This window comes from Typopeltis vanoorti, chromosome 19, assembly GCF_054136105.1.
Source record: "Typopeltis vanoorti isolate ZY-2024b chromosome 19, IOZ_Tvanoo_1.0, whole genome shotgun sequence".
Taxonomy (NCBI): Eukaryota; Metazoa; Arthropoda; class Arachnida; order Uropygi; family Thelyphonidae; genus Typopeltis; species Typopeltis vanoorti.
In genome coordinates, this window is record NC_143567.1 from 103703113 (window position 1) to 103957557 (window position 254445).

At 35.5% G+C, this 254445-nt stretch overlaps 2 protein-coding genes and 1 pseudogene across 2 annotated transcripts in view; all 3 read right to left on the reverse strand.

Annotated features, from left to right (window-relative positions):
• The window catches only part of LOC150096410 (aly/REF export factor 2-like), a 22231-nt gene extending 10106 nt beyond the window's left edge, over positions 1–12125 (reverse strand). The window contains exon 1 of the mRNA XM_090409056.1: positions 11817–12125. Coding sequence (XP_090265182.1) covers positions 11817–12125 — 309 coding nt within the window. The remainder of the gene's footprint in view (positions 1–11816) is intronic.
• A 33952-nt stretch (positions 12126–46077) lies between these two features.
• LOC150096411 (actin-binding protein WASF3-like) lies at positions 46078–242613 on the reverse strand. Its single transcript, XM_090409338.1, has 7 exons — positions 242322–242613; positions 223571–223887; positions 207746–207899; positions 190033–190147; positions 144649–145789; positions 108616–108808; positions 46078–46356 (listed from the first exon to the last, which is right to left on the reverse strand). The coding sequence occupies exons 2-6, from the start codon at positions 223857–223859 to the stop codon at positions 108630–108632; spliced, it is 1878 nt and encodes a 625-aa protein (XP_090265464.1). The 5' UTR covers positions 223860–223887; positions 242322–242613; the 3' UTR covers positions 46078–46356; positions 108616–108629.
• On the reverse strand, positions 60106–60609 carry LOC150096412 (protein GVQW3 pseudogene; annotated as a pseudogene).
• Positions 242614–254445: the final 11832 nt, after the last annotated feature.

The following is a 254445-nucleotide window of genomic DNA, read 5'->3' on the forward strand; positions in this document are numbered from 1 at the left end:
GAAATTTATGTACATTTAATTGTACAAATATAACATTTATTTTACAAATGATATTCTATCTTTTTCAGTTTAGCTACTTGAATACAAATTCTACCCTACGATTCTTCTTTATGAACTGGTCAATAACATCTTCATCAAAAGTTGGTTGTAACTTAATTTTCCCAAGCAACACGCACACTTGTAAAGGCTGGCTGAAGCTCACTGGATAGAGCTACTTTGACTGCGTATGACTTTGTGTTTAAGACAACGTGAAGGGAGCGGAAATGGTTATGAGCGCGCATGAAATCACAGTGGTGCAGCGATGACCTGGAAGCTCCTACAACCGAGCAAGCCAGGGTAGCTTTGACAAGACGAGCAAACATCGGCCTTCGATACTCAACGCAAAGCTCAATTATTGCCGCGCAAGCTTAAGAAGTCTTCTGTCTACAAAAATAAAAGCCTAAATGGAATGCTTATAAATGCATGCATTTATTAACAATTAAATATTACTTCTTTCTCAATTAATGAGCTTGCGCAGCAAGCATAGCAAGCATGGGGAATTCGCCACTGATTATTATTACATGACAACTCAAAGGAGTCCAAAGACTCATCGAGGGAGGGCATCTATCCTACAACTCTCCGTCTTCAACCACTCAATCGACTAACTACTACGAATCCCTCTAGCGGGATTCGCCGCTAGAGGGATTCGTAGTGTGTAGTGTTCGTGAAAGCTCTTGATAAGTTTTATTTTCAGTTATCGTTGATAAATTTACTTGAATATTACGTAGTTTTGTTTGCCTTGAGTATCTTAGTGCGTCTGTTTGTGTGTTTCTTTTTATAAGTTGATAAAATACGTTATGAGTAAGTAAGGCTCCGTACGAAGGAAAATGGCGGCCAGTAATGATGGTTCGTCATCTTTATTGAAGATCGGTAATATAAAGGAGACGATTCAGTGTACTATCTGCGAAATGTACGCTTTACGGAGTGCGGTCAGATGATAATAAAGGAGTGAATGTGTGTAGAAAATGTAGGGAGAATGAGGAATTGAAGAGTATTTCGGATCGTGAGTGTGATATTTTTGTCAAACTTCCGAATGAAGAAAATAGGGATATGACAAGAAACGGCGAGGTTGTACCAGAGAATTGTGAGAGTGTGAATGTAGAAAGTGTGAATGATAGTATTAATTCAGAGCATATTAATGGTTTTACAGAGAATAAAAAAAGATGAGATAGATGCAATGAGTGATATCACGTTCTTGAGTGGTGCGATACAAATGGCAAAACAGCAGCTAGATCGTATGAGCAAAAGTCGACTGAATGAATCAACCAATAATAAAAAGTATGACAGGAAAAATAGGCGTATGAGTGTGAACATGAACAAAATGAAGGATAGAGTGCTGTATGGAGACTCGTTAATACGAGGTGTGTTAGTAGAGGATTTGACAAAATCGTACCAACCTGGTGCGACCATAAAGGATGTAACTGAGCCTATAAGAGAGCAAAAGGAAAGGGTGAAAGAAATGATTGTTGTGGCAAGTACGAATGATTTGAAAGGAGATAAAATGGAAATGATAGAAGACCTGAATGAATCGTTTGAGGTAGCAAAAGAAAAGAGTGAGAGAGTTAGAATGATTAGTCTTTTGCCACGGTATGACAGTGAAATGTTTAAAAGGAGGGCCATAATTGCGAATGACTTTATGCGTGGGTTATGTATGACGAGTGGTGTGGAATTTGTGGACGTGTGGAGTGAGTTCGATGGGCGAAATGATCTATATAAGATGGATGGTTTGCATTTGAATGGTTACGGTGTAAGGAGACTTGAGAAAGTGTTGCTGAATGTAGTGGGTGTGCAAATTCAGGGAAACTAGATTTATTAGTGGGGGAGTAGATATACAGTCCTCAGGGAGGCAGTTGAATGTAAGAATGAATATAATATGCCCGAGGGAATAAGGACAACAAATCAGAATGGGATAGTTAATATAAGGCATCAAGGTAGGGTTGAGGCTAATGGGGATCTTAAATTCATGTACACTAATACTAGGCGTATTAGGAACAAGAAGGAAGAGTTTTTGGCCATGGTTGGCACTTCCAGACCACAGGTGATTGGTATTAGTGAATCATGGCTGACTGTAGATGATATAGCTAGTGGGATTGAATGTGATGGGTATAGTGTGTTCAGGAATGACAGGGAGAATAAAATGGGGGAGGAGTATTGTTGATGATAGCTGATGAGCTGCAGCCAAGGAGAATAGAAGTTGAATTGCAGGATAGAGAAAAGAGCACATTTGAGGCCATTTGGTGTGAGATTGTGGCTAGCAGAACTAAATATACAATTGGGTGCTGCTATAGACCAGGTGATGGAAAAGATAGTGGTGACAGTATGCACAATCAAATAGAAGAAATGAGTGGAAGGAGGGTATTATTATGGAAGATTTCAACTATGGTCGCATTGATTGGAGTGAGGAGAGGACACACGGGAGGAAGGAATTGGATTTTATGCGGTTATTAAGGGATAACTATCTGCGACAGCATGTAATGGAAAATACTAGGGGTCAGAGAGTGCTTGACCTAGTAATTACATCTGAGGATTTGGCTGTAACAAATATGACCACATTGCCACCAATTGGTAAGAGTGATCATAGGGTCTTGACTTGGGAGGTGGCTAAAGGTGTGGAATTTTCAATTAAGACAGGGTACATGTGGAATTATCGGGCTTGAAAGTATGACAAGCTTAGGAGTTTGATTGGTTCAGTGCCATGGCATGTACAACTGCAAGGACTAGAAGTTCATAGTGCATGGGAGGAGTTAAGAAGTGTTTGCATGAAGCAATGGCTGACTGTATACCTAGAGTCCGAATAATAAATCAAGTGGGGTTAAATGGATGAATAACACCATTAAGCTTGAGCTGCAAAAAAAGAAACAGCTATGGAGGAAATTTAAGGAGAAGGGTGACCGGCAGGCACATGAACGGTATAAAGCGCAGGCCAGAATGGTAACGAGTGTGGTAAAAAAAGCAAAAAAGGATTACGAAAGAACATTGGCCATGCAGGCTAAAGAGAATCCTAAACAGTTTTTTCGATATGTTGCAAGTAAAAGGAAAAATGTATATGGCAGATTGATTTTAAAGAATGCCGATGGTGGGGAGGTAACTGAACCAGTTGATATATTTGAGTTACTGAGCGAGCACTTTGCAAGAATATATCATCCGGTTGGTGACATTGCAGAAACGAGTGAACCAGTAGATTATACGGGAATTGTGGTGAATGAAGTGGAGGTGAGTAGTCTATTGCATAACCTTAATGTCAATACATCTTCTGTTGGATTGGATGGTATACCAGCTTGTGTCATAAGAGAAGCAGCTAAAGAATTGTCAGTACTCTTGACCATTTTGTTTAATTTGAGTCTCGAGTCTAGGTTAGTCCCGAGGGGGTGGAAAAAGGGGGAAATAGTTCCACTGCATAAAGGTGGTTCCAAGACTGCTGTTGTAAATTACCGACCGATTAACATATCAGGAATCATTGTCAAGGTCTTAGAGAAATTAGTCAAGAAAAGAATACAGGATTGGATAGATGAAAATGGGATATTGTATGGGGGACAACATGGTTTTGTGAAGGGTCGATCATGCCTCAGTAACTTGCTCGCATTTTATAACACAGTGACGGCTGAACTGAATATGGGTAATGGGTTTACAGTGATACTACTGGACCTTGCCAAGGCCTTTGACAGGATACCACATGGAACCCTAATCAGTAAACTGGAGCAGATGGGGATGGATATAGGGTTGGTGAGATGGATAGGAGGGTGGTTGAAGGAGAGATATCAGAGAGTGGTTTATTCAGGAGTAGAGTCTAAAAGGCGGCTTGTGACTAGTGATGTGCCGCATGGCTCTGTTCTTGGACCACTGCTTTTCAATTTGTTCATCAATGATATAGGAAAGGATCTGAGAGGAAGTGTTCACTTGTTTGCTGATGATGCAAAGTTGGGTAGAGCAATTGTGAGTGCACAGGATGTCAAAATTTTACAGGATGATTTGGATAGTTTCGAGGACTGGGCTAGGAAAAATAGATGTCAGTTTAATGTGGCAAAGTGTAAGGTTATGCACTTTGGGGTGAACGAATAGCAGCAGTATATCACATTGGTGGAACCGTACTCCAGGAGATTGATGAGGCCAGGGATTTGGGAGTGTTGGTGGATAGGGAGTTGAAGTTTAGGGGGCACATTGCAAAAGAAGTGGCTAAATCAGCTCATAAAATCACTTTGGCTTCTCAAAAATACTTTAACATGCAGAGACAAACAAGTTGTTGTTCCTCTGTATCGAGCCTTGATAAGACCCCATCTGGACTACTGTGCCCAATTATGGGCACCAGGGTTTCTTCGTGATGGGGTGGAAGTGGAGAGGATCCAGAGATGAGTGACCAAGATGATAACAGGTCTGTGGAATGAACCTTATGAGAATAGGTTGAAGATTTGTGGGTTGCAGAAATTGGTCGATAGGCGAAGGAGGGGTGATATGATTGAGACATTCAAATTACTGAAGGGTTTCTATAAGATTGATTCAGAAGATATTTTTGAAAATAGGACTAGTGGTGGGAGGACTAGGGGCCATGCATGGAAACTGGGCAAGAGTGTGGTTGACAAGGGTGTTAGAGCTAGGTTTTTTGCTTGGAGAGCGGTGAATGAGTGGAATAGGCTTCCAGAGTCTGTAGTGGGTGGTACGACTGTGAATGAGTTCAAGGCGAGGTATGATAGATACTGTGTGAATGTCGAATAGTTGTTCTTGACATGATGTTAGGGCCTCCCTCGATGAGTCTATCGACTCCTTGGAGTTTCCCGGAATAATAATAATAATAATAATAATAATAATAATAATAACTAACGAATCACAACTACACCAACATCATCATCTACATCAAAGCCATCTACTGCCCACCACCACCACTAGTATTTTCACAGACAATCACAAACATCCATACCCACAGCAGGATTCGAACCCTCAGCCTTTTGGCTGGAGAGCAGATATGCAAACCACTCGGCCAACCAGGCCGGCATTATTGACAGACACATCTCGCTAGGCGTAGTACCTCTTTGAAAGCATTAATTATGACTTCGAAGTAAAAATACAATATTGTGAGGTATAAAAGATAATATTGTTTTAACATATTTAGTGATACCTGAGATATGTGAATTTGGTCCATAGATCTCCGGTGTATTCAGTATAGTAGAGCTGCAACTTTGTAGTTTTCATCCCTTTATGTTACTTACGCCCTATTTTGGTTCTTCTGCATGTTCAAAAAGAGTGCAAATCTGGGATTATCAAGAGTTCAATTAATATTGCTACTATTACCACTGGAGTTTTATTTGCAGTTTCTTCTGAAAATAATGGTTTACAAAGAGAATGAATACTGAACACTACATTTGGTAATTCTCTACCCACAGTTTCAGTCGACATGGGTTAGAACTGTTCACCTACTAAAATTGAATCCAACTTCAAAGACCCTTTAGCTCTGTTGCATCTAGCGGGTGGAACGAAATTTTTAACTATTGGTTTACATGATCGTTGTCAACTACTATTTTTTTAATTAACTCTCAATTTCAGTGTCAACTCTCCTTTTTTCTTAAATAAATGAGTAAAAAAAATAATACGAATACTACAAGGAATAATGTGAAATCTATTGAGGGCAAGGAAATACAAACGCATGTATCACAAAATGAAGGAAAAGTAAGATAAAAAGCGAAGGTTACTAAAAACATTATTGAGGTAAAATAATAGAATGATTAAAAATCGAAATGGAGCCTGTGTAGCTCAGTGGAAGTGACGCTTGCATCCTCTGCGCTTGGCTCCATGAAGATTGACCTATAAGTTCGAGTCTAGTCGCCGACTGGGGGAATTTTGTTTAAACCTTTTTTCGACCAGTTCCCGAGTTAGTTGATCTCCGGCATGGGTAAGTGGGTTTTTTTCTCCCGTAAACTCGGGTTTTAAATCCTGTAAACTCAAGAAAATCGACAATAGACCCCACATTATTTCAGACAGTATCATATCCTGTTAGGGTTAGGTACCAAGAGATGGCAGCACTTGTTTGCAAGTCACTTCAGCGGTTGCTGCCTGTAATTAGTGGTAGACATGGGCCAGCTATCTCTGATTGGCTATCGCTGGAGATTGAACTGCCCACTCAATCTCAAAAAGCTAGATAGGGATAAAAGGCCTCGCCTACTCCCTGTAGGGGAATGAAAAGACGTTTCTTCTTATTATTATTATAACAACCGAAATAAAATACCATTAGTGACATCAAAGACAAACAATAATGGCATTTCTCTCCTCCTCTCTCTCTCTCTATATATATATGTGTGTAGAAAGCTTTATATCTTGGGTATATACTACGTTAAAGATACCAAGCAATTTTATAAGCTAGGTTTTAATCCTTTTTTCCCAAGTAAGCAAACAGACAAGTAAGTCAAGTTTACCCCTGCACGTAGTGAAAGTCTGAGACAACGCGTGGTAAAGGTGGAGTAAGATCCAATCACTTTCCTTAGTATTTGCTCCTAATGCAAAGCACATCCCCAGGATCCAGGCAAATACAAATAAATTGGTAATCACGTACGCATACCACTCACTGAATTAAAAACGTTTATTTAATACCATGTTAGACCTCTTTTAGCGAATGCTAATATCGATCCTCTTCAATTCCCTGCGCATATTTCAGTATGATTATTGGTTGGGAACAGCCTTCATTAAACGCTTTGGTAAATTGCTACACTGGAAGTTCAGTTTGTTGGTACAAGCGTTTTCAGAAGACGGCAATCTCGTGGGAAAAACCACATTGCTTGTGGTTTTTCCCACTGATTTAACAGCCGGGATATCTCGCCTACTGAGAAGGTGAGATATCCCAGTTGGCACCAATCATCTGGAATATCGAGGCTACAGCCAGATGGGCACCCAAAATAAGCCCTTTATAGAACTCCGAAACATCCTTTGTTTTAGAATTTTTTTTTACCTTGGATATAATATATGTTAATATGTTAAAGATACCAAGCTATTTTAAATATAAACCTGGTTTTTTTTACTCCATTTCCCAAGTAAGCAAACAGACAAGTCAGTCAAATTTGCACCTGCAAGTGTTGCAAATCTAGCTGACCCTGCACGTAGTGCAAGTCCAAGGCAACTCGTGATAAAGGTAGAATAAGCTCTGATCACTATTCTTAATATTTACCCTTAATGCAAAGCACATCTCCTGGAGGAGATGTATGATGCTATGTATTAAAGGCAAGGGGCCACCATTTAAATAGCTCGGTATCTTTAACATATTAACATATATTATACACCCAAGGTAAAAAAACTTTCTACACCTATCTCTCATCCTGAGATTTTTAATAAGGTCAAAGCACCTTATGGTAACTTGTCTTGGTAAAATATTTATAAGCTCTGTATTACTCGAAACTTAGAATTTCTTAGCCTGGCTCCCACTGATGAGATCTCAATAAAGGTCGAAACCGGTCGGGGTAGTGGCCCCTTGCCTTTAATGCATAGCATCATACATCTCCTCCAGGAGATGTGCTTTGCATTAAGGGTAAATACCAAGAATAGTGATCAGAGCTTAATTCTACCTTTACCACGAGTTGCCTTGACTTGCACTACGTGCAAGGTCAGCTAGACTTGCAACACTTGAAAAAAAAACCAGGTTTATATTTAAAATAGCTTGGTATCTTTAACATATTAACATCCTTTGTTTTACTCATTGTGATCAATGCCATTCACGATTTCTGACCAGTACCATTCATAATTAGTTGCCTAGAACGCGTGGTGATGCGTGACCAAGTATTTTGCATATACACTGCAGAAGCAGATAAATAAGCTTTCTATTTTTTTAAATTATGATTGAATACTTCTTGTGTAGCTCAGTTGAAGTGACATATGCATACCCAGTGCTAAGCTGCCCGAAATATAGCGACGTAAGTTGAATGCTAGTTGTTGAATTGAGGAGATTTTTCTGAGCCGTTTTACCGATTTAGTCGGTAAAACAGCACAGGTGTTTTTTTTTTCTTTTATTTTTCGAAACTTGGATTTTTCGTTCCTTAAACTCAAGAAAATCGATCTCCCAATCGACACTGTATCAGACAATAAATACAGTGTCAGCATAGGGACCATGAGATAGCAACTCTTGTCAACCGCATTTTTCCACCGGAGTCTTGTCTCTGATTGGCTACCGGGAGAGATTGAAACCTCCCCACCCTGTTCTAAAAGTTAAATAGGGCTAAAAACGGCTACAATCACCTGTAAGGAATAAAAGGCGATAGCGGATTTATTTACCATTTATACTTTCTGCTGCTTACGAGAATAAAAGTTAACATAAGTTTATAAGTTACATAATAAGATATATAAGTTCAAAATGATCCCTATTAGGTTCTAAGCATTTAGCAAGTCTCATGCACGCATACATAGAGAATTGATCTGATTTGTTCTCGAAGTTTCTTTCAGTTGCACTAGGCTTGTTAGCAAAGAAACAGACCTTTAAAAACCCACAGGTCTCAAGCAGAAGGGATAAAATCGGAATTGTGCGGAACCCACCCGAATAATAACCCAGGTTATTATCCAAACGAGAGGGAAAAAGTGATGCTAGGTCTTTCCAAAACATCACAAGCACATCCATATACCACTGCTTTGTTGGTGACATTCCTTCGATGCTCTTTCAAGAAGATAGTACCAATCATGAGGAAATGAATATCCACACAATGAGTTTTTAATGTAAAAGTTTACTCCAACTTCTTGAGGTCGTTATGATTCCTGGAAGACATCTTTAGAATTCCATTCTCCGCAGAGATCATGTCAAGCCTCTTCTCAGATCCAAAAAAAAAAAAAAATAAGAAAAGTTCGGTGTATTCTGAATTTGAGCAAGAAATCTGACAGCCATTGACTATCCTTTTGGTTTATCTTCATCAGAGGACATCTCCTTGGTGTCTGTGCGGTAAAGCGATTTCTGGAAATTACGAATAAGCTCCTTCTCGAGAGTTTCTCCAGCGATTTCAAAGTTGAATTTGCTTTTCTAACGTACAGTTTTAGGTTATATTCCAGAAATCCTCCTGCCATTTCAACGATTCTGTTATCTTTTCTTTCGGTCTTCCTTAGCCGATTGTGCAATCATAAGGTTTTGAAATAAGATTTAAGACAATTTCCATATTTCCTGAATTTATTCACCCAACATTTCCTTAGGTTTTTAGTAGGTATTTTAGTGGTAGGTTTTTTTTTTAAACTTCAGAACTCCACATAAAATAGGTCTTTTAAAGTCCTAAACGAAGCATGCAGAAGTAATTTTTGACACAGAAAATGCAATGTTCTAGTTTCCATTAGGTTTTGATGCGCACTTTGGGGTTGGTTCTAGTGTATCCAAGGGCATGATATGAAATTAAGAAAATAAATATTTATTTGAAAATATTGTAAATCGGATCTGTTTTTTGAGTCAGTAACTCAGTTTCGTGATAATATGGGTAGGGCTTAATTCTTCTATGGCAGCAAAATAATGACGAGATAAGAAGGAAAATCAACTATATGGGCGCAACACAAGTAAACAGCATCACTAAAATGCACTTCTTGGAAAGAAATCAATGGACACCATAGTGTGAAGAATAAACAGCCATGGAGCCCACTTAATAAGATGTAGGACCTCGTGTCGTTGCGTTGACTGCAACAAGCCTACGGGGATACTCTCCACAAGTGTACGGTAGCGATCAATAGAAATGTTAGACAATTTTTCCAGTAGGGCATGTAATAAGGTCCTGGACTGTTGTGGGGCTGATGTCCCTTGACCTCATCTGGCGCTCCAGTTCATCAACACAAGATGTTCAACAGAACTGAGATCAGGGCTCTGTGGACCAATTATTGTGGTGAAATTCATGTCCACAAACCACGTAGTTACAGCAGCAGTCTTATGATATGGTGCACTGTTTTGCTGAAAGAGACAATAGTTGAATAAAAACGCCTCAAAATAGGAAGCAGTGTATTGTCCAGAATACTCAGATACCTCTGGGAGCTTAGTGATCATGGCATCACAGAGATCCGAGGCCAAATCAGGAAAAACAGGACCATACCATCACACCGCCATCTCTGAATTTCATAGTTCGGATTATGCACTCGTTCAAAGGTCATTCGCCCACATCTGTCCAGCTTTCAAACTCTTGTCAGTTCCCTTCTCGCAGCCATTTCACCCAGACACAGTTGCACTGACTTGGGAGCACCATATTCCTCTAATTTATATCCTACAAACCCGTTACATTGCACGTTTCCCATGTCCGTTGACTTCTTTTCAAGCAGTGTATGGAACATGTTAGAAAAACAGATCCGAGAGCAAAATCCTCTTCCGTCAAATCTGAGCCAGTTAAAGGACTGTCTGGTGAATGCCTGGTATTGTAGACGTAGATGCCATTCAACGCCTTTTGGAATCTATGCCAAAGCCCATATGTGCTGTAATTCGAGCTAAAAGGACAAACACTATATTAAATAAAAGTTTCTAATTCAGTGGGGGTAGGTGTGTATGTATTGATTATAAAGTTCTAATGACATCTGCTGTGCGTAATTTTTTTTCTGGTCTTTTCTATATAGAGTTGGTTAGATTAGCTTTGTTACCCCCGATGATATAAGACCTACGACTTACGAAACTTCAGTTATATTGCTCGATTTATTAAACAGTTATATGTAATGAAACTTATGGTCTGTATTGCCTCAGTGTCTTCAATGCCAATCCCACAAAATCCCTTTAATAATTTATCCACTTCCATTTTTTCTCTTTTCCCCCACCTGTTGGCTACTTTTTGAAGTTCACAGCCCAATCTATTCTGATAGGGAGCAATCCATACGTAGACCTGCAATAATCGTTGACACTCTCCTCTGGATTCTCTCCACTTCGTCACGTAATTATAATGACATATCTACAGACGGTAGTCCAGATGTGGCCTTATTGTCGTCTTATAAAGGAAAACGATAACTTCTCTATTCCTTCTTTTTAATGGGTTCTTCGACAGCCATGAAATCTGATGTGCTGTTTTGGCCGCATTAGCAATATGTCATCTAAACTTCTAAATCCCGCTGTCCACAATCACCTTCTAGATGTCTGATCTCGTCAGTTTTCTGCAGTTCAGCTCCATCAATATGGTACACAAATTGTGATCTGGTCTTCTCAAAGTGAATCACCTTACACTTGGCCATATCAAACTGACACCATTTACCTCCATTTACCTTTGCACATAGTGCTAGTTTTTGCCATCGTGCAGATCTTCTTTACATCAGCTTCATTGACTATCGGTCCTCCTAGTTTAGCATCACTAGGAAACAACTTAATATTTTCTGTCAGATCATTTGCAACATCAATGATGAACAAACTAAACAAAGGACCAAGCACTGAGCCCTGTGATGCACCAGGAGTCGCGTGCCTTCTCCTGGACTCAACTCTCCACATATAAACCACTTTGATATCTCACCATCAGCCACCCTCTAATCCTCATCATCACATTCATATCTATAACAATTTACTCCGATTTATGCAACAGAGTTCTATGTGGAATCTTGTCAAATGCCTTTGCAAAGTCTAGCAATATCACTGAGTAGCCATTTCCCTTATCTAACTCCATTGTTATGGGGAATCATATTCCTAATTACCTAATCGTGAATTCTGTCCTTCGCCAGTTTTTCCAATGCCTTGACCACCACTCCTGAGCTGCTTGTTGTCCTATAATTTGCTATTCTGTCTTCGAGCTTCCTTTATGCAATGGGATTATTTGGCTTTTGCAATCCATTGGCGCCTACGCAGTAGTTAGTTATTCATATGTGACGTCATATGATCACTTCTGTACCTCCTTACGAGTGAAGTTTTCTGCTAAAAGAAGTGGTAGGGTCCCAGATGATCCTTCCACAGAATTAGTAGGACAATCACAAACACCCATGCCCCTGGTGAGAATGAAACCGGTAGGCACTCTAACCACTCGGTCAACAGGGCTAGTGCCTTCCCCGTACTCAGGCTTAAACAGCTTGGTAAGAGAAGCTGATAATTCCCTTGCCCATTCTAATAATATGGCATCTAATTCAATGGCTGTGTTTGCATTGAGGTATTTCAATATTTTAAGCACCTCCATTTCTTCAACCTCAATTCTCCCATTAGTCATTGTAATATCCGATATTGGGTGTTAGTGGACAGGGAGTCAAAATTCAAAGGACACATTGCAAAAATAGTTAAAGCAGCTCATAGGATTACCTGGTTATTGAAGAACATCCTGACAAGCAGGTTATTATATATGATGTCTTATAATTTGCCATCTAATATATCAACCATCTGATGTCATATAAGGCCATCATCTAATATATCAGATGGTGGCCTTATTTTATTTTTGGCCACCATCTGATCATCTGCGTTTCTTGGCAATGAACAAGAAGTGAAGAGAATTTGTAGGCGAGCAGCCAAGATGGTGGTAAATATGTATAGAATGCTCCTTGAGGTTGAAGATTTTTGGGTTACAAAAATTAGTTTATACACAGAAAAGGGGTAATATGACATTCTCTGAATACCCTGAATTTTCTTGACATCCATTAAAATCTTGGTGATGCTGGGAGCACTAATCCAATATTAGCCTGACTAGTCTTATACAAGGTATCAATACCTTCTTACTAGGTCAAGCTTCCTTTAATTGATCCCACAATCTACTGAACTTGAATAGTTATTTTACCAATATGATTCCTGAACAAGTAAAAAATTTCGGCTACTAGTGAACATGGCAAAGTAAATATGGAAATAGACAACAGAATTGGCAAAGCTGGTGTGGTAGGAAGGGCAAGTGAATATTTATATGGAATAAAAGAAAAATTAGTCAAAACACCAAACTAGATATCTACAAGACAGTGTTCAAAGCAATTTTAACTTATGGATCTAAGTGCTGATTTTGAAATAAAATGATTAAAGAATATCAGAATTCTGGGAAAGGATTAGGGGAGACAACAGATAATCAATGGAAGAATCATAATAAAGATGAGTATATTAGGAAAGAACTTATCATTCAGAAATGTGTTAACAAAACAAGTGTTCTTTACGAGGATGGCAGGAAAAAGACCAAGATCGAGGTGGGTTGATGAAGTAAAAAGTGCCTTCGAAGACAAAAATATAACATCTGATAATATTGGAGTCTTGACAGATAACATATTAATTTGGAGGAAAGTTTTATTATTATTAATATCTGACCTCTATGGAGCCAGAGATTCAATGTGGAAGGTGCACACTTTCACACACAAAGCTCATCCAACCATGCCTTAAACTGATTCAATGTGCCTACATTCATAACACACTCAATGCTTCTACTCACCAACCACTCTCAAACAGCCTGCTCCTCATTCCTTTGCTCTCATCTTCTGTATAGTTCCAAGGGCTGGCCTCTCGTTCTATCCTCCCATAACATTCTATGAAAAATGTCTTCCGTGTTAAACCTGATAATAACCTCTGACAAAACTTATTTGTCAATCATATCCACCTATTCGTATTCACAAGGCTTTGCAAATTACATTCTTTCAATGTCTTCATATTCCAAAAACCTATTATCACCTTTTGAATCATCTCTGGACCCTTTCTAACATATCCTCATCTCCATGAAAACCTGGTGACCAAATCTGTGCACAATAATCCATATGCGGCCTGATACAATGAAATCACAGCCTCTTTATTTCTGCACATCAAGGTCCTCTGCATTATTGACATTATCTGATGTGACAAGTTGTGCAACGTGTCGCCTGAATTTCAGGTCTTTGTTTACCACTACTTCCAAATCTCTCATCTCTACCTCCTTTAATGTTTCTCAACCAAGTGTATACTTTTCATCCCATCACTGCTTACCAAATTTCAAAACTTTTCACTTTGCAACATGAACTGATATTTCAACTTACCTGCCCATTCATAAAATCTATTCAACTCCACCTGTAAGGCCATAACATCTGCTTGACTCTGCATTATTCTCCCAATTTTGCATCATCCGCAAACAGTTGCATATCACCCATTCCAATATCATTAATATACAAATTAAACAACGAGCACCCAATAGAAACCCTTGCAGCACATCACTATTGACTTTCCTCTTTTGGAACAGTGCATTCCCATATACGACTTTCTGATACCTATTTGACATCTAGTCAGTCATCCAACTCACTAGTCTGTTATCCAGTCTCATTTATTTTAACTTACTTAAGAGCTTGTCATGTGGCAATCTATCAATAGCTTTTGTAAAATCTAAGTATACCATTGTATATGCATCTCTCTTGTCCAATATATTTGTCACCTATTATAGCACATAAGATGGTTAACCATTATCTTCCTTTAACAAACCCATGCTGACAATCGCAGAGAATACTGCTGTCTTCAATCCATTTCTGTATCCTATAATTTCTCTACCACAAATCCAGATATATACAACTTGTAGCCAGAGCTTTATCACCACCTTCATGCAGTGGAACAATTTTATCTTCTTTCAACTCTCTTGGGATGTGGGATTCCCTGAACATCCCCTTGGGATCACCACATCCCAACTCTCTTGGGATGTGGTGATATGTCAAGTTGTCAACATGAAGTTAGTAATGACATAGCTTTTTTCATATAGTGCTATCAGAATATCCTGTACACCCATCCCCCCTGAGGGTACATCAGGAATTGAATGATGATTCCATCCACCTATTCATTGGGCATTAACAACGTTAAGTATCTCAGTGTCATATGGTCACTGAGATACTTGATGTGCCATGCCAGTCCTCATGTGGTTCTGTTGTATGCTTTTCTGGAGGCTTCAACTCTCTGAAGATCAGTCACTCCAGACACCATTCATACCAAAAATGTAGTATATAGAGAAGCAGAATCCAGAAGGCATGACTATTAGCTCTGAACTGATTTACACAAACTGACAAGCGGGCATGGATAAAAGGGTAGCTGATGGACTGATACCAAAAATTATAGTATATGGAGGAGCAGAATCCAAAAGACAGGTGACTAGTGGTGTGCCACAGGGATCTGTGCTTGAACTTCTGTTAAATTTGTAGATGAATGATACAGGAAATAATTTGAAGGGATCATTGGCATAGCTGGAGCTGTTGTCGCCTGGGGCGATCCCAGAGTTTGCCGCCCCTCTCAATACACACCAAAATTACTACATAAAGTCAAAACGTCGTCTAGGGAAATAAATTAAAACACTATGTGTATTTTTGAAGTAAAACTTTAAATTCAACATTCTAAAATGTTATTTTTCTTGCTTTTCTGTTAGCAAAATTATCGATGACATTGGCGAGATCTATTTCATGGTAATGTAGGTAATTCTTAATCAATTTTAATTTAGAAAAACTCCTCTCACAACTAGCAACACTTACAGCAATTGTGAGGAAAATTCGTAGTAGTATTACAATATTTGGAACTGAGTTCTCGAGACTGTATTTTAGAATTAACCCTTTCTGCCCTAGTGATTCCAATTGGAATCACTGTCTTGGCTTTCGTAGCCCATATTACGTGGCGAATGATTACAACTGGTATCGTACGTCGTAGTTCCATTTCTTTAATAATAATAACAGGTATGTATCATACGTATAAATCTTACCAATATCGGTTTTTATGACAGTAGAATAATATGCATATATTGGATTATAGAGTATAAGCTCAGAAGTTGAATATTTACTACCAGAATATAATGATTCGATATGGAATCAGTCGGTGAGAATTCCTATCCTGAAATATATTTTTCATCAAAATACTTGATACTCTTGCTTTTTTAGACCTAAGGACAAAATAAAAAGAAAATTTTTTTCACTTGGAAAAAAAAAATGCAGGTCAGAAAGGGTTAACTGCAAAAGTTCAAAAAGGTTCAAAGTGACGCCGGGGAGAACTTCCCCCTCCGCACCCCCCTAGCTACGCCACTGGAAGGGATATATTCAGTTGTTTGCTGATGATGCAAAGTTGGGTAGGGTAATAGTTAAGCAAGGTGATAATGCTTTGCTGCCCATGCTTTGGACACCTGCTATAGAATATGCTGGAAGAAAACCACTGTACTTCATCACAGCAAATATAATTAAGAAACTTTTCCTAAGAATGAAACTACTCCAAATTTGGAAAGCTCTCATCCTCCGTATTTCAGCCAAACTGATTTCAGTCTACTGTCAGTTGACATGCTTCATCTTTATCACTTAGTGCAGTGCCCAGGGTGACCACATCTAGTACTTTCGTACTAGATTTAGTACGTTTTATAAATTTTTAGTGTTCTAGTACGTTCCCCAACAGATCTAGTACTTTTTCGCTTCCGAATAATAATAATAACTACAACATGAGAGTTAGACATATGAGTTGAATATTTTTCGCTTCTCTCACCTCCCCATATGTCACAAGAATACGATTTCTCTTTTTTCCCTACCCCTCTCACTATTCGCTAGTCTTCTCTCCTACTCCCCCCCCTCCCCCACGATCCCATACTCACGCAATCCGACTGGCTTTAGCCAATGAAAATATATTCTTCCCTGTTCAAACACTTCTCGCGCGTTAAGAAGTCCAGTGTTTTTATTAATTTTATTAACAAAAACTTGTTCAATTCTTCGTCGAAAAGATTATTATTTAGATTTTACTTTTAAACATGGACAAGTGGCAAGAAAACCTTTCTAAATTTAAATTTGATTCTAAATCTCAGGGGAAAATGTGTAGTGCATGAGTCAGTAAAGTACATAAACGAGCTATTGAAAGTGAAGATCTCCCTTCCCACTCACAAGAAACCACTTCTCACACAGGTAATTCAGATAAAAGAGAAAGTGATGGTAGTTATGATTCAAATTCAGGTTTACAAGGTTCATCTAAAAAGATGAAAAAGTCATAAGCAAAAATCTGGATTAGTTCGGGTAAAAGTAAAGGATACACTGCTTATTGTAAATTTTGTGATATAAGCATTAATGGTAGCAAATGTCTATTGATAGCACTCCAAAACACTAGCAGAATGTAGAATTTAAAAGCACACTAGGTGTGTAATGTCCTTGTTTAAATCCAGTTTTACAAATACCAGTCGGAAAAACAAATTAAAGAGGCAGAATTAAGATTGTGCATATGATGGCAGACAGGTCCGCATCATATGCACAATGATGCGAGTTCGTTGCACCCCTTCCGTACAGGGGTGCAACGAACTCGGGCGGCACAATTTAGGGGCGGTATAATTGAACACGTTCATAAAAAATAGGGAATAAATAATACACAGAACTGTTTGTGCATATTTGTCACCTTCGAATGAGAGATTTCAGTGAAGGGCCGAATCGCTGGGGAGTTAAATAAATGGTACGAGCTTCAACACAACTTACTTTAATCACTGCTCTCAGCACACTGAACAAACATTCTAGGAGTTTCTTGGGTTTTCTTCTTGATGGACCTGTGTTTCACTCAGGATTTCTCCATGAGTGCAGGTCACAAAGATGCCTCCAACGATCTCGATCTTCAGCCTCTCTCTTCCATATTATACCTATAGATTTCACTAGTGGATCTTCTCATCTTATAGGTGGTCTTCCTGGTTTTCTCTTTATTCTTGTTGCCATTTGAATATTCTATATGTCCATCTGTTATTCCTAAGCCTGGCTATGTGACCTGCCTATCTCATCCTGCAGTTACTACATCTTTTATAAATGATTCGTAGCCTGTTATTGTACTTCGGGATCCTTTAATTTTTAATGGGGGGGGGCACAAAATCCCCCCCCCCTTCCCTGGATGATGAACACAATCTGCTTTTGTGGCTTATGAATACTCTTCCAACTCTATTGAAAACAAATGCTCCTGATAGTGAAATTGCTAAGAAAATAGTGTGGACGCACTACATGTAATTTTTTATAAGAATACATGTAGTGTATTCTTATAAAAAATGCTTTGGCTGTAGATTCACGCAATGAAAAAAAAAAAAAAAAAAAAAAACCTCCTTTGATGAATGGATTCCTTTTGACAAAAGAAAAATTGAAACATTCATCAGCTACAGATTTTACTATTTCTTAAAAGTTTGTTAATTTAGCAAAATCTGATAAAAATAATGAATAAATACTTCCCAGTGTTTTTCTTGTGGGTGGGAACCCCTGTATAGATGTAAATAGCATATTAAATAAGTGAAAATTTAATGCTACATTATTTTAAACACTAAAATGAGATTAAAAATTATATGGGAAATTAATACACAAGTGAAGTGCTTGAGTTACAATTAGGACTTCTATTGTGATGATTGACAACTGCAGCTCTTGCACTCATAGATGACTACAGTGAGGTGAGTTTGACTTTTTTTTCTTTTCCTATTTGTTGTATGTGTTATCTATGATAATAAGGTAGTAATATCGTAAAATGTCTTAGAGTGAAACGAAAGCAAATTAAAATTTAGTACTTTTTTTTTAGATCTAGTGCCTTTTTCCTGCATAAGTTGGTACAAAATATTTTTGCTGAGTAGTCACCCTGGCAGTGCCTGCATACGCATATTATATTTTGTTCCCTAATGACTTTGACGAAATATTGTAAGTATTAACTAAATTTGTTTTAGTTAATATGGTGTATTAGCATATTAGGTAATTTCAGTAAAAAAATAGCTACGAATAGCCAAGGTATAAGCCTTATCACCAGAATCTGTACATACATAATCTCCTTGATGATATTAGAAAAAAAAAAAGTGAAATATGTGTAAACGTTTTGTTTAAATAAATTAATGAAAGTATGCCTTCCCAGTGTTATAATACAAATCTAGCTGTTCTCATGCCTTATTTTCACTGACTTTTAACTGCCTTCTTCTCACTTGTGTTCCTTTATTGAATTGATAAGATTTTGATAATCGATTTTAAAACAAGCATGCATGTTTTTAAAATGGAATATCACAAGTTATATCAGGATATAGACTATTACTTAGTACTGTTTATTTTGACCTCCACCCCCATACCAAAAAATAAAAATAAATAAAACTTCCGGTTGCCTGTGTAGCTCAGTGGATGTGGCGTTTACACACCACGGCGCTCGACTGCACGAAGGAAGACTTGGTTTCGAGTCTAGTCGGCGAGTAGAGGAAATTTTTCTGAGCCTTTTTTCGACCGGTTCCCGAGTTAGTCGATCTCTGGCACGGGCAAGTGGGTTTTTCGTTCCGTAAACTCAAGAAAATCGACCGTAGAACCCACATTATTTCAGACATTAAATATATTGTGTTAGGGTTAGGGACCACGAGATGGCGGCACATTTGAGCCGTCTCTCTTCACTGCGTACCGCTTAACACGTTCATTGCCAATCACGCGATGTTGCGAGTTCTCACCAAACGGCCGATCACGCGTTATCGCGTAGACGTCGCTAACTAAATAAAAAAATATAAAAAAATTTGGCCACCACACGAAATTCCAATTTTCAGCTTGGCAATGAACTGGTGTTAATAATTGGTGTTATCCTTGGGCCATCTATCTCTGATTGGTACCCGTGGAGATTGAACTGCCCACTCAGTCTCCAAAAGTTAGATAGGGCGAAATGGCCTCGCCTACTCTCCGTATATACGGGAATAAAAAGGCGTTAGCTGATTTTTTTTATTTTTATTTTTGAATAAAACTTCTATTTTTCAAAGAACTTCATTAACTATCATCTAAGTAGAAGTAAAGAGTAGTGAGTGATATTATTATTCTTGACGATGATCAATTGTGAATCAGTCTGTTTTTCTTTGCTGTATACATTTTCATAATCAGGAAAACATGAAGATCTTTCTATATTTCACCACATAGAACGCATTTTTGCATTTTATATCTCTGCGCATTTCATTCCTTCTATGAATCTAAACAGCCGTTTTACTGGTGATGATATATTCTGCTGTAAATTTTTAGTTACTTGCAATGAAAAGATAAATACAGTGATCAATCATTTATCCAGCCTCAAATAATTGAAACTGAAGTTTATTGGTCCTTGACTAGGTTAGTATGTCAAGCAACCACTGAAATAGCATTATTTAAATTAAGGGGATATTAAATCCCACATTGTTTCAAAACCGAATAAGAAAGATCGGAATGAAAGAGTTTCATGCCGAATATAGTAAACTATAAAAATATTGGAGAATATAAGAAAGATCGGAATGAAAGAGTTTCATGCCGAATATAGTAAACTATAAAAATATTGGAGAATACTAGCGTAAACCAAATCACGTAGTTCAACACTAGGGCAACTCGTTGCAAAGGTGAGGAAAGTTCTGATCACTATTCTTAGTATTTCTCATAATGTAAAACTCATCTCCTAGGAGATGTATGATGTTTAATTTAAATAATGTTACATCGCCGAAGTGAAGCCTATCGGCTCTTTTATATATATATATATATATATATATATATATATATATAAACTGAAATAGCATTTTGTAATTTTTACATTCAGTTAAGCATGTTCAACTTTGCAATGTGACTAGATAATTGAGAGATTATCTACTTTTGCTTATGCAGGTGAGTTAGCTGATCTCATATGGAAGTAGTAGGGTTACTTTCTAGCAGAAACTCAGGTTTCTGTTTTTATTTTTTTTTTTATCACACATACAGGCAAATCAGCCTTGAGAACACATGCAATTTACAGAAAAAAAAAACTATTGGTGGTGACAGGCACTAGATGGCACTGTGTGTTTGATGGTAGCATCATTGTGCAGTTGGAGGACTAAGAGGAGATTGTGAGCTGTATAGTGTATCCCATGATGTCCTTGGACCCCTTGGGGATGCCACGTAATAATTGTATCAGCTAAGCTAACGCCTTTTTATTCCCGTATACAGGGAGTAGGCGAGGCCATTTAGCCCTATCTAACTTTTGGAGACTGAGTGGGCAGTTCAATCTCCACTGGTACCAATCAGAGATAGATGGCCCAAGGCTATCACTAATTAGTAATAATTGTAATAATAATTATTATATTACCTCATTTGCTAACCACCAAATCACATTCACACAACTACAAATCCCAAATGTAGGCTGTATTCCAATTGTGCTATATAACTTAAATAACACTGATCTTCAATGGGGTAAGAAAAACCTTGTCATGTTCAAAGTCACCCAAACACAGTGTTACCTTTTCTCTAAAGTTTACCTCCAGTCTCTCCTGGCATAAACACATCACATCAGCAGCTTCCTCAGAATCCAAGAAACTAGGCATTCTCTTTTGTTCAAGAGGCTATTTTACATCCAACCAACTCTTAACTATATACAAATCCACTGTCTAGAACACTGCTAAAATGTTTGGGAGTGGTATGCCTAAAACTTCCCTTAAAATCCTTGATGCTATCCAGAGGCAAGCAATTAGGTTCATATTTGATCCCTCTCTTACAGATTCGCTTCAACCTCAATCTCACAGATGCTATGTTTTAGTGTTGTGCCTATTCTACAGGTACTTCCATAATCAACTACACCAGTGAATTGGCAACCATCATTCCTTCACTTTCTGTTACATCTGTTAATACTACAGCAGCAGCTGCCAAATCATCCCTTTATTGTGAAACTGCAAACACACCGAACCTGCTTCTCCTTTTTTATTCCAGTCACCTTTTCCCTCTGGAGAGCAGCCTTCTTGTGAAGTATTCCCAAACAACTGCAATCTGCAACTCTTAAAAAAAAAAAATCTACTTCAAATCCTCATCTGTCTGCACTCCACACACACATAGCGCAAATGTGCTTATAGGTCTCTTCTATGGGATCAATATATATATATATAACTTTGGTTAAAAATAAAAACATATTAAAAAAATTAGTTTTATATTTCAAATAGAATAACAATTAAGCAACTTTAATAACGTTTACTACTTTAAGAATGAGTGCTTTGCTACAATGATGCTAATCTGAATGAATGAATAGCGAAATTTTTTGAATATTTGCTAAAAGGGATTCTGTTTAAAGTGTACTAATAAATATGCAGGGATGTAACAAGAGAAGCAAAAACAAACAATAGTGTAAATAGTTTATTTTCATTGATCTTACATTTCAAACATGTTCACTACACCACTGTTTCAAAGTATTTAAGATATAAACTAATCAGATAGGTTCATGTATTTAGTTATTATTACTTTTATGATAAAATAATTAAACTCTGACACACTATAAATACCATGAAAATGCACTCAGTTTTGCACATTTGGTGCCAGAACAAATTCAAGAACACGTATCATCAAATAAGAAAAATATACATTAGAATAGTAAGAGCAATTGCATTTCAGGTTGATAAGTGTATTCCAAAAAAAGATATTATCGTATAAAAGCTATAACCTTAGAAAAGTCCTACATACTACTTATGATGAAAAGTAGGTCGAAGTGAACATGTCATTCTACAAAAATAGCAAAAAAGTATCAAACAAGCAGCTTTCAAGAATTTGGCTTTTATAAAAGAACATTTCTAAAAAAAGAAGGCATTACTTTGTAAATGAATGTTCAGTGATTATTCTTAAGAATCTCAAGCTATTACACAATGACATATGTAAGTGGACTTCTCAGACAATATAAAATACAAACACTACCTTGTCTATTTTGTTTATATTGTGCAGATGCCCAAAAAAGGCTTCACATTATTCTTAGTGCAATACAATTTTTTAATCTACTATAAGCTAAAACTTAACACAAAAAACCCAAACTTTGAGGAGCACATTTTAACAAACAACTTTACAAAACTAAGCATGTTAAACAACTTTTTTTTATAATAAATAAAATAAATTTAACATATTAACTAAGAATATGCTTTGAACTATGGTATGGTTTCAAGATTATAATTCAGATAGAAAATATCTACTTATATATATATTACTTAAAAAATTACTGTATAAATATATTACACTTTACAATGTGCACAGTCATGAAAAGTTCAAAGGCAATATCTGCACCATACTAATGGTGATGGCCTAGCAAACATATTCTGGTTATATTATAAACACTTATGTGTCAACTTCAGAAAAACATTTCGCTTTTCTTCCTATAATTTCTTGATATATTAGGCATCAACATGAAAACAAGCAACATCTAAACTTTTATTCTGACTAGATCGATTGCCACTCAAATGCTGTGCTTTCTTATAAAAAAAATAATAATAAAAACTGTTTGTATATATATTATTCATATGATGACTGATTAACACAAATTTCTAATAATGTGAATTAATAAAAATTACATTTTAAGTGCTTCTTCAAGATGTATATTACTCATAAAAATGTCCTGAGCATAGAATAATTACCAATGGAATAATTATTAAAATATGGAATAGCTGTTTTTTGTTAAAGTTGAAATACATTATCAACATCACAGACGAACTTATGTAATGGAATATTAAATTCCAAACACAGGATGTATATAACTTGCTTAAAATCATTCATTTTGTTAAACATTATTAACCTATTTTAATTTTGCATGGTTTGTTAGTTTAACAAAATCTGTTTAACTTTGAGCCAATAAACTCATATGCAAAGAGACATCTATTATTTTATATCATCACTCTGGAATGTGCATAATGGACATAACAGGACAGCTGATCACGTCTATAAATTTAAGTTCTCTCTTTCTCACAAATAAATTTAATGATTAGGAAGAAAACAACTGCATCTTGTGTTCTTTATTTGAAAAAGAATGAGCTGCTCTACATGAATTTGTAAAGTTTAAAATGTAAGTATAGAAGCCATAAATGATAGCTTAATGTTTGGTGATCATAAGTAGCCTTCTGGAAGTCATGTATCTTAGTGGTGTGTAGATACTTGTATGGTATCTGATAAACTCATAAATTTTATTACCATGAGATGAGTCTTTGTCATTAGCTTATGCTGAATGTCATTTCTTTCTACCTCTAGAAGATATAAATCATAAGACATGATAGTAGTATCACGACAGCATTATAAAATGAACAGTGAAATTCTTTTGATTGGGTAATGAAAGGAATAAAATTATTTCATTATTTAATATATGAAGTTACCAAAGCTGTGGAGTTCACTGCAATGGGCTCCATTATATTCTGCACATACTTTTACAAAATTTATTATATCACACAAATTTCACATTTTCATTCACTATAGAAACACATCATCCTCTTCCAAAATGTCATCATCTTACCTATATGCTTTCCATGTTTTTTAAGCAAGACATCACTGATTACTATACCACCCCAAGGAATTCATCTATTGCAGAATTTCAGTGTCTGTGATTTTCTCTAATTAAAGACTAATATCTTAGCCCAAAGTAAAGTATGTCCCATCTGCTCATAAGAATAAATTTACTAAGAAGTAAATTTATTTTTACTAAAGAAGGCAGACTGAAGTGATGTTTGTGGCAAATGAAAACCCACATAATTTAAGTACAGTGTCACCTAATTATCTAAGCAGGCAACAAATTCTTCAAGGTCACACAAAGGTAATCAATTACCTGTATAATGGATTATTTTTCATTTCCCTTTTTGCTTAGAAGGAATAAAAATCCACCCTTTTTAGTACTTGCTGAAGCACTTCATTTATATGAATGCTTTAAAAGTTAGATCATAAAATCTGAACTTTTTTTTAAACAATAATATTTAATATTTTTTAATATATTAACCAATAGCACTTTCACAACTGCAAAAATGATTCATACATATATGAATCAATTTGTATCTTCAGTGCATCTCTCTCTCTCGTTTTATAGCAAGCATTCATAAACTTATATTTACATCTATTTATATACGTCACATTCCAACCCTCGTTCCCTCCCTTTGTTTGCATATCCTTCTATGGAATTTATTATTTTCCATTACATAAGTTAGCTAATCATAACCTTTATGTACACCGTGATATCTATACACGACTAGAAAATGAATTTATGCTAAGCTTCCATAATAAAATAAATCATTCATTATCAATGTTAACTATAAAACTCATTTAGAGCACAAACTAAGACAGGATTTAAACTTTTCATGGCTGTACAGATATGCAACTTATACAAAAGACACAGGTAAAAAAAAAAGGAAATGAAATATAAAGAGAGAGAAAGGAATGTGTGAAGAAAATATATCTTTGTCATTCTTGTAATATGCTAGCATATATAAATTTGCACAATTTCCTAGTGTAATAAGCAAATGCTTACTCAGGTATAACACCTGAAAACTTCTTCAAAAACTTCTGATAATATAAAAATTATAGCAGTATATACTGAAGGTCAAGTAGAAAAAAGTCCCAAATATTAACAACTTTGCATTAGAGCTATAAACAGCACCAAGATATCATGAAATATACAAAACTTTTTCTTTTTTTATTAAGAGATATTAAAAATGTCATTAGAGAAACCAAGTAAGAAAGAACATACAGTGTGGCACTTAGAGCAGGAAGCCCCCTTAAGGCAATTAAGAGAACTTCTGTTTATTTTTCTTTGTTTGTTTTTATCACTTTGCACATACAAACTTTAATGACACGTACAATTCCATTTACATTTTCTTAATGAAATCTATCACTTCGAATCAAAAAGAAAGCAACATAATATTATACACAAGAAATCAGATAAGACAAGGGAGAGGAAGCATTTAATATAGCAATTTCACTTCTATTGTTTTCAATAAATTGACACAGACTGGTACTTAATTCACATACAAATTTTGAATGTCTTCAACTCTTAAATTATATTTAACTCACAATTATAAATCATATATAATTTTCTAATTAAGCCTCTTAATAAAATCTTGCATACAGAACCATTATTCTGATAATGAACTTTAACAAAACTTTTGAATTGACAATGCACTACTTAAAATGTTTTTAAATCCTAATATATATTATAAATGTAACTAAAAGGATATTTTATATATTTTAAAATCCTTTAAGCATCCTATTACATAAAAAAAGCTGAATATGATTACTGCTGAATAACTTCCAAATATTTCTAAGCTCACCTAAATATTTAGCACTATTTTAGCAACATTTTAATATTTTTCTAAAAATTCAGAAAAAAACCTATAAAAATGAGTTTATCATTTTAGATGAAGAGAACTGCTGGTGACAAAATGAAATATTAGTAGATGAACTCTGAACAAGAACGGCAACAAACTATCTGTATGAAAGGAGTGGAGAAAGTCGATCAGAATCATGGCCAATGGTCATCAAAGATTTGAAAGTATTAATCTAATTTCTGAATTTACTGCATTTTCCACTGTTTGGCCTTTTCAGATTTACTGATTATTTGTTTTGAAAATACAGCTAACTTTAGGGTAACCTCTAAAGGAAGATGGGGGTATGAACCAGTTGTGATATGATTTATTCTCCATAAGACACTTGACAAGGACTTTTGGTTAGAATGACTGAAGTTCATGCCTAGGATAGCAGAAACATTCAGATGTTTTTTTTTTTTCAAACTGAAGGTGAATTAACAGATGCATTTAAAGGTGGCAAAATTTTAACTCCTGCAAAGATAAATTAAGTCTAACATGAAAACATGTTGATCCCAAAGGCATTCAAATGTCACTTAAACAGAACAGGTGAAAAAAAAAAAGGTTAACCAAACAAGTGTTCTTTCCCAGGATTGCAAGAAAAAATACCCAGAGGAAGACCAAGATCTAGGTGAATGGACACAGTAAAAAGCAGCTTAGAAGACAGAAATATAAGATCTGATAATATTGAAGTCTTGAAAGATTAATTTAGAGGATAATTGTTGATAAGAAGTTAGTAATGATGTAACTTTTTCATGTAGTATCATCATAATAATATCCTGGACACCCTCTGAAGGTACATGTCAGGAATTTGATGATCATACTCTTAAATTTGTTGGCCTGGTTGGCCAAATGGTTAATATACTCACTTTCCAACCAACAGACTGCAGGTTTGAATCCTTCCATGACAGTGAATGTTTGTGAATGTCTTTAGGTGGGAGATTAATTTCATCGTCCAGTATGAGGCCACCACTCCACTTCCTAGAGTGGCTTGAAAAAGTCTCATGTCTGGAGGCTTTGAGTTTGAGTTTCTGAATTATGTAAAAAATATATTAAAAAATAATAAAAACATCTCTTAATTTATCCACAATATTAATGCATATAGTTATACAAATGAGTGGTATTCACATAAAATTTGTTCAGTAGCAGTTCTGGTACAAATGCTTATAAATAATATCACACATCAAATTCATGCTGTAGGCTTAACTTGCAATGTTAAGTTAATATCAGGACTGGTTTAACCAAACATCTTATTCACATATAATCAATCTATATAAATTTATTTGAATCTTAGAATAACAATATAACTGTTCATTAACTTTTGCTTTAGTTTTTAACCTAACACTTAAAATGCAAACTAATATAGTGAGAAACAGTAAAGTCTTTCCTCAATAATATATGATACATTAAATATATATTTTTGGCACTAAATTCGGAAATTAGTTTAAAATTTTCCTAGTTTTCCAGTTCTAAGTAATGTGCAATTTATAGATTTATGAGTCACTAAATAACTGGGGCCATACACTATTTTCAAATACTTATGAATTATTTTTATATTTAAAGCAAGTAAAAAGCAACTAGAGCTTCCACATCCTCCCATCTTAATACTGACTCACCAACTCAAGAATACAGTTCAAAAGAGAGACATGAACATTACAGCAGAATAATTTTAGTAACTGCAATATTAAGAATAGTATATAGAATTTATAATATTTTAAACTTTATCATTATCTTAGTAAGTATTAATGTGAAATGTTAAAATATTCTGGAAATTTGTTATGTTAATGCCAAATAACATTAGGATCCTCCCAGATGTTGCTTGGCTCGTGTTTTAAATCTAAGCTGGTGGAACTATAATCAAATAAAGACAAAATCAATATCTTTTGCAATCTCTATGCTTGAACAGGACTTAAGATTCACACTGCTAGATCTGAGAGAGGGAACTCAAACACTCGTTATGAACACTGTTTTTTTATTTTCTAAATGTTTTCGTTAAACCTAATTATGGATTTTACTGTTTTTGATCCATTAGAAACCCCCCCCCCCTCTTTCTATATCATATTGGTAGCATTTTTGATGATATAGAATGTTAATATTAACTCTTTTTTTTTGGTAATAACAATTGCTCTTAACATTTTCAAGACATTTAATTAAGCTCTAAAATAAAGGACTTCCCAGCCCTATTTCATCTCTGAATGCTCATTATGCCATGGCAGATAGCTTTCCTTTTTATAAGGAGTAGGGCTCTATTCTTTTGTCTGTCTTCTGTTTTTATATCAGTTATTTTTATTTTTTTCACTTACCTTAAATCCCATTCTTGGTTCTGTTGATGATGTACTTCCTTCCCAATCATTTGATAAACCTTAGAGAGCACTTAACAAATCTAATTTTGAAGGTCATCCACAATCGATGAACTAAACACTGATCTCTGTGCCATTCTCAAAATGGGTAAAGCAAATGCACTTTCAATGAGGGGAGCCCTGCCTTCTTTCTCACAACAAAAATTTTATTTCATGGTTCCTAATCTTTTAAAATACCCACATTCACTGAAAATATCAGATATCTCTCTCTCTCTCTCTTCTCAAGCTAACAAACACATCTACAGCTCCTTCGGTCCCCCAAAGAATTGCCCTCTTCAGCTCAAGACATTGTATCATGCATATTCAGATGCTAACTTTGTACAAACTGCACATCTCTCTTCCTTAGAATACTGTTTTCACAATCAGTATGTCAAAATCTTTTCTAAGAATCTTGATACTGTCTAGAAAATGGTTATTTTGAACAGTATCAAGATTTTTTATAACAGATTATTTAGAAAACTTATCACATCCTCCCTCTACTACTACATTCACCACAATCTCTATTGTACGACATATGGCAGAAAATGGATCTGTTATTAGTTTATACATTTTCATATATTCTACTGTGCTGTTCAAACAAAAGATATCCATCATTCTCAAAAACTGCATTTGCAATCCAAAATTACACATTTTGTTCTGCATTCTACATCTTCTATATAAATAAAAACAGCTTTCTTCACATAGTGTTCTGCAATGTTTTGAAAGTTCTTAATGAATCAATAGTGGTGGAGGCTGCACAACCAAAACATACTGTTAGAGTGGAAAACTATTCATTGTTTTGGAATGAAGACTCATGATATTGTAAATATATAGATACAAATCAGTCATGCTATTCATATGAAGAAACTATATGAAAATATGAAGTTCCCCACCTCTCAAGAAAACAGTGATTACCTGGCCATTCAAGATTATGCCAAAAAAACTAAGACTGCAAGTGCAGATTATGATTGCAAATTGTATGTGTTCTCTCTGGATGATTTGCATATTTTTTCAGGATGAAAATACCATCAGAGATTTCAAAGGAAACACCTACTCACTTCCATACATCTATTATCTCACCTTTAGTTAAGGGGCTCATATAAATTACACCCTTATAATACAGCAAATATGTGGAGATCTTAATTTTGACTTACAAATAACAGTCCAATTATAAGATCAGAATTTGGCCTCTTGTTGCAATAATCACAGATGAAAAATCACCTCAAAACTGATAACCTACTGAAATGATATAATTCTACCTCAAAAGAAAAACTGACATAAATTGGGTTTTATATTGGCCGAAGGATTTTAATTGATACTAAGTAAGAAATACCAACGCGTTTTGCCAACTTAGCTGTTTGGCTTCTTCAGGGTGAATAAAAGGGATACAAAACAACTTAAACAGTTCATGAAAGAATGAACTGAATACAATTGTACTTTTTTACAAATACAGAAGAACGTGTACATCATACGCATGTATGATGTACACGTTCTGTCAACTGTTGTTATGCAGGAATGTTCTGTAATTAGCAACGAAATTTAACTCTGGTGTGCTTAATGATCTTATGAGGGTCTTCCAAATATCAGCTAGAATTAATTCTTAGTTTCTATCGAGGTTGTGTTTAGAACGGATGACTGTTATGGCTTCTTATATGTATTGGGAATGGAAATCTTCCTCTAAATAGGTCATGGAGCTTTTGTCCGATTCGATGATATGGTTTGTCCTCGAGAAATGAAGGGCTAACCCAGAATGGTCTTCTCTGTTATTGCTTACATCTCTTACGTGTTCTTTTTTTTTCTAATTTCCAAACTTCTTGAAGTTTGACCAATGTAATTTAATCCGCATGAACAGGGGATGTTACACACACCGGCATATTTGAAGAAGGCATGACTGCCTTTCGGAGATCTTAAAAAATGGCGGATAGTCTTTAAAGGTTTAAAAGTCACTCATATTTCATGTGGCTTGAGGAATGTAGCAATTTTTTTAGAAACTGTTCCAGCATAAGGAATGTCGATGATGGATTTATAACGTATTTCCTCAGATTGTTGTTGTGGGGAGTTGCATAAAAGTATCTTATGGATCAATTTTTTTGGGTAACCATTGTCTATCAGGGGTTTTGATATGTGGGATAGTTCATCTTTGAGATTTTTATCTTCTGTAGTGATGCAAGAGGCCCTATTTTTTAGCATGTGTACAATGCTTAGTTTTTGAAAAATGTGGTGCAAAGATGAGAAGTGCAAGTATCGACCTGTGTTGGATGGTTTGTGATAGACTGCAAGGCTGATATGTCCATCCATTTGTTTCTTAATTAAAGTATCCAGGAATGGTAATTGTTTGTCCTTCTCAAGTTCTAAGGTGAACTTTATTTTGTGATGGAAGGGGTTGATCTGTAAGAAAATCAAAAAGATCTTTTTCTATGTTTTTCCATACAATAAAAATGTCAATTAGATCCTAAAACCCACAGTGTGGTGGAGGTACGTGGATGGCACATACCTCCATAAAGATTTCTGCACAAGGGGGGGGAGAAGAGGGCTGCCCATTGTGAGGCCTGTTAATTGTTTGTAAATCATTCCATTTCATAAGAAAAAATTAATTTTAGGCAATGATGGAAAAAAGAAGTAATATCTTGAGGGAAGAGGTTTCTCAAAATGCTGATTACTTCTTCTACTGGAACATTAGTAAATAAGGATATTACATCCAGGCTTGCAAGAATGTCTGTTTTGGAGATCGAGATGTTCTTCAATTTATCAACGAAATGTTGTGAATTTTTTATGTAGGTATCCAAATTATGGATGTGTGCCTTAAGGAGACTTGCAAGGTGCTTCGATAATAAGTATGTAGGAGAATTAATTCCATCCACTATAGGGTGCAGCGGTATTTCATTTTTATGCACTTTGGGAGAGCCATATAGTCGTGCCATTAGTAGATGCAACAACTTTAATCTTTGTTTTAAGTCTGTTGGCCAGCTGTCCATATTATGTAACAAGTTGTTTGTTTCATTGTGATTTTTTCTTGTGGAGTATGAATATAAAACCCAGTTTATGTTAATTTTTCTTACGTTCAGATGGTCGAAAATAGCATAAAACCATTATATTTCTACCTCTGTTCTATATCAAATTAGGCTAAATAATAGAAAAAAAAAAGTTCAAGAAACAGATAATGAAAACAGTTTCCATTAACTTAATGTGAAATTTCCTTGTGTTAGTGTCTGTTAAACACAGACAATATTAATCATCATAAAATATTATTATCAGAATCACTTATTTGTATAAAGACATTTAAATTAAATATGCCTACAGCTGGATTGAACTCATGGTATGTTGGTTAATGTAGTTAAAGTTAATTGAAGTTAATGTATGCTAACTACTTGGCTATCCAAGCTGGCAAAAGGGCACAAATGATGCAATATTCCTGCAAGTTCACTTGAATTCACTGGTTAGGTAGAAGGTGGACATATGACAATGAATATCACTTCAAGTATTAGGTTACACATTTCAGAGGACACTGTAAATAAAGCATTATATTAATGGCAATTTGTTGCAAGTAGTCAATGAAGCTAGAACCTAGTTCTAGTTTCACTGATTACTGATTGAACCAAATTAAAGTTTAGGGGGCCATATAGCTAAGATGGTTAAGTCACTGCATTGGTAACTGTACTGTTGAAGAGGACACTAACTTATAAGAAAAAAAAAGAAGTTATTCACCTAAATTGCAAAGATCTCATAAGAAATATCTGGACTATAATGCAGAGCTATGGAGACCTGGGTTCTGAAGAGATAGGAAGATAGCTGAAAAGATCAAGCAGTCAAAGCAGCATCTTTGTTAAAGATGGAAAGATGGTCTATGGAACTGCATGTATGAGGGCAGACCAAGGGAATGTGATCATCAAAGTTTGAAGAATAAATGGAGAAAAAGAGATATGATAGAAACAAGTTGATATGAGATCTTACAGTATAGATATGAGATTCTGCAACTTATGGCAGGTTTGCAACTTTGGATCATCCCTGGAAGCTAAGGGTGTGATTAAATAGTACATGAAATCTAGGTTTTTCTTATGCTGTGTGCACGTGTGTTTGATGATCATATGGAATGAAATACCATCATACAAGAGTCTAAATGGACTCACCCCAGGAGTCAGGTGTTATCTATGTGGGAAGCCTGACTGAATGGTGTACCCAATCTCTGAACAGCATGCTATACATGTGTACATGAAAAATTAAATAACAGTGATTCCAAAACAGATCCCTACAGCACACCACTAGTGACTTTCCTCTTCCTTGATACTTCATCCCATATACAACTTGCTCATACCTATCTGAGGTTGTTCAAGGGGTCCTCCAAGGTATATACTCAAAAGATACTAAATGGAAATCAAGGAATAATCCTTCACAACATCTGGAAGTCATTAATTAACAGGTGTAACATTAAAAACCTCTCCTATGGCAGTAATCACAGACACAGTTTTACATAACATTGCAGAGACTGCATGCAACATGCTTAATGATACTCGTGATTAAAACTATCATTCCAGTCTTTTCAACCTGTTAATTGCTGTTGGAAAATGTTTATTTATTTATTTTTTTGTGTGTCGGTTTTTACTTATGTTAAGCAACCTCCTGATGATGCTATTAGTGATATAGATGCAAAACATATGAAGGAAATATGTCTAGCATAAATAAAAAATACAAGTTAAAACCTGGCAGTTATTCAAAAAAAATATTTTGTTCTCTTAAGCTCTCACAGAGAGAGAGAATATGAGAGTTTATAATGTCATTTCATTTACTATTCTGTTCTGAAGAACCAGAATAATATCTAGACATTCTCCATTATTGGAGGATGTGCTGTAAACCAGTATTAATTTGATTAAAAACTCTTTATCTTAAATCTGATTAGCTGCACATAGAAAATATTCATTCCACATTGGTATAAAATATATTCTTTGCTTTCATTAATAAATTAACAAGTAGAAAACCAACAGTAATAACTTTAATGAATTAAACGTACAAATATTTCATACTGAAAGTAACAGTACATCATCAGTGTAAAACAAACAGTTAAAGGAATGGAATACAAAGTACAGAAGTCGGTGAATTAAGAATTAAAATTGTTGCCATGTGCCAGAAAATTAGTATTAATAAAATATTATTAAATAATTCTTGAAAACTATTATTATATGCATAAGATAAGAATCTCCCAAACTTTTCAGGGAAAGAGAGAGACAGTCATTTCGATTCAAACTCGGCCAATGTAAAAGGGCTTCGCAACTTTCTTTGAAAAGGACGTTCATATTTAAACTTGCATCTGTGGGAGAAGACAAGCTTTATCCCACTGGATATTATGTTTAATATCAATGCTATGTTGTGCTAGACCAGACTTATGAGGTTTCATGTATTCAATATAATACTGATGTTCCTTCATTCTTTTTTCCATGGAACAGCCTGTTTATCCAAAGTATGATAAATTACATTCACACGGTATCTGGTAAACATCAGCTAATGATAGACATGCCAGTTTGTCTTTTGTAGATGGCAAGTGAGAAATTTTGTTGATAGAAAAATATGTGGGAATAAGATGATACTTCTTCAAAATTCTGCCAATAGGTTCTGAGATGCCTGAAATATAAGGGATTGGAACTCTGCAGTCTGTTGAAGAATCCTGAAGTGGTGGAACATAGGAGTCAATTATCTGCTAGATTTGATTAGGGTTGTAACCATTAGATTCTATTAACATTTTTATAGTGAAAAGTTCTTGTTGTGAACTTAAGAGGGAGGAGCACACTTTATGTGTTCTATTAATTAAAGATTTGATAACACCAATTTTTTGAGAGGTGATGAGCAGACTTTCGATAAGCACTTGTTGACAAAGTACCAGAGGACGTGCATGCAAACAGGATTATAACAAATTCAAAAATCTTTGCAATATCTGGAGGGTAATCATTATATAGTAAGTTGACAGTGTCAGCTAATGGAATATTGGTAAAAAGGGAAACAATATCAAAACTGAGTAACAAGTCAGACTCTTTGATTTGAACATCCTTGATTTGTTCAAGAAATCATGTCGAATTTTTGATGAATGATCTAGAATGTCCAGTATGGGCAGTTAATGAACATGACAAAAATTTAGCAATTCGATAAGTGGGAGAGTCAATACAATTCACGATGGGTCTTACTGGATAACCTTCTTTATGGATTTTTGGGAGGCCATATAAACAAGGAGTTCTTCCAAAATGAGTGTGCAGTTTATCCATGGTGTTTTGATCCCAACTGATAACTTTATCAAGCAACTTGTTTAATTTGTGAATTTGTAGGATTATGATTGATTTCTTGATAGTTGGAGGTATCTTGTAAAAGGCAGGTTACTTTTCTCTCATAGTCAGCTTATCCATGATCACTACAGCTTTTCATTTATCAGCGTTTGAAATAGATATTTCACTATTTTTTTTCAATGAAGTTAGTGCATGGATTTCAGCACTCGATAAATTACATGGCGGTAATTTGCTTTTAAAAAGTGAGGCAGCAACTTCAAATCATAGTTTATTAGCATCTTCGCTAGAAAGTCCTGACAGATTACGTTCGATGTTATGCAAAAAATCGAGATAAGGGATACTACTGCAAAATCAAGGCCTTTAGTTACTGCACTCGTTTCAGCATCAGATAAAGGGCGTCCAGAAATATTAACAATCCATTCATTTGTTGGAATGTTGTCAGAGGTAATTTTTTTCTTTTGCTTATGGTATAACAATTCATATGTTTGCATCAGTTTGCAGGAATGTTTTTCATAGGAATGGGCTAAAGAATGTTTAGACACCCGAAGAACGATATCCAGTAATTCGTCATCCAGGACAGCTGAAATTTTTCTTCAAGATCCAAAATAGAATAAATGTTAGATGCTAAATCTTTTTTTAGGCGCCCAAAGTTGGTTCCGTATCAAGGAAAAACTTGCACGAATGCAAATTGCGTGAGCTCCGGGGGACCGAATTGTTTCTCTAAACCTAGCAAACGTAGGAATGACTTTCGTAACATGGCATTTTTTGAGAAAGGCAATCTGTGTGCAAAGCTTACCTTGTAAAACTGATAACTTTCCTAATTTTCCTGTTTGTTTAGTGAAATCTTCCCCGTGAAGAATAATAAGTCTAATCTTTAGAGGTACCTGTGGCATAATTAAAATTAATAACTTAACATGTATAAAACCAACAGTAATAACTTTAATGAGTTAAAGTTACAAATATTTCGTACTGAAAATAATAGTACATCATCAGTTAAAGGAATGGAATACAAAGTACAGAATAGTCGGTGGATTACCAATTAAAATTGTTGTCGCGTGCCAGAAAATTAATATTAATAAAATATTATTAAATAATTCTTAAAAACTATTTCATTGATGGTTGCATAAGATAAGAATCTCCCAAACTTTTGGGGGAGAGAGATAGCCATTTCAATTCAAATTTGGCTGATGTAAAAGGGCTTCACAACTTTCTTTGAAAAGGCATTCATATTTAAACTTGCATCTGTGGAGAAGACAAGCTTTATCCCACTGGATATTATGTTTAGTGTCAATGCTATGTTGTGCTAGACTAGACTTACAAGGGTTCATGTATTTGATATAATACTGATGTTCCTTCATTCTTTTTTCCACATAACGGCCTGTTTATCCAAAGTATGATAAATTATATTCACGCGGTATCTGGTAAACACCAGCTAATGATAGAGGTGCCAGTTTAATTCATTAAAGTAATTACTGTTGGTTTTATACGTGTTAAGTTATTAATTTTAATTATGCCACAGGCACCTCTAAAGATTATTCTTTGCTTTCATTTACCATTAGTAGATGTCGAACCATATCACTTATTCCGACTTTGAACAGGAAATTAAATGTTCCATTTTTTTTTGTTTAAAAATTACCATATTTATTATGGTAAATGGAGGAAGTATTTGATTTGAATCATAGTTCCCAAAGGAGCTATTTGAAGAGAACACTGCATGAGATTTTTGTTGCATTACAATACTTCTGGCTTATAGAAAATAATCATCTTCCTGAGAGACAATTTCCACTTGTCAAGGATAACTTATACTGTGATCCTTTTGAGAATATACATAAATCAAATACTAACACAGTGCAGTGGATGATGGTCATTCAGTTTCTGAAAAGATTTCATTATTTTATTAGTATTAAAAATAATAATAATAAAAAGCCTTATAAACACAAGGAGCTATACAAGTTCATCTAGAGCAAGCTTTTAGAAACAACCATGTTTATAAACAGGATTCACATCCACAGCATGTGCTACGAAATGAACTACTCAGGCTGATGAGTAGTTTATTAGCCTATGAGTGCAGAAACATTTTCACTTTTTTTAATGTCCACCCAAAGGCTATAAATTTTATTTTCTAACTTCACACTGAAACAGTACTACATACTATAGTTCCACATGTAGGACCAAAAGAAGTACGATTTCAACAATATCCTGTGCTATCTGACTTCAGACCTGGAGATTTTAGAAATCATTCTCTGGTCCTACATCCTGCTAATGTGCCCTGCAAGGTATGCAAAAAGAGTATCTTAAATCAGACTAAGAGAATCGAAATTTTATTTCGATTCTCTTAGTCTGATTATATGCACCTTTAAAAGATACAGTTGTAAAGGTAAATTTTGGTAAAATGTATGTTTTTCCTGAAGTAGCCATACCAAATCTTGGTTTTCAGCATTTCTTGGTGAAGGGTAGTGAGCAGTTGCCCAGAACTTGTAAATAATGACTAACTCATATCCTCTCTTTACTATAAGGTCAGACTTCCTTCATCCAATGTTAGTTCTATAGTGGACTACTGATGTTATCCAGTCTTTGTTCATCAATCTGTTTCCTATAAACTTCATTATTGCATTGTGTCTTCTGATAAGTATTCCATGTGTGCAATAACAACATTGAGCAACATGAACCAAAGTTTCTATACCCTGACGGCCTGCTCTGCGTTCTTGTCATCACTTCTTCCCCTAGATATACAAGCTCGAGTCAGCAGAGCATCGATTCTTGTCCTAATTAAATCTGTATATTCAAAACCAGGCAGGAACTGATTTCCATCTAAGATCCATTGTTGCTGAGAGGGAATGTGCTTAGATTCTTGTAATGCAGCTCCATCAACTGAATAGTGCAACATAATTGAAGCCCATCTCCTTTGTTCAGCCAAGGCATTTGTAATCAGTGCCTTCAATCAAGCACCCATTCAGAGGTATGTTGATAATCATCCTTAAAACCTGAAGTCCTAGAGGCAGCAAGACATTGCCAGGAAAATTCAGTGTCCAAGAGGTTCAGGGGTATTTCCTGCTCTTGCGGAATCTTCTAATGATGTACGTAGTTGCATCACTAGTTCTCTGTAGGATGGTAATTTACGATGGGATCTGATTGAAGCTATTGTTCACCTAGGCAGAACTTCTGCCAACATCTCACTGATATGAGCTATCAGTGTGTAGCTAACATGGCTTCACAGAAGACAAGACAATGTTCCTCTTCAACAGTCCGCCATGCCTTCACGCGTCCAGTACAAATTTCAGCATTAACAGCAATGGGATGTTTTGCATGGGGATGAACACCAAGACCAATACAGGTGGTAAAGTCTTGCTGATATTCTAGGCAGACAAGATGTCTGTAGTTCATTAGTGTTAATGCTGTAGGTTGGCTAAACATTTAAGCATTTAGAAATTCTACTTTAAAGATCAAATGTGGAAATATTTCAAGCCATTTCAGATCTTTGACAAGCAGAGTGTGATCGAACACTGGGCAGCGAAATTCATCTCTTACCTAATATGACACATGTTAATTAATGACTTCCAGATGTGGTGAAGGATTATTCCTTGATTTCCATTTAGTGTTTTTTGAGTAGATGACCTTGGAGGACACCAAGAACTGGAACAACCTCAGATAGGTATCAGCAAGTTGTATATGGGATGAAGTATCAAGGAAGAAGAAAGTCACTAGTGGTGTGCTGCAGGGATCTGTTTTGGAATCACTGTTATTTAATTTGTATATTAATGATATTGGAATGGGTTTAAATGGTTTAGTTTTGTTTGCAGATGATGCAAAACTGGGGAGAGTGATTAGCAATCAAGCAGATGTTGTGGATTTGAATAGATTGTATGAGTGGGCAAAAGTATAGGACTATCAGTTCAATGCTGTAAAGTGTAAGGTTCTGGAATTTGGTAGGCAACAATGGGATGCAGAGTATACACTTGGTGGGGAAATCTGAGGAGACAAGAGACCTTGGTCAACAAGGATCTTCACAAATTGTGAAGTCATCATATCAGATTATGGCAGTGATCTAGAGAACCTCAACGTGCAGAAATAAAGAGGTTCTGGTTCCATTGTATAAGGCCTTGATCAGGTTGCATATGGATTATTGAGCACAGATTTGGTCCCCTGGTTTTTGTGGAGATGGCAAATTACTGGAAAAGGTCAAGAGAAGACTAACTAAGGTGGTAACTGGTCTTTGGGATATGAAGACAGATAGATTTGGAGAACACAGTTTGCAAAGTCTTGTGAATAGGAGAAAGAAAGGGGATATGATTGAAACATTTAAATTGGTTAAGGGTTATTACTAAGATGATGTGGAAGAAATGCTTCATAGAATGTGGGAAGGAGGTAGAACAGCGATCGTCACTGTTGTTTCACATTGTTTCAATCAAAGGGGATATGATTGAAGCATTTAAATTGGTAAGTGGTTGTTACCGAGATGATATGGAAGAAATGTTTCATAGAATGTGGGAAGGAGGTAGAACAAGCAGATGATGTTTCATTTTCACAAATAATAATAATAAATAAATAGGCTAATACAATACAATATGTTATATTCTACAGATTGCAGCTGCTTACATATACAAATATATCACTACAGTTCATCCCATTAAGCCTCCAACATGATGTTAGCACTTAAGCTTCAACACACACACACAGTTCATCAGATATGGGAAATTAAGTGACTAGAAGTAGATGGGGAGAAGAAACTGATATTGAAATCTATACAGTGCTTCACACTAGGGTCCAATTTCTGAAGACTTGCACTTCTAATAAAAAGACAGCTTTAATTTAAACACAAGTGTGTGTGTATATATATAGATATATATATATACACACACAACAGAGAGAGTGGGCTATAACCAGGAATTTTTGTTTTCAATTCTTTGAAAATTTTCTTAATATTTCATATTTTCTATTGTCTTTTCAGAAAAATAAAAATATATATTAAATGAAACATCATAAATGCTAACCTGTGTCACTTTTACTATGTGGACAAAGAGTGAAAGGAAGTAATGTCAAGTATCAAGCTTTATTGCCCCATCTGATTTAGTAATTGAATATGTCCTTTTCAATGAGAGCTATTTATTTTGCAGTAGTAATTGGAACAAATTGCAATGGATATGCAGCTGATAATTTGGATCAGTGCTGCTGATGGACAGTTATCAAAGAGTAGTTGGTTTATGGAGGAGTTCAGTCCAGGAGAAGGCAAGTGACTAGTGGTGTACCTCAGGGCTTAGTACTTGGTCCTCTGTTGTTTAATTTGTACATTAATAATGTTGGATATAATTTGATAAGAAATATCCCCTTGTTTGCTGATGATGCAAAATTGGGAAGAGCAATAGTCAATGAAGGTGATGTTGATACCTTGTAGGTAGACTTAATATGCTAGCAGTTAGGACAAAAGTAAATGGTTGCCAGTTTAACATGCTAAGTGTAAGATGAGATCTCATGCTGTGTATTATATTAATGAACTGCAAGAGGTTGATGAGGCAAGGAACTTGGAGACAAGTAATTGTTGACAGAGAACTGAAGTTTAGAAGGCATATTGCAAATATGGCCAAAGCAGCACATCGAATTAATGGCTGTTGAAGAACACACTGACAAGCAGGGATAGGGAAGTTATTGTTTCACTTTATAATGCATTAATAAGGCCACATCTGGACTACTGCACACAGATCTGCTGACCAGATCTGTGACTAGAATGATGAAGAGGTAGAGAGGATCCAGAGGCGAGTGACAAAGATTTGTAGGTCTGTGGAATATTTCCTATGAGGATAGATTGAAGGTCTGTGGGTTCCAAAAACTAGCCGATAGGTATAAGGGAGGAGATATGATAGAAGAATATAAGTTATTAAAGGGATTTTATAGGATTGATTCTGATTACTTATTTCTGTACAGTGCAGGAAGGGAAATGATGAGCAGCCAAATGGAAAATGATAATTTTCCTTGCTCTGGACCATAAAGTGTGGCTACTGATTTTCCAACTTCTAGTTAGTTTAACTCCAGCCTCATTCACTCTCATGTGAATATGTGTAGCAATATAGTTAATGAACTTGATGCTTTTGAAAGAACAATAAATTTCATATGGCTGCTGACAAACACTTGTCTTCAAGTGTACTTCATGACTTGTTTTGAGTAAGAGTGATTATTCGTTAGAATTTCAGTTTATGTCGGGTTAGGTTACGTATGAAGATGCTTACATTAGAAATCCTGAATGTTTTTGCTTTTTGTTGAAATTTACAGTAAAATCATATTTAGAATTTATATACTATAACGTATTGTGTTCTACAATCATATTTGTTTATGCTTATAATCTTAAAACATAAATTTTATAGTTTATGATTTAAGATTTTAATTTACAGGAGACTTTCCATTCATTATTGCATCAGTTTGGACTATGTCAGGACATAATCCAAACTAATCCAATATATCTGAATGGGATATAAAGAAACTTAGTAGTTTATTCTAGTAATTATAACTTAAAACTGCTGATCTTAACTTTATCACAAATGGTCAAGTGAGAGACCACAGGTCAATGTTATATTACTATTCAAGCTGCACAACTATCTTTCTCTCACACATGATTTTTGCAAGTAGTAAATTATTTCAAGTTCAGTAAGTTCAAGTCCTGTATAACTAAGTCAATGTGTAAAGAACTGTGATCTTATATAGTATGATCTAGTTTCTTCAAATTCATGATTCTTTACACAGTGATGTAGTCATACTGGAGACAAATTGCAACTAATTTTGTTACTAGAAAACTATGAGTTCAATTTATGTTTGTACTTGTTTGCTCGTGTTGACTGTTGTTAATACTTCTCTCGTGTAACAATCAATACATCAGTGAGTACAAACATAAAACAAACTATACCTATCCATCTGTAGTAGGCCGGCAACAAAAGTAGTAATTATGTTAGTAATTTTATGTCTATTAGCACTTGATCAAGTTACATGAAATTGATTGGCAGAATGATTAGCATACCTATTCTCTACGCAACAGGATGTGGATTCAAATTCTGCTGTAGGTATGTATGGATTTTTGTGAATGGTATTTAGGTTAGAGATTAATTTCACAGCATAGCATGAGTGAGACCAGTGGGGGACTGTAAGTCTTGAAAAAGTTCCATGTTTGGTCTCTACATTGGATTTTTGAATTATGTAAAAAAATTAATATAAAGAAAGTATTAAGAAACAAAACAACAATAAAAAAAAAATTCAGTCCACCCATAGCTAATGCTGAACAGAGTCCAATGGAGAGCAATGAATGAGGTCTTATGCTCCACAGGGAGTGAAGAGGATAAGTAAGTAAGTATGGCTAATGTACTATAATTTACCATCTTTCATGGGTAGAAATCACATAATAAAAAAGACAAAAAAAATAAATCACCAGTGACTCTCTCATGTCAGTAATCTGAGAAACTTTTCCTTATCATTACACACATACATATAACACATGCACAAAAGAGATCCAACATTGGCAACTATAGTTATAAGCCTGCTGAAGACTGTGCCAGTTCAAGTTCTATTTGGTAGCCAAGTTGTTGTTCTGACATCATATAGAAAAAGCATTGCTTTGATGGAATGTTTGATGCACAGTAGAAATCTTCTATTTCTAATGGTTAAACAAGTATGGCACAAAATCATTATAAAGCATTTAACAAAACAGGAGAAAAAAATGTTCCAAAATTATTAAAATGTTGACCATGATTGTTCAAGTGTTTTTTATGAAAGATTTCATGTTAACTGTGAATATGGTTTTCAGCATTTGTCAAGTAGATATCTGCTCCCAAACTAACAGGCTGTGGGTCTGAATCCCACTGCAGCATGAATGTGACAGATGTAAATGTCTGTATGTGAGAGATGATTTCATTGACTTGTGTGAGACAATACCTGCTTAATTGAGACTAAAGTTGCTTGAAAAGGTTACATGTTTGGTTTTTAGAGCAGGTTTCTGGATTATCTAATCCTTAGTTAATGTACTACAGGTTTACAATCTTTCAGGACAGGATTCACACTTAAAACAAAAAAAAAAAAAAAAAAAGGAACAAATTACTTTTTTTTTCTTTTTCAAGGAAGAGAAATGTTAAGAATGGCTGTGATCTGAATGACTAATGATAAAGTATGCCCACACTTTGTAGAGCTCTGCTTGGCTTTCTGCCAAGAATAGTCGATTCATGCTGAAGGGGAGAAAGAAATGAAGGATGTATGAATTGGTCGCCAACATGCGAAATCACATGCTTTCTTGTCTGTCACTGTACTAATTTAAAAACTACAATGTTTGTAAAAGAAAAGCTAAATTTTCCGACCTGTAATAATAAACAAACTCATCCCAGAAGACGAACTGATTACCCTATTATCGGAATGGATTCTCCTTTTTGTGACATGCGCAAGTGTCGAAGGGTCTCGAATCTGTGAGCGTACTATATCATATTGCAGTGAAAATATTGGAAAATTGAAATAAATGGTAGTTACTGATAAATTAAACTGTTGAAATGAAAGAAGAAGCAATAAATAACAAGATTAAATGAAAATTAATCATGAAAGAAATTTACTGCAAAGATGGTTCTAGAAATTCTTGATGAAGTGCAAAAGCACAAAGAAAAGCAATTTATAATGAGAAAATAAATTTTCTGCGATAAATACAGAAAGAAATGAGTTTTTTTTTTTTTTAGGTTTCTTTATCAGGTATGAAAAGCAGATGATTCAGTATGACTGATTGGGATATTGCTACAATGCATCCCCACTTCCGAATTTGAATGTATAAATTAAAAGACAATTCTAATCTGTTATTTTTGTAAGGAACTGCAACACCAAAAATTTCAGTTCCTCTGATTAGATAGTCAACTAAAATCATTATCATATTTTACAGCAATTATGAATGTTCAAGTTTACAAGACCAAGATTATTTCCTGAAAAATGTCTTTTGCACCATAACAACATGTAGGCAGACAACAAACACACAGGTCTGTTAAGGATTTTGGACAAAAACATAATAATAAATCACCTGCCGCACCAGTGAACACAGTTCCCTGTGACTTCTTTCTACTCCTAAAAAGATAAATTCCATGCATTAATTCCTAAGAATATTTCTTAGAACCTCAGTGCTAAGAAATATTCTTAGGGATTAATTATATTCTAAATATTCTTATAGTACAAATATGAAAATTATGATGAATATTTATAGAATTCATGCCAATGGCAACAAATTAATAAAAAAAACTTAATTAATTTTCATTATGTTTTGTGTGAATAGGAAGGTACTTTATTAACATGTTTCCAAGATCTTTCAATGCTATGGAAACTAGATACAGTCATACAATGTAAGACATAATTCTAGTAATGTATGTGGTCACCTGTGACCACTCCGATAAGTATGTGAAATGAAGTTACAAGAATAAAATTAACTTCACTGATGCAGATTTTAATGACTTAAAAATGTCAAGTTTTAGAAATGACCAAAGACCTTAAGTAGCTTTCTTTTAAAGAAGCCATTAATCATTCGATAGCTTTTTTAAAAATTTGCACCTATCCAATTCACCTTCTTCATGAAAACAGCATTTTATCAGTAAGTAGAATTATACCACCCTTCTCAACAGAAAACATGATAACATGGGTAGTAGGCCATGTTTACTGGTTGAAAGATCTGATGATTCTGTCCTGATAACAAAGTTAACTAATATCATAGAAACAAGTTTTTCAAGATTATACTATGAATTAATTAACTATATAAATATAAATTTTAGAATTAAACAGACCATGCCATTTAACTGCTTCAGTTAAAAATTATATACTTCAGTTACCAGTTTCCATATTTGCTAAGATTCAAAAAGTAACTATCAGTTACTTTTTGAATCTTAGCAAATATAAGTAGCTGGTAACTGAAGCATATAATTTAATGAATATTATGAGAATTAGTTCTGTAGGCAAATATTTATGTTACTTTATTATGCTTTATTCCTTCAAAATTTTCAAATTTGGCATCGCACTTTATTCATAAAAATATATCTATGTTTGTCATCTTTCGAGTGATACATTACTTAAATTACTGTATTAGGAATACCATATCAAAAATACAGGTATCCTGAAAACTCAAGCCACTTTTACAGCAGAAGTATTTCTACTAGTAACTTTATAAAATACTATCTCTATATTAAAATACTGCATTGACTAACTGTAATTAACTTTAAATTAGAATTTGTAATAATAAAAGTTAAAAGAAAATTCTCTTTTCCCTTTACAAAAAAATGACTATAGCTCTGATTACATCGGTCAAGTTACAGTTTGTGAAGCTGTGTTATCTACTAAAGTCTTATGAAAGCAAGTAAAGTAAGAAACCCAAAACTTCTAAGTGGTATAAGGTACAGACAGAATTAATAAACTTGTTGGCTTGCTCATTTAGTCATTTATAGATTAAAATAGAGAAAATTTTAAATATATAAACAGTCCTTATACAAATTAAAATATAATTGAGTAAAGGAGCAAAATGTGTCCTTATTACTTACAGCTTCTGAAATGTGAAAATAAAGTAAGCTACTGATTTCTTGAGTTGTTTATATATAAGAAATTTGTGAATATGCATAGACTTGCAGCAGAGTATTAAAATAAAGACCATTTCTACTAAGAGGAAGGCCTGATGATTCTGCCCTGATAATAAAATTAGCTGCAACTCTAACAATTCACAAAAAAATCTTTTAGTTTAGTTCCAGAAATTAAGTATTTTATAATACATATTCTACATTACATGAAGGTGTAGTTAATGATAATTATCCACATGATTATAAATGCATTTTCATAATTAAATGGAAGACATCAGTACAGAAGCAATCATGTCTGAAAATAGAAACACATAACATTTGGTATGCATATAGCAAATACAATGAATAAATCTGAAAAGGAACTACTTCAGACACCAATGAACTAACATTATTCATGTTAATGTAATTCATCTAATAATTAACAAGATAGAAAATAAGACCATATACATGTTATAAATTTCATATTTTGAGTTCGGCATAATACAAAAAAATATATGTATATACACAACTTCAAAAGCTGGAGGGGGAAAAAAAGTTTAAATAGGCAAATGCAGCTATAAAAACTCACGGAGAGCTTTCTTTATGATCAGGTGGAAAAAAAATTCAAGTAACTAACATACATTAATAAATATATCAATCACATTAGGAAGGACATTGATCTAAATCACAAAAAAAAGCTATATTACAATTCACTATTGCTCATTTTACTCTTATAATCATATATAATTAAAATACATTTTTTTAAACAAAATGTCTATGAAATTTACATTACATACAGAAAAAGTTTCAATTAGGAAGTTCTCTTCTCTGTAATCTACAAATCTATTATTTTTTTAAATTATGGTCTCTGGAATTCTAAAGTCTGACAACTTCAGGGAAAGGAAAACCTGGAATTAATACTAACATAACATAAGTCCTGCTAAATTCTTTCAGAGTCCTTGACAAGGAAAATATATATATATTTTTTTTTTCACAAATCCAAATAAAAACCCAATATGATTACAGTTTGTGAAAATAAATTTAATTGCTAAAGGTGGTCTTAAATTAATAAGGTTTAGGAAATGCTGCTTCAAACATATTGAGGTTGGATATTCAGTTGCTGATTAGGAATAAAGATATTAGTTTAAAAGAGCTTTTAGCATCATTCAGTTAATAAACAAGGAATTTCTTGACATAAAACTTACCATCCAGAATTCAAGCCAAAATGTAATTTAGGAATAACTTACAGGTTAATCCAGATTTCCTGTAAATAAGGGCTGGCAGTTATGTAGCAAAGGTTGCATATTACAGATAATGACTTCAGTGTTTCTGCAGAGTTCTGGAAAATGGGATAAATGCAAATTTTGTTTCAAAGTTACAGAACACAACAGATAAGAAAAGTAAATTTCTTTCATCAATGAACAGTATCCAACACAGTTCTCATATTTAACATAACACAAGTTTTTACAAAATAACAAAATTATGCTTCAAATTATTATTATTGCTAGTCATCTCCATAAAGTTCTAGGATCACACTACAGGGGTTTTTGTCAGTTAATTTTATGTGACTCCCACTATGAAAGGTTGTGAACCTATAGTACATTAGTATTGTGGGCAAGCTAAGGTGTTTTTTTTTTTGTATTTTTATTTATTTTTTACTTATTCCAGAAAATCTCTAGAGACCAAACAGAATTTTCTGAAGCCACTTCAGACCTGACCTCCAACATACAGGGTGGTGGCTTTACATGGAACAATGTCTTTAGGTGGAAGATAAATTTCAATCATAAACAACCATGCCCACAGAGGAATTTGAACCCACAGCTTGTTTGTTGGAGAGCTGGTATGTTAACTACTCAGTCAACCATGACAGACAATTGTATGTTCTGTTGTCATTATTTTTGTCACCTTCATTGAGTCATCGTGGGAGATCAGTGCTAAACAACACACAGGCTATCATACCACTCCTTAAATTCATTCACCATTTATACTTTTACAACGTTCTCAACCAATGCATTCCATGCTCCTACCTTTATCCATACAAAAAAAAATTGCTTGTTACCATCTTTACTTGCTACTTCCTTTTGCAACTTCCAGGGATAACCCTTTGTTCTGCCATATGAAAAATCTCGCCATGTCAATCCAATCATAACCTTTCCACAGCTTAAACATCTCAATCATATCTTCTCTCCTACACACGCACAGCTTCAAACCACCAAACTCTATAGTCTTCATAACCAAGAAATGTACAGTCCTGACTATCATTTTTCATCCCCATCAATGGTTATTTCATCATCATCATCAAATTCTTGTGACCAGAGCTGAGTAGAGGGATTCAGATGTGGTCTGATCAAAGCTTCATAAAATGGGACCACCATCCCTCTATCTCTCATGGTAAATGTCCTCTCTGATGTCTATCAGAAAGCCAATTACCAATCCAATTCACTAATGTGATATCCAAACTAATATGATGCAACCAGGGGTGAATTGTCGTTTATGCTTGCTGTGCAAGCTCATTACTTGAGAAAGAAATAATATTTAGTTGTTAATAAATGCATGCATTTATAAGCATTCCATTTAGGCTTTTTATTTTTGTAGACAGAAGACGTCCTAAGCTTGTGCGGCAATTATTGGGCTTTGCATTTTGTATCGAAGGCCGATGTTTGCTCGTCTAGTCAAAACCACCTTGGCTTGCTCGGTTGTAGAAGTATCCAGGTCCTCGCAGCAGCACTGTGATTTCATGCGTGCGCATAGCCATTTCCGCTCCCTTCACGTCGTCTTAAACACAAGGCTATACACAGTGAAAGTAGCTCTAGCCAGTGAGCTTCAGCCAGCCTTTAAAAGTGTGCATGTTGCTTGGGAAAATTAAGTTACAACCAACTTTTTATGACAATTTTATTGACCAGTTCATAAAGAAGTACCATAGGGTAGAATTTGTATTCAAGTAGCTAAATTGAAAAAGACAGAATATCATTTGTAAAATAAATGTTGTATTTGTATGATTAAATGTTCATAAATTTCTAAATATATAGTTTTAAATGGTCACTAATTCATTATTCTGCTAATCAGACTTCAATCACAACTCTCACTCCCTGAATGATAACAAGAGCAAGCATGAATTTCAAGACCAGTATTCGCCCCTGGATGCAACTTAAAAACCAACTTGTCATGTGGCACCCTATCAAATGTATGAAAAAGAAAAAAATGACAGTGTATGCCATAATCTCATCCACTGCCATTTCTACTCTATTGTAAAAAGCAACCAGATTACTAAGATCATCCCTTAACAAATCTATGTTAGTCTGCATAAATAATATTGCCCTCATCTGTCCAATTTCTGTAGTAATTAGTTCTTAACAATTACTCCAAAATCTTAACAACTACAGAAGAAATACAATCATGTCTACAGTTTGATACCTTCATTCTACCACTAACCTTATTCAATGGCACTGTCTTATTCTCCTTCCACTCTCCAGGAATTTTTCCAAGTGCAAGACTTTCATGAAAAAGTCAGGTTAATAGCAGAGTTTGTTCCCCAGTACATTCCTTTAAAACAAGTGGCAAAATTCCATCGAGTCTACTTGCCTTATCGAAATGACTGCAACATCAAGTGATACCACAGATTTCGATCTTTTTAAAACCACTCAAAAAGAAAACATAAAAAGAACAATTCTCCAGGACATGACTCACCACTGGTATTCAGCAGAAAAACCAGGAGCTACCATTAACTCCAAGTTTAATCGCTGTGCCACTATCATGATTTCTCGTCTCAAGACCAGCCATACAAGCCCAATCAAGTTTAGCAATGGCATAAAAGTCTTCCCCATCTGCAAAATTCCATCGAGTCTACCTGCCTTATCGAAATGGCTGCAACATCAAGCGACAAGGAAGCATCACCAATGCATTTACTAAATTGTATGAATATTTCTAAATGTGAACTTTATAACAACCCAGAAAAGGCGCTGTATAAAACACACGAATTTTGACCTCTATGATCTGGTGTAATAATGTCATGGGATAATAAAATAAAAAAATACTTAATATTCAGAATACATCCACTTCATTATCTCTCTAAGAATAAAGGTAGCTTTACTAGGATGGAACATACTAATAATGTGATCACTGAATAGCTCAACTTTGCCATCTGAGTCTCACCTCCATCCAGCAAGGGTAATCTGTCTACAATCATGTTTTCCCCTACTGGCCACGTGGCAAGAGAATTCTTGTTGAATTGTACTGCTAGTCTCTTCTCATATTCTAATTTTGCTCTCCTTACTATACTAGTCACCTCCCTAACTACTACTTGCTTTAAGCTTCAGTTAATTTCCTCTCCAATATTTCAATCAAGGCACAGTGTCCATTGTCTTTTTTTTTTTTTTTTTTGGTATACCAATTAGCTGGTCTTTTTGTATTTGGTTTCCAGTCTCTTGCTAGTTTAATTTATTCTAATTTAAACGAAATCGTAGTTGTGCTAGGTATGAGCGATTCAACTGCTGATAAGTTCAGTATGAGAGAGGACATGAAAGGGTTGTTGGAAGAGGTGAGAGTGAAGAGCGAGAAAGTGAAAATCGTTAGTATTTTACCACACTATGATAAAAATGAATTAAGAAGAAGGGCTATGATGGCAAACGATTCCATGCATAGGCTGTGTAGAAGGAATGGATGCAAGATTTTGGATGTGTGGAGTGAGTTTGAAGGAAGACTGGATTTGTATAAGAGGGACAGACTACACCTGAATGCCTTTGGTATTAGGAGTCTGGAAAAACTAATAACTGGTACGAGACCTAGCACAGAGAGTCAGGGAAACTAAATGATAAAGGGAGGAATGGAGCGAATATGAGTAAGTGCAACAATGTTATATAACTGTGTTAATGAAAGGGTTGGGCTTTGCCATGGAAATATTGATGAGGAAAGAACAATTTCAGGTTTGTGGTCATCCAGTTTGGACCCATCAAATGTGTGCAAAGATGTCTACATGTGTAAGGCATTAGAAAATAGAGATCTGCAAGTTGTCCAACTGTGTCAGGCAGACTGCAGACAAGACAATACAAAAGAACAAGCAGGTAGATTATGTCCGTACATGAATGCTAGGAGTATCAGAAACAAAGAGATATAGTTTGTTGCCTTAGTCAATATATTGCTACCTCAGATTGTAGGTATTAGTAAGACCTGGCTATCAGAATCACACATACTAACTGGTATCAAGTGTACAGTATTTTTAGGAAGGATAGAGAGGATATGGGAGGGGGGGGGCATGCTGCTAATGATATCGGATGAGTTGAATCCAGTTAAAGTTGAGACCTATAATTGTAGTACTACTACAACTAACAGTATTTAACATGTGAGCTCGAAGCCATCTGGTATGAGGAGGAATCTAACAAAATCAATTACATAGTGGGGTGCTGTTGCAGACCTGGTGAACTGATTGCTAGTGATGAAGAAATGCATCACCAAATAGAAAAGATGAGTGCAAAAAGAGTAATCATAATGGGAGAATTTAATCATCCAAATATTGATATGATAGCAGTAGAATTTCATGAGAAGAATGAAAATGAATTTATTGCGGGATAACTTCCTCAAGCAGCATGTGTCAGAAAGAACTAGAGGTCAAAAGAGTGTTAGATTTCATTATAGAGTTAGAGGTCGTTTCAGTTAAAGGCGTAACTATTCTGCCTCAGGTCAGTGATCATTCGGTACTCACTTAGGAAGTGACTAAGTTTATGAATGTTCCATTCAGAAAAGGTTACGTACTGAACTACAAAGCAGGAAATTATGAACAACTAAGGAGTATACTGAGTTCAGTGGAACGGGATCGGTTGCTGGATGGAAAGAATATCGACAGTGCATGAGAAGCATTTAAACAATACTTAAATGATGTAATATCAGAATGTGTCCCGAGAGTTCAAAGAATAAATACAGTAGCAGTCAAATGGATGTGTAATCTTATTAAGCCAGAAATTCGTAAGAAAAGGAAGATGTGGAAGGAATACCGTTTGCATAAGGATGATGTCCGTTATAAGTAGCAGGTTAGAATAGTCACAACCATTGTACGTAAAGCAAAGTCTGGGTATGAAAAGAAACTGGCCCTGTGTGCTAAAGACAATCCACAAGAATTCTATCGATATGCTGCAAGTAAAAGAAAGAATGAATATGAAAGAATAACTCTTATAAATCCAGATGGCGTGAGGGTTACAGATGCAGAAGAGGTTGTTCAGTTAATGAGTACCCATTTTGTTAAAAGCCATCAACCTGGTGAATGCAACATTGAACTCACTGTTACCTCTTCACTAGATGAAGAAACGCAGGTGTGTGAGGCCAAGGTTTTGGAGCTGTTGCACAAATTGAATAAGAATTCAATAATAGGGACTGATGGAATATCAGCATGTGTGCTAAAAGAGTGTTCAGCTGAACTGGCCATTCCTTTGACCAGGCCGTTTAATATGAGTTCTCAGAACAGGGAAGATTCTGCAGGAATGGAAGGAATGTATGGTAATTCCATTGCACAAGAATGGTGCAAAGGCCAACTATCAACCAACTAGTATCTCAGGAGTGGTGGTGAAGATTTTAGAAAAATTGGTTAGGGCTCGCATTCAGAAATGGGTTGACAGTAAATCTCTACTTTGAAATGAACAACATGGATTTACTAAGGGAAGGTCATGTCTTAACAACTTGCTCACATTCTATAACAATGTTACCAATGAACTAGACAAGGGGAATGGGCACACCATGATACTTTTGGATTTTGCTAAGGCTTTTGACAGAATACGGCATGGTAGACTGTTGCATAAATTGGAGAAAATGGGTTTCGGTTATACAATATTAGCATGGATAAGAGGATGGCTGACTGACATATCAAAAAGTGGTATACGGGGGATCTGAGTCTGAAGGTTTAAGGTAACAAGCAGTGTTCCAAAAGATCAGTGCTTGGTCCACTGTTATTCAATCTGTTCATTAATGATATTGGGAAGGATTTCATAAGCGACATACAGCTATTTGCTGATGATGCAAGATAGATAGGGTAATCAGGAATGCTGTTGACATGCAGTACTTGCAGAATGATTTGAATAGGCTGGAATTGTGGGCATGGGAAAATGGGTGTCAGTTCAATGTGAGTAAATGTAAAGCCCTTCACTTGGGCATGATTAGATATCCAATGTCTTATTACAATGGTGGGATTAGGCTAGAAGAAACTGATGAGGATAGGGATCTTGGAGTGTTAATAGATAGGAAGTTGAAGTTCAGGGGCCATGTAGCAAAGATTGCAAATACAACAAAAAAGATAATTGCAATGCTGAAACAAACATTCACATGTAAAGATAAGAATGTTATTTTGCCTCTTTACATGGCTTATATAAGACCTCACTTGGACTATCATGCACAGGTTTGGTCTCCTGGTTTCCGTTGTGATTCTGATATATTATTATTATTATTTCCCAAGACCTCATGGAGTCAAAGACTCATCTGGGAGGTCCTTTTATCACACACACACATCTCATCATACTATGTCTTAAACACACTCAAACTCCTTGCAGACACCACACTCTCAGGCAAGGCATTCCAATCATTCCCAACTCTGCACGAAAAAAACCTGCCTCTCACTCCCCTACTCACACCCTCTTTATACAGCTTCCAGGGATGACCTCTGGTTCTCCCCTGATCTCCCACTATTCTCTGTAGAACTACTCCACCATTGATCTTATAACAACCCCTTACCAACTTGTAGGTCTCTATCATATCTCCCCTCTTCCTTCTCTCCACCAGACTCTGCAAATTACATCTTCTCAATCTTTCCTCATACTCAACATTCCAGAGGTCAGAAACTACCTTAGTCAGTCGCCTTTGGACCCTTTCCAACATCTCTTCATCCTTCTGAAAACCTGGTGACCAAATCTGGGCACAATAGTCCATGTGTGGCCTAATCAAAGCCTTATACAATGGAACAAGAATCTCCCTACTTCTACACGTCAGTGTCCTCCGCATCATTCCCAGAAGTCTTTGTGTTGTCTTCACACTTTAGGCAATGTGTCCATTAAATTTTAGATCCTTATCCACTATCACCCCCAGATCTCTTATTTCCTCTACCTCCAACAATAATATTCTCACCAAGCATAAATTCTGCATCCCATCTTTGTTTTCCAAATTTTAAAACCTTACATTTTGCAACATTGAACTCACATCCCCATTTGCTTGCCCAATCACTCAATTTATTCAAGTCTTCTTGCAAGGCCACAACATCTTCACTACTCTTTATGGTTCATCCCAACTTTGCATCATCTGCAAACAACTGAATATCTCCATCCAAATCTTCGCCAATATCATTAATATACAAGTTAAATAGTAATGGCCCTAAAACAGACCCCTGAGGCACTCCACTAGTGACTTTCCTTTTCCTGGATATCGCACCCCCATACACAACTTGTTGATACCTATCAGATAGCCAGTCTCCAATCCAATGCACTAATCTAATATCCAACCCCATCTCCTCTAGTTTGACTGTCAACTTATCATGAGGTACTCTATCAAAAGCCTTTACGAAATCCAAGTATATTACTGTGTATCCTTCTCCTCTGTCCAAGGAAGCAGTCACTTTATTGTAATAAGTAAGTAGATTACCAAAACATGACCTCCCTTTAGCAAATCCATGCTGTCTATCAAAGATAATACCATTGTTGTCAACCCAATTGTGGATCCTAGTTCTCACAAGCTTCTCCAACAACTTAACCACAACACCCGACACACAGATAGGCCTATAGTTTGATGCTTGAGTTCGATCACCTCCTTTATGAAGTGGCACAATCTTGCCCTCCTTCCACTCTTTAGGAACTTGACCAAGTGCAAGACTCGTATTAAAGAAATATGTCAAGGCAGGTGTCAACTCTCTGGCACATTCCTTCAGAATACGTGGTGATATATTATCAAGTCCCACAGCCATATTTACATCTAGTTTACACAACTCCCCAAACACCTCTTGCTCACTTACAGTCAGTCTCTCCTCCCCATCATCAACTGCTCTCAATCTCTCCATGAAGTCACATTCACAAGATTGAAAGATCTTTATGATCTGCTCATTAAGTATCTCCACCACACATTCTGCAACAGCTGTCTTTATACCATTTCCTCCAATCAATGTCATCCTTCCATAATCATTCTTTCTTTTGCTGGCTACATATCAAAAGAACTCCCTAGGATTCTTTTTTGGCTTCATTAGCTAACTTCTGTTCATACCTCTCTTTAGCTACTCTCACCAACCAAGTCACCCTCCTGGCCTGGTCTTTGTAGAACTGGCAAGGAGGGTGACTAGTAAAAGGGAGAGAGTAAAAAGGAGAGTGTTAAACATGATATGGAATACTGATTGTGAAGACAGACTGAGAATTTGTAGACTGCAGAAACTAGCAAACAGGAGAAAGAGGGATGATATGATTGGGACTTACAAACTTCTGAAAGGGTCATACAGGATTTCAGTTGATGGAATTTTTCAATTTATGAAGGACATCCTTGGAAGCTGAGAATGAAGGCCGCCAAGAAGGGTGTGAGGGCTCGAATTTTCTCTCAGAGGGTGGATTCCAATCAGAAAGTGATTGGAATGGATTGCTATTGGATTTTGTGAGTGCAAGCACCGTGAATGAATGAAAGAATAAGCATGGTGTGTGTAGTATGTGGCCTCCCTTGATGAGTCTTTTGACTCCCTGGAGGTCTCTCTTAATAATAATGATAATAATAATAATTTATTATTATTATTTTGTGACACCTCCAGGGGATCTTAAAGACTCATCAAGGGAGGATGCTACTCTACAATGTCTCCAACTTAATCCACCAACTACAGTGAAACTGCCACTACCATCATTATCGGCATCAGTGGTTCTTAACTGGTGTTCCCTGGAACACTTGTATTCCACGAACTGGTTACAAGTGTTCTGCCGGTGAAAGATGCCACATTGCACAGTTCTGAATGTAATTGGCTACTCTGATCCTAACAACCGAAGACTGCTATGTGCATTGATTTAAACCAATAGAATATCGTTTATAGGTCATATGTTTGCAGGATACATTATATCTATGCACTGTTTTTTACACAGAGAATCCATAGTTTGAAAAACATTACTGGCAATATTTAAACCTGTATTAGACCATGTTATAAATATGGTAAATTACATCAAGTCAAGACTTTTAAAAGGAAGCCTTTTTAAAAAATTTTGCATATCTATGGATGCCAAGTATGAATCTTTGCATTTGCACATTAAAATAAGATGGTTTTCCAGGGATAAAGTGCTGTTTTAGAAATTAAGAATTAATTATTGGCCTTTTTTCAAATTGAATGTACAAAATGATATCTAGTGTGCTTTTGTAAAATGTCTTCAAAATGATATTTGGTGTGCTAAAATGGCATATTTAGCCGATATTTTTAATGACTTAAATAGCGTTAATACAAGTATCCAAGAGAAAAATGGAAATATTTTGACATCCACTGACAAATTGTCAGCTTTTCAGAAAAAAAGTATCTCTTTGGAAAAACCGCATATCAGAAAAAATACAGTACATATGTTTCCTTTGCTCCATAATAAAAATGTCGAGGGAATTATTTCTGCTATAACAGAACATTTAACAATACTGGAAGAAAAGACTTCAAGTTACTTTTCTTCTTTAAATACACACAATTATGTGTATATACAAAATCCATTTGGCACAGTTAATACATCGAGTTGTGAATTTTCGTTACAAGAAGAACAATTAGTTGCCTTGTCAACAGATCGAACCCTAAAAATGAAGTTCTCTGACATAACTCTTGAGGAATTTTGGATTTCTGTCCAAGCTGAATACCCAACTCTCTCCACAAGGGCACTGAAAATTTTGTTACAGTTTTTATTATTATTATTATTCAGGCCTCCATGGAGTCAAAAGACTCATCATGGGAGGTCCTTTCTAAGAAACACAAGTCTATCAAGACTCATCGAGGGAGGTCCCTCCTAGGAAACACAAAGTCTATCATACCACTCCTTAAACTCATTGGCCGTTCTCGCTCTCACCACTCCATCAGGCAATGCATTCCACGGTTCAACCACCCTCCATGCAAAGAAACCACTCCTCATCCTCTTGCTCACAGTTTCCTTTCGTAACTTCCAGGGATGGCCTCTTGTCATCACTCCTTCCCGCTGTTCAACCAAGCGAAAGAACTCCCCAGTGTCAACCCTGTAACCACCTCTCAACAGTTTAAAAGTCTCAATCATATCACCTCTCCTTCTTCTATCCACCAAACTCTGCAGTCCACATTCCCTCAGCCGATCCTCATAACCAAAATTGTACACCATCTTTGTCATCCGTCTTTGTACCCTTTCCACAGTTAATTTATCCCCTTCAAATCCTGGGGACCAAATTTAAGAACAATAGTCTAAGTGTGGTCTGATCAGAGACTTATACAATGGAATGATAACCCTTTTATCTCTGCAGGTCAGTGTCCTTCTCATAATTGCAGCAATCCTCTGTGTTACCTTCACCACCTTTGCAATATGTCCCCTAAATTTCAGGTTTCTATCAATCATCAACCCCAGTCTCCCCTACTTCCTCCAGTATAACTCCTCTCATACAGTATGCAGCATCCCATCGATGTTTCCCAAACCTCAAGACCTTACATTTTGCTGCATTAAACTGACACCCCCATTCATTTGCCCATTTATCTAGCTTATTCAAATCCTCTTGCAGGGCTACCACATCTGCACTATTACTAATAATCCTTCCCAGCTTCGCATCATCCGCAAACAACTGAATATCCCCTTGCAATGTCATTGATATAAAGGTTAAACAATATAGGTCCTAGTACTGAGCCCTGTGGGACCCCACTTGTAACCCTCTGTCTCCTTGAAACTGCTCCACCATACACAACTCTCTGATACCTATCAGACAGCCAATCCTGAATCCAGTTGACCAATCTGACATCCAGACCCATGTGCTGCAACTTAAATATCAGCTTATCATGTGGCATCCTGTCAAATGCCTTTGCTAAGTCTAAGAAAATTGCAGTATATGCCTTTCCCTCATCTAATGTTCTTGTAACTTTATTATAAAAGGCCAGCATATTGCTAAAACAAGAGCGCCCTTTCACGAATCCATGTTGACTCGCATAGATAACATTACCCTCATCTGTCCAATGCTGTATACGGTCCCTCACTACTTTCTCCAAGTTCTTAACAACTATTGATGACACACAAATTGGCCTATAATTAGACATGTCCAGTCTGATACCACCCTTATGAAATGGCACTAACTTACCTTCCGTCCATTCCCTGGGCACCTTTTCCGCAGCCAGACTTTCATTGAAAAGCCAGGTTAAAGGCACTGTCAGTTCCCTAGCACATTCTCTCAAAACTCGTGGTGAAATACCATCCAGTCCCAAAGCTTTACTGACATCCAGAGTACTCAGTATCTGAAACATGCTCTCCTCCTGTACCTCTAAACCTCGAACCTGCCCTATCCCTCTAGCATTAAAACTGACTCCTCTAGGATGAAATACTCCAATAAAGTGTTCATTGAACAATTCCACTATGTCCTCTGCATCAGTCACTCTATTCTCAATTTTATCCCACAATATCATTCTTTCACAGTCATTTCTCCTCTTACTGGCCACATAGCTAAAAAATTCCCTAGGATTTTCTTTGGATCTTAGGGCCAATCTCCTCTCATATTCCAGTTTCGCTTTATTTACCACACTAGTCACTCTTCTGGCCTGTGTCTTATATTCTTCATGCATCTTCTCTTCACCTGTCTCCTTATATCTCTTCCATAGCCTCTTTTACGCATGCAATTCCTGTTTAATATTGTTTGTCAACCACTTTACTCCAAATTGTGTCCTCTTTTTCACTCGTGGTATACAACTGACCATTGCTGCTAACAAATATTCTTTCACAATTTCCCACACACTAATGCTAACCAATATAATCAATTAACCTTATCAATGAAAAGCCAAACGGCTATTTTTTTCTGGCGAGGTTGATATAAGTTAAGGGGATAAAAATCCCTTATTGTTTTACAGCCAGTAAGCGAAACTAAGATCGAAAACTACGATCTGTAACGTTTCATGCCGACGAACTGTCAGCGTATCCAAGCATAAGTGACCACTTGGTAGTGCCATACCACGGCAACTCGTTGCAAAGGTGGAGCAAGCTCCCTCACTGTTCTTGATATTTTCTCATAACGTAAAACACACAGCTCTTAAGAGATGTAGTACTGTTTTACATTATGAGGAGAGGTCACTACCCAGACCGGTTTCGGTAGTCAAAGAGATGAGGGTAGCTATATCCCATATTAGACATGATATTGCTGAAATCTGCAAAAGCCGACAAGCTCAAGTATCGCATTAAAATAAGTTCCATTTTTATAAAAGACAAGTACATACATATTTTTATTGTTAGTTTTATGACCCTAATGCTTTTGGTGTTCCCCACATTTTTCTTATAATCAAAAGTGACTTTGAAATGGTTAAGAATCACTGATCTACACCAATGGCATCTACTGCCCACCACACTAGTATTTTTTGTCTGTAAATTGCGTGTTCTAAAGGCCAATTTTTCTATATGCGGGATGAAAAAAAGCAGGAGAAAAAAATCCTGCTACCTCCATATGAGATTGGCTAACTCACCTTCAATTGAAAAAACCAATATAAAGATTCCTCGTCATGATGAGAATCGAACTTAGGCCTTTTCCAAATGAAGGGTGCAATGTACTGTCGTTCTTCCAATTGCACTATGAAGGAACTTTAGCTATTCTTTTTGGGCCCCATTCTATTAACATGTTGATTCCATTCCGATCTTCTCTTTTTTATCAATGTGTTTATGGGTTGTAACTGACATTCTTCATAAATTTTTTCATTTATTTTCTATCAAAATTTGTGTTATCGACTATTTTTTTTAATGTTTTCATTTCGCATATTGTATTTATCTTGTATCTTTGATATTTCTATTTTAGTTTCACATACATATGTCAATCAATACTGATTTATATATTCTTACTTTTGTTTCTTTTGTTAGATCTTTATTTTTCTATATAGTTCAAATTAAGCATTCTGATATTTTATTAGCCTTAATGGATTGTTCCTTTACTTCATTCTGTGTGATATTTTCACTGTTAAAAGTTACTCCTAGGTATTTACATTTCATTATTTCTTCAAGTATTTTTTCATTTAGTTCTAATTTATATCTGATTGATTCTTTTGCAGTGACATTTTCACCCCATTCCTCTCTTCATATTTGCATATTAAAACTGCTGCATATTTGATGGAGTTTGAATAATTATTTTTTGAAATCATCTTCATTTTCTGCAAGTAATGCTACATTATTTGCATATCCAACCAAATTAAAATTTTTTTTTTTTAAGTTTTTATTCCATTTAATTTCTAATTTGTAAATTTCATCATTAATTCATCCATGATTATGTTAAATAAACATGGACTTATCACCTTATCTGATCCCTTTCCTGATAGGAATTTTCTGTGTATTTGTGTTCTGATATCTGATTACACATTCTTTACACACACACAAGGTGTATAAATTTAATTCCAAAATGCACCTGTAATAAAACCTATGTTCAGAACTATACATTAGTGGCTCCTGTCACGTTCAAAGTAGTACCCCTTGTGCATTTATACAGTGGTTTAGACAGTGTTCCCATTTTTGGAAACAGACCTGGAACTCTTTCTGGAATACTCTTGAATTCTTTAATCATATTATGCTGGATATCAGCAATGTCAGAAAATCTTTGTCCTTCTAGCATAGTCTTTAATTTTGGAAACAGCCAGAAATCATAAGGAGCTAAGTTGGGTGATTAAATGGGATGACCTAATTTGGTAATCAATTTTTTGGCAGAAACTCTCTCATGATGAGCTCACTATGGCTTGGTGATTGTCATGATGGACAATCTATTTGTCAGGTCTTTTTCTCCGAACAGAATTTCGTAATCTTTTCAGCACCTCTAAATAGCATTGTTGGTTGACTGTTTGTCCCTGAATTCTTAGTGGATTATCCCCTCGTGATCAAAGAAATAAATCAGCATGGTCTTGAAATGCAAATGTGACATGCATGCTTTTTTTTTGGACATGGCAAACTCAGGGTTTTCCACCGCATGCTCTGGCATTTTGTTTCGAGATAATAATCGAAGCACTCTCAGAAACAGGTTTATTTGCAGAAAGATCAGTCACCACTTGAAGAAGCTGCTGCTTCTGTTCGTTCATCAAGATCCAAGGCACAAATTTTGCAGAAATCTTTCGCATACCCAATTCTTTAGTTAAAATTACCGTGACTGTTTCTTGATTCAATTGCAATTCATCAGTCATTAATCGCATGCTTAATCGTCTCTCAGTCCGTACCAAATCCCGCGCTCTGTTCACATTTACGTCCATCATTTTTGTTTTTGGCTGCCCACTTCTGGGGTCATCATTCACATCTTCTAGCCCACGTCTGAATCTCTTATGCCACTCAAAGACACTTGACTTTTTCAAAGCATCCATAACATGTGCCACTTTCAACAGCTGCAAATTTTCAGTAGCAGTTTTGCCGATTTTCACACGAAATTTGATGCTAAAATGCTGCTCCAAATTTCGATTACACATTTTTATGCCAAAGTTTGCGTGCAGATATTTTTTTTTGCAACAGCCAACTAGCAAATGGTTCTATTGGCTTGAGGTTTACACATGCATTAGTTAAAACACGAGTAATTTACAAAGATAATTACTCATGCGACTCTAACCAAATCACCACACAGGCAACATTACGTGGCCGTACCGGGAATTAAATTGTCACACCTTGTGTGTGTGTAAACACACACACACACACACACACACACACACACACACACACACACACACACACACACACACACACACACACACACACACACACAGTAATACCCGACTCACGCGAATCTGGAGTTACGCGGTTTCTTATATATACGTATTCCCGTCACTTCTCACCACTACTCGTATCTTTCCACGCCAGCCGCATTTGCCAGTGTCGCACATGCTGTGAACAAGCACTGACGTGTTTCGCGTGGTCTCCATTCATACACGATTTTTATAGTCTACAAAATCACATAAAAAATAATAATGTCGTCCAAAAGAAGCAAGTCTGATTCTTCTACAGCTAGCAAGAAAAGAAAAACATTGACTTTGGAAACAAAACTCAACATTATTAAGGATTTTGAAGGCGGAATGAAAATTTGTGAGCTATCAAAGAAGTTCGATCTACAGGAATCCACAGTAAGAACAATCACGAAAGATAAAGAAAGAATTCTCGCTGCTGTGAAAAATGCCCAATCATTGAATTCAAGCATAATTCGTAAACATCATGGGATTATTGGTGAGATGGAAACGATGCTTAAATTATGGTGTGATAATCAAGTGAGAGTAAAAAATTGCCCAGTTGATCAAACGACAATATGTAGCAAAGCCAAGCTGATTTTTGAGAGGCTAAAAGTAGAAGCTGGAGAAGTGGCCAAAGAAGAAAATTTCGTTGCCAGTAATGGTTGGTTCAACCGATTTAAAAATCGCTGTAACTGGCACAGCATCACGGAGAATGGAGGCAGCAAGCGCTGATAAAGAGGCTTCGTCTGCTTTTCCTGAGACACTTAAGGCTATCATCGAGGAAGGTAGCTATAGCAGTCAAACCATATTTAATGTATACGAGGCCAGCTTGTTCTGGAAAAAGATGCCTAAGAGAACTTTCATCACATGTGAAGAAAAAACATTTCCTGGCTTTAAGGCTTTCAAAGACCGGTTGACAGTAATGCTTGGTGGAAATGCAGCTGGTGATGCAAGTTAAAACCTCTCTTAATTTATCACTCCAAAAATCCAAGAGCTCTGAAAAAAAAAATCTAAAGCTGGCTTGTCAGTGATTTGGAAGTCAAATTCTAAAGCTTGGGTGACAGCTTCTATTTTTGAAGACTGGTTTGGTCACCACTTCATACCTGAAGTTGAATGTTATTGCCAGTTTTAAAAAATTCCGTTTAAAGTTATGCTCATTACTGATAATACACCTGGTCACCTCCTGCAACTTTAATTGATTTTGATCCACGTGTAAAAGTTGTTTTCTTGCCTCCAAATACAACCAGCTTACTTCAACCAATGGACCAAGGAGTTATCAAAACATTCAAAGCATACTACACACGCCATTCGTTTGCAGGTCTGAATGAAGCTATGAGGCAAAATGAGCAACTGTCTGTTAAAGAGTTTTGGAAACAGTTTAATGTTTTAGATGCTGTAAGGATTATCGGAGATTCTTGGGGTGAAATTTCCCAAAAAACCTCGAATGGTGTCTGGAAAAAACTTTGTCCATCCTTTTTTAAATGCAAAACAGAAATGTTGCCAGAAACTGATCAAGTTGCTGAGGCAACAGAAGAAGTTGTCAACCTTGCCAGGCAATTAGATTTAGAAGTCGACAGTGAAGATATCAGCGAGCTATTAGACTCACATAACAAAGAGCTTACAATCGACAAGCTCATAGAGATGCATAAGCAAATCGCTACTGAAGAAACCGAAACCTCAGATCCAGTTTTACCAGAAAAGCACATGACAATTGCAAAATTAACAGAAGGTCTCAGCTTAATTAAGAAAGGTTTACAGATTTTAGAGGATATATATTCTAATGAGGAATGAATTGTAGCCACAAGGCAAGGAATAAAAAAATCACTGGCTTACTATGAAGAAATTTTGCATGACAAGAAAAAGACATTATGCCGTCAGACGAATCTATTACATTTTATGAAACCATCGATATCGAAATAACTTTTTTTTAAGTACGAAAAACTGCAATTATGATCACTGTATATTTCTTAAAAAATATAGGTGTTTTTGTAAACCTTCAGTCCCAATTGCATGTTTGTATATATAAATGACATGCAAAATTATACCCCGAGTTACGTGAATTCAACTTACGCGCTCGTTGGTCCCACCTACCACGTAACTTCGGGGTATCACTGTATATATATACATTTTTTTTTTTAAATAAATATAGTGGAAAATTTTTCTGAGATTTGCAACAATTTAGAAAAACTCAGACAAACCACATAGCCTAGAAATATTGAAAAAATTAAGTATATCATGAATGCATAAAATATATGTATATGCTAGTCTGTTTTATCAATTACTACCATAAAGTATATATAAGTCTATTATAAAAAAGGTAAAATTTATCAAAACTTATGCACGCAAACACTTACAGACCATTTACACTTACAAAAAACTTACATGGCCATCTGTAGTCGAGAAATATGTAAACAAACATAAGGATGCAGTATTAAATCATAACTGCATAAAATTAACTGTTATTAATTAGTGAATTAGTTAAAGCAATTAGCATAAACATTTCATAACAATTCATTCATTGGTGTATATGCTAGACTACCGCGAAGCAACTGTATCGATAGCACTAGGCTACCATAAAGCAATCATATTGCTGCTGCTTCGTTATCAATGCATGAATCATTACACTTGTAAATAAATATGAATTTCTTTTTCACATTATCTTTTCATTTTTGATGTCTAGTAATTAGTAATATGTATAACAACTACAGCATTTGGCATCTATTAAGACAATATTGATGTTGTTACTGACAGCTACGATTCCTCTTGTAAACAGATGATGTAAACTTACGGTATCGAGAAATACAGTATTTCTCGATACTGTAAGTGTATACTGATACTGTCGATAAGTCGATACTGATACTATAAATGTATTTTAACTTCCTTATGATTTTCTTTAATAACATTTTAATCTGTAAAGGTACCTGTGGCATGATTATGAATAATAAATTACACGATGACCCACCGTTGGCAATCTATTTTTTGAACCATCTAGAACAGGGGTCGCCAAAGTTATTTGCCCGTCGACCCCCTCAAGAGTTTCTTGACTTTTTATCGACCCCCTATATTTTACTATTACGTAATTATAATAGGACAAGCAAAAAAAGACGCTTATGTGAGTTTTTAGATTGTTTATTTTATAGTTACAGTATTTATTGTATGCATAATATAGTATATATTTTTATATTACTATCACTAGTAATATCACTGGTATTATTAGTGATATTAATAAACTACTGGTATTACTACCAGTGCTGCTCAACTCTTCAACATAGAGAAGTTTAGTTCATAAATGAATAACGATTGAATTATAATATGTATGTTGATGAATTTTAGAACATTAACGCTCACTTGTATGTAGATGCGCAAAAATGAGACTGGGATCGAATACTTGTAAGTATCAGTAAATAAGAACCACGCATGTGTTGCAATCTCGCTCCCACTGCACCGGCTGGCAGGAACCACCAACATCTGTTTATTGGTAAATACGTCATTTTGGCCTACTTGATTGGCCTCAGTAACTATTTGCATGACCTTACTCCATCTTACAGGTCCTCGATTCACTCTTAATTGCGTTGTCATTACCTCCATGTCTTTTGTCATGGAGGTAATCCAAGTTAACCGAATTAAATATTACCCATACAACGATGTCTTATATTTTTCTGTCGACCCCCAATCGACCCCTAACAATGTCATATCGACCCCAGGGGGTTGATATCGATCCCTTTGGCGACCACTAATCTAGAAGATACCTTGTTCTCATCCATTCATCCCCAACCCTCTCATTGCTTCCGTTATGTTGATGATGTCTTTACTATTTGGCCTCATTCTGAAAATGAACTTACCACTTTTCTACAACACATCAATAGCCTTCACTCATGCATTCGGTTCACCATGGAAAAAGAAAAGGCTGATAGTTTACCAATCTTGGACATCCACCTTACATGCACAGCCTCCGGTAATTTATCAACCAGTGTTTATCGAAAACCTATCTTTACTGGTAGATACATCTATCAAAAAGTCTGCTCATCACACCTCTCAAAAAATTGGTGTTATCAAGTTCTTAATTAATAGAGCACATAAGGTGTGCTCCTCTCCTTTAAACTTACAACAAGAACTTCTCACTATCAAAACGTTAATGGAATTTAATGGTTACAATCCTAATCAAATTCAGCAGATAATGGACTCCTATGTTCCAACACCTCAGGATTCGTCAACAGACCACAGCATTCCAATCCTTATATTTCTGGCATCTCGGAACTGATTGATAGAATTTTGAAGTATCAACCCCTTTTCCGATCAACAAAATTTATCGTCTGCTGCCATGGAACATGCTACAAAAGACAAACTGGCACATCTATCATTAGTTGGCATTTACCAGATACTGTGTGAATGTAATCTAACATACTTTGGGCAAACAGGCCGTTCTGTAGAAAAAAAAAAAAATTAAAGAACATCAATATTATATTGAATAGATGAAACCTCAAAAGTCTGGTCTAGAACAACATAGTATTGACATTAAGCACAATATCCAGTGGGATAAAGCTCGTCTTCTCCACAGGTGCAGGTTTAAATATGAATGCCTTTTCAAAGAAAGTTGTGAAGCCCTTTTACATCAGCCAAATCTGAATTGGAACAATTGTCTCTCTCTCTCCCAAAAGTTTGGGAGATTTTTATCTTATGTAACCATCCAAAATAGTTGTTTAATAATATCTTTAATAATAATATTTATTAAAACTAATTTCTAGCACGTGGCAACAGTTTTAATTGGTAAACCACTGACTGCTGTATGTACTTTGTAATCCAATTCCTTTTGATTGCTTGTTTCTACACACTGATGATGTACTGTTATTTTCAGTACGAAATATCTGTACTTTCATTTCATTAAATTAATTACTGTGGTCATCGTAAAATTTATTATTTATTTAATAATATTTTCTTTTTTCTAGCTTCCTTTATTATAAGAGTATAGTATATAATACATACCATATGTTAATCAGCTGTTTATGTTATCAGTAAGACTTCTGGTCAACAGTAGGCTGCTAGTAGTTAAGTTTTTGGGAAGTCAAAAAGTTATATGCAGATTTTCGAACAATGTAGGGTGGTGGTGAGGGGGAGGTCAGTGCCCCTAACCCTACATTGTTCAAGGGTCAACTGTATATATATATATATATATATATATATATATATATATATATATTTAATAATTTTGATAATTTGCAGTGGTATCTTTCTTGATGTTAGTACTTTCAGGACATCCTGTAATCTGATTCTGTCAAAAGCCTTCTTGAAGTCAATGAAATAGATAAATATTGGTTGGTTAAATTCTATTGCTTTTTATGTTCATTGCTTTATAACAAATATAGCATCAGTACACAATCTTCCCATATGGAATCCTTGTTATGAAAGTCTTGATTCCAATTCTTTGATAATTTTTGTGCATATTTTAGGATGGTGCACAATAAGTTTATTCTCAATAGTGTTTGAGTTTAGATTTTGTTTCCATTTTTAAATATTAACACTTTGAGTCCTATTGATGTAAATATACAGTACATCGATCGCACGTTAACCCAGAATCCCATCGATGTATATTTACATTGCTAAATTAAAAATTCCGAAAATAATAATATATGCTTGAAATTCATTATCAGACTGTACTATAGTTAAATTTGAACCTTCAACTTCATTATCCATGAAGATGGTTGACTTTTATCAATAAAAAAGGGAATTTATATTAGTATATTGTAACACCTGCCCATTGGCTGTGTCATGTACGATCGCACGTGTTCATGCTTATATTACATTGCGCTGTCATAACTCTGGCTGCTCCAATCTAAACAAAATAAGAGATTCATGACTCTCTTCTTGCGACCTGAGGGATCAGTTTGAATTTCTCTGTCACCATGAACAGACCAGAACCCATTGGTGCCCAAAGCAGGGGTGTAAAACAGTTCTTGACTGAACGTGAATTAGAACAAATGCTCTAATTCGAGGCCATGGCAAACAAAACAAGAAGAATATATTTTATTTTAAATTAATTTTGAATTATACCAAACTGTATAATTTTATCGATAATAAACAATATTTTTTCATGTTTAATTTTTTTTAAATTTTACCATAATTTTGATATTTTATCCAAACACGTATACACTGTACTTACAGTGTGTATGTATATTTCAAAAGTTGCAGCACCTCCACGATTTCAAGCCACGAGCTGCCACTGGTGATTAGTAATCTAATGTTCTGTTAGACCAATGTGTTATGTTTCTTCGAGGTAATGGGACTAATGTTTAGAAATGTGTAGAAAAACAGATCAGCCTGTTTGTCCAAAGCAGACTCACTAGCAAATGTATGGGACTGAGTACACTCCAGGTAGCAGTAGCAGGAGAGGTGGAATTTTATCTTTTGGAGATGATATCATAGAGATCTATTAACAGGTTTGAAAGTGATGAAAATATTAAATTTCTTTAAGATACCAGAAATGCATTCTGAGATACCTTTAATGTGTGGTATGGTGATTCTATGTGGTCATCTCTTCTAATACAGAATGGAGAAAAATGATCGATAATCTTCTCTACTGTTTTGAGGTTTGTAACCATTGAGAAAGGCACATTTTTTGATTGTAAAAATTTCTTTAAGAAACAATTTGGATGAGGAACAGATAATATGAGCTCTTGAAAGAAGAAATTTAATAATACCATATTTCTGTGAGGGTTGGTGAGCAAAAATGTGATGGTTATATCAAACAAAGAAGGAAGGAAGGTTTGCAAAATACAGATGATGACAAGGGACCATCCAATTCTCTTTTTATAAGGACATCTAGGAAAGGTCGGACAAGGTGCTGGGATAACAAGGTAATCCCAAATTGTGTTAAATTTAAGGCACCGTTTTACTTCACAGAAAGCTCTCCTATTTATAACTGTACTAGCTTCGCCCTACTTCGAGAACAAATTACCGTGACGCGTGTTCTCCTTGCCGATGAAAATAAAACCTTACAGACGCTAGAGGAAAAGCTTTCAGATATGCATGCCCATGACCTTTGGACGATTCTTTATGATGTCTCACGCACTTCGGCAACAAAAGAATTCGAAAAAATATGTAGTTGGCACATGAAAAAATATGATAACTTGATAAAGAAATCTACTTCCATACCACAACAACCACTCAACACAGTAGTCAACCTCTCTTCCATAGTTTTGAAGCCTGAAGCACTCACCGCACTTTCATGTGGCCACAATTTTGTCCTAGCTCCTAAAAGAATACCTGCCAAGGAAATAATGATCCAAATAGAATGTGGGATCCGCAACCTTCCTAACCATATTGCCAACAACATCAGACTGGATGTAGCCGGTGTTCTCACCAAAGCAAGACCTCCAAAAACTAACTTATCTAAAGACGAATATGCAGCCCTACTACAAATGAAGAAAAACAAAAAAATAGTAAACACCAAAGTGGATAAGGGAAACGCCACGGTGGTTCTCAACCAAAAGGACTACACAGGTAAGCTTAAGGCTTTATTATTAGACCGTACTACCTACCTCCCTATTGAATATAATCCTACCAGCTCTCAGATTAGAACTCTCCACAGACTCCTTAAGAAGGTCACTTCTTGGCCTGTGGCAGTTACCAACAAACTTAAACCATATAACTCTAGACCCCCCAGATTATATGGACTTCCAAAAATACATAGACAAAATGTGCCATTATGTCCCATAGTGGATGGCATTGATTACCCCACATATAAATTAGCGAAACATTTAGCCAAAGCACTCATACACTATACTGGCAACACATCATACACATAAAACTCAGCCCACTTCAAAGCCAGTGTAGAAAACCTCTCACTCCAACACACTGACATAATGGTAAGTTTTGACGTCTCCTCCCTATTCACAAATGTCCCACTCAAGGAAACCCTAGAGCTCATCCAAGCCAAATTTCCATCTGATATCTCAGCCCTATTTCAATTCACAATGAACTCAGACTATTTCGTTTGGCAAGGAAAATTCTACAAACAGATAGAGGGGACATCCATGGATTCACCACTTTCCTCACCCTTGGCCAACTTCTCTATGGAGACCTTTGAAGAGGAAGCCTTAAACTCTGCCCCACAAAAACCCACTATTTGGCTTCAGTTCGTGGATGATGTGTTTGCTATTTGGCCACATGGCTCAGATACACTCCACTCCTTCCTAACACAACCAACACCCCAAGGTCCAGTTCACCTTGGAAAAAGAGGAAAACAACACCCTCCTCTTCTTAGACACTCTAATTACTTGCCAGCCTGATGGATCTTTGGTTTTCTCTGTTTATAGAAACCCACCCCCATACAGGCAGATACATTCACCAGCAATTCCCCCCCCACAACAATATGGGGTTATTAAAACACTATATAAAAGGACAAAATTAATCCGTTCAGATGACGATGCCCTAACCACTGACCTAAACCACATCCTTAACACTTTCTTAGCCAATGGCTACAACCCTCCCCAAAAAATACTAAAACCAGTAAACCACAATCCCCCCCCCACAATAAAGGTTACACTAAATCTATCACCATCCCCTACATCCGAGGCACCTCTGTGAAAATAACCAATATCTTCAAAAAATACGACCTAATTTCTTGTTATAGATCATATAAAAAGTTGGCATCCCTTATCGGCTCTATCAAAGACCAACCACTTCCCCTAGACCTACCTGATGTATACCAGGTTCCTTGCAGCTGTAAATCGTCCTACTTTGGCCAAACAGGTAGGACAGTGAATATCAGGATCTCAGAACACAAAGACTACATCCGGTTTCACCAGTACAGCTACTCTGGGCTTGCAGACCATGCCATAGATACCCACCATAGAATTCGTTACAAGAAAACTAAAATAATACACCGCAGCAAGTTCAAGTACAAAAAATTATTCATGGAATCATCAGCAGCTCTAAAAAATATTCCAAACCTCAACAAATTTGGGTGCATGAGTCTGCCCCAAATTTGGGAGATTTGCATCATGAGAACTTCAGCCCAATGGCTAAGACAACCCAATTAGCCCACTAGGGGACACCATTAGGACTTTAGGAACAATATTAGTTTCCTGCCTTCTTCCTCATTTGCTTTTGTTAGTGCCTGCGTGCACATACCATATTTGTATGTTCCTGAAGATGGCAATGTGACATTGCCGAAATATTGAAGGTATCATTAAAGTTTCCTTTAATTAATATCCGTTTTATGCATTGTAAATTCCTTAAGTTAATTACCAGTTATCTAGGAAAGATATAGTCCTATTTGATTCAAGCTCCACAGTGAATTTGATTCTGTGATGAAGGTTTGTTAATTTTTCATAAAAATGAGTCTAGTTGTTCACATGAAATCATAGGGAAGATTTTGGATTAAACATTAAAAGTTTTTTTTCTTCCAGTAGTTCTAAATAAAAGTTAGTAAGGATGGGGGAAATTTTTTTTTGGAGAGCCCATCATGAGACCTTCAATTTGTCGATAATGTAGAAATTCATGATGAACCTGAAGGGGTCTAAAATGGTTAATGTTTCACAATACATGAACTGAAATATCTGTAGTGTACAAGATCTTATTAAATAATTTTCAACTGTGTTGTCTATGTGTTGAGTTAGTTATAATGAATAACACTTATTCCTTAATCAACAGCTTCTATTGCTATGGTTGAAGTCCCCCATAATCATCACTTGCTTTGCACTTACCAAATTCATTTGCTTAAACATTTCCTGCTCATTATCATCTATATTTCCTAATCTATATCAATCATACCCTCTGATTTCTATCCCTGTCAGAACATCCTCAGTTAACCAAGTTTCAGTGACATCAAAACTCTTTGGAGCTTGAGTTAATCAATGCTAATAACTAACTCATTCCCTTTATTCTAATGATCTGGCATTTGTATACAGAAAATACAGTGCAATGCCAGTATTCAAACAGCTATTATTACTTCCTGAATACTCCACTTGATTCTGTAATCTAGTACACACACACACACACACACACACACACACACACACACACACACACACACACACACACACACACACACACACACACACACACACACACACACACAATTTCTAAAACTAGGAGGACATCCCTGCTATGTTCCACAACTCACTTCCCTGCCCTAACACACTCACTTGCTCTGAAAACAAGTCTCTCTAAATACCTGCATCCTTCTGTATTCTAATATAATCTTTCTCTTGCATACAGCTCCTATCTATCTCCAAATATACTCCTTGCATTTACATATTCCAAACCTCTCTTCCTACACATTCTAACTATCATCTCATTCATTATCACTGTTTCTCTCCTCTATTCTGTATTATCATAATGAGGCAATATACTACTCACTATCTTTTCTGTAACAGATTCTGCTATGCTATCCTTAACATCAATCTCATATCTCTTGCTACATTATTCACACAACCTCTCAGGTCATTCAATGCCAACTATCACTATCATCTCCTCTACATTTTCACCTTGCTTCATTGTCATCACCATACTGTCTACTGCTCCTCCTGGCAACACTCCTCTGGGACTATGCAAAACCTGAATCATCAAATTCCATACCTAACACTCCCAACAGCATTATTCATTCTTCTCTCACTGGCATCCCTGACCCCTTTCTGCTTCCAATTTCTTCCACTCTTCCTCCTCCTGCTTTCAATCTCTTCAATTCTTCCTCCTTCTGCTCATCTCTCTCTCTCTCCGTTACTCCCACTCCTTTCTCCAATTTCCCTGTCTCTCCTATTCTCCTGCCTTCTTCTCTCCCTTGCTATATAACACCTTACTCTCATTCTCCTTGCACTAACTAAACCTCTAGTTTCTTAATCTTATCATTCACCCTCCACTAACCCATCTTCATGCCTTCCATCTCTTTTCTCAGTAGTTCTGTTTCTCTCGCTCTCTCTCTCTCCACATTTCTAGAAGTTTGCCTGCCTTTGTGGAAAGAAGGTAGCAGAATTCTAACTGCCTCTGTATGTAAGGCTAACTCTCCTTCTGTTTTTGAAAGTTTTTTTCACTTGGTTACAAAGTAAATTATATTTGACAAGATATCATATATTAATCATTTACCCAAGTATAAGTAAAGTTTGCATGTGAAGTATTATCTTCGTAACTAGGCTATGACTACATAGAAGCTGCTGACTTCACGTCGGTTGCCTCAGTACCCCATAATGCAAAAACATTACAGGAAGAAACCACTACTCAGACCAGTTTCAAACTTTGTTGAAGTCTTGTTAGAGAAAACCGATTCAACATTCATATCTTCCTTAGTCTAGATCCCTCTGACGACCCCTCAATAAAGGAGGATAAAACTAGTCTGAGTTTTCCCATGGGCCTTCCTATAATGTTTTGCGATATGAAATACTGAAGTAAATGATATAATCACGTAATCACAAGAAAGATATTTATTTAACCAAATATTTCAGTCTGGAAATAGCAGACCATCGTCAGTGGTATTACAAGAACAGTTTAAAAAATACAAGCTAGAATACTAACAATAGATCGTTAAAATTAGAACACGCCGCGTGATGTTATATCACTAAGTATGAAACGGAATATTTTGAAGTAGAAACATGATTGAATTTGCTATTAAAAAAAAATTAAAAAAAAAAAAAAATTAATTAATGAGTAATCTTGATTAGACTTTCCCAGATTTTTGATATAGATATACAGTCATTATGATTCAGGTTGGGGCAATGGAGCAAGGCCTCCATGCTTTCCTTGAACAAACGTTCGAACCTATAATGGGATCTATGTAAGAGGCAAGTCCTGGACCAAAGGATGCTGTGGTCAGTTTCAATTCCGTGTTGAGCCAATCCAGACTTTTCAGGTTTGTTGTGAAGAATGGATGATTGATGTTCTTGGATTCTTTTTTCAAGAGAACATCCAGTTTGTCCAAAATAAGAGAGATCACAGTTGCACGGAATTTGATAAACTCCAGGAAGAGATAAAGTTGAGTGTTTGTCTTTAGGAGAAGGAAAATGAGAAGACAATTTGTTAATAGGTGAATACGTAGTTGTTAAATCATATTTCTTTAAAATTCTTATGATAGGTTCTGAAATACCGGAGATATAAGGAATAGGCACCCGACTTATTGAAAATTTGTTGTTTTATGGAAGATTATAAGAATTGAGAAGACGTTGAGTACTTTTTTCAGAAAAGCCATTGAGTTTCATGTGTTGTTGGATAGTAGAAAGTTCTTTCTGTAGATAATCAAAAGTAGAACAATTAGTTTTGGCTCTTCTGATGAGGCATTTTATAATTCCTGTTTTTTGACATGGATGATGGGCTGATTCTTTAAGAATATAATGACCTGTGAATGTTGGTTTCCTGTATACTGTAGTTGTAAGAATATTTGAAGGTGATCAGATGAGGAGAACGCCTAAAAAAGATAACTGGTTGTTTTCTTCTAATTCCATAGTAAACTTTATGCGATGATGCAAGGAATTAATACTGTTTTAAAAGGAATGTAAAGCGTTTTTGCTGTGAGGCCAAATAGTAAATATGTCATCTATATATCTTACCCAAAAAGATGGTTGAGGGAAAATAGATGCGAAGAGGACTTTTTCTAAATATTCTAAATAAAAGTTGGCTAAAGCCGGAGAAAGAGGACTTCCCATGGCCGTTCCTTCTACTTGGCTATAAAATTTGTTTTGACATACGAAATATCCAGAATGTATTACAAAATCTAATAGTTTTATAATATCTTGAGGAAAGATGTCAGCAAGTAATTTTAAAGTTTCCTTGAGAGGTACATTGGTATATAAAGATTCTATATCAAAACTAACCATAAGATCTGTAGGTTGTAATGAGACATTTTTTAATTTTTAAGCAACAGTAGTTATGGACTCAGCAAATTACAGAAGAAAACTTTCTCTTTTAAGAGATTTAAAAAATCAACAAAAATTATTTTCAAATCTTTGAAATAGGGATAGAAAGGTCTGAAGAAATGAGGAGCTGCTCTTCATATTTTTAAGGACTTTTTTTTTTTAAATGTGAATCCCATCCAATGAAGGTCACTCACCCATTGTACAAATTTACACTATAGGATTATGGAACAAACATGGATGATAAAATTCATCTAACATCTGAAACTATTTATAAACATCCATATCCATGATGGAATTCAAACCCACACCCTATATAATATGAGTTTAAATATCTAATAATACAGCAACCAGGTTTTTCAAGTCAGTAAGTCATGTCACCATCACCAACTGGTGGCAAAAAGACCTCCAGAGAGTCAAGGGCTCATCAAGAGAAGCTATAAATCACCTAAACCAGCTGTCATACCTTCTCTTAAAATTCATTTACACTAGATGCACTCACTACCCCTAAAAGCAAACTATTCCACTCACTCACTGCTTGAGAGAAAAACTGGCTCTTACCTCTTTCTTGACTCTGAACTTAACTTCCACAGATGCCCCCCCCCCCGCTCTCTCCCAACCTACCACTTCCATATAACGAAAAATCAGATGATATCCTATAACACCCATTTAAAAGTTTATGCACCTCTATCATATCATCCCTCTTTCTCCTGTTAAGCAGAGTTTGTAATCCATATACTTGCAATCTGTCCTCATAATCTAAATCTCATAACATGGGTATGATCTTTGTAACTCTTCTTTGTACTCTTTCCACAATTTCTTTATCCCCTTGGAACTTGGGAGACCAAATCTACACAGAATAATCCAGGTGTGGTATCAAGGCCTTATAAAGAGGCAAAATGACTTCTTTATCCTTACATGTCGAGGTCTGCTTCAACACTGCAATTATCCTCCGAGTTGTATTTGCAACTTTTGCTATGTGACCTTTGAACTTCAAATTCGTATCCACCATAATGCCAAGATCCCTAGCCTCATCAGTTTCTTGTAGCATAACCCTGCTAATATAATATTCCGCTGGAAATCTTATCACATCAAAGTACATAACTTTACACTAACATTAAACTGACAGCTATTTTCGTTTGCCCAAATTTCCAGCCTATTGAAATCATTTGATAAGTGTAAGTGCTGAATATCAGTAGCAGTTATCTCTGCATCATCGGCAAACACTTGCACATCTCCTGTTAGATCCTCTCTAATATCATTAATGTATAGATTGAACAACAATACCCCAAGGACTGAACTCTGGGGTACATCACTGGTCACTTTAAATCTGGCAGATTCACACCCACTGTATATCACTTTTTGATATCTGTCAGTCAACCATCCACTAATCTAAGTCAAGAGTTTATATTCCAATCCTATATTCTCCAGTTTATGCAACAGCCTTTCATGGGTTTTCCTAGAAAATGCCTTAGAAAAATCCAACAATATCACAGTCTATCAATTCCCTTTATCCAATTAAGCTGTAACATTGTTATAAAATATGAGCGAGCTGCTAAAACATGACTTTCTTTAGTAAACCCATGCTGCTTCTGGCAAAGTATAACTTGTTTGCCTACCCATTTCTGTATGCCAATTCCTATCAACTTCTCTAAAATCTTCACTATACAATTGGAACTATCATATATTCCTTCCATTCCTGTGGTATCATTCCTGAGATGAGACTCAAGTTATACAAACATGTGAAAGGCCTAGTCAATTTGACTGAACATTCCTTTAGCAAATGGGCTGATATTCCATGTCCCTATAGACAAATTCTTATCCAGGTTATGCAACAGCTCTTCAACCTCGTTTTCATGAACCTCTAATTCTTCATCCAGTGTAGCAGTAGCACTGTGCACTATGTCATATCTTAGCAAAGGGAGCACTCATTAATTGAACAATCTCATTAGCTTCTGACACCAGAGTGCTGTCTGCATTCAATAAAGTTATTCTTCTTCATTCATTCTTTCTTTTGCTTATGGCATAAGGATAAAAATTCTTTTGGACTGCCTTTTGCTTGCATGGCCAACTTCTTTTCATACTCTGATTTAGCTTTCCGCACAGTACTCGTTACTTTTCTGGCATGAGCTTTATATTTCATAACTTCTCTCACTCTTATTCTCACGATATTCTTTCCTCATTATCATATTCTTGTGGATATCTTGCTTAACAAGACTGCACATCCATTTTCACTCCCAACCTATTTATTCTTCAGCACTAGGGATACGTTTAAGCACTTTTTCAAGGATTCCCATCCATTGGTGACATTTTTCCCATTCAGTAACTGATACCATGGGACCAAAGATAGTATTCTCCTATGTTGATCATAATTTCCAGCTTTATAGTTCAGCATGTAATGTCTTCTAATGGGAACATCAATACAATTAGATACTTCTCAAGAAAGCACGGCATGATCACTGCCACTAACTGGTAGTAAAATAGCCATATTCTTAACAGAGACCCCTTTTGATTCTGTGAACAAATCCAACACTCTTTGATCTCAAGTTCCTTCTTTCACATGCTGCTTGAGAAAGTTGTCTCAACAGTTCAATAAATTCCTCTTCATTCTTATCATGAGATTTCTCTTCTATCCAATCAATATGTGGAAAATTAAAGTAACCCATAATGATCACTTGTTTAGTATCCATAAGGCTAAACTGGCAATGCAGTTCTTCATCCCCTGCAACTGAGCTACCAGGTCTGTAGCAACACCCATCATATATTTCTTTTTCCTTTGGTCTTACAAGGTGATCAGCATTCATATTAGACAAATTATGGACTCTACAGCCATGTTAGAAATAATTATTTTAATTTCCCGATGTTTCGACCTTCATATTAAGGTCATCATCTGAAGTATACACATATATGCCAGCCTGGTTGGCCGAGTAGTTAGCATATCCGCTCTCCAACCAAAAAGGCTGGAGGTTCTCTTCAAAAAGGCTGCGGGTTCGAATCCCGCTGTGGGCATGAATGTTTGTGATTGTGAAAATAGTAGTGGTGATGGACGGTAGATGCATTGGTGTAGTTGGAGTTCGTTGGTGGATTGAGTAGTGGAGACAGAGTTGTGGAGCAGGTGCCTTCCCTCGATGAGTCTTTGGACTCCCTGGAGGTGTCACATAATAATAATAATATATATACAGAGACAAACTACATTACATTTCACACAGTATGCTAAAGAGACAATGATTTAATCAACGGTTATTCTACTTGCCTGACTTCTAGTGAAAATGAAATAAAATAACTACATCAAAACTATATTCTATTTAAGAGAACATCAGAGAAACATTCTTTCATATAGATGGTTTTATTATAGCAAAAATGATGTTATAATTTAACATGACAATTGTTACATAAGATTTAAGATCCTGGATTACCTATAGTTCTATTTATAATTAACTCTTAGGGAGAAAGGTTATACGAGAAGAATATGTGCCCTCCATATGCTTGGGATTTTTAGACCATCGTTATTGTTAAGATGAGAGTGGTTGATATGAATTTTGCAGGCCTCCTTAAATTTATGTTCATACCATGTTTTGGTGTGATGTAAACAAGAGGTGCTTTTCCAGTCAATTCTATGTAGTGTTCAAGGCATGATCAGAAAGGCCAGCTTTACCAAAGTTATTATATTTAATAGAGGACAAACTACTAGAAGAAGAAAATGGTTTCCGAAAAGGACAATCCTGCATATCCAATAGAAAAGAGAAGAGAATTTCAAAAAAAAAAAAAAAAAAAAAAAAAAAAAAAAAAAAAAACACGTGGCCTTTATTGATTATGAAAAATCCTTTGACAAAATTAGTAGACAAAAATTGTTTAAAATATTAACCGACTTAAACATACCAAACCAACTTTTACAATCCATTCAAGAAATAAAATAGCAGTTAAATTAGACCACATCTCAGAATGGAAAGATATATATGACAAGGATGTACCCTCTCACCTCTACTTTTCAATATATATGTTACCGCTAAAGTGCAGAAATCAGTTATTCAGCAGATTATCTAGGTATTGTGCAGATTAACTACGGTGATCCATTAATGTGCAGAAAATTGTTTCATTTCTCAAATTACCTAGGTAATCTGCACATTACCTACTAGGCACTCATTAAAGTGAAAATAAGATCTTTGCTGGAACAACAGCAACGTTTCTGTATGTTTAAATTAAGATAATGTTATTTATTTATTTTTTGATATCTAAAGAATCAAGTTAATACAATCAAACAATCAACAAATTAGTTGATAGAATTAATCATCAATCAATTAATATAATACAAGGAATCAAACGGCTTAAAATATTATTACAATTAAGAAAAAAAACATATGATAAAATTATGTTTACTTATTAAAAAACCAAACTAAAAGTGGAGGGAGAGGGGGGAAGGAGTAGGGAAAGGAAATGAGAGAAACAAACTTTTGAACTTTAACGATACGGAAGCCATTAATGTGCACATTACCTAGGTAAAATGCGGAAAACTCTTGATTCCGCACGTTAATGGAGCAAATCAGTTAATCTGCAGATTAGCTAGGCAATGTGCACATTAACGGTTTTCGCACTTTAGCGGTAACATATATATAAATAAAATTATAACAATCTGGAAACAGTATAACCCATTTGGTATACAAATGATCCCGAAAATGAAGATAGATACACTACTATTTGCAGATGATCAAATAGTATTAGCTACATCAGAAGATGATTTACAAAGATCATTAAAATCACTAAATGATATCTCAAAACAATATAATATGACAATATCTAAAGAAAAAACAGAAATAATGGCATTCAAAGGAGAAGCCCAATAAGAAGTAAAATAGATAGATAATAAAATACTAGAACAAGTAAACACTTTCAGATATTTGGGATGTGATCTATCATATGAAGAAGAAAAAGACAGACACTAAAATATCAAACTTTGTCAAAGTAAATGGCATAATAAATAATATATTTAAGCCATCCCTAGTACAAAAACACACTAGAATCAGACTATATAATGTCTTGTCAAAACCAACTCTATTATACAGAAGCAAAACATGGACCATAAAAAGGAAAGATGAAAAACAAATTCAAACAGCTGAAATGAAGTTCCTCAGAAAAACAACTGGATATACCAAGTGCGACCACAAAACAAATGAAGAAATCTTATAATCCCTGAAAATAAAACCAATTAATTACTACATAAGACAGTATAAACAAAAATGATTAAAACGTTTAAATCGAATGGACAACAGCAGACTACCAAAAATATTATACAGATACAAAATATGTAGAAAAAGAAGAATCGGAAGAACAAGAAGGATATGGCATGAGACTGGAACAGGTCACTTGGCCTAAAATAAATGTTAAGAAGAAGAAGAAGATTATATTTAATGTGCCATTTATGTTCCTTTTTTTTCTGATAGGAATTGTGCATCCTGTTTTCCTTATACAGGACAAATTACAGGTGCAATGAATATGGTATACGCCTGGGTGGGCCAGTGGAGGGAGTGGCTTCTTGGATGAGTTGAGTAAGTTCTTTAATTTTGCAGGAGGTTTAAAGGTGGCTTTAAGGTTGTATTTCTGTAGCATACTCTTTATTTTAACTGATATCCCTTTAACATATGGAATGGTTACAGTTTTATTGTAGTCTAGTTCAGTGTTTCTCAAAGTGTGGTACGCGTACCCCCGGGAATATGCGGCAATTTTCAGCTATGCATAATTAGAGGAGTTATTATATTTTTCAACAAACAGTGGAATTAGAGACAACCAGGATAAAACGACACTAACTAATGAATCACATTCCCTCTCCAACAGAAACTGCTGTATTCTCCCTCTCCAACAAAACCATATGTTGCCAGTGGAACATATGGTTTTGCTCGACACCACCCCCGTCATTAACATGTTAAAACTAAGAAATATATAGTGAATGTGTTTCAGATATTATGGAATTCAGCTGAAGGGAATTGGTATTTCAACTCAACTGTTGAAATGCTAATTTGTCTTTGGTTCGTGCGATCTTTTGTTAACACCACACCAATCATATGCAGTTCTTCGCTTATTTACATATCTCAAGTCTTGTAAATGACTGGTAATTTTTGCTTGGAATAATGGGAAAGAAGATGATGCGATTTGGGTAGATGACTTTGACGATGCACACAAAGAAAATGTTTTCTATGCCAAAAGTAGTGTTAGCGAGTAGGAGCTTCTTAGTAAGTCACACCATTTTCAGTTTTTTTCTGAAAACTTTAGTTTCTGAAAATTCCCGCACGTAGCTCGCAACACAATTTTTTAGCTTTAATTTTTGGAAAAAAGTTAGAGTTATATGTAAGTAAATACAATATATTTTGAAAACAATAACATGTAAGAAAGTACTAAAGCAAATTAGAGTATTTTTTTTAGCTTTCAAATTCTTACGTATGGATCATTGGTTAAAGAATGGATTTATAAAACCCCCAAAAGAGAGCAATATAGCAAATACAAGTAGCTGTAAGGAACAAGAAAACATTGATATTGAATCTGGATCAAATGAAATTCATAAAAGTGTGTCATCTGACATCTCTAGAGTACCAAAATTTAAAAATAAATCATATTTTTTGTTTACATGAACATATAAATTCAAATAAAATAGATATTTAATTTTAATTTATTTATTTATTTATTAATTTAAGTAGTGCTTAAGGGTTAAAGCTGTATAACTTAGAGGAGACCTACACATAGCCTTTAAAGGAATGCGGAGAACCAACCAGGGCTTCCGACCTAATGTCCAATCCTCACCTTCTCGTGGTGCACCCTGTTGGGTATCTACCTGGATACTGAACGAATGAGGATGGGCTGGCAATTTGGGATTTAGATGACCAAATTGTACTTCTTATTGGCTTAAACCAAATTACAAAATGATGGTACAACATGACAAAATTTCATGCCGGCAGGGGCTTCGCCTGGTTAAACAAGGCTGCCGTTGTTTTCACCAGGGAACCAGGGTGAACAGTGAAAAGTCAGCTACTGGAACAAATCTGAAAACACACCCCAACTCAACATCACCAGAGTTAAAGATCGGTACTATCAACATAAGAAGCCTGAATAACAAAGAAATGGAGCTAGCTGAGGAATTAGATAAGTACCAGATCGACATAATAGGGGTGACTGAAACAAAAAAGACAAAAACTAGTGAGATCTTTCTGAGCAATAGATACAAAATGTTATATTCAGGCAATGATAATCAAGGAAAAGAAGGAGTAGCCATAGTATTCAACACAAAATACGAGGCTAATCTTCTTGAATGGCAGGCAGTCTCAAGTAGAGTGATGTGGGCAAATATCAGAATGGGGAACTGGACAATGAGACTTATTTGTGCCTATGGTTCCGCAGAAGCTTGAAGTGGAGGAATATTTTGAGGCTTTAGAAAAAGCAACTGACACAATGAAAAAGGAAAAGTTGGTCCTTGTTGGGGATCTAAATAGCAGAGTAGGAAATGATTGTCAGACATACAGAAATATTTTGGGAAAATTTGGAGAAAAGAGCAAAGCTAATAATAATGGCAATTATCTGTTGGATTTCTGCTCAGGACATGGACTGGTTATTACTAACACCATGTTCCAACATAAAAATGTGCAAAAATTCACATTTAGAGAAGAGGCAAGAAATAAGAAAAGTCTCATTGATATCTTATTGTTGATAGTGATGTTTTCTCCCTGGTGCAGAACACCAGATTGTACAGAGGATTTGAAATTGGAAGTGATCACTATTTAGTCTTGAGCATGATAAAATTGAATTTCATATTGAAAAGAATAACATGTAAGAAAGTTTTAAAGCGGATTAAAGTTGAGCAGCTGTCAGATATGAAATGTAGACTAAAATATACACAAAGATTATTGAAGAAAAAATGAAAGGGTTTGAGAACGCATTAGCAGAGCTAATCTCAGGTGGTATGGTCATTGAAAAAGAATGGGCGAGGAAAGATTATCAAAACAAGTGTTCTCTGCCAGGTTGGCAGGAAAACGACCCAGAGGAAGACCAAGATATAGGTGGATTGATATGGTACAAAGTGCCTTAGACGACAGAAATATAAGATCTGATAATATTGGAGTCTTGACAAGTAACAGACTGATCTGGATGAAAGTTGTAGATAGGAAGTTAGTAATGATGTAAATTTTTCATGTAGTACTATCATATCCTGTACACCCCCTGAGGGTACATGGCAGGAATTTGATGATGATGATTTATTAATTTAATTAATTAATTAATTAATTTGTTTATTTATTTATTAATTAATTAGGGGGTACGCAGATATCTGAAGTTTGAGAAACACTGGTCTAGTTTATTGGATGTGAAATTGGAGAACTAGCCTATTGGAGTGCTTTCAAAATTTGACTGTAAAATACTGATAAAGAAGATTAAAAATGAAACAAAAACACACTAAGGCATGAAGAAGTTGGTTTTAGAATGGACAGGAGTACTGTGCATCACATTTTCACCTGGAAGAACATCACTGAACAAAGCATAGAACTTAGAAGCTCCTTTTACCTAAATTTTATAGATTTAGCCAAAGCATTTAATAGTATTAATAGAGAAATATTATGGTTAAGAATAATCAAAGAAATGTATAAAAAAAGTAAAAGTAGTGTTATTGTAGAGCAAACAACATCAGAATAGTTTGATATAAGGACTGGGGTGAGAAAAGGTTGTGTAATGTCCGGTTTATTGCTTAATATAGTCAATGATTGGATTATGAAAAAAGTTACAGGTGTAAGAAGAGGAATTAAATGGAATCTTATTTCATGAAAGATGACATAGTTTTGATATCATCAAATACACTGATATACAAACAAAGTTAGAAGCATTAAATAAAACAGCTGAAAAGCTTGGTCTTAAAATAAATACAATTAAAACAAAGGTTCTTAAATTGAATAGCAAATGCCACAAAGAAGTTAAAATTAATCAACATGCAGTAGAAGAAGTTAAGAATTTTACATACTTGAGAGCAAATGTAGGTACCAAAGGTGGAACTGACATGGATATAATGCAAAGACTGATAAAAGCAAATACTGCTTTCAGAAAATTAGATAAAATATTGATATCATCCAATTATCATAATAAAACCAAAATAAAAATCTTCGATAGCAATGTTAATTTCCATGTCTCTGATCCATATTATTATATGGATCAGAGACATGGAAACTTATAAAAAAACAAGAAGTTAAATTATATAGTTTTCAAACTTTAGGTGGAAGATGAATTTCATTGCCTAGTGTGAGACCACAGCCCCACTTATTAGAGGCCTGAAGTGGCTTGAAAAAGTTCCATGATTGGTATCTAGAGCAGGATTTCCAGACTTATAATAAAAAAAAAGTGATAAAAATGGAGAAATAAAATCTTTAGCCCATCCATGGTACAAATGTACTATAGGTTTACCTCATAACCTTCCATGGGTGAGAACCACATAAAAAGAATCTGCATAAAATATTAAAAATATTTTGGCTCCAACATATAACAAACAATGACTTATATAAACTAACTTGAACAAAAAAGTATTAATGAGTGAAATTAAAAAATGCAGATGGAAATGAATTGGGCATGTACTGAGAATGGACAGCAGAGAGATTCTAAAAGCAGCTTTGACATGGATTCCAGAGGGGAAAAGGGGTAAAGACCTATGGTAAATTAACTTGCCAGAGAAAAGTTGTCGTGTAAAATGTGAATCATCATCATTGAGACATTTGTGAAAAGGCAGATAAAGGGAGGAGATATCCACATTGCTTTTCGAGAATGAGGAGAACCGACTGGGGCTTCTGACCTAATGTCCAATCGTCACCTTCATGTGGTGTACCCTGAAAGGAAAGAAGAATGGCTGGTTGGGAAAGCTGAAAAGAAGCTGGTGGTGCAGGATAGAGGTATTTGGAAGAAGCAGATTTCAGCCTTATGTGCTATGGGGCACAGAGAGCATAAGTAAAATAATTATTCAATGTTTCGACCTTCCTGGAATATACATATATGGTATATACAGAGACAAGCTACATTACAATAAACACACGGTATGCTAAAGTAGCACTGATTTGGTTAACTCTTAACACTACTGGCTTGGCTTCTGGTGAAACAAAAACCCAACCAACTAGTCCTGCATCTATTTACATAGAGATCACTGATTTCAGTACCTAGAGTCCTGAAGTGGGGGTGCTTAAGGGTCAAAGCTGTATAACTGAGAGGAGACCTCCACATAGCCAATGTGGAGAACCAACCAGGACTTCTGACCAAATGTCCAATCCTCACCTTCTCGTGGTGCACCCTGTTGGGTATTTACTTGGATACTGAACGAATGAGGATGGGCTGGCAATTTGGGATTTAGATGACCAAATTGTATTCTTATTGGTTAAACCAAAATAACAAAAAATGATGGTACAACATGACAAAATTTCATGCCGGCTGGGGCCTGGTTAAACAAGGCCCCCCCGTTGTTTTCACCAGGGAACCAGGGCGAACAGCGATAGGTCAGCTACTGGAACAAATCTGAAAATACACCCCAACTCAACATCACCACAGTTCGGTACCATCAACATAAGAAGCCTGAATGGAAAAAGAAATGGAGCTAGCTGAGGAATTAGATAAGTACCAGATTTACATAATACAGATGACTGAAACAAAAAAGACAAAAACTGGTGAGATCTTTCCGAGCAATAAATACAAAATGTTATATTCAGGCAATGACAATCAAGGAAAAGAAGGAGTAGCCATAGTATTCAACACAAAATACGAAGCTAATCTTCTTGAATGGCAGTCAGACTCAAGTAGAGTAATGTGGGCAAATATGAGAATGGGGAACTGGACAATGAGACTTATTTGTGCCTATGGTCCCACAGAAGGTTCTACTAAGGTAGAAGTGGAGGAATTGTTTGAGGCTTTAGAAAAAGCAACTGACACAATGAAAAAGGAAAAGTTGGTCCTTGTTGGGGATCTAAATAGCAGAGTAGGAAATGATTGTGAGACATACAGAAATATTTTGGGAAAATTTGGAGAAAAGAGCAAAGCTAATAATGGCAAATATCTGTTGGATTTTTGCTCAGAACATAGACTGGTTATTACTAACACCATGTTCCAACAAAAAATGTGCACAAATTCACATGGAGAGAAGAGGCAAGGAATAAGAAAAGTCTCATTGACTATCTTATTGTTGATAGTGATGTTTTCTCCCTGGTGCAGGACACCAGAGTGTACACAGGATTTGAAATTGGAAGTGATCACTATTTAGCGGGATAAAACTGAATTTCATATTTAAAAGAATAACATGTAAGAAAGTTTTAAAGCAAATAAAAGTTGAGCAGCTCTCAGATGTGAACTGTAGACTAAAATACACAAAGATTATTGAAGAAAAAATGAATGAATTTGAGAACGGGAATTAAACCTTGGAGATTCAGTGGCAAGCCTTGAAGAAAGCCCTGATTGATTCAGCTAGAGAGGCATGTGGTGAAGTTGTCTGCAAGGATAGAAAAATTAGAACTCCATGGTGGACACAGGAAGTTAAAGAGGCAGTGAAGGAAAACAAGAAAGCATATCAAAAGTTCTTGTCAAATAAGTCAGCTTGTGCTCTTAGAGAATATAGAGACAAATGTAAGAAAGCTAAACAATGTGTAAAACTAGCTAAACAAAAGTCATGGAAGGACTTTGGCAAGAATATAGAAAATAAATATCAAGAAGGTGGCAAAATATTCTGGAGGTTGTTGAAGAAGCTTAAGAATGGAGGAAAGAGTGCCGTAAAAGGAGTTAGAGATGATAAAGTTTACATGAAAATGGGAGAAAAAAACATCCTTGAAGTATAGAGTAATTACTCTGAAAAACTGCTAAATGAAACAAGCAGTGATGACAGCACAATGGTAAAAAACACTGACCAGGCATGCAGTCAGGAATACATATTCATACTTGAAGTAGAAAAAGCCATCAAAGGCTTAAAATGTGGAAAGGCAGCAGGAATAGATGATATTCGACCAGAAATGCCGAATTCCCGATGATTGGAGTAGAGCTCTCATAGTACCCATATATAAAAAGGGAAATAAAACTGAATGTGAGAATTACAGAGGTATTTCCCTACTGAGTGTTCCTGGCAAGATCTATGCAAGTATACTTGAGAAACAGTTGAGAAGAAATGTGGAAGAAAAGCTTGGTGAAGAACAAGCTAGATTCAGGCCAAATAGAGGCTGTCATGATCAGATCTTCACTTTACGACAAATAGTCGAGAAAGCATGGGAATATAACAAAGATATGTATTTAAGTTTTGTCGATTTGGAAAACGCATACGACAAGGTGCCAAGAGAGAAGCTATTCAATACGCTACAGTTGTATGGTGTCAATGCAGCATTATATCAAGCAATACTTAGTTTTTATTTGAGTTGTAAGTCAGCAGTTAGAATTGAAGGAAGTATAGGAGGATGGTTAAATCTGGTGTGAGACAAGGATGTACGTTATCCCCCTCTGTTATTCATTATCTATATGGATCACATTATGAAGGAAAGTGGTATTATACGTGATATCAAAATTGGAGATGTTAATTTCATCTCTTTGCTTTATGCGGAAGATGTTATACTTCTAAATAAATCCGCTACAAGTCTGCAAGATTCTCTGACTAAACTGAATAACTGTTGCAATAGATGTGGTATGAAGGTTAGCATTAAAAAGGCAAAGACAATGAAAATAGGCAGAATCGTTGAAAATGTCAACTGTGTTGTGAATGGAGAACCTGTGGAACAAGTAAAACATTTCAGCTACTTAGGCACGATTTTTAGTGAGGATGGTAAATTAAATATAGAAATAGACAGCAGAATCACCAAAGCTGGTATGGTGGGAAGTCAATTGTATAAATTCATATGGAATAAGAGAGAAATTAGTCAGATGATTTGCTAAACCAACAAGATCGATCTATATAAAAGAAGATGAAAAAATTATACTGATAAACATTGCAGGTTAATGTTTACAAAGGTTTGAACACTGTATACAAGACAGTGTTCAAACCAGTTTTTACTTATGGATCTGAGAGCTGGGACTGAAGTAAAACACTTGACCAAAGACTAGAGACCGCAGATATGAGAGTCTCCTGAGAAAGATTATAGACGTGAACAGATGGCATCAATGGCAATATCATACTAAAAACGAGGATATTAGATTAGTCCTTGGTTCCTGTTAAGGTTTTGTGTACAGCGGGCAACTGTTGTGGCCTCCTTAAAAATTCAGGAGCGGAAGTCCTCCTCCATGTAAGGAATTGTGCTTCTATCCCACTCTATGGTATGGTTCGTTCTTGAGAAATATTCCATTGTTAATTTCAACAAAATATTGTTTTGAACAACCAGAAAGATACAATCCCTTGTATAAGAGGCCAACTCATTAACAGGAATATTTATGTTTATAGGCAATTATCACCAGTACCCTATCAATTTTGACAAATATAATTGCATATTAGCATCAATTACATCCTGTATTTGGTACTTAACAATGTATTGCACATTAGCATGCAATGTTTATCAAAGGATCTAATATGCATAATTTTTTCATCTTCTTTTATATAGATTGATCTTTGGTTTAGCAAATCATCTCTCTCTCTCTAAATTTCATATCACATACAATCATCTTTCTTAGCTTCATAAATCATACAAGGAACGTGTGATATTTTTACTCTACTTCTCCATGATCTGAGGAAGCAAGTTACTAGGAAAAAAGCTGGATCTGCTATCAACAACATACAATTTCTTTTACTCCTCATTTTCCAAGGGTAACTTGAAGGATAACCCCATTTTCACCATTCTATGAAAAATCTCTTCACTGTTAATCTGATAAGAATCCCTTACCAACCATCATATCACCCACCCCTCCTCTTCTCCTATCCACTAGAATCTGTAAATTGCATCTTCTCAACCCTTCTTCACTGAACATTCTGGAGACCAGAAACTATCTTAGTTAATCACTGCTGATCTTTTCAATACCTCTTCATCCTTTGGAAATTTATCTGATCAAATCAGTACACAGTAGCCTATATGTGTCCTAATCCAGGCCTTATGCAATGGAACCATAATCTCCATACTTCTACAAGTCAGTGTCCTCTGCATTATTGCCAGAATTCATTGTGCTGTCCTCACAAATTTGGCAAGGTGTCCTCTAAATTTTAGATGCTTATCCATCATCACACTTAGATCTCTTATTTCCTCCAACTCCTCCAATATATCCCTGCCAAGTATATATTCTATATCCCACTCTGTTTTTGAAATTTTAAAATTACATTTGCAACGGAGAACTGGCAATGCCAGTGCTCATTCATTCAGTATATGCCAGTCCTCTTGTAAAGCCACAACATCTACTGTTATTCTTCTTCTTCAGCTGCTCCCATTTCTATATGGGGTCGCTGTTTCTGATGAATCTTCTCCACTAGTTTCTATTAAACTGCATCTTTATCCAGATTTTTCTCCAGATCTTCCTCTACATTATCTTTTGACCTCTTCTTTGGTCTTTCTCTTCTTCTTCCTTGTATTTCCATCATCATGATACTTCATTCATCATATTTTTCATTTTGCCTCGTTACATGTCCATACCATCTGAGAATACACCTGATCTTTCCTTGTTACTCCACACAGCTGTCGAAGCATCCTCATTTCTATAGCATTAATCTTGCTTTCATGGACTTGTTCGTAAGCAGTGTCTCCATTTTATATAACAATGTAGGTGTCACTACATGCTGAATATTTTTCCTTTCAATTTCATTGGAACTTTTCTATCACAAAAACTCCTGACATTTCCTATCAATTCTTCCATCCTGCCTGAATTCTGTTATTGACTTCCCTTTTTGCTTCACCTTACTCTCCACTACTGAACTCAGATATTTGAATTTATCTACTTTCTTGATGACTTCTCGATTCAGCACTACATCTTCCTCAGTGCCGACATTTTGATCTCACACCAGACATTCAGTTTTTTCCCGACTAACTCTCAGTCCTCTTTCTTCGAATACTCTTATCAGTTTTAGTTCCACTTCCTCTCTTGTTTCAGTGGACAGTACAATATCGTCTGCATATAACATACTTCAAGGTGCGCTCTCTCTGACTTGCTCTGCCAAAGTATCTATTAATACACCACATCTACTCCACTTCTCATAATTCTTCCCAACTTTGCAGCATCTGCAAACAACTCAACTCAAACTTTCTCCAATATCATTAATATGCAAGTAAACAGGTGATATATACCTAAAACAGCCCCTTGAAGCATACCACTAGTGAATTTCCCCTTCTGGAATATAGCTTCCCCAATACACAACTTGGTGATACCTAACAGGCAGCCAATCTCCAATCAAATGCACTAATCTAATATCCAACCCCATCCACTCTAGTTTAACTATCAACTTATTATGTGACGATCAAGCAAACCTTTGTAAAAATCCAAGTATAATGTGATGTGCATCCATATCGCTTTTTCAATGCATATGCCACCCGATTTAATAAGTAAAAAGATTATTAAAACATGGCCTTCATTTAGCAAATCTGTGCTATCCATCAAAGAGATTACAACAGTTGTCAACCCAATTCTGCATTCTGGTTCTCACTAACCTCTCCAATATTTTAATAACATCTGACATACAGATTAGTCTATAAACTGAAACCTGAATTCTGTCACTTCCTTTATGAAGTGGTGCGATCTTGAATTCCTTCCACTCCTTTGGAATTAGACCCAATCTAAAACTCATTAAACAAGTATGCCAACTCTTTAGCACATTGCCTCAAAATACATGGTGATATATATCAAGTCTCACTATTATTAACATCAAGTTTACCAACTCCTATATACCTTTAGTTCACTCACAGTCAGTATCTCCTCCTTCTCCCCTTCCACTGTTCTCAGACTCTGAATGATGTCGCATTCACAAGGATGAAATACCTTTATGAACTGCTCATTTAATACCTCAACTATATCCTCTACAGCAATTAATCTCTTTACCATTTTCTTCAATCAGTGTCATTCTTCCATAATCATTTGTTTTTCTGCTGGCTACGTATTGAAAAAAACTCTGCTTTCCATTCTTCTTTTATTTCCCATTAGCTAATTGCTGCTCATTCTGTACTTCTGCTACCTTATCAACCAAGACATCCTCCCTGCCTATTCCCAAGAATAGGCAGGGAGGATGCTCCTTATGGAACTAATATTATCACTCGTCTAACATTACATCTATAATGCCTTCTGCCTCTGTAGTGCCTACTTAACCTCTGCATTCTTCCATTTCATACCTACCTTACTAACTTTCTGACCCTCTGAATACATTTAGATATCTTCTGATAGATAGTTCTCAAATAGCACATAAGCAGCATTGATCTCCTCTTCACCCAACTCCTCATTCCATACTAAAGCCGCAAGCTGTCACCTGAACTTTTCATAATTACTAGCCTTGTGGTTTCACATATATCCTTTCCTTAGAGAAGTCTTCACACAGCTGGCAACTAACCAGGTAATCACTTCATAAGGCAGATATGACACTGCATTTATAATGATATAATCCAAGACTCTCAAATCCTCGCATACCCTCTGTTGCACATGGCCTGAGGCAGCTATCAAAAACTCAAGAAATTAATTTTCATTACTTCTTTTTCCCTCTTTTACCTTGTGGTATCGAGGGTTTTCTATTCATTTAACCGCAACCATACAAAAGGATAAGTGGTTAGCCCTATGCCTGTATTTTCTTTACTTGCCAATGCTATCTCATCATCCCAATCTATATCATCATAATTAAAATCATCCATAATGATCACTGATTTCCTATCTGCTTGGTTAATTTGCTTATATATTTCACGGTCACTACTCTGCATATTATCAGGTGTACAGCAACATCCAACTAGTACTTCATTCACACCATACTACCTCAAAACTACTACACTATTTCCTCATTGCATTTCTACCCGTGGACATAACTCCTTTTCTATTAAGAAAAGCATCTCTTTTTTATCTTTTCTATATTCACAAAATATATCATACCTTCCATCACTATTTCTGTCAGGGTGTCATCCTCATCCTATCACATCTTAATTATTTCAACAATTTTTAGGTGAACAAACTCAATCAATACAACAATTTTGTTCCCCTTGTTTCTGATATTTTAGCATTCATATATTCTGATATACGCTTCCAATTTCCTAATTTAAAACCTCTGAGTTTGAAATAAGATCACAAAGTCAGATATTACTGAAGTGACTGTTTGTTATGAGATGATTCCTTCTCAGATACTTTGTGGAGTTTGCTCAATATTTTGCACAGATCATAATTAAAGGCATATGTTGTCCCATACATATATTATTATTATGGTATGGGCACCTCCATAGGGTCCAAAGATTTATTTGTTTTAATAATGAAATACTGTGAGCTGATGTATTGAAAAGGATTATAAAACCAGAGAAAAACTCACACAAATAACTTTATTAGCATAAAATTTTCACCTAAGTATCATATGCATCATCAGTACAAGGTCATAGAATGGCAATTAAACATTAACAGACAATTTTAAAAAGAACTGCATAAGTAGCTAATGTAAGATAACTATAAATGGTCAATAATTTCCTAACTTATTAAAATATATTTATATATTCAAACAAATAAAGTTAGGAAAGATCAGCTGATTTAAAAAGTAAAACCTCCCACAGAGGGGATAGACACAGACCATCAGATCTGTTTGGATAGTGAAATAAAGTGGTTTACTTCACTGTCCTAACTTCTGGTTTTATATCGTGGGAGACCCAATTTATCCACACAATCCATCATCCCTCTCCTTGAACCCATTAACAGATAAAGTGCTACTCTTACTACTCTCCAAGCAAAAAAAAATGTAGTCCTCATGCCCTTATTAACCTTGCACTTGCCTAACTTCCAGGGATGAACTCTTGTTCTGCCCTCTCTAACTAAGTGCTGAAACACTTCTCCTGCATCAATCATATAAAAACCTTTAAGTAACTTAAGTGTTTCTATCATGTCCCTTCTCTTTTGCCTATCAATAACTTTTGCAGTCCATATATCCTCAATCTATCTCATAGGGAATATTCCACAGACCATTCACCATCTTCGTTGCCCACTTCTGAATCCTCTCCACAACTTCCTCATCCCCAAGAAACCACAGACCAGACCAGACCAGAGCACAGTAATTCAGTTTATCAAGGCCTTTTAAAAAAGAATAACAACTTCCTTATCTCTACTTGTTGGTGTGTTCTTCAATAACTTATCTTATGAGCTACCTTAATCTTATCTTTCAATAATCTTATGAGCTACCTTAGCAATATATCCTCTAAACTTCAACTTTCTGTCTACCACCACCCCTAAATCTCTAGCTTCATCTATTTCATGGAGTACAGTTCCTCCAATGTGGTACAGAGCTTTAATCTATTTACCCCAAAATGCATAACTTTACATTTCTCTACATTAAACTGACACTCATTATCTTTTGTCAATTTAAATCATTCTGCAAGCTCTACATTAAAGATACCAAGAAATTATATACTTGGTTTAATCCTTTAATTTATAGTATAACCAAGTGGAAAAACTTTCAACAAAATTCTGCAAGCTCTCCACACAATACTGAATCAAATACCTTGATTCACTATTACTCCACCTAATTTTGCATCATCAGCAAACAACAGAATATTTCCTTTCAGGTTATTTCCTATATCATTTTTGTACAAATTAAACAGTAATGGTTCTAGCAACAAGATTTGCAACACACCACTAGCCACCAGCTTTCGCCTGGATTCTGCTCTTCCATATATCACTTTTTGATATCTGTCCAGCAGCCACCCTCTAATACACACAAACACAGTCATATCCATCCCCATTTCTTCTAATTTGCATAACAGAGTTCCATGTGGTATTTGGTTAAATTACTTTGCAAAATCCAGCAGAATCATCATGTAGTCACTTCCCTAATCAAACTCAGCTGTTACTCCATTATAAAAAGTTAGTAAATTACTAATGCATGACCAACTCTTCACAAAGTCATTTTTCCCTTCATACAGTATCATATTCCTATCCAACCATTCCTAAATTCTCTTTCTGACCAATTTTTCCATTATTTTACCACCACCACTCCTGAGGTACTGATTGATCTATAATTTGCTACTGCAGTCTTAAAACCTCCCTTATGCAAAGGAATTATTTTGCCCTCTTTCCACTCCCTTGGAATTCTACCAGAGGTGTGACTTAAATTAAAGAGCTTAGTCAGAGGTATGTCTGGACAATTCATTGTGGAAAAAATTCATCACGCAGAAAATTCTTCACAAGAATATTTTAAATCCTATTTTTTCATATCATTCCCATATATGAAAAAAAAAAAAAAAAAAAATATTTTATGTATTTACCAATGCTAGTATTTATTATTATTATTATGTGACACCTCCAGGGAGTCCAAGGACTCATCATGGGAGGGCACACAACTCTATTTTGCTAAATACATCTCATCCTCTCCACTACTACTTAATTCTCCAATTATGACACCACTACCATCAACACCATCTATCATCCATCGCCATCAACAACAGTACTTTTCTGTCTGCAAATTCCATGTGTTCTGAAAATCAATTTTGCATATTTTATTTATATATTATAGTATTTTATGATGCTAAGAAATTTTAAATTTTATATTTAGTCTTCTTTACTGAAAAAAAAAAAATATATATATATATATATATACAGTCAATACCCCAACTTATGCGAATCCGGAGTTACGCGGTTTCTTATATGTACGTATTCCCGTCCTGCTTCACCACTAGTCGTATCTTTCCGGCGCCCGCCGCATTCACCAGTGTCGCACATGTTGTGAACAAGCGCTGACGTGTTTTGCGCGGCCTCCATACACGATTTTTATAAGAGTCTACAAACCTTGCGATTGTTTAATGTTATGTTCTTGATAAAAATTTTATAACATAAAAAATAATAATGTCATCCAAAGGAAGCAAGTCCGATTCTTCTACAGCTAGCAAGAAAAGAAAAACATTGACTTTGGAAACAAAACTCAACATTATTAAGGATTTTGAGGGTGGAATGAAAATTTGTGAGCTAGTAAAGAAGTTCGATCTACAGGAATCCACAGTAAGAACAATCATAAAAGAAAGGTTTACAGATTTTGGAGGATATAGATTCTAACGAGGAACGAATTGTAGCCACAAGGTAAGGAATAAAAAAAAATCATTGCTTGCTATGAAGAAATTTTGCGTGACAAGAAAAAGACATTACGCCGTCAGACAAATCTATTAGATTTTATGAAACCATTGACATCGAAATAACTTTATTTTTTTTTATGTACGAAAAACTCCAATTATGATTATATTTCTTAAAAAATATAGGTGTTTTTGTAAACCTTTGGTCCCAATTAACTAATATTTTGTATGTTTGTATATATAAATTACATGCAAAATTATACCCCGAGTTACACGAATTCAACTTACATGCTTTTTGTTGGCCCTACCTACTGTGTAACTTCGGGGTATGACCGTGTGTATATATGTATGTATGTATGTATATATATATATATATATATATATAAATGCAAAGAAATATTTAATTTCACTTTGGGAGAAATTAAATATTTCTCCCAAAGTGAAATATGTAATTAATTACTTCTCTTGTGAACCATTCAAAAATAAACTTTAATCAGAAATATCATTGCGGGCATAGACTTCTGTGGCTAATTGGTTCAAAAGATATATTTCGGTGATTACACCATTTTTTTTTTTTTTTTTTTATATTCAGTTATATAAAACACTGAAATAATAGTTCCCGACAAGTTTCGTAAATCGTAGGATTTACATCTTCAGGGGATAAATAGTATAACTTAAAGTTTAAACATGAGAATTAATTAATACAAATCATAACCATCTGGCTATTCATAAAACTCAAATAACAGAATGCAGATATATAACGTTATTGACGTTGAACAATACTGGACGATGTCGCGTGTTCTTGTTCTCGTTCATACAGTCCGAGCTCAGATTGAGATAGATTTTTTATTAGAGCTGACCACACTTGATGGAGAATTAAACCTTGATTTTTATTGCATTGGGTTGGGTTTTTTAGCATATTAGCAGCTTCTTTAAATTTTCTTATATAACTGTTGTTTTCTATGTATGACACCGTCGTTTTTTTGCCAGAGTACATCGTGTCCAGTGGAAGTGGTATGGAAAGCAAGACCCGTTTTTTGTTCTCTTTTGTATTATACGTCTTTTTGGTGTTCAGCCATGCGTATTTCTCCAGATCTTCCTGTCTGTCCTACATAGCAAATCCCGCAAGAGCAATGGATTTTGTAGACTCCTGGTTTTTTAAGAGGATGATGAGGTGGTTTTGGTGGATGTAGGAATCTTGAGATTTTTTCCATAGGAAGGAAGGCTACTTTTATGTTGTGTTTGTTCATTAATTTGGCTAGCTTATCTGTAACATTTTTAATATAAGGAAGTGAGATTGCGTTTTTGTAATCCTGTTTTATTGTGTTGTTAGCCAGAAGCATTTTAAGGATTCTCTTGATGGTTTTTGTTTCATATCCATTCTGTTGGAGGATTTGTGTTAAGTATTTTAGTTCTTCATCACATCTTTCTTGTGTGCTTGAGATATTGTATGCTCTGTCTCGAAGAGTTTTAATTAAGCTTATTTTTTGTGAAGGATGGTGGTGTGAGGTTGCATTTAGAAATCTTCCAGTGTTTGTCGGCATCCTATATACTGAGAAGGAGAGTTTACTTTCTTCATTAACTTCTAATAGAATATCCAGAAAAGGAAGTTTTTTTATTTTTTTCTTGTTCTAAAGTGAATTTTATGGTGTTGTGCAAATTGTTGAGATAATCTTTGAAATTGATAAGTTCATCTGTTGTTCCACTGAATATGATGAAAATATCATCCACATAGCGTAGCCGTATTTTTGGTTTTTTTATGGTAATTCTTAAGAGCATTGTTTTCAAATTTTTCCATAAATAGGTTTGCTAATACCGGTGATAATGATGAACCCATGGCCAGTCCTCCTTTTTGTTCCCAGATTCTATCTTTATAGGTGAAAAAAGTATTGTTTATACAATGTTTAAAAAGATTCAAGATGTCCGGAGGGAAGAGGTCTTCTAGGAGATTCAAAATTTCTTGTCGTTCAGAAATATCATGTCGTTAACAACCAACTAGATGCCATATCCTCTTCCACCAATGGGTCTGGTTGGCCGAGTGGATAGCGTATCCGCTCTCCAGCCAAAAGGCTGCGGGTTCGAATCCTGCCATAGACATGGATGTTTGCGATTGTCTGTGGAAATAGCAGTGGTGGTCGGCAGTAGATGGTGTTTGTGTAGTTGCGGTCAGTTGGTGATTGAGTGGTGGAGACGTAAAGCAGGTGCCCTCTCTCGATGAGTCCTTGGACTCCCTGGAGGTGTCAAATAATAATAATAATAATGAACTGTGGATTCAAAACTCATAACAGGCATAGATGTTTGTAATTGTTATTAGGTGAGAAATGAATTTCTTCGTCTGAAAATACTACCATTGGAGGAAAAGGTAAAGACTAGTATTGCAGCTGGTGGCAATTTAGCTTATGCTGCTTTAGATCATTATGATAGCATTTATGTAATTTTATTGTCATTTTCTTTATATAATTACTCAAAAGTGCCCCTATGATCTCAAACTAGCTCTGTAAATAATAACAATAAGCATACAACATATCTTTCCTATGTAGGAAAAGTGGAGTCATTTTCAAAATATACATGTATTCAATAACTGAAATACCTCATCTTCTGAATTAGTTCAGATAAAATGTGTGTGTGTGTGTTTTGTGTGTGTATATATATACATCACACACACACACACACACACATACATATATATATATATATATCACATCTGGATGGATGTCTAAGTGTGCAGAAAAATAGTGAACAGTTTGCAGAATAAATATTTTTAAATGTGGCTCCTTTCTCCCTAAACCACCCTATTCCAGTTTTGTAAATATTAATATTCCATCAGCAGAACCTGTAGTATCCAAGGAAGAAAAAATATTTACAACTTTTTAAGACGAAACAGAAATTAGGAAACTCACTGATCAATAAAATATTATTTTCAATATATAAGAATAAAAATATTTTGAAAATCTAAATAAATAATAGATAAATACATAAAAAAACTATATTTTGTGAAATTTATCTTGCACTGCATTTACTTTTCATATATCGGTATCGATGCAATATCATTTCAATTTTCTAGTGAATAACGTTTTCAGCAAATTTTTTTCGCAATGAATAGTTCATGAGATGAATTTTCCTTGCAATGATTTTTACTTGTGATGAATTGTCCATCAACCAGTCAGAAGCAATGCCAGTTGTCTCAAAATGAGAGCTGAGCTAACATCCCATCTAATCCCACAGATGTATTCACACTGAGATTCTGCAATATCTCAAGAACCTCCAACTGATCCACCTCTGTTCCCACATAAGTCTCTATCATATATGTCACACACAGTATAATATATCCTTGCAAAGTAGTCACTCAGTAACTCAACTATTTTATCTGCTTCTGTTGCCTCGTGACCAAAACACTCTTTAAGATTATTGTTCAATAGTCATTCTTCCTCTTACTTGCCATATAGCAAATGATCTCTTTGGGATTTCCCTTGGCCTGCTTTCGCTAGTTTCTTCTAGTAATCTGATTTTGTGGTCCTTATCATACTAGTCACTCTTCATGTCTGATCCATGTACTGTTCATGAGTTTCTTGGCCGCCTTTCTCCTTATATATCCTCCACAACATTTTCTTTTTCAGAAGTTTGTACTTAATGATATTACTCATCCATCCAACTCCTACCTGATTAACCTTCCTTACCTTAGATATACTATTTAATATAGCTTCCTCTAGATGCCCGTAACTATCCCCCAATGCACTAGACATCATTCCCTTGCAGGGTTTTATGCCATAGAGCAGCTTCAAGCTTCCTCCTAAGCTTGTCATAATCACCTGTCTTGTAATTCCATATATACCCCTTCTTCATAGAAAATTCCTCATTTTTTGTGATCTCCCAAGTCAAGACCACATGATCACTTTCCTGAATTGGAGGCAATGTGGCCACCTCAGTTATGGATAGCTCTTCTGATCCTGTGACCAGGTCCAATACTCTTGCACCTCGAGTCCCTTCCATCACATGCTGCTTCAAGTAATTATCTCTTAGTAGGTGTATAAATTCAATTTCCTTCCTGCCATGTGATCTCTCTTCACTCAGATTTATATCTCCATAGTTGAAGTTAAACATAATAATCACTCGCCCTGCACTTGTGCTAATTTGCTGATGCATACCTTCCAGATCATCCCCGGAATCCCCCGTCCTATAACAGAAACTAATTGTATATGTTGTCTCATTAGCCTTGATCTCACACCAGACTGCTTCAAATGAACAGCCATCCTCCTGTCTATTTCGTATCCTTTTTGCCTGCAATTCATCTGCTATCATCAGCAGTACTCATCTCCCCATTATCTTCTCTATCTTCCCTGAAAATACTAAACCCTTCACATTCTATTCCTGTAACTACACTCACTAATACCTATAACTTTTGGCAAAGTTGCACTAAGCCCACAACTCTTCCCTCTTGTTCCTAATACTTCTGACATTAGTATATAGAAACTGCAGCATCCCTTTAGGCCCAAATAACTTTGCTTCCCGAATTTACTATCCTATTCATTATTTTGGCTTGAGAGACTAGATTCTGCACTTGACGGTCATTCTCACACTCACTCACCTCATGGGTGCCTTCACACACATTCACCTATATCCACCTTAATTGCTTAAGTTCTCCTGAATTTGCACTTCAGCATGCTCAGCAAACAAAGCTCTCTAGACACCTAACACCGAAACCATTTAAATGTAGTCCGTCAGCTTCATAGAAATCCTTATTTCTGTCAAACACAGGCCACAGGTCCACAAATTCTACATCATTCCTTCTGAACAATCTGTGTATTGATTTGTTTGCTATCAATGCTCTCTTACTCAATTTGCCTCTATTATAGCATGGCAGGAGACTTACAATATTTAATTTCTCGCTCTTCATTTTTGCTTTGTCCAACAACTTCTTCACATCCTCTCTCATATACTATGAGAGAGGATGTGCATCTGGATGGCATGATTAATATCATTAATTTACCTCATGCTGGAGGCTTAATGGATTGTATAGCGCACTCAGAAAGGATTAAAACAGAATTTAATTCTTCCTATATTTCGTCTCAGTCAATGAGACATCTTCAGGGATTACAAAAAAACTAATGTAACACATATACAAATAACAAACAATACTAAGCCCAACCACGTGGGTGACACTAAAGTTCCTATCTAGGTGGAGTTTTGGAATGTAAAGTGGGACCTCTGGTGATAAGCAATTCCCAAATCTTAGGAAGCTTAATGCAACCATATTTGTTAAGATTTGGTTGATTCCTGAGAGCTGCTGCTGATTCTAAGAATAGTCTCTCTTTTTTGAATTTGCTGTGGTGGAGCATGATAGTTTTTTCCATGAGATCCTGTGGGTTGTATCCAAGACATGGTCAGCCGGGCCTGACTGACCACAGTCGTGGTTGCAGATGTATGACTTATGTTCCTCCAGGCAGATAGTAGCTGATCTGCCTGTCTGTCCAAAGTATGCCAATTTACAGGAACAGGGTACTTTATAGACTCCAGGCAATGAGAGAGGAGGGAGCTGATCTTTTGTAGAGAGAATAAAGGTAGCAAGTTTGCGGTGGGGCTTAAATGCTTTTTTAAAATCTTGGCTATTTTTTCGGATGTGCCATGGATGTAAGGTATAGTGATGAATAGGAAGAATTAAATTCTGTTTTAATCCTTTCTGAGTGCTGTATACAATCCATTAAGCCTCCAACATGATGTCCTCGCAACACTTAAGCCTCTACACACGGATCATTAATTTACATCAGATTTCTTCTTCTTCTTCTTCTGCTTAAGGAAAGGTATTTGTATGTTCCAGCTTCCCTGGTCTTTCCATCTTGTGGCTAGTCTTTCTCTATCTCTCCTTCCCTTTGGTCTATATTTATCCACATCTTCTGGTAGCCGATATCTTTCCATTTCTGTCTCTATATTCCTTGATCTTTTCATTTTCATTGTAAATATCCAGCTTTCTTCTGATGTCTTCAATTTTTATATGGTCCAATTTTGTATAACCTTTGAATGCTCTTAAAAATATAATTTCTGCAGGTTTTATTTTACTTACTTTCATCTTTCCTTTAACAGTCCATATTTCTGAACAATATAATAGAGTGGGAATGGCCATTACTTCATAAAAAATTTAGTTGAGTTTCTCATCTTGTTTTTTTATTCAGAGTCCTTTTATAGTTGCTTAACAGATTTTCTGAACTTTCTTTATTTTTTTCATCTATATCTTTTAAATATGTTATTATGCAGCCTAAATAATTTAACTGTGTCACCTGTTTATTTTCTGTGACTATTTTTGATTTAACATAACCTCAATTTTTAAATGACATGACTTCTGTTTTCTTTTGTGAAAATTTTAAATTGTATTGTTGGTTTATTTTGTTTAATTCATAAACTAATTTTTGAAGATCATCTTGTAATATAATCTGATCATCTACATGCAGCATTGTATTGATTTCAATTCTTCTGGTTAACTGGATATCTTGTTTTACCATTAGAGGATGTATATTAGGGAATGCGGAATAACAGTTCATTGCGGGATCTATAACCAGTTTCATTGATACCACTTATTAGATGCGACTTCCTAATGCTTTCTTCGGGTTATTCCTCTTTCTCATTACTCATCCCAGTACCCTCTTCAAACCCAATGGTTCCCATAACATCCCTGGCCATCCCATTCCTTTCCTGTCTACTCACACATTCACTTCCTCTTTGGGCAGTGACTGTTCTAATGTTATGCTGACTTCCCTGTCTTGCACACCTATTCTTTCATTCTCTATACTTATGCTACCCACTTCTCTATTCATAAGCACCATTTCAATCACTCCTTTCTTACACTTCTGCTCTTCAACATTGCTTTTTGATTGCTCAGATCCATTCTCTATACTCATTACTCTCTCTTCCAGCAGCTTCTCCAAATAACTCACACAAAAAACATTCAAATGCTATACATCCTCTTACACAGTGCCATGCCATTCTTCCTTCAAACTCCTCCCACACATTTGCAAACTGCATTTGTTTCTCTTTACACATCTCCACTAACATATCATTCATAATAATCTTTGCTCTCTGCTTCAATTTCATCACTGTCATTCCTGGGTAACACACTGTTTATCTTTTCTATCACACTATTATCTTTTATTCATCTCAATAACCTCTTAAGATCCAGTCTTACATTCTCCTTGCTTCTAATCAAGTCATTTGTTCCTGCTACCAACTCAATCACTCTACTCATTCTACTTCCCAAAAAACAAAACTTGTGCAGCTTATCTTTCACCACACCTCTAATAATTGAATCCCTATACAATGCTACTTGTGAGTCTTTCATTAATTCTTTCATTCATTTCAATCTTCTTCACACTTTCATAGATATCTACAATTCTGTTCATTTTACTCCATATCAGCTTCATCTTTTGCCTCATTTTCACCAACTCAGCTTTCAAAATCTTCTATCATTTTATTTTTTTTATCATTCTCCCTCTCGCTATCATACTGCCAGTAGCACATGTTTTTTGCTGTCAGTCCCAATCATCATCTTACCATTACCTGCACTCTGTTTTTCATTCTCGCACACTTTCTTTAGCATTTGCACAGTATTTCATCATTGTCATTCCTTGATGTCTGTCTCACTTAAAATACATGCTCCCTATATTGATTCAAACAAGTCTCATGATCCATCAGCATATTGTACTTCCTGGATATGCACATTTATTCCTTTCTCTTATTCAACCTCTCCACAAAAATATCAGCAAAGCAACATCTCCCCCAGACATGCATATTATGCTGATGGCACCGAACACGTACTACACCATTCACTTTATTTGTCTTTCATACCAACCTATGCAATGATCTCCCTTTCATCACCATTTTGTTCCCAAGCACTAAACAAGAAAACAAACAATTCAGAATAATACCATTTAAAATATTTAATCAAGCTTTGCATTTATCTAAATTCTACGTAAAGATTACACAATATCCTGACAATAAACATAAGTACTTATTCATATCTGATAATATATATATATATATATTATCTTTAAATAATTCAATTATAATCAAAGACAATGGCTACTCAAACTACTTCAAGTTTCACAAAAGATAACAAGTACGAATATAAAATAGCATAACACAAAAGCTGCAATGTTTAACAAAGCAATTAAATCTGTGAAAAAATTTCTCTGTTTTAGTTATTCAAATAAATCATAAGAATATCATGTATCCCCAAATTTTTTCCCATGCATATTGTAGACAAGCGGTATAAGCTTCCAAATTAAAGCCTCTGATTTTGAAATAAGATCATCATCATCATCAAATTCCTGCCATGTACCCACAAAGGGTGTACAGGATATGATAGTACTACATGAAAAAATTATATCATTACTAACTTCCTATCTACAATTTTCCTCCAAATCAGTCTGTTACTTGTCAAGATTCCAACATTACCAGATCTTAGATTTCTATCGTCTAAGGCACTTTGTACCGTATCAATCCACCTATATCTTGGTCTTTCTCTGGGTCGTTTTCCTGCCAACCTGGCAGAGAACACTTGTTTTGCTAATCTTTCCTCGCCCATTCTGTTTAAATGACCATACCACCTGAGATTAGCTCTGCTAACACATTCCTGGATGCAGACAATGTCAAGGTCTTTCCTAATATCCTCATTTTTAATATGATATTGCTATTGATGCCATCTATTCACGCCTCTAATCTTTCTCAGGACTCTCATATCTGCGGTCTCTAGTCTTTGGTCAAGTGTTTTACTTCTGACCCAGCTCTCAGATCCATAAGTTAAAACTGGTTTGAACACAGTCTTGTATACAGCTAATTTAGTGTTCCGACTAATTTCTCTCTTATTCCATATGAATTTATTCAATTGACTTCCCACCAGAATCAGCTTTGCTGATTCTGTTGTCTATTTCCATATTTAATTTACCATCTTCAGTAAAAATCGTGCCTAAGTAGCTGAAATGTTTTACTTGTTCCACAGGTTCTCCATTCACAACACAGTTGACATTTTCAATGATTCTGCCTATTTTCATTGTCTTTTTATTGCTGACCATCATACCATATCTATTACAACAGCTATTCAATTTAGTCAGAGAATCTTGCAGACTTGTAGCGGATTTATTTAGAAGTATAACATCATCCGCATAAAGCAAAGAGCTGACATTAACATCTCCAATTTTGATATCATGTTTAATACCACTTTCCTTCATTATCCATATAGATAATGAATAACAGAGAGGATAATGTACATCCTTGTCTCACACCAGATTTAACATTAAACCATCTTCCTGTACTTCCTTCAATTCTAACTGCTGACTTACAACTCAAATAAAGACTAAGTATTGCTTGATATAATGCCCCATTGACACCATATAACTGGAGCGTATTGAATAGCTTCTCTCTTGGCACCTTATCATATGACTTTTCCAAATCGACAAAACTTAAATACAGATCTTTGTTATATTCCCATGCTTTCTCGACTATTTGTCGTAAAGTGAAGATCTGATCCTGACAGCCTCTGTTTGGCCTGAATCCAGCTTGTTCTTCACCAAGCTTTTCTTCCACAATTCTTCTCAACCGTTTTTCAAGTATACTTGCATAGATATTGCCAGGAACACTCAGTAGGGAAATACCTCTGTAATTCTCACATTCAGTTGTATTTCCCTTTTTATATATGGGTACTAAGAGAGCTCTACTCCAATCATTGGGAATTCGTCCCTCTATCCAGGCTTTCTGAACTATGCAGTGCATCCACTGTAAGACTCTTATACCACCATACTTCAGCATTTCTGGTCGAATATCATCTACGCTGCCTTTCCACATTTCAAGCCTTTGATGGCTTTTTCTACTTCAAGTATGGATATGTATTCCTGCCTGCATGCCTGGTCAGTGTTTTTTTACCACTGTGCTGTCATTACTGCTTGCTTCATTTAGCAGTTTTTCAAAGTAATTACTCCATACTTCAAGGATATCTTTTATTCCAGTTTTCATGTCACCTGTATCATCTCTAACTCCTTTTATAGCACTCTTTCCTCCATTCCTAAACTTCTTCAACAACCTCCAGAATATTTTGCCACCTTCTTGATATTTATTTTCTATATTCTTGCCAAAGTCCTCCCATGACTTTTGTTTAGCTGGTTTTACACATTGTTTAGCTTTCTTACATTTGTCTCTATATTCTCTAAGAGCACAAGCTGACTTATTTGACAAGAACTTTTGATATGCTTTCTTCTTTTCCTTCACTGCCTTTTTAACTTCCTGTGTCCACCAGGGAGTTCTGATTTTTCTATCCTTGCAGACAACCTCACCAATCATTCAGATATTATTGAAGTGACTATTTTTGATGTTATTATGAGATGATTTCTTCTATAGTGGTTTGCGGAGTTTGGTCAATATTTTGCATAGATCATAATTAATGGCACATTGTCATATAGACGATTTCACAATCATAACAAAAATCTTGAAAAAAAAATTCATGCCATTGTCACCATTTCCTGGCAACTGCTATTAGCATGAAAGACAGACCTTTTTTACAGCTCTGTCATCCCTCATTTGCTGAACATGTCCTAGCCATCTCAGTCTTCTCACCTTTAACAAAACAATTAAATGCTTTGTTAAAGGTGAGATGCTCCTGGTCTGTTCAGGCTGAACATATTCCAGCTTTCAAACCAATATTCATAATCCTTTTTCCGTTGTCTGGATCGTTCCATGAAGTCCGCCCGGTTAATTTTCCTTTTCACTTACTTAACAAGTTGAGTTTTTACAGGGTGGGGTTGTTAAGCACTGTGCCCAACCTTACAAGAAAGAACCCTGGGAAATGGGTACCCATTTCAGTCACCTTTTATGACATGTATGGCCTACATTGGGACTATTCTTTAACCCCGGTCACCACATGGGGTGTTTTCATGATTACATTCACTAAAATCTCTCTTTCCCTTCTAAAAAAAAAAAGTTTCTAGTTTTCACCTAGTACATTTACAAAAGTGCTAATGAATGAAAAAAAAAAAAAAAAGAGAGGAGCAGAAAGCTATCCTCCCAAGTTTTTTCTCTTCTACCTTTTAATAATACAGCAGGAGTGGAGGGTTTAATGGTCAAGGCTGGGCAACTGGGAAAAGACATCCACCTGGCCTTTTGGGGAATGCAGAGAACTGACCAGGACTTCTGGTCTGATGTCCAATCCTCATCCCCTTGTGGTGCATCCAACAAGGTGCACCACGAAAACAAATGAGGATGGGCAATTTGGGATTCAGCTGACCAAACGATATTCTTATTTTCTTAAACCATAACTCAAAACGATGCCTCATCATGGAATTTCATGCCAGATGAGGCATTGCCTGGTTAAACAAGGCTCCCATTGTTTTCATCAGGGAACCAGAGTTAACAGCAGAAAGTCAGTTACTGGAACAAATCCCAACTCAACACCAGCAGAGATCACCATTGGTACCATCAACATAAAAAGCATCAATGGAAAGGAAATGAAACTAGCAAAGAATTGGATAAGTACCAGATGGACATAATAGGTGTTACTGAAACAAAAAACAGGTGAGATCTTTCTAAGCAACAAATAAAAGATTCTATATTCAGGAAATAACAATCAGGTAAAAGGACAGACTATAATGCTAAACAATTAAAAATTTGAGGATAATCTTCTTGAAAGCAGGCAATATCAAGTAGAATGATGTGGGCTAATATCAGAATGGGAAACTGGATAATGAGACTTATTTGTGCCACAGAAGGTTCTACTAAGGAAGAAGTGGAGGAATTTTTTGAAGCATTGGAGAAAGCAGATGACAATGAAAAAGGAAAAGTTGGTTTTTGTTAGAAATCTAAACAGCAGAATAGGAAATTATTACCAGACATATAAGAATATTTTGGGAAAATTTGGAGAAAAGAGCGAAGCTAACTAATGGTAAGTACTTGTTAGATTTCTGCTCAGAACATGGACTAGTTATTACTAACACCATGTTCCAACATAAAAATGTGCACAAATAAGACAATAACAGTCACTGAGAAAAGTCTCGCCAGTTATGTTATTGTCGACAGTGATGTTTTCCCACTGGTTTAGGACACAAGAGTATACAGAGGATTTGAAATAGGAAGTGAACACCATTTAGGGTTGAGCAGGATAAAATTTAACTTCATATTGAAAAGAAGGGTGTGTAAGAAAGTTTTGAAACAAATCAAACTTGAACAGCTATCAGATGCGAACTGTAAACTCAAACATTATTCAAGAAAAACTAAAAGAGTTTGAAAAGAAGAACCAAACCTTGGAGATTCACTGGCAAACCTTTAAGAAAACTTGGAGATTGATTCAATCACAGAGCCATGTGGTGAGGTAATCTGCACGGATAGAAAAATCAGAACTCCATGGTGGAACTCAGAAATTAAAGAGGCAGTCAAGGAAAAGAAGAAAGCATATCGAAAGTTCTTGACAAGTTAGTCAGCTTGTACTCTTAGGGAATACAGAGAAAACTATAACAAAACAAAGTATTGTATAAAATGTGCTAAACAAAAGTCATGGGGAGACTTTGTAAGAACACAGAAAATAAATATCAGGAAGGGGGGTAAAATATTTAAGAGGCTATTGAAAAATGCTCAGAAATGGAGGAAAAAGTACTGTAAAAAGAATTAGAGAAGATATAGGGAACATGAAAACTTAGAATAAAGATATTCTTGATATATGGAGTAATTACGTTGAAAAATTGCTAAATGAAACAAGCAGTGACAGCATGGTGGTAGTAAACACCCAACAGGAATGCCATCTGGAATATGTATATCTGTATTTGAAGTAGAAAAAGCTATCACAAATCTGAAATGTGGAAAAGCAGCTGGAATAGATGATATTCAACCAGATATACTAAAATATGAAAGTATAAAAGTTTTACAGTGGCTACACTACAAATTCCCATTTCAAATCCAACATCTCATCTGGAGGGCTTTGATCTCCCTAGACATGTATGGACCACTTTAAATTGAATCAGAACAGGACATGGGGAGATGTAAACATCTCTTTCAGAAATCGAACTGGTCCAATACTCTAAACTGTGAATGCAGAAGTGGGATCCAGACTATCAATCACATTGTGCTTGAGTGCCCTATCTACTCATTCTGAGGAATTAAAGATGACTTTTTTAAACTGATCCCAGAATCCCTGGAGTGGATCCAGGATTTAAGGATTAAGCTCTGATTCTTAATTTTTAATCATTTCAACCTATTGTACCCCTTTTAATATGATTTTTACAATTGTTTTTATGTTGTTTTATGTAATATGTATGTAATATCCTGAGACCTGTACATCATATGCTAAATAAATACTACAGAATTCAGAAAGTCTGGTCAGAGGATCAAGTTTCAAATGATTGGAGTAGAGTTTTCATAGTATCCATCTATAAAAAAAAAGGGGGGAATAAAGCTGAATGTGAGAATTACAGAGGAATTTCTCTACTGAGTGTTCCTGGTGAGATTTATGCAAGAATTCTTGAGAAATAGTTAACAAAAATTGTGGAGGAGAAGACTGGAGAAGAACAAGCTGTGTTCAGGCCAAACAGAAGTTGGCAGGATCAGATTTTCACTTTACAACAAATAGTTGAGAAGTCATGGGAATATATCAAGGATCTTTATTTAAGTTTTGAAGATCTGGAAAAGACATATGACAAGGTGCCAAGAGGAAAGCTGTTCAAAATGTTTCAGTTATATGGTATAAATGGGACATTATATCAAGTCAGGTGTGCAACAAGGGTGTACATTATCTCCACTGTTATTCATTTTCTAATTGGATTACATTATGAAAGAAAGCAGTATTAAACCTGATATATCAAAATGGAGATGTTAATCTTAGGTCTTCACTGTATGCAGATGATGTTATACTCCTAAATAAATCTGGGACAAGTCTGCAGGATTCCCTGACCAGCATTAAAAAAAAAGACAATGAATATAGGCAGAAACATTGAAACTCCATCCTGAATGGAGAACCTATAGAACAAGTAAAAATTTCAGCTATTTAGGCACACTTTTTAGTGAAGATGGCAAATTAAATATGGAAATAGACAACAGAATCAACAAAGACGGTATGGTAGGAAATTAACTGAATAAATTTATATGGAATAAGACTGAGATTAGTCAAAACACTGAACTAGTTGTATATAAGAAAGTGTTCAAACCAATTTTAACTTATGGATCTGGGAACTGGGTTAGAAATAAAACTTGATCAAACACTGGAAACCATGGATACAAGCATCCTGAGAAAGATTAGGGGACTGAACAGATGTCATCAATAACAGTATCAATATTACAAACAAAGATATTAAGAAAGAATTTGGCATTCTTAACATTCAGGAATGTGTTGGCAGAGCTAATCTCAGGTGGCAGCTACTTACACAGAATGAGAGAGGAAAGATTAGCTAAACAAGTGTTCTTTGCTAGGATGGCAAGAAAAATACCCAGAGGAAAACCAAGATGTAGGTGAACTGACACAGTAAAAAGTGCTTTAGAAGATAGAAATATGAGATATGTAAATATTGGAATGTGGACAGATAACATGCTAATCTGGAAGAAAATTGTTGACAGGAAGTCTATAATGATGTAACTTTTCATGTAGTATTATCATAAGATCCTGCACATTCCCTGAGGGTATATATCAGGAATTTGATGATGTTTCACTTTTTTTTATGTGACACTATTAACTGCTATAACTTCAATATATCTTAAAAACCAAATATTAAAAAAAAAATAATAATAATAATAATTACCTTTCCACTTCATTTCAACATTCACTGGTTTCATCTTCCCATCCTTCACTATCATACTCACTTTCAGACGCTGAATCTGAATCTGAATATTCCATTGCTACTCTGCGAGCCAAGATGGATGCAACATCATGTAGGGGTGCAGAATTTTCAACTTCCTTTTGTTTAATATCCTCGACTCTCTTTAATTTGATACCTATTTTTTAAAAAAATAAATAAAATGTTCATATATTTCTTTAAAATAAAATATTATTTTTTAAATGTGAATCCTGTGCTCAAAAGGTTGTAAACTTATATTTAAAATTACAGATGGAAAAAGAGCTAGGTAAACTGGAAACCTACTCAACAGACTAAACATGACACTTTTTTTCAAGCCTCCAATAAGTAGAATTTCACAGCAGGCAATAAAAATCGTTTACCAACTAAATCATTCAGTTTATCTATTCTGCTTTTTTCTTAAAAGTGTTTCATATGTTCTAAAATTTACCAATCAAATATAGGAGGACTACATCTTGCAGTTAACATACACTATGCTGAAGTAAGTAATTAAACAGACCCTGCTATAGAATGAAATACATATACTCTTGCCATGATGCCATATAAAGCAAACTTGTTCATCCTTTTAGTTGAATTTCAATGTCACATGAAGAAAAACATATGGACTTCAAAATTAGTGTGATTGTAAGATACCACAGAAATGACCTATCCATTCCAGACATTGGTAAAGAATTGCATCAATGAAAATCAAATACAGACAACATTCAAGGAAAGGAAATGAAAGTGTACTGAAAACCAAGAAATGTACAAGAACACATAGTGATAATCTGGTGAGGAGGGCTAAATCAAACTATGAAAAGCAGTTAGATGAACAGGAAGAAGGAAATCTAAGAGAATTAAAAGTAAAAGGAAGAATGATTATTGTAGGGTAACCTTAGTTTGGCAGGAAAGCGACAAAAGCATAAAATAACTCAGGTAAGGTATACATTATTAACAGATTCATTAGTTATCCACAATTTTATATGAATCTAGATCAGTGGTTCCCAACCTTGTTCCACTTGTGTACCCCTTTCAAACCCATTTCTATAAATTGTACCCCTTGTTTTTAAAATAGCTGTTTTTAAATACTGACACTTTTGTTCAGTGCCTATCTTAATGTAATGCACTCAGTCAATAACTGAACTAATAACGCATCACTAACGTCTAAAGTCAATACGTATTCCTGGTTGGGAACCAATGATTTAGATGAAAAGATGGAGGTGGAAGAGATATTCACATACGCACTAACTAATATACTAGAGAAATTCCTTTTTGTTATTAGCATCTCAGTAGAAACACAATTTCTAAAGGGTGGAAGGAGGACAAGATAATTTCATTATACAAGGGTGGCTCTTGAACTGATACAGCCAATTATAGACTGATCTGTATCTCTGGAGTAATTATTAAGGTATCAGAGAGGATGGTGAGAAACTGCATGCAGCGGTGGGAATAGAGTACAGTGGTATCTCGCTAATCCGAACCTTCCAGTAATCCAAACTGCGGTTTGAAAGAAAAAAGTTTTATTTATTATGTATTATTATTTTTATTTAATAATTATTATTTTATTACTTCTCATAGAAAGGCTTATACACTGGTTATACATAATTATTAATTGACTTAAGGAATTCAAACTTAAGGAAATATATATTAAAGTTTAATTTAATTATATTCTGTGGTACATTGTGAATTCCTTAAGTCAATTAATAATTATTGTTATTACAGTACAGTATTTTTTTTCATACTGTCGATTGTATGACTATACTGTACTGTAGGCCTATTTTGATTTATTGTGTGTTCACGTTTGCTTTTTTATACTGTACAGTACATACTGTATTGTTGGCATGAATCACTGCTGTTGTTAATGAACTGATTAATCACCGCTATTGCACAATGTTTGTGTATCTTTACGTCCTTCAATAACAACGACTTGCCTAAAGCCTGGTTGTATATAACGCTCAGTTTTTCTTTGCTTATTGAAATGAAACGTTGTCTGAGTTGTCGCTTATTGTTTTGTGTTTTCGTAAGTTTTCAGTGAATGATTATCGACTATTTTAGTTTTTCATTAATTTCATTTTATTCTTTTTAACACTAAAATTTATTTCATAAAAATGGCTACTAGGTAGAAGCCTACCAAAAGAAAACACATAATGTTATCATTGTCGGATAAGTGTAAAATAATTCAGCATCTAGAAAAGGGTGAAGCAGCCGTACAACTTGCTACTGAATACAATGTTGGCAAATCTACAATCAGTGACATAAAAATATAATAATAATAAAGACAGGATTTTAACTTATGTTTCAACCACAGAAGAAGGACCAAGCCTTGCTTGGTCCTTAAGAGACAAACTCTGAAAACAAGTGATTCTTCTTTACTTAATTCTGCTGTTTACACATGGTTTCTTCAAGAAAGAAGTCATCATACTCCCATCTCCGGAGACATTTTAAAGCAGAAAGCTAAGCATTTCCATTCACAAATTTACCCAGATCAGAAATTCAAAGCAAGTGATGGTTGGCTAGAAAAATTTAAGAAATGCCACGGTATTCGGTATCTATCAATATCAGGGGGAAAACTGTCTAGTGACGTTTCTGCCGCATTCCAAAAAGATTTTTTAGAAAAAATTCTTGAATTAAATTTAACCGATGATCAAATTTATAATGCGGATGAAAGTAGTCTTTGTTAAAGGTCATGACCAGAGAAAAACTCTAGTTTACAGAAATGAAGCCTCAGTGCCCGGTCGAAAAATGTCAAAAGAGCATGTCACGATAATGCCTTGTGCAAATGCCTCAAGAAAACATAAATTAAAGTTACTTATGACTGGAAAATCAAAAAATCCAAGACAATTTAAGAACTGCTGCCTTCCGGTTTTGTACCGAAGTCAATGTAAAGGATGCATGAATGTCAAACTGGTTTCACAAGGATTTCGTACTATCTGTTAAAACTTATTTAAAATCTCAGAATTTAGAACAGACAGCACTTTTGTTATTGGATAACTGTCATGGACATCCTTCGGCAGATGAATTGATTAGTGAGGACGGAAATTTTACGGCTATGTTTTTGCTTCAAACTGTACTCTATTGCAACCAATGGATCAGAACATAATACAATCTTAAATTAAAATATCGTAAAGACCCTGCTTTTAAATGTAATTTCCCAAAATTATGATATTGCCACATCAATAAAAAATATAAATTTGAAGGATGTAGCATTCTCAGTTGCTGCTGCTTGGGAAGCCGTTGAACCTGAAGCAATTCGAGCATCATGGAGAAAACTGTGGTCTTCTAGAATTTACCAAGATAACTACGGTGATACCCAAAAAGAGAAAATTCAGAACGTGCATAATTTGGTTAAAAATATAAATCCAGATGTTGAAATTTCGCAAACAGATGTTACGGAGTGGATTACAGGAAGAACCAAAAGTGAATTCGGAATCAAATCAGATCCTGAAATTATAAATATGATGCTACAGAATGAATTAGAAGATGATGCTAATGATAAAGAACGTGAAGAAAAAAAGTAGAACATGAAGAGACAGTTGACAGTTTTAATATGTGTATAGAATGGGCTAATCAGAATGATACGCCATTCCACAAAATTTTATTGCTATTTGAAAAAAGTTTAGCTTCAAATCAGATCAGATGCTGAAAATATAATCATGACGCTACAGAATGGATTAGAAGACAATGATGACGATAAAAAACACGAATAAAAAAAGTAAAACATGAAGACGCAGTTGACAGTTTTAATATGTGTATAGAATGGGCTAAGCAGAATGATATGCCATTTCACAAAATTTTGTTGCTAATGCAGCTCCGAGAAGAAGCATTCGAAAAAAGTTTAGCTTCCAAGAAGCAAAAGAAAACCAGTGACTTATTTAGAAAGAAATAAAAAAAAACTTTTTTGTGTGTTATTTTGTGAAACTTTTTTGTGTTAATTTGTGAAACTTTTTTTGTGTTGTGCACAAGAAAGTGATATTTTTTACACAAAATAAGTTATGTACTGAATTATGCAATTTTATTAAATCAGAATCCTCAACAATACAGGTACATACCAACTAAATGTATTATTAAATAAACTTGTGTACTGTATTATTTTTTAAGTTTTACATTACAGTACAGTAGCTTTTTTTTTTTCTATCAGTTACTTCATTTATTTACAGAATTAAATTGATGTACAATTAGAATCTGATTATTTTTGTCTTAAATGCTAGTTATTGTTGTCTCTTGGGGGAAATTTTGCTCCTCCGAACAAGCATGGTTTTTATTAGTTCGGATTAGCAAGATACCACTGTACTTTGATCCTTTATAGAGCAGCATGGCTTCGTTAATAGTGGGTTTTATTTTACCAGTCTACTCACATTTTACAGCAGAGCTGTAAAATGTGAGTAGACTGGCAAAACAAAATATAAGGGGAATTGCCATACAGCACTATGATATCCAGTTTTATATAATTTAACATTTTGTCAAATCATCTGACCTAGAATTCCTCACAGGAAGTTATACTAACTCAAAGGGATAGGTATGTAAAATGAGCTTGTGGTATTAATTGGAGAGTGACTATCTGACATATATCAAAGAGTGTATGGAGGAGCTGAAACTATGAGCATTGGGAATGACCTGGAGAGAAACATTCAATTATATGAGGGATACATGTGATGCAGAATCCTTGCAAGCTATTATTATTATATTATATTTACTGATTCTAAGGGCAAACATTGTGTGTGTGTGTGTGTGTGTGTGTGTGTGTGTGTGTGTGTGTGTGTGTGTGTGTGTGTGTGTGTGTGTGTGTGTGTGTGTGTGTGTCAATCTAATGTTCTGTACTTGCTACAAATTTCCATTATATTAAAGAGTATTTGCTACAAGTACAGTAATCTACCATTTATCCAACCTTCAAAACAGCGACTCCTCAATTAACCAACCTTGCATGTCAACAGACCATGTTGAAATACAAGCGTTGGTTAATTGGTAAATAATTAAAAGGATTGGTAAATAGAGCCAGAAGCTAGTAAGGGATCTTACAGTATAGATAAAGAAAAAATTTTGCGGCTCATGACAGGTGGAGGAAGAACTCTAGATCATCCCCAGAAGCTGAGTAAGGGTGTGGTCAAGAAGTATGTGAAGTCCATGTTTTTTTCATGGCATGTGGTGAGTGAATTCAATAAGCTCCCAGTAGGCACGCATCTTCGGTGAATGCTTTCAAGGAGAAGTAGGACAAGTACTAAACAATTATCACCACCCAGATGTGGTGATACACTAAGGTGGAAATATCACCACCTCTGGGTCTGGCTCCCACTGATAAGATCTCAATAAAGGTTGAAATCTGTCTGGGTAGTGATGCTCCCCTTAATGCATAGCATTATACATATCTGCAAGGAGATGTGCTTTGCATTATGGGATACTAAAGCAAGTAATGAGAAGTTATAGCACCTTTGCCATGAGTTGCTTGCCCTAGTCCTGAAAATGTTTCAGGCGCAAACTTTGTTTGCTTACACTTGGATAAAGAATTAAACCAAATATATAATTGGTAGCATATTGAAGTGAAAAAACTTCCATTAACATATCTCTAATCCAGAGAATTTTGGCAACTGGTATATGGAAATATGACTTCTCCATTACTTCCACCTTTGTATCACCACCTCTGGGTCTGGCTCCCATTGATGAGACCTCAATAAAGGTTGAAACAGGTTTGGGTAGTGACCCTTCCCTTGATGCATAGCATTATATATGTCTGCAAGGAGATGTGCTTTGCATTATGGAGTACCAAGGCAAGTGATGAGAAGTTATACCACCTTTTCTACGAGTTGTCCCAGTCCTGAAAATACTTTAGGTGTGCAAACATTGTTTGCTTACACTTATATAAAGGATTAAATCAAATATATAATTGTTAAATACTTCATCCTTTTCACTATGGTTATGTTTCTTCTCAATAGGTTATTAGTAAGACATCATTACTACATGAAAACAAAGAGCCTCTGTTTGTTTGGTGTTATATGGCAATTACAGCTATGGTCAATACTACACCAGTAAAAGATTATAGTAGCATACATATGCTACTATAATATCTTATAATCTCAAGGTAAAAAATAGTTTAATAAGTAAATAAAAATATAAATGGATACAGATAAATATGCACAAAAAATTAGACCAGTTACAATGAAAAAAGGTGTACAAAGGTTTTACAATGTAAAAAAGGTGTGCAAAAATAAGTGTAAAAAGAAAAGAAAACAACAAAATCACATGATAACCACAGTAATAAACTTTAATAAAAGTACAGATATTTCATGCTGCAAATAACTATATCACCAATGTATAGAAACAACAATTGGTTTACCAATTAAAAATGCTTGTCACAAGCTAGAAATTATTAATATTAAAAATATTATTTGTAATATTTGGGGGGGGGGGAGAGAATCGTTCCGATTCAAGTTAGGCCAATATAAAACGGCTTCACAACTTTCTTTGAAAAGATGTTCATTTTTAAAACTGCTTCTACAGAGAAGATGAGTTTCATCCCACAGGATACTGTGTTTAGTGTCAATACTATGCTGTGCAGAACAAACTTTTGAGGTTACATGAATTCAATGTAGTACTGATGGGAGTAACTGAATGGCCTGTCTATCCATAGTATATTACATTCACAAGTATCTCTGGTAAACACCAGCTAAAAATAGAGGTGAAAGTTGTTGTTTTTTTTGTAGATGGTAACAGAAGAAATTTTATTGATAGGAAAATATATAAGAATAAGGTAACACTTCTTCAAAATTCTACCAATCGGGTCTCTCTCTCTCTCTCTCTGAACCTATTGGTAGAATTTCTTTGCTATCTCATCTTATTTCAAATATATATCCTTATTAATAGAATATTGTACAGTATGCCAAAATGAAAGATGACTAATTAATAATTTTATTAATAAAAAGAAACAGAGAAGAAGAAGAATAACATCAGAAACAAAATATGAGATCATAAGCAAATGTGACCAGAATGACTTTAAATATTAAATATCATTGTGCAAAATATTACCTAAGCACGTCAAATGTGTGTACAATTTTAAAGGCTATTTTTAATTTTTTTTTTAATTAAAAAAAAATTCATACTTAATGATTAAAAAAATCATTAAGTATGAACTATTGTTTAGTTTAATAACATTACTATAGTCAAATTTCATTATTGAGAATGTAACTCCCTTATTTTTAACATTATGTCTATGGGAAATAAATTCTTGCTTTATGAGTACACAGTAGGAGTGAATTAACTCACAAAGTTCAGAACTACCTGTATTCAGTTCTATGAGTTTGAAAGAATTGTTGGTAGACAACAGGAGGGGTAAAAAATTTGATATTACTATTGAGTGTGTTTGATTGTTCAAGGAGATGGGAACATCTCATTGATTCACATAACATAAACCAGGTACCACACTGATATTACTGACACTGACAATGTTGGTAATGATCAGTTGCATGAAGAGTACAAAGAGCAGACCAGGAAAGTAACTCTGTTGGTAAAGGCAGCAAAAGTGCAGTATGAGAAGAATTAGCCAATCAAGCTAAGAAAAATCCCAAGGAGTTCTTTCAAATATATATTTGAGATCATTATTATTTAACTTATACGTTAATGACATTGGGACTCAATGATGCAAAGTTGGGAAGGGCTATGAGAAGCATAGTAAACATTGTGGACTTGCAGGAGAATCTGAATAGACTATGTGAGTGGGTTGTTGTGTGGGGAGTTCATTGAGGTTGTGCCCTCCAATGAGGGACTTCTAAGTATGTATTTTTGACTGTAGATCGTGTGTGTTCAAGGGGCCAGTTTGCCTGTTCTGAAGGACGAAAAATCCTCTACCTCCGTATGAGACCAGCTAACTCACCTTTAGTCGAAAGAGACCAGATATAGGTTCCTCACGTCATAGACGGGAACCAAACTCAGGTCTTTCTGACCAAAGGGCTTCATCTATACCAACTGAGCTACAAAGGCTCTATGTGAGTGGGTAAATGAGTGGAGCTATTAATTTAATGTTGCAAAGTACAAGGTCTTGAAATTTGGTGGGCAAGGTTGAAATGCAGAGTATGCAACTGATGGAGAAATTTTGAGGGAGGTGGAGGAGATAAGAGATCTGGGAGTGATAGTGGACAGACTTGAAGTTTAGAGGATACATGCTGCTAAAACTGTAAGAACATCTAACAGATTACGGCAATAATGAGGAGGATATTGACATGCATCAATACAATGCTGTATGCAAACAATCAGATTATATTACAAGACAATGAAGATGATCTTCAAAAATTAGTTTATGAATTAAACAAAATAAGCCAACAATATAATTTAAAATTTCACGAAAGAAAACAAAAGTCATGTCATTTAAAGATTGAGATCATGTTAGATCAAAAATAATCATTGAAAATAAACAGGTGACACAGTTTTAATTATTTAGGCTGCATAATAACATATTTAAAAGATAAAGATATAGATGAAAAAATAAAGAAATTTCCAAAAATCTGTGAAACAACTAAAAGGGCACTGAATAAAAAAAACAGGATGAGAAACTCAACTAAAATTTTATAAAATAATGGCCACTCCCATTCTATTATGTTGATCAGAAATATTGGACTGTTAAAAAAAAAAAAAAAAAAAAAATACAAGCTGCAGAAATTAGATTTTTAAGAGCATTCAAAGGATGCACAAAATGCGAATATCTGAAGAGAGCTAAATATTTACAATGCAAACAAAAAGATCATGGAATACAGAGAGAAATGGAATGATATTGGTTACAAAGAGAAAGTGGGATGGATGGAAGGAGTGAGAGAGGAAGACCAACTGCAAGATGGAAAGACTAGTGCATCCAGAACAGGCAAATACCTAATCCTTGAAGAGAAGAAGAGATTGATGCAGATGCAAACAAGTTATGGTTCCTGATATAAGGCTTTGATCAGGCCATGTATGGACTACTGTGCCCACATTTGGTAAGGAGGATGAGGAATTATTGCAGACAGTCCAGAGAAGGTTTATGAAGTTATGTCAGATACAAGGAGAGATGGAGGGAATGTAATTTACAAAGTCTTGTGAATAGAAGAAGAAGAGGGGATGTCATTGAGACATGTAAGTTGGCAAGGGGTTATTACCAGATTAACATGGAGAAGATATTTTATAGAGTAGAGGGAGGCAAGGGTTGAACTAGAGGCCATCCATGGAAGCTGTATAAGGAGGGCATGAGCAGGAGAGAAAGGAGGTTCTTTGCATGGAGAGTGATTGGTGAGGGGAATGCACTGCCTGAAAGTGTGGTGAGTGTGGAAACTGTGAATGGGTTCAAGGCATAGTTTGATGATCTTTTGGCATGAGAGATTATAGACCATCCAGAATGAGTCCTTTGACTCAAGAGGTCAGATTTTAATAATAATATTAATAATAATTACAAAGAGTGGGTGTGTTGCTCTTTATGTCTGCTGTCCTGTCTTATTTCAAATATACATTGTTATTATATACAAAGTAGTGCACAAAATGAAATAATACTACGAAGAGTGATGTTAATAAAAAGAAAGAGTGCAAAAGAGTAAAATAGGAAACAAATTATGAAATCACATGCAAACATGCAACCAAAATGACTTATCACTGTGCAAAAGATTATCTAAGCACTTCAAATGTGTGTGCAATTTAAGGGATAAAGAAACATATTTGAAGGAGTTAAAAGGTGCTTGATTTTAAATGCTATGTTTTCATTTTTTTGGATAAAAAAATCACTGTATAAGCATGAACCACTGTTCAGTTTACCTGCAACATTACTCTGGTCAAATTTCATTGTTGAGAATGTAACCACTGTTTTTTAACACTACATCTGTTGGAAATAAATTCCTGTTTGTAAGTGCACACTAGGAATGGATTAACTTGTACAGTTAGGAACTACCTGTATTCAATTCTATGCACACGAAAGAGATGTTGATAGACAACAGAAAGGGTAAAAAATTTGGGTAGCCTGCAAAAAGGAAAGCTGCATGGTGGTAATGCATTTAATATAGGTGCTATGTTATCAACTATATATAACTATAATTCTCTGTGGTCGATGAAGCAATACAGATGGTTCAGCCTTGATGTGCAGACTAGGGATTGGTGAAGTTTGAAATGTTCCAGTTACGATTCTTATGGCTTGATGGTGAATAGGGTCTAGCTATTGCAGGGTACTCTTTCTCTGGCAGAAGCATAGACTTGGGACTAATAATGAAGTTTGGATGTAATCAGCACCCTGTACAAGAAAAAAACATCTGTCAGCACCCCATGAGATAGAAGATAGGGTACGAAGGATGTTCATTGCTTTGTGACACATCTTGCAAGCGATGTGAGGGAGGAAACTGAGTTGAACATGAGTCACAAGAACTTGACTACTGATGCAACTAGGATTAAAATCTTTTACGCTGTTCACATGGTTTTTGCCAGCAATTAATTAAATAATATGGGATTAATGTTTGTCTTAGAGTTCTGGGTCATGATGAAAACCATGTCTGCAGCAAAAATGCACATAAAATGTCTCTCTCTGCTGAAAAATCTGAAACCACTTTGAATAATGTTCCATAGCTTGCTGGAGCTGTTTTTCTATGCCCTTCATATTACATAAATGACAGAAGATGGTAAAGTCATCTACAAAGAGGGCATTACCCACAGCTGAGAGAAATTATTTAGTTATCAAATTAACCTTGATTGCAAAAATCTTAACACTTAAAATGAACCTTGCGGACCCCCTTCTTGGGTATATGATTGGGAGAGAGCAGTCCCAACTCAGAAGATTCAGTTGAATAAAAAATTCTTGATAAAAAGAGGGAGATTCCCTCTGAAACCAAAACTATATAGGTCTTTCAATATTTCAAATCTCCAAGCAGCATCATATGATTTTTCTATATCAAAGAAAATCAATACTTAGTGCTTGTGTTTTTAGTAAGGCATCCATTAGAGATGCCTTACTAGAACTAGATGATCAGTTGCAAAATATTTTCAGAAGCCAGACTGTGTCCTGGAAAGAAGATTATTTCTCTCCAGAAACCATAAAAGACCAGAGTTAACCATTTTTTTTTCAGAATCTTGCACAGGCAGCTGGTCAGAGCAACTGGATGATAGTTTATTGGGGATTTAGGATCTTCACTGGCTTAGGAAGAGCAATAATAATAATAATAATAATAATAGCCTTTTGTAAGGTATCAGAAAACCATTCTCACAGAAGATTCTGCTGAAAAGGTGCAGTAGTAGATCCACAGCTCATGGAAACAGATGTTTACCACCTCATAATGAATGTCATCTGGTCCAACGGCAATCAGGCAACATTTAAACAAATTAGTTTTGATTTCTTCTTTTGTGAGATTTTGTTAAATACAGTTGATAAACCAGAATACAAATCATAAAATTGTTAATGTGTTGGAACATTGCGAATTGTTTTATCACGTTCCATGGTATCACATGTGCTATATCCTAGGTCTGTGGCAGTTAAATTTTTGATGAAAGCAAACCATACTTGATGTAAAATTAAGCCTTGATTTTTATTGCATCGTGTAGGAATCCTAAGCATTTGTGAGGCTTCTTTCAATTTTCTTGTGGAACAGTTATTATCAATATATGACATTTTTGTCTGTTGCCAGAGTACTTAATGGCCAATAGTGGTTGTGGAATGCCAGGCCTGATTTATGCTTTCTTCTTTTTTTTGACGTCTTTTACATATTCAGAGACATGTGGATCTCTCTCGACCCTTCCTGTCTGGCCTACATAACAAATGCCACAAGAGCAATGAATCTCATAGACATCTTGTTTTTACATGGGGTGATGTGGAGGGTTTTGGTGGATGTAGGAATCTTGATATTTTTTGTAAAGGTAAAAAAGCCACTTTTATGTTGTACTCGTGGAGCAACACAGCCATTTTGTCTGTGACATTTTTGATGTAAGACAGCGTGATTGCATTCTTGAAATCTTGTTTAAGTAAGGGAGTTGCAGGAGATGTATAGATGTATTAAGGATTTTTCTGATCATCTTGGGTTCAAAACCATTAAGTGCAAAGTTCTGCTTTAGGTAGTGCAGTTCTTCATTCCTTTTCATTGACGTGCTTGTTATATTTTATGCCCTGTCTCGTAAAGTTTTAATTATGCCATCTTTCGCAATGGATGGTGATGTGAAGTGGCATTTAAAAATCTTCCCGTTGTGGTAAGCTTCCTGTATATAGAGAAGGATAACTTTTTTTCCTCTTCATTTACTTTGACAAGGATATCAAGGAAAGGTAATTTTTTGTGCTGTTCTAATTCAGGGGTGAATTTTATATTGGGATGCAAGTTGTTCAGGTAATCTTTGAAAGCAATCAGCTCATTCGCCGTTCCCGACCAAATGACGAAAATATCATTGAAGTAACATAATCAAATTTTTGGTTTCTGATAGATTTTCAATGCATTAGTTTCGAAATTTTACCATTCAACTAGACAAGGGAACTGGATACACCATGATACTTTTGGATTTTGCTAAGGCTTTTGATAGAATATAGCATGGTAGACTGTTACATAAATTGGAGAATATGGGTTTAGGTTAGCGTGGATGGCTGACTGCAGATATCAAAAGGTGGTATACGAGGGATGAGAGTCTGCAAGATTTAAGGTAACCAGTGGTCTACCAAAAGGATCAGTGCTTGGTCCAATATCATTAAAACACAGATTGAATAATCTGTACGTTAACGATATTAGGAAGGATTTGACAAGTGACACACAGCTATTTGCTGATGATGCATAGATAAGCAGAGTAATCGCAGAATGATCTGAATAGACTGGAATTGTGGGCATGGAAAAATGGATGTCAGTAAATGTAAAGTCATTCACATTGGTGTGATTAGATAGCCAATGTTGTATTATATGGTGGGATTATGCCAGAAGAAACTGATGAGGCTAGAGGTCTCGGAGTGTTGATAGACAGGAAGTTGAAGTTCAGGGCCATGTAGCAAAGATTGCAAATACAACTCAAAACATAATCGCAATGCTGAAAGAAACTCTCACATGTAAAGATAAAGATATCATTTTGCCTCTTTACATGGCCTTGATAAGATCTCACTTGGACTACTGTGCGCAGGTTTGGTCTCCTGGTTTCCATTGTGATTCTGATATAGTGGAGAGAGAGAGAGAGTGCAAAGGAGAGTGTTAAAAATGATATCAGGATTGTGGAATACTGATTATGACGACAGATTGAGAATTTGTAGACTGCAAACAGGAGAAAGAAGGGGGTGATATGATCAGACTTACAAACTTCTTAAAGGGTCATATAGGATTTCAATTGATGGAGGTGAGGAAAGGACAAGAGGGCATACTTGGAAGCTCAGAATGAATGCCGCTAAAAAGGGGATGAGGGCTAGATTTTTCTCTCATAGGGTGGTGCGTGATTGGAATGGATTGCCATTGGATGTTGTGAGTGCAAGCAGTGTGAATGAATTCAAGAATAAGTATGATAGCCGGTGCATGTAGTATGTGGCCTCCCTCGATGAATTTAAAACCTGGAGGTTTCTCTCTCTTAATAATAATACCCATGATATAGTATGTGGTTGCCCATGTAAAAAGGACATCATGAGGAAATGATCATGTCTATACAAGATATCTTCAATTTCCTACAGAAGGCATTGCTTATGGTGTTCAAAGGGAAGGGGGGGGGAGATTGTTGTTGCTAAGCATATGCTCCACAAACATTAAAAGAAGGATGGTACCTGCAATATGACATCCTGAGAAATATCTAATGCCAGAGGAAGGTAGATGCAGCATACAGTTATGAGAGGGCTGGCTGAGAGTCAGATTTTTTTTTTTTTTTTTAATGTTGCTCCTATCCACGTCATATTTCATAATACTTAGCGCTTCAGGTATGTTATCTGCTTAGTTAATACTTCTTCAAGAGAGCCTTGATGTCATTGATGTTGTGTCAGAATCCAAGACAATCTTCTTTCTGTAGAAACGATTTCAGTATTTCTTTCTGGTGGCATTATCTGTCTTTTTATGTCTATTTTTTTTTTTTTTTTTTTTTTTTTTTTTTTTTTTTTTTTTTGAGAACTGTGGAAGACCAGTGATCATTTCTCTTCTTCCAGAAAAGAATCTGAAGATGTCAACAAATTCAACTCCCTCTAGAATACTAGGCATGTTAATTATCTTACTGTGGTGAGAGGGGGAATTCATAGATAACCATGCTATTTTTTGATGGGCTATCTATTAAAGAGTCTTGAGGCATGTCTTTGATCTTTTGTGGTGCACATTACATTATTTTTTTAATAAGCAGATTTTCGTGTAGTGGGACCACTTTTGGCATATCCTCATAGGTAAGTCGATATCAATTTTCCTCTTTGATTTGCTGTAAAGAGATAGCAAGCAAGTCACATGGTTCAGATATTGTAGCTGTGAGAAGGTGGGATTGACATACGTCTAAATGTCCCTACTGACACTTTCTTTACAGTTGCCTTCACAGTATAAGAGGGTTTAGCAAATGTTACTACTTTTGTAGTGTATTGTCTCTTTGCCTCCTGTTAAGCAATATATTGTTCAGTCTTTATTTTTTGGATTTCCTTTCCACAAGCTGATGATGACTATTACGTGATACCTCCAAGGAGTCCAAAGATTGATGTACTGACAATTTCAGTATGAAATATTTGTGCTTTTCATGACAGTTTATTACTGTGGTTATCATGTTATTTTCTATTATGACACAGGTTAAAGAACAGTAGTTTATGCTAGTTTAATAATTAATTAACTCAGCATAAACTTTTACTGTGATTGCAAATATTCTGTGAAAAATGGAACAATTAGCTATATTAAAAAGTAGCAGTTATCATATATGCACAAAAAATAATCTGTCTATTCCAGCACAAGTGATCATGACAGAAGGATGTTGAAACCAACAATATTAGAATTCTTTAGAGAAATCAATCATATAAATATCTATTTAATGCTACAGAGATATCTCAATTATCTGACCTTCAAATAACAAAACCTTCAGTAAACAAATTCTTGAATGGATGTCATCTGACTCCTGAGACACCACTATGTAACCATGCATATATTCAGTAATGAATCCAGAAGCTTTTTTTTTTTTATCAGTTAGTACTAAATCCTGCTGCCACTTACTCTGCCAGCTCATGACTGGAGAAAGATCAAGTGCAGTGGTATGTAGGAAGAAATATCAAGGACATGTGTAGACAAGAGACTGGGTTCTCTCTGTGTAAGCAATGTTTGCAAGTCAGTCACCACCTACTGATGCCCCTATTTCTGATCTCTTCCTCTCCATATATATATATATATATATATATGTAGAAAGTATTTTACCTTGGGTATAATAAATGTTAAGAATACCAAGCAATTTTTCAAACCTGGTTTTACTCCATTTCCCAAGTAAGCAAACAGACAAATAAGTCAAGTTTGCGCCTGCAAGTGATGCAAGTCTAGCTGATCCTACAGGTAGTGCAAGACCAAGGCAACTCGTGGTAAAGGCGGCATGAGCTCTGATCACTAATCTTCTTGGAGTTGTGTTTTGGCATTAAGGGTAAATATAAAGATTGGTGATCAGAGCTCATGCCACCTTTACCACGAGTTGCCTTGGTCTTGCACTACCTGTAGGATCAGCTAGACTTGCATCACTTGCAGGCGCAAACTTGACTTATTTGTCTGTTTGCTTACTTGGGAAATGGAGTAAAACCAGGTTTGAAAAATTGCTTGGTATTCTTAACATATATATATATATATATAATGAATTACAATTCATGAAGCACAGTTTTACTATGAATCATAAAAAAAGTATCCAAGTGTAAGCAAACAAAGTTTACACATGAAGTAACTTCACGACTGGTCAACTTGTATATAGAGACTAACAACTTCACATCACTTGCCTTAATATCCCATAATGCAAACCACATATCCTTGTGAATATGTATAATGCCATGCATTATGGGAAGGGTCACTGCCCAGATCAGTTTCGACCTTTATTAAGGTCTCATAAGTGGAAGCCGAGACCCAGAAGTGATATAGTTTGCCCACCGTTTGTAGATCTCTCCTTCATTTTGCCAAGAATAGTCGATTCATGCTGAAGGGGAGAAAGAAATGAAGGATGTAGGAATTGGTCGCCAACACGAGAAATCATGTGCTTTCTTGTCTGTCGCTGTACTAGTACTAGCTTCATTTTTGTTGTCACTTTATTGCATTTTTTTTTTATTATTAATTTGTATGATGGATCCAGTACAATCAACAAGTTCTGTTGTTAAACATTTCAGTAGCTTTTGCAAAAGAATACTGAATAATGTGTGACATTCTGCAAAAAAGAATAGTCTCCTTGTTCCCCTTTCTAAAGTCATAAAACATGCAAGTGCAATTGCGGACGTACCAGGGTTGACTGTTAAAAGAATTCGTAGGGAATCAAAAGGAGAAGGTAAGCCAAAATTTAAATCAACTAAAAAAAAGCGGCAGAGTAAAGAAAACCATCAAAACCGTAACTTTGAATGATTTTGATGTAGACGTTATAAGAAGAACTATTCATGAATTTTACATGGTCGAGAAAAGAGTGCCAAGTGTTCCAAAATCGACTCCTGTACTTAAAGAAAAAATTAATTTTCTTTGGAAAAGAGAAACTTTAAGGAAAATACTTCATGAAATCGGATTTTGTTTTAAAAAGTCCCAGAATAAAATGAAACTTATCTTGGAGCAAAGTGACATTGTTTTACCTAGAATGCAGTATTTGAGAGGAATAAAACGTTTCAGGGAGGAGAAAAAACAGATTGTGTATCTAGATGAACTTGGATTGATAGTAATTTAACTTATGGAAAATGTTAGCAGTCTAAAGAAGAATGTGGAGTGCTACAAACCGGAAATGCCTCGCGGCGCATAATAATTTTCTGTGTGGGTGGAGAAATGGGTTTTTTACCGAATTCAAACTTACTATACAAAGCCAATTCAACTACTGGAGATTTAACTTATGGAAAATGTTGGCAGTCTAAAGAAGAATGTGGAGTGCTACAAACCGGAAATGCTTCGCGACGCATAATAATTTTGTGTGCGGGTGGAGAAATGGATTTTTTACCGAATTCAAACTTACTATACAAAGCCAATTTAACTACTGGAGATTACCATGGGCAAATGAATTCTACGATCTTCAAAAAGTGGGCAGAAGAAAAACTGATTCCAAACCTTCCTAAAAATGCTGTTGTTATAATTGATAATGCTTCATATCACTCTATTCGATTAAACAAAGTTCCAAATTAGTCTAATAAGAAGCAAGTTCTTATGGATTGGCTCTCTGCAAATAACATTTCTCATTCCCCAGATATGCGAAAAATTGAACTGCTTAATTTGGTCAAAAGAAACTTGCCCACAACTAAACTATTTAAATTCAACACGATGCTCAAAGAGCATGGATTTCTAGCTTTGAGGCTACCACCATATCATTGCGATATTAATGCTATTGAGTATGTTTGGGCAGAAGTGAAAAGGTTCATTCGCCATTGCAACGTAACTGGAGATATTGACATGTGAAAACTTTTTAAACTTTCAGAACAGGCGAATGAAAGTATTACAGTTCAAAACTGGGGAAAATATTGCTCTCATGTCACCTCACTGGAAAATATGTATTGGGACAGAGACGGAATTATCAAAGAATTATGCGAACCTTTGGTGATCAGTTTAAGTCAAAGTGATGGCGATTCGGACACCGATTCAGATGAATGATTTTGATGAATGACTTTGAATGATTTTGATGTAGACGTTATAAGAAGAACTATTCATGAATTTTACATGGTCGAGAAAAGAGTGCCAAGTGTTCCAAAATCGACTCCTGTACTTAAAGAAAAAATTAATTTTCTTTGGAAAAGAGAAACTTTAAGGAAAATACTTCATGAAATCGGATTTTGTTTTAAAAAGTCCCAGAATAAAATGAAACTTATCTTGGAGCAAAGTGACATTGTTTTACCTAGAATGCAGTATTTGAGAGGAATAAAACGTTTCAGGGAGGAGAAAAAACAGATTGTGTATCTAGATGAACTTGGATTGATAGTAATTTAACTTATGGAAAATGTTAGCAGTCTAAAGAAGAATGTGGAGTGCTACAAACCGGAAATGCCTCGCGGCGCATAATAATTTTCTGTGTGGGTGGAGAAATGGGTTTTTTACCGAATTCAAACTTACTATACAAAGCCAATTCAACTACTGGAGATTTAACTTATGGAAAATGTTGGCAGTCTAAAGAAGAATGTGGAGTGCTACAAACCGGAAATGCTTCGCGACGCATAATAATTTTGTGTGCGGGTGGAGAAATGGATTTTTTACCGAATTCAAACTTACTATACAAAGCCAATTTAACTACTGGAGATTACCATGGGCAAATGAATTCTACGATCTTCAAAAAGTGGGCAGAAGAAAAACTGATTCCAAACCTTCCTAAAAATGCTGTTGTTATAATTGATAATGCTTCATATCACTCTATTCGATTAAACAAAGTTCCAAATTAGTCTAATAAGAAGCAAGTTCTTATGGATTGGCTCTCTGCAAATAACATTTCTCATTCCCCAGATATGCGAAAAATTGAACTGCTTAATTTGGTCAAAAGAAACTTGCCCACAACTAAACTATTTAAATTCAACACGATGCTCAAAGAGCATGGATTTCTAGCTTTGAGGCTACCACCATATCATTGCGATATTAATGCTATTGAGTATGTTTGGGCAGAAGTGAAAAGGTTCATTCGCCATTGCAACGTAACTGGAGATATTGACATGTGAAAACTTTTTAAACTTTCAGAACAGGCGAATGAAAGTATTACAGTTCAAAACTGGGGAAAATATTGCTCTCATGTCACCTCACTGGAAAATATGTATTGGGACAGAGACGGAATTATCAAAGAATTATGCGAACCTTTGGTGATCAGTTTAAGTCAAAGTGATGGCGATTCGGACACCGATTCAGATGACTCTGAAGATTAAAAGGATTTGATAATGGTATTTTTTTCCAACTTTTTTTTTGCATGGGTTTGTTAAAAGAGTCACAACAAGTCATAAATAATTAATCGGTTTAGGACATTAAAGTGTCTCAGTTCTCTCAACTGTAAGTTTAGAATATCTAAGTTCATTTGAAAAAAAATTCTGTTTTTCTGTATAATTATTTTTATTTTATAGAAAACTTTCTTAAAAGTAAACTTAGTTAAATTTTTGTTTTATGCTATACCTTTTTTAATTTTGTTAATACTCTACGTACATTTTTCCAACTGTTATACAAGCAAAATAGTTACACTTTAAAAACTACAATATCTATAAAAGAAACGCTAAATTTTCCGACCTGTAATAATAAACAAACTCATCCCAGAAGACAGATTGATTACCCTATTATCGGAATGGATTCTCCTTTTTCTGACATGCGCAAGTGTCGAGGGATCTCTAATTGGTGGGCGAACTATACCAAGGTTGAAGTAGTGCAGAAATCATATTTCCATATACAAGTGGTCAAAAGGTGTCACGTCCATGTCTGGACAATTCATAGCGGGGAAAATTAATCGCATGAAAATTCTTTGCAGATATATGTGAAAAAAAGGGAAATATTTTTAAATTGCACCATATTTAAGAATATTTAGGGATAATAGTTATATCCAACTAATATTTATAGTTAACTATTTACATATTCCAATTACTTCTATTAATTATTCTAACTATTAATAGTTAGAATAGTTATTAGGGAGAATAAAATATTTAAGAATAGTTAAGGAGAAAGAGCACAATATTTAAGAATATTTATTCTTCTAACCATTCACTATTTTTCTGTTCTGTGCATTTAGACACCCATCCAGGTGTGATATATAGGGTGTCCACAAATGATTACCCTGATTTCAACTGGCTATAATATTTTAATAATGAAACTAACTGAATAAATTTTGTTGCAGGTAAACTTGGGCACTCATAAAGTTTCCATACTGCTTTTGCCACAAGGAGCGCTACTGCTGATTTTCTTTAAAAATGGCTTCAGTACAGGAAAAAGCCCAATGTGTTCTGTGGCTAGCAGAAACAAAATCTCCAGTTACAGTGCAGCAAATGTTTAGGGCATAGTATGGAAAGAACCCACCTGATGTCAAGCTCATTAAGTTGGAAGACAAAGTTTTTAGAAACAGGTTCAGTTCATAAGGGTACAAGCAGTAGCAGATCATCGGTTTCTGAGGAGACAATTGAGGCAGTTCAAACTGCCCTGATCACCGCAGAAGTTAATCAGAAGAGATTTCAATACAGTCTACAAAGTGGTATGCACACGTTTGAAATTGTTTGCATACAAAGTCCGAATTGTTCAGGAGATAAAGCCAGATGATCATCCAAGGCGTGAAAAATTTGCTAACCTCATTTTGAACTGCATCGATGAGGATAATGATTTTTTTGCAGCGTGTTTGTTTCTCTGATGAGGCAACATTTCATGTGAGTGGAGTAGTCAATAGACACAATGTAAGGATCTGGGGATCTGAAAACCCACATACCATAAGAGAACACATTCGAGCTAGTCCAAAACTCAATGTGTGGTGTGGACTAATGCATGATCGAGTGATTGGCCCTTTCTTCTTTCTTGAAAAATAAATTAATGGAAATGTGTACTTAGACATGTTCAATAATTATGTCATTCCCCAGTTGCAACCAAATGTTATCTTTCAACAGGAAGTCATTAGCCTCCACATATGAGCTACTCAATTGGGAAGTTACTTCATGCACAAACTTTTGTTTGCTTGAACAAAATATAATTTCTTCGCATCTTTAATTTATAGTATAACCAAGTGGAAAAACTTTTAACATCTTCAACTATCTATCTCTAAAGCTCAATTTTCTGCGGTTGAAGTACTCTAATAGTGAGATCACCCATCTTAGTGAGCTCAATGTCCACAGCTTAGACTGACTTCTCAGTTTCACCAATCAAGCAGGTAAGGATGCCAAAGTATCTGCCATGCAGAACAACTTAACACAGTCAATCCCCACCAACCAGCCAACACACTTGTTCTCTTTTTTGATGTCGGTTCTTCTCTTGGTTACTCAGACAACAACTTCATATGTCTCGTCTGCCATGAAACACCCTTCACCTAACAGTTCTCAGTTTTGTGTCCTTTGCCACTACAAAGGTAAGAAATAGTTTGACTACTGCTTCAGTTCTCCTGATCTAAACACCTGCTCAGACTGAATAACAAATCATCCTTACAGGAATCTCGAACAAGTTTGTCAACATAAGACAATAAAAGAGTTCAGCATGCCACAAGTAGCTCAAGACCAAAACTACATCTCTACACTCTGCCTCAGGACCGGCGCATCGTATTTTTCTTGTGTGTGCGATTAATGTTTGACGACTTTCCAAAAACGTTGTTTTTTTGAATAAAGTGTGAATAAAACGAACAGGAAATGAAAAACAAATGAAAACCACTTTACAGTATAATGTTACCTACGGATTAGTCCTGCTTATAGAAATTTTTTCAAGTTACATAAATTTTCAAAATAATATAAAATAGTAATATAAAGTTAAGAGATTTATTCAAATATTCTTTACATTAATTTTGCATTAATAAATAAATTAATTTTGAAGATTCAACGAAAATAGATAAGAGAATTTTACAAGAATGTTTCGCATTGGACTCGATAGTGCGCCGATTATTTTGTGTCACTGGTGCCGCCCTAACAGCCCATTAATATAACAGGCTCGAATGTTGAGAAGAATGAGTTATCAGTAGTAAGCCGACTTTTAGGGCCAGACCACATACATCTGATCCAATTAAAATTAGGATATGGCCCTTACATGAAACTCAACAATTAATCATAAGTTGATTTATGATACATCAAAAAATAAAGAACTATTTTAGGTATATTTTCGTAAATTTCAATAAAAAATTACAGTGATATAATCGGGTCCAGGATACAATTTCAGAATTTATTTGTTCGTTTCCAGAATGATCTGAAGGGGCCTGAACGGAAGATAATGTACATTCATAATTATATGTACCATTCTGAACCATTCGTTGTTCGTTTAAACTCTTATCTCATATTTTTTTACATCTTTTAGGCACCTTTTCTTCTCTGACGCATGTGTATATTGCACACTTTGCACATGCCACCAGCCAGGCCTGCTCTGCCTATATCACAGCAGCTGTAAAAAAACATCAACAAAACCGAATCAGATTATGAAAGGGTTAAATCTTACAAACTTGCCTCCTGTCCAAATGGCAGTCAAACCTTCTAGCCTGTTGCCAAGGCCATTAGGCATAACTTTTGCTTTTGTGCCTCCATTGTTTCCACTACTTTCACAATCTGTACGTACTATTGTAACATCATTCAAAGACAAGGCTAATTTTTTGGCATCACTGTTCTCTTCCATTTTCTTCACTGCTGACCAAAGCAAAGTTCTCCCACATTACTAAAAACTGCTCACTTAACCATCCTTGGTTACAATTAATGGTTTTTTTTTTTTTTTATATATCTGATGAAAAGTCATGAGACCTGCAACAACTGGACAGTAGTTTGTCAGCTGACTTTTGTCACTTTTCTTAGGAATAGCTTGTTTTTATTCTGTAGATTAGATGTCAGCTGAAGAGGTGATATAGAATAGGTGTTATTTGTTTGTGTCCTGGTTATTAAGGATTCTTCTGATATCAGAAACAAATCAGAAGTATCCTTAATAACTTGGACACAAACAAATAACACCTATTCCATTATCACCTCTTCAACTGGCATCTAATCTACAGAATAAAAACAGGCTACTCCAAAGAAAAGTGACAAAAGTCAGCCGACAAACTACTGTCCAATTGTTGAGGATCTTGCATGATTTTTCATCAGCTATATATATATATATATATAAAAAAAACATTAACTGTAACCTCAGTTAATTAATGAGCAACTGGTTTTCCAAAAGAGATGAACAAATATTTCACAAAGTGTATCATTTCAGGTTGTTAATGTAAAGTAAATTATACTTACCAAGAAATTATATTCTTGTTTAACTTACCAGCTGATTAATGATCAGCAATATGGATTCAGCCACTCTCAATCCACAGCTGATCCAGCCTTCCTCGCCCACCTTGAATTTAAACCATGGAAAAATTTGAATAAACTCAAACAGTTGTTCTTGACATTCTGAAGCATGTGATCATGTTTGGCACAGAGGTCTACTCACCAAGCAAATGCAACTAGATTGCTAGCATTCCCACTGGTTGCTCACTATGAGTCATGATGTGTAGTTTTTCTCCTCCCCACTAATGCAAGAATACTTAAATGCTTTGCACTTTCTTCCTCTTGTATATGAATGACTTGCTCTCACTGACTTCAAATCCTATTCATAGCTTCACTGATGACAGTATATTCCATTCCTCCTTTTCATTTGACAAACCTTGTAGTACCCTAGTATTAGGAACCTCAAGATCTATCATAATTAATGTCCTAAATTCTGATCTGCTTTCTATATTTCAATAGGGTGAGGACAACCATTTAGGCTTCAATGCTACCAAAAGTTAGTCATGTCCAATCTTTCGCAAGAAAGATCTCATCTCACTTTACTAACTTTCAATAATACCAATATCCAAACAGGATCAAATTTTCCTTCTTAGGCATTACAACTCTAGCCTTATCTGGCGAGTCCATCTCAATTCATTCCTTTGCTGCCACCAAAAAACTAAGTGTACATTTCCACTCAAAGTGTTACTTACTCACTTGTACAGCCACTAATTCTACACAAACATGAAATTTACCCAAAGGTATACTTCTGTCAGATTTGGGGTGGCACACAAAATCTCTGTAAGATTGCTTGATGGTATCCAGAAGACTGCAATATGGTTAATTAACGATCCCTCTCTCACAGATCCACTTCAATCTTTTTTTCTCAGAGATGTTGTTTTTGGCTTATGATATTCCCCAGAGACAATCGTGGACAGTGCTCTACTGAACGAAACACTATCATTCCTCCACTTTCCTCCAAATTAAGAATAATGGGAGCTGCTGGTCAACACCAATTTAGTCATGTCCTAAGCTTGCCAAACCAGCTTCTCTGCCTTCTTTTATTCCATCTACCTCAGAATACTTAAATGCTTAATTGGAACAACCTCCCCATCTGTCTTCCCCAAACACCTTCAGCTCTTTAAAAAAAAAAAAAAAAGAAAAAAAAGAGACAGATTCCTCCTTTCTTCTTATCCTCTTTTTTTAAAATTATTCCCACTCATGAAAGGTTATAAGCCTATAGTACATTAATACTATAAGTGTGAATAAGGATTTTTTATATTTTTCTAAATTAATTTTATATTATTTTTATTGATTTTATTCAGCCTAAAACCATGCTCGAGAGACCAAACATGAAACTTTTTCAAGCTACTTCAGGCCTCCAGTAAGCAGAACAGCAGTCTCACACCAGAGACCATGGCATTGTCCAATGTCCATGGTAGGATTTGAACTCACAGCCTGCTGGATGGAGGGGTAGTTATGCTCTCCAACAATCAGGCTGCAGATCTGGTATGATGTTTCATCTGTAGGTCAAGACATAAAATGAAAAAAATAAAATAAAAATAACTTCAATCAACTAACCAGCAAATTGATTTCCCAAAACAATCAGATAATTGAGTGTTTGTTATAATGAAAACAGATATACAAACATTTCATATCATTTCAGGTTGTTATTCTGAAGTTCTACTTACCAAGAAATTATATTCTTGTTTAATCTTTTTTTAAAAGTGTATAGAAGCAAAGTTTGCAGATGAAGTATCTTCAGAACTAGACTACTTTTATATAGAGGCAGATGACTTCAGATCAGTATACCATAATGAAAAGCACACTCCCTTTTGAATGTTCATAATGCTATGCATTATTGAAGGATCACTGCTCAAACAGATTTCAACCTCTATTGAGGTCTCATCAGTGGAAGCCACACACCCAGGAAAATATCAAGGTTGAATTAATGCAAAAATAACATTTTCCATAGACAAGTAATAAAAAAGGTGTAAAACTTATTATTAAAATATTCAGAATCAGAGATAGCTATAGAAAGGTCACTTGGTTACAAAATAAATTATACTCCTGTTTAATACATTTTCCAAGTGTAAGCAAACAAAGTTTGCATGAAGTATTTTCATGACTAGACTACTTGTATAGAGAGGCTGATGACTTCACATGAATTGACTTAGTATCCCATGATGCAAAGCACACTTCCTATCAGACATGCATAATACTATGCATTATACACTTGCAAGGATGAATTAACTGAATTAACTAATTCAATTAATTAATGCATAATGCTTCCGCTTCTCATACACCCAGATGATAACATTGCAACATCATCCAAAACTAGAAATGACTTCCTGGTATCATTCTTCTTCTCAAAATACTCCCACATAGAACCAAAGGAAATTACTTCTCACTACTAAGAAGAAAGATCAATGAAGTGTAAATATTAACACACGAGTAAGTTAGTTTTAGAACAGGTGGGTGTGCTGTACATCACATTTTTACATTACGGAATATTGCTGAACATAGTATAGAATTTAGAATCTCATTATACCTAAATTTTATAGCTTTTGCCAGTGTTTGACAGAGACAGTACTGATAGAGAAACATTTTGATAACTATTAGAAGTTATGAATCTTCTTGACAAATATGTGAGAATGATAAAGTTAAGTTATCATACAGCAAACAACATTAGAATGATTTGAGATGAAGGATTGGTGTGAGACAGGGTTGTGCAATATCTGGACTGTTAAAAAGTAGTCTTTTTGTAACTTTTCTTATAATCCAATCAATAAGGAGAGGAATAAAATGAAAGCCTATATCACAGCTCAAAGATCTAGAATGTGCAGATGATAGTTTCGATATTATCAAAACATGTAAAATCACTCTCACACATTTCCCCTCAATTTAAGTTTACAAAAAATTAGAGAAATATGTGTAATGAGCTCTACTAAAAAGTTTAACAAACTCATACCGCCAATTATGCAGGATAAGTTATCACATCAATTAATTCATCAGACTATACGTTAAACAACTAGAAATAAACTTTCAACAGTTCTAAGTGAACTAAACAGAGTAATGTTTACATCAGTTGCCAGTTATATAAATTCAGACAAAATTTAGTAACCATCCATTCCACATTTCCCATTAGAGAATTTAACTGAAGAAACAAAACAGTCCTATCCTCCAGCAGTTGAGAAAAAATTCGGATAAATACTGCTTTCGTTCCAAATTGAAGAATACAAGTTCTCTCCTCACAGCTGTATAACTGAGAGGAGACCTCCACATAGCCTTCAAAGGAATGCGGAGAACAGACCATAGCTTCTGACCTAATGTCCAATCCTCACCTTCTCGTGGTGTACCGTGTTAGGTATCTACCTGGATACTGAACAGACGAGGATGGGCTGGCAATTTCAGATTTAGCGAACCAAATTATATTCTTATTGGCTTAAACCAAAATTTCAAATGATGGTGCAACATGACAGAATTTCATGCCGGCTGGGGCATCACCTGGTTAAACAAGGCTGCCGTTGTTTTCACCAGGGAACCAGGGTGAACAGCGAAAAGTCAGCTACTGGAACAAATCTGAAAACAAACCCCAACTCAACATCACCAGAGTTAAAGATCGGTACTATCAACATAAGAAGCTAGCTGAGGAATTAGATAAGTACCAGATCGACATAATAGGGGTGACTGAAACAAAAAAGACAAAAACTGGTGAGATCTTTCTGAGCAATAAATACAAATTGTTATATTCAGGCAATGACAATTAAGGAAAAGAAGGAGTAGCCATAGTATTCAACACTAAATACGAGGCTAATCTTCTTGAATGGCAGGCAGTCTCAAGTAGACTGATGGGGGCAAATATTAGAATGGGGAACTGGACAATGAGACTTATTTGTGCCTATGGTTCCACAGAAGGTTCTACTAAGGTAGAAGTGGAGGAATTTTTTGAAGCTTTAGAAAAAGCAACTGACACAATGAAAAAGGAAAGGTTGCTCCTTGTTGGGAATCTAAATAGCAGAGTGGGAAATGACTGTGACACATACAAAAATATTTTGGGAAAATTTGGAGAAAAGAGCAAAGCTAATAATAATGGCAAATATCTGTTGGATTTCTGCTCAGGACTTGGACTGTTTATTACTAACACCATGTTCCAACATAAAAATGTGCAGAAATTCACATGGAGAGAAGAGGCAAGGAATAAGAAAAATCTCATTGACTATGTTATTGTTGATAGTGATGTTTTCTCCCTGGTGCAGGACACCAGAGTGTACAGAGGATTTGAAATTGGAAGTGATCACTATTTAGTCTTAAGCAGGATAAAATTGAATTTCATATTGAAAAGAATAACATGTAAGAAAGTTTTAAAGCGAATAAAAGTTGAGCAACTCTCAGATATGAACTGTAGACTAAAATACACAAAAATTATTGAAAAAAAAATGAATGAGTTTGAGAACAGGAACCCAACTGTAGAGATTCAGTGGCAAACTCTGAAGAAAACATTCATTGATTCTGCCAGAGAGGCATGTGGTGAGGTTGTCTGCAAGGATAAAAAAATCAGAACTCCCTGGTGGACACAGGAAGTTAAAGAGGCAGTGAAGGAAAAGAAGAAAGCATATCAAAAGTTCCTGTCAAATAAGTCAGCTTGTGCTCTTAGAGAGTACAGAGACAAATGCAAGAATGCTAAACACTGTATAAAACTAGCTAAACAAAAGTCATGGGAGGACTTTGGCAAGAATATAGAAAATAAATATCAAGAAGGTGGCAAAATATTCTGGAGGTTGTTGAAGAACCTTAGGAATGGAGGAAAGAGTGCTGTAAAAGGAGTTAGAGATGATAAAGGTGACATGAAAACAGGAGAAAAAGATATCCTTGAAGTATGGAGTAATTACTTTGAAATACTGCTAAATGAAACAAGCAGTGATGACAGCATAGTGGTAAAAAACACTGACCAGGCATGCAGTCAGGAATAAATATCCATACTTTGTGTCCATACTTTGATGGACACAAAGGATTGAAAAAGCCATTTCAAGCCTTTGTGTCCATCAAAGACTTGAAATGTCGAAAGGCAGCAGAAATAGATGATATTCGACCAGAAATACTGAAGTATGGTGGTATAAGAGTCTTACAGTGGATGCACTGCATAGTTCAGAAAGCCTGGACAGAGGGACGAATTCCCGATGACTGGAGTTGAGCTCTCATAGTACCCATATATAAAAAGGGAAATAAAACTGAATGTGAGAATATCAGAGGTATTTCCCTACTGAGTGTTCCTGGCAAGATCTATGCAAGTATACTTGAGAAACGGTTGAGAAGAATTGTGGAAGAAAAGCTTGGTGAAGAACAAGTTGGATTCAGGCCAAATAGAGGCTGTCAGGATCAGATCTTCACTTTACGACAAATAGTCGAGAAAGCATGGGAATATAACAGAGATCTGTATTTACGTTTTGTCGATTTGGAAAAGGCATATACAAGGTGCCAAGAGAGAAGCTATTCAATACGCTACAGTTATATGGTGTCAATGGGGCATTATATCAAGCAATACTTAGTCTTTATTTGAGTTGTAAGTCAGCAGTTAGAATTGAAGGAAGTACAGAAAGATGGTTTAATGTTAAATCTGGTGTGAGACAAGGATGTACATTATCCTCTCTGTTATTCATTATCTATATGGATCACATTATGAAGGAAAGTGGTATTAAACATGATATCAAAATTGGAGATGTTAATGTCAGCTCTTTGCTTTATGCGGATGATGTTATACTTCTAAATAAATCCGCTACAAGTCTGTAAGATTCACTCACTAAATTGAATAACTGTTGTAATAGATATGGTATGAGGGTCAGCAATAAAAAGACAAAGATAATGAAAATAGGCAGAATCGTTGAAAATTTCAACTGCATTGTGAATGGAGAACCTGTGTCACAAGTAAAACATTTCAGCTACTTAGGTACGATTTTTACTGAAGATGGTAAATTAAATATAAAAATAGATAACAGAATCAGCAAAGCTGGTAAATGGAAGTCAATTGAATAAATTCATATGAAATAAGAGAGAAATTAGTCAGAACACTAAATTAGCTGTATACCAGACAGTGTTCAAACCAGTTTTAACTTATGGATCTGAGAGCTGGGTCAGAAGTAAAACACTTGAACAAAGACTAGAGACTGCAGATATGAGAGTCCTGAGAAAGATTATAGGCGTGAACAGATGGCATCAATGGCAATATCATATTAAAAACGAGGTTATTAGGAAATAACTTGACATTGTCAGCATCCAGAAATGCGTTAGCAGAGCTAATCTCAGGTGGTATGGTCACTTAAACAGAATGGGCGAAAAAAGATTAGCAAAACAAGTGTTCTCTGCCAGGTTGGCAGCAAAACACCCAGAAGAAGACCAAGATATAGGTAGATTGATATGGTACAAAGTGACTTAGACGATAGAAATATAAGATCTGATAATGTTGGGGTCTTGACAATTAACAGACTGATTTGGAGGAAAATTATAGATAGGAAGTTAGTAATGATGTAATTTTTTTCATGTAGTACTATCATATCCTGTACACCCCTTGAGGGTACATGGCAGGAATTTGATGATGATGTTCTCACATTACATAATGGAAGTATATATTAGTTTCTTTTGTTCCAATCAGTGTAGGAATCAACAACAGCTCCATTATTTAAACTGAACAAATTCCTATAAGAAGAAGCTTGAAAAAATTTTCAGGGAGCACAGAGTAGACTGGAGAAGGGGATGGAGTACTGCTGATGAAAGCAGATGAAGTGCAGCCAACAAGAGTAGGACAGATAGCAGTTCTTTTCATTCAATATGATGTGAGATTAAGGCCAATAAAAAAATATAAAATTAGTTGCTGCTATAGGCCAGAGGATGCCAAGGTTGATGATGTAGAAGACGTGCATCAGCAGGTTAGTATAATGAGTGCAAGTCAAGTAATTACTACGAGGGACTTCAGCTTCAGAGACATAGATTGGAAGAAGGAAAGATCACATGGCAGGAAGGAAATGGAATTTACACACTTACTCAGAGATAATTACTTGAAGCAGAATGTGATGGATGGGAATTGGGAAACAAGAGTGTTGGATCTTGTTATAGGATCAGAAGGCCTATCCATAACTAAGGTAGCTACACGGCTTTTGATTGGGGAAAGTGATCATGTGGGTTTGACTTCGGAGATTGCAAAATGTGAAAATTCCAATTAAGGAGAATATGTGGAACTACAAGATAGGTGATTATGATATACTTAGGAGTCAGCTTGAAAAGCAGTGCCATGGTATTGCTTTTATGTATGGTACATATCTGCAAGGGAGGATTTTCACAGTGCATAGGAGATAGTCAAGGGGCATTCGGAGGAAGCAATACCACACTGTATACCCAAAGTCAGGAGGAAAATCGGGTAGGAGTTAGATAGATGAGTAATATCATTAAGCATGAGCTGCAAACAAAGAAAATGTGTGAGAGTATAGAAGGAGAAAGGTAACCGGCTAATTCATGATCCATACAAGGACCAGTCAAGAAAAGTGACCAGCATGAGTAAAGAAGGCAAAATCAGATCACAAGAAGAAATTAGCCGAACAGGCTCTTTGGGAAATCCCAGAGTTTTATAGTTACGTGGCAAGTAAAAGGAAGAATAACATTAATGAGTGCAGATTGTACAGAAGTAATTGTTGAGCTACATTAGGTATATCATCGAAGCAAAGATATTGTTACGACAGAAGCGATAGGAACTGATGTGAGAACAGAGGATGAAGAACTGAAGTTACTTAGGATATTGCAGAATCTGAATGCAAATACAGCTGGGATTGGATGGGATATCAACTCACATTTTACAAGAATGTGCAAGGGGACTGGTAATGCCCTTCGCTAGACTGTGTAATTTGAGTCGCAGCTCGGACAATGTCCCAAGAGAGTGGAAAGACAGGAAAATTATTCCTTTACATAAAAGAATCTAAGTCTGTAGTAACAAATTATAGACCAATTAGTATTTCAGGAGTGGTGGTAAAAGTACTGGAAAAGTTGGTCAAGAAGAGAATTTGGGAATGGGTGGATAAGAATGATATTATGAGGGCAGGACCGGTGCACAGTATTTTTCTTGTGTGTGCGATTAATGTTTGACGACTTTCCAAAAACGTTTTTTTTTTAATAAAGTGTGAATAAAACGAACAGGAAATGAAAAAGAAATGAAAACCGCTTTACAGTATAATGTTACCTACGGATTAGTCCTCCTTATACAAATTTTTTCAATTTATATAAATTTTCAAAATAATATAAAATAGTAATATAAAGTTAAGAGATTTATTCAAATATTCTTTACATTAATTTTGCATTAATAAATAAATTAATTTTGAAGATTCAACGAAAATAGATAAGAATTTTACAAGAATGTTTCGCATTGGACTCGATAGTGCGCCGATTATTTTGTGTTGCTGACGCCGGCCTAACAGCCCCTAATATAACAGGCTCGAATGTCGAGAAGAATGAGTTATCAGTAGTAAGCTGACTTTTAGGGCCGGATCACATGCATCTGATCTGATTAAAATTAGGATACGGCCCTTACATTGAACTCAACAATTAATCATAAGTTGATTTATGATACATCAAAAAATAAAGAACTATTTAAGGTATCTTCTTCTTCTACAGCTTCTCCCACTTAAGTGGGGTCACTGTTTGTTATGAGTCTCCTCCACACCTTCCTATCTTGGGCTGTCACCACATCCAAGTTATTCATCTTCAAGTCTTTTCTACCAGCTCCCTCCATCTCTTCTTTGGCCGCCCACGCTTCCGCTTTCCTTGCACATCCATCTGCATGACCCTTCTTCCCACATATTCGTCCTTCCGCCTCATCACATGACCAAACCATCTCAACCTTGCTTCCTGTATTTTCGCTCCTAAGTTCGTAACTTTCACTGTTCCCCTGACATAGTCATTTCTCAGATGATCCTTTCTGGTCACACCGCACATCCACCTAAGCATTCTCATCTCTGCTACTTCCATCCTGCTGATGTTATTTTTCCTCAGGGCCACAGTTTCTATAGCATATGTCATAGCTGGCCTCACTACTGCCCTATAAATTTTGCCTTTCAGATTGATCGGCACCCTCTTATCGCATAACACTCCAGCCATCTCCCTCCAGTTCCTCCAACCCGCTTGTATTCTGCCTCCCACTTCCTTCTCAGCTCCTCCATCTTCTTCCACTGTTGAACCTAAGTATCTAAAGTCTCTCACCTTCCTGATGACATTTCCTTCCAGCTCCAGATCTGTCTCCTGGCCACCGCCCACTGCGCAACACATATACTCTGTCTTACTTCTGCTCAGTCTCATACCTCTCTCTTCCAGTACTTTTCTCCATCTTTCCAGTTTAGTTTCTGCTTCTTCTTCTCTTGAATCTACACACAGCAAGATGTCATCTGCATACAACATTGTCCAAGGTGCATCTTCTCTCACCTCCTCTGTTACCACCTCCATCACAATATTAAACAGAAACGGACTTAATGCTGACCCTTGATGCAAGCCAACTGTTACTTGAAAACTTTCTGTCTGTCCCAAACAGGTCCAAACACTTGTCTTCACATTTCTGTACATTTCCCGCACCAACCTGAGATATTTCTCCGGCACCTTCTTCTCCCTCAGACACCTCCAGACTTCTTGCCTTGGCACTCTATCGTATGCTTTCTCCAGATCAATAAATACCAGATGTAGCTCCCTTTGTTTCTCTCGATATTTTTCCATCGTCTGTCGTAACCCAAAGATAGCATCTGTTGTTGATCTACCAGGCATGAAGCCAAATTGTTCCTTTGCAATCTCCACCTCCTTCCTCAATCTTCCATCAAGAACCCTTTCTAGGATTTTCATTGTGTGGGACATCAACTTTATTCCTCTGTAATTTTTACAGTCTTGTGCATCCCCTTTACCCTTGTAGATGGGAACAAGAGTACTCTCCCTCCATTCCTCGGGTATATTTTCCTGTTGGCAAACTTTCATGAACAGGTCCCACAGCAGGTCAATTCCCTCTTCCCCCAGTGCCTTCCATGCCTCCACTGGAATTCTGTCGGGGGCCCACCGCTTTTCCATTCCTCATCCTCTTCATGGCCTCCGTCACTTCCATTCTACTGATGTTCTGCACCATCCCCTCAGAAGGCTGCCCATCTCCTCTGTGCATCCTTGCATTTTCCTCATTCAAAAGTCCCTCAAAGTATATTTTCCATCTGTTTCTTATGTCCACATCCCTCCATAATACTCATCCTTCAGCATCTTTGATCTGCCTCACATGTAAGATGTCCTTAGCTGCTTTATTTCTACATTTCGCTAGTTGGTAAATTTTTCTCTGTCCTTCCTTTGTTTTTAATTGATCATACAGATCTTGATATGCCATGGCCTTCGCCTGTGCCACAACTCTCTTGGCTTCTTGCTTTCTCTCTTTGTACACCTCTCTGTCCTCTTCCACTCTTGACTCATCCCACTTCTGCTTTGCCTTCCTCTTAGCTGTCACTGCCACTTGTACATCATTATTCCACCACCAACCCTCCTTCTGCTCTCTAATCTTTCCAGATGACTCACCAAGCACCTCGATTGCACAGCTCAGGATTACTTTTGAATTATGTTTCCACCAATCTTGTACACTTTCCAGTCCATCCGAAATCCTCTCTAACACTCTCTCCCTAAAACGATTCCTCACACTCTCCTCTTTTAAGCGAAACCACTTAATTGTCTTCATCCCATGGCAACCAGAAGTTCTTATCTTCGATCTTATTTTAAAGTCTGCGCACAGCAGTCGGTGTTGTTGTGCTACTTGATCTGTTGGAATTACTTTACAATTTGTCACAACCTTAAGATGTTTTCTTCTAGTCAAAATGTAGTCAATTTGTGAGCTGTTGTTACCACTTCTAAATGTTATCAAATGTTCTTCCCTCTTGAAGAAAAACGAGTTCACAATTGCCAGATCAAACGCTACTGCAAAGTCCACAACCCTCTCTCCTTCCTGGTTCATCATTCCCACTCCATGGCCACCATGCACCCTTTCACAGTCTCTATTCTGTCTTCCTATGTGCCCGTTCAAGTCTCCTCCGACAATCACCATCTCATTTTCTTCCAATTCCCTCATTTCTTCATCTAACACGTTCCAGAACTCATCTTTTTCCTCTGCTGTACAACCAACTTGCGGGGCATATACACATAATACAACCACCCGCTCTTCTCCAAGACCCAATTTCATTTGCATGATCCTGTCGTTCCTTCTACCCACGTAAAGTACTTCACCCTTCATTCTGCCACACACCACAATTCCTACACCATTTCTTCCCTCGTTATTCGCTCCAGAGTAGAACAATTTATATCCGTCTCCCAGTTCCTTTGCCTTTCCCCCTTGTCTCCTGCACACATAAAATGTCCAACTTCCTCTTCCTCATCATGTCTGCCACCTCTCTTCCCCTTCCAGTCATGCTTCCAACATTCAGTGTTCCCACTCGCAACATCCTCTTCACCTGTTGGGCTCGCTTCTTTAACCGCACCCGCCCTTGATGCGGTAGCCCTCGTCCACTTCTCACAGCTGTAGGGCGATGTGGCTGCGCATCGCTTAAGGGGTACGCCCTAGCCCTTATATCATTTTCTCTTTGACTCATAATCATAGTTTGAGTTGGCACTGAAGTTTTCCGACCGGATGCCCTTCCTGACATCAACCCTCGCATTTATCTGGGCTTGGGACCGGCACCTATTGAGGCTAGCTTGCTCCTTCGGTGGCTGCATAAGACGAAATGACTTAGCAAGATAGGAAAGACTCACCCCTAGCCCTCGAATACTCTAATAGCATCAGGGGGGAAGGAGCAAGGAGAGGAGAAAGAAGCAAAGAAAGAAGAGGAGGGACCAGTCTACAGAATAATATAACAGATATATATTACATGAAGTAAGGCATGGTCCAGCATCAGGTACCTCGGGTTTGCCATGCCCGTACTCACTAAAGTGAGCCCTTGCGGATTTAAGGTATATTTTCTTAATTTTAATCAAAAATTACAGTGATATAATCGAGTCCAGGACACAATTTCAGAATTTATTTGTTCGTTTCTGGGAAAATCTGAAGGGGCCCGAACGGAAGACGATGTACATTCATAATTATATGTACCATTCTGTACCATTTGTTGTTCATTTAAACTCTTATCTCATATTTTTTGACATCTTTCAGGCGCCTTTTCTTCTGCGGCGCCTGTGTATATTGCACACGCCACCAACCGGGACTGCATGAGGGGCAGAATGGCTTTTCGAAGGGATGGTCATGCCTTAGTAATCTACTAACTTTTTATAATAGAGTGACAACTGAGTTAGATAAAGGAAATAGCTATGTGATGATGCTGCAAATGCATGTGACAGGATACCACATGGCTCTCTTATGCAAACTGCAACAAATAGGGATGGATAGGAAACTGCTGATATGGATAAAAGGGTTACTGATGGACAGATATCAAAAAGTAGTATATGGAGCAGCAGAGTCCAGAAGAAGGCAGGTGACTGGTGGAATGCCACAGGGATCTGTGCTCGGATCACTGCTGTTTAATTTGTACATAAATGATATAGGAAATAATTTGAAAAGAGATATTCAGTTGTTTGCTGATGATGCAAAGTTGGGTAGGGTAATGGTTAATCAAAGTGATGGGGAAAACATAACTGATGTCAATTTAATATGGAAAAGTGTAAGGTTATGCATTTTGGGATACAAAGATTATAAACTGTGTATCAAACTGAAGAAACTGTACACCAGGAAATTGATGAAGCGAGATTTGGAAGCAGAGGTAGATAGAGAGTCGAAGTATAGAGGGCATATCGATAAAGTATGATATCTCATCTCATCTTCTTTTTACCCTCTTTTTACTTTGCAGTGTCAAAAGTATGATATTGGTGAGTTTAATAAATTTCTTTTTTGCTCTCTTGGTGTTACTTAGGCTGTTAAATGTTATTATGGAACAAATCTTAAGGTTAGTGGGAATGCATATATAGTAGAATTAAAATAGACCAGCAAACAGGGAAAAAACAACAATATTTAAAAATCTTACCTTCTCTTATAGCAGCTAAAAGATCACTCCTTGCACCTCCAGGCATAGGTGTTCTTGTCTTATCATTTGTTTCACTTGCTTTAACTGAAGAGATATTAGGTGATTCTGAAGATAAGGAAACTGCCTCTTGAACTCTAGCATCTCTTATTCTAGATATTCCTGGATCGTCAGTGGTATCAGGTGGAATGGGTAGTGGAGGTGGTGGTGGTGGCAAGTTACTAGGGCCATTTACTGCTGGAGGTGGAGGTGGTGGTGGAGAAGGTGGATTCTGCTCATCATTTGGCACCATGTCAGGAATAGGTGGAGGAGGTGGAAGGTCTAAACCATCAGGTGTGAGGCCAACTACTTCTAATGGAGGAGTATGGTCCCTGTGAGAATTTGGAAGATGATTTAACAAATGAGGATGATGAGTGGGAGTATTGTGGCGAGATCTCGTACCTTGTTGGAAGCTATGATTTGGTGTATTTGGACCTGAAACGGCTGTTTTCTGAGAAAGATATACAGAAGACATATGGTTGTTATAAATACCATTAGCAATAACAGCTTCAGGTGGAGGAGGTGGAGGTGGTAAAGTGTCTCTTGAATGACTGGGAGCACGGCACCTTCCTGCCCCACTAGAAGGAGTGCCAGCATTAATGGTTGGTGTGGAAGTTCCACTGGATCCAGAGGAATTGCATAGCGGAGGTGCTGGTGGTGGCTGTGAAGGTCTTGAAGATATGTAACGATTACTCTGTCGTGTTGGGGTACCAGAATTTGAGGAGACTCTATGTTCCGGTGAACCTATTCCATAGGGTGGAGGAGGAAGATACTGCTGCTGATGTAAGTGAGAGTTATCTTCAGAATAGGGAGGAGGAGGATAATCGTGTGGACTATTGCAGACAGCACTGTCATTAGTCAGATATGACATATTGGACAATTCTAAACTACTTGGCCTCAACATGTGTTCCTGGTTAATGACATCAATTACATTACCACCATGGCTGGATGATCGTGGAACTATTGTACCGTATGGATCTCGAGGATAATTGGCTGTCTTGTCAATGAATTCTTGAGCTGTGGCCATTTGACGATAACGTTCTCTTGTGTTATGTGGCTGACGAACCTTTTTATGCCTCTTTCCATCTGGCCTGGGTCTGTGTGGCTAATGCACAAAATAAAAATTATAACAAGTGATTACAATAATATATAAGCATTGTAAATCATTGTAAATAATAATAATGTACAAGACACAGTGACAGCTAAGAGGGAGGCAAAGCAGAAGTGGGATGAGTCAAGAGTGGAAGAGGACAGAGGGAGAAAGCAAGAAGCCAAGAGAGTTATGGTGCAGGCGAAGACCATGGCACATCAAGATCTGTAAGATCAATTAGAAACAAAGGAAGGACAGAGAAAAATTTACCAACTAACAAAATATAGAAATAAAGCAGCAAAGGACATCTTACACGTGAGGCAGATCAAAGACACTGAAGGATGAGTATTATGGAGGGATGTGGACATAAGAAACAGATGGAGAACATACTTTGAGGGACTTCTGAATGAGGAAAATGCGAGGACTCAGAGAAGATGGGCAGCCTTCTGAGGGGATGGTGCAGAACATCAGTAGAGTGGAAGTGAAGGAAGCCATGAAGAGGATGAAGAATGGAAAATCGGTGGGCCCAGACAGGATTCCAGTGGAAGCATGAAAGGCACTGGGGGAAGAGGGAATTGACCTGCTGTGGGACCTGTTCATGAAAGTTTGCCAACAGAAAAATATACCTGAGGAATGGAGGGAAAGTACTCTTGTCCCCATCTACAAGGGTAAAGGGGATGCACAAGACTGTAAGAATTACAGAGGAATAAAGTTGATGTCCCACACAATGAAAATCCTAGAAAGGGTTCTTGATGGAAGATTGAGGAAGGAGGTGGAGATTGCAAAGGAACAATTCGGCTTCATGCATCGTAGATCAATGACAGATGCTATCTTTGGGTTACAGCAGATGATTGAAAAGTTTCGAGAGAAACAACGGGAGCTACATCTGGTGTTTATTGATCTGGAGAAAGCATATGATAGAGTGTTAAGGCAAGAAGTCTGGAGGTGTCTGGGGAAGAAGGCGGTACCAGAGAAATATGTCAGGTTGGTGCAGGAGATGTACAGAAATGTGAAGACAAGAGTTCAGATCTGTCTGGGAGAGACAGAAAGTTTTCAAGTAACTGTTGGCTTGCATCAAGGGTCAGCATTAAGTCTGTTTCTGTTTAATATTGTGATGGAGGTGGTGACGGAGGAGGTGAGAGAAGACGCGCCTTGGACAATGTTGTATGCAGATAACATCTTGCTGTGTGCAGAATCAAGAGAAGAAGTGGCAGCTAAACTGGAAAGATTGAGGAAAGTACTCGAAGAGAGAGAGAGAGAGGTGTGAGACTGAGCAGAAGTAAGACAGAGTATATGTGTTGCAAAGTGGACGGCAGCCAGGAGACATCTGGAGCTGGAAGGAAATGTCATCAGGAAGGTGAGGGACTTTAGATACTTAGGTTCAACAGTGGAAGAAGATGGAAGGGCTGAGAAGAAAGTGGGATGTAGGATACAAGCGGGTTGGAGTAACTGGAGAGATATGGCTGGAGTGCTATGCGATAAGAGGGTGTCGATCAATCTGAAAGACAAAATCTATATGACAGTAGTGAAGCCAGCTATCGCGTATGCTATGGAAACTGTGACCCTGAGTAAAAATGACGTCTGCAGGATGGAGGTAGCAGAGATGAGAATGCTTAGATGGATGTGCGGTGTGACCAGAAAGGATTGTCTGAGAAATGACTATGTGAGGGGAACAGTGAAAGTTACGAACTTAGGAGCGAAGATACAGGAGGAAAGGTTGAGATGGTTTGGTCATGTGATGAGGAGGGAGGACAAATATGTGGGAAGAAAGGTCATGCAGATGGATATGCAAGGAAGGAGGAAGCGTGGGTGGCCAAAGAAGAGATGGAAGGAGCTGGTAGAAGAGGAACTTGAGGATGAAGAACTTGGATGTGGTGACAGCCCAAGACAGGAGGATGTGGAGGAGACTCATCATTAACAGCGACCCCACTTAAGTGGGACAAGCTGGAGAAGAAGTTAATTACATATATTAGAACATATAATCAAGAAAAAATAATAATCAGAGTTAAGAAAGGAAAAAAGAGAGGATGCTTAAGACAATAATATCAGGTATGTAAAATAAGAAGTAAGAATGTCTTGTGCTCTCTCATTTCATCATTTTGAAAAGAGATAAAATTTTTGCATTTCAAAAAAGTTCACTCTATTTTTTATATCAGTTGTGAGCAAGTGAATAAAAAAAACATATTAGGATCCAACTATGGCTGCTGCACAAAACAAAGATAGCAGTGACAAAGTCCAGCGATAGTGGGTTTTGAACTTTAAACATCTCAACTTTAAATTACTATCCACCATTATGCCAAGATCCCTAGCCTCATCAGTTTCTGATAGTGTCTCACTGGCACAGATAGATCACTTGATTTCATGAAGTGCCATAGCTGCAGGCTGGAAATCACATAAAGAAAAGAATTGGGAAATTTTATCAGGGGACAAATGCTGGCTGTGTAGAGTTGCTCAACCAGCCATTTTTCTATTCTCTGTGCCTCCCACCTTTCAGTTAAAGAGTTCTTAAACCTCAGAAAGTGCACTGATCTCGAACATCACCTTATCACTCTTGACAAAACTTCCTCCTACAAAATTAAATCAACAAAAAGAAAGCTCGAAGTGATTCAAAAGCAGCTAATCAATGATAATGTACTTACCACTTAAAACAACAGTAAGATTTATCTCATTGTGTTGCGAGTTCATGAATTGAGTGAGTGAGGTAGAAAATAAAAAATATAATGCTATTCAACTTCCACTCAGAAACAGTTTTTAATCCTCAGAAAGTGCACTGATCTGGAATATCACATTATCACTCTTGATGAAACTTTCTCCCACAAAATTGAATCAACAAAAAAAAAAAAAGCTTGAAGTGATTAAAAATCAGCTAATCATGATAATGTACTTACCACTTAAAACAACAGTAAGATTTATCTTATTTGTGTTGCAAGTTCTTTCAGTAAAAGAAAGTGAGTTCAAGTAACTTGTTATATCTATACACAAAATACAAGAGGCATCAGAAACGAAGGGGTAGAGTTCATTGCCTAGGTGAATATATTTTGGTCTAATATTATTGGAATTAGTAAAACCTGGCTATCAGAATCAAGTGTAAAAGATATAGTATGTTAGGAAGGATAAAAGAGATAGAAAGGGGAGGGGAGGAATCAGATGATTTGTGTCCAGTTAGAGTAGAAACTCATTGAAGGCAATAAAAATGTCCCCAGTAGCAGCGAATTATAGACTATGGTGTGAAGTCACAGATAATTAGATAAAATGTATGGTAGGATGTTGCTACAGACCTGGTAATTCAGCTGCTTGGGATGATGAAATATACCTATTGTGAAATTACCCTTATAGGTACTGAGTGAGTAATTATTATGGAGAACTTAAATTATCGAAACATTGATTCAGTAGAAGAGAAATCTCATGATAAAAATGAAGGCAAATTTACCTGTTGCAAGACATCGTACTCAAGCAGCATGTGAAAGAAGGAACTTGAGGTCAAAAAGTGTTAGATTTGATCATAGCTTCAGAACGGGTCTCAGTTAAGAATGTGAATGTTTTGCCGCCAGTTAGGGATAGTGATTATCCTAGGAAGTAGCTAACTATATGGTTGTTCCAATTAGGATATTATATGTTGAACTACAAAGTTGGAAATTCAGAAGAATACTACCTTTAGTCCAATGATATCAGTTACTGAGTGGGAAAAATATTATTATTATCTGGGACTCCAGGGAGTCAGGGACTCATCGAGGGAGGCTATAAATTACCCAAACCAGCTATCATATCTTCTTTTAAATTCATTCACACCAGATGTACTCACTACCTCTAAGGGTAAATTACTCGACTCACTCACTGCTATCTGGGAGAAAAACCTAGCTCTCACCCCTTTCTTGACTGTGAACAAACTGAACTTCCATGGATGCCCCCGTGTTCTCTTCCCACCTTCCATATAATGAAAAATTTCATCAGTTGATATCCTATAATACTCATTCAAAAGTTTATAGACCTCTATCATATCACTCCTCTATTTCCTGTTAACGAGAGTCTGCCATCCACATACTCGCAATCTGTCCTCATAATGTAAATCCCATAATCTGGATATAATCTTTGTGTAACTCTTCTTTGCACCCTTTCCAGAGCTTCTTTGTCCCCTTGGAACCCAGGAGACCAAATCTGCACACAATAATCCAGGTGCATGCAGTCGTATCAAGGCCTCATAAAGAGGCAAAATGACTTCCTTATCCGTATATGTCAAGGTTTGCTTCAACATCACAATTATTCTCTGAGTTACATCAGCAACTTTTGCTATGTGACCTCTGAACTTTAAATTACTATCTACTATTATGCCAAGATCCCTAGCCTCATCAGTTTCTTGTAGCATAACCCTGCTAATATAATATGTTGCTGGAAATCTCATAACACCAAAGTGTATAACTTTACACTTACTCGCATTAAACTGACAGCCATTTTCGTTTGCCAAATTTCCAGCTTATTCAAATCACTTGCAAAATGATTAACATATCAGTAATTGTTTACTGCTGATGCAAAGATAGGCAAGGTGATCAGGTATCAAGTAGCATTCCTGATCACCTTGCCTATCTTCGCATCAGCAGCAAACAATTGCTGATATGTTAATATCAGCAATGCATGGAAAGCTTGGAAAAGGTGTGTAAATGAAGTAGTATCTGAATGTTTTCCTGAAGTATGAAGAACAAATAGGTTGGGAGCGAAATGGATGTGCAACCCTTAATAGGGTTGCACATCCATTATATAAAAAGATGTGGAAGGAATACTGTGAGAGGGTTATGAAATATATACAGTGCAATCCAGAAAAGGTAATATAATTATAATTAATAATTATAATTAATATAAATTATTAATTATAAGTATTGTTATGTAAAACTAAACTGAAGTTTTGAAAAAAAATTGGCTGTGTAGGAATAAAGCTATCCAAAAGAATTTTATCGCTCTGCTGAAAGTAAAAGAAAAAATGAATGTGGAAGAATAACTTTAGTGAATGCAGATGGTACTTATATGTCAGAAGTGGATGAGATTGCTCAAATAACGAGTGCTCACTTCAGAAAGATTCATCAACCAGGTGTATTGTAACATTGTGCATAATGCTATTACTACACTAGATATTCCATTCCTGTGGAATCTTTTCCACAGGAATGGAAAGAATGTATGATAGTTCTGTTGTACCAGGGTCATGCAACCTATCAATCAGTATCTCTGGAGTGATGAAGTTGGAAAAACTTGCATACATACAGAAATAAGTTGGTAGGCAATCTGGGAAAGGATACACTATGATACTATAAGATTTTGCTAAGGCATTTGATAGGATACCACACAAAAGGCTGTTGCATTAACTGGAGAATAAGGGATTGGAATATAAACTATTAATTTAGATAAGTAGGCAGCTGAAGGATAAGTATCACAAAGTTGTATATGGTGAATGTGAATCCACCAGATTTAAGGTTACCAGTTGTGTTCCTCAGGGATCAGTACTTGGCCCACTGTTGTTCAGTCTACATGTTAATGATACTGGAAAGGACCTGACAGAAGATATTCAATTGTTTGCTGATGATGCAAAGATAGGAATGGCAAATCAGGGATGCCACTGATATACAGTGATTACAGAACGATTTGAATAACCTGAAAAGGTGGACAAATGATAATGGCTGTCAATTCAATGCTAGTAAGTGTAAAGTTATACACTTTGGCATGATGAGATTTCTATGGCATATTATATTGGTACAATGATTATTATTATTACTGCATAATACCTCCAAGGAGTTCAAGAACTCATTACAATCCACTCTACTCTGTTACACACATCTCTCCATTTCCCCTGCAGATCGGAATCTTCAAGTTAAGTGGATAGGAAACTGCAGTTTGAAGGTTACATTGCAAAAAATTGCAAATATAGCTCAGAGGATAATGGTGATGTTGAAGTGAACACTGGCATGTAATGATAAAGAAACCATTTTGCCTGTTTATAAGACCTTGATAAGACTGCACCTGGGCTACTGTGCACAGATTTGGTCTCATGGGTTCATAGAGGGATAAAGAAGTTGAGGTAAAGGAGCAAAGAAAAATAACAAAGATGATATCGGAATTATGGAATGTAGAATATGAGGAGATAAAGAGTATATGAACTGTAGACACTGGTAAGCAGAAGAATGAGGGGTGATACGATAGAGGTCTATAAACATCTGAATGGGTGTTATAAGTTATCAAGTGATGAAATTTTTTGTCATATAGAAGGTGGAGCATTCATGGAAGTTAAGTTTATATCAGGTTAAGAAAATGGCAAGAGCTAGATTTTTCTCACACAGAGCAGTGAGTGGAACAATTTGCCTGTTGAAGGAGTGAGTGCATCCAGTGTGAATGAGTTTAAGAAAATGTATGACAGCTAGTCTGGATGATCTATAGCCTCTTGCTGGCAGTGATGATGCTAAGTCCTTTCAGGAAGTTTTAGCATGTTTTTATCCCCTCCATGAATTAAGGATTTTTTGACAATTCAACAGATTATTAGAAAATTTCAGGAATCTTTCTTTAAATTTTTGCCAACATTTTCACATAGTTTCATATTTCTATCATCTTCTCCCGGTTTTTCCATTTTATGTTATTTGCATTGCATTATTAGCTCACACTGTCATGTTTTCTCTCAGTTTTATATATATATATATATATATATGTTACCGTGAAAGACTGAAACTAGAGAATGTCGACACATACCAAATACATCAGTGAAAGACCGAATATTTGGTTATAATATAATACATTCGAACCATTGCCGGTATATGACGCATTTAGGCATTTGATATGTTGACGAAATACAGCATATCCTAAAGGATGTTTTGCAATGTTCTTTACAGTTTGTTACAATTTCCGTTTTTATGCTGCTCCTCTATTAGTTTCGTAAGTGAATACGAATATGAAAGTGCGCCTCCCCGATGATTTACCGAGTCTTATTTATTTATTTTAAGACGACAATTGACCTAAACCAAAACGTGTGGTAGATAGGTCATTTCATTTATATGTATTTTTAGTTTCTTAATATACCTTCTGCAACCGAAACATAAAGATCTCCATTACCTTCTCCGATGGCTTCCTAGGAAACTAACTCTTATTTCTACATCACATGAAATTCGACATCTGTTGAATTTTTTTCTTGACATATGATGTGTATACTCTGGTCATCACATTCACCCTATTCTTCTATGTAAGGCAAGCAGATACACATTTAGCACAAAATGTATATTCAATACCAACGAGAGGGAGGATTTTGGTCCATAGTGAAAAGCCTGTGTAGCTCAGTGGATGTGGCGTTTGTACACCACCGCGCTTGGCCGTACGAAGGAAGACTTGGTTTCGAGTCTAGTTGGCGACTAGAGGAAATTTTTCTAAGCCTTTTTTCGACCGGTTCCCGAGTTAGTCGATCTCTGGCACGGGCAAGCAGGTTTTTCCTCCCAGAAACTCGGGTTTTTCGTCCTGTAAACTCAAGAAAATTGACTGTAGAACCCACATTATTTCAGACATTAAATATATTGTGTTAGGGTTAGGGACCACGAGATGGCGGCATGTTTGAGCCATCTCGCTTCACTGTGTACCGCTTAATTAGTGATAGCCTTGGGCCATCTGTCTCTGATTGGGTACCAATGGAGATTGAACTGCCCACTCAGTCTCCAAAAGTTAGATAGGGCTAAATGGCCTCGCCTACTCCTGTATACGGGAATAAAAAGACGTTAGCTGATTTTTTTATTTTTTTTTTTTAAACATTAACCACATAATTTACGTGTAAGTTTATTATTGGTATTATTTTTTTTCTGATTTAGAATGTACTGTTCGTTTTAGGTTCAACAGTTATTTACATGTGCTGTTACTTAAGCTTTCTCTTATTTTAACATATAATATTCTTTCTCCTATTTTGACATATATCATATATTAAAAAGTTGCATTTTTGTCTTAACGTAATAAAAATATTTTTATTCAACATTCACCATCAGTGCATGCTGAATATCGACATTTGCTGGTGTAAGTGAGAAATAATGATATTTAGCAAATATTTTGTACATACACCATGTGACTATGTGAATGCTGACATTCACCGGAGAATATCAATATTTGCCAGATATCGGTCTTTCACAGTAACACATATATATATATATCATCATCATCAAATTCCTGCCATGTATCCTCAAGGCATATACAGGATATGATAGTACTACATGAAAAATTTACATCATTACTAACTTCTTATCTACAATTTCCCTCCGGATCATTTTGTTACTTGTCAAGACTCCAATATTATCAGATCTTATATTTCTGTCGTCTAAGGCACTTTGTACCCAATCAAACCACCTATATCTTGGTCTTCCTCTTGGGTCGTTTTCCTGTCAACCTGACAGAGAACACTTGTTTTGCCAATCTTTCCTCGCCCATTCTGTTTAAATGACCATACCACCTGAGATTAGCTTTGCTAATGCATTCCTGGATGCTGACAATGTCAAGTTCTTTCCTAATATCCTCATTTTTAATAAGATACTGCAATTGATGCCATCTGTTCATGCCTCTAATCTTTCTCACGACTCTCATATCTGCAGTCTCTAGTCTTTGGTCAAGTGTTTTATTTCTGACAAAGCTCTCAGATCAATAAGTTAAAATTGGTTTGAACACTGTCTGGTATACAGCTAATTTAGTGTTCCGACTAATTTCTCTCAGTTATTCCATATGAATTTATTCAGTTGACTTCCTACTATACCAGCTTTATTGATTCTGTTGTCTATTTCCATATTTAATTTACCATCTTCACTAAAAATCGTGCCTAAGTAGGTGAAATGTTTTACTTGTTCCACAGGTTCTCCGTTCACAATGCAGTTGACATTTTCAACGATTCTGCCTATTTTCATTGGCTTTGTCTTTTTATTGCTGACCTTCATACCATATCTATTTCAACAGTTAATCAGTTTAGTCAGAGAATCTTGCAGACTTGTAGTGGATTTATTGATAAGTATAACATCATCTACATAAAGCAAAGAGCTGACATTAACATCTCCAATTTTGATATCATGTTTAATACCACTTTCCTTCATAATGTGATCCATATAGATAATGAATAACAGAGAGGATAATGTACATCCTTGTCTCACACCAGATTTAACATTAAACCATCTTCCTGTACTTCCTTCAATTCTAACTGCTGACTTACAACTCAAATAAAGACTAAGTATTGCTTGATATAATGTTCCATTGACACCATATAACTGTAGCGTATTGAATAGCTTCTCTCATGGCACCTTGTCATATGCCTTTTCCAGATTGACAAAATTTAAATAGAGATCTTTGTTATATTCCCATGCTTTCTGAACTATTTGTGATAAAGTGAAGTCTCTATTTGGCCAGAATCCAGCTTGTTCTTCACCAAGCTTTTCTTCCACAATTCTTCTCAACCGTTTCTCAAGTATACTTGCCAGAAACACTCAGTAGGGAAATACCTCTGCAATTCTCACATTCAGTTTTATTTCCCTTTTTATATATGGGTACTATGAGAGCTCTACTCCAATCATCGGGAATTCGTCCCTCTGTCCAGGCCTTCTGAACTAGGCAGTGCAGCCACAAGACTTTTATACCACCATACTTCAGCATTTCTGGTCGAATATCAACTATTCCTGCTGCCTTTCCACATTTTAATCCTTTGATGGCTTTTTCTACTTCAAGTATGGATATGTATTCCTGACTGTATGCCTGTTGAGTGATTTTTACCACTGTGCTATCACTGCTTGTTTCATTTAGCAATTTTTCAAAGTAATTACTCCATATCTCAAGGATATCTTTTTCACCCGTTTTCATGTCACCTTTATCATCTCTAACTCCCTTTACAGCACTCTTTCCTCCATTTCTAAGCTTCTTCAATAACCTCCAAAATATTTTGCCACCTTCTTGATATTTATTTTCTATGTTCTTGCCAAAGTATTCCCATGACTTTTGTTTAGCTAGTTTTACATGGTGTTTAGCTTTCTTACATTTGTCTCTGTATTCTCTAACAGCACAAGCCAATTTATTTGCCAGGAACTTTTGATATGCTTTCTTCTTTTCCTTCACTGCCTCTTTAACTTCCTGTGTCCACCATGGAGGTCTGATTTTTCTATTTTTGCAGACAACCTCACCACATGCCTCTCTGGTAGAATCAGTGAATGTTTTCTTCAGAGTTTGCCACTGAATCTCCAAGGTTTGATTCCTGTTCTCAAACTCTTTTATTACTTTCTTCAATAATTTTTGTGTATTTTAGTCTACAGTTCACATCTGAGAGCTGCTCAACTTTTATTCGCTTTAAAACTTCTTACATGTTATTCTTTTCAATATGAAATTCAATTTTATCCTGCTCAAGACTAAATAGTGATTACTTCCAATTTCAAATCCTCTGTACACTCTGGTGTCCTGCACCAGGGAGAAAACATCACTATCAACAATAAGATAGTCAATGAGACTTTTCTTATTTTTTGCCTCTTCTCTCCATGTGAATTTGTGCACATTTTTATGTTAGAACATGGTGTTAGTAATAACCAGTCCATGTCCTGAGCAGAAATCCAACAAATATTTCCCATTATTATTAGCTTTGCTCTTTTCTCCAAATTTTCGCAATATATTTTTGTATGTCTCACAATCATTTCCTACTCTGCTATTTAGATCCCCAACAATGACCAACTTTTCCTTTTTCATTGTGTCAGATGCTTTCTCTAAAGCATTAAAAAATTCCTCCACTTCTACCTTAGTAAAACCTTCTGTGGGACTATAGGCACAAATAAGTCCAGTTCCCCATTCTGATATTTGCCCACATCACTCTACTTGAGACTGCCTGCTATTCAAGAAGATTAGCCTCGTATTTAGTGTTGAATACAATGGCTACTTCTTCTTTTCCTTGATTGACATTGGCTGAATATAACATTTTGTATTTATTGCTCAGAAAGATCTCACCAGTTTTTGTCTTTTTTGTTTCAGTCACCCCTATTATGTCGATCTGATACTTATCTAATTCCTCAGCTGGCTCCATTTCTTTGCCATTCAGGCTTCTTATGTTGATAGTACCGATCTTTAACTCTGGTGATGTTGAGTTGGGGTGTTTTTTCAGATTTGTTCCAGTAGTTCACTTTTCGCTGTTCACCCTGGTTCCCTGGTAAAAACCAAGGGGACCTTATTTAACCGGACAACACCCCAGCCGGCATGAAATTTTGTCATGTTGTACCATCATTTTATAATTTGGTTTAAGCCAATAAGAATTACAATTTGGTCGGCTAAATCCCAAATTGCCCTGGTCGGTTCTCTACATTCCTTTAAAGGCGATGTGGAGGTCTCCTCTCAGTTATACAGCTTTGATCCTTAAGCACCCCATATATATATATATATATATATATATATATATATTTTTTTTTTAAACAGAATCTATCCATAAATTCTATTTTCAGAATTTAATTTTTTTCTAGGATAATTTTATGTATTGTCACATATTCTTTAATTTATTTAAAGATTCACATATATTATACATTTAGAGTGATGGCTTTGTTATATTCTTCTCTACTTCTATTATAAAACTGCTCCATCTTTCTCTATTTCTTTTTTACTTCCTTTCCATCCTGTGTGCAATGGGATATTGCAGATACCAGTGTGGCACCTATATTATCCCTTACTTTTGCAAACTTACATACTATGGACAAACTGGAAGAACTACCAATAACCATCTTGAAGAACACAGAAACTAACTCCATCCTCTACATCAAAGATGGACCCTCCCGACATGAATATAGATCCTGGATCCAGTGGGGAAACCTCCCTCCTACGCAGAAATAAATCAGAGAGACTATTTTTTGAATCCACCAAATAGCAGTACAACATTCTCTAAAACTAAACAAATTCTGCTGCATCGCTACCGAAAATGTGGGAGACCATCATTTTGAAACCTTTGGCAAGATTTCATCACCATGCCCAAAATAGTGTATCAGTTAGAATTTTAGGATCTTGCTTTTTACAGTCAATCTCTTTTTCCATTCTTGTTGGTGGACCTGCATGCACATTTCCTTGTACCCATGATGATGATGATGATACTTTGGTGACCAAGGTGAGATACTGGCTTAATAATCTAATTAGTTAAATAAATTTAGTTATGCAATGCATTCTGCTCACACACACACATACACTACTATGTAAAAAATCCTTTATAGAACTTTCAGGGATGTTTCTTGTTCCTTTCCTCATACTATTTGCTGCAATATATATCTTCCCTTATTTATCTAATAGAGACCCCATCACCAATACGAGTATGCTGATCAGCATACTGATCAACACTAAAATGTGCAAGCAAGAAGGGTTAGTAGTATGATATGACAAGAAAATCCAAATCAGATTATGAGAGAAAATTAGCTAATAAGGCCAAAGTAAATCCAAAAGAATTTTTTCATTATGTAGCAAGTAAGTGGAAGAATGACATTAACCAATGCTGATAGGAAGGTGACAGAAGCAAAAGAAATAGTTGAGATGCTGAGTGATCATTTTGCAGTTGCTGATGTGATAGACACTGATGTCAGAATTGAGGTAGATGAACAGCAGGTGCTCAGCATACTGAAAAATATCTATGTGAATACAGATAGTGGGAATGGATGGCATGTTAGCCCATGTGTTATGCAAATATGCAAGAGAATTGGCAAGTGCCTCTGATGAGGTTGTTGTTCAATCTAAGTCTCGGCTCTTGCAAATGTTCCAAGAAAGTGGAAAGAGGGCAAGTTAATGCCATTACATACAGATGACTCCAAGGCAGAAGTAGCAAATTACAGGCAAGTTAACATCTCCAGTGGTTCAAATATTTGAAAAGTTGGTTAATGGTAAAATCCAGCAGTGGGTGGATAGGAATATGATTCTCTATGGTGAGAACATGACTACTCATCATGATACCACTGGACTTTGCAAAGGCATTTTACAGAATACTGCATGGAAAATTATTACAAAAGTTGAAGCAAATGAGAATGGATACGAAGCTAATATATGGAGAATGGATATGGAAGGAATACTATGAGAATAAAGAGTGAGAGGGTTATGAAATATATACAGTGCAGTCCAGAAAAGTTATAAGTATTGTATGTAAAACTAAATTGTAGTTTTGAAAAAAAATTGGCTGTGTAGGAATAAAGCTATCCAAAAGAATTTTGGATAGCTTTATTCCTACACAGCCAATTTTTTTTGGCTGTGTAGCATGGACCAGGGGATAGCTGATAGGCAGACACCAGACAATAATAAATGGTTGAGTGGAATCTAAGAGAATGAAGGTGACTAGTGGAGTGCCTCTGGGTTCTGTACTAGGATCAACCCTCTTTAATTTGTATATAGGGAAATTTAGGGAAATATAGGGAAAATTTAAGGGAGAATATTCAGTTGTGTGCTGATGATACAAAACTGGGGAGGGCAACAGTTGAAAAAGATGATATAGAAATCCTGCAGAATGTATGAAATAAATTGGGATTGCAGGTGAAGGATAATAATTGCCAATTTAATGTTGCAAAATGTAAGGTTATGCACTTTGGGTTGAAAAGGTTACATACATTTCACATTGATGGAACTGGACTGCAGGAAACTGATGAGGTAATGGCAGACAGAGGGTTGAGGTTCAGAGAACATATTGCAAAAGTTGATAAAACAGCTCAAAGGATTACTTAAATTAAGGGGATATTAAATCCCGCATAGTTTTAAAACCGATCAAAGGATTACTTAGATGTTGAAAAACACAATACCAAGTTAAACAATAACCTCTTTATAAGGTTATTGTTTAAGCCACATTTTGAGTACTGGGTCACCAGGTTTCTTTGGGCAGGGGGTCAGGAAGTGGTGAAGAGACTAGTGACCAAGCTGGTGACAGTGCTGTGGAATGCTCCCTATAAGGACAGGTTGAAGGCATGAGTTGCAAAGTTTAATTGATAGGCAGAAAAGAGGGACATGATAGAAACTTATACGTTATTAAAGGAGTTCCATAAGATTGACACACAGGAAATTTTTCAATACATGATGAATAGAGAGAGAGAGAGAGAACTAGAGGTTACCATTGGAAGTTGTGTAAGAGTGTGGTTAGTAAAGATGTGTGGACTAGATTTTTTACTTAGAGAGTGGCAAGTGGAATGGATTGCCAGAATGTTGTGAGTGATAAGAATTAAAGGTATGATAGATATGTGTGTATGAAGGTTAGTGTGGGTCTCCCATGATGAGTCTTCTGACTTCATAGAGATATCATGTAATAATATTGCAAAGCCTAAGAAAACATCCTATTAGATGTACTATTCCATGTGTTACCATCTTAAACCAGTCTCAAAACCAACAAACGTAGTTATTTTTCACCTCCAGCCTGAGTAGACAATTATTATTATTATTCAGGCCTCCATGGAGTCAAAAGACTCATCGTGGGAGGTCCTTCCTAGGAAACACAGTCTATCAAGACTCATTGCGGGAGTCCTAGGAAACACAGAGTCTATCATACCACTCCTTAAACTCATTGACCGTTCTCGCTCTCACCACTCTATCAGGCAATGCATTCCGCAGTTCAACCACCCTCCATGCAAAGAAACCACTCCTCACCCTCTTGCTCACAGCTTCCTTTTGTAGCTTCCAGGGATGGCCCCCTTGTCATCACTCCTTCCCGCTGCTCAACCAAGCAAAAAAACTCCCCAGTGTCAACCCTGTAACAACCTCTCAACAGTTTAAAAATCTCAATCATATCACCTCTCCTTTTTCTATCTATCAAACTCTGCAGTCCATATTCCCTCAGCTGATCCTCATAACTAACATTGTACAGTCCTGAAACCATCTTTGTTATCCACCTCTGTACCATTTCCACAGTTAATTTATCCCCATCAAATCCTGGGGACCAAATCTGAGAACAATAGTCTACGTGTGGTCTGATCAGGGTCTTATACAACAGAATGATAACTCTTTTATCTCTGCAGGTCAGCATCCTTCTCAGTATTGCAGCAATCCTCTGTGTTACCTTCACTACCTTTGCAATATGTCCCATAAATTTCAGGTTTCTATCAATCATCAACCCCGGATCTCTTGTCTCCTCTATTCCTCCAGTACAACTCCTCCAATAGAGTATGAAGTGTCCCAAACCTCAAGACCTTACATTTTGCTGCATTAAACCGATACCCCATTCATTTGCCCATCTGTCTAGCTCAGAGCTTTCCAAAACTGTGTGTTGCAACATGTTAGTGTGCTGGCTGCAGTGTGAAAGTGTGTCGCGCGAACATAAAGTGTTAAACAGAATAATCGGTGAAAATTTCCACAGCAAAATCCATTTTGCAAAGTACCAGTACGACTTTAGTTAGCGCCGTTAAAGAAGATATTTGGTCAACCACTCGGAACCCCCCCTCCCTGGTCTATACAGACTTGCATGCAACCATCACCATCAGTTTCGTTTTTGTTTTCTATAGTTCATTCACGTATGAGTGACAGTAAATGTAAACAGAAGCTAAATTGTGCAGAGCCACACCAAGGAGTCCCCAAAATATTTTACTTTAAATAGAATGTAATTGCAAGATGTTTTACATTCTAGAATTTAAATTTCACTTTCAAAATTATATATACAAACTGTCTTTTAATTATTTTTAACCTTTAAGCATATTTCATATCAATATATTTCGATAAATAATGGAGAATAAATGCAGCCGAATTCATCCCAGTGGTTTTATCACATAGTAGCCGCTTGGTTTTATTATAAGTAATAATATTACTTATAATAAAAGTAATTTATTATAAGTAGTCGCTTGGTTTTATTATCGTTCGACCAATAAAAATAAAGTGTCCCACTTATTCATACAAATGTTATCATTGATGTTTATTCTAACTGTAACGTGAATAAAAGTAGAGCTGGTGGTTTTATTTTATATTTAGTTACTGCTAAAGCTTTACAATAAATTCGCACCATTTTATTTATCAAATTGGTGTTGAATTACCCGTAAAATGGATAAGTTTCTAATTAATAAAAGAAAAGCTGAAGGTGACGTTTGTGATGAACAAAATGTATCGACTATAGAGGAAACTACACAAGAATCAACTGTTGAATGGTCTGCATTAATATGGAAGAAGTGTAAAGGAAAATTTTCCACACCTCGTTTATACACTAGAGATTATATGAAATTGGGGCTCACATTTTCTGGTAATGAAAACCATCTTTGTCCCCAGTGTTTAGTTTGTGGGGTGATACTTGCAAATGAAAGTATGGTACCAAACAAATTAAAGCACTATTTTACCTCAAAACACAGTCATTTGTCAGAAACCTGTAGAATACTTTATTGAACTTTCAAAATCTATAAAGAAGCAGTCTACGTCATTCACCAAGAGAATGAAGACATCAGAGAAATCTCAAAAGGCAAGTTACTTGGTTGCTCAAATAAAAACAGGAGTATAGTCTAACTATATCAAGCAACCTTTAAAGGAGTTATATGATATTTGATCTTATCAAATATCAAAAGGAGTGGAGCTGCTCGTTATAGTAATGATGGGATGAGTTTTAAAAGGAGTAAGTGATTAATCACTTACTATAAATAGTGAATTTTTATTAACTCGGTATTGGATGATCAGGAAGAGATTTTTAAATAAACCTTCTAAAAGATATATACAAAATATAATTGTAAAAGCATATACTTAAACTACATCTGATCTGGCCACGTGACCCATGAGAGGCACATCAGACTGAATTACTGTGCCGCAAAATTATGTTCGTCTAAAAAGTGTGTCACCAACATGAAAAGTTTGGAAAGCACTGGTCTAGCTTATTCAAATCCTCTTGCAGGGCTACCACATCTGCACTATTACTAACAACCTTTCCCAGCTTCACATCATCTACAAACAACTGAATATCCCCCTGCAATCCACTGACAATGTCATTGATCTCATCTCATTTTAAGGTTATCCTCTTTTACCTTGAGGTGCCGAGGGTTTATTAATCATCGGACCTCAAACCGTTCACAGGATAAGGTGGTCAGCCCTATGCCCTGGTGTATCCTGTGTCCATAGTGTTAAGTTCTCAAGGCCGGTTTGCCTGCTTTGCGTGATGAAAAACCCCAGAATAAACTGGGGGAAAAACCCTACTGTCCACGCTCAAGACCGGCTAACTTGGCTATGGCTGAGGAAGATCCTTCAGCTCCTCACGTCACCGATGGGAATCGACCCTAGGACACTCCTTCCCCATGCATATGTTGCGAAGTGCACAGCCACTAGGCTAACTGCGTGGACAATGTCATTGATATAAAGGTTAAACAATATCAATGACATTGTCTACGGAAGGCCAAAGTGGAGTCCCACAGGGCTCAGCACTGTGGGACTCCACTTTGGCCTTCTGCCTCCTTGAAACTGCCCCACCATACACAGCTCTCTCTGATACTTATCAGACAGCCAAATCTGAATCCAGATGATCAACCTGACTTTCAAACACATATGCTACAACTTAAATATCAGCTTATCATGTGGCACCCTGTCAAATGCCTTCGCTAAATACAAGAAAATGGCAGTACAGGTATCCCTTGATTAACACGATTGATTAATCTCTCGATGTTACCGTGTATATCAAAATCGCATTAATGAAATCTAATAATCAATGGTAAAAATTACAATTCATCCATGATCGATTACTGTATTAATAATTCATTTTATGTGGTACTCCTTTACGAAAGATAAAAAATGAATGCAAAGTAAATGTTTAATAAATGCTTGTACCTACATTAGTTATTGCAATTTTTTATCAAAAAAATTTTATCGAGAGTCGTATGAACAGTTTTAGTTTTTCTTATTGGCATAAATTCTACGATAACAAGCAAAATTACTCTCTAGACCTCGGCAAACAAGCATTCTTCGATTAACATCTGGATCCATATCCATTACTTGTTGCTTAAGCGATTCTAAACTGCGAAATATTCCATCCGGTTCTTTGATTGTTATCTCCTTTGGAACTTGATCTTCACATTCCATTTGTTCATTGTCTTCATATGAGAGTTGTTTAATTTCAAGATCATTGTCACTGAAATCTTTTGAGTTTGATCAACTGCATCAACACCATCAAAACTAAAGTCTTCACCAATTGCAACGATTTCTTCAACTTTATTCACAGGATTTTGAAAACCACCTAAGTCATTAGCGCATTCTGGCAAAAGGTTTTTCCAAACAGCTCTCATGCAGCTAAAAGACACTTGCTCACACGAGTCATGAATGCTTTCAATTGCATGTTTAATGTTAACATTTTTCGAAAATTCTTGTAGCGTAATCGCATTTTCTCCTGCTTTTGAGAATGTCTTTTTAAGAAAATAGGCTTTGAAAGCTGCAATGAAGTCCATGGATTGTAGCAATGATGTATTTGGTAGAAAAAATAAAATTTTCACTTCACACAGATCATTAAGAGAATTTGAATGACCAGGTGCGTTATCTAAATGAAAAGTTCTGCTGTATTTTTTAAATATACCAGAACAATTGGAGCTTGGAATATACCCACTCTTGATGCTTAATGGGAGGAATGACGTCATCTGCTTATGACTTTCTTTCTTTCGGCCAGGAAACACTCCTCGAGGCTTGAATGTTTTGCATGGTAAATTTAAAGGCGCGTTAATCAAAACTCTTGCTGCATATATCAAGGGATTGTCGCAATTAATTTCTCTGCATTAATCAAATTAAGCAAGGAATACCTGTATATGCCTTTCCCTCATCTACTTCTCTTGTAACTTTATTATAAAAGGTAATGTTATCTGTGAAAGTTGACTTTCACAGATAACATTACCCTCATCTACCCAATGCTGTATACGATCCCTCACTAACTTCTCCAAGATCTTAACTATTGACGATACACAAACTGGCCTATAATTAGACACTTCCAGTCTGCTACCGCCCTTATGCAATGGCACTATCTTACCTTCCTTCCATTCCCTGGGCACCTTTTCTGTACCCAGACTTTCAATGAAAAGCCAGGTCAAAGGAGCAGTCAGTTCTTTAGCACATTCTCTCAAAACTCATGGTGAAATACCATCCACTCCCACAGCTTTACTGACATCCAGAGTGCTCAGTATTTGGAACACACTCTCCTCCTGCACCTCTAAACTGCCCTATCCCTCTAGTATTAAAATTTACTCCTCCAGGATGAAATACTCCAATAAAGTGTTCATTGAACAATTCCACTATGTCCTCTGGATCAGTCACTCTATTCCCATTTTTATCAAATGTCATTCTTCCACAATCATTTCTCCTCCTACTGGCCACATAGCTAAAAAAATCCCTAGGATTTGCTTTGGATCTTAGGGCCAATCTATTCTCATATTCCAGTTTTGCCTACCTTACCATACTAGTCACTCTACTGGCCTGTATCTTATATTCTTCATGCATCTGCTCTTCATCTGTCTCCTTATGTCTCTTCCATACCTCTTTTTCACATGCAGTTCCTGTTTAATATTGTTTGTCATCCACTTTACACCAAATTGTGTCCTCTTCTTCACTTGTGGAATACAGTTTACTACTGCTGCTAACAAATATTCCTTCACAATTTCCCAAGAACTAATGATACCCCAGCCTTCCAATTCCTCCTTCCATGAAACTTCCCCAAGTTGATATCTAAGACTATTATAATCACCTGCCTTATAATTCCACACACGTTCTCGTCTCTTTGATACTCCTGCATGTCTATTCATCTTCCAAATCAAAACCACATGGTCACTCTCTCCAAGTGGTGGGAGAGATGTCATCTTTGTTATTATCAACTCTTCTGTTGCTATGATCAAATCCAAAACTCTTGAACCTCTTGTTCCCTCTATTACATGTTTCCTAAGATATTTGTCCTGCAAGAATTCTAGAAATTCCATTCCCTTATTGCTACATGCATCTTCCTCTCTCCAATTTATACTGCTGTAGTTAAAATCTCTGATAATAATCATTCTTCTTGCACTTGCCAAGTGCAACTGTCTAAACATTTCCTGGTCCCCACCCTCTGTGCTCCTGGTTCTGTAGCCACACCCCACTAAATATCCTGTCTTGCACACCTCTACCTCACACCATATGCTTTCAAAATCATTAGTGCCACTGCCTTCCAAAGTCTCCACTCTTATCGGACATAGGTCGTCACTTATCATATGCAGTATACCACCATGCTTTCCCCTCCTATACTGCCAAAAAGTGCTGTACCCAGCGACTTCTATTCCTGTTATTATATCCTCTTCTGTCAACAACGTCTCAGTGATCCCAATAATTTTTGCTATCTGTGCCACCAACCAATTCCTCTCCCTTATTCCGGATACTTCTGGCATTAGTACAAAGCATAAAAATGCCACTGTTTCTATACCTATTATCCCATCTAGACTCCACTGGGCTCAGCGCTACCTGATGTCGTCCCACCTTTTCCCAAGTACACATTCCCACAAGAGGCCACCCTTGTTACCATCCACACTGGATATTCTAGTTTCCCTGCATTGACACATCAACTCGTTCAGAACAGCAATCTCTCCAGATGTCTACATCCTTCCTCATTCAAATACAAGTGGTCTCTTGCATACAATTCCATTCTATCCTCAAATGCCCTCCAAGCATCCACATATTCCAATCCTCTCTTCTGATACATTCTAGCTATTATGTTATTCAATATTACTGCTCTTCTGTGCAGCTCGTCGCTATCATACCTAGGCAACATGCACACTCTCTTTCCTCTCTGTGTTTTCTTTTGCACAACCTCGAACAAGAAACTCATATCTCTCGCTGCCCAATTTGCATTGCCTCTCAAGTCAATCGTTCCTACCATCACAATCATCTCATTCAACCCTTTCATCCCTCTTAATTGCTACAGCCACACTTTCTATCATTCCTGAAGGCAAACATTCCTCATGCATCCTATTTTGCACACCACGAATCATCGAGTCCCCATACATTACACCTTTTACAATCCTGTTCCTTAATTGCTCACCTGCATCCCTCACTCTCTCTCTCCTCTAACACTTTCTCTCTGTGTTCCCCTACTTACCTGCCTTCCTGACATCACTGTATCCCTGGTTCTAGTGTTCCCTCGCATTCTTCTCATTCTGATCCTATTCTCTCCTCTTTTATCATTCACATCTCTCGCTCATTCCCTCTCTTCTACTGTTCCTATTCTCTCCTCTTCTATCATTCCCATAACTCTCTCTCATTCTCTCCTCTTCTATCATTCCCATAACTCTCTCTCATTCCCTCTCTTCTACTGTTCCTATTCTCTCCTCTTCTATCATTCCCATAACTCTCATTCCCTCTCTTCTACTATTCCTATTCTCTCCTCTTCTATCACTCCTACTCTGATTTCCCTTGCATTCATCTCTTCCATTCGCCTAATCTCATCTTTTACACTTCTCATCTCATTCCCTAGACATTCCACCTACTCTTTCAGCTCATCTATCTCTCTCTCTCTGCAAGTTAGCCACTCTTGTTTGCCATTCATCCTCCCAAATGAGACCATCTCCAAATACATCACAATCATTCAACCTTTCCACACTCCCCACTCTCATTTTTTCATTCATATTTCTCATGCTATTCTTGCCCTCTATCACACCACTCATCTCTCTACATGGAGAATCTCCCGCCTCTGACTCAACGAGGTCAGTTAAAATCATCTCTAACTTGGCAAGTTCCTCCCATTGCCTGCATTTTGTGCACATACATATTTCCCCTTCTCTCACCTGCCACATATACAACTGCCAGGATGCATACATTCCACAAGTCCTGCATGCCACAAAATCCCTTATTATATCACACAAATGGAGTCCTTAAATGGGGTAGGACTTGGTGATACACCATTTCCAATTTTAGCTGCCACTGCCACCATTATTCAAAATAGTGTCAAGGAACTATTACAAATAAAAATGCTAAATAAGTGAGTATAACTATAACTATATAAGTATATGTTAACTATATGTATAAAACATATTTAATTATACTAAATAATGAAAACTTATGTTATCTTCTTCTTCTCTTCCACCGGGTTTGCCACTCAATCCCCAAGGTTTGGTTCATATTTCTAAACTATTTGTGTAATTAAGTCTACAATTCACCTCTCAAGGCTGCTCAAACTTTGATTCATTTTAAAACTTTTTTAGACACTCTTCTTTTCAGTATTTTAACCTGCTCAAAACTAAATGGTGATCACTCCTGATTTCAAATTCTCTGTATACACTTGTGTCCTGAACCAGTGAGAAAACATTGCTATCAACAATAACATAATCAATGTTATTGTTGATAGCAATGAGACTTTTCTTATTTCTTCCACCTTCTCTCCATGTGAATTTGTGCCCATTTTTATGTAGAAACATAAAAGTGTTAAATTAAAGATACCACAAAATTATATATTATATACTTGGTTTAATCCTTTATCCAAGTGTAAGCAAACAAAAGTTTGTGCATGAAGTAACTTCCCGACAGGGTAGCTCATATATGGAGGCTAATGACTTCACATCACTTGCCTTAGTATCCTATAATGCAAAGCACATATCCTTATGGGTATGTATAATGCTATGCATTATAAAAGGGGTCATTATCCAGAATGGTTTCGACCTTTATTGAGGTCTCATCAGTATTAGCCAGACCCAGAGGTAATATCAAGGTTGAAGTAATGCAGAAGTCATATTTTCATATACGAATATAATCAAGTGGAAAAACTTCCAATAAAAGTGTGTTAATAATAACTAGCACATGTGCTGAACTGAAATCCAGCAGATGCTTAACATTATTATCAGCTTTGCTCTGCTCTTTTCTCCAAATTTGCCTAAATGAGTCTCATTGTCCAGTTATTCATTCTGATATTTGCCCAAATTCTGTTGTCTATTTCCATATTTAATTTGTCATCTTTAATAAAAACTGTGACTAAATAGCTGAATGTTTAGTTCTTCAATAGGTTCTCCATGTAGGATGCAGTTGATGTTTTCAGTTTCTACCTGTTTTCACTGTCTTCGTCATATTATTGCTGATTTTCATTCCAAATTTATTTCAGCAGCTGTTTAAATTAATTAGTCAATCCTACAGACTTGTACTAGATTTATTTAGTAGTATAAAATCATCTTCATAGAGTAGTACAGATCTGCGATTAACTCCAATTTTACTATGAAGATTAATGCAACATTCCTCTTCATAATGTGATTCGAATTGATAAATAATAGTGCAATTTTTCATGGCCTTTTCTCAAATATGCTTGCATGAATCTTATCAGGAGCACTCTGTAGGGAAATTGCTCTCTAATTCTCACATTCAAGTTTTATTTCCTATTTTATCGATGGGTACTATATCATCAGAATTCTAACCTTGCACCAGAACTTCTGAATTATGCAGCATAGCCACCATAAAATTTTTATGCTTCAATAGTTGAGCATTTCTGGTTGAATATCATCTACTCCAGCAACCATTCCACATTTCAGTTTTTTGTAAGCTTTTTATACCTCAAGTACTGACATGTACTCCTGATTGCATTCCTCTTCAATGTATTCTACAACTGTGCTCTTACTGCTTGTTTCATTTAGCAATCAATCAAAGTGCTCCAGACATCTCAAATATCTTTATCTTCAGTTTTCATGCCACCTTTATTGTCTTGGTTGAATCCTTTTTTACAGTACTCTTTTCTCCTTAGCAAAGTCTTCTCATGACTTTTTAGCTAGTTTTACACAGTGCTTTCCTTTCTTACATCTTTCTCTGTATTCTCTTAGATCTCTCTCTCTCTCGCACACGCACACACACACACACACACTGATTTACTTGCCAGAAACTTTTGATACACTTTCTTCTTTTCCTTGACCGTTGCTTTAACTTCACAAGTTCATCGTAGAGTTCTGATTTTTCTGTCTCTGGCTGCATGAATCAGTGTTTTCTTCAGAATTTGCCACTCAATGGTTATTGTTTTCAAACTCTTTCATTTTTTCTTGAATAATATTTGTGCAATTGAGTTTACAGTTCACCTCTCAAGGCTGCTCAACTTTGATTTGTTTTAAAACTTTCTCACACACAGTTCTTTTTAATAAGAAATTAAATTTTATCCTTCTTGAAACAATTTCAAATCCTCTGTACACTTGTCCTGAACCAGTGGAAAGACCTATCAACAATGACAGTCATAAGACTTTTTTCATTTCTTGCATCTTCTCTCCATATAAATTTTTATGTTGGGACATGGCATTAATAATAACTAATCCATGTCCTGAACAAAAGCCCGGCACACACACACACACTTACCATTATTATTTGCTTTGCTCCAAATTTTTACAAAATATTTCTATATGTCTGGTAATGATTTCCTACTCTGCTGTACAGATCTATAACAAGGACCAGCTTTTTCTTTTTTGGTGTGTCAGCTACTTTCTCTAATGTCAAAAATTTCTCTACTTCTTCCTTAGTACAACCTTCTGGGGGACCATAGGCACAAATAAGTTCCACTGTCCAGTTCTCCACATCACTCTACTTGATATTGCCTGCCATTCAAGAAGAATATCCTCATATTGAATACTATAGCTTCTCCTTCTTTTCCTCAAATGTTATTGCCTGAATATAACATCTTGTATTCATTGCTAGAAAGTTCTCACCTGTTTTTTTGTCTTCTTGGTTTCAGTAACACCTATTATGTTGATCTGGTATTTATCCAATTCTTCTGTTAGTTTCATTTCTTTTCCATTGATGCTTCTTATGTTGATGGTGCCAATCTGAACTCTGCTGATGTCAAGTGGGGTCATGTTCCACTATCTGACTTTTCACTGTTCATCCTGGATTCCTGAAGAAAACAACAAGGCCATTGTTTAACCAGGCAATGCCCCAGCCAGCAAGAAAGTGCATAGCATTGTACCATCATTTTGTCAGAGTTTGGTTAGCTAAATTCCAAATTGACAGCTTAAGGATAAAAAGTTGGATGACTGGGAGGAAACTTCCATGTAGACTTTTAAGGGATGCAGAGAACTAACCAGGGCTTCTGACCTAATGTTCATCCTTCACTTTCTTTTATTATTATTATTATTATTATTATTATTATTATTAAACAAGACCTCATGGAGTCAAAGACTCATCTAGGAGGTCCTTTTATCTCACACACATCTCATCATACCGGGTCTTAAACACATTTAAACTCCTTGCAGACACCACACTCTCAGGCAAGGCATTCCAATCATTCACAACTCTGCACGAAAAAAACCTGCCTCTCACTCCCCTACTCACACCCTCTTTATACAGTTTCCAGGGATGACCTCTGGTTCTCCCCTGATCTCCCACTATTCGCTGTAGAACTTCTCCACCATTGATCCTATAGCAACCCCTTACCAACTTGTAGGTCTCTATCATATCTCCCCTCTTCCTTCTCTCCACTAGTCTCTGCAAATTACATCTTTTCAATCTTTCCTCATACTCGACATTCCAGAGGTCAGAAACTACCTTAGTGAGTCGCCTTTGGACCCTTTCCAACATCTCTTCATCCTTCTGAAAACCAGGTGACCAAATCTGGGCACAATAGTCCATGTGTGGCCTAATCAAAGCCTTATACAATGGAACAAGAATCTCCCTACTTCTACACGTCAGTGTCCTCCTCATCATTCCCAGAAGTCTTTGTGTTGTCTTCACAATTTTGGCGATGTGACCGCTAAATTTTAGATCCTTATCCACTATCACTCCCAGATCTCTTATTTCCTGTACTTCCAACAATATATTCTTACCAAGCATAAATTCTGCATCCCATCTTTGTTTTCCAAATTTTAAAACCTTACATTTTGCAACATTGAACTCACACCCCCATTTGCTTGCCCAATCACTCAATTTATTCAAGTCTTCTTGCAAGGCCACAACATCTTCACTACTCTTTATGGTTCATCCCAACTTTGCATCATCTGCAAACAACTGAATATCTCCATCCAAATCTTCGCCAATATCATTAATATACAAGTTAAATAGTAATGGCCCTAAAACAGATCCCTGAGGCACTCCACTAGTGACTTTCCTTTTCCTGGATATTGCACCCCCATACACAACTTGTTGATACCTATCAGATAGCCAGTCTCCAATCCAATGCACTAATCTAATATCCAACCCCATCTGCTCTAGTTTGACTGTCAACTTATCATGAGGCACTCTATCAAAAGCTTTTGCGAAATCCAAGTATATTACTGTGTATCCTTCTCCTCTGTCCAAGGAAGCAGTCACTTTATTGTAATAAGTAAGTAGATTACTAAAACACGACCTCCCTTTAGCAAATCCATGCTGTCCATCAAAGATTATACCATTGTTGTCAACCCAACTCTGGATTCTAGTTCTCACAAGCTTCTCCAACAACTTAACAACAACACCCGACACACAGATAGGCCTATAGTTTGATGCTTGAGTTCGATCACCTCCTTTATGAAGTGGCACAATCTTGCCCTCCTTCCACTCTTTAGGGACTTGACCAAGTGCAAGACTCGTATTAAAAAAATATGTCAAGGCAGGTGTCAACTCTCTGGCACATTCCTTCAGAATACACGGTGATATATTATCAAGTCCCACAGCCTTATTTACATCTAGTTCACTCAACTCCCCAAACACCTCTTGCTCACTTACAGTCAGTCTCTCCTCCCCATCATCAACTGCTCTTAATCTCTCCATGAAGTCACATTCACAAGATTGAAAGATCTTTATGAACTGCTCATTAAGTATCTCCACCACACATTCTGCAACAGCTGTCTTTATACCATTTCCTCGAAATCAATGTCATCCTTCCATAATCATTCTTTCTTTTGCTGGCTACATATCGAAAGAACTCCCTAGGATTCTTTTTAGCTTCATTAGCTAACTGCTGTTCATACCTCTCTTTAGCTACTCTCACCAACCAAGTCACTCTCCTTGCCTGGTCTTTGTAGAACTCATGAAATTGGTTACTTCCACTTCTCTTATGCTGCCTCCACAATGCCCTTTTTCTCTGTATTGCATGCTTAATCTCTTTATTCATCCATCTCACACCTAACTTATTTAACCTTCTCACCCGTGGTATACATTTAGACATTGCATCCACTAAATATTTTTTGAAAATCCCCCAAGCTGCATTGATCTCTTTTCCAGCTAACTCCTCATTCCATGCTACACCTGCAAGCTGTCTCCTGAGCTCTTCATAATCACCCCCCTTGTAGTTCCACATATACCCTTTTTTCACAGGGGTCCTTGCACTGCTGGCAACCACCCAAGTACCCTTTTGCTGCATCCTGCTGAGTATCTAACTGCATGATGAACAAACGAGGATGGGCTGGCAATTTTGGATTTGGGTTTCACTCAGAATGAGTAAATGTGACTTAATGGAATGCAGATGATAATAAATTTGACAAAGATGTCAAGGGTGTAAAATCATTCTTAACATTTCCAAAGCAATCTATAGGGCTGGCATCAAATTGCCATTTTATAGTCTGTCTTCCTCCCTTAACTCCAGTAACTGGACTGCCAGTTTTCTCTCTCTCTCTTCAAATTTTCCTATTAATTCAGGTGTAACTCTGGGCTCTGCTATTTCACCTACCATCTTCCTTATATATATGACCTGCTTTCACTAACCTCAAACATTATCCACAGTTTTGATGATAATAGCACACTCTCCTGTTATTCATATGATAAACCTTGCAGTGCTCAAACATCTCAGGCTTAAAGATATTCTATAAGTGACTTAAAAGTGATTTTCAGAACCGACCTGCAATGGTATAACAAAACTTATTCATCTTCAGTGCATCAAAAATAGTTTGTCTGTTTTCGTACAAAAAAAAAAGGACCCTGCACTCACTTTTGATAATGCTCAACTTAATATCAGGTCTCTCTGCTCAAACTGACACTTATTTCTAGTCTTTCATGGCATAATCACACTATTTCTGCAGGATCGTCCTTAGCTTCCAAGAAACCTGGCATCCTTTTTTCTTTCATTCAATTTGTTACTTCTCTCCTGCCCAGTTGTTTATTCTGTAAAAATCTCAAATCTACCTAACTTTGGACTATGCTCTTACATTTGGTGTAGTGCACCTAATACTTCTCTAAAAATTCTTGATGCATTTCAGAGGAAAGTAATTCAGCTGATTGATGATCTCTCTCTCTCAACAGATTCTCTTCAAACTGTTTCAGAGACAGTTAATTCCAGTAATCTCTTCTACAGATATTTCCATGGGCAATGTTCAACAGAACTAGCACCCATTATGCCTACCCATTTCTGCTAAACCTACAGGAACACAAGCAGCAGCTGCCCAACATCCTTTTACAGTTGAACTGCAAGCTCACCAAACCTGTTATTCCCAATTGTCCTTTATCTTTAATTCCATCTACCTTGGTTCTGTAGAACACTCTTCCACATGAAGTATTTCCCAGGGCCTACAACCCCCAGCTCTTCAAGAATATCAATAGATTACTTTGCTCTTGATCCCTAGCATACACAAGGATTTACAGGCTTTGTGGCCTCTTTTGTGTGAGAATGATTTATATATATGACTTTTGTAAGAATATAGAATGTAAATATCACAACAGTGGGAAAATGTTCAGGAGGCTATTGAAAAAGCTCAGAAATGGATTAAAAAGATTATAATAAAGGGCCAAAGATGATAAAGGTGACATGAAAACTGAAGATAAGGATATTCTAGACATCTGGAGTAATTATTTTGAAAGACTGTTAAATGAAACAAGCACTGAACAGAACTGAAGTAGAAAATTTCCAAGAGGAATGCGAACAAGAGTACATTATTATTATTATTAACATCTGACATCCATGGAGTAAGAGACTCATCATGGGAAGAACACCCCATTGCACGCAATGCTCATCCAACTGTACTTTAAATTGATTTCATGTATTTACATTCACAACACACTCAGGCAATGCATTCCACTCACCAACCACTCTCCATGCAAAGAACCTGCTCCTCACTCCCTTGCTCATTCCCTCCTTATACAGTTTCCAGCACGGCCTCTTCTCCCATTCTATGAAAAATGTCTTCCATGTCAACCTGATAACAACCCCTAACTAGCTTATATGTCTCAATCATATCCCTCCCCCACTCTTCTTCCTATTCACGAGGCTTTGCAATTTACATTCTCTCAATCTGTCTTCGTATTCCACATTCCAAAGACCACCTTTGTGAATCTTCTCTGGACCCTTTCCAACATATCCTCGTCACCACGAAAACCCGGCGAACAAATCTCTACACAATAATCTATATGAGGCCTGATCAAGGCCTTATACAAAGGTATCATAACCTCTCTATTTCTACATCAGGATCCTCCACATCATTGCCATTATCCGATGTGATGTCTTCACAACTTGTGCAATGTGGCCCCAGAATTTCAGGTCCTTGTCCACCATCACTCCTAGATCTCTCATCTCCTCTACTTCTTTTAATGTTTCCCCACCAAGTGTATACTTTGCATCTCATCATTGCTTACCAAATTTCAAAACTTTACACTTTGCAACACTAAACTAACAATTCCACTTACCTGCCCATTCATGCTATCCATTCAAGTCCTCTTGTAAGGCCATAATATCTGCTTGACTCTGCATTGCTATCTCCAGTTTTGCATCATCTGCAATATCACTAGTTAACACATTCGCTGCCACACTCCTCGGGCACAGTTTGTTCCCGCACGCCAAACGCTTTCGCGTCTTCAAGGTCACTATGAGTAATCTCGTAGCCGGCTTATCAGACAGAATTTTGTTTCATACACCAACTACAAGTAATCTCGTATCACCCCCCCCACCTATATATTACATGTGCTGACGACTGTGTTTATCGTGTCTAGTCTCTAAAAAAAACTTCAGTTTTGCCATGACCAATAAAATAAAACTTACTGATAAAGAATTAGAAGCTTACGCTAATATAAGCGATGATGAATTTAATGAATTCATCATTGCAAATGGAAGGATAAGAGGGAAGTTCTTTCCATTTCAAATATGCACAAATTTGAAATGGTTGAAGCAAAAAATCAGAATGGTAAAATTCAATTAAAACCAAATATCGTTAGGGACTATAATTTGGGTATGTCAGGCATCGATCTTTCTGATCAAATGCTTTCTTACTATTCCGCCTTATGAAAGACAATTAGATGGAATCTGTCTATCAAAAACAATTGCAATACACATTTTTGATATATACATTCAAAATGTGCATAAATTTTATAATATAATTACTGGAAACGCAATGACTGCGTTAAAATTTAGAGATCAATTTATCTCAGTTTTTTTTGGAAAGAATAAGCTTACAGCATCACAGAATATCAGAAGGATTCGGGATCTTCATTATTTGAAAATTTTACCACCAACAGATAAAAGAATCGACCGACAAACTCATGCCGAATATGTACACGAAACAAACAACGATGTGAAACACATCATTATTGTCCAGTTTGACAGGAAAAACCACCATTGTGATTGGAAAATTGTTTTAAAGTGTATCATTTGTAATTTGAATAAATTGGTTTTTATTTTATTGATTTCATTTTATTATTTTTAATTTGATTTACAAATTACGGGTTAACTCGGGCTTGGCATAGGAGGTCGGTAATCAACATACGAGTATATTCGTAGTTGGCTTCTAAGGTACATATATAATATACTATATTTTAGCTGAAATTATTTCCCTTCTACCAAGCCCCCAGATGTGCTCTCTGCTTTATTCACAAGAGAAGGGTCTAAATTAAGGTACTAATACTAAGGGTTAACTCGTGCTTGGTATAGGAAGTCAGCAATCGACATACAAGTATATTCATAGTTGGCTTGTGAGGATCATATACCAACTATGAGTATACTCGTAGTTGGCAGCGAACATGTTAAACCCATTCCAATATCATTAACATACAAATTCAACAACAACAATGGATCCAAAAGTGACCACTGCAGCACACCGCTAGTACCTTTCTCTTTCAAGATACTGCATCCCCATACACAACTTTCTGATACCTATCTGACAGTCAGTCACTGATCCAACTTAGAACTTTGTTATTCAATCCCATCTGTTTCAATTTATTTAAGAGCTTGTCGTTTGGTAGTCTATCAAAAGTCTTTGCAAAATCTAAGTACACCACTGTATATACCTCCCTGTCCAAGGTATTTGTCACCCTTGTTACAAATACCTTGTACATAAATAAATGAAACATGATCTCCCCTTAACAAACACAAGCTGATAACCACAGAGATTACTGATGTTATCAACCCATTTTTGTATCCCACCTCTCACCAATCTCTCCAGTACCTTCACCACAACTCCAGATATACAGACCAGCCTATAATAAGAAGCTAGAGCCTTATCACCACATTTATGCAGGTTAAAAGGAGGGTAAAATTGTTTTGGACAATTTTAACCATCCATTCACTCATTGGAACCTGTGCTGTTGCAAGACTTCTATTAAACAGGCATGCCAATGCTACTGGCAATTCCATGGAACATTCCCTTAAGATGCATGGTGGTGATATGTCATCAAGTTTATTTATTTCCTCAAATCCCTCCTGCTCACTCACAATTAAGCCACCCTCTCCTATGTCCTCTATACTTAAGTTCCTCATGAATTCAACCCTGATCAGGATGAAACACCCTTATAAATTGATCACTGAATACCTCAACAATGTCTTCTGCAGCAGTTACCATTCTACCGCTTTCATCCATTAACATCATCTTACCATGATCATTCTTCCTTCTGCTTGCCACATATCTAAAAAAACTCTCTAGGGTTTTTCTTTGCCCGATTTGCCAATTTCTGTTCATATTGCAATTTTGTTTTCCTTACTAACTGAGTCACTCTCCTGGATTGTTCTTTATAATCTTCATGTAACTGATTATTACCATTATTCATAACTGGTAATTAGTTTACAGAATTAACAACGCATATAAAGTATATTAATTAAAGGTAACTTTAATGAATAACGTCTATATTTCGGCAACGTCACATTGCCATCTTCAAGAACATAAAGATATGGTATGTGCACGCAGGCACTAACACAAAGTAAATGAAGAAGAAAGCAAGAAACTAATATTGTTCCTAAAGTCCTAACGGTGCCCTCTGGCGGGCTGATTTGGTAGTCTTGGCAGTTGGGCTGAAGTTCTCATAATGTAAGTCTCCCAAATTTGGGGTAGTTTCATGCACCCAAATTTGTTGAGGTTAGGAATGCTTTTTAGAGCTGCTGAAGATTCTTTGAATAATCTTTCATATTTAAATTTGCTGCGATGAATTATTTTTGTTTTCTTCCAACGAATCTTATGGTGGGTATCTAAGGCATGGTCTGCCAGCCCAGAGTGGCTGTACTGGTGAAACCGGATGTAGTCTTTGTGTTCTGAAATCCTGATATTTGTTGTTCTGCCTGTTTGGCCAAAGTAGGGCAATTTGCAGCTGCAAGACCTGGTATACACCAGGTAGGCCTAGGGGAAGTGGTTGGTCTTTGGTAGAGCGGATAAGGGATGCCAACTTTTTATATGGTCTGTAACAGGAAGTAAGGTCATATTTTTTGAGGATATTGGTTATTTTCTCAGAGATGCCCTGGATGTAGGGGATGGTGATAGACTTGGTGTAATCTTTATTGTGGAGGGGGGAGGGGGGCTGTGGTTTACTGGTTTTAGTATTTTTTGGATTTTTTTGGGGTTATAGCTATTGGCTAAGAAAGTGTTGAGGATGTGGTTTAGTTCAGTAGTTAGGGCCTTGTCATCTGAGCAGATTAATTTTGCCCTGTTATATAGTGTTTTTATAACCCCATATTGGTGTGAGGGGGGGGTGGGAAACTGCTGGTGAATGTATCTGCCAGTATGGGTGGGTTTTCTGTGAACAGAGAAAACCAAAGATCCATCAAGCTGACGGGTGATTAAAGTGTCTAGGAAGGGGAGGATGTTGTTTTCCTCTTTTTCTAAGGTGAACTGGACTCTGGGGTGTTGTTTGTTTAAGTGTGTTAGGAAGGAGTGGAGTGTGTCTGAGCCATGTGGCCAAATAGCAAACACATCATCATCCACATAACGAAGCCAAATAGTGGGTTTTTGTGGGGCGGAGTTTAAGGCTTTCTCTTCAAATGTCTCCATAAAGAAATTGCCAAGGGTGGGGAAAGCGGTGAACCCATGGCTGTCCCCTCCATCTGTTTGTAGAACTTTCCTTGCCAAACGAAATAGCCTGAGTTCATTGTGAACTGAAATAGGGCTGAGATATCAGGAGGAAACTTAGCTTGGATGAGCTCTAGGGTTTCTTTGAGTGGGACATTAGTGAATAGGGAGGAGACGTCAAAACTGACCATTATGTCAGTGTGTTGGAGTGCGAGGTTTTCTATACTGGCTTTAAAGTGGGCTGAGTTTTTTATGTGTGATGCTCACACACTACATGTGTTGCCAGTGTAGTGTGTGAGCATTTTGGCTAAATGTTTGGCTAATTTATATGTGGGGGAATCAATGGCACATTTTGTTTGTGCATTTTTGAGAGTCCATATAATCGGGGGGGGTCTAGAGTTATAAGGTTTTAGTTTGTTGGTAACTTCCACAGGCCAAGAAGTGACCTTCTTAAGGAGTCTGTGGAGAGTTCTAATCTGAGAGCTGGTCGGATTATATTCAATGGGAAGGTAAGTCGTACGGTTTAGTACTAAAGCAGTTAGCTTACCTTTGTAGTCTTTTTGATTGAGCACCACAATGGCGTTTCCCTTATCCGCCTTGGTTATTACTATTTTTTTGTTGTTTTTCAATTCTTGTAGGGCTGCATATTCGTTTTTGGATAAGTTGGTTTTTGGAGGTTTGGCTTTAGTGAGAACACTGACTAAATCTAGTCTAACGTTGTTGGCGATATGGTTAGGCAGGTTGCGAATCCCACGTTCTATCTGGATCATGATTTCTTCGGCAGGTATTCCTTTAGGAGCTAGGGCGAAATTGTGACCACGTGAAAGTGCGGTGAGTGCTTCAGGCTTTAAAACTGCCGACGAGAGGTTGACTAGTGTTGAGTGGTGGCTGTGGTAAGGAAGTAGAATTCTTTGTCAGGTTTTTGTATTTTTTCGAATTCTTTTATTGCCGATGCGCATGAGACGTCATAAAGTATCGACCATAGATCACGGCCACTCCAACACACTGACATAATGGTCAGTTTTGACGTCTCCTCCCTATTCACTAATGTCCCACTCAAAGAAACCCTAGAGCTCATCCAAGCTAAGTTTCCTCCCGATATCTCAGCCCTATTTCAGTTCACAATGAACTCAGGCTATTTCGTTTGGCAAGGAAAGTTCTACAAACAGATAGAGGGGACAGCCATGGGTTCACCGCTTTCCCCACCCTTGGCCAATTTCTTTATGGAGACATTTGAAGAGAAAGCGTTACACTCCGCCCCACAAAAACCCACTATTTGGCTTCGTTATGTGGATGATGTGTTTGCTATTTGGCCACATGGCTCAGACACACTCCACTCCTTCCTAACACACTTAAACAAACAACACCCCAGAGTCCAGTTCACCTTAGAAAAAGAGGAAAACAACACCCTCCCCTTCCTAGACACTTTAATCACCCGCCAGCTTGATGGATCTTTGGTTTTTTCTGTTCACAGAAAACCCACCCGTAATGGCAGATACATTCACCAGCAGTCCCACCCACCCCCTCACAACAATATGGGGTTATAAAAACACTATATAACAGGGAAAAATTAATCTGCTCAGATGACAAGGCCCTAACTACTGAACTAAACCACATCCTCAACACTTTCTTAGCCAATGGCTATAACCCCAAAAAAATACTAAAACCAGTAAACCACAACCCCCCTCCCCAATAAAGATTACACCAAGTCTATCACCATCCCCTACATCCAGGGCATCTCTGAGAAAATAACCAATATCCTCAAAAAATATGACCTTACTTCCTGTTACAGACCATATAAAAAGTTGGCATCCCTTATCCGCTATACCAACCACTTCCCCTAGACCTACTTGGTGTATACCAGGTCCCTTGCAGCTGCAAATTGTCCTACTTTGGCCAAACAGGCAGAACAACAAATATCAGGATTTCAGAACACAAAGCAGTACAGCCGCTCTGGGCTGGCAGACCATGCCTTAGATACCCACCATAAAATTCGTTGGAAGAAAACAAAAATAATTCATCACAGCAAGTTTAAATACGAAAGATTATTCAAAGAATCTTCAGCAGCTCTAAAAAGCGTTCCTAACCTCAACAAATTTGGGTGCATGAAACTACCCCAAATTTGGGAGACTTACATTATGAGAACTTCAGCCCAACTGCCAAGACTACCAAATCAGCCCACCAGAGGGCACCATTAGGACTTTAGGAACAATATTAGTTTCTTGCTTTCTTCTTCATTTGCTTTGTGTTGGTGCCTGCGTGTACATACCATATCTTTATGTTCCTGAAGATGGCAATGTGACGTTGCCGAAATATAGAAGTTATTCATTAAAGTGACCTTTAATTAATATACTTTATATGCGTTGTTAATTCCATAAACTAATTACCAGTTATGTCTGACCAACATATAAGCCTTGCTACTAGTACCATTATTCATTTTGTACTTCCTCCAAAGTACTTTCTTTTTCCAGATTTCATGCTTAAGCTCCACATTCATCTATATTACACCTACCTTATTCAGCCTTTGGAATAATACATTGATGCTGTTATTTATTTCTTTGCTGCTCAACTCCTTGTTCCATGTTATAGCTCCAAGCTGTCTCCAAAGCTTGTCATAATCGCCAGCCTTATAATTCCACATATATCATTTCCTCACAAAAGTCTGCACATGACTAGCCACAACACAGGTGATCATTTCATAATCACTTTCATCAATGGGAGGAAAGTGTGAAACCCCTCTCACAATTACATCCTCTGATGAAATAATCAGATCATTTCAGAACATATCAACTCTTGAGGCAGGAAAAAACCCATCAAAAACTTGAAATGTGGAAAGGCAGCTGAAATAGATGACAATCGACCAGAAATGCTTATGTATGGAGGTCTAAAAGTTTTGCAGTGGATCGTCATCATCATCATGCATATCAAGGATTTAGGCCTAGTATGGCCTGTTCCAGCCTTAGAAGTTATCGTTGAATTGTTTAAGAGGATGTCCTGGTTTTCTTTTTCCTAATGGCTTGTACTTTAAGGCTTGTTTTGGTTAATCTTTCTGTTTTCATTCTTTGAACGTGTTCCATCCATTTATGTTTATATTTTTTAATTTTTTCTATTACTGGTTCTTGGTTTAATTCTTTCATAATTGCTTCGTTTCTTTTGTGATCAAACAGGGTATACTTTGCAGTTTTTCTCATAAACTTCATTTCTGCTGTTGTTAATCTTTGTTTGTCTTTTTGTTTTATTGTCCAGATTTCGCTTCCATACATTAAGACAGTTTTGCAGTGGATACACTGCATAATACAGAGGGTCTAGTCAGAAAGTTGAATTCCAGATGATTGGAGTCGAGCTCTCATAGTTAACATGAAAAAGGGAATAAAGCTGAATGTGAGAATTACAGAGGGTTTCTCTACTGAGTATTCAAGATAAAATTTATGCAAGCATACTTTAAAAGAGACTGAGAAAAATTGTGGAAGAGAAACTTAGAAAAGAACAAGCAGGTTTCAGAATCAGATTTTCACTTTATGATAAATAGTTGAGAAATCATGGGAGTATGACAAGGATCTGCTTATGTTTTGTAGATCTGGAAAAGGCATATTACATGGTGGTCAGTTATAAAGCTTTTCAAAACACTACAATTTGGGATAAATGGAACATTATACAGAGCAATACACAGTCTATATTTAAATATGATATATTATATTGGATTTTTTATTGGACCATGATTTTGATAAACATACATATATATATATATATATATACATAATCGTCAACAAGTTTTACCAGCTAGGATCTTAGCATTTAATGTTAATATAACCTTTCTCGTCTTGAAGAAGTCAGACAGACAGACCCTAGCTGGCGAAACTTGTTGACGATTATGTATATATGTTTATCAAAATCATGGTCCAATAAAAAATCCAATATAATGTATCATATTTAGTAAAAAAAGAACCATATGTTAACTATCAAAAAGTCTATATTTAAGTTGTAAGTCAGCAGTTAGAATTGAGGGAAATACAGGAAGATGGTTTGATGTAAAGTCAGGTGTAAGATAAGGATGCACATTATCTCCACTCTTATTCATAATCTATATGGATCGCATTATGAAAGAAAGGAATAAGGACTGATATTAGATCATTTACAGATGATTAAAGCATCATCATTTACAGATGATGATGTGCTACTAAACACAGCTAGAGCAAGTCTCCAGGATTCTCTAACTAAATTAAATAACAGCTGAAACAAATTTAGCATGAAAATAACAATAAAAAGACTAAAACTATGAAAATACACCGGAACACAGAAAACTTCAGCTGCATTCTGAATGGATAGCCTATAGAACAAGTAAAATATTTCAGCTATCTAGCCACAGTTTTTAATAAAGATAGCAAGTTAAATTTGGAAATAGACAACAGAATAAGTCAAGCTAGTATGGTGGTGAGCCAGTTGAATAAATTTATATGGAATAAGAAAATAATTATCCAAAACACTAAACTTGCAGTATACGTGACAGTGTTCAAATCAGTTTTAAGTTATGAATCTGAGAAATGGGTTAGAAATAAAGCACTTGATCAATGACTAGAAACCACAGATATGAGAATTCTGAGAAAAATTAGGGGACTGAACTGATAGCATCAATGGCAGAATCATTAAAAATGAAGATATTAGAAAGGAACTTGATATTATTAGCATTCAAGAAGAACTAATCTAATGTAGCATAGTCACACTTAATCATAATGTGATAAGAAAGGTTGGCAAAACAGGTGTCAAGATAGTAGGAAAAAGACTCCGAGAAAGAACAAAGTCTAGGCACATTGATTCAATCAGAAGTGCTTTAAAAGAACAAAATGTTAGATACAACAATATTGGAGTACTGACAAGTAATAGACTAATTTGGAGGAAAATATATATGAAAATATATGGAAAATATGATGATATATAAAATTAGTGCCGATCTGCATGACCAAATGAAGGAGAAAATAGAAGATTCACTATTTCTGAATTGAGCACATATTTCCCGTTCTTTACTGCATGAAAGAATCATGGAAGATTTACAGTATCCCATATTGTGCAAGATAGGTATCAAAAATGCTCACTGATGATCGCAAAAATAAAATGCATGGTGGTAGCAATGAATTTTTTCAACTACATTGTGACAAAGATGAAACATGGATTTATCATGTGACATGAGAGTAAGCAGCAATCATTGTAATGGTGACACAAAACACACATGTTGAAATGATTATTTTATTTATTATTAAAAAAATAATAATTGACATTTTGACCCCTGTATTGAGGTCATCATCAGAAAAATACATGTGTATATGAAAGCAAGCTACATGCTCTTGACTCTACAAAGGTAAATAGAATCTATGCTGTTAATTGATCTTTTACTCAGCCTCACCTCTAGTGGTAAAAAAAAAAAATAAAAATAAAAAATAAGCCCTGCTAAAGTCCTCCTGTACTAAGCTTTTCTTCAGGTCTTGTAAAGTTCAGTTGCTATACTAAAATTTTCTTCTGGACTTGTACATTCAAGATTTCCTATTGAATGCTTAAAAAAAAAAAAAAAACTTCACCAAGTCTTCTTGTATTGAGATTTTTCTTTAGCTTGTTCTGGTTGCTATAATTGTTGCAAATGGGTCATCTACATTCTTGGAATGGTTAGACTGTCATTTTTGTTCAGATTAGGATTGTGTTTGAGCATTCACTTCACTTTTTTATAGGTATTTTCATGGGTGCTACTCCACTGAATTTGCCAATATCATTCCTCCACTTTCTCTAAAAATGTTAAAACAGGAGCAGCTGCATGGTCAATATCCATACACAGTTCAGCTTCAAACTTATTGTTCTCTTTAATTTACATGAAAAACACAAGGAAATAAGTAATATTTCATTGCACGAGTATTATCTATTAAAGAACAATTTAACCTTATTGTACAAATTACTCATCTTCCTCCTCTTTCATTTACCTTTCTTTTGAACAATCTTCCCCCCATACTGTTTTCCCTAGTGGCTACAACATATAACTCTTTAAGATACGCATTAATAGATGCTTTCTTTCTCCTTAACTTTTTCCGATATACTATTCTGCTGTAAGTTGCGAGTTCTTATGTGGGGTTAATATAAAAAATAAATAAATAAAAGACGAAATATCAAATATAACAAAGAGTAAAACACATAAGAACACATTAAAAGCATATATAATACTGCAAATAGGCCAAGGATTGGATATTGTGGAAACCGATTTCTTAGGGTGTTATTTTTTTCCAAACACTTCAGTTCCAGTAAGGAGTCAATTATATACCCAGTGGAAATTACCTACCTCTTAAAGACAGGTTTGAAGCATCTACACCATAATGATCCTACAGCTGGGTAGATGCAAAGCAGCAAACTACCCAATCAACAGTTTGCATTTACATTTACACATTAAAAGCAAATTGATTAAGCAAGTTAATTAGTTAATACAAATTAATACATTCAATTGTTACTATAGCCAACTCTTATAGATTACAAGAACAGTTTCTTATAGTGGATAGTTTGCTATAGTAAATTTTATTTAGAACAGCACTGTGGGCAATGGTTTTAGCTGGGACACTTTTTTTGGTAGTTTGAAAAGCAAGATTTACTATGTTGATAGTCAACTGTAGTAGATCAGGAATTCTCAGACAATTAGTGGATGGAACAGCAAGCACAAAAACTTGAGTGATGAATAAATTAATGCCTTGATCCTTATGCTACTACAACTTAATGTCAATGAAGCTCCTTCAAGGAATGAATTCTGTGCAGTTCTTAAATTTTCTAGAGAGAGGGGAGCAGTGAAAATACAAAATGCCACATGCAAGTTTTAGTTCTGTCAAGCAGTAGTTACTCTAGTTCTACAAAAAGAACTTAGAGTCTGTGTTTAAAACATTAAATTTTAGTAGCATACAAAAGAATGTTGAATCCCTTCATAGTTGAGAGAACTGCAAAACTAGTCCAGAAGGGGACTAACCAACTTCTTCACCAACTGGAGGTCTACCATTAAATAATGATATGGACTTTGCCATTCTCCTAATTATCATTACCCACCTATGGACATAAGTCATGGAAAGTTTGGAGAAGCTCATATATTTGCATTTGACATTTCTAAGATCAGATGTGGTACACAAACCATCTTATAGTCTACCCTTTGAAACCAATTGCAAAAAGAGAAGCAATCCTATCAGGTCATCCCAAAAGTAATGTCATCTTTTTTTATACTATACTTGTTCAAATGTGTCTCAGCTTGTCCAAACATGAATTTTTAAAGCTATATAAGCACCACTAAGCTGATGCAGCTTCATTCTAAGGAATTCCACCTTGCAACAATATCATACATAAGTTATTGTTTAAATAACAATTTATTACTATGGAGGTCACTGAAGAGCACATTAGGTACATCATGTTTTATGAGTTCAAAAAAGGCAACAGTGCTGCTAACACTGTAAAAAATGTGCAAGAAGTGTATAACAATAATGTTTCAAAAACTTTCAGCAATGGTTCCAAAAATTGCAACAAGGGGACTTTAGCTTGAAAGGCTCCCCTCGCTCTGGGCACCCTGTCTCTCTCAATAATAATATGCTGGAAGCTGCTAATGCAAGAAATGCAAATGCAACTGTTGAAGATTTAGCAAAAGATCTTAATTCATTGTCATTGGCCATCCATTGCCATTTGCAAGAACTTGAAATAGTGTCTAAGCTCAGCAAGTGGGTTCCTCATGAACTGATGAACAATCGAAGAGATCACATCAACATCTGCACTGCTCTTCATTCTCAAGAGGTTCAATTTCCATTTTTTTGAGTCGTGTAGTCACCAGTGATGAAAAGTGGATACTTTACAAGATCGTTAAGTGCTGAAGGTAGTGGGTTCATTCAGAGGATATAGGCTAAATCTCAGCCAAAATAAGACCTTCATCCTCAGAATGTTTTCTTAAGCATTTGGTGGGATATAGCTGGAATTATACACTTTGAACTCTTGTCACAAAAGAAAACAATCACAGCTGAAGTATACTGTGAACAACTAGATTGATCGAATGAAAAACTGAGAGAAAAGAAGTTCTCTGGGAATTCAAAAGGGTGTTGTTTTTTTATCATGATAACACATGCCCTCAAAGTACAAGAATCATCTGTACCAAGATTGAGGAACTCAGCTGGAAAAAGCTTCCACATCCTCCGTATTCTCCTGATCTTGCATCTCCAGATTACCACTTATTTCGAAGTTTGCAGCATTTCATTAATGAAAAACAATACGATACATTAGAAACACTGAAATTGAGCCTATGAGAATTCTTTGTCTCCAAACCTCCTGAATTCTATAGAAATGGCATTATGAAGCTTTCACAACATTGGAAGAGCATTATTGAATCACATGGAGAATATATACTTTATTAAATTAGCAAGTGATTTATCTTTTATATCCTTTCAAAACTTAATGCTAAAAGCGACATTACTTTTGGGATGACCTGATACAATGTCATTAACTGTGTGTTAATATGTATATAAATGAAATCACTTTTATGGCAGATAAACAATACTTTAATTAAAACCAAATCTATAAGTCAGTAATTTAGCTATGGAATGAATGAAAAACTTGTATTTTGTCTTATGTACATACACTTTTTAAACTCTTGACATACAACTTCATTTAACTGAGGCAGCCACTTAATTGAGCCAAATTAACCAGAATCCACTGTGCATGTGTACTCCAGATGATTACCTCAATATGAAGGGTGAAACATCAGGTGATTATTTTGGTTTATAATAAACTGAAGTTATTACTCTAACACAGTAGTTGTCTCCATAATTAATCATAATGAATGATGATCACCGTATAACTATGAAAGAAAGGATTATTTTTAGGAACTTCAATGTCTGCAATTCAAATTGGCATCTCTTCTCCAGTATCATCAATCAAGCAGGCAGGTATGCCATTAGAACAACCTAGCACAGATCGTCTATTTCTATAACAAGCTCCCCTTCCAAATATACTGTGGATGTTAGTTCCCCTCTTGGAACTCAGACCACAACCTTATACAGGTCTCCTCTGGCATGAAACACTCTCTTCATCCAACAGTTCTCAGTCTCATGTCCTTTGGCACTAAAGGGTGCCAAATCTGATGACTTCCGTGACTTAAACTCCTCCTTTCCATGGTCCAACAACTGCGCCAAATCTCCTGATCCAAACATCTGCTCAGACTAAATAACAGAAATAATCTGCACAGGAATGAAGGCTTCATCCCTCATTCCACCAAAAATTTTAAGCCTTGGTTCTCAAAAAAAGTGTGCCAATGCAGTATAGGATAAAAACTAAGTATACCAAAAGTGGCTCAAGACCAAAACTCCAGTTTCTCATGCACATATAATGCAGCTCGCAACAGCTGTAAAAGAACCATCAACAAGTCCAAATCAGATTTTGAAAAGGCCAAAGGATGAAAACTGGCCTCCTGTCCAAATGATAGTTGATCTTCCTGGGCCAAGGTAACCCACATTTCCATTACTCTGATATCCAGATGATAGCATAACCTCATCCAAAGACAAGCCAAACCTCTCTTCTCTTCCAATTCTTGCATTGTGCCAGGACAGAGTTTCCCTACTTTACCAAGAAATGCTTGCTCCATGTCACCCATACATTTCTCTAGTAAGATTTTCAAAGAATCTTAATAACCTGAATAGAAACAAGGCATCTGAAACTGATGGTATCCTTCCTATTGTGTTAAAAACTCATGTCCCAGAACTAATATCTACTCTGTATATTACCTGTTCAATCTATTCCATTCAACTGGCATTTACCCCACAGCCCACACCCAGTCAATTCCAAAGAAAGATGATAAAGTCAGCCAACAAACTACTGCTCAAATGCTCTCACTTCTCTTCTCTCTAAAACTATGGAGAAGTTCATCAATAACTAGCTTCCACACCACCTGGAGATGAGATGACCAACTAATCAGTGATCACAAATATGGATTTCTCCACTCTCAACCCACAGCCAATCTTCTAGCCTTCACTACCCCCCTCTGGACCACAGAAAAATTCAGAGAAACTCACATAGTCACTCTACATCTCAGATAACAGATTAATATGAAGAAACATTGTCAATAGGAAATTTGTAATGATATAACCCATTCATATATACAGGGCCGGCACTAGGCTGGATGTCGCCCGCCTGCGAAGCTGAAATGGGCACTCCCAAACAAATGGCAATTTATTTATTTATTTTTATTTTTGTCATAATCATGTGGAATGAATTTACAAGAATTTTTTGTAAATTTGTAACTGTAACTTTTCTAACTGTAAATTTGTAGCAATTATATTGACTTACCTAATTATTATTACTTAATTAGTTTACAAAAATTTAAAGAAAGAATGAAACTTCATACTAGCACTTCGAAATGCGCCTACCTTATAGTGCCGCCTGACTGCAATACAGGCCCGCTTCCGCCGGCCCTGCATATATAGTACTATCATAATATGAGGAATATGATGGTAATGATAGATCTGAGAGCTGAGATAGAAATAAAACACTTGATCAAGTACTGGAGACCACAGATATGAGAGTTCTGAGAAAAATTAGGGAAATAAACAGATGGCATCAATGGTAGTATCATATTACAAATAAGGATATCCTCATTTCCTAATATCAGAAATATGTTACCAGAATTAATTCCCGGCATATGGTCACTTAAATAGAATGGAACAATAAAAGTTAGCACAAAACAAGTATTTTTTGCCAGGATAGCAGGAAAAAGACTCAGAGAATGACCGACATTTAGGTAAATAGATACAGTAATAAGTGCTTGAGAAGATGGATATATAAGATATGATAATATTGGAAAATTGTGACAGATAACAAATCAATGTGGAGGAAAATCGTTGATAGGAAATCAGTAATGATGTAACCTTTTCATGTAGCACTATCACGATATCCTGTATGCCCCCACCCACACACACACAAGGATACATGTTGGGATTCCAGTGATGAACATTCTGCTTCTTTTAAGTATTTATGTTTTCTTGATATACGTTCTTTCTTTTTTTCTTTGTAGTCACAAGGTGTCTTTTTTTTATAAGTTTACATTATCATTCAATTTTTTGAACTAATTTGGTGACATTATAGCATTTTGTTTAGCCACTCAAGTAACTTTATGAATATTTATTGTAGTGAGATTTAACTGAAATAACAAATAATAATATAGCAATCAAATTATAAGCTGAGTAAAGTCACCTTTTTCCCTTTATCTTGCAACATCTTTTCAGTGTCTTTAAGCATTTCTTGTCTCCAAAGTTCAAAGAAATAATTAGGATCGGTATAGAATTTTAAACCATCTCTGCTGTCTTCCCTAGAAATAGGAAGTTTGCAAATTTAAATATAAAATTTCACTGATAATAAAATATTAAATATGGAATTTAGGTTTCCATGTTAAATAAAATATGGAAACCTAAATGGCATTGTGAAAGCAGTAACATTAAAAATAAAGGACTGTCCCATTCTTCATCAAGAGAACTGCATTTGATGCAGCTATATAACAAAACTATTTTAATAATCATCTTAAATAAGTTGAAGTCTCAACTTCCAAGAGAAACAATTTATCAAAAATGGAATTATGAATTACACAATAAGAGTGAGAAAGTGTTCATATTTTCTTATTTTTTTCTTGCTACATCTTCCCTGTCTTTCAAAATCTTATAATGGTTTACACATATGCAGAAAATAAGACAACTACACTAAAGACAAAGAACTTGTGTGGTTGTTGTTTATCCTATAAGTCCATTATATATAATGGACATTCTCTAGAGGTTTGGATACCTCCTGAGAATGTCCATTGAAAGATTATCAAATATAGTATTGAATGAAATCACTGGAGGAAGATGATCAAGAAGTAGACCAAAAAGAACTTGGTTAGTCTTTGAAGAAAAGGTGACAATTATCAAGCTTCAAAAAAGTGACAGAAATGGCCAGAGATAGAGCCAGATGGTAAAGATTTGTTCATAGGGAACTCAACCCATCATCTGTTGGATGAGAAAGAAAAAAAGTCCATTATGAGCAACATATAATCAAAAAGTGTTTTTTTTATTATTATTATTATGTATTCCTATAGTTTTCTATACACTATGGTGTGCTTCCTCAGCTACAAGAAGCTTTTGGACAAATTGTGAGTACATATAAAAGCAAAATAGATGTTGAACTGGATGTTATAAATGTTGAAACATAATTTCAACACATTTATAAACCAAAGTAATACAATCATTATTAAAAAAAATCAGTGTTAAATCTCATGATTTTTTTTTATTTCTCGCAATTTCTTTAGTTTTGTTTCTGGCAATTTACTCTCTTCTGTTTCCTCCTGTGATTTTCTTCATTATGTTTTCCATGATTTTTTCGTGTCATTTCCTGTGATTTCTTCTGTTCTGTCTTCTGAAATTTCTATTGCTTTATTTCATCCAATTTCTTTTGTTTCATGAGTATGGGGGTTAGTATTTTTACCCTAAATTTCACTATACGAACCTTACAGTATAACAAATTACATCTCTGGTCACTAGGAGTTCACTACAGCGATGTCTACTGTATTTTAAAGCACTAAACAAATCACTGCCATACCACATAGGGAAAAAACTTACAAGTGAGGTACAATGTTTAGAAAGAAATGGTGAAGAATCCATAATTTCAAGGGCATGTTATGACTGATCTAACTTGGTGGTTGATAATATACCTTTGAACAAGTGAATAACTTTAAATATCTAGGAAGTTATAACGATATAACGATATGCATTAACATCATCTATATTTAAGTTGTAAGTCAGCAGTTAGAACTGAAGGAAGTACATGAAGGTTGTTTGATGTAATCAGGTATGCATTTATTTAAGTTGTAAGTCAGCAGTTAGAACTGAAGGATATGCATGAAGGTTGTTTGATGTAAAATCAGGTATGCACTCTACACTCTTGTTCGTCATCTATATATAATTCACATTATGAAAGAGAGTGGAATGAAATCTGATATCAGAATCAGAGAAATCAAAATAGCTCTTTGTTTATGCATATGATGTTGTACTCCTTAACAAATTCAGCACAGGTCTTTAGGATTCTTTACTAAATTGAATAAAAGCTGTTACAACTTGAGAATGAAAATTAGCAATAAAAAGACCAAACCTATGAAAATATGCAGGAGCATGGAAAACTTGAACTGCATTCTCAATGAGAATCCTATAAAACAAGTAAAATATTTCAGCTATTTAGTCACACTTTTTAGTGAAGATGGAAAATTAACTATGGGAACAGACATCAGAACAAGTAAATATGGCATGGCAGGAAACCAGGTGAATAAATTTCTGCAGAATAAGATAAAAATTAGTCAAACACTAAAGACGCAACATACAAGTCTGCTAATTGGAGACCACATATATAAAAGTTCTGAGAAAAATTAGGGAAATGAATAGATAGCATCAGTGGCATTAGCGTATTAAAATGAAGATATTAGGAAGGAAGCTGACATTATTAGAATTCAATAATGTGTGAGTAGAGCTAACTCAAGATAGTATTGGTCACTTAAACAGAATGAGAGAGAGAGAGAGAAAGGTTAGCAAAACAGGTATTTGATGTGAAGATGGATGGGGGGGGGGGGGGAACAGAGGAAGACCAAGGTCTAGGTGGACTGATAAAGTCAGAAACGACCTAGAAGAAAGAAATACAAGATATGATCATATGCACTCAATGTGCTAATCTGCCAATCATCTACATCTTCCTGTGGACCTCCTGGTTTATAGCAGCAACCAACAATATATTTTGTCATCTTTTCTCTCAACCACTTTTGATCCACTGCTGAATGAAGGCCTCCCCATGACTTCCAATTTTCCCAGCCTTCTGCTGACTTTATTTTGTCATATTGGCCTCTATCTCACACCACACAACCTCAAATGAACCATTTCCACCAGACCTAAAATTCTCTTCTAATTTTGCTGGTTGTAGTTCTTCAGCAATCATCAGCAATACCCTACCTCCTGCCTTATTCCTTATACCCTCCCTGAAAATATGATACTTTTACATTCTGTCCCTGTAGGTATATCATTTATGTCAAACAGGTCTCCCTGATGACTTTTAGTCCAAGTCGAGCTACCCAATGCCAAAAACTCCTCACCGTTATATCTGATACTACAGGCATTTGTGTACATGCATTTCGACTTCCCCTTGGACCCACAATTACCCTTGTGTAATGTCATTGCCAACCCATTCGAATCTGAAACCTGTGAAATCATTCAGCATTGCATCATTTCTGTACATACACACATTTATCCAGGGGGTCACACATGCTTGATTGCACCCCCCCTCCAAAAAAAATCCAGTTTCCCTGGTTTTACACTTCCAAACTCATTGAACAACATTTTCTCCAAACATCTAATTCCAAAACCATTTATATGTAGTCCATCAGGCATATAGGTCCTTTCGTCTATCAGATTCACTCCACATATTTATAAACTGCACACACCAATCCTCCTGCACAATCTTCTCATTGACTCATTAACAATCATGGCTCTTCTTCCCCATTCTGTTATATAATATTGAGACAGCAGACTCACAATCTTTACTCTTCATTTTTTGCTTCTTTCAACAACTTTTTCATATCTTCTCTATTGCACATTTCTGCCCTTTCAAATCATTTGTTTCTGCCAAAACAATCAACACTGTCACTTCTCCCTTCTGCAAACTAACAGCTCCACTATTCGTACCTGGGAAACATGCTTTCGTGACTTCCTCATTAAGTATATCTCGTACCATTGAACCTCCAACTAATACCTTCTTCTCATTTCTAGTTTCTTGCACTTTCATACTTTCCCAATTCACTTTTTTTTTCATTCTCATATCTGCTGTACCACACAAAATAGTTTCTCCAGCCGCTCAAGCTCATGTTTTGTCCTGTGAAGGATGCTGTGTAAGCATGTTATTTCACTCCTTACTATCACCTCATCATCCACATTACTTTCAGTTACTTTTTTCTTGCTCTCATTCATATTTCACGCATCATCATTCACTACTTTCACCTTCTCAAGAACATATTTGCTATCTTTCCTTACATCGTTAATATTCGTCATTTTCCTACTTTCCACATGACTAATGTTTCTTGCACTCGCACACAAAACATTTACAACTCTCTCTCTCTCTCTCTCTCTCCACACTTGCTTTTGTACCATAATCCAATCACTCTTGGCAATGAATACACAGAACATACACAATCCCTCTTGTTAAACTCTATGAAAGCTTTGGCTGCCATTTTCCTTGTATGCATCGGTGCAATGAAACAATGCTATCTAAACAATATCCTGTATTAAATTTCACAAACAAACACATGTACTCAACTTTACAGTCTAAAGTAAAATAAAATCAAAAATAATTATTAAAATTACTAATATTCACTTTAAAAAAATAATAATAAAAAAACATACGGTATCATCTTTCAGTTTTAAACATTATTATTTAAATGATTCAATTTTCAATATGCTGAAAAATCAAATCATTTAAATTTGATTTGTTGCTCCAACAATGCCACTTATACCAGAGAAATATAAGCTGTACAGTTTTTAATAAATTTAAGCTTTATCCTGAATTCAATCTGTTTTAAAGACCTACAGGAAGATGGTAGATGGAGAATTAAATCTTAGAAGCCATATTGGTAATATAGTTATTTCATCACATCAGATAATACAACGATGAAGAGAGCACTAACTCATTACCTTGTAAACTGGGAGAATAACTTCCTTATTTCTAAAGCTTTGATAAAACCACATCTTAAATAAGATCATATGGTTAAGAGGAGATAAATGAAAACATCCAATGACTGTAATCACAATGATATTGAGCTTATATAACTGTAGATTAAGAAGAGCATGTGGTCTTAGTAATATAACTATAAAAACAATAACAGACAATTCTAAAAAGTGTCACCTTAGTTTAGTAGCTAATGTAAAATAACTAAAACAATCAATAATTTCTTAACTTAAAAAAAATAAAAGAAAATAAAAATAATAAAAAATAAATAAGTTTAGGAAAAATTAGCAGATTTAAAATGTACTATCTCCCATAAAGGGGATAGACATAGACCATCAGATCTTTTTAAGTTACGACAATGGAATAAAGTTTCACATCACACATTTCTTTATAAAGACATTCTATAAGGAAGTGACTTTTATGAAGGACTCTTGTCTTGTTCCAATGAACTCTTATGTTTAGTGCAGATGGCATACTCAGCAAGTCCAGACTATTCAGGCTCATGATATTAGACTTGTGTTCTTCTAGACGAATAAAGACAGATTTTCCAGTTGGTACAAAATAAAGTAGGCAGCAAGAGCAAGGAGTCTGGTAGATGCCTGGAAAAACTTAGTGTTGAAAGCTTGTCCTTAGGCAAATCAAGAAAGGTGAGATTTTTCTGATGGAGGGTGAAAGGCAACAAAAATATTCAGTGGTTTTAAAACTTTTGTTATACATTCAAAAATGCCTTGCACAATAAGGGATAGAAATGTGGGTTATTTCTTCAGGATTGGAAGTTGTAACCATAACAGTTAAATGTTTTTGTTTTTTTTGTTTTTTTTTTGATGAAAGAATCCTGAAAACTTTGATTAAAAAAAAAAAGGTGGATTTAATATATATTGTAATTCTTTCTGTAAAAGTTCGTCAGAAGAACATAAAAAATGAGCACAATGTAATAAGGTCTTAATAGTCTCAGCCATTTGACTACAATGGTGGTGAGATTTAGCATGAATCTAATGACCTATATGAATCTTCTTCTGGGAAACAGAAAATTTTAAGCTTCCATCTAGTTGATGAAGAATTAGAAGATCTAAAAAGGCTATTTGGTCATCTGTTCCTTTTTCTAAGATGAGCTGGATTATGGGATGAAGTGCATTTACTTTTGAAAGAAATTGCTGTAACTCAGAGGAAGAGCCAGTTCAAATTGCAAAAATATCATCCACATATCTGCAACAATGTGTAGGTCTAGGTGAAATGTTATCAAAGATACAATGGTCAAAGTGTTCCATGAAGAAGTTGGAGATGGTAGGAGAAATAGGGCTGTCTATAGCAGTTCCTTCAATTTGTTTTTAAAGGTGAAATAACCAGAATGTATAACAAAATCAAACAGTTGAATAACTTCTGAAGGAAATTCTTCTCGAAATAATTCAACTGTGTCTGATAAAGAATACAATATCTAAGCTGATCATAACATCGGAAGAGCCTAGATGAAGATTACAAATTTTATTTTTAAAATGAAATGTGTTTTTTATATAAATAGATCTTCTAGTAGAGGTTGCAAATAAATTTCATAAGTATTTAGATTATGAGTGGGACATCCTATACCAGTGGTGTTCAACCTTTTTTACAACGTGAGCTACTTTTCTACAAAAGGTTATTCCGCGATCTACTCTCTTATATAGATCACGTTCCCCCAACCTGATATCTGATTACGCACAAATAAACAACTAAAAAAAAATACACAACTAAAAACTTTATTTGTGTATTTAAAAATTTATTTATCACTTTTGATTATTTTAATACAACAATCACAACAAAAAAAAAAAAAAAATATATATATATATATATTGGAATAAAATATTTATTTTTCTATTTTGGAAAACCAAAGTTAGAAAAAAACAACAGATTGATTACAAACTCACAAATCACAGGAAATGCTGGTTGATTAAAAAAAAAGAAAAAAGTTAATGTGAAATTTGGCATTGTTTGGACCTCGCAATATTTTCATAGTCAAGTTGATATGAAGAAGTGGCCAATCGCAGACAATCATCCAAATGATCATTTGTAATTTGGTTTCTTAATTGATTTTTTATGACGGTCGTATTTGAAAAAGCAGATTCTGACAAGTATGTCGATCTGAAACACGACAGAATTTTTCGTGCAATATCAGTTGATATTGGGAATTTTTCATATGCATGCTTCCAAATGACTTCATTGTTTATTGATTTTAAATGTAAACTATTCTGAATGATTATTATCTCAAGTTCTACTTCAGCTTGGTTTATATCAAACAGCCCACTAATTTTATTTGAAATTTCTGTGATGTTCAAGTTTTCTTGAAATGGATTATTGATAAAAGATACAATCATTTCAGTTTTATTAAAATCTTTAAATCTTGAATTTATTAAAATTTTTTGAACAAAATCAAGAAATGCTTCGCTATGATTTAAAAGAATTTATTCGTGAAATAGAATTAGTTGACGAAGAAATAAATTCGCGGTCATTTATATTTTTCTTTAATAAAAGTAAGTATTGTTGGAAAGTTTTTATTGAACTTAACATGTCAATTAAATTTTTATCTCTACCTTGTAACTCTAAATTTAAATTGCTTAATTTTGTACAGAAATCTACTAAAAATGATAAGTTAACAACTATCTTTTATCACACAATTGTGGATAAATATCTCCTTTTTCATCAAAAAAAATTTTTATATCGTTAATTAATACAAGAAATCTTTCTAATAATTGACTTCTGCTGAGCCAGCGAACATTATTGTACAACAGATGTTCCCTATCATCATCTGCCTGTAATTTAAATAACCACCATTGCAGGGCTTTTCCTCAAACAGAATTTACAATTTTAAATGTAATATCCAAAACATCTTTGTGTTTAATCTTTTACTACACGGTACTTGTTGGTGAATAATACAGTGGTACGTTAAAAAATCTGGATATTCGTCTTGGTTTTATATAATGAAATGAAGCCTGATTTATTACCTATCATTGCAGGAGCACCATCAGTAGTAATAGACACAATTAAAAAGCGGAAGTTTGTGTTGTTTCACAACCTAGTCCTTCCCAATAATGGTATAATTTTCAAAAGTTCTTCTTTACTTGAATAATCTTGAAATACCATGCGAATAAATACCATTAACTGAGCAATATCAGTAAAGTCGTTTGATTCATCAAATTGTAATGAAAATGCAACACACTGGTGAATCTCTGACATTAACCTGGCCTGGAAACTTTTCTCCGGCAATTTGAAACCTTGTCTGCAGCCTAGAAGTAGTCTCTCTCTCTAGCGACGTCTCAAGCCGAGAAGCTCCTTTCTGGAAGCGGGAAACTCCTCTCTCAAGCAACGTGGATCCGGGCAGCCTCTCTGACGGCGACTCTGGACCGGGCACAGCCTCCTCTTTGCCAACAATTCTGGAACCAGGACTCTTTCTGCTTGCTTCAGTCCCTTTTTATTAGGCCTCCTCTGAGACCTTGCATGAAGTTTGGTAACCCCCAAAGAATTGGTATGATTCTTTCATCTTAAGTTTCAAGTTCAGCACGCCTTTGGTTCTCCTCCGCTTTCTTTTGATTGTAAGTTGCAGGCCATCGGAAAGTTGTTTGAACTCTTTCTGACTGACTTCGGAGATATTTACACTTAGAGCCTGCAAGCCTTTCTCATACATACAAGTTTCAATAACAATCTTTCTAATGCCCCATGTACAGCTTTGACAAAAACATTGCCTTTGTTTTTAACACTCTAACATATTCTTATTAAAGCAGTATTGTTGGATTCTAATTATGTAGAAAATAGAATAAATATTATTTGATTCAGAATCCAACATGAATTTCCATTACAAAGGCTGCGTTGTAAATATTATTTATTGTAAATAACGTAAATGTAATTTGATATCATATAACTACCTTAATTATATCAATTATTTAATTATTTAATCAAAGAAATGTGTTAATGGTAAATAGATTCTGTATTAATTATTGTTAAGCTATTTTATTTATTGTTATGTCAATATTATAGAAACTTATATTTGCAATATTAACTACGCATTTATTGAAAAGCAAATATTCTAATTATTCATATTTGTGTATAAAGCTTAACGTTATGTAATCACTCATGTAGTAGTAGAGCGTTGTATTACATTAGCGAAATGTTTGCGTTTAGTTTGTTGTCATGGAGACGCATGAGTAAACAACACGGGTCGAAGAGAACGTGGCATTCGAACGGGGGGGAAAAAGAAGTGAAAGTATATAGAAAAAAGAGAATTGAGATTTTATTAGTAAGAGAGAGAGAGGAGAGAGTTTTGCGGAACCAGTAGGAAGGTAGCATACAAGCAAAGAAGTGGAAGTAAATTATAAATTCTTTAGGGCAGAAATTCATGAGAATAGTGTTCGGAAGTGAACCAAGACGTAGTGAATCATAAAGTTTAATATTATAAGTGAAATCAGCTGTTGTTGTGAGGAAGAGTTGATGCCGTAATCAGATAACAAAGAACTGGACATTCAATGGGAAATTCTGATTAATTCCAGTTAATCTAAGATTACGACTTAATTATATGTTGCCCTGGGAAAAAGGCTATATTGATTAGTTGGAGAAAAATAAACAAGAAAGGATATCAGTGCCTTATAGCTGTTGTTTAGAATAGTGAAGTGCGATAACAGTAGTACAGTTTAAACGGTGGAGAATTTTTATTGTGTGTGTTCCGCTAACGTAAATAAGTTAATTCATAAGTGTACTCACAGTGAGTTGATGTATTGAAGATTGTAACTGGTAAGATTAGTCATAGTTGTTTGTTTGTGCTAACATTAACTGTAATATAACTTCGAAGCTCAAAGTCCGGAATAAGTTTGCTTGGAACATTGTCTACCTAGATGAGTGCCTGCTGTGAATATAAACATTGAGCTGACAGATTTGTAGAGACTGAATAAATGTGAAGTTTGTTATATTAACTTGAGTTAAGAAGACATGTGTTTTTGAAGTTGTGAATTGTATATGAAAGTTTAGTACATCGAATTGGCATGAGAGACTTGGCGAGTTGTGTTAAGTAGATTGTGTTGTTTCAATTTAAAGTTGAATTCATGTATTTGTCATATATCATATATTAAATGTTTTATTTTGTTAATCTAAATATTGTGTTTGCCTGAATTTCTTCTTACTGCACCGTTCACAAAAATTCGGATCTAGCGGGAATCCCAGAAGGAAAGAAAATAAATACCATCGGCCTGAATGAGTGAAAAGACTGCTAACTAATTTTGAATTAATCTTACTAATTCATATAGACTTATCTAAGGATAGAGTGGCGCAGTATAATAGAAATTTCTCTACCCTTAGATCAGTGATTAATTTGCAATTAGTTTTCCTTTATTTTATGAAAGTGACTTTTAGCAAGATGGCGGATTTAGAACATAACATGAAAATAGAACGTCACAACAAATGGCGCAGTCGGTAGGATGTGATTTAATTGATAGAAAGTAATTTAACAGCTGTAGATTAACAGATTTAATTTAACTTGGTAGTAATAATTGTGGAATTGCTCCCTGAAAATTTAGAAAGTAAATTGAATAGATCACAATGAACTGGTTGTAATCAGAAATCAGGCAAAGATAAAGTTTTTTTTTGAAATTGAAGGATTATATTATTTGAATTAATACTGCAATTTTCACTATGGCTGTTACTTCCAATTCAGAGATGGAAAACAGTGAATTTTTTAGAAGTATGAATCCCCAACAAGTAATTCCCCAATTTTCAGGAGAAGACTCTGATGATGTATTATCTTTTTTTACTTATGTTGAGAAACTCAGAGAAACAGCAGGTTGGACAGACTTTCAATTGTTGGTGCTACTTAGAAACAAACTAACTGGTAAAGCTAAGACATATTTTTTTTCATCTCCTATACTTAAGGAAACATTTGAATACAAGACGTTTAAGGAAGTCTTGCTATCTCAGTTTTGTAAACGGAGGAGTGTTGGACCAAATTTGTGGAAGCTACAGAGGATTATACAAAAGGACAAAGAATGTGTTGGTGACTTCTACAATCGGTTACTAACTCTCTCTGAAAGTTTAAATGTATCCAATGAAGACAAACCTCATTTGGATTGGGCAGTTTATCAACAATTTAGACAAGGTGTCAGACAAGAACTGAGGGAGACAGCCTATAAGAAGAAGATAACCTCACTAGAGGAATGTCTTATAGCTGTCAAGGAAAAGGAACAGATGATTGGAGGCCTTTCATCTAATATTGGCCTTGTAAACATAGTAGAAACAACTGATTGTTCCATAGGAGTAAATAAATCCTCAAAAGAGAGCAGAAAGAAAGAAGATGAAAGGAAAATCATTAGAGAGAATCCTATTGATCAAAACTGTATGTCCGACACAAAAGAACAAACCAACAAGAAATTATTCAAGGAAGTAAAAGACATTGTTCACCAGGAAGTAGAAAAATTGCAACAGCCAATGAAGAATAAATTAGATGAAGTAATGAAAAAATTGACAGAAATGACTGTAGGATTTCAAGAAAATTTCAATCCCACAGCAGAACATATTAGTAAAGTTGTCAAACTGGAGGTTGAGAAGCAAAATAAACCAATATTGGCTAAATTGGATAGAGTAGTGGAAACCCTGGAGAATGTTCGACAGCAAATTCCCATTGATCCTCAAGCTCAGACAAGGAGAAAATTTCTCAAAGATGATGGAGATCCTCCCAAATGTTTTAATTGCAACAAGATTGGTCACATCGCTAGGAATTGCTACTTTAATAAAAGAAACTACTCTAACAGCAGAAGAAACTCTAATTTTGGACATATCTCTAACAGAACATATAATAAAGCTCAAAATTTCCCTAGATCAAGAGAGTTAATGATGAAGATTACAGGAAGTGTCAAAGGTCATAATTGTAACATTCTATTTGACACAGGTTGTAATGCCTCAATCATCAGTAAGCATTATTTCCTAAAATTGAGAGATAAATTATGGAAGAATGCTACCAATTTAAGGAGACCTGTGAGAATTTCCACTCTTTCTAATTCGAGATCTACAGCATATGAAAAAGTTCGTGCACAAATTTACATACCTGGCATCAACCTCTATGTATATCAAGATTTACTGATAGTCCCTTTCTTTCCTAGCTTAAATGCTCACATAATATTAGGAACAAATTTTATGGAGAAGCATCACTTCTCTTGTGACTTTTCCAGAGGTCAAATATCCATAATGAATAGAAGAATATGTGTTAAAAGAAACAATAACTCTGAATGCACAGGAACAAGGCGACTAACAAGAAGATTTTGTGTACCTAAACAAGAAGAACAACTTAATAAAATGCAATCATCTGTAGATAAGCAAATTGTGAAAAATACTGTTTTAAGCTCTACTATACTTGATCAGCCTGTTATTCAACTTGACACTGACTTGACATCAAAACTTCAAATATCTGATTCTGAGCAAGAAACATGTACTAAGAATCAATTACCAGCTAAGATTAATTTTACTGAAGTATCAGTTTTGCATATCAGAACTAAAAATATGAGAAGAGGAAACAATTACAAGGATTTAAATAATTGCAGAAGGAAAACCAGAAGAATGGATTACCAATATAGAAGATATACTGCACTGGAACGTGATAACAGTAGGAATCTAAGAAAAGACGGGGAAGATAATACATGCGTTGTAGAAAACACAGGAGGGAGTTTCATCCAAGCGAAGTATAACCTAAGACCCCCCAAAAAAAAAAAAAAAGTAGTAGAAGTCTGATTCCTCCACCAATGAGTTTAGTGTAAAAAAAAAAAAAAATTTTCTTTAAAAAAAATTTTTTTAAAGGAAGAGTAAGCCTTTGTTGGATTCTAATTATGTAGAAAATAGAATAAATATTATTTGATTCAGAATCCAACATGAATTTCCATTACAAAGGCTGCGTTGTAAATATTATTTATTGTAAATAACGTAAATGTAATTTGATATCATATAACTACCTTAATTATATCAATTATTTAATTATTTAATCAAAGAAATGTGTTAATGGTAAATAGATTCTGTATTAATTATTGTTAAGCTATTTTATTTATTGTTATGTCAATATTATAGAAACTTATATTTGCAATATTAACTACGCATTTATTGAAAAGCAAATATTCTAATTATTCATATTTGTGTATAAAGCTTAACGTTATGTAATCACTCATGTAGTAGTAGAGCGTTGTATTACATTAGCGAAATGTTTGCGTTTAGTTTGTTGTCATGGAGACGCATGAGTAAACAACACGGGTCGAAGAGAACGTGGCATTCGAACGGGGGGGAAAAAGAAGTGAAAGTATATAGAAAAAAGAGAATTGAGATTTTATTAGTAAGAGAGAGAGAGGAGAGAGTTTTGCGGAACCAGTAGGAAGGTAGCATACAAGCAAAGAAGTGGAAGTAAATTATAAATTCTTTAGGGCAGAAATTCATGAGAATAGTGTTCGGAAGTGAACCAAGACGTAGTGAATCATAAAGTTTAATATTATAAGTGAAATCAGCTGTTGTTGTGAGGAAGAGTTGATGCCGTAATCAGATAACAAAGAACTGGACATTCAATGGGAAATTCTGATTAATTCCAGTTAATCTAAGATTACGACTTAATTATATGTTGCCCTGAGAAAAAGGCTATATTGATTAGTTGGAGAAAAATAAACAAGAAAGGATATCAGTGCCTTATAGCTGTTGTTTAGAATAGTGAAGTGCGATAACAGTAGTACAGTTTAAACGGTGGAGAATTTTTATTGTGTGTGTTCCGCTAACGTAAATAAGTTAATTCATAAGTGTACTCACAGTGAGTTGATGTATTGAAGATTGTAACTGGTAAGATTAGTCATAGTTGTTTGTTTGTGCTAACATTAACTGTAATATAACTTCGAAGCTCAAAGTCCGGAATAAGTTTGCTTGGAACATTGTCTACCTAGATGAGTGCCTGCTGTGAATATAAACATTGAGCTGACAGATTTGTAGAGACTGAATAAATGTGAAGTTTGTTATATTAACTTGAGTTAAGAAGACATGTGTTTTTGAAGTTGTGAATTGTATATGAAAGTTTAGTACATCGAATTGGCATGAGAGACTTGGCGAGTTGTGTTAAGTAGATTGTGTTGTTTCAATTTAAAGTTGAATTCATGTATTTGTCATATATCATATATTAAATGTTTTATTTTGTTAATCTAAATATTGTGTTTGCCTGAATTTCTTCTTACTGCACCGTTCACAAAAATTCGGATCTAGCGGGAATCCCAGAAGGAAAGAAAATAAATACCATCGGCCTGAATGAGTGAAAAGACTGCTAACTAATTTTGAATTAATCTTACTAATTCATATAGACTTATCTAAGGATAGAGTGGCGCAGTATAATAGAAATTTCTCTACCCTTAGATCAGTGATTAATTTGCAATTAGTTTTCCTTTATTTTATGAAAGTGACTTTTAGCAAGATGGCGGATTTAGAACATAACATGAAAATAGAACGTCACAACAGTATATACCCTCAGCTTCAAAAGAGTTATTTACAAAAACATCTAATACAAACCCGAGACAAACAAAGTTTATTTTTTTACAATATTCACATGGGAGTTAACCTAAGTAAAAAATCGATGTAATGTGCTTTGGAATATTTAATATTTAAGCTACAATCGAGTTTTTACACTCTGCTTATAATCATATTCACTTGGCTCGCTGTTTGACTTCCACTGATCCAAATTAATTCATTTACCTGGAGTTATAAGAAAATTACTGATTTGACAATTTTAACGAAAAATAAATAAACAATAGCAACGCACTTAAAGCGAATTAAAAATAATACAAAATAAAGATAAATAAAATACTATGTTTTCAGTTTTAATTAAATTTGTAAGTAAGGAGGAATACACAAGAGATCGAACAAAAATCGCTCTGCGATCAACGGGTTGAACACCCATCCTATACAGTCAAACAACCAGTCTTAAAGGAATACCTAGTTTATGAATTTTGGCAGACCATATAATTTAGATGGATGACCACAGAATATTTTAAGTTTTTTCTTTTGTTCTTCATCCCGATTAGTTATATTATTATGCTAACTCATAGTATTTCAATATTGAAACAAACTGCAAGTGGTCTTCAAAGTTTGAATAGCAGATGGTACAGAGATAAGATAGAAACATACAAGTTGTATCTACATTGTATGGGGGGAATCTTACAATATAAACATGAGTGAGATTTTACATGCTGAAAGTTTTTTCCACTTGGTTAGACTATAACAAATTTTGTTTAATCCTTTATCCAAGTGTAAGCCAACAAAGTTTGTGCTTGAAGTATCTTCAGGACTGAGGCAACTCATGGTAAAGGTGGACCAAGCTATCATCACTCCTAGTCTTAGTATCTCCAATAATGCAAAGCACATCTCCTTGCAGACATGTATAATGCTACGCATTGAGGGAAGGGCCACTACCCAGACCCAGAGGTGGTGATACTAAGGTGGAAGCAATGGAGAAGTCATATTTACCTATACGAGTTGCCAAAAGTTGTCTCACCTTATTATTAAGTTAATCTGGATTTAGAGAAAAATGTTGGAAGTAAATTAAATTTATTATAGTCTAACTAAGTGGGAAAAAAACTTCCAATATCTTTCTCTAAATCCAGAGTAACTTAATAATAAAGTGAAACACCTTTTGGCAACTCGTATAGGTAAACATGACTTCTCCATTGCTTCCACCTTAGTAGACCTCAATAAAGGTCGAAACCAGTAGCATTATACATATCTGCAAGGAGATGTGCTTTGCATTATTGCAGATACTAAGACTAGGAGTGATGCGAGCTTGGTCCACCTTTACCACGAGTTGCCTCAGTCCTGAAGATATTTCGGGCACAAACTTTGTTTGCTTACACTTGGTTAAAGGATTAAACTAAATTTATTATAGTGAGATTTTACAGCTCATAGCATGGGAGAAGGGAGGTACTTTGGTCTTGAAGAAACTCAAGTTCTTTCTGGAGGGTGAGTAAGTCTGCAGATGTGAACTAGGTTCTACTTTTCCCGTGGCACGTGCTGAGTGTGTAGAATGCCATGAGTGCTATCTTCAATGAATGTTTCAAAGAAAGATATGATTTATATTTAGACACTAAGTATGTGTGACCTGGAAGAAGCCTCCTTTCAATGAGTCTTGATTCTCTGAGGAACATACATAATAATAATGTATGATTTAGCAATAAAATTCTAAATAAAAAAATAAAATAAAATAAAATAAAAAACCTCAGAATGCTGAATTTTTTTTTTTTTTTCATGAATGATCTTGGTATACCTGTTGTTAAACCATAACCAACTTGGAAAGCGAATGGAAATTTGGATCAGAAGGGAATTAAGGTTTATGAACGCATGCCAGTGAGGCTTCAGTAACTGAAGCACATCAACCACAATGCATTTCACTTCATTGATGAAAAAATAGTCAGTGCCGAGATCACAACCAAATCAACAAAATGGCTGGTAACTGTTTGAAAAGATATTGCAAACATCTTCAGTAATATATCAGCAATTAGCTAATAAATTATATCTGACAATAAATTATATCCTTGTTTTCATTCTTTACTGAAATGTACAATTTTGTATGTGAAGCAATATCACAAACAGGCTGCTTGTATTCATCAAACTGCTGTAGTATCCCATAATGCTCTCAGCAACTCCACTGATACAGAGACCTTCGTATGGTCAAAATCAGTCTGGTTTGGAGCTTACAATAATGCATGACAATATACATGTCTGAAAGAAAATGTGCTGTACATTATGGGATACTACGGCAATATGATGTGAAATCATACACCTCTACATACAAATAGCCTAGATATGATGCTACATCATATGCAAACTTATAGAATAAAATACAAAAATATAATTTCTTGTCAAGTATACTTTACTTTCTAACCAAGAAAAAAATTGCTACAGCAATCAGTTAGTCAGTGACACATTCCTACAATTTAGTAAGATTCAACTGGCTTTCATTGTAAATGAATTAAAAATCAATACAGAAACATACCAACACGGCATGCATCAAGATATTCTGGACCCTTATGGACATGAGCATCTTAAAATTACCAGTGAACTCTGCAAAAGGACTGTGCACCAGTATCACTACGAACTGTTTATAAAGTTTATAAAGACTGTTCTAGAGGACAAAACAATCTCCCCATTATCTTACAATCTGGATCCTATGAACTCAAGGTGATCAATTTGGAGACGGTCTACTCTATATAGGAAGCCTGAAATAACTGAAGGTACCAGTTCTTGAAAAGTTCAAGGAACAGGTACCTTCATAGATAATTTTTAAAAACATCTCTCATCACATTCAATAAATCTGATTTTAAAACAGCTGTATATTTGTATAACCAAAACAAAACTGCCAGAAATTTTTATGTTATGTATATTATGAGACATTTCCACATATGAATGATTTTTGCCACACCTCATGTATCTAGGAAAGAAATACAGTATATAAAACTATTCCCAGCTATGGTAGGAATAATTGATACAGTATTTTTCAGACAGCTTAAGTTAACCAACTTAGGCAAAAGCATCTTCTCCTAAAATATAATCTGTCAAAAAATGGACAAACTTAGCATAAATGCACACAGTTATGATATCTTACATTAGGTAAACTTAAATTATATCCTCTGACAGCTCAGTCTGTGAATGATTAAAATAGTTAAGTTTCAAACAGTAAAGCAAATCATGAGATGTTCTTGTAGCTTGGATCTCCAAGCCACACAAACTAAATTAACATTACAGTGATTCCCAAATAAACAGGAAGAAATGGAAGTTGGCAACATCTTTACCTAATGCTTTCTAATATTTTTCAGTTTTACAATGATTATAGCAATTATACAAAGGAGAAGATTAAAACACTACGATCAGAGATGTTGAAGTGCAAGCACACACACATTTAAACCTATCAGAAATCAGTATCAGATTCTTGACAGCTCATTTATATAATGTCAAATGAAGCAAAATGTTCCTTGATGCTTAGTAACTATCACAGAAATGAGAAAGTAAAATATTAGATGAAAGAAAGACTAACATAGTGCAATATTATGTAGCATACTAACAACTTAGATGTGAATATTATGAAAAAACATGAATAAAATGTTTATAATATATAGAGCACTTATAAATTTAACATTAAAAATAAAATCAGACAAAACAAAGCATGGCAAACCTATAAGGATTTAATTTATCCAATGGTGGAGGCCTATCACAGGAATAATGCATTTCTAACATAGCCCTGGGCATAGTTGCACGTGACACCACTTGTTGATCATATACAACAGAACTTTTGAAAGCTTTTCGCATATGAATATCTTGCAGAGACACTGAAAGTAAGATTGGAATAAAGAATAAATACAACATGAAATTTAAAAAATAAATTATATATTTCTCACAGGAAAATTTTATCAAAAATTGTGACTTCAATAGCCTTTACTTAATAGTTTTAAATAGAATATGTGCACTAGACATATTTAAATAACTGATGAGACTACGTACCAATCTCAAAGTTTTGAGAAGTGATCACTATTAATTGTTCATAAGTTTAATAATTATATTATATTATTTTTTTTTACCTATGTGGCTTTCTACAATTGTTCCTTTGAAGTCTAATAATGTAATATCATATACCACAGCTGCAACCAAGACATGAGCTAATATATGCATGATTTATGATTCATAAGTTTTGTAAGGATGTAAGGATTCATAAGGATTGTAAGGATTCATAAGGATGCTGTGACAGTGAATGAGTTTAAGGCGAGGTATGATAGATACTGTATGAATGTCGAATAGTTGTGATGAAAATGATTTGGGGCCTCCCTCGATGAGTCTAATGACTCCCTGGAGTTGCCCGTAATAATAATAATAATAATAATAATAATAATAATAAGTTTTAATAAAGGAATACCATGAGCAGACATATAAATACAAAATTAATAATGGAAAAACTCACATAAAAAGATTATTTAATAGTATAATTTTCGCCTGTGTGTCACAAGCATCTCCAGTACAAATTAAACAATAACTGTCAATTCCAAAAAGCGCCCACCTAAGTGGCTAGTGTAAAACTAAAAAGGTTATATACAATAAAAAGTTAGGAAAGATTAGCTGATTTATAAAGTACTATTTCCCATGAAGAGGATAGACGTAAACCATCGTATCTGTTTAAGTTAGGAGAGTGAAATAAAGTTTCACATTTCTTTATAAAGCCGTTCCGTGAGAAACCGACTTTTGTGAAGGACTCTTGTCTTTCTCCAATGAACTCTATGTCTAGTGGTGATGGCATGTTCTGCAAGTCCAGACTGTTGAGGTTCAAGGTATTCAATATAAGATTGGTGTTCTTCTAGCCAAATAGAGGCAGATCTCCCAGTTTGTCCGAAATAAGATAATCCACAAGAGCAAAGAATCTGGTAGACAACTGGATAATTAAAATGTGGAAGCTTGTCCTTGAGAGAAGTGAGAAAAGTGGAGTTTTTTCTGAACGGTGAAAAAATATTCAGTGGTTTTAAAACTTTTGCTATATGTTCACTAATGCCTTGTGCATAAGGGATAGGACTGCACGTTATTTCTTCTGTATTTGAAGAGGAAGACATATTAAAACTACTCAAAGCTCTTTTGATGAAGGAATGCTTATATCCATTAGATAGAAAGGAAGAAGTAATATATTGCAGTTCTTTCTGTAATAATCTGTTCTTCAGACGATCTATTTGTTGCCTTTTGACCGTTCAGAAAAATCTCCACCTTTCTCACTTCTCTTAAGGACAAGCTTCCACATCTTAATTATCTAGGCGTCTACCAGATTCCTTGCTCTTGTGGATTATCTTATTTCAGACAAACCGGGGGATCTGCCTCTATTCGGCTAGAAAAACAACAATCTTATATTGAATACCTTGAACCTCAACAGTCTGGACTTGCAAAACATGCCATCACCACTAGACATAGAGTTCATTGGAAAAAGACAAGAGTCCTTCACAAAAGTCGGTTTCTCATGGAACGGCTTTATAAAGAAACGTGAAACTTTACTTCACTCTCCTAACTTAAACAGATACGATGGTTTACGTTTATCCCCTTTATGGGAGATAGTACTTTATAAATCAGCTAATCTTTCCTAACTTTTTATTGTATATAACCTTTTTAGTTTTACACTAGCCACTTAGGTGGGCGCTTTTTGGAATTGACAGTTATTGTTTAATTTGTACTGGAGATGCTTGTGACACACAGGCGAAAATTATACTATTAAATAATCTTTTTATGTGAGTTTTTCCGTTATTAATTTTGTAATTATTGATTCATGTTTTGAATATAGTTAATGGATGAAATATACTGGAGTTTTTGAATTCTATATAATTTTTGTTACATGTATAAGCTGTGAAATTTATTTAAATAGAGTTTACTTAAATATCTGCATTTGCCTTAATTCCTCAAAATAAACTTTTTTATATACAAGAAAACACAAGGTCCACATAAATGATAATGAAGAGTTAAAAAAGTTTTTTTTCTTTTTTTTACAAAATATGAAATGACATACAGAAATGAAGCCTACTACTATCCCGGAAGAAAAATTTCAAAACGTTTTGGTACACAAGTGCAATTCAATGTATACTCCATCCATGATTCTGCACATCAATGCAAAACACTTTTATACCAGATATTTTCTTTCATTTCACAATGAACTTTCCCAGTTGTTTCTTGGCTATTGTGAAATGAACTCTTTTCATTTCAGACTTCAGCCAATCCACTGGTTAAGAAAGTGGAAGAATATTGTGGCCTCACTGTGAAAAGGAGGCACTGAGCCATCCTACTGATAAACAAAGATTGAAGTTTTCTTCTGGCATTTGAATCATCAACCAAAATTCCAACATACTCAAAATAACTCCATTAACTGTTTTTTATGAAAGTGCCTTACACTGCAAATCAGGTTCATCTGCATGCAATAGGCAATCAGTAAATGTGTCATTAATCAACATATTGTTCAAGCATTGGGAAATGAAAATTTTCAGTTCATTTCTGTTCAGATTCGATTGGTGAAGCAGAGCTTTACAATTTGCCTTGTATAAACATTCTATAGAGAAAACCACTTTCATGAAGGACTTAAAGGATTATTCTAAATGATTCTATGTTCTGTGGAGATGACATTTTCTGCAAGTCCAGATTTAGGCAATTTAGGTATTCTTTCAGAAATGTCTTTAACATAAGGAATGGTAATACAATAAACCACTTCTTGAGGGTGGGGGAGGGGAGATGAAGAAGCCTTATAGTTGTTAATGACCATGCTAACATAAGACTCACTGAAGCCATTAGCATGGGTTCTTAATATACTGTATATTATCACGTATAATGCGAAAAATTTATGGTAAAAAATATTACTTAAAGTTAGGGATTCGCATTATATGCGGATCCTAAAAAATATAACATTTTATTAGACTTGCACACACAATATATACTACGTAATGCCTATGCAACCAAATCTACTTGACCCACTCGCATTCGGCGACCGAGCACACATCGTATCTGCGCATAAAGCTACTTACATTACTGGCTTTATGCACAGATACGATGCATGCTCCGTCGCCGAATGGTAGAGCACAGTGAGACAGATAGAGCAGAGTTAGGTATATCGGTTTAACCACAGTTCATTTTAAATATTATTCATTATTTATTATTCATTTCCTAGCCTGAAAATGAGCCAACAGAAACGTAAACATTCATCTTTTGAAGCAGGATTTAAATTGCATGTCGTGCAGTTTGCAGAAGAACATAATAACAGTGTTGCTATGAGAGAATTTGGTGTAGCAGAGAGTAATATTAGACTTTGGCGTAAGCAAAAAGACAGTCTTGAAAAAATCCCCAAAACAAAACGTGCCCGTCGTGAAGATGTAGCATCCTTTCCAAAACTCGAAGAAGAGCTAAATGAATGGATTTTGACGCAAAGACAAGATGGCATTATAGTAACAAGAAATGCAATTCGTTTTCGAGCTCTACAACTCAAGAATGGTAAATTCAAGGACACACCAGGTATTTCATCTTTTCTTGCTTCGCCTGGGTGGTGCAACAGATTTATGGAATGCAAAGCATTAGCATTATGACACCAAACAAAAATTGCACAGAAGTTACCAAAGCAGCTTGAAGAAAAAGTGCAGTCCTTTCATAAATTTATCATAAAATTACTGAAGTGTCACAGATATGAACTTTCCCAAATTGGAAATATGGATGAGCCGCCCATGTACTTTGATATGCCTGGGAATCGAAGAGTAAACTCAGTTGGTGAAAAGGGTGTCTTCATAAAAACAACGGGACATGAAAAAACGCATTTTATCGTTGTTCTAGCATGCATGGCAGACGGAATCAAATTAAAACCAACAGCGATATTTAAATAAATTTAGTTTAATCCTTTATCCCAGTGAGAGCAAACAAAGTTTGCGCCTGAAAATATCTTCAGGACTGAATATAGTGTTGTACTATCTTACTGGGTAAGTAGTACAACACCAGGCAACTCATAGCAAAGGTAGAGCAAGCTACCAACGCTCCTATCCCAGTATCTCCCATAATGCAAAATACATCTCCTTGTGGATACGTATACTGTTATGCATTAAGGGATTGGCCACTACCCAGACTAGTTTCGACCTTTATTGAGGCCTCTTCAGTGGGAGCCAGGCCCAGAGTTGGAGATACCAGGCACAAGCAGAAGCAAGGTCATCTTTATGTATAGGAATTGCCAAAAGTTTGCCACCAACAGCAATATTGAAAAGGAAGAAAATTCCGAAGCATATGAAATTTCCACCAGGTGTAATTGTTCGCACCAATCAGAAAGGTTGGATGAATGAAGAAGGTATGCAATTGTGGCTGGATCAAGTATGAAACATATGTCCAGGTAGCTTATTACGTCAACAAAGCATGCTAGTCTGGGATATGTTCCGGGCGCATTTAACAGAGGCAAGCAAAGAGAAAGCACGTGAGCTACATACAGACCTAGCAGTCATACTGGGTGGTTTAACTTCCATTTTGCAGCCGCTTGATGTCAGCTTGAATAAGCCATTTAAAGATCACTTACGTGAAAAATGGAGAGAATGGATGTCATCTGGTTTGGTGAAGATAACAAAGGGTGGGAATTTTCAGAAGACTGAGATCACCCTAGTCACCAGCTGGGTTAAAGAAGCATGGGATTCAATACCATCTGAAATGATTCAATGCTCATTTCTTAAATGTGGACTAAGTAATTCAATGGATGGATCCGAAGATCACGTCATATACGAAAGCGAGGAAGATGCACAACAAAATGGAGAGCATGAAGATGATGACGACAACTGCTACACTGATGATGCAATCGCTACAGATGAATTTATAAATGAAATATTTGATGACTTAAAAGATGAAGAAGAATTTAAAGGATTTTGACATTTTGTTTTAAAATAAATATTTCTTTCGTTAATTCGTATTGTATTATTTATAATGTTATGGAACAAGATTAACAGATTGCACTATACGTGGACATGCATTTTAGGGCTAGTTTTTAAACAAAATTTCTAGTTTGCATTATACGCGATTATATACGGTATTTTATTTCTTGTAATAGTACTGCTTCAGTAGACATAAAACAGTGAGCTGATGCAAAAGCCTTTATAGTGTCCAATTTTTGACAAGGATAGTGATGTGTAAGAGAATGAATGTAAAATCTGGTTCTTTCTAAAAATGAAGACGTGTAAGCTACCATGTGGTTGCTTACATACCAAACACAGATTCCTCTGGAATAAGACTAAGGTCCTTCCCAACAGTGATTCTCTTTCTCTCTAAGCCATTTATACATAAAAAGTTGTCAGGTCCTGCTTCACCAACAAAATCTGAACAGAAATATAGGAATTATTTCTTTTCCATTCACCCCACTATGTGCAATTTTTCATCATCATCATCAAATTCCTGTCATGTACCCTCAAGGGGTGTACAAGATATGATAGTACTACATGAAAAAAAATTACATCATTACTAACTTCCTATCTACAATTTTCCTCCAAATCAGTCTGTTACTTGTCAAGACTCCAACATTATCAGATCTTATATTTCTATCATCTAAAGCACTTTGTTTGTACTGTATCAATCCACCAATATCTTGGTCCTCCTCTGGTTCATTTTGCTGCCAACCTGGCGGAGAACACTTGTTTTGCTAATCTTTCTTCACCCATTCTGTTTAAGTGACCATACCACCTGAGATTAGCTCTGCTAACGCATTCCTAGATGCTGACAATGTCAAGTTCTTTCCTAATATTCTTGTTTTTAATATGATATTGCCATTGATGCCATCTGTTCACGCCTATAATCTTTCTCAGGACTCTCATATCTGCGGTCACTAGTCTTTGGTCAAGTGTTTTACTTCTGATCCAGTTCTCAGATCCATAAGGATTTGAGAACTGGTTTGAACACTATCTTGTATACAGTTAATTTAGTGTTCCGACTAATTTATTTCTTATCCAATATGAATTTATTCAATTGACTTCGCACCAAACCAGCTTTATTGATTCTGTTGTATTTTTCTATATTGCATTTACCATCTTCACTAAAAATAGTGCCTAAGTAGCTGAAATGTTTTATTTGTTCCACAGGTTCCCCGTTCACAACACAGTTGACATTTTCAACAATTCTACCTATTTTCATTGTCTTTGTCTTTTTAATGCTCACCTTCATACCATATCTATTACAACAGTTATTCAATTTAGTCAGGGAATCTTGCAAACTTGTAGCAGATTTATTCAGAAGTATAACATCGTCTACATAAAGCAAAGAACAACTGACATTAACATCTCCAATTCTGATATCCTGTTTAATACCACTTTCCTTCATAATGTAATCCATATAGATAATGAATAACAGAGAGGATAATGTACATCCTTGTCTCACACCAGATTTAACATTAAACCATCTTTCTGTACTTCCTTCAATTCTAACTGCTGACTTACAACTCAAATAAAGACTAAGTATTGCTTGATATAATGCCCCATTGACACCATATAACTGTAGCGTATTGAATAGCTTCTCTCTTGGCACCTTGTCATATGCCTTTTCCAAATCGACAAAACATAAATACAGATCTTTGTTATATTACCATGATTTCTTCACTATTTGTCGTAAAGTGAAGATCTGATCCTGACAGCCTCTATTTGGCCTGAATCCAGCTTGTTCTTCACCCAGCTTTTTCTTCCACAATTCTCAATCGTTTCTCAAGTATACTTGCATAGATCTTGAAAGGAACACTTAGTAGGGAAATACCTCTGTAATTCTCACATTCAGTTTTATTTCCCTTTTTATATATGGGTACTATGAGAGCTCTACTCCAATCATCGGGAATTCATCCCTCTGTCCAGGCTTTCTGAACTATGCAATGCAGCATCTGTAAGACTTTTAAATATGTATTCCTGAATATATATGAATAAATATGTATTCATATGTATTTAAATATGTATTCCTGAATACATATCCATAAAATATAGATATGTATTCAGGAATACATATCCATATTTTAAATATGGATATGTATTCCTGACTGCATGCCTGGTCAGTGTTTTTTACCACTGTGTTGTCATCACTGCTTGTTTCATTTAGCAGTTTTTCAAAGTAATTACTCCATACTTCAAGGATATCTTTTTCTTCCGTTTTCATGTCACCTTTATCATCTCTAACTCCTTTTACGGCACTCTTTCCTCCATTCCTAAGCTTCTTCAAGAACCTCCAGAATATTTTGCTACTTTCTTGATATTTATTTTCTATATTCTTGTCAAAGTCCTCCCATGACTTTTGTTTAGCTAGTTTTACACAGTGTTTAGCATTCTTGCATTTGTCTGTATTCTCTAAGAGCACAAGCTGACTTATCTGCCAAGAACTTTTGATATGCTTTCTTCTTTTCCTTCACTGCCTCTTTAACTTCCTGTGTCCACCACAGAGTTCTAATTTTTCTATCCTTGCAGACAACTTCACCACATGCCTCTCTAGCTGAATCAATCAGGGTTTTTTGTGCAATTTTTTTATAATATATATCTGGTTTTAAAATTATGTTACGACCTTAATGTATTTTAGACCATGTAGCTCACATGTTTTCATTGTTCTGTCTTCTGGGTGTCTTTTCTGCCTGTTTAATCCATACTCAGCCCATCATCCATGTCAAAAAACAGGAATTATAAAATGCCTCATCAGAAGAGCCAAAACTAATTGTTCTACTTTTGATTATCTACAGAAAGAACTTTCTACTATCCAACAACACATGAAACTCAATGGCTTTTCTGAAAAAAGTACTCATCTTCTCAATTCTTATAATCCTCCACAAAACAACAAATTTTCAATACGTCGGGTGCCTATTCATTATATCTCCGGTATTTCAGAACCTATCGCAAGAATTTTATAGAAATATGATTTAACAACTACGTATTCACTTATTAACAAATTGTCTTCTCATTTTCCTTCTCCTAAAGACAAATGCTCAACTTTATCTCTTCCTGGAGTTTATCAAATTCCTTGCAACTGTGATCTCTCCTATTTTGGATAGACTGGATGTTCTCTTGAAAAAAGAATCCAAGAACATCAATCCTCCATTCCTCACAACAAACCTGAAAAGTCTGGATTGGCTCAACACGGAATTGAAACTGACCACAGCATCCTTTGGTCCAGGACTCGCCTCTTACATAGATCCCGTTATAGGTTCGAATGTTTGTTCAAGGAAAGCGTGGAGGCCTTGCTCCATCGTCCCAACCTGAATCGCAATGACTGTATATCTATATCAAAAATCTGGGAATGTCTAATCAAGATTATTCATTAATTATTATTTTTTTTTTTTAATCATGTCTCTACTTCGAAATATTCTGTTTCATACTTAGTGATATAACATCATGAGGCATGTTCTATTTTTAACGATCTACTGTTACTATTCTAGCTTGTATTTTTTTAAAACTGTTTTTGTAATATCACTGAGGATGGTCTGCTATTTCCAGACCAAAACATTTGGTTAATTAAATATCTTTCTTGTGTTTACGTGCATATATCATTCAGTCTTATGTCACAAGTATCCTTAAAACAGCAAAGGGCATATAGTGAAAAGTCAGCTACTGGAACAAGCTTCAGATTAAATATAACTGTATTTTTTTAAGAAAATTACAATGTACACTAATATTAAATATAATAAATGTAATTAATACTTCTAACATTTCACAAAGTTTATTTGCCATCATCAGGGAAGAACAAAAGATAATAAGATACGTGCATGCAACCACTACTACACTAAGTAACGAAGATGAAGCATGTCAACTGAGAGTAGGCCTAAATTCCTAAATAGTGGCACCATAGAGGGCTAAATTAGATATCCTTTGCTGTTCACTGAAGTATGGAGGATGAGAACTTCCCAAATTTGGAGCAGCTTCATGCAATCAAATTTGTTCAGGTTAAGCTGGAGCGATTGCAAAAATGTCTACTGAGTGTATTCAGCTAATAACAAAAAGAAAGAAGTGCAAAATAAGAAAAATGAGGGCATGATTGGGAGAGAAAGAAAAATTAAGGAGCGAGTGTTATATGGCGATTACAATTGTAAAAGGTGTGATCAATGAGAGGTTGGCAAAATTGTGCTTTCCTGGCACAAAAATTAATGTGTCAGTGAAGCTATTAGAGCAGAAAAGCATAGGGTGAAAGAAACGATTGTAGTAGATGGATCGAATGAAGTATGGCATGAGACAGGACTTGAAAGAATTACTAGAAGAAGCAAATGAGAAGAGTGAGAGAGTTAAGATAGTGAGTCTGTTGCCATGGTATGACAGAGTAGAGATAAGAAGGAGGGCCATAATAGTGAATGACTCGATGTGTAGTATGCAGGAGGAGTGGTGTGGAGTTTGCGGATGTGTGGAATGAGTTTGATGGGCAAAAGGACTTATGCAAGAAGGATGGTTTGCATCTGAATGGATCTGTTGTTCAGAGACTGGGAAAAACTGTTGCTCAGCAAAGTGAAAGTGGATGTGCAGAATCAGGAAAACTAGAGCTTTTAGGAAGGGATAGGAGCTGTTGAGTGGATATGCAAACATCGGTAAGGCTGTTGAGTGCAAGAACATGCATAATATACCTGAGTTAGTACCAATGGTAACAAATCAGAATGGGATAGTTAGTGTAAGGGGTCAAGACAGGGGTGGGCTTTTGCACTTTATGCACACTAATGCCAGGATCATTAGGAACAAGCAGGAGGAATTGTTGGGCTTGGTTGGCTCATCCCAGCCAAAGGTTACTGCCATTAGTGAGATATGGCTAACAGAAGATGATATAGTTAGTGGGATAGAGAGAAAAGAATGGAAGGAGGAGGAGTGTTATTAATTACAGCCAATGAACTGCAGCCAAAGAGTAGAAGTTTGACAAAATATACAATTGGATGCTGCTATAGACCAGGGGATGAAAAAGATGAAGAAGATAGTATGCATCGGCAAATAGACTCAATAAGTGGAGAACAGGTAATTATTATGGGGGATTTCAACAGTGGTAACATTGATTGGAGGGAGCACCTACTGGGCACCAGGGTTTCTTAGTGATGGGGAGAAGGAGAGGATACAGAGGCAAGTGACCAAGATGGTGGCAGGTCTATGGAATGAACCTTCTGAAAACAGGTTGAAGATTTGTGGGTTGCAGATACTGGTTGATAGGCAGAAAAGGGGCAATAAGATTGAGACATTCAAATTACTGAGGGATTTTTACAAGATTAATTCAGAGGAAATTTTTCAGAACGGGTCTGGTGGTAGGAGAACTAGGGGTCATCCATGGAAACTGAGCAAGAGTGTAGTTAGCAAGGGTGTTAGAACTAGGGTTTTTACTTGGAGAGTGGTGAATGAATGGAATAAGCTGCCAGAGTCTGTTGTGGGTGCCATGATGGTAAACGAGGTAAACGAGTTTGCAAAGTATGAGATACTGTGCAAATGCTGAATAGTCCTTGACATGATGTTTAGGGTCTCCCTCGATGAGTCTAAGGACTCCTTGGAGTTGCCCGTAATAATAATAATAAGGTAGTTTCTTAAGGCAGAAGCAGATTCAAGGAAAAGGCTTTCATATCTATATTTGCTGCAATGAAATAAAGTGGTTTTCTTCCAGTGTATTCAGCAAGTGTCCAAAGTATGGTCAGCAAGTGCTCAGTGGCTGTACTGATGGAAACAGATGTGGTCATGTTCAGCAATTCTGATGTTGACCATCTTGCCTGTCTGGCCATAATAGGATAATTTACAACTACAAGGGACCTGATAAACACCTGGCAGGTTTAGGGATTGTGGGCTGGTCTTTGGTGGATGGATAAGGGATGTTAATATTTTATATGGTCTGAAGTGGTTGAAAGTTAGTATTTTTTTAATTTTTGTTAGTATTTCAGATGTGCCTTGGATATATGCATCCCCTAACTGTTTGGCTGCATGAAACTGTCCCAAATTTGGGAATCTTTCATACCCTGTACTTTAGCCTAAAGATGTCCAATTTAGTCCACTAGGTGGCACTATTTAGGACTTTAGGCCTACTCTCAGTTAGCATGCTTCATCTTCATTACTTAGTGCAGTGCCTGTGTGCGCATATCTTATTATATTTTGTTCCCTGATGATGGTAATTTGACTTTGCCAAAATACTGGAAGTAATGATTAAATTTATTTTAGTTAATATTAGTCTATATTGTAAATGAAGCCAGCAAGTTCGAGTAGCTGGGATCCATTATTAATGTGAAGAATTGCTGTTCAGAAGACATCAGAAGAAGGTTAGGAATGGCTAAAACAACAGTCAGAGACCTGTCTAAAATCTGGAAGGATGGATCTATCTCCATGGGAACAAAGTTGAGGATTTTGGATGCAGTTGTTTTTCCAACAGCGTCTTATGGATGCGAGACTTGGAACCTAAAGAAGTCAGATAAGAAACGGATATCTGCTTTTGAGATGTGATGTTACAGAAGGCTGTTGAGGATATCACATACTGAAAGGTGTATAAATGAATGGGTGTTAGAAAAGATCATTAGAACTTTAAAGCTCCTTAAGGATACTGACAGAAGAAAGTTAAAATATTTTGGACACACAGAAAGGTTGGAAGGTTTTTCCAACAGCGTCTTATGGATGTGAGACTTGGAACCTAAAGAAGTCAGATAAGAAATGGATATCTGCTTTTGAGATGTGGTGTTACAGAAGGCTGTTGAGGATATCACATACTGAAAGGTGTATAAATGAATGGGTGTTAGAAAAGATCATTAGAACTTGAAAACTCCTTAAGGATACTGACAGAAGAAAGTTAAAATATTTTGGACACACAGAAAGAATGGAAGGAGAGATTTCTCAGAACAGTAATAGAAGGTAAAGTTCCTGGAAAAAGAGGAAGGGATAGACCATCAATGAGATGGATGGATGGTGTGTGTGGAGTGACTGATCTTCAGAGAGTTGAGGCCGCCAAAAAAGCAAACAACAGGATTGCATGGCGAGGCACATACCGAGCATCGAAGTGAACATATGACATCTGTAGATACCCAGTGAACATAGACAGATAGATATTATAATTTTTTTAAAATACAGTTATGAGTAGCCAACATATAGGCCTTACTTCCCAAGATGAAATATATTGGAGATTTTTGATTAATTTTATATTTTTTCCCTGCATGTGTTAGCAATGTAAGTGTTTAGAAACAAGGATTCAAAGCAATAGCAGTGATGACACAAATTCTGAACACCGTGTAATAAGAACCAAGGAATAATGCTTGACGATATATGATCTACACTTAACAAGCAATTTAACTACAAAACTAGCTGTGTGACGTGTTTGCTGATAAATTTGATTTATCAGCAAACACATGACACAAGTTATTAGTCAAGAGCTGAAATTCATTCTTGTTTTCAAATGTACCTATATTCTTTAATTTCATATAATTTCTTTAATTCATTGTATTACTTATAATTTATTGCTGTTGGAAGCAAACCCATGAAGAAGCCAAATCATGGAATCAGCAAAACTAGATGACTATTATAGTTATTATTTATTAATTATTTATCTACATGGAAAAAAATACCATCAAGTTACTAATCTCGTATGGATGCTTAGATGTTGATTATCGCTCATGTTGCTGTGAGGAGAAAATACATGTCCAGAGAGAGGATAGTGATTAAATGGCAGTATTTTGGTTTTGCCATAAAGACATCTTCATGGGCATAAAGATACACATCCCACCTTAACCACAATGCAGGCACACCAGCATGAAATCAAATAAAAACAAAGTGGGATACTACAGTCCTCTGTGGTGATGACATCTTATTCATTCCAATGAAGGTCTCAAGATGATTGTCTCCCAAATTTTGGATAAGAGTCGACCATATTTATCTGCAACAGCAGGTTATCATCTTAAGACTTTCAGCAGAATGAGCTACATCCATCATTTCACCAAGCTAGGACTTTAGGATCACACCTTTTTATACTCGCCATTGATGGTAGTAGGGTTGTAGTAGGAGAATTAAGTAGTAGTGAAGAGGGTGAGATGTATTTAGCGAAATAAAGTGCCCTCCCGCGACGAGTCATTGGACTCCCTGGAGGTGCCATGTAGTAATAATAATAAGAATATTCTGTTTTTGTTTGCATTCCTGGTAGTAAGATTGCATGCAAGGGTAAAGTGTATATATTTGTGCCTATGAAGATGTCTTAGTGGCCAAAGTAAAATATTGGTTTAATAATATAACTAAATTCACATAAAAATACTCATAGACAGGCTTATAAGTTGGTTATGCATTACTAAATCACTTAAGGAATTGACAACGTACATACGAATATAAATTAAATTACACTATAATAATAAATATTTCCAATGAACACAAGGACTACATCTGTTTTCACAAGAACAGCCATTCTGGTCTTGCAGACCATGCTCTGGATACATGCCACAGAATATGGTGGAAGAAAGCTACAGTAATACACTGTAGCAAATACAAATTCAAAAGACTATTTATGGAATCAGCCTCAGCCCTAAGAAACTCTCCAAACCTTAACAAATTTGGTTGTATGAGACTGCCCCAAATTTGGGAGGCTTACATCAGTAGACCTTCAGCCCAATGGCCAAGAACATCTACTTAGTCCACTAGAGGGCATCATCAGAACTTTCAGGAGAACAATAGCCAGGGGGTGCGTCAGCCATATGTGTAATGTGTGCGACGCACACAGGCGCCAGGATAATAAAGGTGCCAAAGATTTGGTATGATATTTTAAATAAAGTGAATTTTGTCAGCAAAATACTGCAGTCTTCATCTATGAATCTCCAACTTGCTTTAGATGCATTGAATGAGCTAAATCAATTTTTAAATGATTATAGGTCTGATGAAACTTTTAAAGAAATTGTAGAAAGCTAAAATTAATTGCAGCAAAATTTGCGCAGAAAATATAGTAGATCCTGAAATTTCATTTAAAGTAAATTTTTTCTCTGCATAAGAGATCAAATATTACAATCTTTGAAGGAAAGATTTACTTTATTAAAATAACATATGAATTCTTTCAGTTTTTGTATTTGTTAAGTACTTCATGAAATAAAGAATATTTATTATCTTGTTCTAAAAAGCTACGATAAAAATTAACACATGAGAATCATTCAGACATTGATACAGGCGATTTATGCAAAGAAATTTTACACTGTCAACCATTTATTTCTAATTTTAAAAATGATATATATCAGATAATTCAGTATATTTATTCAAACGACTTAATCACAGTTTATCCAAACTTTACAATTGCTCTTCGGATTCTTTTGTCATTACCGGTATCTGTAGCATCTGCAGAATGGTCCTTTTCTAAACTTAAAATTATTAAAACTTACTTGAGCTCCACAATGGTACAAGACAGGCTTGAAAATCTTGCCATTATATCAATAGAGTCAGATATTTTGGATCAACTTGATATACATGATATTATTCAAGAATTTTCATTAAAGTTCAATCCACTAAGTGATTTTTCTTTCTGTTTAAATATTTATTTAACTATTTCTTTACCCAATAATGTTTAACATGTTCCTATTTTATATACTTGTAAGTTACTATTATTTATTTACTTTATTTTTTTTTTCAAATTATTTTTGTACCCTTTGTTATGTTTATTGTTTTTTATACATTTTTTTTGTTTTTGTAATTTATGCTTTTTGTTCAATAAACTTATAATTAATATATTTCGTATTTCATTTTAACTCACTGATACGTTTTTATATTGACAGTGTATGGAGGTGCCAGCTAAAGTTTTGCACACAGGTGCACCCCTGACAATAGCTTCATCACTTCATTCTCAGTTACTGTGTTGTAGTGCCTACGTGCACGTGCTTTTTTTGTAAGTTCCTTTTGAAGATGGCAACGTGATGTTGGCGAAATATTGGAAATATTTATTAAAGTGTACTTTAATCTATATTCGTATCTATGTTGTCAATTCCTTAAGTGATTTAGTAATCACATACGAATAATAATTAATGTCAGTTAATTATTATTCCTAGATTTGTATGTTTCCTCCTCTATCTAAACAACATGAATCATAAAGTTAATATTTCAAAGTTCAATTCAATTTAAACATATAGATCTGAGAGTTGGGTTAGAAACAAACCTAACTATCTAAGAATACATAAGCAGAGGTAATTTAAGATATCACTTAAACAGAATAGAAAAAATGAAAGATCAGCAAAAGATGTATTTGAAGTAAAATTGGCAGAAAAGAGAAAAAAAAGAAGATGACCAAGACATAATAAATCGATAGATATAGTAATAGTACTTCAAAATTAAAAAAAAAAAAAGTAAGTGCTAAATCAGAGAACGTGACATAAAGCAGGATTGTAAGAAATTTGTTGGCAGCAATTATTAAGTTGGACTAGCATTAATATCTAGTTAAGAAATACCAAAAATGATAATGATAATGATGTTTAATTTTTTTTTTAAATAAAATTTTAAAACACTCAGATCATTTTGTTTTTCATTCTGTATAATGAAGAATAATAAAACAAAACATCAATCAGTAACTTTTGTACCTTCTTCTTCATTTGAATCCAATCGTGTCACATTTATTGCAAGACGTTCTATTCTCCCTTGCAAAGAATTGGTTCGCTCTGAAATGAATGTTGCTTCCTTAAACAAAGTCGAAAATATATCCTCGGCATGCTTAGAAAGGGATGAAAGCTGGCGGATGATATTAGCCAACGTACCATTGTTCACATACTCTAATTCATTTGGCAATTCAACAGCAAACTTATTAAAACTCAGAGGCTGAGTGATTCGACATACGTGAACTGGCTCGATTACCCGATGTAACAAAGGCATTGTACCAGTTTAGTATCAAAAAGGAGTCCTAGTGAAAAGGAAACAAAATTTACAATTCAAAGAAAAGTGGAAAATCAAATTTCACAAAACCATTTATATTTGAATGCATAAAATTGTATATATAAACATACTTGAAGCAATTATACTGCTTCTAATTTAAAGAAGCAGTAAAAAATACTGTCTGTTTATTTATTTTTGGAATTTTGAAATGGAAATAGGCAAGAGTAATTTAAATCTTTACATAATGTTCATTCAACATTAATGAGTGAAATAATTTATTATCATGCATATATTAGATACAACATTAAAAAAAAAAAAAAACTCTAACATCAAATAAACATAAATGTATTTAAGAAGAGAACAGTAGTGTTCTGCATTGAATAGGCACTTTATTTTATTATTATTTATTTTTTAATGTGATTCCTGCCCAGAAAACATTTTTGTAAAAATACACATTAGTATTATGGGTAGACTAGGGATTTTTTTTCCCTTCTATATTTATTAATTATATACAGTTATATATATTTTTTACACTTTATTTTTTAATCAATCTTCAACACATGCTCTAGAGACCAAAATGTGGTGGTCTTACACCGAATGATGAAATTCATCTCCGACCTAAAGACAATCCCAAACATCTATCCCCATGGTGGGATTCAAAACTGTAGTTAGTTGGACAGCAGATACACTAACCTCTGAGCCAACCATGTCAGTATAAGGAAGAAAATACATATAAAGAAATGAGTGATGAGTCATACTAGCTCTACACATTTTCAATTATATTACTGACACTTTCATTGTTTCAGATGACTGATATAACAATTTTTCAAAAGAGGTTGAATAACTGGATGATCAACTGATATTTGCACTTTTATAGGCTAAAGATAGAGACATCACTCATGGACTTAATTATAGAAATAGTATAAGATTATTGTGGGAATGGAGAGAAATCGATTTCTCTCTGTAGATAGCATCAAGAATTTGTAAGGATGGAGATCTTAGTGAATCCACAAATGTGAGAACAGTATTCTAAGGTTGCATTCTAAAAATGATAGCATTATTATAATGAGACTTTCAAAATCCATAAGTATGCCTTTAATTGATTCACTGTTTCAGCATTCACCATACTGTCAAGCAATACATTTTGCTTAGCAATTCACACTATGCAAAAGATTATGCTGAGCATGCACAAATGATGTTCTATGTCAAACATCTCTGTAGTTTTGTAAAATAAAGAAAATGAGTGATTTCATTATATTTTTTTTACTGTAATTTATTAGCTTTCAATTTCAGGAATACAAAATACAACTGATTTGTGGTAACTAAATGTGAGACAGAACTGTGATTGCAAATTACGTAATCTCTGTTAGCAAACTGCATCTATAGAAGTACTTCTCGTTGGTATTTATAGTGAGTGCAACCTTCTCTGTTAGAAAATCAACAGGAGCTGCAAACTAAGATCAGAGATATCAACATTGAAGTTGGCATCATTGGTATATGATGATAATTTTTCTTCAAAAGTGCAGCACAGTCACAAGGCAGAAGAATGAAGTGAATGAAATTATGTCTTCAATCAACTGGTTTGGAGAAATGTATATAATGATGTTTGAGAACAGTTTGTCCATTAGATAAAAAACATTGGCAGCACAAATATCTCCCCTCGGCCTGACATCTATAGACATTTCTGTTGTTTGACAGTAAAAATTATTAAGATGGAGAATAATAACATGTGCATTACTGTTCTTGTTTTGTGTATTGCAACTCCACCAGCTCAATGACAATCTTGCTTTATTTGCATGACGCCATAACATGATAACTATCATGATAACAACATCCATGAGATCTTTTAAATGAGTTAGAAGACCATGATAATTAAGAGAAAGAAAGGATAAGTCTTTTCTGTCTTTGACAAACTTGAGTAAAGTAACTTGTACAATTTTCAATGGATTACTCACTTACTTTTCAAACTCCTTTTGGAGAGGCATCATCGATTGTGCATTTCTCCATCTGTGGTGAAAGGTCTTGTCACTAGTAGAAGATACTATATAGAGTTATTCAGTTACTCTGGACAAGGAAACATAAACCAATGACTGCTCGTGGTTCTCTTCATATTCATACAAAACAAAATCGAAAGTTCCTCCTTGAAATTTATGAATGAGTATGGTGCAAGCTAGAATTAGAGAGAAGTGATTCCATTTAACTGACATAATTTTCTTGTTATTCAAAAGCACACCGGTAATGCAGTGTCTGACTGGAATAAGGACATCACCAACATTATGTGATTGGTTTAGAAGCATTTAAATGAGCCTTGTTGCCTTTCAGTGCCAGTTTTTACTATGGCAAAAACTGGTACTGGAATCTGAAATTATGGCACTGGCCTCTAAAATGATGTTTTAATTTTTGTTCACAGTTTCAAAACTTCATATTTTCTTACTCAGAATAATGAAAGAAAACTATTATGCTTGAAAATTTTCAAAATGGTACAATTTTCACAAAATGAGATGATGCCAATATAAGGTGTCACAGCCAACTGCGTAATAAGACAACATAATTACTATAATCACCTGATTTTAACACACACATGCTGTGCGAGTTTACTCCATGTCAAAAAATTAGTACAACTAAAGATGTTTAACATCGAACTTCTTTTGCATGTGTTGGCATACACATATTTTTCTCTTTATATTTCCTTCATGACTTCTTTGAATGGTAGCACTGTTTCTCTGAGTTGGAACAAGAGCTAGAAATAAGGAATTATTTCCATTTATTGCTTGGGGAGCATTCAGAACAGACTGCTAAAATGTAGTGTACTTTTTTCGTTTTGATCTTTAGCACTTGTGCTCATGCAACATCAAAAATAATTCAATGGAACACTCCCTTGATTAACTAACATATTAAGCTATATAGTAAGTTACCTCTTTTTATGCTCCATTGTGTCTGAAATATTAGTCGGGAGCAAAATTGATTTGTATTTTTGCTTTTAATTTTGTTGAGATATTTGTAGTAATTGTGTTATAATTATTATGTGTAAAACTTCATCATCAATTTCCTGATATGTACCAAGAAAAAGGGTGTTCACGTTACTATGACAGCACTACATGATAAAGTTGACATTATTATTAATCTCCTATCAACAATTTTCCTCCAATCAATCTATTACTTGTAAGCACTCCAATAATGTCATATCTAACATTCCTTGTTTCTAAGGCACTTCTGACCGAATCAATACACCTAGACCTTGGTCTTCCTCTAGGTCTTTTTCCTGCCATCTTGGCATCAAACACCTGTTTTGCTACCTTTCTTCACCCATTTTATTTAAGTGTCCATACAACCTTAGATTAGCTCTGCTGACACATTCTTGAATGCTAATAATGTCAAGTTCCTTTCTAGTATCTTATTTTTAATATGATTCTGCCATTGATGTTGTCAGTTCAAGCCTGTAATTTTTCTAAGAACATTCATATGTGTGGCCTCTAATCTTTTATCAAATGCTTTATTTCTAATCTCAGATCCATAACTTAAAACTGGTTTGAACACTGTCTTGTATACTTCTAGATTGGTGTTTTGTCTAATTTCTCTCTTATTCCATATAAATTTATTCAGCTGGCCATCCATCATACCAGTTTTGCTTATTCTGTTGTCTATTTCCAGAATTTAACCTGCCATCGTCACTAAAAACTGTGCCTAAATAGCTGAAATATTTTACTTGTTCTATAGCAGGGGTTCCCAACCTTTTTGTTTACTAGAGCACATTCTAAAATACCGGTAGGGCGACAGGCACCATCTATTTTTTCAAGCAAATGTTTTGAATTCTTTTGTTAAATGAATACATACAAAGTTTACATTATAATCAAATGTTTTATTATTTAAAAGTTTACATTATATAAAATTTTAAATATATATATGTAAGTTAGTGTGATCTTTGGCATTGCATTTCATTGGCCAGTGCTTCATAATTAGGAGAATATGATGATATTCCAGCTCTTAAACTGGAATTTCAAATTCGCATCGACTTTACATTGTATGTGTTTAATACTCATCATGTGTCATTAACGCATGCATCTTATAGCATGCCATGAATTGTTGCGTGATTATTTCAAACTATATGGCACATACAAATTGGTTGATGGGCGCCATGGTGCCCGTGGGCATAGGGTTGGGAACCCCTGTTCTATAGGATCTTATTTCAGAATGCAGCTGAAGTTTTCAGTGTTCCTGCCTATTTCATATTTATGGTATATTTTCATATACCATAAATATATGATATTTTTATTGTTAATTTTCATGCCAAATTTGTTTCAGCTGTTATTCAATTTAGTTAGAGAATCCTGGAGTAATACATGTGCTTAGGAGTACAACATCATCTGCATAAAGCAAAGAGTTAAGTTTGACATCTACACAATTCTAATATCAAGCATCTAATAATGCCACTTTCTTTCATAATGTGATCCATACAGATGATGAATAAGAGTGGAGATAATGTGCATCCTTGTCTTACCCCTGATTTTACATCAAACCATCTTCCTGTATTTCCTTCAATTCTCACTGCTGACCACAGATTAAATATAGGCTATGTATTGCTCTGTATAATTTGCCATTCACCCCATATAATTGTAGTATTTTGAAAAACGTTTCTCTGGGTACCTTGTCATATGCCTTTTCCAGATCTACAAAACTTGTAGATCTGGAAAACAGAACCTTGCAATATTCCCATGATTTCTCAACTTAACTGTCTTAAAGTGAAAATCTGATCTTGACAACTGCTATTTGGCCTGAACCCCAGCTTGTTCTTCTCCAAGTTTCTCTTAAACAATTTTTCTCAACCTCTTTTCAAGTAGAGGAATTTCTCTACTAAGTGTTGCAGTAAGATTCATGCAAGTCATAATAGAAAAATTCCTCTAATTCTCACATTCAGTTTTATTCCCTTTTTTTAATAGATGGGTACTATGAGAGCTCTACTCCAATCATTGGGAATTCGATCTTCTGACTTTCTTGGTATCTTTAATTTATAGTATAACCAAGTGAAAAAACTTTCAACTTCATGATGGTGATGCCAAAATCCTACAGGAAGACTTAAATACTCTTGTAGTATAGCATAGGCAAAGTTGCCTATAAATAAATAAAGATAAATAAAAAATTACAATATACAGGCAGTCCCCAGGTTACAGATAAGATACGTTCCTGAGAACATTTTTAGGTTGGATTTGTATGTAATTCAGATCCCTGATGAATAGTGCATATACAATAATAATAACAACAATATCATACTATAATAGCTCATCATCATCATCAAATTCCTGCCATGTACCCTCAAGGGGTGTACAAGATATGACAGTACTACATGAAAAAATTACATCTTTACTAACTTCCTATCTACAATTTTCCTCCAAATCAGTCTGTTACTTGTCAAGACTCCAACATTATCAGATCTTATATTTCTATCGTCTAAGGCACTTTGTACCGTATCAATCCACCTATATCTTGGTCTTCCTCTGGGTCGTTTTCCTGCCAACCTGGCAGAGAACACTTGTTTTGCTAATCTTTGCTCTCCCATTCTATTTAAGTGACCATACCATCTGAGATTAGCTCTGCTAACGCATTCCTGGATGCTGACAATGTCAAGTTCTTTCCTAATATCCTCATTTTTAATATGATATTGCCATTGATGCCATCTGTTCACGCCTCTAATCTTTCTCAGGACTCTCATATCTGCGGTCTCTAGTCTTTGGTCAAGAGTTTTACTTCTGACCCAGCTCTCAGATCCATAAGTTAAAATTGGTTTGAACACAGTCTTGTATACAGCTAATTTAGTGTTCCGACTAATTTCTTTCTTATTCCATATGAATTTATTCAATTAACTTCCCACGATACCAGCTTTGCTGATTCTGCTGTCTATTTCTATATTTAGTTTACCATCATCAGTAAAAATTGTGCCTAAGTAGCTGAAATGTTTTACTTGTTCCACAGGTTCTCCATTCACAACACAGTTGACATTTTCAATGATTCTGCCTATTTTCATTGTCTTTGTCTTTTTATTGCTGACCTTCATACCATATCTATTACAACAGCTATTCAATTTAGTCAGAGAATCTTGCAGACTTGTAGCAGATTTATTTAGAAGTATAACATCATCCGCATAAAGCAAAGAGCTGACATTAACATCTCCAATTTTGATATCAGGTTTAATACCACATTCCTTCATAATGTGATCCATATAGATAATGAATAACAGAGGGGATAATGTACATCCTTGTCTCACACCAGATTTAACATTAAACCATCTTCCTGTACTTCCTTCAATTCTAACTGCTGACTCACAACTCAAATAAAGACTAAGTATTGCTTGATATAATGCCCCATTGACACCATATAACTGCGGCGTATTGAATAGCTTCTCTCTTGGCACCTTGTCATATGCCTTTTCCAAATCGACAAAACTTAAATACAGATCTTTGTTATATTCCCATGCTTTCTCGACTATTTGTCGTAAAGTGAAGATCTGATCCTGACAGCCTCTATTTGGCCTGAATCCAGCTTGTTCTTCACCAAGCTTTTCTTCCACAATTCTTCTCAACCGTTTCTCAAGTATACTTGCATAGATCTTGCCAGGAACACTCAGTAGGGAAATACCTCTGTAATTCTCACATTCAGTTGTAATTCCCTTTTTATATATGGGTACTATGAGAGCTCTACTCCAATCATCGGGAATTCGTCCCTCTGTCCAGGCTTTCTGAACTATGCAGTGCAGCCATTGTAAGACTCTTATACCACCATACTTCAGCATTTCTGGTCAAATATCATCTACTCCTGTTGCCTTTCCACATTTCAAGCCTTTGATGGCTTTTTCTACTTCAAGTATGGATATGTATTCCTGACTGCATGCCTGGTCAGTGTTTTTTATCACTGTGCTGTCATCACTGCTTGTTTCATTTAGCAGTTTTTCAAAGTAATTACTCCATACTTCAAGGATATCTTTTTCTCCTGTTTTCATTTCACCTTTATCATCTCTAATTCCTTTTACAGCACTCTTTCCTCCATTCCTAAGCTTCTTCAAGAACCTCCAGAATATTTTGCCACCTTCTTGATATTTATTTTCTATATTCTTGCCAAAGTCCTCCCATGACTTTTGTTTAGCTAGTTTTACACACAGTTTAGCTTTCTTACATTTGTCTCTGTATTCTGTAAGAGTAAAAGCTGACTTATTTGCCAGGAACTTTTGATATGCTTTCTTCTTTTCCTTCACTGCCTCTTTAACTTCCTGTGTCCACCAGGGAGTTCTGATTTTTTTATCTTTGCACACAACCTCACCACATGCCTCTCTGGCAGAATCAATCAATGTTTCCTTCAGAGTTTGCCACTGAATCTCCAAGGTTTGATTCCTGTTCTCAAACTCTTTCATTTTCTTTTCAATAATATTTCTGTATTTTAGTCTACAGTTTACATCTGAGAGCTGCTGAACTTTTATTCGCTTTAAAACTTTCTTACATGTTATTCTTTTCAATATGAAATTCAATTTTATCCTGCTCAAGACTAAATAGTGATCACTTCCAATTTCAAATCCTCTGTACACTCTGGTGTCCTGCACCAGGAACATGAGACTTTTCTTATTCCTAGCCTCTTCTCTCCATGTGAATTTGTGCACATTTTTATGTTGGAACATGGTGTTAGTAATAACCAGTCCATGTCCTGAGCAGAAATCCAACAGATATTTGCCATTATTATTAGCTTTGCTCTTTTCTCCAAATTTTCCCAATATATTTTTGTATGTCTCACAATCATTTCCTACTCTGCTATTTAGATCCCCAAGAAGGACCAACTTTTCCTTTTTCATTGTGTCAGATGCTTTCTCTAAAGCATTAAAAAATTCCTCCACTTCTACCTTAGTAAAACCTTCTGTGGGACTATAGGCACAAATAAGTCCAGTTCCCCATTCTGATATTTGCCCACATCACTCTACTTGAGACTGCCTGCTATTCAAGAAGATTAGCCTCGTATTTAGTGTTGAATACAATGGCTACTTCTTCTTTTCCTTGATTGACATTGGCTGAATATAACATTTTGTATTTATTGCTCAGAAAGATCTCACTAGTTTTTGTCTTTTTTGTTTCAGTCACCCCTATTATGTCGATCTGGTACTTATCTAATTCCTCAGCTAGCTCCATTTCTTTGCCATTCAGGCTTCTTACGTTGATAGTACCGATCTTTAACTCTGGTGATGTTGAGTTGGGGTTTGTTTTCAGATTTGTTCCAGTAGCTGACTTTTTGCTGTTCGCCCTGGTTCCTTGGCGAAAACAACGGGGGCCTTGTTTAACCGGGCGACGCCCCAGCCAGCATGAAATTTTGACAGATGCATTGCGCAGTTATTTCAGTGAAAATATTGGAATATTTTGCGGCACACAGTTTGGGAACTACTGATTTAATTATTAATTATCCTTATCGGGAGCCGTTTGTAAGTACGAAACGGCGTAAGTCAGATCGTCCATAACCCAGGGACTGCCTATATATATAAAATGGATTAAAATGACAAAAAAAAAAAAAAAAAAAATCCTTCACAGAGAACCCACAATAGTCCACCCATGGTGCAAAATGTACTATAGGTTTAAATTAATCTTTCATGGAACGGAACCATATTTAAACTAAAAAAATACTGCTTTGCTGACAGTTTAAAGTGGCAAAGAATAAGGTGATGCACTTTGGGAAGAGGAAAACGCAAGCTGTGTACTATATTCATGGAAATGAACTACAGAAAACTGAATACAGATCAGGACACCTATATTCCATGGCAATGAAGAAGTGATGCAGTTGCATGTGAAGGTAAGAACTGGACATTAAGTCAGAAGCCCCCAATCAGTTCTCTGCATTCCTGAAAGCTGATTTGGACTCTCCTCCCAGTTATTTGGCTTTGACCCTTAAGTGACCCCATGGAGATATCTGTATAATAACAACGATAGTATATCAGCCTAATTAGACTGTGTTAATAGCTTTTTTTGTAAATTTGCACTAATGAAATAATTACTAATTAGAAATTTTCATACTAAGTGATATTAATTTATACATTTTTGCAGATTTTTATTAATATGAATTAATAAAAATGTTCCCAATAATAATTTTTTTTGTGCAATTTCACTTACAAAAATAAGCTATGAACACATCACCTAACACTGGACATAAAGTCAGCTTCGTTACATTTAAGCATGGCTTCGCTTGATGAGTCCCTGGAGTCTAATAATAATAATCTTTTCTAAATGATATGGTAATTTATTCAGCAGAATTCTCATCTAGAATAGACATCAGACACTTTTGACATATATATTCAAATTATGAATGCTAATATAAGAAAGGAAGGCCTGTGTAGCTCAGTAGAAGTGATGCTTGAATCCTCTGCACTAGGCTGCCTTAAGGTAGATTTAAATTCAAGTCTAGTTGCTGCCTGGAGGAACTTTTTCTAAGCCTACCTATCTCCGAGTTAATTGATCTCTGGCATGAGCAAGTGAGTTTTTTCTCCTGGAACCTCAGGTTTATCATCCTGTAAAGTCAAGAAAATCAACCGTAAAATCCACATTATTTCAGACAGCAACATATCCTGTTAGGGTTAAGTACCAAGAGATGGCAGCACTTGTTTGCCCATCAACACCACAATTCGCTAATGATGCAAGGTAATCATGCTGACATGTAGTACTTGCAAAATGATTTGAATTAGCTGGAATTGAGGGAGCAAATCCAGTTAACAAAGAGAGTTAAGAATAAATCCTCTTTATAAGGCTTTGATAGGACCTCATCTAGATAACTGCACTGATCAGGTCACCTGGTTTCCAAGGTGATGCAGATACAGTGGAGAGGTGAAAAATCAGCATCAAAATGATGAAGATAAAGAAAATAGGCAGAAACATTAAAAACATCAACTATATCCTGAATGAAGAACCTATAGAACAATTTGAAAATTAGCAAAGCTGATACAGAAGTCAATTGAATAAATTTATATGGAATAAGAGAGAAATTAGTCAAAACAGTAAATTAGCTGTACACAGGACAGTGTTCGAACAATTTTAACTTATGGATCTGAGAGTTGAATTAAAAATAAAACACTTGATCCAAGACTGGAGACCTCAGATATGAGAGTTCTGAGAAAGATTAGTTGGGTGAACAGATGGCATCAATGCCGATATCATATTAAAATGGGGATATTAAAACACATTCCTGAATGGGTTAGCAGAGCTAATCTCAGGTGGTATGGCCACTTAAATTTACAGAATGGAAAAGGTTAGCAAAACAAATGTTCTTTGTAAGAATGGCAGGGAAAAAAATGAGAGAAAGACCAAGATTTAGGTGAACTGATACAGTAAAAAGGGCCTCAGAAGACGGAATTATAAGATCTTATAATAATAGATTAATTTGGAGGAAAATTGTCGATAGGAAGTTAGTAATGATGTAATTTTTTCATGTTGTACTATCATAATATTCTGTATACCCCACTGAGGGTATATATCAGGAATTTGATGATAGAATTGTAAACATGCTGTAATGGCTGTCAGTTCGTTAATAAGTGTAAATTTATGGACTTTGGCATAATGAGATATCCAATGACATATTATATTGGCAGGACTATGTTAGAAGAAATGGACCAGGCTAGATATCATGGCATTTTAGTAGATAGGAAGTTGAAGTTCATGGGTCATATCATGTGAATATAACTCATAACTGCAATGATGAAACAAACATTGACATGTAAGAATAAGGAAACATTTTGCCTCTTTACAAGGCTCTGATATGGCCTCATCTGGATAACTGTGCACAGATCAGGTCTCCTGGTTTCCAAGGTGATGATGCAGATACAGTGGGGAGGGTGAAAAAGAGTGTTTAACATGATATTGGAATATGGAATGTAGATTATAAGGAGAAATTGACAATTTGTGGACTACAGACAGGAGAAAGAGGGGTGATATGATAGACACCTAGAAACTTCCAAAAGGATCATACAGAATACCAGTAGATGGAATTTATTTTATGGAGTGAGAAGAGGAAAAGAGGGCATCCATGGAAATTGATAATGAATGCAGTCAATAAAGAGGTGAGAGCTAGATTTTCTCTCATAGAGCAGTTGACTAGAATAGCTGCTTGCCTTTGGAAGTTGAGTGCAAATAGTGTCAGAAGACAAAGAATTCGAGAGAAGGTATGATGATGTGATGCGAGTGTAGCCTCCCTCAATGAGTCTTTGACTCCCTGGAGGGCTCTTGTAATAACAACAATAATGTTTCTTTTCTAAATAACTTAGGGAATTGAAACAATGTAGATCCGAATATAAATTAAATTATACTTTAATAGATATTTCTGATATTTTGGCAATGTCACATTGCCATTTTCTAAAGGAACTTACAAAAAGGCAGGTGCACACAGGCAATAACAATACAGTAACTGAGAATGAAGATATGAAGCTATCGTTCTCCTAGAAGTCCTGATGGTGCCCTCTGGCGGGCTAAGTAGGCGTTCTTGGCCGTTGGGCTGAAGGTCTGCTGATGTATGCCTCCCAAATTTGGGGCAGTCGCATACAACCAAATTTGTTGAGGTTTGGAGAGTTTCTTATGGCAGAGGCTGATTCCATAAATAATCTTTCGAATTTATATTTGCTCCGGTGTATTATTGTTGCTTTCTTCCACCATATTCTGTGGCGAGTATCCAGAGCATGGTCTGCAAGACCAGAATGGCTATACTTGTAAAACCAGATGTAGTCCTTGTGTTCAGAAATTCTGATATTCGCTGTCCTGCCTGTTTGGCCAAAGTACGACAGTTTACAACTGCAAGGGACCTGGTATACACTAGGTAGGTCTAGGGGAAGTGGTTGGTCTTTGGTAGAGCAGATAAGGGATGCCAATTTTCTGTAAGGCCTGTAACAGGAGGTGAGGTCATGTTTTTTTAGAATTTTGGTGATTTTTTCTGAGGTGCCTCGGATGTAGGGAATGGTGATGGATTTAGAGTAATCTTTTTTGTGGAGGGGGAGCTGTGGTTTGTAGGTTTTAATATTTTTTGGATATTTGGGGGGGGGGGGAGCCATTGGCTGAGAAAGTGTTGAGGATGTGATTTAGTTCAGTGTTAAGGGCTATGTCGTTAGAACAGATTTGTTTAGCCCTGTTGTATAGCATTTTTACCACTCCATATTGTTGTGAGGGGGGGGGGGGGATTGTTGGTGGATGTATCTGCCTGTATGGGTGGGTTTTCTGTAAACTGAGAAAACCAAAGTTCCATCAGGCTGGCGGGTGACTAGTGTGTCTAGGAAAGGGAGGCAGTTGTTTTCTTCTTTTTCCAGGGTGAACTTGATTCTGGCGTGTTGGTTGTTTAAGTGTGTAAGGAAGGAGAGGAGTGTTTCAGAGCCATGTGGCCAAATAGCGAACACATCATCAACGTAGTGAAGCCATATGGTTGGTTTTTGTGGGGCAGAGGCTAAGGCTTTTTCCTCAAAGGTCTCCATAAAGAAATTGGCCAAGGGTGGGGAGAGTGGTGAGCCCATGGCTGTCCCCTCTATTTGTTTGTAGAATTTTCCCTGCCAAACGAAATAGCCCGAGTTCATTGTGAACTGAAATAGGGCTGAGATATCGGGGGAAATGTCTATGAGAATCAACAACAATAATGATAAATCAATTTAACACAATAAGTAAGTAATTCACCTATGTAAGGTTGTTCATAACAAAATTATGAATAAAGCACTAAAAGACAAGAGAACAGTAATGAATAGCCTTGCAAAAATATAGATGAAAGTACTGTACACCCACAGATGCGAGACCCTTCGACACTTCTGTGCATGTCAGAAGGAGAATCCATTTCGATATCAGAGTAATCAATGCATTTAGTGGAATGAGTGTTTATCATTAAATTTAAGTTTATTATTATTTATTATTTAAGCGCCTCTGTAGCGCAATTGGAAGAATGACGGTACATTACGCCCCTTGATTGGAATAGGCCTAAGTTCGATCGCGACGGGAGGAATCTTTATCTGGACGATTTGAATCGAAGGTGAGTTAGCTGATCTCATATGGAGGTAGCAGGGTTTTTTCCTCCTGGAAACTCAGGTTTTTCATCCCACATACAGACAAATCGGCCTTTCAGAACATACACAATTTACAGATAAAAAAAAAAAAAAAAATACTAGTTGTGGTGGAGGTGGGCGTTAGATGGCGTTGATGGAGATGATTCGTAGTAGAGGTTCGGTGTAGTGGTTGAGACAGTTGTAGGTGTCCTCCCGCGATGAGTCTTCAGACTCCTTGAAGGTATCAGGAATAATATTTATGCATAATAATAATAATAATAATTATTATTATTATGCATCGAAAAAGTAGCTTTTCTTTTACGAAAATTCTAGTTCTTAAAGTGATAACTAATTTGCTTGTACAACAGTTGGAAAATTTCTGTATAAAGCACGTGATTTCGCATGTTGGTAACGAATTTGTACATTTTTTATTTCTTGCTTCCCTTCAGCATGAATTGACTATTCTTAACAGATTGACAGGCTCAGTTCTATGACATGTGGGTGTACAATAGCACTTTATAAAGCTTTCTTATATTTTTCTCTGCATTTCTAAGAGAATAAGCTGACTCACTTACCAGGAACTTTCAATATGCTTTCTTTTTTTCCTTGACTGCCTCTAACTTCCTGATTCCACCATGCAGTTCTGATTTTTCTATCCTTACAAACAACCTGACCACATGCCTCTCTGGCTAAATCAATCAATAACTTATGTGCAAATAATAGTTTGAAAAACTTATCTTTATCCTTTTTGATATCTGCATAAACCAAGATTGTTATGCAGATATATTGCATTATTTTTCTTTCACTTTCGGTTGTTTACTGATGTTGATTCACTGGTTGCTATTTTTTCTATTGTCAGTATTTGTTTTTGACTTCCTCCTGCTAATATTTGTGTTGAGCTATTGATGTCAATGGTATTTATTTACTTGGACATCTTTTTTCTTTGGCTAGTTCCACTCTGCATTCTCTTGACATATTACCTGTCTCAGCACAAAACAAGTATCTTAAAGTGTTTGTTAAGTTGGTTGTCATTTCTATATTTTATAAATGGATATGGTATTATGGGCAATATTTGTTCCTGTGTTTGCTTTGTATTATTATATTTATTTGCTAATGTTGTTTTAGTTAAAAATTGAAAAATGTGCCATATTATTTTTGTTGTGTGTAATTTTTTTGTCATTTATATTTTTAAGCAGGATATTGTTTTCTTATCTGTATCACATTTTTTATATCCATAGTCCAATGGCACATGAATGACATCCCTTCTGGTGACATCAACTGCATGATGCACATGTACATCATGTGAGTTTCTTGATTTGTGAGTTATCAAGGGAGCAGTACCTTTTGTAAAGTTGCACCTAGATGAACAACAAATCTCACAAATAATCACAAGCAATCTATACAACATGTTTATACATAAGTTTTGTATGGCTCAGAATGTTGAAATGTGGAAAACAGGAAAAGAGAAACTTAGCCATGCAGATGAAATGTCTGAGAACAATAAATAGAACCTACTGGCCAGAAAAAAAAAAAAAAAAAATGAAAATATAAGTTCATAGCTAAATTACCACATCGGCATTAACAAATAATGCCTCCAGTGGTCTGGGCACATCCCATGAATTAACCCAGAAAGGCAACCACACATGATCCATCCCATCAGACTGATAATCATGGAAACCCTACTCTAAAGACCAAACATGAGCCTTTTTCAAGCCACCAATAAGCAGAGTACTGGTCTCACATTGGACAATGAAATTCATCTCCCATCTAAAGACAATTACAAACATACTCGTGGTGGAATTTGAACCGACAGCCTGTTGGCTGGAGAGCACATTATCCACTCAGCCAACCACAGAGGCAGATATAATCTAATTCTGGTTGTGAAGGAATTTTGTGGCACTCTTGTAACTATATCAGCTAGTATAATGGTTGCTTCTTTGAAGGGTTTTTCATTTGCCCTTCTCACACAAATGGTCTTCTTTAATGTGATGACCAATGGCTGTATAAATTTCAATATATGTTGATATCCTACATTGTAAAAAAAAAAAAAAAAGTAAAACCTAAATTTATTTCTAAATTGATTCGATTTGTCTTTTTAATATAAAACACTGATTTGTTTCTTATAGGAAGAAATTATCTAAAGAAATTAAGAAATTATCTGAAAGATACCCACAATGAGTTTTTGATGTGGAGGGCAGGCAAAAAAAATGTTAATTCTGTATCCTTACATTCCTCTACTATGCCATTAATGAAAATTTCATTAAATGTTATGCCTAAGATTATTATTATTATTATTCCTGACACCTCCAAGGAGTCCGAAGACTCATCGCGGGAGGATACCTACAACTGTCTCAACCACTACACTGAACCTCTACTACGAATCATCTCCATTAACGCCATCTACCGCACACCACAACTAGTATTTTTTGTCTGTAAATTGTGTGTGTTCTGAAGGGCCGATTTGTCTGTATAATATTATGGATATCATTCATCTTGCTTGTATTTAAACATTGTCTAATGAAGAAATTCTGTAGGTTCTGCATGGCATAATAATAATAAGTAACTAAACTTGCTAGCACAACTGCATTGCCATTAATTGCCAGATCAGTGTTATCATTACTGTTGTTTAAAGAAAACATTCTGAATGCTATCTGATAAACTTATTACTACGCTGAAAGTTTATTTTTCACTTGGTTAGAGTATAATAAATTTAGTTTAATCCTTTATCCAAGTGAGCAAACAAAGTTTGCGCCTGAAAGTATCTTCAGGACTGGGGGTAAGGTGGTACAACACCAGGGCAAGTCATTGCAAAGGTGGAGCAAGCTACTAACACTCCTGTCTCAGTATCTCCTATAATGCAAAACATAATGCAAAACACATCTCCTTGCGGATATGTCTAAATGCATTAAGGGAAGGGCCACTACCCAGACTAGTTTCGACCTTTATTGAGGTCTCTTCAGTGGGAGCCAGGCCCAAGTTGAGATACCAGGCAGAAGCATTAGCAGGTCATCTCTACCTATAAGAGTTGCCAAATGGTGTGCCACCCTTTTTTAATAAATTACTCTGGATTTAGAGAAAGATGTTAAAAGTTTATTTTTCACTTGATTAGAGTTAATAAATTTAGTTTAATCCTTTATCCAAGTGTGAGCAAACAAAGTTTGCGCCTGAAAGTATCTTCAGGACTGGGGGTAAGGTGGTACAACACCAGGGCAAGTCGTTGCAAAGGTGGAGCAACCTACTAACACTCCTGTCTCAGTATCTGCTAATGCTTCTGCCTGGTATCTCAACTTGGGCAAGGCTCCCACTGAAGAGACCTCAATAAAGGTTGAAACTAGTCTGGGTAGTGGCCCTTCCCTTAATGCATAACATTAGACATATCCGCAAGGAGATATGTTTTGCATTATAAGAGATACTGAGACAGGAGTGTTAGTATCTTGCTCCACCTTTGCAACGACTTGCCCTGGTGTTGTACCACCTTACCCCCAGTCCTGAAGATACTTTCAGGCGCAAACTTTGTTTGCTCACACTTGGATAAAGGATTAAACTAAATTTATTATTACTATGCTGTCAACAGAATTCTCACTAAATAACCTTTATGTACTGGATGTAATCAAACATACATGCATTTAGACATCGAAATGAAGAAATCCTATAATTTCGGTATGGCTTAATGAAAAATATCTAAACTTGCCTATATAACAATACAATTGTTTCTGATGATTAATGGCACTAGTGTTAAATTATATGAATGTACTCTATTTTTGAGCTTGCATGTCTTCTAAACTGAATGGAAATCAGACCAGAACAATGTCATTCATGAACTTTATTAGCTGAAAGTTCTTCTCATTGTGAAGTTTCTTACACTGAAATAGATATTAAGAACTGTTGGTAATATTCTAATTGTTCAATCATTCAGCTTTGCACATTCTATATGAAAGTATCGCATTCAGTTATGTGTTTTCTTGGTAAACAGTGTTATTTTGTAATTAAGTGAAGCCTTACTGCTTGATACTGTTATGAAAGTAGGAACAGTTTCACATTAGCCAGCAAAGATTGGTAGAGCCTCTGATATTAATGGCTCTCACAAAAAGTTAAGCAAGTTTGTTCGATGCTATTGGCACACTCTCCCTAGATGGGTCTTTGAATTCCCTGGAGGTGTCACATAATAATAATAATAATAATAACAATATCTCGTTCATCCATAAAATGTGGATTATTTATCTTCTAAGTCATTATCTCTTATTTAACCTCAAGATGTAACTTTTACTATAACTGCAAGTCCCTTCTTTCTAACACATTAATTTTTTTTTTAATTTGACAGGTTGATCAAATTTCATAAAATAATTTGTCTTGAAATAAAAAGTGTGAAGAATACATAAATATAATTTCCGTTGATCCCAACTTTCTCAAATCGGAGCAATAAAACAGCATGCAATAATTACAGTAATATAATCGGCTAATAAATAAAATATAAACATTTCTTTTAAACTGCTGTATTATGTATTCATATACATATATATAAAGATGTATAAGAATATTTTAGATTGTCCTCTGTAAAGTAATTCCTTTAGAATATTATACAGTTTTCAAAAGAGAATTACCACATCCCATCACATATAATCATATGTACATACAATTAAAATAAAATAAAATAATTAAAATGATCAGTAAAAGTTGTTATCCAGGAGAATGTGATGTTTTTGATTCGTTTGGTAAAACTTAATAAATCAAAATTCATGATAAAAATTAAATTCGACAAATCAAATATCAGATCTGGCTTGATCCAAGCATAAAATAGTAAATACATACTTCGGTTCTTGTACTGCAGCACTAAACTACAAAATACTCGAACTCTTTATTCAGCTACGTTCATGGACTGCTTCAAACTGTTTACTGCATAGTCCAACAGACTGGGCTTGGCTAGTTAAAATTGTCAACTCCACTGCACCCGGTCCATGTGTTGACTAGAGCCCTTACTAGATAGATAACAGCTGTTGGGTGAAATGACATTCTCATTTGAATTGTATGGGAAATTAAAATGTTGAGATACCACCATCAAGATGATGCTACTTCAAACATCAGGAACTCAAATGAAAAACGAAATTAAAATTTATCAATACAGTATAAAACAAATAGTTATCATTTCCAATTCAAGGAATCACTTGAAATTATTCGCATAAACTCACACATTCTAGTTAGGTATTTAACTCTGATTAAATATTAAAATTATTTTTGTATTTATATCGGACAAAACAAAACAAATTAGGAAACGCTTTCTACTAGATAAGGCACGTTTCTCAGCTCCACTTCTCTGAATAATCCCAATATTTACAGCAGTGCACTTAAGAGAAATGTGGAGCACTTTTCAACAGCTACACAAACAATTTGCAAATAATGCACTCTCATTTGTGTTAATCTCTAAAAAACGCTCCAGTTGTACTTACTGATCTATTATGATTTTTACATTAACACTCTTCCTCAAATCCAAAAACTGTAATCGTCCATCGGTCCAGCAGGTCATACGACGCCTCTTCCACCAACATTTGCTATACGACCGATGACAGTTCCGCTTTAGCTTTGTCGCACCAAATTACCGTAGAAAATATAAAAAAATTCGTTTAGGAATGATGATACACCCTGAGTCATACTTGGTGATTCACTGAAATGAAGCATGCCGAAATGAGAAAAAAGTGTAATGAGCAAAATAAATCTTTTCACAAATAGAAATTACTAACAACGCACACACTTCGATCACAACATACAACCTTCCCGACAGACATAACCCAACTGAAATAAAATGGCGTTCATTGTAAACTATGATACTCTCGGCAGCAGGCGCAAACCATGTTTTATCATCATCTGTTTTGGTTCAGGGGTATAATTTTTTTCTCCCTCCGGAATAGTTTAGTGCACTCATCTTTTCATTCTCCTTCCTGTTATTACTCTGATAGCGGGTTATTTTTTCGTGTATAGAATGCAAATAAATTAAAATAAACGTTATTGTGAGCTTGCTTTTCTAACTATTAATAGATCGCAGAGAGAGAGTGTGTGTGTGTGTATGTTTTAATCCGTTGATTTTTTCCCTCCTTTTTAAAAAGAGTATTGCAGAGTGCACTTTTATTTTAAAATGCAACTAACAGATTAAAAAAAAAAGAACAGCCACTGGTTTCTGTTAAGTCGATTTTTCTAACATGAGATTTCATTGTACAAGCAAATAAATCCAAAGGATCACTTTGCATTTTAATTAATTTTTAGATTATAATTTAAAAAAAATAATAATTTTTTATTTTAAAAAAATCGGCAAGAATTTACAAACTACCAGATGTTTCTAGACTATACCAAATCTAGAGTATAGAAAATCAACATTTTTAATATAATATTCATACATTTTGGAAAATTATGGAGACAACTACCGTGTTTGAGTAAAACTTTAGTTTAATGTAAACCAAAATCCACACTCTTGTGATCAAACATGGTAGTTGTCTCCATAATTTTCCAAAATGTATTCTGATCACCGTGTAAACCTCGAAGAAAGGATAATATAATATTAAAGTGTTGATTTGCTATTGTATATGTTCAGATATTTATTATATTATATTATATTATTTATTTTATATTATATTTATTATTGTTACTATATATATATGTTTATCTATTTATCTTAGAAAAATACTCTTTGGTAGCCAACATGGGTTTGTTAAATGAAGATCGTGTTTTAGCAACCTGCTTTGCTTACTACTTATTATAATAAGGTGACAAATACATTGGCTAAGGGTGATGTATACGCAGTGGTATATTTAGATTTCGCAAAGGCCTTTGGTAAATTGTCATGTAACAAGCTGCTAATTAAATTTGAACGGATGAGGCTAAACTGTAGATTAGTTAGCTGGATTGGAGATTGTTAGGTATCAGCGAGTTGTCTATGGAGGAGCGATATCCCAGAAGAAGAAAGTTGCTAGTGGCATACTCCAGGGTTTGTTTTGGGTTCATTGCTGTTTTATTTGTATGTAAATGATATTGGAAGAGGTCTGAATGGTATGCGATTGTTTGCAGATGATGCAAAGTTGAGGAGAACATCAGGAGTAGAGCAGATGGCATGGCTTTTGCAAGAGGACTTGAAAGTACTCACTGAATGGTAAATAAGTGGGGGTGTCAATTCAATGTTGCAAAGTGTAAGGTTTTGAAATTTGAGAAGCAGAGATGGAATGTAGAGTACTCAATTGGTGTAAATATCTTGGAAGAGGTAGAGAAAATGAGAGATCTGGGAGATCTGGGAGTGGTTGTGGACAAGGACATAAAATTTTCGGGGACATTGCTAAAATTGTGAGGACAGCACAGCGGATAATGCGGAAAGCACTGACTTGTGGAAGTAAGGATTATATAGCTCCATTATATAAGGTTCTGTTCAGGCTTCATATGGATTACTTTGCACAATTTAGTCACCTGGTTTTCAAAAAGATGAAAATATACTGGAAAAGGTTCAAAGACAATTGATAAAGGTGGTTTCCGGTCTCTGGAATATTGAGTATGAAGATAGATTGACAAAGTTCAATTTGTGGAAATTGGTGGGTAGGAGAGGAGATAGGGAGGGGTATGATCATGAACATATAAGCTATTAAAGGGTTATTACCAGCTTAATGCGGAGGATTGCATAGAATGGGTGAAGACAGGGAGAGAAGAGGTCATCTATGGAGGCTGTATGAAGAAAGTGTGAGCATGGTGTTGAGGAGAAGTTTTTTGCGTGATGAGTGACTGGAATGTATTGCCCGAGAGTGTGGTGAGCGAACATATTGAAGGAGCGTATGATAAATTGAGTATGTAGCATTGGATCCTCTCGCGATGAGTCTTTTAACTGCATGGAGATTTAATAATAATAGTAAGAATATAAGAGCGATGGCTAACTTATGTATATTCACGTACTGCTTTTCTTTCATTTAATGCAAAGGGTACAGTATTTCAAAATAGAAAAAAAAATGTTTTAATTAGAAAGAGCGGAGGGATTACTATGTTTAAAAACTATTTATTAACAAACAACTACAACATTTGAATAAAAAATAAAGCAGCACCTTAGAAAAAACTTGCGCAAAATGTGGTATCTCTCCGCATGAGACATAATCGTATTAATTGTATCATATGTACTGGTCAATGTCAAACGACTATCGCTGGATTATACAAGGCTGTTTAAAAATGACATCAAAGAGAGTATGATGATAATATTTTTAATTGTTTGCAGTGCCAAAAAGCATGATCAGTTTTGCGTTATTACTGGGAATAAAACATATCTTTTAGCAACAGAATTTCGGAAAATTGCAACCTATGGCAAGTGATTTGTATTCTATGGAATTTCCTGACTGACTAAGGGCTGCGTTTCACTAGCGATCCTCTCAGGAAGTAAGAAGTGTGATTTAAAAAAAAAAATTTTTTTTTTTAAATGTGGATTGCACTTTTATTTGACATATCTGCTTGTACCTAATATTCTGTATTATTCCCTTTCGATATAATAGGATTTGTGCGATTTGAAACGGCGAGAACGCTATAAAAAGCTTATATTTAAAATTTTGGCAAGATATAGCTAACGATTTTTTTTTATTTTTAAATATCGATGCTAACATCAAATATTCTTTCTTTCTGTGTAAATTAGAAAAACTTCTTTAGAGCAAATGGATTCGAAGCTATCTGCCAGAAGAAATACTGGTTAACTTGCTTCTGGATGTCAAAGTTTAATAAAAATCTACACTAGCGCCCCTACATTTTTTTAAACAATACATATGACTGTATTTTACTTTTATATATATATATATATATATATATATATATATATATATATATATATATATATATATATATATATACAGGGTGTTCGGGATAAATTTGACAGTTTCGTAAGGAAAAAGAAAATCTTCTTTGTATCTATTAAATTTAATGAATTGACAAAAAAACATTACAGGCAGAGTTAATTACAATACTATCAACAAGATTTACTCAAAATAACCACCATTAGCATCGATCACAGCTTCAATTCTGCTTCGGAACCTCGAACAAGCTGATGCTACAGTCTCCCTGGGAAGGGCCGCAAAAACTGTTTTAATTTTATCCATTAACTGGGCTTTTGTATTACTGGAAGTGCGATTGGTGTCTTTTTCAACTGCGCCCCATACAAAATAATCCATGGGGTTAAGGTCTGGGGAGTTTGGAGGCCAAACATTTGGACTGGTGAAGTCGTAGAAATTTTCAGACAACCATTTTTGACTTTTCCCAGAGGTGTGGCAAGGGGCCGAATCCTGCTGCCATACATACGGCCTACCATTGGCTACCCTTGTTATCCAGGGCTTGACTACAGTTAGCAACTCCACGAACAAAGCCCGAATTCCAATGCCAGGGTTCTTCAACACCTGTTCCTGCAGATTTGCGAGGAATTCTGCTGTACGAACGCAATCAGATCGTCTGCTAGGGATCTTTCTTCTTGCTACATCCTCGTAGTCACCATTGCAAGTCTCTAGTTCATGCCTGATTGTTTTTACTGTATTCAGGGAGCATTGGGCAGCAGTCGTAATATCCTTATTTTGATGGCGGGCACGAATCATCATGATACAAGTTATTCTCTTCCATGATTCAGGTGGGTTCCAGCTGTCCATCCTTTCTGACATCTTGTATATGAATGAAGAAGGGTCCAAACTTTTAAATGAAGAGAAGTGTGTGTTAATACATGTAACTTACGGAAAAATATAATTAATTATAAATATGTCAAATTTATCCCGAACACCCTGTATATATATATATATATATACAAGGTTGATATTTAAGATTAAAATAACGTGTGATTAAAACTCTTATAAAATGAATGTATGAGGGAGTATTATCACTGAGGTGAAAGATTAGAAGCGAAGTTTCACAGAACTCGGTATACTAAGTCAACTGCTTAAACCTTGATCTTGATGCTATCGTAAACGGATTTCATGGAGATATTCAATTGTTTATAGATAAACCAAAGCTGGTAAGACTGACATTAATATGCTAACTGGTCAGATGAATTTGAATAGCCCTAAATTTGAATTTGAATTTGAATTCTCTGGCCCTAAATACCGTTATTTCGGGGTCATAATACTAAATTTGTATTATTGTCTAGAACAATGTGTGCTTTGCGGTCATTTTTTTTTTTTTTAACGTTGTAAGGTTTCAACCTTACAACTTCGAAAAATCGAACCGAGTTCCTCTGAAAAACACTTGCCTGTGCTAATGATTGACTCGGAACCAGCAGACGTTATAACCAGGAAAAGCATTTTAAGGAATATGTTATCTGCAGATGAACGATTTAGTGGAGCGGGTGGCGAAGTTCAGAGGATACATTGTAAAGTTGATGAAGACAGCGGGGAGGATAAAAGAAAGAGAACAGCTTTGAGTAACACATATAGTGATATGATGTTGTCATGTCTATAAGTTGATGTTTGCACTTGAATAAATCGGTTTGCTTGAATGTCAAGGCAGTGGAAAAATTTGGGTACAGAGTCGATATGTAACATGGTATCTAGATGGCTGAGATGTTGGTTATGAGGATAAATTTAGATCAAGTAATTTGCAGAGCTTGATAGATCAAAAATGGCAGATGATATGAAGATAACATATTTTTTGTTATCTCAAGATCAACAGAAATGGAGTATGATCCATCTTTGAAAGCTACTCAAGGGAGCACGAATTATCTGTTTTGAAAGGACTGTAGTGGGATCATGACATGCACTGTCTGAAAAAGTGGTATGAATATAGACAACGAACGGATTTAAGAAGTAGTATGAATTCCAGCGCCGCCCTCTCAGGCAACAAATCCAGCACTCTGTGCAAAAAAAAAAAAAAAAAAAAAGATACTTCCCATTCCCCTGAGTAACTTTAAGGGATGATCCTCTTCTCCATTTGTCTACATTTTTAGAAAACAGCTAAGTTATCCCAATCATACCATCTCTCGTCAAACAACTGATGGGATTTCCTCTGTTCATCCTAGAGCAGATTTTGTGTGAAGAGTCATCTCATTCCACGGAGATGATGTTGTAATAATAATAATTAAGACTTCTGAAAACAAAAATAACCTTAAACATATATATATATATATAGCTAAATAAATATATAAATATAAAAGTAAACACGGCCTTGGAAAACTCTGCATATGAAGAACGGCTGAAAACTTGTGACCTTCATATTTTGAGAAATAGAAAGAGAGGAGATGTGATAGAACTCTAACGTTCATACAGTATAGATGCAGGGGAAGAAATTCTGCAGATCGTGGGAGAACCCATGGTCATCTTTGGAGACTGAGTAATGGTGTGGTCAAGAAAAAAAGTGAAGTCTAGGTTCTTTTCATAATTCATGTGTAGGCTACTAGTGAACATTTTGAGTAGGTCTTCGGTGAATGTTCTCAGGAAGAGTAGGATATGTACAAAGGAAGCATACCTTTAATGGTCTTCCTTTGATAAGTTCCTGTCTCCTTGGTGGGCTATATGTTACAATAATATCATTAGAGATTTAAAAGAAAAACTTAACGGAAGTCTCTCTTGAGCAGTCCTTTGGAATTAATTAGTTGTAATAGCCTTAAAATAATTCGATATTACAGAAGAATGACATTTAATTTGGGCATTATGAAGAGCATGCGTAGCTGGGTTTCGACTAAGTCATTTAGTTAAAAAATCTGAGTGTAAATCTGTCTAGGACTCGCATAACTTTTACAAGGATTTTTCAATTGAAAGTAAGCCGGTCTCGTAAGGGCTGAAAGAGTTTTTCACCAGGAAATTTCGCAACCAGACAAACCAATCAAAAACCAAAAAAAATCTATATTTATACATATGACTAAAACCACCTTAGCCAAAAATTATGGTTATGAAAACTGTATGAGAAAGTTGACCTTAAGGGCTTGTAAGTAGCGGGGATTACTGTAATCACTATTATTGGACATTACGAAACTGTATATAGCCCAAATATATGCAAGTATCCACGTACCTGCATAAATTTGGTGTTAAAATGTACATCCAGTTTTCTAAAAAATAATCGATTGAATGGTGCATATGATAATAGAAATAATTTTTATTATCAACAAAGGAATGTTTCCGGTAAAATAAATCTCTACAACTAAATTCCAGAACTGTACAAATTTTACTAAAAGTATTAAGAATAATTTAATTTTTACTAAATAGTATGTCTATTTAGAAAAATAGATAAACTAAAAATATTTTGTACAAAAAACACTTTTAAAAATATTTTGTACAAAAAACACTTTTAAAAATATTTTGTACAAAAAACACTTTTAAAAATATTTTGTAGAAAAAAGCATGTAATTAATTAAATTATTATTATTATTATTATTATCAGACCGTAAATCGGATTCCCAGCAAAAGCAAAAAACAAGGCTTGCTACGACCCTCACCAGTCACAGTTCGTCTTACAAGCAAGTCCACAAGAGACAATCTCATAAAAACCAGTTGCCAAGAACTTGAACGCATTGCAAGACAATACACCAATCTTGCTATCTGAATAATTAACACCATTCAACCAAAATCTGTTGTACTAAGCAAGAAAAGCAAAAACGGAAAAAAATTATCAATTTTTGTGATCTAATTTGGATTATACAATGCAGTATTAGGGGCGGCCGATAAAAGTTTGCATCCGAGCGGCAAATACCCTTGGCGTGCCCCTGATAAAGCTGGATCCCAAAGAAAAATGAAAAAATAATAAATTTAGTTTAATCCTTTACCCAAGTGTAGGCAAACAAAGTTTGCTCTTGAAGTAGTTTAAGACTGAGGCAACTCGTAGTAAAGGTGAACCAAGCTCTCATCACTCCTTATCTCAATATCTCCTTGCGGGCATGTATAAAGCTATGCATAAAGGAAAGGACCACTACCTAGACCGGTTTCGACCTTCATTGAGGTCTCGTCGGTGGGAGGCAAACCCAGAAGTGGTAATGCATTGCTTTATACATGTCCACAAGGAGATGTGCTTTGCATTATGGAAGATACTGAGACAAGGAGTGATGAGAGCTTGGGCCACCTTTACTACGAGTTGCCTCAGTCCTGAACTACTTCAGGCGCAAACTTCGTTTGCCTACACTTGGGTAAAGGATTAAACTAAATTTATTATAGTCTAACCAAGTGGAAAATAAACTTCCAAAAATGGGAAAAAAAAAAAAAACTAGAAAATTTCCCAAAAATCTTTTCCTAATTAAAATTTATTTTTTTTTAAATTTATGTTGTGTCGTGTCTTCTATTTCTATACTACTTATAAATTAGCGATCATTGCAGATGTTCAGTCATAGATCGTATGCGATGCGTAGTATGTATATTCTCAAATCGTCTACTCAACTCGTCCCCCTCCCAGCAAGATTAAATCCTGAGTGCGCTACTGAAGAAGACCACAACAAAAAATGAATGTGAACTATCAGACAGATGTAATAATACTAGAAAATATCGACAATTTCACTTTGATCAGACTTCTCAAACATCAGCCTACTTCCAACACAGCAATAAACAATAACTAACCTGTGTCATCCTCAGATAAGATCACTAAAAAGCTTCGACGATGAAAGCTGAAACATTACATCTCAACCGAGATCAACACAAAGAAGAAAACAAAATCCATTTATTATATTGAAGTGCTGCAGTTACAACGCTTAAATACATTAAAAACAAAAATTGTAAAATATATATAACTTATTGTTATACTAGAAATACTGTTTAAAAAACCAAAAAAAAAAAAAAAAATGTACTTATTCAACCGCAACTACAAATTACCATCTACAGTAACTATTATTAATATATTATACAAAAAAAAGGAAACTTTGCATGAAATTTATTGTTAAAAAATCAGAACAATATGTTTTGTAAACGCATATTATATAATCATAATTTTAATAATAAAAATTATTGAATTAAAAAATATTATTATTATTATTATTATTATTATTATTATTATTATATAATTTATCAAAGACATAATAAAGAGTTTTAAAAAAAATTTAAAAATGTAAAATATTAATATTATGAATATTGATATTTTGGCGTAGAAAACTATGATATTTGTGTCAAAGCCAAATACGAAAATAATGTATGTTAGAAAACTAAAAATTTTACACTACAATGGTAAACCTAAATAATGGCAATAAATGCAGTAGCACTTAAATTTGGTATGTTGAAATTATTATATGCATGCCGGTTAGTATATTTTTTCCCTTTTAAATATAGCAAATGGTTTATAAATTGAAAATAAATTGAATATTGTTTCTCCAAGGCAAGAACATAACCATGTGGGTTGATAAATTCTTCCATCCGAAAGCCCTCTATAAAAATATTGATCCTGTCGTAACAAAAGCGAATGCAAGCAGATGTATAGCAACGAAAGAGAAGGAATTACTTAATAATACCACGTCCTGCACTACAACGGAAATGTTCCATTGAAACTCATCCAGACGAGAACACGGTTAGTGCAATGGCCCGAATTTAGCGTCATTTATGACTTTACTTAATGAATGAGCCATCAGATTAAATAAAACTAAACTGCGACCTCGCACACATAGTCCGTGTATTTATGAAGTTCATAAAAAAATAAAATAAAATGCATTAGTGAAACGGCGAACTGGTTGACCGCTTCTCTGGTCACTTTAAAGTACTTGTTAGTCAAAGTAACCGTGAAAAAATTCGCTATGACTCACTTTGAACGACACGTGCAATATTCTAGATATCTATTTCGACAAAGTTTTTGATGTCCAAGTAATGCAAAAAAACATATTTAAAATTGCATAACATCATATTTTATTGATGTTACGGTGACGTGTGGGAGGCAGCTGTTCTTGTTTATATAATTAAGGGACAGAGAGATCACGTGACGCTGTCGGTCTAACGATTCGCCACGGCACACTAATTTAGCTGGAAACGGTTAATTTAGATGGGATCTATTACAAGAAAGCCGCTGTATTAGTCATTTGGTTTGTGTTATCTTCAGATAGCATACTTACTGAAAAACTTTCAGCGGTTCGCCAATTCAAATTAACAATAACTTGTCGCAAAGTTTATTTATTTACTCACTAGGGGAACGTGACATTGTTCAATTCCATATTGTATGTACTAAATGCGATATTTTTAACTATTTTTTCTAACTATTTTTAACTATTTTTTCTAAATGTTTTTAAACCAAGAATCAGTAATAGAAAAAATTAAATAATATAATCATAAATGGATGGAACACGTTCAAAGAATGAAAATAGAAAGATTACCAAAACATGCCTTAAAGTACAAGCCATTAGGAAAAAGAAAACCAGGACTTCCTCTTAAATGATTCAGTGATGACGTCTAAGGCCGGAACATCATCATCATGAATATCAAGGATTTAGGCCACGCTAGGCCTAAATCCTTGATATTCATGATGATGATGATGATAACTATTTTGCTGCTAACTGGGGTTTGTCCACAAAATGCCATTGTTTTAGTTTTATCTATGGAAATTTTCATTCCATAGATAAAACTGTTCTACTATATAATGTTTAAATTATATATTGCTCTTTGTAAATTGTCTTCCTTATCTGATATTATTACCTGGTCATCTACAAATAATAGTGTATTTATATTGTTATTCCGGGAAATTTCTTGATTGTTTAAGGTGTTCCACTGTATTAATATTTCGTTAATGTAGATATTGAAAAGTATTGGAGACAGAGGACATCCCTGTCTTATTCCTTGGTTTATAGATTGTTTTTCAGACAACCTTTCATTTATTTTTATTTCATTATCTTTATATATATTCAATATTGCATGTAGTAAAATACTAGGTATATTTATTCTTTTTAATATATCAAACAGTATATATCTTTTTACTTTTCAAATGCTTTCTCGTAATCTATAAACAAAAGATGAGTTTCCAAATTAAATTCTCTTCTTTTTTCTATAAGTAGTTTTAAACAGAAAGCTGCATCCATTGTAGAGCGTCCTTTTCTAAATGGCGTTGATGGAGATGATTCGTAGTAGAGGTTCGGTGTAGTGGTTGAGGCAGTTGTAGGTGTCCTCCCGCGATGAGTCTTCGGACTCCTTGGAGGTATCAGGAATAATAATAATAAATCCATTTTGGCAGTCTAATAATATTTTTTTACTGTATATTTTTAGTTTTTCATTAAGTATTCTGCTATATATTGTTGCATGTATTCAATAAACTAATACCTCTGTAGTTAGCAGGTTTTGTTTTATCCTCTTTTTTTAAATATAGGTATTACTATGCTTGTATTCCATTTTGTTGGAATTTGTCCGTTTGTATATATTTGATTTAAAAATTTTAGTAATCGTTGATGAAATGTTTTCCAGCAAATTTATACATTCGGAGTTTATCCCATCTTCCCCTGCTGATTTAAAATTTTTTATTGTATTTTATTGTATATATATATATATATTGATAATATAAATATACATTGAATTAAAAATTAATTATTAATATTAAATTATTAATAAGTTAACTAATATATTTATATTGGTATAAAAAATCAAGATGGAATACGGCACGCTGAATGTATTGCAAAATTGTTAAGGGTATTTTATAAATGTTTTTATGTATCGCAAGATATGGAAATGGTATTTCATGTGCTTACAATCTAGGTTCGTATTTGCTTTCAGTCATTAACTGATAATGATAATAAAATATGACTGCTGTTTACAGTCTTTGAACGCAGTTTTATGTCTCAGTTATATGAAAACAAAGTATAAGTACAAAGGCTCCTGAATACTTTTAAAACTATCTATATGTTGTTGAAAACAAAACCTTCTATTCTAACAATAAAACTGAACTCAACGCTTTGTAACTAATTCTGATTTTGCAAAGCAAAATATTATTAATATTAGGACCTCTAGTTTTCTTCACATTACTGATATACTGAAATATTTTGTCCACATCAATTCTATAACCCTCCCTCTAAGCAACATATTTGTCTCTATCACATGCTCCCCCCACCCATATCCACTAATCAACCAGCTTCTCTAATTCACAAATCTTCAATTTCTCTCCATATAGAGCATCACGCAGCCCTGCCAACATCTTAGTTACTCGCCTCTGTATCCGCTCCAACTCATCCTCATCTCGATAGAGACCCAGGCGCCAAATCTATGCGTAATAATCCAGATGCGGCCTTATTAAAAACTTGTAAAGTGGAATAATAATCTTCTTATCTCTGCATGTCAGGATTTTCTTCAATAACCAGATAATCTTATCCTCTAACATCTCCAAATCCCTGGCTTCAAGTATAGCTGGTAATCTTTTTACTGCAAAATGCATAAATGTACACTTTGCCACATTAAATTGATCCATTCTTCTTTGCCTTTACTGCCAGTCTATTTAAATCATCCTCTAAAATGTTAACGTCATTTTTATTGGCTGTTACGTTATTTACCTAATTTTTCATCATCTGTAAACAAGTGAATATTTTCCCTCAGGTAATGTCCTATATTATCAATAAAGAAATTAAATAGTAGTGGCCCAAATACGGAGCCCTGTGGCACGTCACTACTGACAGGCCTTCTACATAACCCTGCACCTGCATAAACCACTTCGTTTACTGCA

Coding starts and splice junctions, on each gene's coding strand:
- LOC150096411 (XM_090409338.1), bottom strand. CDS start 223,859: ATGCCTTTGTTACATCGGGTAATCGAGCCAGTTCACGTATGTCGAATC. Junction 207,900..223,570: donor GGATTCAAATGAAGAAGAAG/GTACAAAAGTTA, acceptor TCTTACTTTCAG/TGTCTCTGCAAGATATTCAT. Junction 190,148..207,745: donor GATAAATTAAATCCTTATAG/GTTTGCCATGCT, acceptor TCCTATTTCTAG/GGAAGACAGCAGAGATGGTT.